Below are 288,358 nucleotides of genomic sequence, written 5' to 3'. Positions count from 1 at the left end.
TTCTGGCATTACAGACTGGGAGTGCCACACCAGACCTTTCCGTTTTCACTGATGATGGCTATCAGCATAGATTGTCTGTTCAGGGGTCATCACATTCCTAAGGAACTCAAAAAACAAAGTTATCATCTTATCGCAGCTGGGAGGTACATGCACAAACAGGGGTCGTAAAATCTACAGAGCAGGTAGATCTCCTGGAGGGTGCATATCCAGCTGAGTTAGTTTGTCAGAGGTCATTCAAAGTTACAATAGAGTTTTTCTTTTCTACAATATGGCTTCCCTTATGTCAACCTTGTCTTGAGCCGGTGTGATCACTTGAACCAGCCCTAGTAGGCCCGTGGTTACAATACTGTTTTGGAACCATTATACAGAATGAAGAACTGCCTGCCTCCCAGCCCCATCAAGCCTCCCTCAGCTTGGTCCTCCTGTCAGGACTCCTTCCCAAAACCTAGGGTCTGTCAGGGATTACCACCTGCTGCCTGTGGAAGGCTGGGGGACTGTGTCACTATAAGGGAGGAAAAATAATTTTCCCTCTACTCTTCTAGGCTCTATAGCTGAAACCCCATGTAATAAAAGACAGATTAACAAAAGAAAAATGAACAGAACCTTGACAACATGTATATGTCATGTATACATGGGAGAGACCCAGGAAAACTGAGTAAAACTCCCCAAAATGGCCCAAGCCACCACCTTAAATACCATCTTCGGCTAAAGAATAAAGAGATGTTGTGGGAGGGAGTCACTTATGGAAAGTGACCGGGAAAAGCACAGTAAACAAGGGTAAGGTTATTCCACAGATTTAGATCTGTGCCTTCCCCATGGATAAAGAGTTTCTGGAGATTTAGAGTCATCCATCTCTTCCTGGAACAGAGAGGGAGACATCCTTATAAGTGGAGATTTCTGTATAAACGTAAATTTCCTTCACAAAAGGGCAAATTCTACTCTGTTTTCAGAGATTCTCCAGTGTCTGCAGTTTCTTAAAAATAATCAGCTCCAGGTAATCCTTATGCCACAGAGGTATATTTTGGGGTGGCATTGCCTGCTCCCCTTCTTTGCTTGCCTGTGACCAGAACCATAGCCCCACACTGATCGCCAGGCCTATTCTGGAGGCTGCTCCAAATTGGTGAGTGTGAGGTGCGTGTAATGTAGAAAGAAAGAGCATGGGATGAGGAGTTGGGGGTCTGACCTTAGTCTTTCTGATCCTCAATTTTCTCCACTACGAAATAGGAATAGGGATTTCCAGTCTTCCTCATGGTTGTGTATGTGAGATCATGTGCCTGCGTGTGTGTCAACTGCAGTGGATCACAAACTGGCTGCACATTGGAATACCTTGAGGAGCTTTGAAAAATACTTGTCCTACCCCAAGAGATTATGAGTTAGTTGGTCTGAGGTGCTGCTAGAGCACTGGGATTTTCCAGAGCCTCAGGCATGATTCCAATGTGCAGCCAGGGCTGAGCATCCCTGCTCCACTGGGTGTGAAAGGCTCTTAGCAGATGTAGTTTTACAACAGTAGTTCTCAAAGTGGGGTCAAGGCTGGAGGCATCAGTGTTACCACACAAAACTGGGGTTCCCTGCCTGATGCACATAAAGAAAAGCCAATTAATTACGACATCAGCCTTTGGGAAAAGAGATCAGCTTTATTCTGCGAGACCGATCTCCAGGGAGAACAGGGAGTATGTGCCCTCAGATTTGGGGCAAAATGCAAGAGGTTAGGGAGAACAGGCTGGCACTTGGAAACACTGATGGAACAGGTTTTGATTGGTGGGCTTCACGCAGTTATGGTAAGGTTTTAAACACTTATGATAGGGTTCTAAACATTTATGATGAAGTTCTAAACTTTTATGATAGGGTTCTAAACATTTTTGACTAGGTGGGGAAGCAATTTTAACACTGTATCTTCCTGAATGAGGGACCTCTCACTTCTGATAAGAGTCAGACTTTCAAGTTCTGGTCACGTCCGGGTCTTTGTGTTCCATAAGGAGGAGAATCTTCGGTTCTGAGGTCATTTCAGATCATGATTTCTTCTTTTGTGCATGCTCTGGTAATGTGACTTTGCAGTTTTTCTGAAAGACAATCCTTAGTCACATTTTGTTTTTGGTAGTTACTTCCTCACTCATTGTTTTTTTGTTTTGTTTTGTTTATTTTTGTTTTTTTGCTGAGGAAGATTGTCGCTGAGCTAACATCTGTGCCAATCTTCCTTTATTTTGTATGTGGATCACTGCCACAGCATGGCTTGATGAGCAGTTGATGGGGTTCAGGGCAGGCTGCCCCAAGATTTGCCACTCTGGTATGCAGATTATTTCAAGCTGAAGACAACAAATGCTCAGAAGACTCAAAAAGAAATTTTGACCTCCCACTAACTGCCTAAAAGAATTTAAGATAGAAGGCCTGTCCCCAGGACAGGCTATCACCATAGACAACTCTGGGTATGGATAGACTGGAAGTGTCCTTGGTAAGCCCATTCTTATCAAAGCTCTGCAAACCAAGTTAAAGTGGAAGTTATCCTTTGTAAAAGACATTTACATCTGTAAGGGAAATCTCCATTTGTAAAGGTATCTCTCTACCAGGAAGAAGGGGGGATGATCTTATCTCTAGAAACTCTTATCAGGGCAGAAGGCAGGGGCTTAAATCTGCATATGAACCTTACTCTTGTTTACTGTGCTTTTCTGGTAATCTCTCATAGCTGACTCCCCCCACCCCAACATCCTCCTTTGTCTTTAGCTGAAGATAATATTTAAGATGAGAACCTCTGCCATTTTGTTGAGTTACCCAGCTTTTCCTGGGTCTCTCCCATGTATACGTTATAAAGCTTCGTTTGATTTTCTCATGTTAATCTGTCTCACGTCAATTTAATTTGTAGCCAAGCCGGAAAGGACCCAGAGTGGGTAGACGATAGTCTTCCTCCCCTACACAGTGTAGGTCCATGCCTGCAATCTGAACCCAGAAACCCGGGCTGCCGATCTTAACCACTATGCCACTGGTCTGGCCCTCTTAATCACTTTGTTGATAAGAGATGGGGTCTGTTTGAACTGGCTCTAAATGGGCCCGTGATTATATCAGTGTCAGCATTCCCTGGGAACTTGTTAGAGATGTGAATTATTGAGCCCCATCCCAGACCTACCGAATTGGAGACCGGAGCAATCAGTCTTTAACATGCCCTCTAGATTATTCTGGGTGCTAAAATGTGAGAACCACTGTTTTAGAACAATGGTTCTCGACACTGCTTGCTCATTAGAACTGGTGGGGGAGACTTCTGTTTGAAAACAATAGTGATGCCTAGACCTCAAAGGGCGATCTGCATTCACTTGCTTGGATTGAGGTTCAGTCATTGGCTGTTTTTTTAAAATTCTCCAAGTGATTTTAATGCACCCAGGTTTGAAAACCATAGTTTTAAAAAGAAAGGTAGCTTTGAGCAGAAGCCTGAAGAAGGAACACACACACACACACACACGTGCGCACATGCACACACACATGCACACGCACACACACATGCACACGCACACACAGCAGAAGCCCAGGCCATCTCTCCAGCTGACTGGGAGGAGTTGTGGAATCACTGATGTTTATAACGTGATTGAACTCCTCTCTTTTGCTAGTGGCCTTTGGTTAGGTTGAATCATTTCCTTTGGAAATACAAGAAAATACCTCCATTGTTTTTGACAAATTCTCTTCATCTTTGAAAATATTTTGCAAAATGACTTTTCTCAAATTTGGAAGCCTCAAACTTCCTCTAGGTTTTGTCTCTACTGACCTAAGCAGACACCACATGATGTTGTTGGGAAAACTCTGGATTCAACAGGGAGATTTTTCACATTGGAGTTGAGGGCTCTCTCAGCTTCACCCACTGCAACCCCCACCTGCTCCACTTGACAGCTGGGAGCTGAGATGCAGAGAGCATCCCAACACTTGGTTGGGTCAGGCAGGACATTAACAACCCAGCTGGGGATGGACCAGCCCTTTCCACCTTCTTTAGCTCTGTTTTTGCCAGATGACATGATGTGGGTGATTAGAACCTTACTGGAACTTTCTCTAGTGTCACCAGATTGTGACAGTAGTGAAGTTCAGGGCCTCTTGGCATCCACGTGCCCAGGGTCAAATCCTGGCTCAACTCTGTCTTAGCCGTGAGAATTTTGACAAGTTACTTAACCACAGTGTGCCTCAGTTTCCTCATCTGTAAAAGGGGGATTCACAGAGTTCTTGTGAGGATTCAACAGGTTAATTCATGTAAGACATGTAGAGCAGAGACTGCACATAGGAAGTGACAGTCATTTTTATGGTCCATGAGGTGCTTTCCCCACTGTTTTTGCACCACACCCAGCCCTTTCATGTCAGGCTTCCATCCCCTCCTGGTGCTCCACTTCCCACACTGTGTCCTGGGAGTCTCTGCACTGTGCCAACAGGGAATGGGCCCTCACACCCAAAGAGTGGGAAATGCTGCCCAGTCTATGGTAAAGTGGGAGGGTGGAAGTTTGGGACCTGGGAACAGAAGGGGAGCTCTCAGATCAGTGATTTCTGAGCACTCTTGTTCAAAGCACAGCCATTCATCCAGCCGTCATCAAAGCTTGCTGATGAGGCCACTTGGGATGATTGCTTTGTTCAAAGAGAATCATTAGCACTTTTGCAGTTATCAAAGAACTGTCGTATCCATCATCAGACACTTGGACTCGAGCGTGGAGACTGTGCTGTAGCCACAGCTTTGTCACTGACATGCCATGTCACTTGGGCTGGACACCTCTCTTCTCTGGCCCAGCCTCCCCTTTGCACAGTGGGCACAAGATGGCTTCACCAGTTGTAAAATGCTGTGACTTTATCTCATTTGATCCTCACAATAACTGGTAGTGAGGGCAGGTGGTGTTACCCTATTTTATGAATGAGAAAACCAACTCTCAGGAAGACTTGCCCAAGACTGTGGGTTAGTTCATGGAAGAGGCCACAGGGACCTTCTCCCTCTGACCACCCTGTTTTCTTACACCTGCCACCATGGTCTGGCTCTCACTACCCTCATCCCTCCCCTCAACCATCCATGTTCAATCACTCTGGGCTTCTGTCCTGAGCCCCTCACTTCCCATAAAAATCTGTCCCTTTTTTGTCCCATCTCCACCAAGGCCTGGTTTAAGGATAGATCTTTAGACATAGTGATCCAGCCTGAGGCAATGATGGCCCATAATGGGTTCACGAGTTACCACTTTCAGGAAACTGAGCTAGTATTTAGCATTACTTTCTCAGATCAAAATGCCACTCCCAAAGGGAATGACTGACTCATGGATGACGGAAATTTCCGGTACCTTGGCAGGCCAGAAGGACAGCTGCTGTTGTTGATGAAACTGGCCTGCAGAGAAGTGGAAGGAACACAGGCCTGAGCAAGCACTGTGACTAACTCACCATGGGTACCTCACTCCCCTTCTGACCTCAGTTCCTCCATCTATACAATGAGAGGTTGAACTCTTGTGTCTGAGGCAACTTCAAACCCTAGTGTTTCCATCCTCTCTAAAGTCCCAACACACACAGCTGTGGGTCTGTGGGTCTTCCTCAGACCTGACTGGTATTTTGCCTTCATCTTTCCCACCTCCCCTGGGAGGACCTCCAAATTACCTAGATAATTTCTCACCTCATCATCTCTCTTTCAATAGCATTTCTGGCCTTTTAAACCTCACCCAGGCTTCCATTTTCCCATTTGCATCTTGTGGACAGAGAAACTAGAAAGGAAATCAAAGTGTTGAATTCCACAAATATTTCTTTAGTGACTGTCAGGCACATGGAGTGAACATGAAGGGGGATGGGCCATGGTTCTCTCCTCAAGGCCCAAAACTACAACCTGGTCAGTGGTGGAGCAGATGAGGGCACAGGAGAGATGAACCAAGAGCCAAGGGTTGGAGGAAGGAGATCTGTGCAGCCTGGAGTCACCCAGTGGGTGCGGAGGGGCAGAACTAACACTGAGCTGCAGGCCCAATAAAGACAGAAAAGTGGGTCAAAGTGGGTGTTGGCCTTTCTTTGCATTTATTACAAAACAAATGAAACAGTAACAATGGAAATCAGGGAAAAAGAAAAAAGTCACCACAGTTTTTCCTCTTAACACTTCAGATGTTTTTATTTTTCCAAGTCCTTTTCCAGGCCCTGGCGACATTTATGCAACAACGTTATGTTGTGGTAAACACAGCATGGGTCCATTCTGAACTCAGCTGTTCCCACTTAGCCTCACATACTGAGCATGTTTCTGTGTTGCTACAAAAATTTCATCAGTTTAATAGCTGCACAATAATTCATTGGGTGCTTTTATCAATGTCACCAATGAAAGATGAGTGTATAGTTTCCTGAAGCCTGCAGGCTGACTGTTGTTATTAATATTATCTGAAATGTTTATTCATTTGTTACACATTGAACCTCACTGTTATATTTGTTACGTTTCCTTGATAACTAGGAAGGTTGAGCATGTATCAATTTTTGTATTTTCCAATTATATTTCCTCTTGTTTGAGTTATCTGTTTGGGTTTTCAGCTTACCTGCACCAGCTGCTGTGTATTAGCTCTTTGTATAGGGCCACCAACCACCCTGGTTGCCCAGGGCTGAGGTAGCTCATGGGATGCAGGCTTTCGGCGCTAACACTAGAGCCAGCTGGTCACCATATCTTTATATCACAGGGTCAGCAATTATACAATTAGTGCTCAATGTGTCCCTTCCCACTCTCCCCAATGAGCCTTCCTTTCTTTTTCTTCCATAATAGTAGTAACAGGGTCATTGTAAGAAGTAAATAAATTAACATAGTTTAAGCACTTAGAACAGTGCCTGCGACAGAGTTAGTGTCAATAAATTTGAAAAAAGGGGGTACAGCATATTGATTAAGATTGTATACATGGATTGCTGGGAAGATGGCAGTGTAGGAGGACTCTGAACTCACCTCCTCCCATGGACACAACAAATTTACAACTACCCTTGGAACAATTACCCCTGAGTGAGAACCAGAAACTGCATAAAATGAACCCCCACGACAAGGGATTGTGCTGACTGAGGTGGAAGAGGCAGAAATTCCTTTCTGGAGAGAAAAAAAGCCACCTTCTAGCCATGGCACTTCACAGCTGGGCGGGAGCAACCTTAAGGTACGAAGCCTCCCCAGGAGGAGTGGGGGAGCTGAGCAGGGGAGTGTTACTACAATAAGTAGCTTTTGGACTCAGCACAACCAAAATGAGTGTCATAATATCTGGTTTTGTAGGCTATTAACTACAAGGGGGAATACCCCCAGAAAAGCTGTCAGATATAAGAGGAAAAAAGCTGGTTCTTAAAGGACTCATGCACAAATTCACTCATTTCGGAAAGCAACCTAAAATCACCAGAAAGATAGATACACAGATCTTTGGTGAAAAGAGACTCACTTGATAGGCTCTGGCTGCTTCTTGGTGAGAGGTGAAACCTCCCCAGGCTGGGACCACTTCCCCAGGGACTGAGACATTGGCAGCAGCCATCAGGTGGCAGCCATTATTGTGACCTAGTACAGGTGTGCTGACACAGATGCTGGCAGACACCATTGGATTTCTTCCCCTGGTCTGTTAGCCCAGGGTCTGCCCCACTCACTAGAGCATGGATTTAATCCAGCTCAGCCAAGGCAGGTGGCCCACCCCAGGGACTGGCCGCACCCAACAGCAAGCCCTCGGGCAACTTGTGGGCCTGCATAGGCAGGGTGTGTGGGGCCTCTGCAGTGGGGTGAGTGGGTGCACTTTAGCAGGGCAGGGCATGTGCATGGGGCAGGACTGTATTGATGGGTGGTGTGGGCCTGCCAGAAGTGGGGCTCATCAGCTGCAGCAGACTTGTGCTTTTCAAGCAGCCACACAGGGGATCTGCCCCAACTTCCAACGCCTGAAACAATAGTGTGCTGCTATGTCTGGGGCCAGCCCCACCCAGTGGCACTCCTGAGAGAGCTGACAACATCCATGCAGGCCAGAGGCCTACAGCAATTGTAAGCCCCTGGGCCTAGCAACCAGCTACACTGGGGGCCTACTCACTTAACAAAAAAAATGCAACAGGAATGTGCTATTAGACATTGCAGCCAGCTGTGCTGGGGCTCCACCAGCCCAACAAAGTGACTAAGGGGACTGTAACAGCCACACACAGCTGAGCATTACAACAAGTCAGTCGTGGGCCAGCCTAGACTACCTGTGTGCCTGCAGCAAGAGCAACCCTGCCACAAGCAAAGGGCACATGTATCCCACAAAGGGGTCACTCCTGGAACATTTGGAACTGGTGAAGAGACAGAAGCATGCTCTTGGGCCTCAGGAGGCCAATTCTCCAAGATTGGGAGATGTAGCTGATCTACCTAATACATAGACAAAAAGGAAAGAGAAAGAGGCAAAATGAGGAGACAAAGATATATGTTCCAAATAAGAGAGCAAGACAAATCCTCAGAAAAAGAACTAAACGAAATGGAGATAAACAATCTACCTGATAAAGCATGTAAACTAATAGTCATAAGGATACTCACTGATCTTGGGATAAGAATGGATGAACACAGTGAGAACTTCAACAAAAAACTGGAAAATATGAAAAAGAACAAATCAAAACTGAAGAATACAATAATGGAAATGAAAATTTCACTAGACAGAATCAATAGCAGAGTAGATGATATAGAAGAACGGATCAGCGAGCTGGAAGAAAGATGAGAGGAAATCACCCAAGCTGAACAGATAAAAGAAAAAAAAGAATTAAAAAGAATGAGGACAGTTAAGGGACCTCTGGGACAAATCAAGCGCACTAACATCTGCAGTCTAGGTGTCCCAGAAGGAGAAGAGAAAGACAAAGGGGCAGTGAATCTATTTGAAGAAATAATAGCTGAAAACTTTCCTAACCTCAGAAAGAAAACAGACATCCAGGTACAGGAAACACAGAGAGCATCAAACAAGATAAACCCAAAGACGCCAACACCAAGACACGTTATAATTAAAATATCCAGAATTAAAGATAAAGAGAGAATCCTAAATGCCACAAGAGAAAGGCAGCAAGTAACACACAAAGGAAACCCCATAAGGCTACCAGCTGACTTCTCAGCAGAAACTTTACAGCCTAGAAGGTAGTGGCATGATATATTTAAAGTGCTGATAGGAAAAAACCTACGGCCAAGAATACTCTACTTAGGGCCGGCCCCGTGGCTTGGTGGTTAAGTGCACGCGCTCCGATGCTGGTGGCCCGGGTTCGGATCCCGGGCGCACACCGAGGCACCACTTCTCCGTCCATCCTGAGGCCGAGTCCCACATACAGCAACTAGAAGGATGTGCAGCTATGACATACAACTATCTACTGGGGCTTTGGGGGGAAAAAATAAATAAATAAAATCTTTAAAAAAAAAAAGAATAGTCTACTTAACAAGGTTAACATTCAGAGCGAAAGGAGAGAGAAAACATTTCCCAGACAAGCAAAAGCTAAAGGAGTTTATCACCACTAAACTGGCCTTACAAGAAACGTTAAAAGGACTTATTTAAGTGGAAAAGCAAAGACCACAAATAGGAATAAGAAAATTATCAAAAAAAAAATCACTGGTAAAGTCAGTGAAAGTAGGAGATCAACCACCTATGAAGCTAATATGAAGGCCAAAAGACAGAACTATTAAATTATCTATTTTCAGGATAAGAGGTTAATGGATACACACACAAAAAAAGGGGGTTAAATATGATATCAAAAGCATAAAATGTGGGGGGAAGGAAGTAAAAGAGTAGGGCTTTTAGCAAGAGGTCAAACTTAAGAGACCATCAACTTAATATAGATGGCTATTTACATAGCTTATTATATATGAACCTCATGGTAATCACAAACCAGAAACCTACAATAAATATACAAAAAATTAACAGAAAGGAACTCAAACATAATACTATGGAAGACCATTAAACCACAAGGGGAGAGTGCAAGAGAAGAAAGGAACAGAGAAGAACTCCCAAAACACCCAGAAAAAAAGTAGAAAAATGGCAGTCAATACATACTTTTCAATAGCTACTTTAAATGTCAATGGACTAAATGCTCCAATCAAAAGACATAGGGTGGCTGATTGGTTAAAAAAAAAACAAGACCCATATATATGCGGCATACAAGAGACACACTTCAGACCTGAAGACACTCACAAACTGAAAGTGAAGGGATGGAAAAAGATACTCCACAAAAAAAAAAAAAAAACGACGATGAAAAGAAAGCTGAGGTAGCAATACTTATATCAGACAAAATAGATTTTAAAACCAAAACTAATAAGAGACAAAGAAGGGCATTACATAATGATAAAGGGAACAACCCAACAAGAGGATATAACACTTGTAAATATCTATGCACCCAACATAGGAGCACCTAAATATATAAAGCAATTATTACCAGACATAAAAGGAGAAACAGACAGTAAAGCAATAGTAGGGGACTTTAACACTCCACTTACACCAATGGATAGATCATCCAAACAGAAGATCAATAAGGAAACATTGGCCTTAAATGACACATTAGACCGGATGGACCTAGTAGATATATACAGAACATTCCATCCAAAGACCGCAGAACACACATTCTTTTCAAATGCACATGGAACATTCTCCAGGAGAGATGACATACTAGGCCAGAAAACAAGTCTCAATAAATTTAAGAAGATTGAAATAAATCCAGGATTCTTTTCTGGCCACTATGGTAGGAAACAAGAAATCAACTACAAGAAGAAAACCAGAAAGCCACACATACGTGGAGATTAAACAAAATGCTACTGAACAACTATTGATTCAATGAAGACGTCAGATGAGAAATCAAAAAATACCTGGAGACAAATGAAAATGAAAATACAACATGCCAAAATTTATGGGATATGACACAAGTGGTATGAAGAGGGAAGTTTATAGCAATACAGGCCTACTTCAACAAACAAGAAAAATCTCAAATAAACAATCTAACAGTGCACCTAAACGACCTGGAAAAAGAAGAACAAAGCCCCATATCAGTAGAAGGAAGGAAATAATAAAAATCAGAGCAGAAATAAATGAAATAAAGACTAAAAAAAATAGAAAAAATCAATGAAACTAAAAGATAAACAAAATTGACAAACCTTTAGCTAGACTCACTAAGAAAAAAAGAGAGGGCCGCCCCCATGGCTTAGCGGTTAAGGGCGTGCGCTCCGCTACTGGCGGCCCGGGTTCGGATCCCGGGCGCGCACCGACGCACCGCTTCTCTGGCCATGCTGAGGCTGCGTCCCACATACAGCAACTAGAAGGATGTGCAACTATGACACACAACTATCTACTGGGGCTTTGGGGAGAAAAAAAAAGGAGGAGGATTGGCAATAGGTGTTAGCTCAGAGCCGGTCTTCCTCAGCAAAAAGAGGAGGATTAGCATGGATCAGCTCAGGGCCGATCGTCCTCACAAAAAAAAGAAAAAAAAAGAAAAAAAAAAAAGAGAGAGAGAAGGCTCCAGCCAGCCCCAGTGGCCTAGTGGTTAAAGTGCAGCACACTCCGCTTCAGCTGCCAGGGTTCAGTTCCCAGGTGCAGAATCACACCACTCGTTTGTTAGTGGCCATGCTGTGCTGGCAGCTCATTCAAAAAAAAAAAAAAGAGGAATATTGGCAACAGATGTCAGCTCAGGGCAAATCTTCCTCAGCCAAAAAAAAAAAAGAGAGACAGCTCAAATAAATAAAATCAGAAACTACAACGGACACTTCAGAAATGCAAAGATTGTAAGAGAATACTAAAAAAAGCTATATACCAATAAATTGGGTAATCTAGAGCAAACAGATAAATTCTTAGAATCATACAACCTTTCAAAACTGAATCAAGAAGAAATAGAGAATCTGAATAGAGCGATTACCAGTAAGGAGATTGAAACAGTAATCAAAAAGCTCCCCCCAAAAAAGAAAATTACAGGCCAATATCACTGATGAGCATCGATGCAAAAATCCTCAACAAAATACTAGCAAATAGAATACAACAACACATTAAAAAGATCATACACCATGATTAAGTGGGACTTATTCCAGGGATGCAGGGATGGCTCAACATCTGCAAATCAATCAACATGATACACCACATTAACAAAATGAAGAATAAAAATCACATGATCATCTCAATAGATGCAGAGAAAGCATTTGACAAGATACAGCATCCACTTATGATAAAAACTCTGAATAAAATGGGTATAGAAGGAAAGTACCTCAATGTAATAAAGGCCATATATGAGAAACCCACAGCTAACATCATCCTCAATGGTGAAAAACTGAAAGCTAACCCTCCAGGAATAGGAACCAGACAAAGATTCTCACTTTCACCACTCCTATTTAACACAATATTGGAAGTCCTAGCCAGAGGAATCAGGCAAGAAAAAGAAATAAAAGGGATCCAAACTGGAAGGGAAGAAGTGAAACTGTCACTATTTGCAGATGACATGATTTATATATAGAAAACCCTAAAGAATCCAACAAAAAACTTTTAGAAATAATAAATGAATATGGTAAAGTTGCAGGATACAAAATCAACATAGAAAAATCAGTTGCGTTTCTATATACTAACAATGATGTAGCAGAAAGAGAAATTAAGAATACAATCCGGGGAGCCCCGTGGCGTAGCGGTTAAGTGCATGCGTTCCACTGCTGGTGGCCCGGGTTCTGATCCCGGGCACGCACCGACGCACCGCCTCTCAGGCCATGCTGTGGCGGCATCCCATATAAAGTGCAGGAAGATAGGCACAGATGTTAGCCCGGGGCCAGTCTTCCTCAGCAAAAAGGAAGATTGGCATGGATGTTAGCTCAGGGCTGATCTTCCTCACACACACACACACAAAAAGAATACAATAGCAACAAAAAAATAAAATACCTAAGAATAAATTTAACCAAAGACGTGAAAGATCTGTTCCCTGAAAACTATAGAACATTGTTGAAAGAAATTAAAGACACAAGGAAATGGAAAGGTATTCTGTGCTCTTGGATTGGAAAAACTAACATAGTTAAAATGTCCATACTTCCTAAAGCAATCTATAGATTCAATGCAATCTCTCTCAAAGTTCCAACAACATTTTTCACAGAAATAGAACAAAGAATCCTGAAATTTATATGGAACAACAAAAGACCCTAAGTAGCCAAAGGAATTCTGAGAAAAAAGAACGAAGCTGGAGGTATCACACTCCTTGATTTCAAAATACACTACAAAGCTGTAGTAACCAAAACAGCATGGTGCTGGCACAAAAACAGACACAAAGATCAATGGAACAGAGTCGAGAGCCCAGAAATAAACCCACAAATCGGGCTGGCCCCGTTGCTTAGTTGTTAAGTGCGAGCACTCCGCTGCTGGCGGCTCAGGTTGGGATCCCGGGCACGCACCAACGCACCACTTCTCCAGCCGTGCTGAGGCCGCATCCCACATACAGCAACTAGAAGGATGTGCAACTATGACATACAACTATCTACTGGGGCTTTGGGGGAAAAATAAACAAATAAATAAAATTATAAAAAAAAAATAATAATAACCCACAAATCTATGGACAGCTAATCTTTGACAAAGGAGCCAATAACATACAATGAAGAAAGGAAAATCTCTTCAAAAAATGGTGTTCGGAAAACTGGACAGCCACATGTGAAAGAATAAAAGTAAACCATTATCTTACACCACACACAAAAATTAACTCAAAATGCATTAAATACTTGTATGTGAGACTTGAAACCATGAAACTTCTAGAAGAAAACATAGGCAATTTGCTCTTTGACATCAGTCTTAGCAGCATATTTTCGAATCCTATGTCTGACCAGGCAAGGGAAACAAAAGAAAAAATAAACAAATGGGATTACATCAAACTAAAAATCTTCTGCACAGCAAAGGAAACCATCAACAAAATGAAAAGACAACCTAACAATTGGGAGAAGATATTTGCAAACCATATACCTGATAAGGGGTTAATCTCCAAAATATATAAAGAACTCATACATCTCAACAACAAATAAAACTAATAACTCAATTAAAAAATGGGCAGAAGACCTGAACAGACTTTTCCCAAAGAAGATATACAAATGGCCAACAGACACATAAAAAGATGTTCAACATCACTAATCATTAGGGAAATTCAAAACTACAACCAGCTATCACCTCATGCTGGTCAGAATGGCTATAATTAACAAGATAAGAAATAACAAGTGTTGAAGAGGATGTGGAGAAAAGGAATTCTCGTACACTACTGTTGGGAATGTAAACTGATGCAGCCACTGTGGAAAACAGTATGGAGATTCCTCAAAAAATTAAGAATAGTACTACCATATGATCCAGCTATTCCACTGCTGGGTATTTATCCAAAGAACACGAAAACATGAATGCATAAAGATACATGCACCCCTGTCTTAACTGCAGCATTATTCACAATAGCCAAGACTTGGAAACAACCTAGGTGCCCATCAGGGGATGAATGGATAAAGAAGATGTGGTATATATACACAATGGAATACTACTCATCTACAAAAAAGATGAAATCTTGCCATTTGCGACAAAATGGATGGACCTTGAGGGTATTACACTAAGCAAAATAAGTAAGATGGAGAAAGTCAAATACTGTATGATCTCACAAATAAGTAGAAGATAGAAACAACAACAAACAAACACATAGGGACAGAGATTGGATTGGTGGTTACCAGAGGGGAAGGGGGGAGGGAGGGTGAAATGGGTGTCTGGGCAAATGTGTGTGGTGATGGAAGATAATTAGTCTTTGCGTGGTGAACATGATGTAGTCTAAACAGAAACCAACATATAACAATGTACACCTGAAATTTATATAATGTTGTAAACCAATGTTACCTCAATAAAAAAATAAATAACAAATAAATAAATTTTAAAAATAAATAAATAGGGGCCGGCCCTGTGGCTTAGCAGTTAAGTGCGTGCACTCCGCTACTGGTGGCCAGGGTTCGGATCCCGGGCGCGCACCGGCTCACTGCTTCTCCGGCCATGCTGAGGCCACGTCCCACATACAGCAACTAGCAGGATGTGCAGCTATGACATACAACTGTCTACTGGGGCTTTGGGGGAAAAATAAATAAATAAATAAAAATGTAAAATAAAAAATAAAAATAAATAAATAAAAAATAATAATAATTATTAAAAAAAAAGATTGTATAGCATGGAATCAGACTGCTGGGGTTCAAATCCTCACTCTTTGGTTTCCTCCTCTGCAAAACTGAGATGACAATTACCTGTCAGAGGCTGTTTTTGAAGATTACATGATCTAATACACGTGGGACAGGGACTGGGAGATAGGAAGTCCCCACGTGCTGGCTACTGTTCATGGCAGCAGAAATAGCAGTAACAGGTACTAATCGCTGCCGTTATTGATCATCTCCTGTATGTCAGGCACTGCTGGGTGACCAGCCGCCCCATTTGCCTGGCTCTGTCCTAGGTTTAGCACTGAAGGTCCCACGTCCCAGGAAGCCCTCAGACTCAGGCAAATCAGTGGCTGGTCACCCAGGTACTGCAAGAACTTTGTTATCTCACTTCATCGTCCCAATACCCGTCTGCTTTACACATAGAGAAACAGGGACTCCGAGTGGCTAAGAAATTTGCCCAGGTGACACAGGTCATGGGGACAGAGGCAGATGGCTGCAGATCTGCAGTCATCTCACTGTAGAACACATCTTCTCTGGGAAGTGGCTGGATGCTGCCTGGAGGCTGATTCACGCTCACCTGAGATCATCTTTTGACAATTTTCAAATTTTCTCATGTGCTGACTCTTTGTACACTCATGCCATCCTCACGAGGTCTATGGCTTCTGTTTGGGGAGGCAGGGTTTTGCCTTTCAGGAGGGCCCTTTGAGTCACCGTCACTCTGATGCATGGGGACATCATCGGCTCATGATCACACAATGGCCAATAACATCGAGTGAGTGGCTATGGACTCATAAACGTCATCTCTCCTCTGTCCTCTTTCTCTTCTAAGTGTATCGACCAAGGTGCTGCAAAGGACGCAGGAAGCTGTGGTCAGGAGTGAAGGGATCAGCAGGTTTTTAGACTGTTTGGAAGAGAGACGAGCCTGCTCTGCATCTGTGTGGATGCTCTTATTCAGGGAGGTGAAGCCTCCTGCCACCTCTGTCCGGGAGCCCTCTAGGGCCTGGCACTGGGCAATCCTCTCATCACACCATGACTAGAGCCAGAATGGAAGCATGCAGTGAGTTTCAGTTCAGACAGAGGATCCTGAGAACACAGCCCATCAGCATCTGCACAGAGGGCTGTTCTGGGGCTGGCTGGCAGCCTCTGCTCCCACCGGGATGCAAGCCCCAAGATGGCGGCACCATTAGTGGGATTTGGCCAGGAGTGAGGGTTATCTCCCTCCCCTGGCTTCCCACCATTCGCCTTTTCTTTGAACTCTCTTCAGACCCTAAGCCCATTGCCTCTGTAGACGGTTAGAGACACTGACCACTGCTGCCCAGTGCCTGACTGAGGAGATGCTGGATAATCTGTACTTCCTCAGACAAGAGCAGATTCCTTGGGGTTTGGTCCTTTGCTATCTGTAGCAAAGGAACAGTTTCCAAGGATGGAGTAAGAGTAAGAAGAAGACTAGTCGTATAGTATATAGCACTTCCGACGTACTAACCCCAGTGCTGAGTGCTCTACGTGTGCCCTTCACGGTGACACTCTGAGTAGGTTAGTGTGGCAGGACAGAGCTGGGTTGTCCTCTTTCTCCTTTGGGTTCTATATTTCTGCTATTGCAGACTAAAACCACATCACCTTTCTTTAGCTGTTGAAAAACTGGAGTGAGTTCAGAGGAGAGTGACAAGGAGGGTGAGAGGCCTGGAAAGAGAGCCAGAGGAAGACTGGGCCGAGCTTACCAGGAGACAGAGGCAGAGATGGGAGAGGCCTCCTGAGCGGCAGTGATGCCCATCCTGCAGGGCTCTGCCAGGAGAACCTGGAACCGCCTGAGGGGCCTGCAGAGGCCAGTGCGGAGTTGCAAGAGGCCCGTATAAAGCAGCAGTAGGCCACTGGCGAGGGCTATGGGGAACGGGGCAGGACTCAAGGTGATTGAATTGGATTAAAAACACATGCTGACAAGTTTGTACTGTCTGGGCAGAGCAGAAGGCGGCTGAGTCGGACCCCTGAGATGCTGTTCTGCTCCGTGATTCTGGGCCTGCATGAGGATATAGTCAAAGGAAGCCCTAACCCAAAGGGAGCTCTAGGATGAGCAAAGACAGAGCAGCTTCCAGAAGAACATCTACTTTGTTTGCTCACAACAGCATAAGCGGAAGGTGCCTGGGATGGTGGCTTTGCCTGGAATAATTTGTAATCAACAGTTTTTATGACCTTCCCTGGGTTTCCCCCGTTTTTCTTTAGCTAACAGAGAAGCGATGAGTAATTTTATCTGACTTCACTATGACATCAACTGGCGCATCTCCTAAAGAAGACTTTGTCTGCTGACTGCCCTTCAGGGGAGTGTGTTTATATTTACGTCTCGTTTATTTTTCTCTTCTGTGGATTGTGGTTTTCTGAGAGAGAAGTAAATTCCGCTCTAGGAGAAAATGGAAAATCCAATTGTTCAAATATATGGTAAATCCCATTTCCTCTCCTTTTTTCAAAAATGAGTTGTTAAATCACATGTTACAGATGATCATTATGCGGGAAATAACGAGGCTTCCAATATTCACATCTTGTCATTTCCGGGGTATCTTTGCCTGTTCTTTTTACCTGTTTTTTTATTTTAATAACATTCATCTTCTCTGCCGTTATATTCACTTCACCAGCGCGTCCGGGAGTGTGTGCTCACTGATCACTCAGATCTTTACAAACAGGCCCCACTTTCCATTTTGTCGTTTTCCACTCACATGCGTTCTTCTTTGGAAATATTGAATTGCTACTCACTCTCCAGGTCTGCGCGCTCCCTCCCACCACCATGCCTTCCCACGTGTCTGGCTTTAAAGAGCGCCTTTCCTTTGGTCATCTGCCTTGATAACCCTATCTGTCCGCTAAGCACAAGATCAGCCCTGCCCCTTTCTCCTGGGAACCTTCACAAGCTCCTCCCTGGGAGGGTTGGTGTCCCTCCTCCAGTTATAGACCTCTCCATCTGCCTCTGTCACATGCTGCTGCGATCCGTGCCTGTTTAGGAACTCCTTGCAGGTGAGGACTCTGGCTTGGCCTCTCAGTCATCACTGTATCCTCAGGGCCTTCATATGGTACAGTTCATGGCACGGAGTAACGGTTCAATAAACACATATTAAATAAAAACAAATATCTAAGGAATCAGTTTTCTATGCCACCTCCTCCATGAAGACTTCTCTGATCCTTCCAACCTGGAAGGCTTTCCCACCTGTGGGCTTCCTTTGCCCTATCTCTGTGCCTCTCTTCACCCCCAATCTCTTTCTCCTTTTCCATTCCACCAGCAAACTGCCTGGCAACTAGGAAGTGGTCTATAAGTGGTCACTGAAGAAAGTTAGTTGAAAGCTGAACTGAATGCATGAAAAGAATAAATTTGGAATATTCCGTGTACCAGGACCATTTTCTTCTTTTGCCTTTATATGGTAAAAATTACATCCCCAAGAGTCCAGGGAAGAGTATTAATTCTGACACTCACTCAGCTGTCTGTGTAATGTCTTCGTCTCACTGGTGTAGAGGTCACAGAATTTGTTGTAGTTATTGTTTTGAGGTCCGTCGAATTTTGGGCCTGGAAAGTGAGAGCTGACATGGACTTGAAAGGTTATCTAGTTCTTTCTAGTCATGTAGTCCCTTGAAAAGTTAGGTAGTCTTTTCAAGTCATCTCATCCTAGGAAACTAAGTTCTAGAAAAACAGAATAATTTATCAAGGCAGATCAATGGCCAAAAAAAGTGGGTCTGACCTATATTTACCTTCTGTATACAGATTTAGTGAGGTCTGACCAAGCTACAATACAGAGCAGTGTTTGATCATTGAGCCTGACATGCAGGGAACAGGTGACTTCATGAGCCTTCATGCCTGAGTGTGGGAGGAAAGCATGGCTCCCGCCTCCACTGTGGAGCTGCAGAGCTCACACCCTTGAGGGGTCTCACCCAGCCCAGGATGCTGGATCAGTGCTCTGCACAGGACAACCAGAAGTCCTGAGATACCACACCCTTCCTCTGATCCTAAAACCCTCCCCCTGTCATGTTCAGGCCTGCCGTGGTGGGAGAATCCTCAAGTGATGACGAAATGGTGAGTATTTAGGAAGGACCACTCAGAAAACATGCACTGAATTCAGCAAGCTTTTATTATTTTCACCAGGTTAGAAGGTCCATGAGAGGAGCAGACTGACTCCATAGTGTCCACAGCACCAATGCCTGGTACCTAATAAATGCCACCCAGTACACGCTGGTTGGGTTGAAATTAAGTCAAGTATGCACACTTCACCAGCTCGTTTGTCAAAACTGGAGTGGTACAGAGAAGACAGCAAGGCCCCATGCTAGCATGGCATGCAAACCCGTAAAGGCGCACAAACATACATAGGAAAACAGTACAAAACCTGAAAAGGAAGAAAACGCGCTGACCTCCCAATAGTGATTGCCACAAGGACTAGGAGACTGTGGTGGGTACAACGGAAACTTGATTTGTGGCAATCATGTTTTATTTCTTAATCAAAAAAAGGAAAATTGAGGAAGAACCAAAGCAAATATGACAAAATGTATTTGTTGATCCTGTGTGATGGGTAACATGGGTGTTTTTATATTAGCCTCTCTAATTTTCTGAAGTTTTGAGGTGTATTTTGTATAATACTGTTACACGGTGTTATGGAAGTAGCTATTTTAGTTTCACATTCAGCCCCAGTGTTGGGAGTTCCCAAGACCACTCTGAGGTTCAGTGATGTGGTAGGACTCACAGAACACAGGACAGAGATAAAAATCAGCAAAGGAAAAAGGTGCATAGGGTGGAGTCTGGGAGAGAACAGGCATCAGCTTCCAATTGTCCTCTCCCAGTGGAGTTGTATAGGCAGCACTTCGTTCTCCCCGAAGCGATGTGTGACAACACACACAAAATATTACCCACTCAGGAAGCTCACCAGAGTACAGGTTTTTTTGAGGGTCAGTCATGTGGGCATGGAGCACCTACATGACTAACCTTAGTTACACAGTCTCCATCCTTTCCAGAAGTCAAAGAGATATAGTGTGGCCCAAGGCCCTCATCATAAATCACATTGTTAACATTAAGCTATCTGGTGTGGTCCAAGGCCCTAGGTATACAAAGACACTCTTATCAAGCAGGGCATTCCAAGGGCTCATGCACTATCAAGTAGGAGCCATTCAAGGACCAGTCCTCTCTTTGGAATGTGCAGGGATTGAATATCCTAAGCCTACTGAGTTAACCCTTTACTGCACAGCCACCAAACAGTCCAAAGCGAGATGTAAGACCTGCATCTGGATTTGCAAAAGGTTTTGTGACCCTTAGCTGACCACCTACCTCCAGCCTACCAAAAGCCTGGAGAGACTGAGGTGGCTGGGGAGCCTACTCCTCACTTCACACCTAGGGAAATGGGCTCCCAAGGGACCATTGGAGATCTAGGCATGTGTTTCCTGAAGTTTCAGAAACCGACAGACTGGTAACTGATTTGCACTTGAGAAATCTAGTGTAGGAAACACTGGCTTGGCTGCTCTGGCAACAGAGTTTTGGATTCTAACTGTACTCAAAGATTATTCCAGGGCAAAAAACGGGTGAATGATTCTGGTGGAGGGAGGGAGGGAGAGCCAGTTCAGGATCTTCTCAGGTCTTTTCCAAGGTGAGTCCAGCAGATGAACCACAGAATTCTCAGGGGCAAAGGGAGGAGCTGTACGCAACCAGCCAGAGGAAAATACATCAATGGGGAGATGGAAAGTGGAGGGGTTTTTGAAGAACTCTTTATGTGTCATGGAAGAGAGTTAACTTCCAACCCTGACAAGCCCAGGGAAAGAATAAGCCAACTCACTATAGTAGTCAACTAAGAAATTTCCTGGGGATGGCCGGTGGCACAAGCAGTTAAGTGCGCATGCTCTGCTGCGGTGGCCCAGGGTTTGCCACTTCAGATCCCGGGTGTGCACCAACACACCATTTGTCAAGCCATGCTGTGGCGGCGTCCCATGTAAAGTGGAGAAAGATGGGCACAGATGTTAGTCCAGGGCCAGTCTTCCTCAGCAAAAAGAGGAGGATTGGCAGGTGTTAGCTCAAGGCCAATCTTCCTCACAAAAAAAAAGAAGAAAGAAAGAAATTTCCTGTCCATTTTCTCCTCTACATCCTACCTTACTCTAACTCTGGAGAGTTGGAAACTGGTTAGCAAGATGTATGAGGAGAGGTGGAAGAACAAGGTGAGGGAAAAAAGAATTCCTTTTGACTACAGCCTATATAGTTCAAAGCTAGAGAAGGAGGAATACCTTCAACCTTGAGTTAAGTATGAAGTTCTAATAGTTAATGACACTGGAAATTTTAATTACTGAACTGGGACTATTTTGGAGACTAGAGTGACAAGAAGAACTTTTCCGCTCCTTTTTCCCCTCTGTGCTTCAGTTCTAGTATTTTCTATTGACTTGTCTTCAAGTACACAAATCCTATTTCCTGCTGTGTCCAGTCTCCCTTAAGCTATTCTTATAAGTTCCTAATTGCAGATATTATGTATCAGATTTCTAGAAAGTCTACTGGGTTCTTTAAAAATATATTTTAGTTCTCTATTGAAATATCCCTTGCTTTCATCCCTTTTTTCTCTCTATTTTCAGAAAAATATTAATCAAAAGAAGTCCTTGTCTGCTAACTCCAATATCAGGGCCATCTCTGAGTCTACTTCTATTGACTGTTTCATTTCTTGATAATTGGTCTCTTTTTTTCTGCCCCTTTGCATATGTAATGATTTTGTTGTATGCCAAATATTGTACATGATACATTGCAGAGGCTCTGGATTATGCCATCTTCCTCTTGAGACTGTTTAGTTTTGTTCTAGCACACAGTTAAATTACCAAAGGATCAGCTCGGTCATGTTGAGACTCGTGTTGAGGATTGGTTTTAGGCGTTGCTCGGGCAGGTCTTTTGTAGTTTTACCCTAGATTTGAGGGTATAATCCTTACTTCTACTATGTGGTCCTTACTCCTAGGATATGGTCTTTCTAAAGTCTCAACTGAAAGCTCAGGTGTTAACCAAGTATATCCTCTCTGGCTGCTCCTGAACTTCAAAATTTCCTCAGCACTGAGGGAGTGGTCTCTGAAAGCTACACCCAACTCTCCAGTCTCCTGGTGACTTGCAGTCTCATCCTACCCATGCACAGTGTAGGATTCAGCCAAAGATATGATGGAAAAAAAATTTTTTTGCAGATTTGTTTCACTTCTTTTCTAAGGCTCTCTTTTTACAGGTACACTGACCTAAACCACAGCAGTCTTGGCAGCCCCAAACTCCAAACTCTGTTTCCTCCACCCAGCAAGATTCCTGGTCTCTGCTTGGGATCTATTTCTCTGCACCATGGTTTAGAAATAATTTTAGAGCTACAGTCCAACCTTCAGATGTTCCCATCTGTCCACCTCCATACAGAGGCCACAGAGTGGAGAGAGAGAGATTGCAAGATGAATTGCATCCTGGGATGTTTAGCTATCCCAGACAGAGAAAGAAGGAGCACCGGGAATTATACACAATGGGAGTGGTTTTCCCGTGCTATGGAATATCAAGATATTGAAAACTTTCGACTTTGACATATAGAACATAACAAGATCAGAAAAGACAAAATAACCTGGAGAAACATTCCAGTTGAATTCCTGCTAGATTTTACATATTAAGCTAGAAATTCTGCATTTAAATGATACTTTCAGCTTTAAATCTGTGGGGGTAAAGTTTCTAGCACACAATACATACAGAGAGCGTATAAGGATTGACCTACCTGCTCCATCCTCTGAAACAGAAGAGGGCAAAGAGTCTGAAAGGAGTTGGAACGCATTTTGGCTTAGCCCAAATTTTGGCAACCAATGCAAGAACACAAGGACCATGTTGACCCAAAAAATGTCATGGGAAAGAGCTAGAAGAGGAGACTGCAGGTGTTTATTAAAAGCATTGTAGTAGGGGCTGGCCCAGTGGCGTAGTGGTTAAGGTTGTACGCTCTGGTGGCCCAGGGTTCGCAGGTTCGAATCCTGGGCACAGACTGATCCAAGCCATGCTGTAGTGGAGTCCCACATGCAAAATGGAGGAAGATGGGCACAGATGTTAGCTCAGGGCCAATCTTCCTCAGCAAAAAGAGGACTGGCAACAGATGTTAGCTCAATGCCAGTCTTCCTCACCTTAAAAAAAAAAAAAAAAGCATTGCAGTAATCTTTGAGTTTGAAGATTATCTAGATGAATTTTGATCTTTCCTAATAGAAATATGGGCAGAAGGAATGAATAAGACATGAAATTTTAAAAAGAAATGCAAATGGCCAAAATCATAAGAAAAAACGTTTAAATAAAGGTAGAATATAACAATTGCTTACTTTTCTTTAAATCCATAGCATAGGGTAGAAACTAAGCATGGAATAGCTTAAATAACCAGCAATTCAAATAATATAAATGCCTCCAAATGGTGGATTACTTAAATAAATTATGATGAATTAAAGAACTGTATGGATATAGTCCTATTTTGGCAGAAATATAACTATTTTTGGATATATATACATATGTAGATACACATGTCTGACTGATATATGTTGATGTATTAGTGGTAGTTGACACCGTAGACCCAGATCATCAGTCCCTTTATGTTCTTTTACTCGTCTGTATTTACATATTATCATGAAATATGTATTGCTTTTGTAATAAGAACTCCTCCCTCACCAACAACACTAAGATCTGGAAGTTTCTATGTGTGGAAAGTTTTTTCTTACTTAAAACAATTCATTTTAAGCCAGGTGTACCTGATTTGCTTATTTGATTGTGTTTCTACTTTGTGCAGAGGGGCAAAGGCACTTCACTGTTTCAAAATCTGTAAAATGGAAATAATACCTACCTCACAGTGTTGCTGCTTTACCTGTATAAACTCTTAATAACTGATAATTTTTTAAATCCACCTCAACTGTTGAATTTACATTGTTACAGCTGATGAGAACTCGGAGGGAGGTCAAGACACCATCTTTGATCCCTGTTGTCCCTTCCAAGCCACTTTTCCTGATTCCTCTCCTCCCTCCCTCAAGAAATCCAGCTCCTGACAGCTCATTCCATCCAGCAATCTGACCTGCCGCCGACCTCACTGCAGCCACCACTGACTGCCCAGTCACTCCTCTTATGCTTGTGAAGGAGTTGGGCTCCTGGCTCTCTGTCTTCCTCTCCATACTCACTCTTGCCTTCATTCTTGGTAACGTCAGTATAGAACTTTCAGTGTGCTGGCCTTTCAATTCCTTAACCTTTTTACCTCCACCCCAGCACAGCAGCCCCCTTCCCATTGTCACACTCCAGATCTAGTACCCCTGGTAAATTTACCTTTTCTGAAATCCACATTTCAAGCATCCTGCTCTCCTTCCAACTTACTTTCTCTAATATCCCACTTCAACACATCTTGACTCAAATCCTTCCATTTCCTTCCTTCTTTTCCCCACTAAAATTTCAATATCCCTTTACCTCCTTTGTGTCTTCATTTGCCATCATTACAGCCAGTTCCTTAAAATACCTCCACTTCCCTTGTTCCTTTCTCCCTCTATCACATTTGGCTGGCAAAACTCCAATGCTGGTTGAACCCACCTTGCAGCTTTCCTGTGCTTGCTCCCAATTTCTTGAATGTCACTGGAGAAGAGTACAGAATCTGGATGGCGGGGTTCATCTCAGAAGCCATAACCACAGATGACACAGGCAACAATCACCACATGGCAAGCCCATTTTTTCCTTTAGTAAATCTGCTTTCTCTTCCCCAAGATGACAATTTTATTATCTTAGGCTACTTCTCCCTCTGTGTCAAACTGACAATAAGATGCCCTCTCCAAAGCTCTGTCCACTGAGGCTATCTACGCCCTGACTGCTGTTTTCCAGACCACCCATGAGTGTCACTGTCGTGACAGCAGTCCATTTTCGGCTTTAACCAACACATTGAGCCGACTGATTCATGATCCAGGCATCGGTTTTTCCTTCCTCCATCAGCTAGTTGGAGAGAACCCTCCCCAGGAGGCCATGGGTGGGAGCCTTTGTCTTGGTGCTACAGAAGTGGGTGACTTGGTAGATGTCCTGTTTGCAGAACTTACTTGTACTCTCCAGAACTGTTCAGGCCTAATGTCAAATACACTATTTCCATTGTGCACAGCTGTTGTGCCCACTCCACCTAATGACTGGGTGGGTTTGCCAGCACCCAGATCCTAATGGCAACTTTGGTCCTGCAGTGACTCACACCAAACACACAGTCTCAACTAGGACCCAGCAGCAAGCCAGGATCTGCTTTTCAAATGGAAAACGGTTCTCTGCTGCAGATGGCATGGCCTTGTTCCAGAAACCTAGGGGGCTGTGCTGGACTCTTCTACCCCACATGGTCTGCTTACCTCCCATGAAATCCTCTGGCACCATGTAATTTTCCAGGTCATGTGGCCCAGGTGGCAGGGCTGCTTGTATCCTATCCTGAACAGAGGGCAGAATTCTCTCTTGCTCTGGGCTCTGGCCAGGAAGTCTGAGCAGTGAGAAGTCAGGCTCTCTTGTAGGACCATGATAAGGCCCAGAAGGCACATGAGCAAGGATCAGTTCCTGATCTCCCTTCGTTTGCCATGTTCCCCTCGAAAATGTGAGCTTGTCCATACAATTTCTGTCTCAGTGCTAATTTATCTCTTTTTTCCTTTGAGGATAGAATTTACCTTTTTCCTTTGAGCTCTACCTCCAAGAATCTAATTTCATATATGCATCACCTTAAAAGTAAATATGCTTCAAGTTACTGACTGGCAGGACATAGAAATAGTTCATTCATTCCAAGATATTCTTTTAAACATTTATTTGCTTTGCAATTAAGAACTTAGAATTCCTATGTTAACATTTAAGAATGTAAAGTTAATTTTTTGTCACCTGCCATTTCTTTTAAATGTCTAGACCAGCACTGTCCAACAGAAATATAATATGGGCCACATATGTAAGTTTAAATTTTCTAGTAGCCACATAAAAAAGAAAAAACAAATGAAATTAATTTTAATAATACATTTTGTTTAATCCAATATATCTAAAATATGTTCAACATGTGGCACTAGCCACATTTCAAGTCCTCAGCAGTCACACGTGGTGAGTGGCTGTCATATTGGAGAGCTCTAATCCAGACCCATTCTCAGTAATTCCTCATATTCATATGAAACTTTGGAGGTTACAGAAATTTCCCCATGCCTTATCTAGTCTGTTCTGAGAGAGTGAAAGAGATCAAATGGGCTTTATCATCTCCATGTTAGAGATGAGAAAACTGAAGTTCAGAGAAATGAACTAATTTGCCCAAGATAACCCAGCCAGCCAGAAAGTAGCAGAGGCAGGACTCAGATCTGGCTATTTTGAATCTAATTCTGTATTGAATACAGCAGTGGTTCCCAAACTCGGCTGCACATTCAAATCACTTGGGGATCTTTGAAAATTTCCAAAGCCCAGGCCATACCCCAGATAAGTTAAGTCGTAATATCTGGGAGTGGGACACAGGCGTCAGCAGTGTTTGAAGCTACCTAGTGGTTTCAATGGGTGCCATGTTTGGGAACCACTGGCATAACTCCTCAATACTCAAAGTGTGGCCCATGGATTAGCAGCATGGGCACCAAAGGTGCATCTTCTCAGACCTTGTCCAGACCTGCTGAAGCAGATCCACCTTTTAACAGGATCCCCCCAGGGCATACTAAAGTTTGAGAAGCAGTTACATAAACATGCCATTCTGCTTTTAGATGAAAGAAAACATAGTCCAGTACATTTTCATTACAGGAGTTTATTGAAAAGGGCGGTAGCTGTGGCTTCAAGTTGGTAGCCGTTATGTTTTCATTAAATTAATATTATGTAATGGTAATACTATTTTCTTGGTTTTATTATGACTGTATTTCTGAGTGATCATTATGAACTCCCTCCTTTGCACAGACTTGACTTAAAAAGACTCTAGAGAAACTGCCTCAAATCTCTTTCCATCCATTTCTCTTAACCTCTAAATTGTTCTGAACCTTTGTTTAACAAAATTAAACTTTTTTTTTTCTCATTCAATCAGCAGACTTACTGAAAACTTATGCTGTGTGTGATGTTGGGGGTTGAGATGGAGAATAAAAAACCACTGACATAGTTCCAGTTTTCAGGAGACTTACAGTTTTAGCGGAAAGCTCATAAAGGCACCCAAATAGCTATAGAACATAAGAGAATGTGAGTCATGAAATGAGGGTGCTTAGATAAAGGGCTCTGTGATCCAGAGATGGGAGAGGTCACTTCCTGCTACTGGGATTAGGAAAGTGGTCATTAAGAAGGTGTTGGAGGATTTGGACATTCAGGGTGGAGGGAAGCTGTGTTTACAGGAGAGAACACACTCCCTGGTGTGGTTTCCACCATTAGGTGAATGCTGATGTGTCTTAGTCAGGACACTTGGTTGTAAGGGACAGAAACTCAACTTAACCTGGTTAAGGCAGGAGGGGAGATTTTTGGCTCATGGAATCTACAGGTTGAACAACCAAACTGTGGAGAGGCCTCTGGAACATCAGCAACCAAAAGCTACCAAGAGTCTTTCTCTCTAATTTTTCTTTATATCCATGTCATCCTCTCTTATGTTGAACTGGCTTCCTCAATATGATAGAAATATGACTGCAAAAAATTCCTGTCTTTTATTTACATCCTACACCTTTCAATACCAGAGAGTGAATTTCCAGATATCTGGCATTTGCTTCAAAATAATATGGGAGGGAAGGAAGTAGAGGGAAGTAGAGTTGAAAGAAGATGGGCCATGAATTGATGATTGTTGAAGCTGGATATGAAATACGTGGGGGTTCGTTATGCTATTCTGTCTGCTTTTATATATGTTGGAAATTTTCTCTAAATTTAAAAACAAAATCCCCAAGGCTGAATTTTGTTAGCCTGTCTTGATCTTACCGCTGGATCGAGCAACAGTGACAGGGGATATGTGATATAAAAACTTGGCAGCTCTAGTGAGAACCTCATGGTTGGGACTACGGGGTAGGAAGGAATGAGCAGTTCCCGGACAAAAGGGGGTTCTATTTCCAGGAAAAAGGAAAGGAGGGATCCTGGGTGGGGAGGCTCCACTCCATGCTGACTCCTGCCTTTTTATTGTCAGGCTCTTTCTCTCTTCTGGGAGCTAGGCCCATATTTCTGAGGATCATCTGACTGTCCCAACTGGACGTCCCATGTGTACCTCTAAGTTGGTTTGTTCAGAATCAAACTCTTGCTCATCTCTCGATCCTGCAATGTATTCCTCCTCCACTCAGTCACTCCAGACTGAAATATCTGAGTCACATTCAACTGATCCTGCTTCCTCACAATCCCCATTTCTCGGTTTTGTCAGTTCTACCTGTGAAATAATTATCTACTCCATCCCATCACCCCTATTCCCAGCTCCACTACCTTGATTCAGAATTCTCCCAGCCTCAATTGCTTCAAAGCCCATACTATGTCAAACGACACTTCACAAGTTTCTACAACACCAATTTAATCGTTTCATTCTGTGCTTCGTTGTCCCATGACAACCATAATGCATTAAGGCCATTCACAAATCGGTCTTTTTTTTTTTTTTTTTAATAAGTTTTTTTTTTTTTTTAAAGATTTTATTTATTTTATTTTTTTCCCCCCAAAGCCCCAGTGGATAGTTGTATGTTGTAGCTGCACATCCTTCTAGTTGCTGTATGCGGGACTCGGCCTCAGGATGAACGGAGAAGTGGTGCCTCGATGCGCACCCAGGATCCGAACCCGGGCCACCAGCATCGCAGCGCGCGCACTTAACCACCAAGCCACAGGGCCGGCCCCCACAAATCGGTCTTAAATTGCTTTTAAAGCTTCTTGCCATTTGTACACGTTGGGCTATATATACCACGTACATTTATTCCTCTGTACTTTTGTACATGCTGCTGCTTCTACATGAGCATGTTAGCCAAATTCTACAAGATTGAGCTTAAAACCCACTTCTTTTATTTAAACTTTCTCTCTCACCTCCAGCAGTGCTCCCTCCTTCTGTGTGCTGCCTTCACACCATTTTAGTACGGTACTTGTAATACCACACAGTGATGATCTTTTCATATGTGTATCCTCCAACCCCCACACAGAACCCCAGTTTGAATTATAATGACTGTATCCCCTGTACATAAAGTAATGAGTAAATGTCTTAATAAATTTGAAAGCTACAACACAGAATAGGCTCTCTTAATTACAAGAGATCCCCACACTCTAATTCAGCTACCTATTGAAGATTAAACTTTGATATAATGAGCCCCAGTGAAAGGGAACTCTCTCCTGAGAGTTCTTCCTTAGACTGACCCTCGAATCCTGCTCTCTGCAGCTCTTGCTGGCTAGGCCAAGTTCTACTCCTTGGAACATCCTGAAGGACAATTAGACTTCTGAAATCAGCTCTCACTTTCTTTAAACTAAATATCAAACATTCTTTCAAGAATTCGTCAGGAGGTAATGTTTGAGCAGCTAAGCCTCTGAGCCTGCTTCAGCCTGTCTTAAACTATCTGGATATATGGTTCCAAAATTGCATGCAATACCCAGGTGTGGTTGGATTGAGAACAGGACATCAACAAGGAATGAGTAAGAAGACTTGTGATTGGTATTGAGGGCACACTTGGTATTGCATATCTTGGCACAGTTTTTCATAGCAATGCTCAGCAGCCCATGACAAAGAATGAGGGAGACAGGTGTTTGTGTTTCCCCAGGGCTGGGGATTGGCAAGGTAAGAGCCATGAAAGATTACAAAGAAGAGAACCTCTCTTGAAATCCATTCCATCCGATTATTCCATCTTCTTCTCATCATCGTCTTAGTCTCCTCGTTCCTTGAAGACTTTGGCATCTATAGTGAATTTGTTCAGATTTTCCTCTTTACAGTCTCAGAATTTATTGATCTATATTTTTTATCTATCCTTCTTCCTTATTTGACACACCAAAGGGCAAGACACTTTTCACATTATATTCCTAATAATATGTTGCTTAAAATTTGATAGATCAGTGATTCCTTTAATAGAGATTACATAAGAAAACAAAATGCATTTTGTCTCATTAGACTTTCAAGAATAAAGTGGACTTTCTAAGTCATCTATGATTAGGGTTCTTCTGTAAACATGTGAGAATCAGGCTCCAAGGCCGGGTACTGTGAAGGAAGGGAACAGGCTTCATGGATCTCTGCTCTTGGCTGGAAGAATGTGGTGTGCTGGTAGGGAATGGGGAGAATGTGTAAACTCTCCTTCCTAGATTGACCATTTCAAGGGGGAAGAATGGCTTCCTAGGTTGACCATTTCAAGGGGGAAGAATGGTTGAAATTAAAGCAGGGGCAATTTGTTACATAGAGAAGAAATTTCTGAGTATCAGAGTCTCTAAATACGTTGCAACAGAACTAAACATCAGTGTTCTTTGAAAGAGGAAACTGACACTTGACTGGGGAAAGAATGCCCCTCAAGAGGGCTGGGATGAACATTCATGTCATGGAGACAGTGGGACCAGATCAGAAGGCCTTTAGATGGAATTTAGAAGAAGAGGGAGACAAATACCTGAAGGAACCTCTGAAACCAGTCACTGTGTAGGACAAGTTTGACGATACAGGAGGAGCCACATGAGAAAGTTGTTTTGAAGTAAATGATACATACAACCTCTGCTGCTTACATAGCAACGCACATTTCACCGGTAATAGCGTGGATTCACGATCGTGACATAATGTAGCAAATACAATCTTATAAGGATAGGGTAACTTGGTGTGATAGGAGCTCAAGATAGGAATATGGGGATCAAAAGAGTATAGATGTTTTTGAAATGACCAGTTAGAAGGGAAACTGGAATAGTGCTACACATCCACGGGGCACGACCACAGATTGAGGCCAGGCACTGCACTGGGCCCTGGGGATGTGATGATAATTAAGACAAGTGTGGTTCCTGCCCTCATGGCACTTACAGTCCAGTGGGGTGGGGGGTAGAGAGTATGGCTTGTTTAAGGAATTGAGAGAGGGTTCTTGTGAGGTAAGGAGTGATTAGAGATGAAGGACTCAGGGGCCACGTGAAGGAGCTTAGACCTTCTCCTAATGTCAGGGGGAATATCGTTAAAGGATTCAAAGCAGGGGCATGACATGACCAAGTTTTAGGGGGAGAAGAATTGAGGCAGAGACCGGGAAGCTAAGACAGCAATCTGGGCAAGAAAGGATCACAGCTTGGGTTAAGGGATGGATTCAAGGACAGTTAGGAATTAAAACTGGTAAGACCCAGGTCATACCCAGGTCAATTGGAAATAAAGGGTGAAAAAGAAGAAAGAATCAAGGATAATACCAAAATTTCTGGCTCTGGCTTCTGGGCAGTGCGGTTCAATGAGTGGGGAACATGGGAGGAGGTTCTGGCTCAGGGGGATGGGGGTTGGGGAAGAACCTGAGCTCAGTTCTGGTCATGCTGAGTAGAGTGACCTGTAGATCATCCAGATGGAGGTGTCTAGGAGGCAAGTGGAACAGCAGTTTGAAGATGTGGGGAAAGAGGTGGGTTGGTGTTCAAGATTTGGGAGTTGAGATTATCCAGAGAGAGGCCCAAAAATGAAATTTTGCATCTGCATGTAAGTCTGTGAACAAGAGCGTGGAAGCAGACTGCAGAGTAGGGACCTATTGTAACACCAATCCCATCTGTACTCACCCAACAACACTTTTTAAATAAATAAATCTACAAGGGTTCAGTGCTCTGGAGGTTTTAGTCTGTCAAATTAAGAACAAAATCATCTTGTTAGGGGACGAGGCAAACGTCAATATCTGGATGGAGAATCGGGATGTCGTTTAGCATCCCAACAAGAAGGAATGTCCTTACTGTAAACCTTGGAATCCCAGCTATTGATCTAGGAATTGTTGAGCTTAAAAGTGTATATCCCTCATGCAATGGAGAAAGGAAAGTCTCTTCAATAAATGGTGTTGGGAAAACTGGACAGCCACATGCAAAAGAATGAAAGTGGACCATGTGCTATCGCCATTCACAAAAATTAACTCAAAATGGATCAAAGACCTGAAGGCGAGACCTGAAACTATAAAACTCATAGAAGAAAATATAGGCAACACACTATTTGACATTGGTTTTAAAGGAATATTTTCGGATGACATGCCTACCCAGACTAGGGAAACTAAAGAAAAAATAAACAAGTGGGACTTTATCAGATTAAAGAGCTTTTATAAGACAAATGAAACCAGAATCAAGATGAACAGACAACCAACCAGCTGGGAGAGAATATTTGCAAAACATACATCTGACAAGGGGTTGATCTCCATAATATATAAAGAACTCACACAATTGAACAACAAAAAAACAAACAACCCGATCAAAAAATGGGCAGAGGAAATGAACAGACACTTCTCCAAGGAAGATATACAGATGGCCAATAGGCACATGAAAAGATGCTCAACATCACTAATCATCAGGGAAATGCAAATCAAAACAACACTAAGATACCACCTCACGCCTGTTAGAATGGCTATAATCACCAAAACAAAAAACAACAAATGTTGGAGAGGATGTGGAGAAACACGAACCCTCATACACAGCTGGTGGGAATGCAAATTGGTGCAGCCTCTATGGAAAACGGTATGGAGATTCCTCAAAGAATTAAAAATAGAGATGCCCTATGATCCAGCCATCCCACTACTGGGAATCTATCCAACGCACCTGAAATCAACAATCCAAAGAGGCTTATGCACCCCTATGTTCATTGCAGCATTATTCACCATAGCCAAGAAGTGGAAGCAACCTGAGTGTCCCTCGACAGATGATTGGATTAAGAAAATGTGGTATATATATACAATGGAATACTACTCAGCCATAAAAAAAGACAAAATCGTCCCATTTGCAACAACATGGATGGGCCTGGAGCGTATTATGTTAAGTGAAATAAGCCAGAAAGAGAAAGACAAACACTGTATGATCTCACTCATATGTGGAATATAAACCAACACATGGACAGAGAAAACTGGACTGTGGTTACCAGGGGCAGTGGGGGTGGGGGGTGGGCACAAGGGGTGAAGGGAGTCATATATATGGTGATGGACAAACAAAAATGTACAACCCCAAATTTCACGATGTTAGAAACCATTAAAACATCAATAAAAAAAAAAAGTGTATATCCCTCATCCCTGATTTTTTATATTTCTTTCTCATCTATTTAGGTTGGGGAAGAACTCCTCCTGGCATTTCACACTCAGACAGATTGCAGAGGGCCTAAGGAACAGAGGATGATGCAGTCTCTCTTAGAACTGCCAACTGGAGATGAGGTCACATGCCACAAAGACAGTCCAGACAGACAAACAGTGCTCGCATCAAGAAATTCTCCTGACTTATCAAAACTCTTAAGCATGCATCTCATCGTCTCCTGGATTTAAGATGTATGGCAGAAATCAGTGGGATGCAAATTATTTGACCTGCCTGTTTGCGTAAGAGGTCCTTGCCACGCTCAGGCATGCCGGACACAAGCATGCAGTAATTACAGGACAGCTCTGGGGACTGGCTTCAATTAACCAAGCTACTTCTCAGTTATCATTATATTATCCATATTTATAGCATTGGACATTTCCACAGTGGTCTTTAATCATATTGTATGTGGGTTGCCTTAATCTAAATTTCTCAACATACTCGGATACTGGCTGTTCCTGTTCTCTGCATCTTCCAGATGGAGAAACATGCCACGTGCTAGTGTCCAGTGACAGCACTTAAGGGTTACAGTCCCAGGTCATTTGGGCAGGTCAGTGGTGGTTAAGCATTTGTACCAAAGAAAGGGCCTGCTGGTTAAGGTTGGGTAGGTCAATGGGATGCTAAGACACTGGACTAAACGCAAAAAGACACTGTGTTTAGTTCATAGATCTGAGGACTGGACTCGCCTAGCCAGAGCAATGGAACCTTCTGGTAACCACCATTCTATCAAGCCAAGCACTGTCACAGGGCTTCTGCTACCTCTTATGCTGAGCTAACTCTGGCTTCCTTGCTCCTTCTCCTCTGGGTCTAAGAGTTCTCTAGTCTCTCTTGGAAGTTCTGCCTCTCTTGGCTGGACAGTGGAGCTTGGGGCAGGGAAGGGAGGTTGTCTGGATCAGAAATACTGAATATAGAACCCCACCATCTTCTCCCTGCTGATTCCCCCCACAGCTTGAGTGTGGACCCTGACTGCAGAGATTCTGACAAAGTTTTGTATCTATTTATAAATGGATAATATTACCATTCTGGTTTGCAGCAGCCCAACCGAAATACTGATGCAAATCACAGCAGAGAGCTCCTTCAGTCACATCTAGTTTGATATGCATAGTTATGTATATAGATACATGATTTTCTTTGCCCAGTCATCCCCCAAATCTATGGCAGAATCCCTATGGAAATGATAGCCTTTTGTCATTCATATCCGATTCACAGAGAACACAACTGCCCCTCCCAACTCTCCAAGATTTCTTTCTTTCATTGTCAATCATAGCTCTCATCCCCAAGTTTGTAGATCTGGAAATTATTTGAATACAGGGCTGGATGTGTTAGAAATATTTTTTACACTGAATATGAAACCAAATGAATGTTAAATTGGGTGGTGGTGTTTTCCTCTTCTGATTTAACAATGAACGTTATGCTTAGGTTTTGCTTTCTTCAATTACATCCGTAATTTTAAAGAAGAATAACCTGTTCTGAGATTCCCTCCTAAAGTTCAGTGTTTGATCAAGCACTGGCAGGCTGGTTTTATAAATGTCATTACTCAGCAAAGTTCTTGAAGCCATTCATTGAAAAATGAATGGCTTTCTGGAACCTCCACCGGGTCCTCCCTGCTGCTCAGCATGTGGTCACACATGGTCATATTCTCCACAGCAATGTTTCAAACCTCATCTTTCCTTGTTAACCCATCCAGTACTTTCACCCTCCACTTATTCTCAGCAGAGAACCACCCATACAATTTCCTGAGGAGTTGAAAAGCTCCTTCATTTCCCTGCTTGTGACCTCATGCCCTCCTTCTTCACCTTTCCTCTCTCGTTTACAAGCTACCCTGCAGGCGAACTCTTAGCGCTGGTCAAGCTGGTGCTCTCTGTGTGCTCTTGATTCTACTGCCCTCCTTCTCTTCGTGCTCCGTTATGCATCTCCTCCTGAATCTTCAATTTCTTATCCCCGTGTCCTTCCCCTGCCTGCAAAAATTCCAAGTCTCCTCTGTCTTATAAAAGAAACACCCTTTCCTAAAAACAAAATATAGTCATATTTCGCTTCTACTCTTCACCAGCAAATTTCTCTAAACCACTTTCTGCACCCAGTGATGTGTTGAATATTGCCCTCCCCAAATTCATGTCCACCCAGAACCTCAGAATGTGACCTGATCTGGATATAAAGTCTTTGAATAATTAATTAGTTAGTTAAGCATCTCTAATAAAATCATCGTGGATTTATGGTGGGCCCTAAATCCAATGACTGGTGTCTTCATAAGAGAAAGGAGGTGGCCAAGGAATGCCTGAGACCACCAGAAGCTGGAAGAGGCAAAGAAAGACACTTCTCTAGATCCTCCTGAGGGAGTGTGGCTCTGACCACACCTCGATTTGAGAGCCTCCAGAACTGTGAGGGAATAAATTTCTGCTGTTTTAAGCCATGCAGTCTGTGGTAATTTGTATGGCAGCTCTAAGAAATTAATGCACCCCATTTCTTCCTCTTCCTCACCAGGTGTTTGATCAAGAATAGTAACTAAAATTTTATTGAGCAACTAACATATTCTAAGTTCTTCATACGTACACCTCATTTGATCTTTTGTCTCTTAGAGGTAGGCTCTATTATTATCCAAAGTTAAATAGATGAAGTGACCGACTTAGAGTCACTTAGTGAAGATCACACAGCTGGTAAGTGGTGGAGTGCGGATCCAGGCTCCATAGTCCTAACTCTCAGTCTCAGGCCAGGTAACAATTGGCCAGTACGTGATCCTTAATTCCTTGCAATTTGGCTTCCCCTCAATTGAATATGTTCTCTTAAAAGATAGCAATGATTTCCTAATAACTAAATCAAATCCCTTTATCTTCCACCCTGTAACTTTGATATGTTGACCTTTTCTCTTTGTAACTCTTCCATTGGCATTGAAAGGTACCAGTTACCTTCTAAACCTAATTCTTCACTGACATCTTTACTGTTCCTCTTATTCCATGATCCCTAAATTTAGGCATTTCCCAGTGGTGTCCGCTTAGCTTTATTCTACCTTTGCACTCTCTTCCCCAGAGAGATCATCCACCTGCACGGCTTCAACCACCACTTCTACTTCAATAACTTCCCAAAATACCAAAAAAATTTGCCCTCTGTTGGGGCTTTCAAACCGGTCTGCCTCTTCTCGAATATGTCCTCCCAGAGGTCCCACAGTTACCTCACATGTGTTATCTCCCTTTCAAACATGCTTCTCTCTCTAGGTTTGCTCTGATTGTGAGACCGTTATCTTCCCAGTAACCAAGGCTCATGGTCACATTTGACTTCCCCACGGAGTTAGTTTATAAATCTTATTGATTTTGCCTTCTTAATCTCTTGCAAAACTGTCCTCTCCTCTCCATCCTGCTATCAACGGTTGGGTCACTCTCTTTACCTCTCACTTTGTTTGTTGCAGTGGCCTCCCAGCTGCTCTGCCTTCGTTGTCTCCATCTCCAATCCATCCTTCACACTACTGCTCTTGGTATATTTCTAAAACGTATGTTACTTCTCTGATTGAAAATCCCCCATGGTTCCCCATTGCCTGGAGGAACAGTTCAAGGTGCTGACCCTGGCATTTTCTAATTCCCCCAAAATTCAGTCCCAATGTGTATAATCTAATTTTATGTTATACCTCTTCACCCCACCTGAGTATTCCTTAGAGCAATATTTCCCAATCTTTTTGTCATCATTGTCTTCCCCTCAGCCGTTTTAGACATTTTTTTCCTAGTCATCCCTCCCCATGACATTTTAATAGCACAGATATAGTATATATTTGTCAAGTCCTGTTGTCTTTTGGAGAGCCGCAAACCATTGTAATATCTAAGATTGTTTTGCCCCCCACGAGAGCCAGCTTTCACATCCTTGGAGGTGATATCACTTCATCTCAAGAATTGAGAATGCATGCTCTACAGTGAATATGAACTTTGGAATCAGAACCAGATTAAAATTTCTTCTTTGAGATGTACAACCTGTATAGCTATGGAGAAGTTGTTCAGCCTCTCTGGTCTTCAGAGTTCCTTGTGCAGGGCGTGAGGACTTCCTTAAGACCACATCACAGACCAACTTCTCCTTCTCTCTAATCCTACTTCCCTTTCACAGGTGTTGATCCCAAGAGCACTCCCTGATAAATTTCCCGCATGCTAATCTCTATCTCAGAGTCTGCTTCCTGGGGAACACAGTCTGTGACAATTCCCTCTTTACTGCCTAGCACAGAGGTAGGGCCCCATAAATGTGAATTCTCTCCCCCCAGATTCTGACCGGCTTCCTGGGTTGCCACTTACACTGCCTGTCCCTACATGTTCCGGATAGTTTCTCTTGCTCAAAATTCGCCTTCTCCTTGAAGCCTTTCCTGACTGCCTCCTTTCCCAGGGGTAGAGTGTAACTGCTTCCTTGATACTCCACTGCATTTTCTCCACGCCTCTGTCAGCACTCACCTCACTACACTGGCACAGAACAGGAATGACATGGTTGCTGAGTGAATCAGCAAGTTCTGCCTGTCTAGCAGGACATTCTCCTATTGTCGGAAGCTGGATCCACCCTCCCTAGTTTCCATCCCAGATCAGAGAATGTGTATCATTTCTAGGTTCCAAGTCCTGCTCCCACTTTGTTTATTATGTCCCACTAAATCCATTTATCTAAGGAGCACAAAATTCCAATTTTGTTAGAGGCCATGCCATCGGAGACTTTGAATGCTAGGGGTTTGTACTTAATTGGTGGTCAACTACTGCAAATGCTTGGGAAAAATTAAGGAGGATAAAGAATAAGAAGGAAGCATTAGACCTAGCTATTAGAGAATAATTTATGACCTTCAAGGAAGCAGCCTGCAAGAGGTTATGGGAGTGACTCTCAAACTGGAACTGGAATTTCCTAGGGAGGTTCAAACACTGGTGCCTGTGTCCTGCCGCCAGAGATCATGCTTTATTGGTCTGGGGTGTGACCTGGGCTTTGGAAGTTTTAGAAGATACTGATTGTTTTAATGGGTAGACAAGTTTGGGAGCCATTGGGTTCTGGGATTATTGGATATTGACAAAGTGGAGGTAGTGTGTATAGAACACCCTTCCCAAAAGCTTGGCAGTGAAGGGACAAGGGTGTGTACAAGTTTGAGTAGATAGGCAGGTGCCAGGAAGGTAAGCGTTGATTGGTTGGTTTAAAAGACGGGGAGACTTGGGAATCCTTGCCAGCTAAAGGGAAGAATCCAGGGAGCAGTACAGATTAACGCTGATAAGACAGAGTGAGAAGTTTCTAGAATAATCCTGGGGGTGATGGGTCAGTGGCACTAGTGGAAGGATTTATCTTCGGAGGAAAAAAAAGATGTTCACTGTTCTATTAGCTTAGAATGGCCTCTTCTTCCTTCAAAGCCCAGCTCTGAATAGGCATCTACCACCAATTCCACAATGGAACAAATTATTCTGTATTCTCAGAGCACTTTTGGTATCTCTCCTATTACTATTATCACAAAAATTACACAATAACCACGAGAGTGATTTTTGTATGTGTCTTTCTCCCTGAAGGCAGGACCAGCCTTATTTAACATTGTGGCCCCTTTGAAAGCCCTGTGCAGTTCCTGGAAAATATTATATTTATTTATATTAATTACACCCTACCTTTTTACAGAAATGGTTTAAGAAAGCTTACAAGGATATCTAAAATGTAAGTTAGCATAAATTATAAATGGAGGTTTTAAAATAAATGGAACAAAAAAACAGAAAGACAAGAAAATAGAATAAAAAGCAACCTATAATTGCAAATGATCACCTACACACCAGCCTCAAGAAGGGTAGCATTGACCTCTGAGCTTTCTGGTAGCCAGAGTGAAAGGGTCAAATCCTGGAATGTGAAATTCACAATGTCCACTGATTGGAGGTTGGTGGATGAGAAGGGGACAATCAATTGCTCAATTCTTCTTGGTATTAAGCTTAAATGGAAACTTCTCCCAACTGGCTCTGATAAAGAGGACTTTATGTACATGATGAAAAACATTCTTGTTCCAGCTATCTATTGCTACATAACAAACTGCCCCAAAACTTGGTGGCCAAGACAGCAATTTATTATGTCTCACGGTTCTATGGGTTGATGGGTTTAGCTGGGGGGTCCTCACTCGGGGTCCTTCATAAGGCTGTGGTCAGCTGGCAGCTGAGGCTGACGTCATCTAAAGGCTTCTTCACTCATGTAACACGTCTGATCCTTGGGCTGGGATGGTCGGAGGGGCTGGAGCTTGGTCAGACATGTCTCTCCACAGACTCTCTATTTGGGTAGCTTGCACTTCCTCATAGTATGGTGGCTGGCTTTCCCCAGAGGAAGCAGACCAAGAGTCAGACGAAAGCTGTGAGTCTTCTTAGGACCTAGCCTTGGAAGTCTCACAGAATCACTTCTCCCAAGTTCTGTTAATCAAGGCAGTCACAGGCAAACCCAAATTCAGAGGGCAGAGAATAGAATGCATCTCTCAATGGGGGAATGGCTCGCACAGGGAGGGAAGCAACAAACTACCACAATCCTAAAAAAACCTTAAAGTACATACAATACTTTATACAATGTTTCTTATACCTTTTTTCAGCATAGTCTGTGACATTTGATTTATTCACGGTGAATTTCATTCACCGAGTATTTGTTGAGTGCTTACAGTGAAAGACAACATCAGTAGTGGTAAGAAAAGGGTGAATCTGGGGCTGGCCCAGTGGTGCAGTGGTTGGGTTTGCACTCTCTGCTTCAGCAGCCCAGGGTTCGCAGGTTTGGATCCTGGGTGCAGACCTACACACTGCTCATCAAGCCATGCTGTGGCAGGTGTCCCACATATAATATAGAGGAAGATGGGCACAGATGTCAGCTCAGGGCCAATCTTCCTCAGCAAAAAGAAGAGGATTGGCAACAGATGTTAGCTCAGGGCTAATCTTCCTCACCATAAAAAAAAAAGAGAGAGAGAAAGAAAAGGGTGAATCTAGGCTTTTCCACTTTAGTGGTGTGAACTTAGAAGTTACTGAACCTCACTGTGCCTCAGTTTCCTCAGCTATAAAGTGGAGGTAATAGTATCTACATCATGAAGATTGTGGGAGTAAACTGAATTAATACATGTAAAGTGCATGTATTAACATGTTACTACTACATGAACACAGTAAGTACTCAATAAGTATTAGCCTCTATAATTACCATCAGCACCACCATCATCATCACGTGCCAAGCACTATGCTTTGCAGAGCACAAAGCACAATGAGTTGAAAGGAATTTTCTGGAAATGGTCAAAATGATGAGGTCTGTTCCTCTCTGCTGCGTATCTTACAACTACCAAGGAGAATAGTGGCTGACACTTAGTGAGCACTTTCTATGTCCAGGAACTGAACACCATGCATGCACTATCTCTTTCAATCTCCACAAAGCCCTTAGAAACCAAGGCACAGACAGGTTAAACTGTGTGCCTCAGTTTACCCAGCTAGTAACTGGCAGGGCTGGGAATTGAACCCAGGTTCTTGGCCACTGCACAGCCTACTGAAAGAGTAAAGAGCTTCTTTACGAAGCTTTAATTAGGGGCTGGAATTTAGTCATGTGCTGCTGAAGTGATTGCATTCATAACCCTTGAGCTCTTCTCAGTTTACAAGGTATTTTCTCCTAAAAGAGGTGCTGTCACCCCCTTTTACAGATGGGGAAACTGGGGTCCAGAGAAATGGTTTGCCCAAGGTGGCAAAACCAGGATTCAAATCCAGATCTATCCGTCTCTAAATCCTGGGCTACTCCACTGAACCAAGCAGCCTCCCATTCTATGAAACTTAATTATAGAAAAGCAGTTTTAATAAATGACAAGATGTAGATATGCCAGCTCTTTACTGATCTGCATGGCACAGAGTAGATGCTCAATAATATTTTGTTAAATATTTGATCTACCCAGGGAAGGGGATTAGCAAAGTGTGCACAGCAGAGGGACAACAAGAATGGGGGGGGGGGTGCATATTAAAGAGCCAATGAGAACATTACTGACATGATTTACTATCCATGAGACCAAAGTCAGGATGAGCATTCTGGGCTGTCTGATCAAGGAAGGAGCGGGTAACAAGAGAATCCAGAAGAGGTTCAATGGGAGGGAAGAAGTGGCGTGGAAGACCCTCCTGGGAATGACACAGTGCTGCATGATAACAAGGTCCAGGGCGTGACAACATTTATGGGTAGTTCAGTGGAGAAGAAGAAACAGGTCAGGAGAGATGAGGCCATAGAGAATTGTGAGGTCAGGGTCTACATCTGGCGTACCACTGCTGTGAGTACCGCCTTCATCCTTAGGGAAGGAAGGCACAGAAGGGAGGAGGGGTAGAGAGTAAGCCCACTGCAAAACCCGCAAGAAACGCACATCGTTGGGCATGGCAGGTATGAACACTGGGAAAGGTCATACAACCAGATCATATGGACTCCAAAAGAGAGAGATGAAGAAGGTCCTTGAGGGTGGGGCAGGAGTTATCTTGTTCATTTTGTATTTCCTGCGGAATCCACCACATTTCTGACAATAGTAGGTCTTGGTAAAACTCCGCTTAACTCAATGGTAATAACATTATGTTGTTCTCATGTGAATGGAAAATTACTTTATCTTTGGAATATTAATTTTTGAAGTATCTTAAAATAGCTAGAAGAACATCTTCATTATTCTAAAGCATTTTCTTTCCTCCTTTTTTTTTCTGTTTGGTTTAAAATGACCTTTATTATTCATTAATTATAAAATAATACATGCCCAGAACTTAAGGAATATACACATACACCAGAAACAAACAACTAACCAAAATAAAATAAAATCCCCATAATCTCATTGGCCAGTGATAGAGTTTTTTTCTGGGCTTAAACTTTTAAAGTATATTTACATATTGTTCCTATTTTGTGTTCTGTTTTCACTCAATGTCTAGCAGATATTTTCCTATGATAACAAACACGGTTCTTTCATTTCCGTTTTAATGGCACATATTAGTCTATTGTCTGAATATACTATCATTTACTTCTTTAGACTTTGATGTTCTCAATTTCTTTTTTTTCTTATTTAAACTATGCTGTCATAAACATCCTAGTATTTAAAAATCTATGTGCAAAATGAATTACTTCCTTAGGCTAAATTCCAACCTGAATTACTTGGTTACAAGTTTGGTATGTTTTTAAGCCTTTTGATACATATTGTCAAGTTTCCTTCCAGAAAGTTATACCAATTAACACTCCTGCCAGAAAGTTGTATATGAGAGTGTTTACTTTTCCACACCTTGTCCAACACAGCACTGGCATTCTTCATTCCTTTTTTTTTTTTTAAATTTGGGTCAATACAAGAAGGTTAAATATACATTTTTAAAATTTAAAACAAATGAGTCTAAACCTTTTTTCATATACTTGTTGGCCATTTGTGCTCCTTTTTATAAAACGCCTGTCCATGTGCCCATTTTCCCCATTGGGGTGTTTTGTCTTTTTTTTTTAATGGATTTATAGCACATATTTTGGCCTAGTTTGTTTTTCAAAATTCTGAAAATTAAAAAATGGAAATTTTTTATTATGGAAAATTTCAAACATATAAAAAGTAGAGAGAATACTATATCAAATTCCCATGTACTCATCAACTCATCATGCAGATTCAACATTATCAACTCATGGCTAATCAATCTTGTCTCATTTTTCTTTTTTGTTGCAGCAAATCCTCAACATCATATCATTTCATCTGTAAATATTTCAGTATACAGAAGACTAAACATTTATGTCATCAAACCATCAACTTTTCCCTTTGTGGTTTCTGCCTTTAGTATTATGCTCAAAATAACATAAATTTTCATCTGTATTTTCCAGTTGTCTTTTGGTTTCATTAAAAAAAAATCTTCGATTTTTTGATCCATCAGAATTGAACTTTATCTCTTTTCAAATATTTAACGAATTATTACAATTAACTTATTATTATAATTAACTGATAATTATCCAATTATAAGTTGATGTATTTCTACTGATGTGAAATATCAACCTTATCATGTGTGACATACACAGCAAGGTCTGTCCCGTCTTATGCTGGTATTACTGTTTTTGGAGTACGTATTTAATATTCTTATTGTAAATTCCCTGGAATAACACTACAGATTCAGCATTCATGTACACTGTTTTAAGGTGCAACCATCCAAAATTCTGACAAAAAAAGTTAAAATTGATGCCCTGATATTGTTCATTATCACCTTAAAATTAGATTTGCAAGCTCAACGTATAAGAAGCTGTTCCTTCCCACTTTCCACTTTAAAAAGTTACTTATTTAACCTAGTCTAACTATTACACCTGTGCACATTTTAAAAAGCTTTTAGAAAACATCAGAAATTGAATTCCAATCAATTGACAAATATGTTTTGAGCTCCTATCATGTGCTAGGACGTAACATTTGGGGCTGTTTATACAGGGCAAAACAAGATGGACAAGGTTCCCATCTTCAAGCAGCTCACCGAGTCCAAATTCTGTGATCAATCTCAGGGACTCTGGGCCTCCTGTTAAGAATTCATGAACAGGTGACAGGAAGAGGCTAGTAAGCAAGGCAGGATTGAGGACATCATCATCCCTGCAATGAATGGAACTGTGAAAACATTTCTGTGGTGGGTGGTGTTTTATTTCTTTCAGTCCTTATCTCCCCAGTGCTTTCTCAGCATTTTGCGGATCTCTGAGCTCTCCCCAGCTCAGCTCCAGTGACTTCATTTACAACACTTTTGATAAGAGCTCTCAGGCTGAAAAAGGTTGGGGGCGGGGGGGGGGGGGGGGAGATATTTTGCCTCCAAAAGCTCTTAGTTGAATGGCAGGCCCCTTACCCTAATTAACACTGGCCAGACCCCCTGGAATATCCCAAAGTGTCATTTATACTATTTTCAAAATTATAAGCTTTTATTTTCTTCACATTTCAGATATGTTTGTGTAATAGATATACCCTCAAAAATCTATCCCATCTTTAGTCATACTTTAGTATTTTTCTTTGGGGGAACAAGCAGGATCTAAGCATAACTGTTCCACTGTTGATCAACAAAATACTCTTTGTCCTAATCGAGAAAGCAGTTAAGAACATCTAAGGTCTTTTGCTTTTGATTCCTGAGTCAGATTCCTAATCACTGCGTTAGGTTACAGGTAACAAAATACTCAACTACGATGACATAAAGTGACTTATTTTTCTCACATAACAAGAAGCCCAGGCAAAGGTAAAGCTGGGCAGCTATTCAACAATGCCAAGCAGGATCCAGACTCCTGTCTTTCTTCTCTACCACCTTCAACTATGGGCTGCTGTAGCTCTAATCATAATGCCTGCAATCCAAGTGAGAACAAAGGGAAAGGGCAAAGAGAAACATTACAGATGAGTCTGGCTCTTAAATTTTTCCAGAAGCTCCCCAAAGTCCTCCACTTAGAGACTACTGGCCAGAACTGTGTCATGTGGCCACCCTCACAGTAGGGGAGGCAAGGTAGATGTGCATCTTAATTGGGAACATTGTCACCCAGAGCTCTGTTAGTAAGAAAGGCGGGGAGAAAGCCACCCCTCCTCAGCCGGAGGACATGTGTAGCACACTCCCACAGTGCCATGCTGGTGTTTGTGAAATGGGCAAACAGTTAGCCATTGATGAATCAGTAGCTAGGAACTAAAGTTTCTTTTTCCTTACTGATTGTAGCTTTTAGTTGCTCCCCCACCCATTGTCAACTGTGCTGTTTAGGCAACATGCTATCTGGCTCCCACTAGGTTCCTATAGATAACAGCTCGTTCAAGCCTGGGTCACCATGGTAATGGGTGTTTGAACTATTTTTCAGGAATTAGAGCCCCTTGTCCACTTCAGGCCAGTTGAGACCAACAACCCATCAACTGGGCCCACGCAGATGTCTGATAAGCCACCTTTTGACGTCAAGTGGCTAAAAACTCCACCCTCAGGTCATGCCAACGCCACCATTTTGTGAACACACGTCCTATGAAGAGGCATAAAGTCTGACTACGCTTGTGCAGATTTTCAGTTACCTCACCTCTCCTCACCTCCAATCATCTATCTCCACATTTCAGATGACCTTGCCCCCTACCCCATAAATATCCCTGAGTCCCTATTTTCAGGGAAGTGGATTTGAGACCTATTCTCTTGTTTCCTCACTTCGCTGCCTTGTGATTACACCCTCTCTCTCTCTGCAATCTTGTCGTCTCGGTGATTGGTTTTCTGGGCGGCAGGCAAAAATGGACCTGGCGCAGTAACATTTGCTTGGCATCTTCCTCAAAGCCCCCACTCCAATGATACCACCCAAACCAGAGGAACAAGCCTGGTCTCTGTATGCACTCACCAAATCACTCATTCATTCTTTAGTTGATCAATTTAATTAACATTTAATTAGTGCCAGGGGCCGGCCCCGTGGCTTAGCGGTTAAGTGCGTGCGCTCCGCTACTGGCAGCCCAGGTTCGGATCCGGGCGCGCACGGATGCACCGCTTCTCCGGCCATGCTGAGGCCGCGTCCCACATACAGCAACTAGAAGGATGTGCAGCTATGACATACAACTATCTACTGGGGCTTTGGGGGGAAAAATTAATTAATTAATTTAAAAAAAAAATTAGTGCCAGGCATGGGAGAAACAGTGGTGACCAAAAGAGACATAACCCTTACCTTCAGAGAGTATCCAGTCCTAAATTCAAAAAAAAAAAAAAAGAAAGAAAAGAAAAAGTAAAACAGGGCAATGTATCTTAGATTTCTTTTACCTTCCATCTAAACAACAGATTCAGTTTTTTTTTTTTTGTGAGAAAGATCAGCCCTGAGCTAACATCCATGCTAATCCTCCTGTTTTTGCTGAGGAAGACCGGCTCTGAGCTAACACCTATTGCCAATCCTCCTTTTTTTTTCCCCCAAAGCCCCAGCAGATAGTTGTATGTCATAGTTGCACATCCTTCTAGTTGCTGTATGTGGGACGTGGCCTCAGCATCTGGAGAAGCGGTGCCAAGGCACACGGACACCTTCGACATGAATCCCTTAGGCCCGGGGAGGCTGGGCCGCTGGGCAACACACTGCCTCTTCTCTGGGAGCCACACAAACTTGACCGGGACTGCCTGTGGCACGAGGTGAGAAAGGTTTGGGAGCTCTGCTCTACGGCACACCACTTTAGAGTCTCAATTTAACATTCCACAAACCTGGACAAATATACCTTCCGGAGGAACAACTGCTCTCTCAGCCCACCTCAGTGTAGCCTTCTAAGAGGATGAAAATAAAAACCAGGCTTTTATTTATTTATTAGTATTATACTGCAAGACACTCCACAAGTTCTTTGTAGAATGAGACGGGGTATAAACAAACAAATATGTGACTTCTAAATTTTCCTAACAATGTTAACACTACTTCCAGGCCATCTGGAACTGACGCCACAACCCCAAGTTCAAGTTCTTCTCAGGACGTCTGTGTGTGAGCTAAAACAGCAGGTCCAGGGCAGTGCTGCTGCCAACTTCAGCATCTCCAGCTGCCCCGCTGGCAGGCCAGGAAGGGTGCCTCCTATCAGTTCCTGAAAGGGAATCCAGCTGCCAAATCAGGAGGGAAAGAGGAAGTAGTACAGAAGGCTCTGTGAAGTTGGCACCAGAGCACTGTTTCAAGGCACTGAGAGTGATATTTGCAAAAAAATTCACTTAAAGGTGAATGCCAAGATTACAGCGGATTTAAAGCATTATAAGAAATCTCTCATGATAAAGACCACTTAAGAAACCTGGACCCAAAACAAGTCTAGAGAAACTAGCACTGTAAAGGTCACCTAATTACTACTAGAAAATCTACTGCACGTGGGACTGGGAACGGCGACCTCATCGTGGTATATACCGCTGAACACAGCGCAGCCGTGTTATAATTTGTACAGATACAGGCATGTACTAAAGGCCCAATCACGCCTCTGAGAAGGTAACGCTGTTGCTACATGTGCAGAAACAGCCTCATGTGACAGGGAAATACAGCGAGGACCGTCTATCCCACACCACCAGTACCCCTCAAGGTACTGAGACTTTAGGAAGGGGCAGTTCAGAAAGCAGCATAGACACCAAGAGACAAATACTAAAAGTTCATTCCAACTCTCTTCGACTCATTAATTTTCTTTTCAGTAGATTCCCAAGAGCCTCCATCCGTGACAAAACTTGGATTTGGGGAAGGGAATTCGAGGGGGAGATGAGCGAGGGAACAGTCTGATCCAGGAAGACACCCGCGCCACCTCCACCGTCCCTCTGGGGATCGGCCCAGCCGCCCCCCTTATAGATCCCTAAGCCTCCAGGCCCCAGGCCAGCCAGAGTCCCTGTCGGTCCCAGGCCGTGCTTCCCAGGCGGGTGAGGGTGCCCGCGCCCCCTCTGGGGATCTGCGCACCTGCCCCCCATGCGGACCCCTAAGCCGGCTCCTCGGGCCCCCGTCCGTCCCGGGAACGAGGATGCGCTTCCAAGGCCAAGGTGCCCGCGTCCCGGCGCGCGGAGTGAAAGGCCGACGCCGGCCCGCGCCGTGTCCGGGCGGGGAGCCCCGCCCCGATGCCGCCCCGCGCCGTGTCCCGGGGCGCCGCGCAGTCGCCCGGAAGTGGCGGCGGGCGTGCGGGTGCGGAGCGGGGGGCGGGCGCTCGAGCGGGGCATGGCCGCCGCCGCCGGCTTTGTGTGCCGTGCGCGGGACCCCCGCGCCTCGCCCGGACGGCGGGGCCGCCGCTGACCCTCCCGGCCCGCAGCGCCGCGCCCGCCGGCCGGCCCCGCCTCCTCCCCCTGCGCCGCCGGGCGGGCGGGCCGCTGCCGGCCTCCGCGGTCCCCGCCCTCCTCGCCGCGCGCCCGCCCGCCGCCCTCGCTCCCAAGCCAGCCAGCCTGCCGGGCCGGCAGGCCGCAGGCCGCCCCGATGCCCGAGCCAGGCCCCAGGATGAACGGCTTCTCGCTGGGCGAGCTGTGCTGGCTCTTCTGCTGCCCGCCGTGCCCGAGCCGCATCGCCGCCAAGCTGGCCTTCCTGCCGCCCGAGCCCACCTACACGGTGCTGGCGCCCGAGCAGCGCGGCCCCGGCGCGCCCATCCCCGCCCCGGCCGCCGCCGCCGCCGCCACCGCCGCGGCCCAGCCGGCGCCGCAGCAGCCCGAGGAGGGCGCGGGCGCGGGGGGCGCGTGCAGCCTGCACCTGAGCGAGCGCGCCGACTGGCAGTACTCGCAGCGCGAGCTGGACGCCGTCGAGGTCTTCTTCTCGCGCACGGCCCGGGACAACCGGCTCGGCTGCATGTTCGTGCGCTGCGCGCCCTCCAGCCGCTACACGCTGCTCTTCTCGCACGGCAACGCCGTGGACCTGGGCCAGATGTGCAGCTTCTACATCGGCCTCGGCTCGCGCATCAACTGCAACATCTTCTCCTACGACTACTCGGGCTACGGCGTCAGCTCGGGCAAGCCCTCCGAGAAGAACCTCTACGCCGACATCGACGCCGCGTGGCAGGCGCTGCGCACCCGGTGAGCCCGGCGGGGTCGCCAGGCCTGGCCTGCAGCTGCGGGGAGGCGGGTGGGGGTCCCCTTGGGGCCTCTGGGGCGGCCTGTGGGGAGAGGGCCGCTCCTCGGGGGCTGTGAGCGAGCAGAGAGCCCCCGGCCGCTATGGACTTGCTTTTCGCTGGCTTTCTCCCACTGCCTCCAAAACCCCCGCCGGCCCTCAGGTTCCTGGAGAGCTCGGACTCGGTGGATTTGCCTGCTTGGGCACGCCTGGGGGCCCCGGTCCACCGGCTGGGTCTTTTGTGGTTCTGGTCACCGCGAGTGGCAGCGTGGGGGTGCTTAAGTACCGGCAGAAACAACTTGGTGCGCGCTGACTTTGTGTGAGCCGGCAACCAGCGAGTGAAGGTCCTCATGCTGAAGTGACCTTGGGGAAGACCCAGGAGTCTCGAGACCTCTGTTTCCTTCCTTGTAAAATCACGGGGCGAGACGGATGACCTCCAGAAGACTTTCCGGTTGTGAAGTGCTCCGCGGGGCAGTGTCTGGGCGGCCGTGGAGGCGGTTGGGGGGTCGGAAGGTGTGAAGTTTGCCTCCTGGTGGGACAGAATAGCTGGGACTGTGTGGGCAGAAGTTAGCTGGTGGCTGTTGGCCTGGCACCTTTCACAGAGCCTCAGTTACAGCCCAGGATGAGTTTGAATCTTATGTTACAGGGTTTGGGGAATCCCTTGACCTTGAATTAGTATTCAAAGAAGGACTGGGAAGTATTTATTGAGGGAGGGACTTTTATGTGCAAGTCACAAATTGGGGGCATGGTTTCCGGGCTAGACCTGGTAAGACAAGCAAACAGGACACTTGAGTTTTATTCTCAACTTAGACAAAAGTCTAGTAAGTGAGCAAGTCACGTCACCTGTTTGTGCTCCAGTTTTGGTATTTATGACCCACCGCATAGCAGTCATGGTGAAAATACCTGAGATCATGTCAGTAATGACATCTGGTTTCTTCAGGTGAAAGAGTCCCAGAATAAGTGTAATTGGCGCTTACATAGTTTTTATCTAAAATGTGTTTGCTCGGCTTATGCAGATTGCTGACATTAATGATTTTGTCTCCTGTTCATACATAGGCTCATAAATTACTCTTTGCCTTTCTGGGAAAATGGGTTGTCCAACAAGGAAGTACTTAGGATTTAATATACGTCGCTTATTCATGTTCTCCTGAACGAGTTCATTTGGATTATAGCTTTTCGAAAGTGGTTTACGCAGATGAGAAGGTATCCTATGCAGATACATGGAGTAAATCCTCTGCCCTGCATGGGCAGGTGTGTCTGTGATACAACATGTGTGAGCGTGGTTATTTCCAGAGACTCTTGTCCTAGTTTAGTTTAATTAAGGTCATTGGTTTGGATAAACGATTCAATTCATTGAATTATCTGGTGGTATATCTAAATTTTGCTCATGATTTAATTTTATGCCAGAACTCATCTAGGTTGGTTTACACTCCTGTAAAATGGGTTAGAATTTAAATGCTAAATGAGACTCTTAGGATTTGAAGACACCTTACAAATCCTCTTGTCTGTGCTTTTCACACTTTTTTGATTGTGACCCCATAGTAAGAAACATTTTATATCTTGATCAAGCATACACATACACATCTATATCTATCTGAAGCAAACATTTCACAAAACAGTATTTTTTCTATGGGCAGTGCACATGGCAGAATATGTTCTATTTCATGTAAAATTAAAAAAGAGAGGAAAAAGAATGCTGGTTGTGAACCATTGAATTTATTTTCCGACTCATTTCTGGACACTGCTCTTGTGCACCCACCTCTCCTGGGAGAGGCCTGGGGAAGATAAGCTCATGGTGAATTAGCGCAGGTCTCTCGGCTGCCAGCTCAGTACTCGTTCCACGGCACCGAGTATTCCTGTTTATCAGATTTCTCAAGAGGTGCATGTATGTGTCTCAGTTGTTCTAATAACACAGGAGGCACCTGATTCTGAAGCTAGTCAGTCCCTTACCCGCCGTCCTGCGGCCTGTCCTCTCTCGCTGTTCTGTGGTTCTTCTGCTCTAACCTTGCCTGGAACATGTCCTGTTCTCTGCCCATTTACAGCCCCGTTCTGGTCATGGCCCCAGCAGCAGTACCTTCCACCCATTCTTCCCTAGTTGGGTACCCCCTCCACCTCCCAGCCCCCGTGTCTTTGGGGATCTTTTTCTTTTCTGACTGCTTAACGGCAGTGCTCAGGACAGTGATTGGAGAGCCTGCCCTGTCCTGAGGCACCTCAGTCTCTGTGCTCAGGTTGCCCCCAGGAGGACTGTAGGGTGTGTCACTACTGTGCACCCCCGCAGTACTTGGCCCAGGACTTGTCCTCCCTCCTGTGCTCACATTTGGCCTTTTGTATAAGCCTTTTTCCTCTGCCAGGAACATGAGATCCTGACTGGATCCTGACTGGAGTCAAAGAGCCTTCGTGTTCCTGTGCACCTGGCACTCAGCCCCTTTACCTGCACTTATCACCCTGTGTTGCTATATCCTGTTATTTAAGTGTATTCCCATTAAATTGAAAGTTCCTTGAGAGCAAGGACTCCACATCTATATTCCCAACAACTGGCAAAGTGCCTTAAAATAATAGGCACTCATTAAATGCTTGTTTAATGGATTGCACATATGGATGCCCCATAAGTAAATGGGGTAAATTCAATTTTTCCTAAGTTGGATTCTTAACAAATGTTGGGTCTTATTTTACCTCCAGACTTTACTATCCATGGGTACAGCCATAGACAAAAAAGGGGTGATGATGTATTGGCTTGAGGTCTGATCCACTTTGTATCTGTTATATGCATGTGTTTGCAGCACCAAAGTGTCTGTATTGAAAAACAGAGTAAGAGTAACCTTTCCTGTGTATTTCTGTTCATTCTTTATCCATTACCTGTCTGTGCCAGCTCCTGTGCATGCTGTGGTGAGCTGCCCAGCCCTTGATGAGGACTTCATAAATACTCCCGAGTATTTGCGTGGGTAAAGGCAGCAAATCTCCTAAATGATGAGTGATAAGGTGGGCAAATCATCCAGAATAACAGTTTCAGGAGGAAGTAAATTTGAAGGCAACAAACGTGGTCATTGCTATTTGGCCAATAAATGACGATTGTTATAGTCTAATTTGAAAAATTACTGAAAAAGGTGTAGAAGAGAGATGGGATTTGAAGGAGCCAGGAAGAGTGTGGACTCATAGAAGTAAGTTGGTGTCTTAGTCCACTGGGGTTGCTGTAATAAAATACCATAGACTAGGTGCCTTATAAACAACAGGAATTATGGCTCATGGTTCTGGAGGCTAGAAGTCTGAGATCAGGGTGCTGGCATGGTCAGGTGTGGGAGAACCCTCTTCCTGATTGTAGACTGTCGACTTCTTGTGTCCTCACGTGGCGGGAGGGGCAAGGGAGCTTTCTTGGGCTACTTTATAAGGGCACTAATCCCATTCATAGGGGCTCCACACTGAAGACCTAATCACTTTACTAATAACATCACCTTGGGGGTTAGGTTTTAGTACATGAATTTGGGAGGGGCCCACAAATATTTAGTCCCCCAGCAGCTGTATGAGAACAGTGAGGAGAGACAACAGAGAACCTAAGTGTGATGGGGAGCTTGAAGGTAGGCCGTGCTTTCCATTTGTGTTACTGACATACTTTGTTAAGTATGTTGTGAATACAAGCAATTGAGGGCATGACTTGGAATCACTTAGAAGTATTTGTGGAAAAGACGCTGAAAATCAGGGTAGCCTTATTGGAGGGTAGTGTTGTAACTTGAGCTGGGGAAGTGGTTAATCTGTGCAGGAAAGGCTGCCTGTTGGCTAAGGTGGGAGTAAGACTCCTCCACACACATCCTTCGGGGGTCCTCTGGACATGAGCTGCAGAAGTGGGGCCTGTGATTCAGGAGGGAGTGAATCAAGCTGATTTGAAAGCATAAACCCAAACAAGCAAATAACCCAGAGAATGAGGTGTAAGATAGGTGGAGAGTATTTTAGCTGAAACATTTTAATATAGAAAAACAGGAGAGTAGGGCATTTGTGATTCACTTTGTTCTTGGTGTTTATCAGTGCCAGCCACAGAAGTTGTCTGATCCTTCTATTTGATGCAAGGACTATGGAGGAGAAAGGCATTTGGTAACAAAGACACAGAAACACTGACCCAGTCAGAGAAGCAAATGCAGAGAGAGGAGGGTAGAGTCTCTCAGTGCCTGGGTGCAAAAGGCAAACTACAAAAGATGATATTTCATTCACTCATTCATTCATTCAACCAACAAACCATTAGCCATTACCACAGTATCCATACTGTACTTGTACCAGACACTACAGTAGGTTCTCCTTGAGTATCGTTAACCTGAAACTGTTTCTTTTTGTTGTGAAAGGATGGAATAGATTTTAGAGCCATTGTGAATATGTAACCATGTGTTGCTGTTTTATAACTTTTGCTCCTGTGAATCAAGGACCCGTAATTGGGAAATCCCTGAGAGGGGAAGGCTGTAGTGGACACCCTCAGGGAGTGAGTCCTTAAAAAGCCCCTTCTGTTGGTTGAAAATGGTGTTTACAGTTATGGGTCACAGGATGAATTTCTCCTGGGAGCAGCAGAACAGTTACCTTCCTGGGCACGTTGAAGTGAATGCCCTGACTTCTTTGTTCTCGGTTTTCTCAGAGGGAATACTATGGTGCCATTAAGAAAGAATGCTCAGGATTTCTACCTGAGTTTGACTGATTAGGGAGGGACAAGAGAAACAGAATGTGTTATGAATAGTGTTTGACATGAGGTGAAAGCATAGTGATATTTCTAGAAAGGAAATAGAATATCAGCTTGCAATTCAAGGCAGCCACTATGAGAATATCCCATTAGGAAGAACGTAACTCTTAAGAACAGACCTGTTGAAACTGCAGCGCGTGGAGTGTGCTTTGGGGGTTCGGTTGGAAGCTCCGGCGTCTCCTCTCCCTTCCTTCAAGTGCTCTTGTGCCGTGTCTGCTTCTTTAGGCTCCCCTCACTGTGCCTCAGCAGGTTTGCTCTCTAGCTGAACCAGATTCTGACCTCTTGCCCCCATCCTACAAGCTAACTTATCCATGGTTCTGTTTTGAGGGGCCTTATTTCCTCTGGTAATCCGGCTGCAGATGATCTGACAAGCTAGTTCATGTTTCTGTGTTACGGGCAGTAACACCTTAATGTGTTTCTCTTCTGAGCATACTTGTTTTTATTTCAGGCAGTCTTGGAGGCTCAGTCTTAAAACTCTACTGTGCAATGGCATGTTGTGGAAGAGGCCTTTTTCTTTGTTTCTGAAGAAGTCACTTAAATTATGCTATCCTGAGGTCACCTAAAGTGAACACCTAAGGTCGCTCCCTACCTTCCACTGCTGCTTTTGCTCCTCACCCTCTGCCCCAATTCAGTCACTTCTCCAATCTATTCAGTGTTGATAATTCACATAAGCCTCAGAATCTGGCTTTAGGAATTTCAGTGTTCATTTTGTAGCAGATTTATCTTTTCTATTGGATTTTGCTTACGCTGGTGTTGAGGCTCTGAATCTGCTCCGCTGTAGGAAGTCTTCTGTCCTGGGATCCAGAATCTCAGTGCAGATACACTTGGGGGTCATTACTTGGATATTTGAATGACTTTTTATTTTCAGGATTGCTTTAAATAGTAGGCTTCCTAATTTGTCTAAAAGATTTAATTCACAAAAGTTAGATAAACACAAAACCTTTTGAACTAGGGAAATAAGTTCTCATTCCAGCGCTTCCTCTAATCCATTATGTCACCTTAAACAAGGCTTCACCTTGAACGTGGGGCTTCACGTTCCATTGTGTTGAAAGCAGGGGACCCAGCAATGTGGCTTCTGAGATGCCTCCCGTGAGGCTCTGTTTTGCGATTTTCAGGGAAGGCAGCTAATGTTTTTGAATGTGCTTTTCTTGGCTACACTGGGGAACTTGGTGGATTCAGTCTCTACAATGGATCTCAGCCCTGGCCGCACTTCAGCATTTCCAGATGGATTTCATAAAAGGGTGTGTGTGTGTGTGTGTGTGTGTGTGTGTGTATCTAGACACACACAGATATGTGCATGTATGTGTGTCTATATGTATATATGTACAAGTGCATGTTTACACATGCAAGTGTGTAGGTATGTATGTGTACACATATTCGTGTATATGTATCTGTATACATATATGTACAAATGTATATATGGGTGTGTGTGTGTGTTTGTGTGTGTGCAGCCAGGGTTGAGATGCACTGGCCTATAAACATCCAGAGGTCAGTGTACAGTTGAGGATTGGCCACAATTTAATTGGTCAACAGGTGAAGAAAAGAGAATGTTAGAGAAGATTTTTTTTATACACTTACGTAGATGCTTTTAGTCACAGATCTTGGTGGCCAGGCACCACTAGAATGGACCAGAGGCAGGGGCATCTGTTCAAAGGACAGCTGCCTTTATACGTGGGAGATTCCCGAGTCCCATGGGAGCTGGAAGTGGGGCCCCGAGAGCATGGAGGCCCTTGGCCCCTGCCCTCCGCCGCCGCTGTCTGGGCTGACCTGCTTTCTGACGTCCCCTTCTCTCTGCATGCCTGTTCCATTGCTCTCTACAACAAACCTCTTCCCTCATTCCTGGTCTTTGCTCCTCAACCCCCAACAAACTCTTGCCCACCCCTGACTCAGCTGCCCAGGAACTGGCCTCCCTTGGGCTCACAGATACCTGGTACGCATTCGTGCTTCACCAGGTTGTACCTGCGTTAGGCTAAACACTGCTGCCTCATTGGGCTGGGTCAGGAGCAGTCCTGAGAAGGGCCATGGCCGGGATGAGCACGCCCTGACGTGTCCACTCTGGGGCACTTCTTGGACTCCTCTTCTAGGTGTAGAGGGATGCATGGAACCATCTGCACTCCACTCAGCCCCTTGGGTGTGACAGAGTTCACTCTGACGAGAGAGCACAGGCTGTGAAGAACAGAACGTGATTAATTCCATAAACCAGGTCAGTAGAGCAGTGATATCGTTACCTTTTTGTGACCAGCGTGTGGGCTCCCGTTGTCAGCCTGGAAATGAGAGGCTGTAGAAAAATAGGTCCCTCCTCCTGTTGCCTCTCCTTTCTTCTGCCCTACAGCAGAGGTGCTTTCCACCCTGGGACAGGGGGGCCACCTGTGGAAAGTGATCTGTGGTGTGGACATTCTTCTGGACAGCCTCTGGGGCAGAGGAGAAAGGGCGAGGCGTTGGGTGAAGAAGGCAGGAGGAACGAGGGCCAAGACTGCAGGGAGCCAGTGGACTTCTGTGTACCTCGAGCCTGAAATGATTTAATGATTGATTTCTTCATTTAGATGATTTACAGCTGTAGCTGATTTCTGGCTCTGCTATCAGAGTAACACAGGCAAGGTCGTCTCAAGGGTAACCTGGGGAGGAATGTTCCTGCAAATCTGAGCGTTCTCTGATGTTCTTTATGGTTAGGGGCAGAAATTCTGGAGTCAAACAGACCAAGGTTGGGTCCTGCCTGTGCCACATATTAACTGCGTGACCTCAGGCAAGTTTATTAACCTTTCTGAACCTCAGTTAAAATCATAATGGTAATGGTAATAATAATGATCATAGCAACCATGTCATGTCAGGGGCTCTGGCACAATGCCTTCCACATAGAAAGAGCACAACAAACGGGGTGTTATTGCTGTTTAGGATTACTAATAAAATATCAGACCTATGTAATAGCCAAATGCTCAGATCGTGCCAAAAACCATAAGCTTAGATCAGAAGGTGCGTTAAAGAAATTGCTTCCTTCCCCACTCTCCATAGTGTAAATAATACCCAGGGAAGCCTAGCTTGGTGGGTGTGGACGGAGGGGAACAGCAAGGATGTTTTAGTTTCATTGCAGCTAAGGGGGGAGAGGCTCTTTGGACTGTGGTTCTCTGGCCTCAAGGGCTCTACTCTCCTGTTTTAGCTTGGGGAGTGGTGTGCTTTAGTGTTGTAAATCGGATAGGGCTTCATCTACCTAGGTGTTTATATCCCCAAAGGAGATCTTAAAAGGAGAGGAAACTTGACCTGTAATCTAATACCTTGCAATTACTTTGCAAACCATTCCTGTTCTGCTCCCTCTACCATGCAGTTTCCAGGCTCAGCTTTCGGGAGCTGGGTGTGTGTTCTGGCAGGAACGAGACTTCTTTGGGTGCAGAGTTGGGGGTGGAGAAGATGAGAAGGCGACCCCGTCTCTTTCCACTGCTCAGGACATTCTGGTTGCTGTTTACTAGTGGACGACCTTCAATAGTTATCCTTCTCTTTTCCTAAAGTTGGCCGGGGACCACTTGCACACTTCTTTTTAAAATATGAATGCTCCCATGATGCCTCAGATTCCTGTTGAGTTTTCAAGGCTCTGCGTAATGGAGCTTGTTGATAACTTCCACATTATTGATTCACTTGAGAGTGTTGAAGGGCGGTGGCACCATGGTGAAACTGGAAACCTCTGTTTCAGGGAAGTCTAGGTCATTCAGATTCACTGCTCAGACTAATAGTTAACTGTTGCATATCAGTTACTGGCTGAATCACTGAGACTAGTCCCACCTCAAGATTACTGGTTAACAGAGCACTGCTTAAATTTGCAAGTGAAAAAGGAGCGCTGAGAACCTCCAGGACTGATTATTAGTTTGTTCCTTCAGTTTACATTTTTAAATGGATCAAAATGAAATCTGGGCAGTTACATTGGGGGAAAATGTAAAGCAAGCCTGTATTCAGAGTATATCCACAGTGAGTTTCCAGGAGTTAATTATCACTCTGCTGGCTAACACCTTTGTTATTGTGGTTGATAATCAAATGAGAATTCCAGCTTATCCAACACTGTCTCTAGTGATTGTCGTGGACAGAACCACGCCATGCGCCCTGATGATCCATTGACTGCAAAGGTCTGTGGAACCAGAACAGGGTTTTTGTATGCTGGTGTAGGGGCGGAAACATTTTTCCTTCTTTCCTTTTAGAGTCGTTGGCTGGTCTAATAATTAAACTGATACATGACAGAATAACAAAAATAAGCAAAAGTTTAATAACATGTATACCTCCTGTATACAGGACAGAGACCTAGGAAAACGGAGGAACTCCCCCAAATGGCTGAAGCCATCGCCTTAAATACCTTCTTCTGCTAAAGACAGAATAAGATGTTGGGGTGGGGAGTAAGTTATGTGAGGTGACCAGGAAAAGCACAGTCAACAAGGGTTGGGCTGTTATGCAGATGTAGTCCTTGCCTTCTCCATTGATAAGAGTTTCTAGAGATTTAGAGTCATCCTTCCCTTCCTGGTACAGAGGGGGAGACACCCTTACAAATGGAGATTTCCTTATAAATGTAAATACTTCTTCCAGAAGGGCAACTTCTATTCAGTTTTCAGAGCTTCTCTTGTGTCTGCTGTTTTTAAAAAAACAACCAGCCGAAAATGACCAATATGCCAGAGGCATATTTTGGGGTGGCAAAATCTGCTCCCCTTATTAGTTTAACTTAAATAATTTGATTTATCCTTATTGTCATAAATAACTCAAGGATGTTTCTGATTCTCTGTGTTTGGTTGCTGTGTTGTTTAACCATCACCATCGTCCTTATAATTTGTAACATTCATACCATTTTAATCTTAATATATATGTTAGGGAAGGACCATTTACATGTTAATCAGTTTTAAACACATTATATGACTAGGCTGGATAAAATAACTTTTTAAGATCAACTTGGAGTCGTATATGTAATTGGGATAAATTAGATTTTCCTACTAAAAACTTAAAGAAAACCTTTGAAAGATGGCTTAAGAGCATATTAAGCTAAAATATAATTAAAAGAGAGGGATTAAGATAGTCTGGGCTGTCATCTAACTGCAGAGGGTGTCCCAGAGTCTGTCTCCTTCCCTGAGGCCCAGTGGGATTTGCAGTCCTGGGGTTCCAGCTGCCTGGGGGCGCACCCACTGGACAGTCCTGCCGCACATCGATTCAGTGGATTGCAGACACGGCTCTTCATCACTCTGACCACACATCACCCTTCGTTTATCCAGGTCCAGGCTGCAAATCCCCTTTGGTGCCTTCCTCTCCACCCGCGCACACATCTGGTCAGCCACAAGTGTCTATTATTTTTCCTTTGAATTTTCCTTGTTCATCTCCTTTCCTTAATCTAGGCCTTTGGTAGTAAGTTGTACCTGCATCACTGCGGCAGCCCCGTCTCCCTGCCTCGCGTTCTCCTCACCATCCATCCAGGACCCAATGCTGGCTTAAGTCTGCGTGGCGGCTTTGTTCACTGCTTCATCTCCAGCACCTGGAACAGTACAGCCTGGCATATGATGAGTGCTCACTGAGTGTGTGTTCAGTAAATAAATGAATGAGATGGTGATGAGAGTTCACGATCTTCAGTATAAGAATTACTGGGGGTGGGGGAGGTGGTGGTGTTAAAACAGATTCTAGACCCCATCCTTAGAGACTCTTCCAGAAGGTCTGGAGCAGACCCAGAGTAAACCATTTAAACCAGCAGGCCTGCTGTGAGGGTGGGACGTCTGTATTTGAGGAGCACTGGGACTGTCAGGTGCCCTGGGGAGGCGGTCGAGGACCCTGCAGTGACTCATGGTGGTGGGATAGTGCCTCCTTCTCAGAACTGGTGGGATTCTTCTTTGCCTGGAGCAGTGATGCTCATTGTGAACTTGTCCTTTTATCCATTTAGATTCTTAGGTTATTATATTATTATACCGGGAGTTTTGGAAGTTTATTTTGAAGTAAATATGAATTTAATTTTATGAATATTTATTGTAAATATAGATATATTATAAATGTTTAGTTTTCTGTACGCTCTTGGTAGCTCTTGGCCTCCAGGATTCAGGCTCATACCCCTCAGCGGTTTGTGCATCTGGGTCACAATATTCTTTACCATCCCACCTTCTGCTGTCATCCCTCGCAGCTTAAATCTTCAAGGATGTTGCCAGCCTGCTCAACAAGCCTGCTTCACAGTTCCCAGACCACTCCTCACCGTGATTCTCCTGCACTCTGCACCACCCCACAGCCTGTATCTGGCCACACCTTGCACCCTGTGATCTGGAATGCTCCAATTCCAGAATTTTGGGTTATGAAATAGCCCTTCTTGCTCAACCTCCTATCCTGTTGGATCTGCTTATTTAACAAATGTATTAAGGGCCTGCTATGGGCCAGGCATTTTTCCAGAACAAAACAAACAAAATCCTTGCTCCTGTGGACCTTGCATTCACAAGTGGGCAGATACCAATGAAAAACAGTAATCCGAATAATTATGTGAACAAGAGTTGATTAGAATATGATAAATGCTATAGAAAAAGGAGAAAAACAGAACAGGGTAAGGTGATGAGTGGACGTGTGGAATCTGCTTCCTCCAGAGAACGACCTCTGTCCCCAGCAGTGAGGGTTGGCTGTGTGGCTGTGTGCCGGAGGGGCCAGTGACAGAGGCCCTAAGATGGAGTGTGCTTGCTGGATTCACAGAACATCAAGGATACCAGAGGGGCTGGAACAGGTGAATGAGGTGCAGAAGAGGGGAGAACAGTAGGAGACAAGGACTGCGAGTACCTGGGGTAGGGAGGCGAGTTCATACAGGGCCTACAGACCGTTGCAGGTGTGGGAGATCAAAATTGGCCACCCTGAAATATATCTTTTTACCTTGATTATTTTCTCTCAAAGAAACTTGAACCTTCCCCCAAACTTAATGCCTGAAAGTGACAGACTGGGAGGATTCTTGCTGAGCCCATTCTTTTCAAAGTTCTGTTTACCAAAACATTTACATTTGTAAAGGTATCTCCCTCCCTGTACTTGGAAGAGGGGGGATGGCCTTATCTCTGGAAGCTCTATCTGTATGGAAGGAAAGGACTTAAACCTGCATACTCTTGATTACTGTGATTCCTGTCTCCCTCCTGTCTCCCTCCCTACCCCCAACATCCTCCTTTGTTTTTATCTAAATCTATTTAATGTGAAAATCGCTGCCATGTGTTGAGAGACTCAGTTTCCCAGGTTTCTCCCATGTATACCTCTTATTAAACTTGGTATTATTTTCTCCTGCTAACTTGTCTTTTAGTTATTTGGCCAGCCATAAGAACCTTAAGGGAAAGGGCGGAGGGGATTCTCCCTCTTCCCCAATACAAGGCTTCTGGCTTTTCTGGCATGAAATGGGAGCCTTCCAAGGGCTTTGGGTACAGAAGTGACGTGATTTGACTTAGGTGTCAAAAGGATCCCCCGGCTATTGTGTCAATCATACCTTGGTGGAGGGGCTCGAGTGCCGGGGGAAGAAGGAAGAAGCCAGTTAGGATCCACATGCGGAATTTTAGGAATCAGATGATGTGGCTTGGACCAGAGAGGTAGCCAGAAGCTCAGATTGATTTTTTTTTTTTTTTAATGAGGAAGACTGGCCCTGAGCTAACATCTCTTACCAATCCTCCTCTTTTTGCTGAGGAAGATTGGCCCTGAGCTAACATCCATGCCCATTTTCCTCCAGTGTGTATGTGGGACGCCACCACTGCATGGCTCAATGAGCGGTGCATGAGTCTGCGCTGGGGATTCGAACCTGCAAACCCTGGGCCGCCAAAGCTGAGCTTGCAGACTTAACCACTACACAACCAGGCCGGCCCTGGAATGTTTTTTAAAGGTAGAAGCAGCAATATTTGCTGATGCTGAGTGGGGACAGGGAATGTCAAGGGTGATTCCACTGGAGCAGCAGGAAACCTAGGGTTGCTGGTCACTGAGACGGGGGAGGGCTGTGGGTGGCTCAGGACTGGGGGAGAGGGGACAGGAGTCTAGCTTGGATTTGGTTGGTGAGTTTGAGATGCCCATCAGACATCTAAGTGGAGATGTCGAGCAAGCAATAGGATATGAGTGGAGTTCAGGAGCGAGATCTGAGCTAGAGATAAATTTGGGAATTGTCCTTTCAAAGAAGGAAAGCAATTAAAGCAAAAACAAACTTGGGAGAATTGGCGTTGGACCTGGGATAACCCTGCCTCTGCCCTCATCCTTGCCAAAGTCTCCCTGTAACAGCTCTGTTCAATCTCTTCATCTGGTTCCTGGACGTCTCTGATCAGCACTTCTACCAGGACTTTGAAAGAACCCAGTATGGGAGGGTCAGATGCTCCTGTGAATGACTGGTCTGTCTCTGGGGGAGCATCCTGGCGTGTCCCGCTTGTTTGGGTCGTGGCTCTTTGGTCACTTGCTGTGCCTGGAGAATGAGCGCTGGTTTTCCCTGAGTTCTCTTTCCAGGCACCCAGGAGAGCAGCACATCACTCCGTGCTGGCTGTAGCCCCCTAGCAGTGGGGTGTGATTCCCTGTAGAAGGCCGTGACTGCAGTTATGCCAGAGGTCCCTCCATTACTCATGCCTCCTGGCTTCCACTGGACTGTTTTCTCAAACCCTGGTGCTGACTCTGTGTGGTCCAGCATTTCTCGATGTGTAAAATGTGGGGGCACCATGATTACTTCTGCAGGATCAAGTATGGTGAAGATTTAAGTTTTAATTTGCCTAACTCCTCCTGCCTCTCTGTTTCCCTGTATTTTCTCTCTGAACTGAAAATGAGACAAGTTTCTTGGGAACTTTTGTAGGCATCTGTAACCTTCTAAAATCCATTCTTTTATGATCTTATCCTTTCATCTTCACTTTTACTAAAGAACTGCAAAGTTGATTAACACCCAAAACAATTGGAATCTAAATCTCTTAGGAGTGTTCTCTTCCATCAGCAACTCTGTGGAAAGTGCTACTTAGAATAAAAGACCACTCTGTATATTTATGAAAGAAAAGAATGCCTTGGCTTTTCTGTGCTCTTTACCTGGAATGCCCTTCTGCAGCTGTCAGTGGCCCTTCAGAACCCCCTGCCCCAGAGCCCATGGACGTGTCTCCCCGCAGAGCCTTGCCAACAGGGCGGCAGTCCCTTCCTCCACTCCCGTAATTGATTATATGTCTCTTCTCACTCTTATCACCTGGTCTTTAGTTAGTTCTGGCTGTATCTGACTCCGCTGCAAGAATGCCATCTGTTTGAAGCATTTTCTGTTTGAGAATCAGAGGCTGGTCTCTGATTCTTCCTGGACTCACCCTCAGCCCAGTACAATACCCCTTGCATAGAAGGCCCTGGAGCATCAGCCGAAGGAATGGGTGGAATCACTGAGAGGTGGTGTTTGTATTGAGGGCTCTTTCTTTTCTTTTCATGTTCAAGACTCGGGGTCTTAATCCCCTCTGATTCTGGGGATGGAGGCCTCAGGTAGCCCTGGCTTCCTGCTGTGGTCTCTCTCCAGGGTTGGGTGTGAATGAGTAAGTCAGCCCAGCAGAGGAGAAGGTGATAAGGACCCAGGAAACTGAGATCTGATCCTCCAAATGCCTGGTTTTCCTTCTGGAAGACAAAGCTGTTTTCTTAAGAGACACCTGACTATATGGCCATTCTAAGAAGGGTCACTTAGAGAAGATGGGGGAACATTTGTCCTTCCTGTTGCTTATGGAGGTGGAGTGTCTACAAGTCTGTCTACTGTCAGTGTAATACCGCAGTCCTCCAGACACGTGTTGATGGCTCATTCCGGTGTTTGTATAAGACTTGCAGAAGGTGGTTGTGGTTATTGTTACTGAGGAATATTCATATACTTCAAGTGTCAGTTGACAATGAAAAGAATGCAGAGTTCAAATAAAATGTTGTATCTGGAATTCCACTGTCTAATTTCCCAACAAGACCTTGCTGTCTGTGTCAACACTGAAGCCTGGTGGTGAGCCAGCTGCAGACCTGAGCTTCCCTTGGTGTGCTGTAGGGTCATACCATTATTGGAGTATGGATTGCAATGAGAATAGATTTAAGGGAGATATTAAATAGATTGAACATCAAATCATTATCAAAGGAAAGGCACTGGAGTCTTGGCTATTTTTTTTTCAACTTCAGTGCTGTAAAGATAAATAAGTTGGGAACTTCAGGGGTGTGTCCCATTTGTCTAGAATTAGTGGGGACAATAAAAAGATCACTGGTTGGGAGCTAGGAGGCACGGCTTCTAGTCAGCCGTCGAGACACAGCTGTGTGGCCTGGGTATCATGTAACTAATGTCTCTGCTTCATTGTCTCCGTTTATAGAAAGGAGGTTTGCATTACATGTCAGCTCTGGTTTAGCCGTCGGTCACTGAACATCTCCTTTGTGCTAAGGACGTTTCAGGCATGACATAATTTTAATCATCACTACATCTGTGAGGCAGGGACTACTGTTATCTCTATTTTAGAGATTTGGAAACTGAGAACTAGGAAAGATGAATGACTTGCCCAGGGTCACAACAGAGCTAAAAGGTGAGCCAGGATTTGGACCCAGGCAGCCTGACCCTGGAGCTCATGTTCTAAAATCAGACAGTGTTTTCTACATTAGTAGTCTCCCAAGGCACTGGGGGTGGAGCATATTGGAAGATGTTCAAGATTGTACACTGGGTTGCAGAAAAAAATACCAGAACTTACACTTCTGCTCATTAGTTATTTTTCAGTGTTTGTTTTTTCTTTTAAATGTCCATAAGATTTTATATAGTGTTTTAAAGCACTAATATATGTAAATCGATATCTTCACACACCTCAGGAGTATATGTTCTCATCATTTTTCTGAAAAAGGACGCAAGCTGAGAAGTTAGACACCAGTGCTCTAGATTAACGTCGTTACTTAATATTTTTTTTCTCAGAATTATAGGATCTGAGCATGATGAGAAATTAAATTTTTAGAAATGTTGATCCTTTAGCAAATCGAGCACGTGATGTATGTTGGGTGCCAGGCTAGATGTTTGGTACTGATGGTGCTCAGGGCAAGCTACCCCAGGAGGCACCACTCTGGTATGCGGATTATTTTGAGCTGAAGACAATAAGGGCTCAGAGAACTCAGGAAGAATATTTGAGTTTCCCCTCCCAAACTGCCTAAAGAATTTAAAACAAAAGATCTGTTTCAGGAAGGAGTTATTATCATGATGGCTGTAAAGATAATGTAGGATAGAGGTTACAATAGGAAAGGCACCAAGCCTCTTTTATCAAAAACTCTATCTCTCCCTGACCACATTACCTATAGATGACCCTGAGAAGAATTGTCCTCCTGCCCTCTGAAGTCCCAGACCACTACCCGCCCCCAACACGTTCCTTGCCTTTAGCTGCAATACTTAAGCAAGCAGCTTAGACAGAGGGACGAGTTGCTCATTTCTGAGCTTCTCCCATGTATACATGTTATTAAACTTGGTATTATTTTCTCCTGCTAACCTGTCTTGTTAATTATTTGGCCAGCCATAAGAACCTTAAGGAAAAGGGCAGAGGGAGATTCTCCCTCTTCCCCCAACAGTACGATCTTTCATTGTTGCCAGATCTTCTACACTACAAAAAAAAATCTTCAATTTGCATTTAAAAGATGGCTTCGAATACCCTTGGAGAGGCTTCCTCCCATGGAGTTCTGTACTTTCATCTAACAGTATTCTGAAGACGAAAAGTGTCTCCTGAACCTTTGGAAATCAATTGAAAGGAGGAAAAGAAATGATTCTTTCCTAGTGAGGTGGCCACTGAGATTCCTTTCCACACTTGGAATGGGTGGTTCTGACTGCTTTGCCTCTTGTATTGTGGATTCTGATAAGACGAAGATGCCTAAGGGCGAGTCAACAGAACCCCTGATGACTTTAGGTGGCTGCACGGTGCAGAGGTGAAGGGCAAGGACAGCACAGCCAGACTGCCCGTGCTGTTTCTCTGTGCCTCAGTTTCTTCTTTTGTAAAGTGGGGAAATGATAGTAGTATATATTGTAGTGTTTGTTATAAATAATGAATGAGACAGTGTTTGCAAAGTGCTTAAATGTTGGTTTGATAAAATGAGTTTTTAAAACACTGAAAAGAAAGGGAGAGAAATGAAAAGGTTTATAGTAGATAGCCTTTAAAGATTTGAAAAACAGCAACCCACTGTATTTCTAAAGGGTTTTGTAATTGCCAGTGCACTTTCAGACGCACTCTCTTTGTTCCCGAGAATAGTTCTGTGAGAAAGGTAAGACAGATAGTGTTAGCCCCACTTGATACATTAATTGAAGGAAGTTTAGGGGAGAGTAAATGATTTACATCAGCCCATGTGGCTGTTAGGCAGTGAGTGCCAGGCTTCAAACGTATTTCTTTTGACTTAGACTTTTCCAGGCTGCCTCTCTTAATTTGTTGCCATTAGTAGTTATTCATAGTTTGCTTTCTAATGATTTTGTCAGTCTGTAAATAAAGCAGTTGTGTACAAATGGTCCAGCAACGTAGTCTTTCTGTATTTGACCTTTTTTAGTGCAATTGAGTTTTATTTTTGATTCCTCTGTTTATTGTCATTTCTGAAATTGGTTTGAAGAGCCACAATAACCTATTTTAAGTAATATGGAACAGTGTTTTATTCCTGAGCATTTAAAGTTGGACCAATTTTCACTGCTGAATTGCTGGAGTTCTCTTTTTAGATAGGGAGTGAAAATCCTTAAAGATCCTTCTGATGTGTTTATGGAGCCTCTGCAATGTGTCTAGCCTTGAGGGATACCTAAAAAAAGGGGTTCTTATCCTCCAGGAGCTTGAATTATCATTGGCTTCTTGGAGTCATGCCCCCTCTGTGAATATAGGATGTTTACATAACCAGCTGCTCAAGAGCCTAGTACTTGGCAGTTCTCAATAAGAGTTCATTGACCTAATCCCAGATTAAGCTCTTGACATGCTTCTCTCTCAAAGACCACGGGACTGCAAGTAAGATAAGTCCTATGACCTTGTTGGAAACCTCTCTGCTTTGTGAGTTCTTACCAGTCTCTAGGTCCCTTACAATTTCTTGGAAGGGAGAGGTCTCTTTAACCCTAAAACGAGAGGGCTCTGGCAGTAGAAGAGTGATGCCCAGAGCGTCTGTGTTTTTGGCAGAATGGATACCTACTGTAAAACAGCATTAGTAAGGAAAATCATCTTAAATCCTTCCCTTCTCCTCCCACCCCACTAAAGTTTAGTCTTCTTGAATTACAGCCAGAGATATTATACGGACGTGGTCATTTCTCTAGTTAACTGTGGTGTGTCCTATAAAGTCCTTTATAATCAATGGATGTTAAGGTTTTAGCCCTTCCGTTGCTAGGGAAACCAAACCGTTAGGGTATCCAGTCGGGTGATCCTCAAGAGGGACATGAGACTTGAGGTAATCCAGTGGATCCCTAATGCCAGTCCACGGTGCTGGAAGACACTTTCACTCATCCACAGCAAAATAAGAAAAATAAACACGGTGGAGGTTTCCTGCAGCCAAATGTTTTCAATAGGTCCAATATTCTGAGATTTTTGCCACTTCTGCTTTTGGTTGTTAAAATCATTTTTAAAAATGTTCTATTTGGCAGCCTAAATGATTTCCCTATTTTATTGGAGGAGAAAAGGAAGGAACAGTTTGGCTAGTGTATGTAATCTAGAAAGTCTAGGATCTACTCCATTAATCTGAGTCATACTTGATTCAAAAATTTCTTTCTTTTTTTTTTTTAAAATGCTAACATCAAGTGCAAACTTTGATCAAAATCCTAGGTTCTTGGTACTCTGTCATGACCCGCTATTAATTAATTAATTTGCTTAGCTTTTGTGTTTATTTTAATAATGTGATAGGCATCCCAAACCTTTACCCTAGGTTACAAACTAGGGAAATGATAATAATTTACCTCTAACCTCCTGGTTCCTGTCTCACTCCCACCCCACCCCTGCCAACTCCCTCCAATCCTGAGGTAGCCAACCACCTGAATCCCCAATTTATCTTTACCAATAATGCCATTATTATTGATAGCCAGTCTCAATAAATGTTGTTTGAATGAATAACTGAATTAATATCTGACTATCAACAGTCATATCCTTCTATGGAGAATAGTTTTTCTTCTGTTAAGCTCAGCTGTCTCTTACTTTTCTCTCCTTGGTCGTAATTCCTGGTTGTCTCTCCACTTAGTATCTGTCAGATATCTGGAAACCACTATCAGGTAAGCTCCACAAGGGCAAAGGTGGCATCTCGTTTATAGCTGAATTCCCTACAGACTCTAACACCAGGCAGAGCCTCAGTAAATGCCCGCGGAATTAAGATAAATTCTCTGACTTAATCTTCTCTTTGCAAGCTAAATATCCCCAGTTATGGTTTGTGTGAGGTGTTTCCGGATCCTTCACCGTTCCGGTCTTCCTCTCTCAGCGCACTCTTGTTTAGCACCATTGCTGAGACAGGCCTGGAGTTAACCACAGCGCTTCAGGTGTGGTTCGACCAGAGGGAAGTGCGATGGAACCGTCCTGTTAATGACTCGCCAGTTAATGTGACCTGACTGTGAACAGGCCGCCTGCTGCTGCCGTCCATGTGCATTTCTGAAGATATTGGATCAAGCAGAATGATGGACTGACATGTGATAAGGAAAATTTCATTCACTGAGAACTAATTTTTAAAAATTTCCCTAACTGTATCTCAATTTTCAGATAGCCTTTAAAATGACATTTACTTCTAGCTTTTCATGTATGTTCTTGAACTGTTCTTTTTTCCCTTTACAATTGAACATACACTCTAGCAGCCAGAGGCCAGGGGACATTTGATGGAGGCAAAAAAATCAGCTCTTTGGTTTATCTAGTACTTTTCATCTTTGTCTCAACCGTATTAACTTTATGAGATTTGTGCTTCTTATTAATTTTAGCACTTTCACATTTTCCATTTTCCACTCATTTGATAAAATGAGAGCAAAACATTTAAACACTGGTTTGAAAAACCTTATTTAGCAGCTGACCCCTTTTCTTCAGAGCAATTATGGTTGAATCCAACCAAGTAGGAGGCCCCACCTTCTCCCCTTGTCTTGGTTCTTAGGAGCTTAAGATGCTCTTGAGCAGAGATCCCAAGTGGGTGCAATGAAATATTCTTTTTTTCCCCCCTAGTACTTCAGTTTTTTTTTTTTTTTTTGTGAGGAAGATTAGCCCTGAGCTAACATCTGATGCCAATCCTCTTTTTGCTGAGGAAGATTGGCCCTGGGCTAACATCCGTGCCCATCTTCCTCCACTTTATATGGGACGCTGCCATAGCATGGCTTGACAAGCTGTGCGTCGGTGCGCGCCCAGGATCTGAACCGTTAAACCCTGGGCTGCAGAAGCAGAGGGCACGCACTTAACCGCTTCGCCACCGGGGCCGGCCCTCAATGAGATATTCAGATGATTTCACAGGAACTGCTGAGTAAGGATGCTGCTGGCCCAACCTGGACGGCTAGCTGGTCACATCGCCATCACATGATGGAAGTCCACATCGCTTGTCAGGAGGCGGCTTAGGTTAGGACAGTAGGCTTCTTCTGGAGCTGAACACTACCTGTGGGAGCCCCACCAGGATTTTGTCTCATTTAAGGCTTTTGATCATTTTTAAGACCCTCCCTATAAGTTTGTTTTTTTAACTATTTATCTGTACTAAATTTCTTCTTGTAATTTTAAGCCCCAGGCTTTGCCCATCAATATCTCCTTGCCACTGACCTTGTTAATATTCAGTCTTAACTTTTAGATCAGATTCTTACATGTAATTACTGCAAATGAGCACGTGGTGACTTGGAGAACTGAGGCATCTTTCCAGGACAGTGGCGTCATTTTGTTCAGCTGGAGACATCATTGTTTGTGAAGGACAGAATGAGGTGGATGCAGGGATAGAGTAACTTTGTGAATCAGTCTGAATAATGCCTGCATTCCATTTCCTTGTACCGGTATGACTGGTGACATATAGGGTAGGAACCACTCCCCTCGTGTTTATAGAGAGCGCCACTGGGGTTCTCGTGGAGAATATGTCTCAATAAAAACAGCAAGGTGTGGGGGCCGGTCCGGTGGCCCAAGCAGTTAAGTGCGCGCGCTCTGTTGCGGCGGCCCGGGGTTCGCCGGTTGGGAACCCCGGGCGCACACAGACACACCGCTTGGCAAGCCATGCTGTGGCGGCGTCCCATATAAAGTGGAGGAAGATGGGCACGGATGTTAGCTCAGGGCCAGTCTTCCTCAGCAAAAAGAGGAGGATTGGCATGGATGTTAGCTCAGGGCTGATCTTCCTCACAAAAAAAAACAAACAAAAAAAAACCAGCAAGGTGTGTCATTCGGCACCAAGGTGTGCCAGCTTGCCCATGACAAAACTCAGTAGCAAAGGACACGAGAGCCAGCCCTGGGGTCTAGTGGTGAAGATCCGGTGCTCTCACCGCTGCAGCCCGGGGTCATTTCCCAGTCAGGGACCACACCGCCCATCTGTGGGTTGTCATACTGTGGACTGCGTGTTCCTGTGATGCTGAAAGCTATGCCACTGGGATTTCAAACACCAGCAGGGTCACCCATGGTGGGCAGGTTTCAGCGGAGCTTCCAGACTAGACGGACTAGGAAGAGGACCTGGTCATCCACTTCTGAAAAAACTGGCCACGAAAACTCTGTGAATGACAGTGGAGCATTGTCTGATATAGCCCTGGAAGGTGAGAGGGTGGTGCACAAAGACCAGGCAGGGTGCCGCTCTGCGGCACACAGCGTCACTAGGAGTCGGAATCCACTCAAGGGCACTAACAACAAAAATGACATGAGAGGCGAATAACATTTTAATTTAATGACAGAATTTAACATTTTTACTCAAATAATATATGCATACAATAATAAATCAAATGGAAGAGATTATGATGAAAAGCAACAGTCCCCCCTCTTCCTCCTTACTCCCAGTACCCAGGAGCAACTTTAGACAGTATTCATTGACTTGTTGCTAAGAAACAGGAGGATTTTTCTTAGTTGTCCAATCCTGCTGACCCCCTTGTGCTATTTTCAGCATTTGATGGTTAGTTTTGGTTCTTCCTTGGCAGTGTTTGTGATGCTCAGTAAAATCCTTGAACGTTATGTCTTCTCCATCCACTTGAGTCAATGTCTGAACTCTACTCTTCCTCCCCCTCAACTCCTGCTTCCTGTCGGCTCGGCTTTCTCACTCCACCGTCGAGGTTGTCCGTTTTCATAGTTGTCTTACTGTGGCTCCTGTCACACCTGCCTCCTGGATTTCCTCTTTGTCTCCAGTAGTCTCTTGTGTCTTTGTCTAATTTGATCTCCTGGCAGGTCCCTTCTATTTTATTTTCTAACCTCTGAGTTAAAATTTCTATTTTAGCCATCGTTTTTCATCTCTGAGTTCATTTTTACCCTTTGATTTCCTTTTTTCATAGCATCCTGTTCTTGTTTTATGGAGGTTTAAAGGCACGGAGGCCGGTAAACATTCACCTCCAACCAGGCCACGTCCCTGAATCAGTTCTTACCCAGGAGTTCCCTCATGGAATTTTCCAAGCCAGATAGACGTTTTGAGTAAGTTTAACTTTTCACTGAGCCAAGTGATACTACTGAAATGGAGTTAAAGTTTGGATTATCTGGGACTCTCAGGGGTCCCACCACTTGGAAGGCATTCGAGGTGCTGTTCAGAGATGGGTGAGACAGGAATCCAGTCTGGTTCCAGACTGCAGAACTTCAAAGGCCTGGGGTGTATTATTTTAAGCACCAAAACTTATAACAATTTGTGATGTAATACTTCTGCACTTCTTTTCCATCCTAAGCAGAAAATACATTAATGACTCAGGGTCATCATTACAGAAATTGGATATTATGCTATGTAGTGATTTTGATTGATTTATATCTTGTCTAGCGTGATGTATAAAATATAAAGAGAGAAAAATGACAATAAGGGAAAAATAAAAACAGGCTGGAAACATGATATGGAGCTAGAAATGAGGTTTACAAATGCACCTCCTGCTTGCTCTGTGCCGTCTGCTGGAGTGTTGCCCCTGGCTCTGTGGTCTGCGGGGGGGAAAGCATGTCCCTACACCCAGCTCTGGAGTGCTTTCTTTGTTCTTTTCATCTTCTTATTTTGAATTTTTTTCTTTTTGTTTTGAGTGAGTTTCAAGGGGAGAATAGAGAAAGATGCCTTTGCTTTGTCAATTTTTATCACAAGTCCCATTACCTTTTCAATCCTGTACTGAGTAGTGTTTCCTGAGTTATTAGTATTAGCTACTGTGGGAGATCAAGATTTGGCCACCCTGAAATATATCTCTTTACCTTGATTGTTTTCTCTGAGGGACCTTTGACCTCCCCCACTACCTGCCTAAAGAATTTGACATAGTAACTCCTTCCTGGAACAGATCTTCTATCTGATTGCTGTAATATAATGTAAAATAGATGTTATAATAGGAAAGGCACCAACAAGCCCATCTTATCAGAAGTTCTGTCTCTCTGGCCACATTCTCTAGATGGCCCTGCGAGGAGTTGCCAGACAAACTTTTACACTTATAGGGGAAATCTCCATTTGTAAAGGTATCTCCCTCTCTGTTTTGGGAAGAGGGGGAATGGCCTCATTGCTAGAGACTTATCAATGTGGAAGGTGAGGCCTTAAATCTGCATAATAACCTTACTCTTGTTTACTGTGCTTTAGTGGTAATCTCCTGTAACTGACTCCCCCCCCATCCTCCTTTGTCGTTGGCTGAACATGGTATTTAAGACGAGAATTTGCTTTCTCCCATGTATACATGTTATTAAACTTGGTATTATTTTCTCCTGCTAACCTGTCTTGTTAATTATTTGGCCAGCCAGAAGAACCTTAAGGAAAAGGGCAGAGGGAGATTCTCCCTCTCCCCCCCACCCCACACTACTTATGTAACCACTGTTATTATGTTGTTTGTGTGTGTGTGTGGAGAAGATTGGCCCTGAGCTAACATCTGTTGCCAATCCTCCTCTTTTTGCTGAGGAAGACTGGCCCTGGGCTAACATCCATGCCCATCTTCCTCTACTTTATAGGGGACGGCCGCCACAGTGTGGCTTGACAAGCGGCGCATCGGTCCGCACCCGGGATCTGAACCTGCGAACCCTGGGCCGCTGAAGTGGAGCACATGAACTTAACCACTATGCCACCAGGCCGGCCCCTGTTATTATGTTTTTATACTCTTGTTTTTGGAGAACAACCAGAGTCGAACAGTCAAAGAATTGCAAGGAAAAGACGCAGAGGCACACAGGGGATGCGCCTCACCAGCCCCGTTTAGTCTGCGGGCGAGTTTCCCTCAGAGGCACAGTGCCTACTGGATATAAGGTTCTAGTGAAGGTGCGGATGCACAAAGGAACAGAGCTAACCAACCACAACTTGCCCCAAACCCTTAACCCATATATGCAGAGCATTTTCTCTGCAGTTTCTAGGAATTAACAGACGCTTAGAATGGAGAATATCTATAGACTTTTCTTCTTCCTTCTGTGGGAACAGTGCACTGTTGCAGACGTGGAAAGGTTGAGGATTCCTGCTCCATGTGTTGGTGAGGGTGGGTATCTACATATTTAAGCTGTGAATTTCATATTCTCGTTTAGCGTTATTATAGATGTGGCTATTTTGATGGTCAAGGTGGTTGATGATTTTATTATTTCGCCTTTCAATACTGGTGCTCTCTTTACTGGATACTTACCCAAGTTCTTTACCCGCCACACAAGAGGGGACAAATAAAACTGGAACCCCAGGCTTATGGTAAGGAAAGAGCTTTTATTTGGGGTGATGTTAGCCGGGAGATGAGAGTGAGCCCTCAAATTTGTCCCCTCTCCCCAAAAGTTGGGAGACAAGGGGTTTTAAAGGTTGCGAGGAATGTTGCTACTTGTAGGGAAGGGGGAGCCTCTGGCCTTGCTGGTCAGCGCTTTCCCACCAGCCTGTGTTTGGCCTTGTGAGGCTGCTGGCAGGGAGGAGGATGGTGAGATAAGGGAATTGCAGGTGGGTGTCCTTCAACTGTCTTCATGGTGGATGGTGGATTCTGGCGCCAGGAAGCCAAGGAGTTGAGGTCTGAGAAGTTTTAGCTTCTTGATATTCTCTGGGTATCAGTTTTCCTGTAACAAACCTCAAGAACTGGTAATTAGCCAAAACTTCAGTGTGAGCCCAGCTTGAGGCCACCTGGACATTTAACGATTTGTAACTTCTATCTGCCTTATGAGGTTCAGGGATACAAAGGTTTAAAAGACTGATTTACATATGAATGTAACTTAGAGAAGCAGGGAAAGGGGATGGGGGCTTTTGGTTTTAACCCGGTATATGCTGGGTTTAATGTAGGGGAACTGAAATCAGGGCTGGCATCAATCTCATTGTTTTTTACCTAGTCTATCATTGTGGTTTTGATTTCTCCTTGATTCAGAAGTTGCACTGAAAAGTTTTTTCTGTGTTTTTAATTTTATGGATTGTCCCTCCTCTCTTGGTTAATGGCTTCTATTTCTCTTGTTATTTGCAGTGTGGTCACAGAATGTGTTAGAGCTTTCATTTACTTTGATTTCTAAGATGGGTCCCTTTTTAGAATTTAGAGAACCTTTGCATGTGTCTGGTGACTTTCCTCTGGTTGACTTATTCCTTCAGTGTGTCCCGTGTTCCTGGCATTAGGAGTTGAAATAAGTTCTGTCAGAGGTCGTATGTGGCCCTGTTCAAATCTTGTGGACCAAGACAGAGAAACAGTTGATTTAAAGTGCAAAATCAGGGGCCGGCCGATGGCACAAGTGATTAAGTGTGCACGCTCTGCTGCCGTGGCCCGGGGTTCACTGGTTCGGATCCCTGGCGCACACCGATGCACCGCTTGCCGAGCCATGCTGTGGCAGCGTCCCATATAAAGTACAGGAAGATGGGCACAGATGTTAGCTCAGGGCCAATCTTCCTCAACAAAAAGAGGAGGATTGGCATCAGATGTTAGCTCAGGGCTGATCTTCCTCACACAAAAAAATAAATAAATAAAGTGCAAAATCAAACTATTACTGACTTGTTTGAAGATGTTCTAGTGGATATGATGAATTCTTAAGAAAACTTGGTCTTGATGTCTTCTCCAAGTCCTCGAACAGCTCAGCTTTAATCCTTTCTCTCCCATGAGGTGAGAAATCTGAGTCGCCCCGTTGGTTTAGCAGTTGAGTGCACTTAAGCAGAGATTTGGGGCACTTAGCCAGCGGAGGGAGTGCTATAGTGTCTGGTTACTTGAGAAACTTGAGCTGAGAAATTCCAAGTATCTGGTTATTTGGCAGGTGGCACCTTGATTGCACCTTTGGTGAAGAACACCCTCTGTGCCTTATCTAACCTTTTCTGTCCTTGAAGAGCTGAATAGTCCAAATTCTTTTGAGCTACTCTCGATCCTTTAACAATCAATGTCCTAACATAGCATTCCTTTTTTTAAAAATAATTTTATTTATTTATTTATTTTCCCCCCAAAGCCCCAGTAGATAGTTGTATGTCATAGCTGCACATCCTTCTAGCTGCTGTATGTGGGACGCGGCCTCATCATGGCTGGAGAAATGGTGCATTGGTGCGCGCCCGGGATCTGAACCCGGGCTGCCAGCAGCGTAGCGCACGCACTTAACCACTAAGCCACGGGGCCGGCCCTAACATAGTGTTCTTTTAAAATTAGAATTTAATCAGTCTCCAAAAATAGAGACGGCTTTCCTAAGACCACTGGGGAAGTGTTGGTTGAGAACAAGGTGGAGGAGACGAAGAGCACCTGTGGGAAGTGTGTCCACAGCGCATCCTTCTTGGTTCTGCACGCAGTGGGTCTGCGTGTTCCCGAGGCCCATGGAACATTGACTGGTCTGGCAACATGTGTGCTGGTTTCTGCTGCACCATGAATTCTGGAGTTTCCCAGTAAGGTTCTGGTGCTCAGTCATTTAAAGACGTTGAGTGTGCACTTAGGGGAAGGGCCTGGTGACTTCCTTTAAGTACCTTGGTGAAGGGGGGGGTCATCACCTTCCTGTATTCCTTTCTTCACCTAGCCACCAGGGAACAGCGTGGCTACCCCACCCTGGCTGTGGGTGGCTCTGTGGAGATGTGGGGCTTTGCTTTGGAGGCAGGCAACTGATGTGAGTTCAGAGCCAGGCTCCACCACCTACCAGCTTCATGGCCCTGGGTAATTCACCTCTCAGCCTGGAACTTTGGTTTAAAGGAACTGATAACAGCACTTTGCAGGTTGTTGTTAGGATTGGAGATGAGGTGTGTAGGGCGTCAGCCACAGTGTGTGCCTTCTAATGATGAACAAGAGCCGACCCCCTGCTATTCCGGAGCTTGGCCAGGAGGACCCCCGAGGGTTCCTGGCTGTTGTTCACAAGTAGATGAGCCCTCAGCCTTCCCTGATCTGGCCTGATCAAGTGTGATTTATGACCTGGTTGGGCTGAGCCTATGGGGGCAAAGGGACAGTGACTAAAGGGGGGGCTGGAGGAGGCAGATACAGTCCTAATCTCCTTGGAAAGTGAGGTCAAGGCTGCTGAGCCCACAAATCACAAATCCTGACTCTAATGTCCCATAGAAATGCCTGGAGGCATTGACATGTGGGGACCTCAGCACTGAGGTGATTTGCCTGTCTTTGAATTTCTCATCTGTCCAGTGAGGGGAATGAATTAGACCTGGATCTGCCCCCTCCAGATCTTTAAAATCAGGCATTCCTATTGTAGAATAAAAATAGCCTACAGATTCAGACTCTGAGCCTCACGAGGGCAAAACTCCAGTCTTCCTTCTTCATTCTTGTGCCCTCCGCTTGTGGCCCCGTGGACACACAGAGGACGCTTGGTAACCGTTGGAGGAATGGGCTCCTCCTTTCTCCATCTCTGGTTCCTGGGAGGCCCACGGAGAACCCAGGCAGAGTGCCTCTACGTAACCAGTGGGGCAAAAAAAGCTTAACTGAGGTATTTTATGTAATACTCGGTTCAGATATTCATTTTATGAAAATGTGTAACCTTGCTCATAAATTTTGCTTTGTGCCAAAGAAGTAGCAAGTTTGAAGTCATGATAAAATCTTAATGTTTTCATAAACATTTTCGCCATGGTGTTTCATGTTTTTCTTAAATCTGAGGAATTCTAATGTGTTGTAGGAGAGGGTGAAAATATGCTCCTTTTTCAAGATAAAAGTGTGTACAAAACAGAGCATTTGTTAGATTTTATATCATTTTGATTTCTTTCAAGTTTTGATTGAAAAAAACAATTCTTGACTAACTTTGAAATTCTGAAGTAAAAACTCTCCTTTTCCAAATTGCCTTGACTTGATGGAAACTCACAAACCATGGTAAATTGCCAATAGGTAGTCAGATGTATTAGAGATAGTAATGTAGGAACATTCCAGGGCTGAGGAAGGGGATTTGAAAGTTTAATGTGTTAAAGTACCCGTTGGCATCTTGGATGGATTTTTGGACAGATTGGGGCTGTTTGAGGTCCTGTGGACTTAGAAAGAGGAGAGAACCCAGCTAGGGAAGCCAATTTGGAATAGAGTGACTGCTGGAAGGGCGATGGAAGCCGGGACAAGAGAGAATTGGGTGAGCGCCTAGGAGCAGACATACAGAGGTTATAGGTAAGCCTTGCTCAGAAGAGTGAACTACATGTCTTATGCTCATAACAAAGGAAAGGATGGTAGAGCCAGCAGCAGGTTCTGGGAGCATTGCCAGAGGCAGGGAACGCCAGCTGTGTCCAGCCCCACCACTCTTCTTTGATCCTCTTCCTGTGTTTTAGCATCTCTTCCCAGCATCTGCCGTGGGTCCTGAAGTCCCCTGTCCCACATAGTACATGGAATCCACTTCTTCTGGTGGCCTGGCCTGCTCTGCCCTCCCTGAATTCCTGCTGGACGGATGGGGAGGGAGATTGCCGCCACCAGGCTCCTTAGCGTGTATTATCATATCAACGTCTAGATGTTGTTGTAGCCTGCGGTTTTTACAACGACAAAAGTTTCCTTTCTGAAGGAAAATCTGGGTCTGCATCTGTCCCTGTTTGAAACATCACTGGCGTGCACCTTGTATGAAGTCCCTCAATTTCTGAAATGATCTAAAATAGAGGAGACACTCAGTATTTCTTTGACAGTATTTTATATCCTGCCAAAGAAAAGCCATGACCACAACAGGAAAAATGTAAGACACAGAGAGGTCAAGAGTGTGGATTGACGCCTGGACTTGGGTAAAAAGCTTGCGAATTTCTTACTTCAGAGCAAATGTGTTGCCTACAAAAGAAACAGAATCTGCTATTTATGTTGCTACATCTCTGGTTATTGCATGAGACTCTAAAGACCGGGTTATAAGGATATGGTAAGAGATGCAATGAAGCATATGGAATGGAATGTAGCTAGCTGCGTACTTTTGAATTATTACAGTCACACTGCATGATATTCTTACTGGCCAAGTAAAGGTTTCCTGTTGACCATAAAGAAGGACACGGCATTTGCTTTATTATTTATATGCAACGTACTATCTTAATTAAAATACAATGTTGAAGTTACCTCAAGGCCTTATTTTAGACTGACTTGAAAAAGGAAATTAAGGCTTCTTGTGGGTGAGACCTCTGAGTCACAGTCGCCATCTGCTATTTGGAGGCCACAGAGGCTGGGTCTGGCACATAGGGTCCCAAATCCCTGTCCGTGACAGACCCAGGGGTGATGCTTTAGAATGCAGCCCATCTCTTTAACGACTGCCCTTGAGTGTTCAAATAGCGAGACACTGAGATTCTGTTATGGTTTTCTTCAAGTCAAAGGTGCTGCTGAAAGGAGCGCGTCTGTCTACAGTTCCACTCACTGCACTCGCTTCCTTGGTGAGGTTCTCAGGGAATCCTTTCATCTCCAGAGAGAAAAAGGACGGCAGGATTGTTGTGCTGTCCTAAGGAGTGATTTTCCTTTTAAAAAAAATCCAGGCAAGGTGGAGCGGTAATGGAAAGGATGATAAGGTCTTTGTGCCAAGGAGGGCAAAATTAAGTTTAAATAAGATGGAGCTGTCACACAGATCCCAGCTTCGTAATCACCACTGACCTTCCCTGAAGCTGACACCTCCCCACAGAGATAGGTCATAAGTAGAATATTCTCTCGGATTTGTGAAGGAACACAGTATTAGCGACATGTGTATCTTCGTAATCTTTTTTCCTTATGTTACTGGTAAATTTTAATGCCTTTAGATTTTAGAGATTTTACAATAAAAACACAAATTTTACTGTTTATCACTGTTCTATTTACTGTGTGTTTACTTTTATTGTAAAATCTCATTTAGAATTCATGAGAGATGGAATTTTTCTTTGTACTCTCTAATAAGGAAACAATTAGTATGTCAGATTTAAGGTGAATGTTCACCTTTTTCTCTTTATTTTGATTATACAAGCCATAAAATTTACCATCCTAACCAATTTTAGGTGTACAGTTCCATGGCATTGAGGACATTCACACTGTTGTGCAACCATCACCATCATCCATCCCCATAACTTTTCATGATCCCAAACAGAAACTCTGTACCCATTAAACAGAACGTTCACTTGTAAATCACCGTTTACACCCGAAATGCTCAGGTTGGTGCTCTGGACGTGCTAATTCCACGTGCTTTACCTTTGAGTTCAGGGGGTGATAACCAGCATTACTGGGCAGCTGCACAGCAGCCGTGTGAGGTGGGAGCCCCATTCACACCTCAGACAAGGAGAGCCCAGAGCAGGGTTGGTGGACATGCCCCAAACTCACAGGACACGGAGGTGGGATTCTGACGGTTCTGCCTGGTTCTGAAGCTGTGCCGCACCACCCCACTACATGACACTTTTGCTGGCTTGGTTATGATCCATAGGATTCACAGTTCTTCCCCCTGTTTAGTCCATATTCTGGAGTTCTTGTCTACTTGTAGCAGCTGTCTTGGTAATCACAGTTCTGAGTTAAGTTAGTAATCTCTCTCAAAGCTTTAGTGTCCTTGTCTGTAAAGTAAAGCGATCCATCTGTATGATCTCCAAGGGCCTTTCCATCCCTGTCCTGTGGTTTGAGATATTTCCATAATTGATGCTGTGAACTTTTTATGCTTTTAAGAAGGATGAAGGGAAAATGGAAGGTTCTGGAAGCAGAATGAAGAGGAGGGAACACAAGGAAAAAGGACACAAGACAAGCACAAAGAGGGGATTAGACCCAAGAGGAAGGACCCGAAGATGCCATCAAGGAGGGGCAGAGGGCTTCTTCCCTGGGTCTACCCAGGAGAGTGTTTATTTCGCAGACTTCCGTTTTGAGTGTACACAAAACACATTTAAGGGAGTGAACAGAGTCGGCGGTGCCAAGCCTACGCTGACGGAGCCAGCCAGCATTCTGGTTTCAGATTAGGTGTTGTCTTCTGTCTAGGGGCCATAGTAAATCCCTACTCGTGCCCTGTCTGGTCTGGAAACAGGAAAGCAACCTAGAAGGGGTGAGAGGAGGGGCTGTCTGTGGGGTTTCACTTATTACCCAGAAGGCAAGACTTACACCTCTTTATGGCCAAGGAAACAGGACTGTGGAGAGGTCAGGTAACTAGTGGAGACAGAGCAGGGACTCCCACCTTGAGTTGTCTGACTTCAAAGCCTGCTCTTCCCACTAAGCTACTCTGCCAATCCCCACCCTCCACCCGGCCCTCAGATCTCACATGGTCATGACCACATACTCTGAGTTGTTCACAAAAGACTAGAGAGAGCCATCTAAGCTCCTCCGGAGTCAAAACTCCAGAGACCCATGACTGGGGGCGGGGCCTCCAACCTTCGCTCCCTGTCTCGGCTTTGCTTTCTCCTCTTTGTAGTAATTCTTAAGGAGGGTCTTTCTGTGTGGTGACACAGGTGACCTCCCCCACGCTCAGCAGAAGAGGGCGCAGACATCCTGGAAGGACTCCGATGGACCAGTCTGGGTTCCGACTGTGCTTATCCCTGAAGCAGGCACGCTTGCCAAGGGATCCAGAACGCTCACTGGCCATACCTGGGCATGTGTTCACACCTACAGCTCCAGGGTGGGGAGATGGAGAGATGCTCTGAAAAGACACAGCAGGTCAAAAATGCTCTCTGTCCCCCATATGTGGGGACATCCAAAAATTTCCTAACGGACATCTCAGCAGTCTTAGTGCAAGAACTAAAGGGATTTGTGGTGTTGCATTCCCTGGTCTACAGTCATTTGCAAGTCAGTGTCAAGCAGGGCAAACTCCGACCATCTAGTGTCTTGTCTACTACACCTGTTGTAAGAACTCACCTTACAATGAGATAAAATAATTAGTAATTGGATTCTTGAGTTTCTAGTTCTAAGAAATAGCTTTTAGCTTTATTAATCAAGTGGATAATTAAATTAGGTTTTTAAAGTTTTTCCCCATCTTAGAACTTTCATGGGATCTGTACTTCTGGCTGTGTTTCTTGGATGTGGAATAGGGGGTTTCTTTAAGGCTTTACTTGGGTCAAGTGTCTCTTGTTATCTGTGTTGGGTGTGGACAGAAGTGACATTTATTAAATGACTTTTCTTGTCAGATGCCTGTGCTAGATGCTTTGCATAAGCCAGCTCATGTAATCCTCTCAAAAACTGTAGGGTAGGTGGTATTCTAACCATTTCACAGGTGCGTGTGCAGCTGAGGGGGGAGGCATTTTCTGACTTCCTATCAACATGTTAGGGAATTACAGAATGTCAGGAGTCTCAATTATCATGAGAACAATTTCATCCACAATTATACTCAAACAAGTTCAAGCAAATTATTCTATTTGAATTGTAACAGATCTAAAGAGTTGATTTTGTATTCTTCAGGACTAACTTTTCCTCTGAAAGATTTTTTAAAAATTAATTTGCCATGCCAGGTCTTGTTTATTTCTGCTCTGAATCAGAGGAATAGTGTTGCAGGAGGAGAGAACAGTCTTGAATGTCATAAAGAATTAAGCTATTTTGAAGGTGGGTTTAGACCTGACATCAATAGCCCTTCCCTGAACCACCCTTTGGAAGGAAATTTCAAACATCTAGGATAGAATGAAACATCACACCCAAGGGTAGATGCTGCTTTGCAAAAATTAGATAATGTGTGTCTTGATGCATTTTGAAATAAATGAGTAAGTTTAGGAAAGGCCACGTTGATTAGCACGCGCCTCGCCATACCGAGCCTCCCTGTCTGGTGTGTTTTCCTTGAATGCCCGTTATTCTGTGCATTACGTCATTGTCATAGTAGTCTGTGTAAGAAAAGGACAATTATCTTTCTGTTTACAGATTTGTTTTGATCTGTCCATCTCCATGAGACCTGGGCCATTTGGTCCCTCCGAGAGCCCCTGCCATTAGCTGTACCATAGCTCCTCACCTGGACAGATGCTTCTGGCCTCATCCTCCAGCTGCCCGTCTTCCTCACACCCTGGCAGGAGGTAGGATGAGGAGCACTCAGGAGCTGGTCTGTCTAGCATAGACATCAGAACAACTTCAGGAGGATTTTTCGTATGATGAACCTGGAGAGTCTGACTTTTATGTGCCTTCCTGGGGTGTCCACAGTTACCTGAGACTCAGTTCTTCCCAAACTGAACTCACTTCCTAACAAAACAAACAAAATTCCAACCCCCCCATTATCTCCTTCCCAACTTCCCTATTTGTCCAGTTTTGTTAGCCCTTAGCTATAGAATTATCTGTGAATCTCGCCCTTCCCCAACACCGCTTGCTACATGTACATCTGATCTGAGCAACTCAAAACACCTCTTATCCAACCATTTTCTTTCTTCCTGTTGCCACAACTTGTGGCTAGCCTCTGTCCACTTGGGATCCTGTGTACATCCCCAGACCCTTCCGTCCTCTGGCTCCACCTTCCTTTGACCTGCTGCTGCTCCCCAAGGTAAACCCCCATCCAGCCAGGCCAGGCTGCAGCCCCTGCGGCTATCTCTGTCTTCTCCTGATGTGTTGACATCTCCACTCCTTTGCAACTGGTTTCAAGCTCTGCTTCTGTGCCCCCTCACCTCCCAGTCCCCATTGTGATCTTTCCCTTTGTTGTACTTTGGTAAGCTTACTGACCATAGTGTTCATTTTGCCTAAACTTATACTTGGTTTTCATGTTATTTCTTGGTTTGAATCTCATTTCCTTCTTTTTTTCCCCAAAGACTCATAACCCAGGTGCATATAGTTAATCCCCGTTATATTCGATGTTGCTACATGTGAACGAAGCTACTTTTCATGTTGCATTTGGCACATTTTATTTTATAACCAGTGTCAAGAGAATACCTTGAACATGCTCAGGTTTTTAAAACTTCTAAAAGTTATTGTTATCTTGTTTTTAAGTGTCCCTTTTGACCAAATTCTCTTGGTCAATAAAAAAAGAAACAAATACACAGCTGACATCACTAACCGTTAAATTTTTTACTTTTCTCACAGTACTAATGTAGCAGATACTTACTTTAAGATGAGTTTCTTTTGCTTTCACTATTGGAATTAACAACCAATAGCAATCTGTGAACCATCAATATAACACTGAAAAAATGTCTAAACCCACAAAGGTGTATTTTTAAAAAAGGAAAAATAAGCACGTTTCAGGCAATTGGTGCCTTTTTATCTTCCTCATAATTAAAATATTAGGCACACATTTGTTAAGCTTTGGCTACAGAAAAGTAAAAGATTGACCATTTAGATGCCTGCAGGCAAAAGTGTTCCACGAGGCCGCTTGTGTTTTTGGCGGTTTGTGTTTACGCACCTGCTTCCCATTCCCAGTCAATCCTTTTACTCTGATGCTTTGCTCTAAAGTTTATTAGGGTTTCTCACTATCCTCAGACCTCATCCTTCAATTAACATTCATGTTACCTTGTGCATTTATCTTTGTCCTATATCTAAAGGTATTTCCACTAGGAATTCTAGTTCTGAAATAATTAAAATATCGACTTCAAAGTCAGTGGAACTGTGCCGAGCATGCTTCTGAAGGTGAATGGAGGTGCTCTTGACACAGGGCAAAGTTTCGGCCCATTAACGTAAACAGGATGGAGTGTGTCTCAGGGAGGCTCAGCTTGTTCATGTTTGTAGACAGAAAAGAAAGCCTTATGTTGAAATGGAAACAGCCAGGTTTGACCTTATCAGTGACATAACCATTCCTGTGGCACGCCGAGCCTCCACCGTGGGCACTCACTTGCGCTGCTGGTGCTGCTGCCACACCGCTGGCTGCAGGGGCTCCTGGGGGCATTCCCTGTGAGCTGAGTGGAACCGACACCTGAACTTGGAGCGGTCGGCCTGAGCCCGGTGTGGCTTGTGGCTGTTGAAGACAGTAGACATTTGAAGAGGTTGAGGTTGTAGGTTTCCAAGGGGTTCCTACACGCATCGCGTGGCCTGTTACAGAGAGTAGTTATTCAGGGCCATGGCTTTCCCCTGGCAAAAATTGGGAGACTTTAATTCCTTGTGTTGTGTTTTAGGTAAATCTTACATAATACCTAAAAAAGATGAACACTTACTACATATTGTCATCCTTGATGGACTGACCCATTTTTGCTAGCTTGCGGACGAGAGATTCTGCTCCTATCCAGATCCCCAGAAAGATGTAAAGTTCAAGTGGATTATATATCCATTGGAATGATAACAATATATGTAATTTAGTTTTAATTTGTTCAAAAACAATGTTTGGCTAGAATCACGTTTCATTCAAAGCAAGACATGCCTCCAGTGTACTGATCCCTGAGTGTGGGTATTGTTAACTTTCCCGGAGGGATATAGTGCAATTTTACCTACTTTTGTGGAGCTGAACATCTCATTGGCAGTGTAGGACAGGCCACAGGATAGTTGATCACATACACCCTCATTGGTAAGCACTCGAGTGAATGGCTCAGGAAAAAAAATACCGCGTGTAGACTGGGGTGGTTGGGAACGTATGTGGAGGAGGACTGGAATGGACCTGAAGGACCCCAGAGTTCTTCTAGGGAGGAGTGAGGACATTCCAGGCCAAGAGTGTTTGAGACAGTGAGTTTCCCTTGGAGAGAAAAGCCTGGATAGTAAGGTGTGGCCAGACTGTGGGGTTAATCTGAGGGCATGGACTTTTATCCCAAGGATAGTGATCTGCTGAAAGGATTGATTAGCAAAGTAATGAGGAGGATCTGAGGGAAGAGTATAGGATGGATTGGAGTGGGGTGGCATGAGTGTGGTAGCTTATATAGATAGAACTGGGGAGAAGGCAGGGCTGGGAGAGAAGAAGAGAGAGAGGTCAGAAGTGGGAATTGATTAGGCAGGGAGATTCTCAGACCCTGCCCTGGGAAGAAGGGAGAAGCCAGGAAGCGTGCAGATAGCATGAGTCAGAGCAAGGCAGTAGGTGGAAACCAAGTGAGTAGTCAGGAACTAGAACACCTGTCGTCGACCACCTCCCCCCCCCACCCCCCAACCATAGAATGACACACAGAAACCAAGAGGAGAGGACAGAACAGGTGGGCAGTTTGAGCAGTCAGGGACCCACTGGAGCAGTGTAAGCATCATGGGGGTGGATGGAGGCTGGGGGTGGATGGAGGCAGCAATGGTGAGGATTCCAGAAAGACCTCTGAATAACAGGCTCTGGGTACCTGTGGTGATGTTCACCGTTGGGCAGACTGCTTGTTTGTATACTGAACTGACAGCAGATCCTGGTCGATTGACCACAAGATGTAACCACAGGGCAACAGAAGTGGTGTCAGAAAAGTGATCGTCTGGGAAACATCTCAGAGATAGAAATGGCAAGACTTGGTGACTAAGTGTGTGTGAGGGGAGAAGAGAGGGAAAAATTCACCCTAATTCTCAAGCCTGTGAGGTAGAGGGTATGGTGATGGGTAGAAATGGAAAGATCTGAGGAGAGAATATGAAGAGTCAAGTTTTAGAAACACATTTTAGAAACCCTAGGCACCCATTTCTTCATTTCATAATGGATAAATATTTATTGCTCAATTACTAGATATCAGACACGGTGCTAGGCTCTGGCACTGGAAGGGTTCTATAAGGAAACAAATATGAAGAGAAAAGATGCCAGAAGGGGGTCAGAATTGAGCTTGGAGGGAGGCCCAGCCAAAGTGTGGGAGAAGAGAGAGGAGAGAGCAGAGGGAGCAGAGGGGGGTGCCTGGCGAGACAAGAGTCCATCTGGCTGTTGTGATACTGGGGAAACCAAGGAGAAGGGCGTTCTGAGAACGACGTGGTAGGGGACTGCAAACGTTTACTCAGTGCTCTTCGCTGATGCAGAGACACTTCTTTCTCCACACCATCCCTTATGGCAGGTGGCAAAGCCTTCCCTGACCGCCAGACCCATGACCTGCCTCCGAGCTCTGTGCTGACCCCCAGTTCCCCACAGCTCACGTAGCATGCCGCAGTGAGTGCTCCACGTTTGAGTTCCCCATTACGTTTTTATCAGAACTTGCCCTGCTTTTTGCCCCTTCCCTCTGCGTCATCCAGGTATTCCTATGAATTGACAGGTGAGGTGCTGCCTGAGTTCTCCCTGACTCAAGGCTTTTCCTTTGTGGACATTTTCTTCTTCCTTTTTAAACTGCGGGTGCCATGTACCTGGTCTGCAGATTCTTGGTGAGTTCTGACCTTTGGGCTGTACTGGCTCCCTGTATCCAGTATCCACCTGACTTCCAGATCCCTGCTGCCCAGTCTACGCCTAGGTTTGTGTTTGTTTATTTTGTTTTCTTGTCCTACCCGTCCCACACACACAGACCTCCTGAGCCCGCTGCCTCACTAACCCCTTCATACTGACAGCTTTCATCTTCCCACCTGCTCGGGCTGTGGCTTATCCTGACCCCATTACTTAGTTTCTGTGACTTCTCCCTGCTGCCTTCCACTTGCAGCACAATACTGCCTGTTGCTGTCATGTTAGTATCTTTTCTCCTAAGCTATATCTTGAGTTCCTTAGAAGAAATGTGTGTACCAAGACTGAATGCGTTCTGAGCCCCTGCTGTAGACTCTGATAAAAAACATCATGGATTCCATTTTCTAGGCTGTACTTGCTGCTCTGGCCACTTGGATGGAGCTGTGGTCTTGGTGGTGGGAGAAGACGACCTCAGCTGTCTGTGGCCTGCCTCCCTGCCTTCTCCTCTGATCATTCCTCTTACCTAAGCCTAGGCCCAGGGCTGGGGATTGGCAAAAGTAGGATGGTCAAGAGGTCAAAGGATTCTGGGGTCATACCAACAAGGGTTGAAGATGATGGACTATGCTTAGGTGTGGAGGCATATGGAATCACACTTCTGGCCTGGGAGAAATTTGAGGGACTAGAGGATATGATCCAGTCAAAAAAGGGTTAGTGGAGGAGTGGGAAAAACAGATTGTGCTCAGGAGGAGATGCTGAGACGTGGAGTTCTTAGTTTTGTGTGATGCTGATGTTTAAGATGCAGTGAAACTGTCACTGACTAGGTGCCCCAAGAAACTGCAGGGTGGGTTTGGAAGCATTTAACTGTTTTTCCAAGTTGTTTTTTTCCTTTTGTATGTTGAGGAGGTGTAACCACCAACCACCCTGAAACTGACCAACCTTCACCACAAGAGCTACGCCCATGACCTTTGCCTTATTGTTAATGCTAAGATCTCTCCAGGAGGAGCTTAGGCCTCCTTACCATAACCTGCCATATACGTGGAAGCATGCTTTCCAACTGAGCCTGTGCAAGCAAATACCCACCTCACCCTTTTGAGTATTCATTCCCCATCCGAAATAAAGGTCCCTGCTTCCCTTTGTTCGGGACGCCATGACTTTGGAAATGATTCCTCCTGGCCTCTCACTTGCTGCAATTACACTTTACTTTGTGAGACAACTTCCACTGGTGTAGAGTCTTATTTAACTCACCAGGAGGCAAGCCCACTTGGTTTGGTAACAAAACTAGGGCCTCTTAATGGTTCTTTGACAGCCCTAGAGTCCTGATTATTAACCTCAGGATGTCCTGGCCCAATTCTAGTCCTTCTGTAAATAGAAGCCTGAGCTGTTCCGTATATGCACATGCTGAGGGTCAGATTTCCGAGTGTCAGCACCTGCCATGGGACCTCAGGGTCAGCTGTGGGGGTCCCAGACTTACCCCAGCAAGAGACGGTGGCTCTCTGACTTGAGGCTCTGCTATAAAATGAATATATTTCATCTCACTGGGTGAGAATGGCTTTTACCTAGAGATCAGTGTGCAGGGTGGTGGGGGGGTGGCGAGGGAGGGGGGCCGTGGAAATAGGCACTTATATAGTTAAGTCAGGACCACAGGTTTCATGAGGAGTCCTGGGAGAGTCTGATAAAAACGTGTCAGTTTGACATGCAAATAGGTGTATAATTGACCAAGAGCAAACGGGACCCTTTGCCCACACAGCTTCCACCTGGCCTGACCTGGGGTCTCTTACTTCCTCTGCTCTGACGTCCTGTGTCCTAATCCCTCCTCCACAGTTAGCCCTTACTGCTGCTTGTCTCTCCGTGTTGTTGGATACATTCCTTGACTCCCCAGCTGGACTAGAAGCTCCTGGAGGCCACCCACCATTTTATATTCGTCTTTCTAGCTCCTAGAGATCCCAAGCCTAGTCCAAAACAGGTGCTCAGCAACTATTTTTCGAATGCGTTAAAAAAAAAGTGACATTTTCCAGGTGTAGAAACTAATCTGCAGTTTACATAATCACCAAGTTGATAGATCACTGCCAAAACAAAGTTAAGATGCTTAGCTATTTGTCATTTAACAATTTGCTACTTTTCATAACTTATTTGTCTTTGTCTTCATCCTGATTTTGGATACTAGATTGGCAGCAAAGGGGAATATGGTTTTTAGAATTCCACCTGATGACCCCGTCATTGAGAAGGATTTGAGGAGAGAAGATAATGAATTTGGTTTCAGACGTGTTGCGTTTGCAATCTATCCCTGTCCAGTAGCCGTATTAGATTCATAGCACCATCACTTACTAGCTGCAGGACCTTGAGCAAGTGACTTAACTTTTACTATCAAGTTCCTCATGTACAAAATGGGGACAAGAGCTCTCACAGGGTCACTTGAAGATTTAACGAGATGTGAGGTCACTGACAGCACTGAGGACGTAGGTGGGCACAAGGGGCATTTCATTCCATCCACCTTCCCTTCCTTCAGGCAGGGGCCAGTCTGCCCTGGCTCTAAGGAGAAAGACCAGGCTGAAAGTAAAAATTTGAGAGTTGCCAGTAGAGTTAATAGTTGAAGTTATGGACATTGTAGGAGCAGAAGGTGGGTTTCAGGGGCCTTAGGGTGGAGGCTGTGGTGGGGACGTAGAGGTAGGAGATGGGTCTGTAGTTTCGAGGATGAAGCAGTGATGAAGACAGTCTCTTAGATTCAGAGACTTGGAGATGTATGTGGCATTGGGAATAAGACTGAAATTCTGTGCTGGGCGGGGGATGAGATTCTCAAAGTCATGGGAGGGTGGAATCTAGCACTCAGTGGAAACTTAGCCATAGTATGGAAAAGCAACACTTCTTCCAAAAATGCCTGGGAGCAAGGTAAGATGGGCAGAGTAAGGGGAGCTGTCAGGCACAGGGCTGTGGAGGAACTGCCTCCAGGGCCTCCTGACTTGAAGTCACCCACACAGTGTCTTGTGTGTTTCTATCTGGGCAACTGGGAAATTTGCTTATAAAAGACTGCCTTAAGGAATGGATACATTGAAGGAAACATTGTTTCTCCGGCATTCATTGCTGCCCCTCCTCCTGTCCCCTGCATCCTGCCCACAAAGGTAGTGCTTGCTAGAAGAAATCACTTTTAATGCTTTGCTGTTGTGATAGCCGAAAATAGCAAATTATAAGTAAAAATGCAAAAAAACCTGCATGAATGCTTCTGTTTCACCTGAGTTGTTTCTGCCTGCTACAAAACTGTCTTATTCCGGCTTGGTAGGGTTTAACTTCTGTTTTATTTTAGAATAAAGGTTTTGGACTTTGGGGTTGTTGTTGTTTTTGAAAAACTACTTTTCACTTGCTCCTGCTATCTTTTTTAAGAAGCTATGATCTTAAAATGCCCTGCATTTCACACAGACTTAGTAAGTAGATTCCATTTGCCATCTCTCTTTTTCCTCTTTTAGTTTAATTTGAGAGCTAAAAGGGCTTTAGGATCTCATTCGACCGTTTTCACTCAGTATCAGTCAACGTTTAGTTTGAGGAATCCACAAACCCATTGGAATTTGTAAGTATGGAAAATTTTTAAGGAAGAGAATTTACATTAAAAAAATTCCCAAGAAATTCAGATCCTTCTCATTTTGGAACCACTGGCATAGAGGTTATCAATCTTGTGCCATTTTTTCCATCACAAACAAAACCCAAAGGTACAGTGAAAAGGATACACCTCAGGGCCAGGCCTGGTGGCACAGCGGTTAAGTGCACGCGCCCTGCTGCAGTGGCCCGGGGTTCGCCGGTTCGTATCCCGGGCACGCACATGCTGTGGCGGCATCCCATATATAAAGTAGAGGAAGATGGGCATGGATGTTAGCCCAGGGCCAATCTTCCTCAGCAAAAAGAGAAGGATTGGCATTGGATGTTAGCTCAGGGCTGATCTTCCTCACAAAAAAAAAAAAAAAGAAAGAAAAGGACACACTTCAGTGCCCCCATCTGCAGAAGGGGCTGCTGGAATAGAGGCCTCTTCGAGTTCTACCAAAAATCTTGGATCTCTTCAAAGAATTACCCGCCTTCCTGCCCTATCCTCACCTTCCCTGCTCCTCATTTGTTGTCAGACAGTATGGTAAAGACAGGAACAGCAGTGGAAAAGTCCTTAACGTAGTAGTACTAACAAATCTGAGCGTTTGACTAGCACTTTACAGTTTCCAAAGCCCTTTCAAAAACGAGAAGACTGGCAGTTAGCAGAATGCTTACTGACTCCATGCGAAAAGGTCTGGCAGTATTGCTTTCTTTCTTTCTTTTTTTTTTTTTTTTTGTGAGAAAGATCAGCCCTGAGCTAACATCCAATGCCAATCCTCCTCTTTTTGCTGAGGAAGATTGGCCCTGGGCTAACATCCGTGCCCATCTTCCTCCACTTTATATGGGATGCCGCCACTGCTTGGCTTGACAAGTGGTACATTGGTCCGCGCCCGGGGTCTGAACCTGTGAACCCCGAGCCGAGCCGTCGAAGCAGAGCACGCACACTTAACTGCTACGCCACCAGGCCGGCTCCCCTTTCTTTATTTTTTTAACAGGTCACTACCTAATAATTAAAGGAAATTAGAAATGAAAATTTGAAAGGAGAAAAATTATCCAGTCTCACCTCCTGGAGATAACCATTTTTATCATTTTAATATATTGCTTTCAAGTCCCTTTTCTATATATAGATTTTGTTTTAAGGAACATAATTGTGCCCTGTTTTTGTAGACTGCTTTTTATTGAACACTTTAATGTGAGTTTTTCCCACATTAACTTTTTAAGAGACGTAATTTTTAATGGCCTCATGTTTCTTTATGAAATTTATTTTTAGCCCAAAATCTACTGAGTTGTAAGAGTTTTTGAGGTCTGTCTCCATATCTGAAATACCTGGTGAACTTTTAAAAAATATTTTTTGTTGTGAAATATAACAGCCAGATAGAAATGTTCATAAAATGTAAATGTTCAGCTTATTTGTGACAAGACGTAGAGTATACTCAGCATTCTGCAGACACCCCAAATGACGCACTGCTTCCTGGCCATAGCTCTCTCCCTTCCCTCATCCTTAACCTCTACCCTGACTCTTAGGGCTTCACTTCCTTGCTTGCTTATAGGTTTACTATCCAATTAAGTATCCACCAACAATAAAGTTTAGTTTGGGTGGGTTTGGATTTTCCGCAAACCGTATTGTATATGATATCTTCTGTTGCGCCTGCCCCTTTTGCTTCATGGCCCACCTTGCAGATTCATCGGCCTGGCGTGGCGTTCTGTGGGATGACTACACCACAGTTTATTTATCCATCCCACTGTTGGTGACCATTAGGGTTTCTCCAGCTATGTAGACACCTACCCGCAAACATCTTGTATATATTTCTTGGTGTGTATAAGCACTCATTTCTGTGGTGAATGTATCTGGGAGTAGCATTTCCAGGTCATTGGGCATGTGTTAATGTATCTTCAGTTTTACTTAATATTGCCAAACTTTTTCCAGAGTGGTTCCACCAACTTGCACCTGCATAGGCAGTGAATAAAAGCCCCTGTTGCTCACATCTTTGCTGATGCTTTGTCAGACTTTCAGTTTTTTGTTAGTCTGGTTAATTGTGATTATGATTTTAAATTGTATTTTCTTTTAGACTAATGAAGATGAGTAACTCTTCCTCCCCTCCTCTCTCTCCCTTCCTGCCATTTAGATTTCTTCTTTTATGAAATGCTTGTTTGCGTAAAATGCCATTTTTTTTGTCTGGTTGTGTGTCTTTTTCTTATTGAGTTGTAGTAGTTCTTTATATGTTCTAGATATGAGCCCCTTGTTGGTTATGTGGTGTGGCGGATATCTTTTCCCACCTGGCAGCTTGCCTTTTCACTTTCTTAATGGTGTCTTCTGATGACCAGAAGTTCTTGATTTTTAATGTAATACAATTTGTTGATTTTTTTCCCTTTATAGCTAGTGTTTTTTTGTGTTTTGCCTGGTGGAGTCTTCCAGTGAAAACTTGGAGTTGCAAAGTGTCGGTTGTCACTAAGAACATGAGTCTGTTATGTCAAAGGTGGAATTTGTCGAGATTGGTACTGAATGTGTCCTGGTGCCTGTGGATGGAGAGCTCGGAGCTGAGAGACCTTCTGTGAAGTAGCTCAGGCTTCTCCATAGGGAGATCACCTCTCTGAGGAAGGACTGGTTCAGGACACTTGAGTAACCATACACCCACCTCTGCCCCACCTGATGGGCTGTGCCCATTTCTCCCTTATTTGTTCAGTGTAGCCCCTGAGGTCCATGGAGTGTCATGTAGAAGACAGTGCCAGGGTCCTGAACAAACAGGTGTGACTGTCATGACAAGAACTGGAATTAACATTTACTTATAACCGCAACAGGTTGTCCTATATAATCCTCACCGTTCTTCAGATTTGATCAAAGAAGGTAAGGGCCATTCTGATGCCAGTTCTATCTGGAAGTCTTTTACTTTATTTTTGATTTTTAGTATTAATCATCTCTTGATCTGCTGTTCTTCATTAACTGCCTTCAGTTTTCCCTTCCTCTTATATTTTTCTTTGACTTGTGTTTTGTTTTTGTTTTTTTTAATAGTTGGTAACAAAATGTACTGACAAATGTGGCTGTGGTGGAAGGAGCCTGCACTCTCTCCAGTGCCTGCTGACCCCCCTCCCCCCATGCAGTAGCCAATGGCTCTTATGCTTTTGGGGGTCATAGACTACCTTGAAAATCTGATGAAAATTGTGGAGGGAGGAGACTCTTAGTCTTATTTCTGTTGCCCCCAAAGATCCCTGAACTCTCCCTTAAAAGCTGCTGAAACAGACCTCCTAGTCCAGTGAAGAAGGAACTCGGGGACAGCTGCAGTGGGGGGAGATCCTGGGATGGCTTTCCTTCAGTGAAGAGCATTCTCCTGTGCGGTGGCCTATTGACATGCTAGAACGGTGTTCCTTTCTGACATCTCTCCCCAGTTAGTGCTCATGAGGGGCTCTGTGTTTTAGAATCAGTGGTCTTGGACACAGGGATTTTGGGCACAGGATGCTCCAGCCGTTAGACCCTTCCTCAGACCTCTGCATCAAAGCTCCTTGTGCCGACTGGTTTTCAATAACCTGTGCTTCCAGCTGAAATGAAGCTCCAGGCAGGAATAGCAGGCAGGACCTGCATCTTGGGATGCTCTTCCCCAGCCACAGGTGTGTTAGATGGTGTCACGTTCCAGGGGCTAGGGCCACACAGGCACTTCACTGTAGAAAGAGAGGGTGGATCCTGGTTCTAAACAAATGCGTTTCTACCTGTGTCTGGGAAGGAGAGAGCATCTCTTTTTTCTGTTTGTTTCTTTGTTTTAATGTATTATACTCTTCTCTTTCCCCTTATTTGTATGATTTCTTAATAGTCCCTTAACTATCTCCCATCCTGCAGGCCACTGAAAAATGAATCTTCTCAAAGCTTAACTTTGTGCCTGTCACCTTGCACTTGGACACTTCCAGTGGCCCCTCATCTTCTCCAGGACAAGCTCTAACCTTTCAGCTCCCCATTCAGGCTCCTCCCAGTCGTGTCCCCCACTGGCCTGCCCCGCTCTGTCTCAGCTCCGCAGCCGCTCTGAGCTGCTCACTGGATGCTACACTAGCCCTGGGCTTCCCCATGTGTTCAGCTCCTGTCTCCCCTCGCAGCACAGGCCCGATGTCGGCTCTTATCAAGCACGTCCCAACGCTTACCAGCCAGAAATAAGCATTGCCTCTGCGAATGCCTTCTTTTATTTATTTACTTATTTTTTGTGAGGAGGATCAGCCCTGAGCTAACATCTGCCAATCCTCCTCTTTGCTGAGGAAGACTGGCCCTGGGCTAACATCCGTGCCCATCTTCCTCCATTTTATATGGGACGCCGCCGCAGCGGAGCGCGCGCACTTAACTGCTTGCGCCACTGGGCCGGCCCCATGAATTCCTTCTTAAGAGCCCCATTTTCCTCTGGAATTTCTGGGAGCTTGAGGGCGAGGAAGCTGAGCTGAAATCCTACCGTCCCCCTCAGCTGTAGATTCACAGTTCTTTTCACTGACTGCTGTTCTCAGAAAACGTGTCATATTGTCCTGTAAGCTACAGTAGGTATTTATATCGGAAAGTGGAATCGTTGGATCATAGGCTTCAACTTTACCAGATAATATCAAGTTATTTTCCCGAGTGCTTATACTGGTTTATCCTCCTACAGCAGTGTAACAGAGTTCCACTTTTCCGTGTCCTTGCTATCCCTTGACATGTCTGACTTTTTAGTTTCTGCCCCTCTTAAAATAATAATTCATGGATTTAATTTGCATGTTCCTGCACTAACGAAGTTGAGCATCACATCTTTTCATGTGTTTATTAGGCATTCACATTTCCTCTCCCATAATCTGTCTTCATTGCTTTTTCATTTCTAGGTACTCTTTATATATTCTGGATATCCTTTGTAGGTTAATAAGTGCCTGTTCTCCTCGGATCCTTCTATCTGTTCCATCACCGCATCTAGGGTGCGGCATTCTTCTTCGTGGGCCTGGTAGCTCACCATGACATCTACTTCCCACCAACAAGGGGTGGGGCGTACTCTTCTCTTTAAAGCTGTGACCTACAGGTTGCACATGTCACTTCTGCTCACATCCCATTGGCCAGAGCTTAGTTCTCTGTCCATGCCAGGGTGCAAAGGAGGCCGAGAAATGTAGCCTGTATTCCACATAGCCATTTACCCAGCTAAAAATTGCAAGAGAACAAACTGGGAGACCATTGATGGCTTGAAAGACTTGGAAGGGTTTAGCCAGAGAAGAGGCCGGAGAAAATATATTTGTCTTCAAATTAATCCTCTCCCAGTACCTTTTTCTGATAAATGTTAATATCTTTCATAATGTATTCAAACCTCACTTGAAGGGTTCTTAATAACAATATTACAATTTGCCAAGCCTGCTTTTGTTTTTATTTCAGAAATATATTTATGCTTATCAAAGAAACTATAAAGAGGGAAAAATAGGAAATGAGATGATGCTATAAATACTGAAATAAAATTTATAATGCATTTATCTAATTTTCCAAAAAAAATGTCATGTTCATTATTTTTGCAAAATGTTGTGGAAGACAGAATCCCAGTCACTTAATACTGAGCGAGGCCCCTAACATTTGTTTTTATGAAGTTCGCATTCATTTTAAGCTCAAGTGTACAAGTTAGATGATGTGATTTTAAACTGATAGATGTGGGAGTTTTGTGAGTCTAAGATATTGTGGTTTCTGTCTCTCTCTTCCATACATTAGCTAATGGCACGCACCCTCTGATTTCTCCAGGTACGGCGTAAGTCCTGAGAACATCATCCTGTACGGTCAGAGCATCGGGACCGTGCCCACAGTCGACCTGGCCTCGCGGTACGAGTGCGCAGCCGTGATCCTCCACTCACCTCTGATGTCTGGTTTGCGCGTGGCTTTTCCCGACACCAGGAAAACCTACTGCTTCGATGCGTTCCCCAGGTAAGCTCACACTCGCACAAGCACCGAAGGTGCAGCGACCCGAGCTCAGGTCTGATGCCACCGTTAACCGGGGGACACTGATCAACATTTACCAAATACAGCCACACGTCAGACCCTGCGCTGGCACCTTTGGGGACGTGGAGGTGAGTATGCCACATACACCAGTGAGAGACTTTGTCCTCTGCGCTGGCTCATCTGTGAAAATCTAGATGAGGTATAAAGACTTTGCTCTACTGATATCCAGGATTAATTGATTCAGCTGTATGTGCGGGATGAAGAGGAAAGTCCCCACATATCCTTAAGGAACCTACAGTTCAGTATTCGTTCATTCATTCAGATGGACGTGTATTGTTGAATCACAAAGAGCTAAATGCAAAATGTGTGATGAGGCAGTTAGCAGTGCTCTGCACACTTGTAAAAACTGCAAGCATCTCCAATGGTGAAATTTCTCTTACTTTTTCAGTCAGACAGTACAGGTAAGGGAAGGGGTGAAGTGAGCTACTTGCAAGCCAATCATGTGCTTTGGTAACTGGCCACAGGGGCAGTGTAAGTGACAGCTCCCTCGCAGTCCCAGACCCTGAGAGCCACTCATTTCATCCTGCCCTTCCACTGCTAGCAGGACCTCCTCCCCTGCAGAGGGGCCTGTGCTCACCACAGGAGGTTTGGGAACCAGAGCCCACGGCTGAGTCCTCTCCTGCCAGCCATCCTAGAGGTGGCAAAGCTACTGCCAACCCCGCCCCTGCTGTTTTCTAGTTCCCACTAATGGAAGGAGGAGAAATGATTCTCTGTGCTATAAATGCAATGCAACAAGCACATTGGGTTCTTGAATACTTCTGTTTGAAAATGTTACTTGTTATTTTTTTAATCTAAGTTGAGGAAAGTATTTTCAATTGAAGCTCTTGGCCCCTAAACTTCCCATAGTATGTTGCTGAAGCGGGCTGAGCTGGTTGCAGCAGGACTGGCTGGCTCATATTGCCATTCTGTAGACAATGCCTCAGCAGAAATAATGTACAGTTTTAGGGTTTGTTTTTTTTTTTTTTAGAGTTTTTCTCTCTTTTATTTTATTTATTTATTTATTCATTTTTATTTATTTATTTTTCCCCCAAAGCGCCAGTAGATAGCTGTATGTCATAGCTGCACATCCCTCTAGTTGCTGTATGTGGGATGCAGCCTCAGCATGGCCGGAGAAGCAGTGCGTCGGTGCGCGCCCGGGATCCGAACCCGGGCCGCCAGCAGTGGAGCGCGCGCACTTAACCGCTAAGCCACGGGGCCGGCCCCAGTTTTAGGGTTTTGATGGACCCATTAATTGCAGTCATTCTGCTATTGCTGGGGCGGGGAAGAACATCATTTGGTTACATAAACATCTGTTCCGCAGACTGTCTCATTTCCCAAGAAGAGACCTTCTGTTAGCAGCCTGGATGGACTTCAGTTCTGTGCGGGCTGCACCAGGGTTCAGGGAAATCCAGCTTCATGGGAAAGTTGAGCAAGCTGTACATTTCTAGTGGTGTGGCTGAGAATGCTAAATAGGGCCGATGTGCACCTCAAACGTGGCCTTATTCGTGCCAAATTGGTAATGAGAGGCCAGGGTGTTGAAAAGGAGAGGTTTAGCATGTTTGTGGGAAGCAATGCGGGGAGTTACCCTGGCAACAGAATGAATAGGTTTCCTGACTCTTAAATTAGCATCACCTTCAAATACAGCCATGACAACAAACTGTAGCTAATTAGTTAATCGTCCACTAGTAGCTGACCTTCACTGGGCTGGTCTGATGCACCAGGCATCGGGCTGAACGTGCTCACTCGTAGTCTCACTCGATCTTCACAGCAGCCTGAAGAAGTGGGTCAAGTTACAGTCCCCATTCCATAGACTAGGAGACAGACCACAGAGAGTAGAGGTGCCTGATTGAGTTGGTGAGTGGAGGCAGCCAAAAAAGCCCGTTCCTCCTATTCAATAGCATAGTGTTCATCTGACAGATTTCTGACCACTGCCCATCACGTGACTCATCAGTAGTTGAATTTGGTAAAGGTTTTCTTACAGGGTCCATGACCACCAAACGGCACGGTTGTCTCTGTGTTCTTCTCTATAAAGGAAGGTATGTCCACCTTTCCTTTTAATATTAAAAAAATTAAGAAAAGGAGTCTTGACTGTTACTTGGTTTGTAGTGTATTTCCTTTCCCTTTCTTCACATTTAGAATCAGACGGTGTTGTTTCACTTCAGGTACACCTTCCGGGGGAGCACAGCCCCAGGCCATTCTGTCAGTGAATATCTTTTTAATTAAATATAATTGCACTCATAGCATTCTTAGAAGAAGAAGTCACTTTTATAGGGGGAAAGTAGGTTTCTAAACAAGATCCCCACTGTGTGATATTGAATGCTGCCCCAGTGGCTCTGATCGTAGCAGATGACATGGCCAAGAGGTTTTGTTGTCTTCCCTGGATACCTGGAAGGGGCTGTTGGTAGGTCTTTGGGATGTGTAACTGGTGTCAGCTCTTTGTTATCGCCTCAACCTCATACCTGTTAATCATCTCTCTGAGCTTCAGTTCCCTCCTTGGTTGAACCGAGATGGTCTTTCCTCTCATTGTGTCTCATTGAAGATTAAAGGAGGTTTTATATGTAAAGTGCAAAGCACCTGGCTGTGGTAAGAGTTTAATAAATATTAGCTATTACTTTTAACAAAAAGATCCCTACAGATAGTAGCAGTTCGTATCCTTTTCTAACTTTGACTAGAATCAGATTCAGAAAGAGAAGTCAGCTGTAGGAGGGATAGACTGGCAGAGACTCACTCTCCTGATTTGTTTGTCGGTTAAATGGTTGTTGCGTCCCTCAGAGAAGGGGCCTGCACAACAGCCTGGCCAGGCTGAAGGCCTTCTGCATTCCTCTTGGGGAAATGCTTTCAGAACCTGCAGCACATTCTTCTGAAGATCCTCAAATAGCCATCCTTCGAGGGTAGATTTGATTTTTGTAAACAGTCAGAAATCATTTGGAATCAAATCTAGATATTACATTAAGTTTTCAAGCTCAGTAATACAGTTTTTATCACAAATGAGGCATTAGCTTTTATGAAGTGAGGTTCATGAGGATCTTGTTGATTGATTCTGAAGCTGGCTCTCAGAGAAGGGTCCTGACACTTGAGAAGCCCTGGAGTGAGTGTCCAGCTTCCAGAGAGACGGTCATTCAGATAGGTTAAGTCCTGTTTGCTTTTTTAAAAATCCCTCTCTCAAAAACATATGTCAGAAATATTGCTGGATTGTTAGTCTGATGCTTTTGAAGAGTTCTGTTTTCAATAAACTACTTTCCAGAGACACAATGGCTAAATGCAATGCAGTATTCTCAGCTAGATCCTGGAACAGAAAAAGGACCTTGGTGGAAAAGCTAATGAAATCTAAATAAAGTCTGGAGTTTAGTTAACCGCAGCGTCCCGATGCTGGTTTCTTGGTTTTGACAAAGGTACAGTGGTGATGTGCATGTTACCCTTATGGGAAATGGATAAGGCATCTATAGGAACTCTGTATTATCTTTGCATCTTTCCTGTAAATCCAAAATTATTCCAAAATGAAAAGTTTATTTTTTAAAAAAAGAATTACTAGAAAAGTGAGAGGAAAAACCCCACAGTTTTACCTCCCTTGCCCGTGGGTGCTGATTCAGTTACATTTAGGGTGATGTATGTTATCTGTGGGCGTAACTGAAGGAGTCCTTTTTCTCCCCCTCCCCCCTGTCTGTTTTGCAGTATTGACAAGATATCTAAAGTCACCTCTCCTGTGCTGGTCATTCATGGGACAGAGGACGAGGTCATCGATTTCTCACATGGCCTGGCGATGTATGAGCGCTGTCCCCGCGCCGTGGAGCCCCTCTGGGTTGAAGGGGCCGGGCATAATGACATAGAGCTTTATGCACAGTACCTAGAAAGACTAAAACAGTTCATATCTCATGAACTTCCTAATTCCTGAAGAAGACAACTTGATCTTATCTCATTTACTGTGAACACAAGAGGCCTCTGTTTTGCACATGCGTTAACTGGATAGCTGTACTGGTGTGATCACCACGAGGAAGTGCCCGGCTTCAGGGTGTTCTAATCAAGAGCTGAGGAAATCTCAGTCTTTCGTATCTAGAGGTCGTTCCACTAACTCACCCGTGTTAAACTGAACAGGCGTCATTTCCAGCTTCCTCTCCTTGCAGGCATGGGGACAAGAGCTGCTTGTGGGACAGTCTCCTCCTGCTATGTAAAGGATGCTCACGTTGGTTTCTCTGTCTTCCGCCTTATCCATGACTCATGTATGCAGGACTGGAGCCTCTCTCTACCAGCGTTCTCAGTATTTGATATGCAGCTCTCTCTCAGCCACTGGATTTATGGGCTCAATCCATTTGTGAAGCTGTGATAGTGTAACTGGAAAACTATTGTGATGAAAATTCTTTTGTTAATTTTCCTTAACATGCCGATCTTTCCCCCAAACAAATCAGTTGAAGGGTAATTTACTAAAACTGTCATGGACAGCCTCATCAGCTGGAACCGTATAAATATAACTGGAGTATTCTTAAACAAAAGGAAACTGGGTTTTTTTTTTTAAGTGTAAATTTATTACTAGTCAACAGAGTTTTAATATTTTGATTGTCTGGTTGATCTAACAAAAAGCCTAGCTGACTTTCTTTCTGTAAAGTCCTCTTGTAGGCTATTTTAAAGTCCTGTACATATTTGCAGTTCCATTGTGCATAGATTCTTAATGGGTAATTTTCTTTGGTCAGGCTACAAGAACAAACTGCGGACTCCTTGTTTGTAATGTAAATGATTGAATACATTTTGTTAATATGTTTTTATTCCTATGTTTTGCTATTAAAAAATTTTATAACATTTCCAAGACAAAAAATTACAAGTTTATGCTTTGAAGAATTTATGTAATTAAAATTTCACTAAACTAATCTTTTTAGTTTAGGAGTTATTTGGGTTTTGACACTGGAGTTGCGCCAAATAAGCATCAGAAATGTGAGATGCTTAAAATTGCTACGCTCGTCATGTTGATTGGGGGTTTGGGCTTGAGGGTTCTTTGGTTATATTTAAAATTTTTTTTTCAAATTTAAAAGCCTTAAATGTACTGTAAGCCTCAGATGGTTGTACAGCTGGACTGCGTTTGACTGTCAGCTTGTGCACTGTTGCCTGGATGCGGCACAGCGCTGGGTCATGGAATAAAGGATGCATGGACCAGAATGTGTGGGCTCGTGCAGTCTTTTCCTCCATCTTTCCATCCGAGAAAATAGCGAATAAGAAAACAATATTTTGTCTTGTTTTAAGAAACCCTTGGAGCTTACAAGCTTCACTGCCTTTCTCAAGGTATGTGCATTTATTTTGTAAGAGACCTTGGATTACTTTCGGAAGAAGCCAAGATCCAAACCATGTAGCAGTAAAGTGCAGATAGAATCCGAGTAGAGTATGCGGTGGATTCTGGCTATGAAACAAGAGAAATGACGGCAATCTCATTGTGACCTTGCTAGGAGGGAGAAGAGTGCCTTTGTCTTTGGAAAACCTGAGTCAGGTGTGTTCCAGAGTCTTTTCAGTCCCTTGACCACTGACCAGAAAAAGAGCAAGAGGAAATGGTAGAGGGGAAGGCATAAGGACAGGGGCGAGCTCACGGAACGTGTGTTCAGCACATTGCAGGCTGCTTCCTGGTCTTGGATCAGTACCCAGAATGAGGGCCCTTGGGAGGGTGGGCCTGGCTCACCTGAGGGGTCATCAGCAAGGCCCCAGAGGGGATACTGTCCCAGAAGTCCAGGACACCTAGAAGGGAAAGAAGGACAACCAACAGCCTGCCTTTGGGTCTTGAGAGCAGCTAACCCGGGTTTACAGAGACCTGATTTCTGACCCGGTTTGTCTGCTGCTTGCATATTCTGTAAGCATTTCCCCGTTTTTTTCCTGCTGAACTTCCTTTTGTCGCCTGGCTTTCAGCAGTGTTAATGGGAAACCATAATAAGATTCACAGTAACAGAAGCTGAGGTGGCAACGCCCTTTCAGTGCACTGTTTTATAACATTTGTGGTTTATATGCATTGGGAGCAGCTCGTGTTTCTGACTCCTTTCCCAAAATCGAGGAGGGGGTTTCATCTACTCTTTGCCAGAGTTTGGCACAGGGACAGGCTTCCCCTGAGGATGATGCGTGTGGTGACAGTGGGAATCCCAAGAGAGACCCCATTCACAACAGTAGCAGATGCAAAACACATTTAGTAATGAACTTAAAAGGTCTGCTCACATCTGTTTTCTGCTCTAAGGTGGACTCAGAATGTGGACCAACTCTCCCAGTGAGAAAAAACTAGCACTACTGAATAAAATGGAGAAGCTTCTTAAACAGATGCATGAACTGGTAAGAAGATAAAGACTGTGCAGTAAATGCCAAGTAAAGATGAGAACCAAGAGGGAAGAGGAGCGCTGAAACCAGTTTTCTCCTGGTGGGAACTTGCTGAGCCAGGTTGACCTGAACATTGGTCTCCAGTCTGGTGGGGCTTGGGGACAGTAAACAACACTTCAAGTGCCCTCCACGGGGAGACTCCTTGGAAACTGCCCTCTTTTGGGCGAAAATCATATGATCATCTCAGTAGACACAGACAAAACGTGATGGAATTCAGTGTCCCACTCATGACTAAAAATGAGACAAAACTCTTGTCAAACTAGGAATAGAGGAAAACACACAGAGAGATTATCTCAAAACAGCCACCAAGAAGCATTATACCGAGTGTGGTAGAACAGTGAAAGCGCCATTCTTCTTTAGATTGGGAGTTAGCCGTAATATCCACTGGCCTCACTTCTCAGAATCCACGAAAGACCCTAGCAAGTGCGGTAGCATCAAAAAACTGGGTAGAAAAAAGTATAAGATGGGGGAAAAAAAGAGAATGAAAATATGTTCTAAAACCAGATTATTGTGGTTGTGCAACTCACTAAACTTACAGAAATCATTCAAATCTACACTTAAAGGGATAGATTTTAGGATATGTACATTATACCTTAATAAAAATTTTTAAAAGAAATGGGAAGTAAATAGAACTATTATTCTCAGATTATGATTGTGTAGAACACCTGAAGATATCTACAAGTTAGTAGATGCAATAAGAAATCTTATTTCTATAAACCAATAAAAATGTTTAAAATTCAACTAAAAAAATATCATTTACAATAGCATTGAAAAATATTAAGTACCAGGAAATAATCCAACACACCATGTACAAGGCACATTCTGGGAGAAAATTATAAAACTTTTTTGAAAGACATTAACGAAGACTTAAATTAATGAGAGTTTATAGGTAAGAAGGCTTATTTTTAATATATCCTTCCAAAATAGACCTATTTTGGAATATTATGGGTTAATATGATTCTAATAAAAATCCCAGCAGTGTTTTTTGTGAAACCTGACAGGGTGATCCTAAAATTCGTATGGGAGAACAAAGGGCCAAGAATAGCCAGGGCACCTGAATGTGGAGAGACATGCTTTACCAGATATGAAGAATTCTAGGTGAGAAGTCTCAAGACTGAAAAGGCTCAGTCCCTCCAGATTCTAGAGTCTAGAAAGCCTTTCTTGACCCTAGACTCTAGGTTAAATGCTCCTCCCAGTGCTGCTTCAGTATTCTCTACTCGCCTGAGCACTGCCATTATCACTACTGCTTGAAACCGTAAAGGAATGAATATACTTCTAGATTTGATGTATTAAAAATATAAAATTTTCATAGTAAAAAAATAGCATAATCTAGTGACAAGCGGTGGAACATTATAAGGCATATGACAGATAATGTACAAATATACTTAGTAATCAAATGATGAGGCACTATCCAGAGCACAAGACATGAAGAAACTACTCGTAAGAGATTATCGTGTGTAATAACTACATGTAGATTCAATCAGATAATTCAATGAATATATCAAATAAATACAGATTTAAATGATAAAATCCCATCATAAATTATGAAGTTGGTATAAAGATTTATTTGAAGAGGTTGTTCAACATTTATTTAAAGTTATTTGAAACATAACTTTACATGAAGAGATTATTGCCCATAATAATCACTTATAGATTTAATCAAATAATGAGTATACCAAATAAATAGATTTAAATAATAAAATGTCATTTTAAATTATAAGTTGGCATAAATATTTAAAGTATAATACCCATTGGTAGTAAAGATGTGGATAAATGGTCACTTTAAAATTGTGCTGCTACTTTTACACACCAAATTGGTTCAAATGTTGTAAAGTATACTTTGAATCAAAAACCTAATTTAGTAATTTGGCTTCTGGGAATTTATTCTTAGGAAATAATGAAGAAAATGAGATGGGCTTATATCACTGTTAGTAAGAGTGAAAACTTGTGAATAAGCTGAGTTTCCAGTAATAGGGATTTAGTCGTTATGATGTCCAGACAATGCGTTACTCTGCAGCCATTGTAAATGATGCTATAGGATAGTATTTAGTGACATGACAAGATGTTTAAGATACATTCTTAGTTGTTCTATGATAAAACTGGTTACTAAATAGCTCCTGTGATATGATTCCCCTCTTCCCCCGTCCCTCCTCACATTCCAACCTAGACGAAGAGCTGAACGTGCACCCAGATGTTAACAGATGTACATCTCTGCTGTTGAGGTTTAATTGTATTGTCAATAAGTCTTTAGGTAGAGGAAAGCCCAAATCCATACTTCAGGATTCACATGAAGTGGGTACGACACGGTATCAGTAAGATCTTTTGTTGCTCTAATTTGTTCTGGAACCCATTGGATGGCACTACTTCACTGCCTATGAGAATGCTGCTTTTACTAGAGAAAACACACGACCCTGGGTGGGTCTCATCTCGTCATGTGTGAGGGTCACTAAGCCGTAGATAAAGTTCATGTAAACATTATTACATCCAATGTTATCCAGCTCTGACGCCACCTCCTCCCTGAGGCCTTTCCCACCAGGATTTCCACAGAGAAGACACAGTCCTTCCTGCGGGAACTTGCCCAGCTGGGCGGGTTCCATGGCAGAGGGCCCAGGACACAGCCCTGGAACAAGGAGGCCTGGCCTAGCCCTGTCCTATTCCTTCCCAGCCAGGGGAAAATATACATAACATAAAATTGACCTTTTTAACCAATTTTAGGTGTACATTTCACCGGAGTTAAGTACATTTACATTATTGTGCAACTCTCACCATCCATCTCCAGAACTTTTTCATCATCCCAAACCGAAACTCTGTACCCATTAAACACTAATTCCTCATTCCCCGTCCCTCAGCCCCTGGCACCCACCGTTCTCCTTTCTGTCCTCTGTGAATTTGAGCACTATGAATATGACCTCATATAAATGAAATCATACAGTATTTGTCCTTTTGTGACTGGCTTATCTCACTTAGCATAATGTCTTCAAGGTTCATCCATGTTGTAACATTTCATTCCCTTTTAAGGCTGAATGATTTTGCATTATATGTATATGTTACATTTTGTTCATCCATTCATCCATTGATGGACGTTTGAGTTGTTTCCACCTTTTGGCTATTGTGAATGATGCTGCTGTGAATATGGGTGTGCAAATACCTGTTGGAGACACTGCTTTCAATTCTTTTGAGTATATACCCAGAAGTGGAATTACTGAGTCATATGGTAATTCTACTTTTAATTTTTGGAAGAAACACCATATTTGATCTGCTGTTCTTAACAGGACTGTTGGGGTCTGTGACCCCTTTGAAATCACATGCCGTGCTTTGGATGTCTGTACCTGTAGGCATTTTTCTAGGGAGGACACAGTTTCAGCAGATTCTCAAAGGTATCAGTGATTCTGAAAGATTAAAATCACTGAACTGAATAGTATCTACGGGTTCCTTTAAAACCAATATTTTTGGATTCTGAGAACTGCGAGTACAGCTTTTGGAGAGGTTAAGGAGCTCAAATTTATCTTGCAGGCAAACCCAGGGAGGGGCATGGGTTTTTCAGAGCTCTCTGCATAAGGAGGGGATTTCTGGACGTGCAGGAGTCCAGTGTAGAAACGTCTGCAGGCCCAGAAGAGGACGAGACAGTGGGAGAATCCTGGGCATGGAGACAACAGGCCTAGAAGTGAGTTTTTGTGCCATGGTAACTGTGTGACCTTGGGCAATTCTCTCAACCGCTCTAAGCCTGTTCCTTGTCTCTAAACTGTTGCTAATAACAACTGCACAGTCGTGGGCGGATCAGATGAAATTCTGTAGATAGAAATGCTTTGCAAGAAGCAATGGAGGCTTGGGACCACTCATGAAATGGATGGCCGAGGTCTGGATTTAGAACAAAACAGAAAACAGTTTGAAAACTCGCGGTTAAGATGGTCTACCTGTTGGTGCCCTTGCTACATTGTTACTTAATCGTTACCCTGCTGCTAAATGATTTACCGTTTGGCTGGTCCCAGCTTGTTCACACTGGCCCTGTCTGGCTCTGTGAGTATGAGTCGAGACAGGCCCAGGGGCCTCCAGACATACACAGATCCTGTCTCTGGTCTGAATTCTCCCCAGATATCCCTTCTCTGGGCTTCTAGGTGCCCTTTAGATGGGCCTGTGAGACACATGTAGCTCCTGAGCCCGTGCAGAACTTTCTCTGGGATAAAAGAGACCCCCATGGGTAGAGAGGTGGGTCCTCACCACCCTGATGTCTCAGCAAGAGGGGAGGGAACCAGCTCAGGAGAGAGCAGCAAAGGATGTCTGGGGAAGGGTAAGGTGCATTTAAGAAGGGGCCTCAGAAGAACATATATGAAAAATGACCTTTTAAAACATCTTTCAAATTTTAAAATGTTATCTAAAACAGTGGATAAAACATTTGTACAGTTTAAGGGGAAAAAACGAACACTCATATTGCCAGTATTAAACCTAAGAAATAGAATATTACCAGGACCTTAGGAACTCGCTTTCACCCCCATTCTTCTCCCATCACAGGCCCTTTCCTCTCCCACCCCGCAGAGTAACCACTGTCCTGAATTTCCTGTTAGTCATTCCCTTGCCTTTCTTTATAGTCAGGAAGATTATGTGTGTGTGCGCGCGCAATCCACTATTGGTAGATGTTTAGGTTGTCTTCCAGATTTTTGCCATTAAAGGTATTTTTGTACTTCTCACTATGTGAGACACTTCTGATTGCTTCTCCTTAACCTTGGTTACATGTTGGAATTACCTGAGAAGCTTTCTAAAATGTTGATGTGTGGGTCCCACCCTCAGAGATTACAATGTAACTGGTCTGGGGTGCAACCTGGGCATCTGGACTTTTTAGATCTCCTCAGGGGTTCCCAATGGGCATCTAAATGCAGATTTTGACTCAGCAGGTCCATGAGGGGGCCCGGATTCTGCATTTCCAGAAGCTCCCAGGCGATGCCCATCCAAGGCCCCATTGTGAATAATGCTGGGTCATAGGGGACCTGTCTGTTCAACTTCTCTAGGTAATGCCAAGTCATTTCCAAAGGAAGAGCATCAGTTTACCCTCCCACCAACACTGGATGGAAGTTCTAGTCTTCCACACTTGCCGCCCTCTGACCTTGCGAACTTTTGCCTCAACAGTGGATGTGAAATGTTATATCCCTCATTACTCATGAGGAAAGCAACTTTTCAAAAACCTATGGGCCATTTGTAAGTTCTCTATTGTAAAATGTTTCTCCACGACTCTTGCCCACTTTTTAGATAGATTTCTATCTTTTTCTTTTCCATGGGATTATTTATATATTCTGGATGCTAATCCTTTATTTCATATGCTGCGAATATACTCTCCCAGTTTGTTGCTTGACTTTTTATTTTCTCCATGACATCGTTTTTTTGTGTGTGTGAGGAAGATTAGCCCTGAGCTAATATCCAATGCCAATCCTCTTCTTTTTGCTGAGGAAGATTGGCCCTGGGCTAACATCCGTGCCCATCTTCCTCTACTTTATATGGGACGCCGCCACAGCATGGCTTTGATAAGCGGTACATGGGTCTGCGCCCGGGATCTGAACCTGTGAACCCCAGGCCTCCGAAGCGGAGCGTGCACACTTAACTGCTGCGCCACCGGGCCGGCCCCATGAAGTCTTTTGAAGAACAGATATTCTCAGTTTTACTCGGGTAAACCTGAGTGGGTTTTTTGCTCTATTACTACTTGAATAAGTAGACTAAAAATATATTAAAATTTGTTTCAAAACCACAAGAAGAAATCGATAAATACATCAATTGCAACAGCACCAAATATCTAGACGGTCTAAGTATCGTGCTCTTTGTACATAAGTCGAGTTTACCTCGTCCCTTATCCAGTGAAGTTACCCTCTAGTGGCGGTGGGACAACAGGCAGTAATCAAGTAAATGCATAATATGCCAAGTGTCAGTGGCTGCAAAGCTGCCCCCGCCCCCACCCTTCTCAGCTCTGTCAGACAGACAGGCAGACATCTGTGTTCCTAGAAATGCGAAGAAAGGCTGTTTTGTTTTTTAGCTGAGCAATTATCTTATATTCTTCGCATATGCACAGAACAAGGCACACCGCTGTTGAATAAATTAACAAGATACAGCCAGTGACTACCTTCCTAGCAGGCAGACAGGGGCCAGTTCTGTTAACCTGTTTCACTGGGCCTTGTTTCTGTGGGGGGTAAAATCCTGTAAGGACTTTATAATAAATGATTTTAGATCAAGGTCAGAAAATGTTTTCTATAAAGGGTCAGTTAGTAAATACCTGTGGTTTTGTAGGCCGTGTGGTCTCCATACTCAGCTCTGCCGTGTCACACTAAAGCAACCGTGGACACTAATGAAGAGCCCTGCTGTGTTCCCAGAAAACCTGACTTACAAAGACAGGCAGTGGGCTAGATGCTGCACACGGGCCACAGTTTGCCAAGCCCTGTCTTACAAATCCTTCTGTTAATATTGTTTTTCGCTTGTGTTTCATTCCAAAAATAACACATGCTCATGGGGGAAAAATTCGAACAATACAGGAGTATGTACAGTACACAGGTGAGAGTCTCTCGCCTCCTCCCTCCCACTTCACTAATCCCTATCCTCAGAGATGACCCACTGGACATGCTGGTCTCTAATTAGGAGGGAACCTTGGGACTCCCACATACAGCCAGGCCAGTGCCTTCAGGTTCTCAGAGTCACCTAAGGAAAGATGTCCATGAAGGGCAGGTTGACATAGCTGGGCAGTGCTTCACCTCTGCACCGCCTCCCGTCACCTTAAAGATGACCTCTGTTCCTGCCAGTGCAAGACACAGGTGGCTGTTCCTTAAAAACAAGACCGTTTGGTGGATAATCAGTGGCCAATAGAAAAAATAAAATATAATAGACATTCTTTTAATCAGATCTCATTTATCAAACTGATATATACAGACTTCCTCCCTCCCTCCCTCCTTCCCTCCCATCCCCAAATGTTTACCACCCCAAACACTCGGTTGGGCTCTGGGGATGCAGCAGAGAACGGACAAAGCCCCTGTCCTCTTGGAGCTTATATTCTAGGAGGGGAAGCAGACGATAAACAGGTGAACAAATAAAAAACTTTAGATCACCATGTGTGTTATAAAGGAAAGAAGAAACACGCTGAGAAAGTGATTAAGGGAATCAGAGCTCAAAGATCTCGACCTTGGAGAGGACTATGGTGCAGAGGTCCAGCATGCGTCAGTGGAGTCCATCTGCCCAAGCTTGAATTTCAGCTCCACTGGCTACTGCCTGTGTGTCACAGGGACACTATTTAACCTCTCTGTGTCTCAGTTTCTTCACCCATAAAAGGAGGATGATTTAGTGCTTACCTCATAATACTAATATGAGGATTATATGAGCCTAGAACCTACCGAGCTCTCAGTAAACACTAGCTGTTATCCTCTGTACAAACAGAACCTTTCACTCTCGATTGAAAGAATTTTCACACTAACACATTAGTAAAAGCCTCTTGGGGATGTACGGGTAAATGGCATCATTCATTCAATATGAATCTTCATTCGTTCTGGGCTTGTATCACACAGAGCAATGGCTTTTGTGTATAATAGTATTCCTTGGATTGTTGTTTCTTTAGCAATAATTTTCTTTGTAAAAATTTTTTTTGTCTTCAGGACACAGAAAGTGTTTTCATTTGTCTCCCACATGTTTACAATGAGAGGCCCCACCCCAGAATATAGCAGTTACAATCTTAGGATGTGTCCTGTCAGCAAATCGGTTCATCTTCACCAAACCAGAAGGCTCTGACGTCACCAGGTGCTTACCCTGACGTAAAAAGGAACAGTTCTCCTTCACCACGTGGAGAATTTCTAGTCAGTCTTTCTCTCACTCTTTCTCCATCACCAATTGTTTTGTAACCTTGCTTCCTGTATTTCCAAGCACATCAGTCTATTGATGTGGCTCTAGAGGCAGTCATGTGTCAAAACGGGATCTGCTGCAAACACAGAGTCGTAAACCTGGGAGACTCCCTGGGAAACATCCAGTTAGGATTCCCCAGTGTGGACAGGCTGCAAATTCTGAGGAGGAAGGTGGGAAATGGGAGAGGAGGGGAGGGGCAGGACAGAATTACTGCTGTATGTCCTGGCGTTCATATTGTCTAACCATGATCGATAGATGGACTAAATTTTATGTTTCACCTATATAGTTACCATTATTTTTCAAACATATATAGAGGTGGCTGTGATTAATAACCATTTTACAAGTTCATTTTCAGAATTGTTAGACTCACTAGTATCTTATTGTGTTCAATATTTTTCTTAACCAGCAAATAATTAAGTGCAAATCCTACAATGCTAAACCAGTAGTTCTCCAAGTGTGGTCCCTGGACCAGCTGCATCAGCATCATCTGGGGACTCAAGAGAAGTGCAGATTCTTGGCACCCATCCCAGACCTACTGAATCAGGAACTGGAGGAGAGGGGCCCAGCAATCTGTTTTAACAAGCCCTCTGGGGGATCTGATTTGATTCATGCTCAAGTTCCAAAATTTCTGGGCTAGATTATTTGACATTTCAATAAAAAAGGGGTCCTACTGAGTGCAGGAAAAGACTTGCTGTTGTTTGGCCTCTGTAACAAATAACCAGGAGAACAGGTTGACAACTTCTTCCGGTCGGTACACACGCTTCTGAAGGTCAGCCAGTCAGCAACAGCCCTGCTCCAGGGAACGAGCTTCCTTTGCTAAAAGGTCACTTACTGCCTAAAAACCACCACTGTGAAGAGTCGGCCAAGCCCTGAGCCCCACACCTCCAAACACTCTGTAGGAGATCAGCAGTGTTTTGTGTTTGTCACACAGCAAGCAATGAACCCCGCTTTTTGCTGCAGATGTAGAGTAGTGGCCTCTTACTTCAACACCCCATGCAAAAAGTTGGATTTGGTGCAGAGGTGACACCCCAACACCTACAGGGGCAGACAGGCATTGTAAATCCACGAGGTGGGCCAGGTGTGGGCGATACTGAGTAGAGTGGAAGTGGTGACACGGAGACGCAGTCATGTTCTGACAAATACACACAACCATGTGGACCAAGGGGTCTACGGGCTGTCAGTCTGCAATATCCGAATTAGTCCTTCCCCTTTGTTTTTATGCAAGAGGCCATCCAGCGATGCAGGGGAAGGGAACTGCCCAGGAACAGAAGTTGATTTTGTGGCAGTTTAAACACAGCCCGTTCCCACACTGGTGTACTTTCTATACTTTTGGAAAGAAGGCAAAGGTTTCACGGCATCATAAAAAATAACAAATGTGCTTATTTTGTTGTTATTGAAACGAGGAGGTTTACATGTTCTAGCGAAGAGTGTTAGCAAAGCTACTGCTTGGTTATCTCGGAATTACAGGGAATATTTAAACAGCATTTTACCTATATTTATTTTTCATGCCGGGAGTTTCTCTTTGGGATTAGCATAAATCTTAGTGGAGAAATGTTATTTATGCATCTACTGAGCATCTACTCAGTCTATCATTGTGCTAATCTGGGATCAGAGAGATGGGTAAGATGCTTGTCTGCCACAAAGCTCACAGCTGGAGGTGGGGAGGTGGAGGACGAGATGACACATGCACACTGCTGTGATTCTACAGCAGAATTCTGTACTAGCTCCCGTGAGAACTCAGGGTGGGGGAGATCAGAAAAGTTATCCCAATGGTGGCAACATTTGGGTTGAGTCTTGAAGGGTAGCTTTGTGTTTGCCATGCAGAAAAGAGATGAGGAGATCTCTTCTGACCAGTGGTCTTACTTTCCTGACATGCAAACCTGGGGCTGCCAACTGAACACACTCCACTCCCAATGGCATTATGGAATTGAAAATGAATTAGTTGATCTTTGGAGAAAGATCCCACTCATCTAAAGATCCAAGACAAATCACGTTTATTTTACTATATCCACCTTCTGTAAATAGGCTATTGTAGAGCTGATGCTGTAGTTAAGTAATCAACATGTATTCAATCAGTCAACGAGTATGGAGTGGCTCCTATTCTACTGAGGCCCTGTTCTAGGCACTGGGAATACAGCAGTTAATAAAACGACTATATTTCTGATCCTTTGGCATTTACACTTTAGTGGTATTGGGACAACAGGCAATGAACAAACCAATAAAAGGAAAAAAGGAAAATAAATCAGGGTAAGTGATGGGGATGGAACATGTACAGCGAGGATGGGAAAGACATTTCTGAGTGTGTGATTCTTGAGCAGAGACCTGAATGAAGTAGGGGACGGGGTCATGCAGATATCTGGAGAGGGGAGGGTGTGGGAAGGGCATTTCCGGCAAAAGGAACAGAAGGCACAGAGGGCCTCAGGCTGGAATGTATCTGATGTGTTATGGAAACATCAAGAAGGTGGGCGCGAAGGGGAGCTAGAATCGAGTGAGCAAGATGACGAGTGACTGTGGTCGGAGTCACAGCAGGTGGCCCCACCACGTCTCAGGATTTTGCTCTGAGTGAGGAGTAAATTGGATGGTTTTGAGTAGAGAAGGATTGTGTTCTGACATCTGTTTTGGAAAGAAAACTCTAGCCATAATTTCTTTATAATGCTTTTTTTTTTCTTTTTCAAATTATGGTAAAATACACATAGCATAAAATTTACCATCCTAACCATTTTAAAGTTACAGTTCAGTAGCATTGAGTATATTCGCATGTCATGCAACCAATCTCTAGAACTTTTTCACTTTGCAAAATGGAAACTCTATATGTATTAAACAACAGCCTCCCATTCCTGTGTCCCCCCAGCCCCTAGCAACCACCATTCTACTTTTTTTTTTTTTGTGAGGAAGATCAGCCCTGAGCTAACATCCATGCCAATTTTCCTCTTTTTTGCTGAGGAAGACTGGCCCTGGGCTAACATCTGTGCCCATCTTCCTCCACTTTATATGGGATGCCACCTTAGCATGGCCTGACAAGCGGTGCGTTGGTGTGCGCCTGGGATCCGAACCTGGGCTGCCAGCAGCGGAGTGCGCGCACTTAACTGCTACACCACGGGGCCGGCCCCCTCTACTTTATTATTATTATTAATTTTTTAAATTTTTTATTTATTTATTTTTTTTCCCCCAAAGCCCTAGTATATAGTTGTATGTCATAGTTGCACAGCCTTCTAGTTGCTGTATGTGGGATGCGGCCTCAGCATGGCCGGAGAAGCGGTGCGTCAGTGCGCGCCCCTGATCCAAACCCAGGCCGCCAGCAGCGGAGCGCCCCTGATCCGAACCCAGGCCGCCAGCAGCAGAGCGCGTGCACTTAACCGCTAAGCCATGGGGCCGGCCCTTTGTTTTTTATTTTTTAATAATTTTTATTTATTTATTTATTTTTCCCCAAAGCCCCAGTAGATAGTTGTATGTCATAGTTGCACAGCCTTCTAGTTGCTGTATGTGGGACACAGCCTCAGCATGGCCGGAGAAGCAGTGCGTCGGTGCGCGCTCGGATCCGAACCCTGGCCGCCAGCAGTGGAGCGCACGCACTTAACCGCTAAGCCACGTGGCCCCCTCTACTTGATATTCTATGAATTTGACTACTGTAGGTACCTCATAAAAAAGGAGGCAAATGATATTTGTTTTTTTGTGACTGGCTTATTTCTCTTAGCATTAACATCTTCAAGTTTCATCCATGTAGTATCATGTGTCAGAATTTCCTTCCTTTTTAAGGCTGAATAATATTCCATTGTACAGATATACCACATTTTGTTTATTCATTCATCAGTTGATGGACACTTGGGTTGCTTCCACCTTTTGGCTATTGTGAATAATGCTGTAACAAACATGAGTGTACAAATATTTCTTCAATCCCCTGCTTTCAGCTCCTTTGGATATGTACCCAGAAGTGGGATTGCTGGACCATATGGTAGTTGTATTTTAAATATTTTGAAGGATGTCATATTATTTTCCATAGTGCTTGCATCATTTTACACTCTCACCAATAGTGTGCAAACTCTCCACATCCTCACCAACACTTATTTTGTTTTTGTTTTTTAAATAGTGGCTATCCTAATGGATATGAAGTGATATCTCATTGTGGTTTTGATTTGCATTTCCCTAATGATTAGTGATGTTGAGCATCTTCTCATGTGCGTGTTGGCCATCTGAGTGTCTTCTTTGGAGAAACGGGCAATGTTTCTTTGACGTCCAGGACACTGTCTAACATCGAGGCAGTTGAGAGCCTTCCCGCAGCATGTCTCTGGGAGCATCCACTAAGCTCACAAATGCTTGGTGTGATCAGCCGGCAACACATCCTCTTCATGAGCAGGCAATTTCCAAAGGAAGAACTACCAAAGTTCACATCAAAGTGTTTAGCTGGGCTGGTAATAGAAGCAATAAAAACTAAAACTAAAATGAAATATAATATTTTTCTACTGAATTGGCAGTGGGTTACAAAAAGAGAATACCAGGTGTTAGAGAAGATTCAGGGAAATAGGCCCTCTCATATGTGGATTGTTGGAGCACAGATTGGTCCAACTTTTCTAGAGAGTAATTTGGCTTTAAGTTCTTGGAAACTTGAATTTATCCCAAAGAAATAAGAGAAGTGCAAATATGTCCAAAATCACAGCCTTATTTAGAATACTGAAACCAGTAATAGGGGATTGATTACATAAATTATGTCCATATTAGGAAATGGTATACCACTTAAAAATAAGACCTTGACTTGGGGAAATGTTTATGGCATATTATTACATGAAAAAAAGGCTTATGATTTTTTTGCCACTTAAAAATCATTCACTTTTTTCTCTAGGTAGTAAATTCACTTGGTTCAAAAATGACAAAGTACAAAAATGTATACAAGGAAAAGTCTATTTCCTATTCCTGTCTTCCATCTTCCTACTTCCCCACCAAAACCATCACCAGCAAAAGAAACCATGTTATTAGTTTCTTGTGTATCATTCTAGGTGATTTCTTATGCATCTATAAGTAAGTGCAAATATGTATCCTTTCCTTTCCACTTTTGGACAAATGGTAGCTTGCTATATATGTTGCTTTACACTTTAATTTTTCACTTTAGTACATAAAATGTATCCTTATTCTTTTTTAAAATAGCTGCATAGTCTCCATTGTATGGATGTAACATAATTTAATTAGCCCTACTACTAGGCATTTAGGCTGTTTCCAATTTTTTTTTTTGGTGAGGAAGAGTGGCTCTGAGCTAACATCTGTTGCCAACCTTCCTCTTTTTGCTGAGGAAGATTGGCCCTGACCTAACACCTGTGCCCATCTTCCTCTATTTTTTGTGTGTGGGACACATGCCACAGCATGGCTTGATAAGTGGTGTGTAGGTCTGCACCCAGGATCCGAACCTGTGAACCCCAGGCCACCAAAGCAGAGCGTGCAAACTTAGTCACTACGCCACCGGACCAGGCCCCTGTTTCCAATTTTTTACGACTACAAATAGGGCTGCAATGTATAACCCTGTACATGTCATTTCACGCACTGTGCAAATATATTTATAGAGTGAATTCCTGGAAGTGGAGTTGCTGAGTCATCTGTTCTGTATATTTCCATAAATCTTGGCAAACTGCCCTCAGATGGTGTACCAATTTAAGCTTTCCTCAGCAATGCATGAGGCAAGCATCAGTTCTGCACCCTCACCCAACAGCCAGCAGGTGCTATTATCCAACTTCTGGATTTTTGCCAATCTGATAGGTATTTCAGTGTAATGTTAATTTGCATTTCTTTGTTTATGTGCAAAGTTGAGCATCTTCAAATGTTTTTGAACCATTTGGGTTTCTTTGTCCATGAACTGCATGTAGAAGTATATTATTTTAATTAAAAATCCTCATCCGTGAATCCATTCATTCATAATGTAAATACCTCCTACATACTGACTCTATTTGGACACTATAGGGGCTACTGCAGGTGAAGGAGGGAATCGAGAGACAGCTCCCGCTCTCCCAAAATGTACAATCCAGTGGACGAGAAGGATTCTGAGCTAAATGTTGAACTCCTCATGGAATACTTACATACATGGACGTATTTGTGCATCTATCTACGTAACTTACACATGGAAAATACCTGGCTATCTACTGTAAGTTAACAGAGATGATCTTTGAGTAGAAGTGATATTTTTTCCCTTGTGATTTTGTATATTTTTCAAGCTTTTTGTAATGTACATACATTATGTTTGCAATTAGGTGACTTTTCCTTTGTTAACTTTCTGAATTTTCAAAGGGTTTTTTTTCAAGGAACACATGATTTTTGCATTTAGGAAAAAGAAATACGTGATATGAAAACAGCATTACACACGCATCAGTTTACATGTATTTTACAGATAAGGAACACAGGAAAGGACGCTCTTTCTCTGTGGTAGGGAAGAGCCTGGAGAGGAAGGTGTGGAAATGCGTTCTCAGAGCTCCTGAGCGGTCGGCCAGTGTTCTAGGACTTCTTGTCCCAATTCCAACGCAGACCTCCACTCACCAGAAAAATTGAGGATTTGTCTCTTCTCGCCAGGGAACCTCATCTGCATCCAGCAAAACAGGAACTGACCAGCTGTTAGTCCTGGAAATCTGGCCCCAGGGCCCAGGGCTGGGATTTCCCCTTTCAGAGGCCTGCTTCAGGCTCGGTGTCCAAGGGCGACCCCTGTTGGTCGAATTTAAATATGCTCATTATTCCTGAGCCTCTTCTCTTAGGATTGGGACGCCAGAGGTGTTAATATCCTGTGGAGTCTGCTGGAAGCCTTGAAGCCAACAGCCCGCTGGCTCCTTATCCCGGCTGCGTCCTGCTTCCCACCTCTCCATGCTCCCTCTCTCCTCAGGCTTGCCTGCTGTTTTTCTGGGAAAAGCAGGTCATCAGGCTTGGAGGATGGAGCCACAGGAGTGGCCAGCCTTTCAAACTTCACACAGGCAGGCTGCTAGGGGGCAGGGTATTGGCTTTGCTGGCCAGCAGGTAGAGTGTGCTGACTCTTGCTCTAAGGGACAGATTGGATCCTGCCAGCTGACTGAAAATGCCAGACGTGGGCAGCTCGTGGAGCAGGGAGCAGGCGGGCCTTCCGCTACACACACATGGTTGAGGTGCTGCATCCCACTCAGGAAGGTGGGCTGGAGGCAAACACACAGCAGGCTTCCTGGGCGGGGGTTCACACCATTTAAGAGCATTTCCTCTGTATCTGGAGACTCTGCTGGGGGATTCTGACAAGAACCAGGAAACCAACACAGCCTTTCCTGACCAGTTCCTGTATCTGCATTCATGGGGCCAAGATCTCGGATTGAGGGAAGTGTGGGAGTAGTTCCACCAGAGCCATGTGCCAGCATTTGACCAAAGAAGAACCACCTGCACACTCCGTCCATCAAGGAGTGCTGCATGGAAGTGCCCAATGGAGCCCCAGATGAAGAACCTGGCTTCAGACACGCGGAGCCTGTCTGCACCTCGTCAGTGCTGCTCTTTCCCCGGGGCACTGGGCTGTGATAAAGAAAGGTGGACACCAGAGGAACATGCTGGGCATTTCTGTGCTTGGAGAAAACATAACTGAGCACTTTTCAGAGCCACCACCAGACGAGGGTCCTCCTTTACTGTTTCATCACTCCGATGCCTGTGGAGGGGGCCTCCCACCAGAGACTGTGCCCCATGGGCCTCAAATCTACTCTCTCCTGACAGCAGAGGGGAAATCTCATGTGTCGTTCTCCTTGCTCCAAGCAAGGCTGATTCAAGACCAACCTTTCTCCATCCGGCCCAGGCACTCACCATCCTCCAAATGGTCCTGGGGTCCAGGGGCTCCAACTTAGGAAAGGAAAGGAGCCAGGAATTACCACTTGAGGAGGGGAGCACTTGGGTGGGTTCCATCTAAATTTGCTGGAGAGGAAAAGCTCAGGAGGGAGGCCTGCCATAGGATCCAGCTGGTTACCTCCCGAGAAGTCAAGGAAGGGCTGAGAATCCTGATAACTGACCCCAGTGAGGGGGAAGACCAGCTTTCTGGGAAAGGCCTGGAGAGGGAATGTGTGGCTTCTCTAGTTTAGCCAGGTAATCAAGGACACAGACACAGCAGCTCCCATCTGACTTTGGCTTGGCCCCAAAGCCCAGACTAGATTCATGGAGCTGGTGTGTGCTGCCTAGAATGCGGATGTTGCCTGCAGAGTTGGTTCTCACAGGGCACTGGCTGGAAGGAAGAACAAACTGTATATTCTAGGAGGACTCTAGTTAACCAGGTGAGGGGGCTGAGTTGTAAGCTCCAAAAAAGTGGAAGGGATGGAGAACTGGTTTCAAACCTTCATTTTACAAACAACAGAGACCCAGAGAGGGGGAGTAGATGGCACTGGGTCACACAGCAAGTTAATGGCAGAGTTCAGAGGCAACTCCAGGTGCCCTTGGGACCTGTCACAGACTCTTTCCCCTAGTTCTGTTTCCGGAGGCAGAGGAATGTCTAGAGCTGTCACATCTTCTTGGTTTGACCCTGGAGGACCTCTCTCTGTCTAAAGAGGAACAGACCCTCCCCCACAGACGGGAAGGATTCCAACCTACCGAGCACCTACTATGGACTAGGCACCCGTACTACTGCGACCTCATGTAAGTCCTCCTACTAGTCCGGTGAGGAGGCATCATAGAACCCGTTTTCCTGATGAGGAAACTGATGCCCAGAGAGGTTCAAATCCTCGTCCGTAATCATATAACTGGTGTGTCTGACTCTGGTTTCAAACGAAGTTCTCTCTGACGGAAAGCCCACGCATTTCCCTCTCTGAGGGCCTGCTAGGTCCCTAGACCAGAATCTCTTTCTAAGGCCACTCTGCTGATAAGTTAAAAAAAGATTGTGAGACTTAACAGCCCTGAACCCCATCTCGCGGCGATTCTGCGGCAGACGCAGGACTTCCTTTCTCCTCGATGGCCTCTCCTCCTCTGGGGAAGCCACCAGGCGCGAGTGGGGTTGTAAGCCCGCGCACGGGCGACCCTAACCTCCCTGCGCCCCGGGAACGTGCTCTCGGCGGCCGCCACGCCGCTCCACGAGTCCTGGGCTCCAGCGCCCTCACCTGGCTGCTGCGGCCCGAACCCCGCGCGCCGGGGCTCCGCGGGCTCGGGTCTGCGTCTCCCAGAGCGGCCGCCAGAGCCCGCCCGGGTCCGGCCGGGGCGAGGGGGGAGCTTCGGCGGGGGGCGGGCCGGTGGCGCGCGGGCGTCAGGGGCCCCGGGGAGGAGCCAGCCGGCGCTGCCTGCTGCGGCCGCAGCTGCTATAAAAGCCGCTGCTCCGGCGGGCCAGGGAGCGCGCGGGCAGAGTGCAGCGCAGGGCAATCGGGCGGAGCGCGGCGAGCGCACGCGGCACGGAGAGTGTCGGCGGCTGGCCAGGATCCGGCGGGCTGAACGCGGCCAGGCTCTGAGTCTCGCTTCCCCAGACGAACTACCCCTCTGCTAGCCCACGTCACAGGAGCTCCGGGGCCCGTCGGTGTACTTGCTCTCAGAACTCCCGGCCGCTGCGCTCCTGGCCCGCGAGGCGTGGCACTGTTTCGGCTACCCACCGGGAGGTAAGAGGGCTGCGCTGACCGTCCAAGCCTTGGAGGGAAGGAAAGAACGGGGGTCTGGGGCCTCCACCCGTCTTAGGGAAAACGTTACCCGTCTTTGGCTTCTGTTTGTCCACTCTGCGCTGTGCAGTCCGTCTGTCTGTCTGTCCACACGTCTGTTGATGGGCACACGCCCCTGTCACTGTCCTCTGAGATTTCTTTGCGATCGTGTGATCCTTGACAAACAGCAGGCGCCGGGGGCGCCGGTGTCCCGGAGCGCATCCAGCGGGGGGCAGATCCTTGCTTTCCGTAGAGTCCTCCCTTCTGAATGGCTCGGGGGTCTTGCGCCCCGGACAGTGTCTCTCCAAGGAGGGACTGCTCCGAGGGTCAGGTCCCAGAGTCCAGCCGACAGGGAGCCGGCTCACTGTGCACTAGTGTGCGTGCGCCTGGCAACAGGTCTGCGCCCTGCTGCTGGTCCTCAGCAAGGTCCTCCTTCTGGTTTCCCTCCGCCTCCCGCTATCACCTCGCTCGCGCACTCCTGGACAGCGCTAGGCACCCAGCGTCGCGCAGGCATCCGCGCGGGACCGGGTGGAGGCAATTGAATGTTAGATGACAGGAGGGCTCCTGCTGATGTTTAGACTGAGATTCCAAACCTGGCATCGCTGGAAGAGGGTTTGATGGTCCCTTGCAAGGGACGTCAGCTCCAAGAAGGGTCAAATTAGGTTGGGAGGAAAGGCGGGGACCTGGCGGAGCACAGGCCAGGGCCGAGGCCAGGTCTCCTGCTCGCCACTCTGGGAACGACGGCCAGAAACATTCTGGAATGGAGCCGGCGGGACGCATATGCTCTTGAGAAAGGAGCTCAGTGCGTCCGAGGTCCTCAGCCGCAGACCCGCTCTCAGCGCTCTCAGCGACCGCCGCAGCTTGGTTCCCGGGGTCGAACACTACGGTCGCCCCAGACGTGCCGCCAGCAGCCGGGGTTGAAGTCCTGAGTCCTGCTCTGTGCAGCCAACGCTGCCCACAGGTGAGAACTCCCTTTTTAAACTAACCTTTTGATGTGTGAGCCAGTGCTTGGCTGCAGCCCCATCCCGGAGACGGTGAGCCTGAGAGCCACTCACTCCATTCCGGCGGTCTGGAAAGTGATCCCGGGCGCGCCCCGGGGCGGGGAGCCGGCGGCTCTGCGTGCCCAGGCGCAGCACCACCATGGACAGCTCCCAGCCGCTGCCTCCACTCCGGGTCTGTGGCCCCGGGTCTCCGGGGAAGTCGCGCGCTCTTCTCCCAGACTCGGGGCATTGGGGCGCAGGGCAGGAGGAGAGAGACGGCTAGAATGCGGGAGCCCTCGGTATCCTGTCCCGAGGCGGCGTGAGCCACTCAGGAGGATAAAGGGAGGCTGCGGTTTGTGGCCGGGTCCTAGATCAGCCTGCTGCTGAGCTCTGGACAGGACCTCTGGTATGGTGTCACAGGGGACTTCTGTGGCTTTTCTGTGGCACCGCGGGGCCCCTCAAAGATGTTATAAATGTGCGACACCTGAGCATCCTACTGAGGCAGTGAGATAATGCCAGACTTAATTAGGCACCCTGCTCAAACTGCTTTCTGTGCACCGCACAAGGTCGTGTTATGTTTTATTATGTTATTTAGTAAATACGATATTGGGAGGATATATTAGTTTCACAGTTACCAGTGACAGAATGGAGAAGAATCAAAGAGAACAAATTTATGGAGAATGTTTGGATGCCTTTGCAAAAGCAAGAATGCTGTTTTCTGATCCTAATCTTTTCCTCCAACGTGCATAACACTCTTAAAGAAGCTTCCAATGGTTCCTCTTTAGCCCAGTAGATGATTTTTCAAGTTGGTTGCTTGGAAACAGGGAGGAGAGAACCTGCAGGGGTTAATCTGTGCAGATTAAACATCTCTCTTCTCTGATAAGAGATGATGTTGGTTGGGGCTCTTCTTTTTGTCATCTCCACATATGCAGAAGTGTGTATATTCCTTCATTTTAAAATTGCAAGGAATTCAGAAGGTCTTTTGTTTGTGACTGATGAAGCTTCATGGAGTGTAAAAACAATTAAGCACCTTTTTTTTTTTTTTGAGACAGGATGTGTGACTTGTAGAAAGTTGCCTGTTTCCTTGTCTGTAAACTGGGGACAGCAAAATCTACCTCGCAGTTCCTAGTGAGAATTAAGTGGCACGATGTAGAGCACTTAGCCCAGAGCTGAGCAGAGAGAAAGCTCTTAAAATGGTAGTGATTACAGGTGTATTTTAAAGACAGTTGTGCATTTCTTTTGAATTATGTTCCCCAGCCCTCTGCTCTCTCTCCTAACCTAGTAATTGTTTGATAGGGACTCCATCTCCACTTTATTTTCATGTTTGAGAACTTGTTGATGGAACTGATGAAAGTGCTGAAGTTCATCACAGTGCCAAAAAAATCTTAGCCAAAGATAAATGGAAGAATTTTTGTGTAAGACAAATCAGTCATCTATTTTTCCCACCTGTACCGCTTGGAGGAAAGATAAAGTAAGTCATTTTCAAAATACTGTCACAGCCCTCTGGTTCAGATGATCAGTTCTTCCTAATCCATCTCTAAAGAGAATGCAGGATTTTAGAAGGGACCTCCTTGTCTTGCTGGGGGTGAAGTTCTCTTGGGTGTTGATGGGGAGTGGCCTCCATGGCCCCATTTCTGGATTACTGCAGGGTGAAGTGAGGGTTGACTGCTCTGAGGCAGCACCATGTCAAGGAACCCCCTGAGTGGTCCTTATCATCTGTCTGAGCCTTGTGTAGCTATGAGATCCTGACCAAGACACTCGCTCTGCCTGGAGCACTGGCCACTTACTTGGTCCCAGCTGGATTTGAAGATTCCCTCCAGCTCTGCCTTCAGGGTTCTGTCTGGTAGAAATCATTAATATGTGACACACCACAGAAGTTTGGATAATGGAGTTATAATGGGCCCAATCTTACAGTTAGATTTTTTTTTTCTAAAAGGTGTGTGTATGTGTGTGTGTTTCTGCCAGTTTCACATTCTGGTGCTCTTAGATTTTCCATCTTTTTTTTTTCCTTAGTAGATCAGAAGTAATCTTAGCTCCCTCCATCTGAAAGGAATGGAGCTAAAGGATGTGGTCCACACGTGCAGGGAGTCTTTCTGTGACTTTCATCGACCCAGTGATGTGGATGGAGCAGGAGGAAGTGGGCCCTGGCAGACCCTGGCATCCTGGCTCTCCTTTCTGGACTCTCATGCAGGCTCCGGTTCCAGCACACACAGCTTTCTGGTAGGGAATCTACTGAACTACAGAACACTCTTGGAGTGCAGGGCAGTGAGGGGAGGAGGGGGCGGGAGAGGTAGAGGGGGTTTCTCCACGGGTCCTGTGGCATTCTATCTGCTGTAGCTGTGTCTGAGTCACTGGGACAGACAGATCAAATGGCAAGTGTGGCATTCAGCAGGGAAGGCCAGCGGGATGAGAGGGGTGACTTCAGTTCCTCTCAGCCTCCTTTGAAACCCACCGCTTAAGTGACCCCCTTGTAGTCCCTCTGTGGTATAGACAGAGCAGCACAATTTGTTAGGATAACTGCCTTTCTCATTTGTAGTTGTAGCTCAAATGAGAAATGCAAGCATGGGGTTTGGGTTCCTACAGGGAACAAAGTTATGATTATGGGTTCCATCCACAGGATCCCATATGCATGAACCATGTATGCTTTCCTCATGATGGCAAATACCCAGATGTTTGATCTCATGAGAGTAATGCATCAGTGTCTCCTTTGGCTTGGTTTTTACCAAAATAAGGATGCAGCTCACTTTCCTTTTAACAGTGAATGGGACAAGATCACATTACTCTCTGGTATCTGGTTAGGTCGGTAGGAGGTTTGGGGTGGTGATGGGAATGGAGGAAGACTTCCTACTGCTGAGATACTTTTGACTGTTTTGCCAGCTGTTCAGTTGGGCCCTGAGCCTCTTTTCTCGAGAACCTGGCACATGGGAACATTGGTAAATTGGGTAGGACTATGGGGGCTATCATGATGACTCTTATGAATATCTACACCTCATTGCCCTAGCCCACTCCCTCCAGGGGCCATCTAGCCTCTCTCGTGGGTTCCCCAATCCTTTCTTTTTCTTCTCTCTGCTCTGGTGCCGGGCTTTGTTTGAACTTGGCTCTTCAGAAGTGAGGCTGCATGCAGAGAAATGTCATCAAATATACATTTGCTTTCTGCTTAGTTCCCTCGGTGCCAGGAAAACACACTTGCCCACCCAGAGGGAGAGGAACTGCCACTCTTCCCTGCCCCTGTTATTTTCCAGGGCCCCTCTCTAGGCTCAGCTTGGCTCCAGGAATGCAAATCCATCCTTCCTTTCCCACTCCTGCAAGTGAGTGAGTCTTGGGGGGGCACAACAGGCCTGCTTTCCTCCCCCTGGTGCTCAGAGCAGGTTTCTCTCTCCAGCTCTAGACAGTCTGGCTCCTTGCATTGGGAAATTGCTGAGGCCTTATCTTTGAATCTTCTGCAAGGGCAGCCACAGGATAGATTTAGATACAGCTTGGGTTTAAAGTGCTCTGACAGACAACTCTTTGGAAAGCCCTGTGGTCTCTTCACATCAGCTGTCCACAGAAGAGCTCAGCCATTCGGCATTTTCTGTTACAGGGACGGCACGGCTAAGAGCTGGGCCCTCTGGCATGTCAAGTATCCACGCCAGATGACTGCCACTCCTGTTTCTAGATGTCACAAGGGGGCAGGAGGGCCTCAGCCTTCCCCAGAGGCTGCTGCACCGTTTGGCCTTCTCTGGGGTCAGGAGTTCATGCTGTTGGCCTGAGTCTTTAGGGCTGTAAGGCAGGGACGCAGCCTGTGGGACTGTGGAGAGTGTAGTGGCCGGTGCCTCTTAGACTTGAATATGCAAACGAATCAGAGGAGAGCTTGTTAAAATGCAAGTTCTGATTGGGCAGATCTGGGGCAGGGCCTGAGCATCTGCATTTCCAACGAGCTCCCAGGTGATGCTGCTGGTCCAAGGAGCTCCCCTTTAGTCTCCGGGACCTACATCATCGCCCACTTTCTGTGATTCTAGCTCAATTCTTTTTAGTGTAAGTTAAGTCAGTTTCTGATGTCCGAGTAGATGGGGCACAGCTGGTCTGCATCCTCCTAATGACCTTATAACGCCCCTCCAAATTCTTGCAGATAATTGTTGTGGCTCCTAAGCTGTCTTATCAGTAGACTAAATATCTTGAACCCCTTTGAGTTTCCCCTTTTTCCTGTCATAATAAATTTTCCAAAGCTCTCTGGACCAAGTTACTTTTAAGTACAAGACCATTGCAGAGGCATTTGAGTGCAATTTCGATGGTATTAAGAGATCACTTGGGGAATTTCATCTCACTCTGGTTGCAGACACTGAGAATGCGTGTTTACATTTAAACAACTTTACTTGGCTCTGAAGATCACAGCCTTTTTTTTTTTGAACCTGAAAATGAAATTTAAAGCTCAGTTATCTTCCTCAGCCCCTTCCTGTGGCATCCTGTGAGGATGAGCTGGTAGTCACAGATGCATTCTGGTCAGCCAAACACGTGTGTCACCCGCCGCCACCTGCGGAAGCAGAGAGGAACTTGAGCACAGGGTTTGGTCGTCTACATCACGGCCTGTGCTGGCCCCAAGGGAGGCCGAGGTGAATCGATGGCCTGCCCTCCAGAGCTAACAGTCCAGTGTGGGCAGCACATGTCTGCGTCAGAAGTTGCCGTGTGGTGTGATGGGGCTGGGACAGAGGGGTCAGGAGGAGTGGCAGGTGGGGGGCCTGCTGGGGGAGGGAAAAGCCAGAGAACATCCCAGGAAGCATCCTGAGAAGGACTTGAAGTCTGGAAGGATTAGCAGGAGTTCACAGGAATTTTCTGGTGGGGCAAAGGTAGGATGTGGGGAATGGAGTTCAGAAGGCATTCCACACAGACAGATGGCCATGGGAAAAGATCCAGAAGCACAGACAGGCCTAAGCTGCTCACCTCCTACATGCTCTCAGCTTCATGAAGCTCCTTACCTGCCTCAGGTGCATAAGCTCCCTTAGCTGCCCAGACCTTTGGCAATACCTGGCAGAAGAGAGAGTCCGTCTGAGCAGCTGTGGGTCTCCGGGGCATTTAGTCTCTTAGCCCAGTGGTTTAAAATTATTTTAACTATAAAATGTTTCGTTTTGTTTTTTTCCAACAAAATCTTACTAAATCCAGTTGATAAACCAGGATACAAAGTGGCTGTGCCTGGGAATAGGGGCTTGGTTTTTGTGTTCAGGCCCCCAAGGGATTCACAGAGCTCTGTGTGTTCCAAGGAGCACAGTTTGAAAACCTCTGTCCTGAATCATTTCATTTTGCTTTTGGCGGTCATATTAATAGTATCTTAGTTTTATTGTGGTTTGTCTTGGTATGTCTTAGTATTCTGGATGTCTTGCTGGTTTTTGTGTCAACAGTTTTCAGTCAAATGAAACCAAAATTATCCTGTGTGTGTCAGTCTAACAAATGTGGGGTACATGGGCCACCAGTAGGAAAGGGTGTGTGACAGGTGCTAAGTCAGGAAAATCAAGCTGTAGCTGACCACCAGAGGAGGCAAATAGAGCTGTGAGCCTCTTGCAAAATGGGATTTTTATTTTCAGCCTTGTCAATCAATCTTGTCTAATCTCACAAGATTTTTCAGATTCCAAAAATTTGGCAAGAAAAAAAAATAGCTTATTTCCAGGGTATAAGACTCGACAAATTCTATCCAGGATCTTACATCCCTTTTCATTGATGTAAAGCAGCCAAATTTGAATGCAGGATGTTTTTGAAAGTGGGATTTGAAAAGGGATTGTAAGCCAGAAGTGTAAGAATGGAAAAGTTCTGCTGGCCCAGGGTGAGGTGGAAGGTTCCTGTTCAAGCTGTGGCTGCTGTGTGCTTCTTACAAAGCTCTTCTTAAGGAGGAAATTGATACTCTGAATGGGACAATACCCGGAGAGCCCCACCCCTCACTGATGGGTGGTCCTAGTCCTTAGAAGGGATCTGAAGAACCCCTCTGGGCATGAAGCCAGCTCTAAAAACATAATCGTGTGACTGATTTAAGGTGACGAAAGTAAGTCATCTTCAGTCTGGAGAATTTAGACAACACTCCACCTCTGGAAGAAGTCCACTGGAATGTGAGGAACCCCAATGGAGGGCAGGGGCAGATGAGGTGTCCCTCTGGGATGGGCATCTGCAGTTGCCTGGGGCTCGTTCTGCCTACCAGACCAACAACCTGTTGAGCTGGGCAGTGTCAGGGAAGACTGGAGTGCTAGTGGGTGATCAGCAGCCTCACTATCTGGGGACATCTGCCCTCGTATCCAGAGGTCTTTGCATCAGCCCTCATCGCCGTGGAAACTGGAACTCCCTGAACTGCAGACTTGACTCCCAAACCACGGGGATTCAGCTTCTGCCTGCTTCCTGCGGCTGGACTTAGGCTGGCTCCTAGGTTGCCCTGAGCAAAGACACTGATTCCCTAGATCCCATGGAACTATCTGGGGGGTGGTCAGTGGCCAGCCCGAGCTGTCCACTTGGATACAGTGGCTGCTGCCCGGCTCTCACCGTGCCATCTGCCTCCATTCCCCTTGGGGCCAGTAGTGTCTGCAGGTGGGCGATGAGGACACGGATGCCTAAAAGTGCAGAACTGGTACAGGATGGCACCTTGGACATCTGTCTAGCTCCTAGTCCAGTGCATCATGTACCTGCCATCTTTCCAGGGCTCTTGTCTGGCTCTTGGCTCTTTGTGTTGGGGACAGTTACTCTCAGCTTTGTCTCCTCAAGCCCCCGTGATTCCCAGGTCTCCAGAGCCTCTCAGGTAACAGTGAGTGTACAGAGCTGTTCTCCTTCCTATAAAGAACAACAGGACTGAACGTCAAGAGGAGTGAGGAGGGGAGCAGATTTGGACAAACCATAGTTTGTCTTTTTAAAACAAACTGGTGGTTTATGACGCCTATTTCAAAGCTGACCGTATTACAGGCACTGAGTAATTCACGCGTATGCTAATTTTCCAAAGGTTTGGGTTCAGGAAAACCTCAAACATCGTGGCTAAGTACTTTTCCTTTCCTTTAAAAATTGTGTTTATTTTCGGAGAAACTTAATCCATATGTTTCAGATCCATTTCCATGTTACTCAGCAAAAGGTTGTTTTTCACCAACATTGCTAAGCCATGAGTGTGCTTCGCTCCTTTCTCCTCCCTCCCGCAGCCATCCCCAGGCTGCACCCAACTGCTCTCACAGCTGAGCCCGGGCCTCGCAAGCGACTCTACAGCCTTTTTTGAGACATGAGTATATGTGTGCACTGGGGGCAAAAGGAAAAACAAGTAATACTGATCCTGTCTTTATTTAAAATTTTGATATTTGGTTCAGTATGGATTTTTTTGAATGAATTTCGATTTTTAAAAGGTTGCATTACATTATTTACGTTGATGGCTGAGTTTTTTTGTTCTCTCTTAAATTCTGCACCTCGCCTCCCCCTCATCCCAACCCTGGTAAACGCCCCCTCCAGGGCTCGTGGTTGGAATGAGCTGGTTACCTTCCTTTTGGCTCCCGTATTTTCCCACGCAGAGATCAGTGCTGGGCACAGGCAACAGGCTTTTGGTGACGCTGAAGGTGCCTCCAGCTCTTTGCCTACCTGTTGGTTTGAATTGGGGTGTCGGACAATTAGGGAAAGTGTGGAAGAGAGGTGCATGAGTCCTCTTCAGACTTCCACATGATCTGAGCCCATCTCTTCCCTTCTCCCTTGCTTACCTGCCTTTTTGGAGAGGAAGGAACTGTGGTGTTCCATGGAAGAATGTTGCAAATTCTGCTGGGCTGATGGTCACTATATCTGTGACTTCTTTTTTTTTAATTGAAGAATAGTTGATACGCGATGTCTGTGACCTCTTCAGAGGGCGCTGAGTTCATCAGATTTCTCAATTCAATTCCTGGTAGTGAAAGAGAAAGCAGTTGTGGAATTTTGGCTTTGGAACTTCCATAAGCAAGGATTTCTTCTCACTTAAATTATTTTGTAAAAATAAAGAGGCACAGTAATCTCGGGGGTGTCTGTTTGGTTTGCAGCTTTGAAGAGGCTCGAAGATCCCTCTGACCACTTAACTGTGGGTTGTGTCTATCCATTAGCTTTCTAGGGGGCTGAGAAGGAGCTTAAATCTGTTTTAAATTTTAAAATCCTTGGGTAATGTTGTTACAAATGGTAACATATAAACATATCCTGCGATTTTCTGAGTGTGACCATGTAGTGAAGTTCATTTTTACTTAAAACATCTCCATGTACAGTTCCTTTAATAAGAAGCTGTTTTAACATACAAAAAAGATGCTTCTATGGAATCTTGCTTAATAAGCATGAACTTGAGCTTCTGTTCTGCTGAGGTTGTTTGAGGACATCAGCTCTCCAAGGTCCGGGGAACAGAGCGAGTATAGTCACACTCTGAATGGTGTGTGCCTGCTTCCCACAGGGCCCTTTGCTGGCCATTCTGGGAAACGTGGGGCGGGAGGCTGGGGTTCCCCTCCGTGTGGAGTGGAGGGTTGGCTTGCATCTCAGGCGCCTCCCGATACAAGACAGTTGTTTCTTCATTTAGAACAGGACACCCCTGGGCTCAGAACTCTTTCATGTTCTCTTTTATTCCCAAGGACTGGCACATAGTAGGTACTCAAATATTTATTAGATATACAAATGCATGAGTCCTGCATCTGAGCGCCAGCCTCTCAGACATATACATTTGTTGGTGGATAAATTGATGCTGACTCTTGTGTATTCTGCTTTGGGAATTAAATGGAATCAGAGCCCACCAGTCACCTCCTCACAGGTCTGTAGTCCAGTGCCCTGTGGTTATTCCCACATTATTATTAATATCCAGTGCTACTGAGCCCTTACTGAGTTCAGGCACCGTGCAAAGAACTTTACATGCATCGCCTCATTTAATCCTCCTGACCACTCTGAGCAAGGCGCCAGATGGAGACACCTGAGCTCACTCGGCTGGAGATGATGGAGCTGGAACAGGACCCAGGTCTGTGTGAGTCCAAAAGCCTGTACTCTGAATAATGACTGATGTTGCTTGATTCTTGACTTCTGAGAAAGCATGTTTATGGGAATACTATAACTTATTATATTACTATGTTATATATTATATTGTTATAATTTATGGGGATATTATAATTCATAGTGAAGCAGTTTGAGAGTAATTGCAACCCAGATGCACTCATTGTTGATTCACTGATTCTTTCTGGCCTCCTGGGATTCCAGAAATGACTCCGTTGCACCTCCCTGCAATGGAGAAGCTCACAGTCCAGTTGAGGAGACAGACAGACCCTCGGCTGCCTCCAGTCTGTGCTGGGAGAAAGGTGTGAGCAATGTGAAAGCACTGCAGATTGACATGTGATCGGGCCTGGAAGGACAGTCCAGTTTGCTGGCAGAACAAGGAGGATTAGGAAGGCAGGAAGAGCCTGAACTAGGTTCAGAGAATCCAGAAGACAGATACCAGGGGAAGGGCTCCAAGTTCCCTGTGGCTGGAAATGAGATCATAAAGGCGGGGGCAGGTGGTGATGGTCCTTAAAAGCTGAGTCAGGGAGTTTGGCTTTTAAATGACGTGACTTTGATGAGGGAGGGGTGTAATCAATAGGTGAACGTTAGGCCATTGTTCCTGGCGGCAGGTGGCTTGGGTTGGGCTGGTGTTCCTCAGTCCTAAGGGTGGTGTTCTTGATGGGAAGTTCATTCCAGAATACCAGTTCTCCCCTGAGAATGTGGCTGCCAGGACCCAGCAAAGGCAATAAGGAAAGTTGCACTGCCCAGGGTGAATTATTGGTGCCAGGGCAACAGGGCATGGAAGGCAGGAGAGGGATGTTAAATTGGAAGTGTTTGGGGACCTTGTGGCCTGAGTCCCTGCCAGCATGAGATCTGGTCCCTCTGCAGGGAAAGCCCCAAGCCTTTGAGGGAAATTTCCCAAGATTCATATTCCTGAACCTTCAGGCTTATCCCTCCAGACTGACCCGTCCCTGTTCTCCCTATCCAGTCGCAGTGTGGGGTCCCGAATGTTCCAGACTTCATCCTGTGGCCTCTGTGCTGATTTCTGTAATCACTTTCATAATTAATTATCAATTCCTGGGAAAATTCCTAACTGCCTTGTTTGACTGACCTGCAGCAGAGACGGTGGAAGGAATGTAGGGTAAAGGGATGAAATTTTCATGTAAAACTCACCCTGGGAAAGAAGGTGGTAGTCACTGTGAAGGTTGCTGGTCCAGCTCAGATGTTGGAAAAGCTTAACTGGATGAAGCAGATGCTCTGAGTGCCGTCTGGTCTGCAGAGGTCCCAGGGTGACCTGCTGCTGTCTTCATCTCTTCTCTGCTCTGTATTCATAATTAGACATTCAGGAAACTTCAGTGGACCAAATCAGTCCTCAGATATTCTCTAGTGCCGCCCCTGGGCCCACAACTGTACTTGCTCCTAAAGCAAATCTAAGAGTGCCCATCAAGCGGCCAGAGGAGAGAGAGTTCACTGAGGCTGGGGCTCTGCCATCAACAGAAACGTCTGAGTTTAGGTTCAGATCACCAATATTTCCAAGATGGTTCTAAGCAGACGAGCAGAGAGAAATGTGAAGGTAGTATTTCAGGAAAGACACCCTTGGATCTCACTGACTGCAAAATAAGCTGTTTTCCATATTCCTTCCTCATCACTTTTTCAGGCTCTTTAGCTTGTATTTTCCTTGGTTTATAGAATAGAAACTGGTGTAATGAACTGGAAAGGGGCATAAGCTTTGGAGCCCCAAAGACCTAGCTGCAAATCTGCCTCTCCCACTGATTTGCTTTGCGACTTTGGACAAGTTACTTCACCCCTCTGTGCCTTAGTTGTTTATCCAGCCTCTAAAATGGGATGACTGTATATTTTTCTGAGACTAACGTATGGCAAATAGTGGAATAATACATGGAAACTTCTTTTTTTTTTTTAAAGATTTATTTATTTATTTTCCCCCCAAAGCCCCAGTAGATAGTTGTATGTCATAGTTGCACAGCCTTCCAGTTGCCGTATGTGGGACACGACCTCAGCATGGCCGGAGAAGCGGTGCGTCAGTGTGCGCCCGGGATCCGAACCCGGGCCGCCAGCATCAGCGAGCACGCACTTAACCACTAAGCCACGGGGCCGGCCCCATTATACATGGAAACTTCTTAGAGTTGTGACCTGGTGCATACTAGGTGTACAGACTGGCACGTCTCTTCTGTTTGTCAACAGACTCGATTGAATTAGCAGACATTTTAAATGTTTAAATGGGGAAGGCAATCCTGTGGCTTCTGGGTGAGTTTTCAAACTTGCAAACTTTGGCAGTGGCCACTCCTGCAGCCACCATCTGAATGGCCAGGCACGTGCTCCAGAGGTCCCTCATAGGGCACAAGTTGTGTGCCCTTGTTGTGGAGTGTGTCAGCCTCAGCGCTCCGTGGGTGCCGGAACTGGGTCCTCCTGGATCAGCTCCCGTTTCCAGAACTGAGTCAATGCTGAGCGCACACAGGTGAATGAACGCCCTTCTGAGAGAAGAGCTGCCCGCTGGCGCTGCCTGCCCCCTAGTGTGAGCCGCGTGTCCACGCGTGTCTCTGTACGTGTCTCACACAGTCTCCACGCGCCCACCCTCACAGAGGCCCACAGGGTGAGTGCTGCTTTTCTGTCGTCTCCCTTTTATTTATTTTATTTATTTTTTTAACTTTATTTATTTATCCCCCCAAAGCCCCAGTAGATAGTTGTATGTCATAGCTGCACATCCTTCCAGTTGCTGTATGTGGGACGCGGCCTCAGCACGGCTGGAGAAGTTGGTGCACGCCCGGGATCCGAACCTGGGCCGCCAGCAGCGGAGGGCGCGCACTTAACCGCTAAGCCACGGGGCCGGCCCTGTTGTCTCCCTTTTATAGATGAGGAAACTGAGGGACTGTGTGACTTGCCGAGATCACACGGCCAGCGAGTGGCATACCTGGGCTTCCAGAACAAGCCATCTCGCTCCAGAACCTTGAACCATAGTGCCCTACCTCAGGGCTGCTGGTAGGAAGTAGAATAGAAGAAGGAATTAGACATTTTTGAATGAAACGCAGTTTGAAAAGTGTAAAAAGCAGATTTCCTAGAATATCGTGCCCTGGCTCAGGGTGTTACGCTGAGAGAGCGAGTGAATGGAGCTATGGTTTTTGAGGGCTGCGTTGGTTGTGACAGGTCAGTGTGACAATGATAATGAAGGGCCAAAGCTTATGGCCCAGCGTGCCGTCTGAGCTGGTGAATCATTCTGCTTTCATGGAGGGCTGCCTTTCCACTGCTGCTCTCCACACTTTGGAGCTAGTGGGAGGCGTATAATTGGTCTGAGTGTGTAAGGCCGACATCCTAAAAGTTCCTTATTTCCTTGTCATCAGGATGGCTGCACCCACTGTCAACAGCCTGTGGGAGGCTTCAGCCATAGGTGTTCGTCTCTTACCCAAGGAAAAGGGCAGCTGAGTGGGTGATGGGTGGAAGTCTGTTTATCACAGCTGGGTCCCCCCAGGCAGGATTATCCACAAGATTAGAACAATTTATTGCTGATTATGGTTTTGAAAACTAAGCTTAGACGAGCATTTCCCAAAATGCATTTCTCAGGAACATCACTTCCTTGGGCAATTAATAGGTATTCTAAGGTCAAATAAGTTGGGGACAAGCTGAGTTAAACAAAGCCGACCAGTTTTCATTCTTGAAGGTCTTCTCAATGCCTTTGTAAACCAGTGTGTGTGATGAATCTCCAGGAGGGGATTTGAACTTCTGAAGCGCACAGAGGACCTGGTGAGACTCATGTGCTGCAGAGCACATGCTGGAAATTCTGGGCTACGTATTGATTAGTGGACTGGAAAGAAAAACAAACACACCTCTGACCCAAATCCTTAATTGGTACTAATTACAATTTTATTAACACTAGTGTTACTTTGAGTTGGAGTAGAATGCTTTTGTCAAGTTATCTTTATTATCTTTATCCTTTTATTCTGGGGCCAAAATGTTGCCAAGTGTGTTCCTGGTTTGGAGGATTTGAACAACAGTATGACCTGGGATCAACGGCCCTTCGGCACTTTCTCTTTGCTTTCCTGTGGTCCATGACCTTCTATGGTTTAACCTCAGATGCCCTGTAAGCCCTGTTTCACTTCTAAGAGAGGGCTGTAGCTTGTTGTTCTAAACAGTATCTGATGAGAAATTTCTCCCCCTTCTGACCTCACACAAAATGAGACTGAATTTATAACTTCTAGTGTCTCCATCCATATGAGTGTCTTTTCAACCACAAGTTTTTTCTTTGTTTACTTGACTCTTTCACTCATTTATTCATTCATTTGGCAACTCACTGAAATCAGTTCATAATATTCCAGAGGCTGTGCTAGGCTCTGGAGGATGCAGCTGTGAACAAAATGGTCCTGCCTTCACGGAGGGTACTGTCTGGAGCAGCGCTGTGCAATAAACACAGAGGCAATGTGAGCCACACGTGGAATTCTAATTTTTCTAGCAGCCCCATTAAGACAAAGTAAAGAGAAACAGGTGTAATTAATTTTAATAGCATACTTTATTTAGCCCAATATTTCCAAAATATTGTCATTTTCAACAGGTAATCAATATAAAAAATGTTGGGCTAGTTTACATTCTTTTTTTCTTACCAAGTCTTTGAAATCAGTGCGTATTGTATACTCACAGCACATTTCAGTTCGGAGGGGCTGTGTTTCGGGTGCTTCATCGCCATCAGGGGCTACTGTGCTGGGCGGTGCAGGATTAGAGAGATGTATAAAGAAACGCACGTGCGTGTGTGGTTGCAGATTGTGGTCAGCGATATGAAGCAAAGAGGTGCCAGGAGAGGAAATAGTCAAGGGATCCGGGGAAGGGGGTGGTGGAGGTGGACACGGAGGGCGTGGGGGCGGTAGCCTCTCAGGGCAAGCGACGATAGGCAGAGCCGAGGAGGTGCTGCTAGGAGTCGGATGGACCAAGAGTAGGGCAGGTGTGTCTCAGGCCGCGGGGATGGGAGAGGCCCTGGGACGGCAGCCGGGAGAAGACCAGTTGGCTGGGTCAGGGAAAGTAAGGAGAGGGGCAAGGCAGGACTGGAGTGGAAGGAAGGGACGAGGGGGGCAGAGTGGAGATGATGCAGCTTCTTTCAAACCATGTTCAAGATCAAACTTCATCCTAAAAGCAGTGGGAGTCATTAAATGGTTTTAAGCAAGGGAGTTATGGTTGTCTGATTTTTGTTTTTAAAAAGGATCCCTCTGGCTGCTTGCAGATGCCTTCGTGTGGGTGGGCGGGTGGGGTGATGGGCAATGGTTGGCCAAAGCAGGAAGAGTGCAGAGGGGGCTCTGGTGCTGGGGTGGGGACATGGTGATGGTGAGTTGGAGCCGTGCCAATGGAGCAGGAGTGGTGTGGATGATCCAACGGGTGTATAGGAGACACAGTGGACAGAACTTGGAGGTGGCTTGACCCTAGAGTTAGGGGGATGGAGGTGTCCAGGGAAACTCCTGGGTTTGGGAGCTGAGGGCCTGGGTGGGTGTTGGGAAGACTGGAGAAGGTTTGGCTGGAGATACACATTCAGGACACTGAGGGGCATGACCAAGCCAGAAACCTTGCATCTTTCAACAGGGGTTATTCATTGCTTTTTAAAAATCAATTACTTTTAAATGCTATGGAGGGTTTAGTGGTTATCTCTAATTGAGGGTAAGGTACAAAATTGCTATTGTTCCATTTTGCAATGTATTATTGCAATTATACACAGTTTATACCAGAAAATACTTCCATAAAGAGAGGCCTTTTTCCACAACATGTTTTAAACAACGTTTAAACAGAACTTAGCAAAGATTTTAAATAGGTACTTGGATTAGCTCCTCTCTGCTGATTACACTCAGAACTGTAAAGTGCTTTGTAAATGGGTGGGACTACACAGAAATTCAGTACCACTGATGTATATCCTTCGTGGCTCCATTTTTCATCCTGGATAGCTCTGATTGAGAACTTGAAACCCAGGATATACTCAAAAGGAGACTGCCAGGAAATGAGTGAGCAGAGTAAAGGTATTCTGGAGGAAATGTTCTTATCACAGGACTTTTGGTGCATGCTCTGTGTCCCACTTATGTGAGTGATAAGCCACCAGTGCATTTATCAGTCTGAACTGTTTCCTGAAAAAGATACAGGGGCTTGAAGCTTTGATTCAGTACCAGGAGAATCAATAAAACCACGAGAGACTGCATTTGCTTAGCCAGTTTATTCAGCAAACACGTATTAATCAACTACTCTACACCAGACATGGAGCATACAAAACCCAGTAATCCATGCTCCTACCTTACAATTCAGGGTGAGGGCCAGTCATGTGAGTAAATGAGAATAATAAGATATTCTGCACCCGTACAAGGCACAGAGTGGGCAGAAAAGTGAGAGAGCTCCATTATTCCTGGGGGAAATCGTGCTTGATTTGAACCTTACGAAGAAAATAAGAATTTGTCTGTTAATCAGAGCAGGGCTCTTTGGTCAAAGGGAGATTACATTAGGTAATTATGTACATTAAATGATCCACCAGCAGCTTGGTGTGGCTAGAGTGTACGGATGGAGAAATGTGGTGAGAGGTGAAGCTTTGGAAGGAGAGATGCCCAGGGAGTCTCATAGGGCAGTTCAGTGCCTCTGAATGGCCCGAACTTGATGAGATTGGCCAGAGCTGCTTGAGGGGACAGTGGGCAGCAACCTGTGGGTGTCAGAATTGAGGAGTAGAGAGAGTTCAGACCCAGATTATTATAAACAGGGCACAATGTCTGTTTGAACATACAGTCGGCCCTCCATATCCGCCGGTTCCGCGTCCGCAGATTCACCCAACCTCGGATCGAAAGGCCCACGGTGGTTGCGTCTGTACTGAACACGTACTTTTTTTTCTTGTCATTATTCCCTAAACAATACAGTATAACAACTATTTGCATTGTGTTAGGTATTATAGGTAATCTAGAGAAGATTTAAAGCACACGGGAGGATGAACATCTGCCTCTTTTGGTACCCGAGGAGTCCTGGAACCAATCTGCACGACTGCAGTCTGAGATCACTGCATTTGGTGTGGTGTAGACACAGCCTCCATCACTATTCTATGTGCCAGGGAGCACCTGCAATGTCCTGGGCACGTTGCCAGGCGTGGCCATTGTGCATGTGCGTTTAGTAGGGAGAGCATGGAGTGAACACAGATGTGCAAGGCGCACTCCGCCCCTCATGGGGGCTCACTGTCTAATTGGATAGAGACACATGTACGGACGAAAAATTAAGTAGACATCACTGCTGTTCACCAACACCCAGGCCTTTTCTTCTGGGCACAGGCGAGGAGTATACTTTCCACCCTTTTGAGGTTAGTTGTGGTCAAATGTCTTGCTCTGTTCAATGAAATATGAACAGCAGTGATGTGTGTCACTTCCCAAAGGAGCATTTAAGAGCCAGGGCCAGATTCTCTATCTTCTTTTCCTCTGCTGTGGCAACTGGCAATAGTCTGGATGGAGGGGTCAGCCGGAGTCCTTGAGTGGAGATGAAGCCCCGAGTCCGCTCCATACCCACGATGGACATGTGGACTGAGCAAGAAAGAACCCTGCAGTTTGGGGGTTGTTTGTTACTGCAGCAGAACATAACTCTACATTACTACTAGTAATGTGGTAACTAGAAAGGAAATGCCCACCTGTTCATTCCTTCCACAGTGTTTGGGGTTGCCCTCTCGGGTCACTACTAACCCAGCCTGGATCTAAGACTTTTAGAGGAAGGGGCAATGACTAGGAGTAGACGTGGTCACGGAGGCATTCTATTACTTCTTAGAACACTCAGGGGCCGGCCCGGTGGCGCAAGTAGTTAAGTGCGCGCACTCCACTGTGGCGGCCTGGGGTTCGCCGGTTCGGATCCTGGGCGCACACCGACGCACTGTTTGTAGAGCCATGCTGTGGTGGTGTCCCATATAAAGTAGAGGAAGATGGGCACGGTTGTTAACTCAGGGCCAATCTTCCTCAGCAAAAAAAAAGAAAAGGATTGGCATCAGATGTTAGCTCAGTGCTGATCTTCCTCACACACAAGAAAAGAATACACATTTGTCTGTATGCATATGATACATACTTCCATTATATAAGTCATGTAACTGTATAAGTATATTCTTTTATCACTTGGAAAGTACAAAAAAGAAAAAAAAATACCATAATTCCACCAGTTAAGACAGAATTTTGGTGAATATTTTTCTAGTTATTTATTTACTTATTACTGTGTGTATTTTTACAGTGTTGATATAATTTTGTCTTACACATAAGCAAGTTAAAAGTTTTTTCCTCAGTTTTCAAAATCATTTTAATTCCTGTAAAAGGACATTAAGTTCATTTCTAAATTTTTACTGTTAAAAAAATTACCACTTTTGTGTATATGTTTTTCCCAATTTTTGAGTGATTTCCACAGGAAAGATTCCTGAAGCTGAAATTAAGTGGGTCGAGGTATGTGGACACTTGTGTGATTCTTTATCCACATAGCCTCTAAAGAGTTCTTCAAATTAACATGACCACAAACTATAACAGCGCTTTCACCAGCATTAGATAACTATTAAAATTTTAAAAATCATTTTAGGGGGCTGGCCAGTGGCGCAAGTGGTTAAGTGTGCGCGCTCCTCTGCGGCGGCCCGGGGTTCGCCAGTTCGCATCCTGGGCATGCACCGACGCACTGCTTGGCAAGCCATGCTGTGGCGGCGTCCCATATAAAGTGGAGGAAGATGGGCATGGATGTTAGCCCAGGGCCAGTCTTCCTCAGCAAAAAGAGGAGGATTGGCAGATGTTAGCTCAGGGCTGATCTCCCCCCCAAAAAAAAAAAAAAAAAATCATTTTAATAGGTGAAAAGTCACATCTGATTATTTAAGTTTGTATTTCTTTGATTACTAGTGAAGTTGAAGGCTATCCCTTATGTTTGTTGACCTGGTTATTTTTTTTCTCTTTTAGGAATTGTGTATTCATGTCATATGCCCATTTTTGGGGTAGTCATATGTTTCTTATCAATATACCTGCTCTCTTTACATAGTTGTACAGTGCACTCTCTCTGTCTTCCTTTTTGGTTATTTCATGAAATATGTGAAATATTTTCGTGTGGTCCAATCTGTTGATTGTTTACTTCTTGATTTCTTCCATCAACATAACAATTCTAGAGTCTTCTGGTGGTACTGAGGATTGATTTTTAAGCTCCTTGACCAGTCTGGAATTTATTTCAGTTCATGGTACAAAGAGAGACCCTAACTCAGTTTTCCCTTCAATTTACTAACCAAGCCCAACTTTAGTGAACAAGCTTTCTTTTATCTGTTGATTGGTGCTGCCAGTAAAAGCTGAGTTGGTCCAGTTACCAGTGTGGAAGATGACAGGAATGCGATAAGGCCAGCACGGCAGGAATTCAGCCAGACACTTGATCTGGGCGGACCATCCGGGCAGACTTCAGGGATTCCATCTCAGGGAACCATGCCTCGCTGTGTGTCCAAGGCTCTGCAGAGACACCGTCAGCTCTGCTGGCCATTCTGCTCTAAGGACTTAGTTAGCCGAATGAGGATCAGTCTGTGGCACACTGGGCCGCTCGCCACCCTGTGAGCTCCAGATCACGGTGGTCCCTGTGCAGCCCTGGATGGGGAAAGAGCTGGAGAGTTCTTCCGGGGGAAGGCAGGGCAGTGGTGTCATCAGCGCGTCTCTTAGTGAGTCACGGCTTGAGAGAGACCACCCACTGGGGCTCCCACAGGTGGCCCAGACTAGGGAAGGCCTGGTCCAGAGGGATGGCACTGTTTTGAGCGTCATGTGCAGTCTCTCCTACGAAATGGAAGTTTATGCAAAGTTTGTTTCACAAATAGCATCAAGAACTTTGTTTATAGTCTATGTTGAAGAGGTGGCTGAGATCACTTTGCCAGCCCTGGGTTCCCAGAGCACCTCAGTTACAGACCGTGTGGGTTGTAGGTGTGGCGTGGTTGCAGGTCCCTCTCTCCCTGTGCCTGGGGCTGTCGAGAGTGTGGGGCTCGTGTCCTATGTATCTGTACTGCGGGGCCTCTTGCAGCCTCTGACAGCCGAAGCCTGCTGCCTTTATGGGACGAGCGGATGAATGAGCAATCAGTGATTGACTGTGGCTGGCTTTTCCGTGTCTCCCCACAGCTAGGATACTCAACGTCAGCTGTGGCATCTCCTTTTAAACTGCTGGTATTTCTCTTTAATAAAATCCTGGGAAAACCTTGACTTTGATATCATCTTATTTTAGGACGTCGTCTTAATTCCAGGCTTTATTTTTCATCAAATACGTGTTATAGTCACACTCTTGAGGAGTCTTTACAAACCATGTTTTCAAAAACCCTACTTTATATCAAAGTTAGAGAAGAAATTCACGTTCTAAAAAGATTTGCAAGGTAATTGACGTTTCCACTGCTTCTGGTCATATCTGAGGTACTTTAGTCCTTCGACTGGGGGCAAAAACATTGCATTTATCTCTTCTTTTAACTTTCCCAAAACCTGTTATGAAGTGAAGCTATTGGCCTAGAGGTTTGGGGGCCAGTGGAGAAGCAGCCTCCCCGGGTGCACAGGGCCGGCGTGGCTGGGCTGCAGCTCCCTCCCCAGCTTCCTGTCCAGCTGCTGCTCCTTTTGACGTTAGACTCTAGCCGCATTCCAGAACTTGTTATGCTCCTGCTGACACAGTGCTGCTTCTCACCATCTTGCTGTTGCAAATGCTGTTTTCTCTGCCTAAATATCCAGCAACTACTGTTCATCCTTCCAGACCTTGCCCAGGCATCCTCTTCTCTGTGAAGAGTTCCCTAATCCTCCTTCCCCAATGTATCAGTAAGCTAGTGCTGTGTAACAAAACACCCTCCAAGCCAGTGGCTTAAGACAATAGCCTTGTATTATTGTTCTGTGAGTCAGCCAGCTGGTTCAGCTGGTCTGGATAGGCTTGGCTGATCTTGGCTCACTCCTGTATCTACATTCAATTGGCAGAACAGATGAAGACTGGTTGGTCTAGGATGTCCTGACCCACATGTTTGGCATTGGTGGGCTTTCTACTGAGGGGATGAGGGTGGCTGGACCATATTCTCATCATCCAGCAGACTAGCCTGGGTGTGTCCCAAGATGACAGATATGGTTCTGTGAGAGGGAGAAAAAGCATGCAGGGATCCCAAAACTCAGTGGCGTGCCATCACTTCTGCTTCATTCTTTTGGCCAAAGCAAGGCTGGTTCATATTCAAGGGGAGGAGATTCCAATTCTACCTTTAAATGGGAGAAGCTGCAAAGCCATATCCCAAAGGACATGGATCTGGGGAGAAGAGAGAAGGGTGGGGGGAGTGGGGCCATATTTGTGATCAGTCCACCACACCCACTTTTGATAGAATTTCTTACTCCATAGTATTATTGCACTTGGATATACTTATATGGTGACACATTGCATTGTTTATTTATCTGAGTCCTAATTCTGCAAACATGTCCTGGTACTTGCATTAATCTCAGCTGGCATCCAAGTCATTAGTTAATGTCCTTGGGATGTGTTGCCCGTCCATCCTTGAGTGCAGTTGCCGGGACAGGCTGGCACCTGAGAGTGGGAGTCCCCAGGAGGCAGGGGACCCTGAGATAGGAAGGAGACATGCTGCACAGAGTCTTGGTTGCATGTCCTGAAGGCTGGCTTAAGCCATCAACTACTGCAGAGCAGGTCCCAGAGCTGGAAGGAAGCCCTGTGGCCCCTTTTACCCTTCCTAATGCCCTTGCCTTCAGCTGGGCGTGGGTGAGCAAGTCCTGCCAGCTGAGGCTCCAGCCCTTACCCACAATGTCAGTAATGCAGCCCCCAGGGGATCTGCTCCAGGCCCTGCCTACTGTCCCGGATGTTGACAGGGGCATGGCTCCAGCGCCAGCTTTAATGGATGGTCTCATCGCTTTTAAAATAATGACTGTGGGGCGTGGGCTGGCGAGAGCAGTGACATCATTTTCCTGCAATTCTGGATCAGTTCCTGCTGCTTTTCCCTGCATCTTTGAACAACTGAAATAAATCTACTGGTTGGGTACATGTCCTGGAAGGTTTCTATCATGTTCACATGCCCATCTTGTGATGTGGTGAGAAGAGCAATGACTTTTTTTTTTTTTTTTAAAGATTTTTATTTTTTATTTATTTTTTCCCTCCAAAGCCCCAGTAGATAGTTGTATGTCATAGCTGCACATCCTTCTAGTTGCTGTATGTGGGACTCGGCCTCAGGATGGACGGAGAAGTGGTGCCTCGGTGCGCGCCCGGGATCCGAACCCGGGCCACTAGCATCGGAGCGCGCGCACTTAACCACCAAGCCACGGGGCCGGCCTAGAAGAGCAATGACTTTGAAGTTAAGGGTCCTGGGTTCAAGATTCTGCCACTGGCTTTCTGTCTGAACTTGGACTACCAGCTGAACTTCTCCAGGCCTGAATTTTCTTATTTGTGCAATGGTGGAACAACCCCTGATTTTGTAAAGGAATGACGAAGATGAACTGGAATCTTCCATCAGAGCTGCTGGAGTTTGTGAACTTCACGAAGGTGCCGGAACAAGGGGAAAATGAGAGCTGAAACTCCCGCCCAACTCTGCTCACCAAGCTGGTTGCCTTGGCTGGGGTCTGTGTCTGCTTCAAGGAAGGGGCACATTTCTCTTGGCACAAAGGCACTACCAGCTTGCTGGGCTGTGTGCTCTTGGGGCTGCATCAGCTGAGGCAGGTGCCTTTTCTAGATACTCATGAAGGTACCTATGAGGCCTCACAGTCCTGCCTCTTTTCCCGCTGAAAGTTTCCTCACGGTGGCCCTGGGCTCTCTGCCATCGGGTAAAGGTTTCTCGCCTTAGAATAACTTTGGCTTTGTCACTGTTTTAACAGACCTTTATATCCTAAATGGTAAGAAAGGGTCGTCCGTGGACCACAAATTAGGATTACAGAGACTTGAATTGACTGTTTCCTTCCCTCCTACCTTGGTTTTACCTTGAAGACTGCCTCGTGGGTAAGGAGTTGTGTCTTCTCAATTTAGAAATTTTGTTGAGTTTCTCCATCCTTGCTCGGAGAGCCAACATTCCAGTCAGCTCTGAGTCCCCCGTGGTCCTGGCAGGAAGGAGAAAACCATGTTGCAATTGCACCTGGTACAGACCTTCTCATGCAGAACGACTTCTAAATGCTGTTGTTCTCCACTGCTGTTTCCCAGAGCCCTGGGTAAGAGGGTGACTCCTGAGCCCAATCACGGATGGCCGCTGCCCTGAGTGCCCGCTCTGTATTTCCTCCCATGAGGAGGCCAGCGGCCACCGCCTCACCTTCCTTTCTCAGTGCAGAGGTGGCTTAGTCGCAAAAGATGGTGGCTGTAAACCAGACTTCACACCTCCATGGGCCACCGCAGCTTGGACAGAACCTCCCGTGGGGCCATGAGGTGGCTGGATTCTGTCCACTCATATACAAGGAGGTCACTGGGCAGCATTCCTCCCTGGAAAGAGTGTGCATTGTTCAGAAGGCCATGGAAGACTTCGCACAGCTGTCGGATGACCAGGCTGGAGCCCATCCTCCTGATGGATGTGTGGAGAGTATTCAGGGCAATTTTAACTCAGATTTTTAGGCATTGGATTAGGAAATGCCAAACCAAGAATGTTTAATTTTAGGATTTATGTTAAAAAAAAAAAGCAAAAACAAAAAGAATCTTACAGGATGCAAAGTATTGTACTGGAAAATTCCCTGGACTAAGAGGCAAGGCGATGAAGGTGATGATGGTGGTTATAGGTTTTGAATACCTCCTATCCTCCAGGCACTGGGATTAATGTTTGCATTCATTATCTCATTTAGCCCTCTCAGCAGCTCTGAGGGGTTGGTTCTATGCTACCCAGATATCTAGAAGAGATAAAAGAGGCCTGGAGAAGTTAAGCAACTGGCCCAGAGACACACAGCTAATCCATGGGGGTGGGGAGGTATCTGTTTGGGCTCAGGTCTCTGCGTTGCCTCTGGCTCATTTTCTGTTGTGGGTAAGTGACTATCTTTGGACCTCCAAGATCCCATCCGGAAAATGAATCAGTTGGACGCTAAGATCTCTTTTTAGCTCTAAAGTACTCTGATCTCTCTGATTTTCATCTTGCTGAAGAAAATGGCGCCTTTTGGGTACCCTATTTGTAAATGATGCTGCTGCACAGCCAGAGAGTGAGACCGTGATGAGAGGTGGAAAACTTTCTTTGAAGACATAATTGTCGTTTGGTGGGAAGAGTTCTGGAGCCAGGGAGAGGAGCCCTACGTTTTATTTTCAGCTTTAACTCCAAGTGGCTGTATGACCTGAGACAGGTTGACTCTTCTGAGCCTCAGTTTCCCCACCTGTGACATGAGAAGGTTGGACTGGATCGTCTCTAGGCTCCTTCCAGCTCTGACACCCAGGTGAGGGTGCCGGCCCGCTTCACCCGCTGCTCCAGACGTCCACAGGCAAACTCTCACGCGGGATTAGACTCGCTTGAATTGTACGTGTCTTTCCTAATGGGTGACTGGGGTTCCTTCACATCAGGTGAACATTTCAAAGTTTCTGGGAAAGACTCTGATGTCAGAGCAAATGTGTCTTCCTTTTGTGGTAAAACCAAACTCTTTCAATAACAACTGAGACAGAGTTCTTATCATAGTACTTAAACCAGATGACGAGCAAAAGGGCCACACAGGAAAGGTTTGTGATGTTGCTTTTGTCGTTTTAGAAAGGTTTAGGTCATCTCTGACCTGGGAGGTAGCCTAGGCCTGAATTCCAGAAGAGCCAATGCCAGCGGCAAGTCATATGGCTGCCCTGGAATTGCACATGTTTCCCTTTATGCATTTAGCTAGCATGAGGACCGCGATGTCTGTGTCAGCACCCATCCTCCCCCTGCTCCCACAGCCACATGAAAGCAGGAGAGGCAGACTACTGCCTAAACAGCCCAAAGAACAAGCTTGTCCACTGACAACATCAGGGCCGGCTCAGAGATCGTATCAACCCTGGAGGAACTGGTCTGCTTCACTACTGACAAGGCTGCTGAGGCTGTTTGCATTCTGTGAGTCAGGCCAGAGCAAAAGGAGTATACAGAAGAAGATGATTGTGGGTGTTTTTAAACCTGCCCCTTCCTGCCCAGCCCAGGACAATATTTACAAAGCAGACATGCAAACAAGCGGACCTTCTCTTCAGGTTTAAATGGCCTCGTGAGCCAGGCTCTCCCCTTGCTGCAGTCCTTGCCCGGCACCAAGGTAGCTGTTTAGAGAGTGCGTCTGCCAGCTGAGCCTGCCTGCCCCGTGGTAGTTATGGTGTGGTTAGGAAGTCCAGAGCAGTGTGCTCTTACTTGCATAAGATACAGACCCCTTGTAAGAGAAAACATTCTCAAGGATGTCCAGTGTTGACTTAAATAACCTTTATTATTATGTTATTTAAATATATACAAACATAAAACCAGGTATAAATTCCTTCAGCTTAGATTCTTATACACTATAAATCTAAAACAAATTTACAAATGATATGCAAACAAAACATGAATGACATTCAAATTGTCAACATTAACTCAATATGCCACATCTAAATCTCTGATGTTGGGCATAATAGGAAAAAGCTTTATCTTCATGTTTCATATTTCACTTGTTAGGGTCTTGATTTATTTGATTTTGTGTATAAAGGACCATTGTTTGAGTTATCATGTATCGTTTTTTCCCACATTTTAACACTGAACTCATTTTGAGCCATGAAGCCATTATTTTATTAAACTAGTTGCTGTAGAAGGAAATTTCTTAACATCTAACACTGGAAAAATTTCGAATGCTGGTTAATAGAATATTCTTTATTATGTATTTGCTCACTGCTAGTGAACAGTTGAGTGTCGCTGTGGGCAAAGATGAGGTTTGTGTAATGCATTCTGCACCCAGAGCGTCCTGCACGACATTTTCTGGGGTGGTTGGCATGCCCGTTCCCACACGTACCGTGTGATGACTTGGTTCTTCTACCACTTACTCTGATTGCTGTGGAAACTTTTTGGAGGGCACCTAGACGTTATTTGACCTTGACTTGGTCCAAAGTATTCACTAAAGTGGATGTGGACACTGAAATTGTGTGCAGCGCTGCGTTATAAGGTGCTCGTCCAGGTGATCCTGAATATGCTGTATTACAGAGCCCCTGAGACTATGTCCATAGGGATCTCTGGACCCCAATTTTGAAAAATATTCTTCTGGAGAGAAGCCCATGGTGGGTGCTCCCAGAGGGGAAAGAGGTCTCTCCGCAATGTGTGATGCTCCAAGAGAACAGTTCTCTTCCAGGAACTAGGAAAGAGCAGAGGGGATGGAATTTATCCATTTGATGACTTATTCACTACATATTTCTGGAATTCTATCTTTTTCCTACACCTAGCATAGAGGATAGGACAAAGGGCGGTGGTGAAATTCAGTGTCACTGCTCCCTTAGACAGAGGCTTGGGGGAGTTTGAAAAGCCCTTTGGAATTGCTTTGTAAACTACATTATGAGCCCCAGAAGAGAATTAATATCTAAGCTTTAGAGTTACAGCACTAATTTTGCACAGTGTTATACTGTTTGATCATCTTTACTTTCCACTTTTCTTTTCAAGTGACCTCTGGCCATTTCCAGGAATCAGATCCCAAGAAGGATAAAAATCTGCCACCTTTAAGAATAGTCTCTAGAATGTGCCACAGGCTTTGAAGGGCACTCCCTCAAGGATGACGTTAGAATAAGTCCCCAGTCCTTTCAGAGGGTATGTGGGATGAGATAATAACCCTCTGGATGTCTAAGTTCTGGTGTGTTTCTTCACAATAGAACAGCCTCATTTTACAGCACAAGGAATAGCACATGGAAGTGAATTGATGATCAAGGCCAAGTGACCATCAGAAACACAAAATACTATGAGTTTTACTGAGAGATTGTGGCTGCACTTGCTCAGGACAGGTTTAAAGAAGAGATAGGGAGGCTGGCCTGGTGGCGCAAGCAGTTAAGTGTGTGCGCTCCGCTGCGGTGGCCTGGGGTTCGCCGGTTCAGATCCCGGGCGCGCACCAACGCACCGCTTGGCAAGCCATGCTGTGGCAGTGTCCCATATAAAGTAGAGGAAGATGGGCACGGATGTTAGCCCAGGGCGTCTTCCTCAGCAAAAAGAGGAGGATTGGCAGATGTTAGCTCAGGGCCAATCTTCCTCACCAAAAAAAAAGAGAAGAGATGGGACTTGATGTGGGATGAGTGGAACATAGATCGCAGGCATCAAGAAGGGGGCATTCAAGGTCAGAGGAAGAGCATGGACAAAAGCATGGAGGGGAGGATGTTTATAAGGAAGGAGGGGGAGTGTATGTCTGGAAAGGTAGATTGGATCCAAATTTTGGGGACCTTGGATGATAGGACAAGAGTGTGCGTTGTATTGTAATCCGTGGGAGCCATTGATCAACTGTGTAGAGACACTAAGACATCTGTGCTGTAGACGCTCGAGAAGCCACTGAGGCTGTCCAGTGGCTATGAAGTTCTTCCCTCTAACATGGTGGCCTTCACTTAGCACGTTCTCTCTCCAACTTTCTGTCAGTGCTTTGCTGTCCATTGACGTTTGTGGAGATCTGTTTGTAGCAGAGATGGCCTCACCTCTGGGATGGTTGACGTGTTGCTGAGATTGTGTCTGTGTGTTGCAGGCAAGTGCACTCTGGAGAGGGCCTGTGTCAGGGCAGTCCCTGGGCAGGGAGCACTTGGCCCTCAGGCATCTGCTGTCATTAGATGGTCAGACAATTGAGGATGAATTGGGGCAGCGTCCACTTGATCTTCCCTCTCTCTTCATGTTTCCTCTCCCTACTCATTGCAGCCCATTGGCAAACTCCATCCTCCTATAATCCTACTATATGATACTTTACACAGGATTTGTGGGCAATTTATACAGCTCTTGAACACCCATCTCATAGCACTCGTTAACACTTTGAAGTCATTAGACCATTAGACCATGAGGACACTAAGACTCAGTGGGGAGATCTAAGTCATCCAAGATCACACTATGGCTGTGCCTCGTGTGGCTTATTAGGGGTAGTAGGTGGTGCTTAGAGGCAGACTGCCCCAGGAGGCAAGCCTGGTGGTGGGGATCCCTAATCCACATCCTTCTGCCACTGAGACCCTAACAGCAAGACTCTTCTCCCTAAGCTCCACATTGGAAAAGATAATCCAGAGGAAGCCTCTAATTCTCCTAATTTTGATCACATGCTCATTCTAGATCAATCACTGTGACCAGAAAAATGGGTATTCTAGCTCTCCATACCTGTGATTCAGTGATCAAAGGCCCCACTAGAATCACTGTTGGGGGCGGGGGGCAGTTCACCAGGCAACAGGCAAAAACGTCAGATGCTTATTGTACCAGGGGAGGTGCCATCCATGTGCCGTAAACGTCAAGACATTTCTACTCAAAATAGTACATGTGGACTCAAATACAAAGGTGTCACCCGAGGACATGATTCATGATTCTCTTTCCTGAGGAAGTGATGTGGGCTTGCAGGAAATCAGTACAGGAGACCCTATCAAAACCCATAAATTCTCCCTAATATTAAAGAGGGAAATGTCTTGAAAAGGTGGACTGGGGGCAAGGTGCATGCAGCTGAAGTCCCCTGATCTCCAAGGAGAAATGGCGTTCAGAAGCATTAACAGTACTTAGGTGGGAAGGTAGCCAGTCACACAGACCCTCTGATCCTGGAGTACAGATGACGCCCACAGAAAACCAGTCTCTAGGTCAGGTATTTCGGTAAACAGAAGATACTAGTCAGGGTCCAGCTGCTTCCCGTTGCCCTCACTTGGGCAGTTGCCTCAGTGAACTGGGAATATCAACCAGCCTCTCTCCCAACTTCAGGTCTGCAGGCAGGATTCTAATAGCACCCATGGAGCCAGTGGTGGCGTTTAGAACATCTACCTATTCCACAGTTGTGAAAATTAACAAACCAGGAGAGAGTGGCATTATCAAAGATGAGTACATTGGAAAAAAAACAAAGCAAAACAAATCAAGGTCCATGAAAATGTTATGCAACAGAAAAGAAGGAAATAGCCGTAGCATTGAAGAGGTAGAGCAAGAACAATAGGAAACATTGCTGCAGGAAGTAGAGTAAATTTTAGGTAGCTTCTGCTTTGAAGTCTCTGCAATAAAAGAAAACTAACTGTATGAAATGAGAGATAAACAGGTTGAAATGAAATAACATATGAGAAAGCTAAAAAATACATGCAAGGAAATCAACAGTGGACTAAGATAATTTAAAGCAGAATTAGAAAAAATTAGAGAGTAGAACTGATTTTGCTGAAAGTTGTTAGCGATTTGATTGATCAACAACATGTGCTGTTGTCCCAAAATGCAGAGAAAAATAAAGAAATGCCAGGGATTTGGGGCCAGATGATAGATATGAATGCCAGAGAATGAAGATGCAAGAGTGAATTATTGATGTCTCCTAAATTACCTGGCCACAGCCGGATGTGGGGATTGGCGCCATCTCATGTAGTGTGGGTGGAAGTGTTAATTGTAGCCAAAGCTTTAAAAATGAGCGCTATATTAAGGCAGCAAGTTCACTTCTGGGACCTTATCTTAAAGAACTTATCAGGGAAGAGTACAAGAATGCATTTACAAGAATTTTTATAACAGTGATATCTACGGTAATGAAAAATTGGAAACCTCCCAAATGCCCAGCAGTAGGGGAGAGGTTAAGTCAATTATTCTGTCTCCATATAATGCAACAGTATGGAGCTATTTAAAATCTCGTAAAAGAATATTTATTTACATGGGAAAATGTTTATATTGTGAAGTCAGCATTTGAACCAATAGGAAAAAGAATGTGGCTGTTAAATATTTCCTCAATCATTAAGAAGATAAATTCAATTTATATCGAGAATAAATTTCCTTTATGGAATTGCTCTGGGGAAAATTGACGTATTAGTTTAATATTACTGCACAACAAATTAACCACAAACTTAGCAGCTTAAAACAACACCCATTTATTTGCTGACAGTTCTGTAGGTCAGAGTCTGACATAGAGTGACTGGGTTCTCTACTGAGGGTCTTGCAAGGCTGAAATCAAGGTGTTGGCCAGGCTGAGTTCTCGTCTGGAGGCTCTGGGGAAAAATCCACTTCTGCTTCTCGTGGTTGGCTGAATTCGCTTCCTTAAGGTTGTAGGACTGAAGTCCCCATTTCCTTGTTCATTGTCAGCTAGGGGCTGCTCCCAGCTCCTAGAGGCCACCCATAGTTCTTGCCATGTGGCCCCCTCCATCTTCAAGCCAACAATGGCACGTCACATCTTGCTCGTGCTTTGACTAATCTCCCTGTCTTAAGGTCAACTAATTTGGGACCTTAATTACATCTGCAAAATCCCGTCATGGCAGCATCTACATTAGTGTTTGATTGAATAGCTGGGAGCAGGTGTGTGTACACCAGGTAGTGGGAATGTTGGTAGGGAAATCCTACCATAATTGATAAATTGATTTTTTTCTTAATAGTAATATGGGTGTACAATAATGTGACATCATCGAGACCAACCTCAATGTCTTATAATGCAAAAGAAGTCTTACAAATATACCTTAAAACTATTTTTCCTCTTTTGATCTGGATAAGATTAGTTTGGGACTTTCCTGAAAAACAGCTTTCCATTTCTTTTTTTTGAATCTTCTGTGCTCTTTGAATTTGTCTTTAAAATGGCTCTGTGACTTGGTTTCTTGAGAACTTGTCTATTCCTTGTCCATCCATCTACCTTCCTTGTCCATTTATCTACCCATCCATTAGTTTCTCCGTCTACCAAATAACCCACCAGTCTGTCCACTTATCCATCCATTCATCCATCCATCCATCCATCCATCCATCCATCCATCCATCCATCCATCCATCCACCTTCACACTTACCCATCCATCTAGCCTTCTATCTGTCTGGCCATCTGTCCAACAATATATTCAATTACATTGCCCCCATTCATCTGCCTCCTCAACCTTCCACCCACTCATTCACCTATCTATCCATCAACCTCCCCATCACCTGAACATCATCTTTTTTACTGATTTAGTAAACCCATTTGAACACTAACTACATGCTAGGCCCTGCAGTGGGCAGCAGGATACAACCTACCAAGATAAAACCTCCCCTAACCTGCTTATACTCTAGTGGGGGAAGGAGACAGAAAAGTAAACAGATAATTATAATTCAACATGAAAAATCCTGTAATAGAAGAATATGTCAGGTGGTTTAGAAGCCCAAAGGAGGTAGGAACTAATCATGTCTGGAGACATCAGGAAAGGAGAAGACATCTGAAGTGGCCCTTTGAGGATGACCCAGCGTCTGACCCTGAGGGAGAGCCTGCTGCGAGCATCCCTGCGTCACGGAGACGGCCAGTGCCCTGGCTCCCTCTGGGTGTGACGTTTGCACAGTGACGGATGTGCTGCAGGAATCCCAGAGCACGGTCCTAGAGGGCGAGATCGACCGCTGGTTGTACTCTCTCCTGGACATGGTCAAGTGTAGTAATGACAGGGAAAATTGAGACGTGCCAGAGGCAACCTTGCCGAATTGACAGTGATGAGTGTCTCATCTTCTATCACACTTTGTGTGACCCTGATTTAAACACTGTCCACAAACATCTTCATGTCTCTGGCATAATCGACCAGCTGCTTTGAGTGCCAGGGAATTGATGTCACGGTGCCTGGGAGCTCACAATCAGCATGCCTTTCGCTCTGATTCCACAGCCTCTGTTTTAACACAGGTTGTTTGTAGCCAACTCTGGCAAACCTGTGTGAGGGTGTTGTTGTTCAGCTGTGTTGTGATTACCTGGGTGGCCAGTATCTGTGGACCACTGGGATGCTTTTCTCTTCATGTCCATCTGAGGCTAATTTCGATTAGAGGCTTCAAGGTCATTTCTGTAGACTCCTCTTACCCTCCTATTAGTATTCCAAGCTGGTACAAAAGAGCATGAATTTTGGAGACAGTTAGAGACTTGGATTCAAATCCTAGCTCTGCCATTAACCAATGGCGTGGCCTTGTGTGAGCACGTCTCCTCCCTGAGCCTCAGTCTTCTTTCCTGTATAAGGGACCTAATAATGCCCGCTGCTGGGCTTGCTGTGAGGATGATTTGGGCTAAGTAATGTGAAACGCAGAGCACAGAGCATAGTAAAACAACCAGAGAATGGAAATTGCTTTTGTCCTCACTCTTTTTTTTTATTATTGATGTTTTAATAGTTTTAACATTGTGAAATTTGGGGTTGTACATTTTGGTTTGTCCATCACCATATATATGTCTCCTTCACCCCTTGTGCCCACCCCCCACCCCCCTTGCCCCTGGTAACCACAATACAGTTTTCTCTGTCCATGTGTTGGTTTATATTCCACATATGAGTGAGATCATACAGTGTTTGTCTTTCTCCTTCTGGCTTACTTCACTTAACATAATACCCCCAAGGCCCATCCATGTTGTTGCAAATGGGACGATTTTGTCTTTTTTTATGGCTGAGTAGTATTCCACTGTATATATATATACCACATTTTCTTGATCTAATCGTCAGTCGAGGGACACTTAGGTTGCTTCCACTTCTTGGCTATAATCACTCTTTTTTTAATAATATATTTTTTAAACCATCGCCATACAAATGTGCCCCTTTACCCCTTTTGCTCTCTCTCCTCACTCTTATTGCAGTTATTTCCAGCGACATTTGATATCTCAGGTTGCATTGGGAGAATTCTCATATTTTCACATGGGCAGACTTGGCTCACTGATCAGACTAACCGGATTTATGGTTAAACATGCTCATAAAAAACATCTAGCCGAGTCTTGTTTAACGCATCAGGATAGCAAATTGCTAGGTCTAATTTATTAGGCTAAGAAAACACTGGAATGAATCGTGCTGTTAACAAACACTTAGCTTAGGCCGGGGAATCATCACTGCACTTTATCTTGAAAGGTTAACATGCCCCGTTGTGGAAAGCGATGGGGCAGATGCCAGTAACCGCTTCATTCAAGATGGATAACCCCACCCTGGGGTCAGGCTGAAGTCGAGGAGGGTGGGCCTCAAAAGAAGCCTGGTGTTTTATATCACCGCCATGTTTTTCCCTTTACAATGCACCATTAATGGTAACTTTACTAATGTGTCTGTCTCTTGGAAATAAATGTAGAATATGAAGAATAAAAGTAAGAGCCAATAACAACTATCCCCACTTGATCTTGAGCAAGTTCCTTAACCCTCTGTGACCAGAAGCGGGTCACTTCTGTGTTGCAGAGAGGTTAAGAAAATGGGAGTAATTTACCTCCTTTAGAAGGGTGTAGTGGGGATTAGACGGGTTGGTGCAGATGCTGTTAGGACAGCGGTCACCACACGGTAAGTAAGGGTTCCATGAGCGTTAGCCGCCATCGTCACCCGTCACCACTGTGTCATCCTTGTGATGGGAGCAGTGGACTGTTTGAAGGGTCAGAACTTGAAGCACCAGAAAGGTGAGGTAACTCGCCCAAGGTCAGACCGCAAGCGGCACTGTCCGCTGTGAACTCAGGCAGGTGATTTCAGGGCCAGCACTCTGAATTACGCTTTTCAGAATAATTTTGATGTTGTACAAGTATGAATTAAGATTTATATCAATTACAAATATCTTTCTGGGAGGCAAATTTGATCATTTTTCTCTCACTTAAAACCCACTAGCCTCTGGGCTTCTCAAGGGTGGGAGGGCGTGTTTCATTTGCTGAGGTGTCTCCAGCACTGGGCTTTATACCTGGTAGCTGCAAAGGTTTATTGATGAACGCTGAGATGCCGCCTCCCATCCAGAGCAGCATCAAGTCCACTCCCTTCAGTGTGGCACTCAGAGCAGCTCATGGCTGGGCCACTGTCTCCAATCCTGCCTGACTCCCCACAGTTATCTCCCTGTGCTTCAGCCAGGGCAGCACACTGGTCCTATACTCCATTCTTCTGCTCATATATTCCTTTGCCTTGAAAAGTCCATATTTCCTGACAAGCTCTGATTTGTCCTTTAAGACCTAGCTCAATGTCACCACCTCCTAGTGTCCTTCTCTGCCTCTTCTCTACTCCCAAACCTCAAGGCAGAGCATGTGGGTGCCTTAGAAGATATCTTCACCCACCGAGGGTGTTCACTTGGACCTCGAAGGATGAGTCGGCTTTGGGCTTGTGAAGATGAGAAGGGTACTGAGCCAGAGGGAACAGCATAGCAGAGGCACAGACCTGGAAGAATGCCTGGTTCTGAGAGAGACACCCAGTACGTCCTCCAAATCATTATTTTCTCCAGTGTTAATTTTATTATTTTCTCCTCCCAATGCAGATTTAAGTTCTGCTGCTGCATTTTTAGTTTTCTGATGACCCTACAGTGTCTTTCTTACCCCTGTTTCTCAGGGGCTGCCTTGTTTTTGCTGTAGCCTTACCGTCTCATCTTTGGTATGTTTGTTTTGTGGAGCCCATGTATTCTTAAAATTTGTTGTGACTGTACATTAGATATTTTGTTGAACTTATTTTTGTTTCTGGCCTCTGGTGGGATACTGATCTTCTTTTATGTTGGCAGAGATTTTTCATAGGCTTTTTCACTCATTTGTAAACAATGGGAGGTTTATCTCGGCCTGCACAAAAGCAGCGAGCTGTGCTCTGCGTAGGCTGTGGGGTGTGTCTGGTGACACAGTGGGCTGCAGGGCGTGGAGCTGCCAGGGCTGTCTCCACCAGGAAACCCGCTCCCGGCATGGCAGACAGACTTCTGGACCCTCCTTAGGAGGTCCCATCTTTGACTGCCATCCCCTTCCTTTTGGGTGGTTATGGCCACGTGTCTGTTTTCCATTTGTTGCATGGTTTCAGCATCTTGGGCCCCTCGGTCCTATGGGTTCTCAGGGGCAAATGGAGTCCGTGGATCTGTCCCTTGGTTGCATCTCAGCCCCTTTTGCCTCCACCTCTTAAAGCACGTTGGCGGAGTTTGCCTGGAATCGCCTCATCTTCCTCCCAGTGATGTACTTTCTCAGGAGGGAGAATTCCTAGTTTCCATGCCATGTCTCCATTTGTTCTGGCCAACTGTACACACTGAGCAGAAGCTCCCCAATATATCCAGCATGCTCCTGGTCTCCTCCCCTCACTGGCAGCCCCCGTGTTCACAGCCAGTGTTCATTTCCATGAGAATCTCATAGGGTAGGTGTTGGGTGGGTGGTGGAGGTCTTTGCTAACAGCACGATCTTGCTCAGACATCATGTTTTTAAGATAAGGACAGAATCAGTTGCACAGGAACAAGAGGCAACCCTGGTGGCAGTTCTGGAATATGGGCGTGGGATAGGCAAAGTCAGTGGCATCAATTTTCTGCTTCCTTCCCCGCACGTGCACACTCATGGGTCTGAACCAAGGGCCGTGGACCCTGCACAGTGGTGAGGTCTGCTACATGTGCCCTTCCTTTGATGGGCGGCAGGTGGTCAGTGCAAGTGGACAGCTCCCCTCCTCCTCTCTCTGAACCCTGAGAAGGTCTTTCCAATGAGATCACAGTAGCAATTCACTTGTTTGGGAAAACTGCCCCCTCTCCTGCCCCACATAAAGGAAAACCCACCATCTATAGCCTATGTGTAGCACAGTCAAAAATACACTGGATGGATGTTGGGACAACTGGGTTCTTACCCAATCTCTACCACTCACTCCCTTTGTGACTGTGGGCAGACCCCTCTGGCTCTCTGCAATTCAGTGTCTTCTGAATTGCGTGTTATGTGGCTGCCTGGCCCAACTCCCAGGGCTGTGGTGAAGACCAGATGGGCTAAGGATGGGACAGAGCTGCTCACTTCACTCTGCTGCAGGCTGTCTGCTCCTGGACTCCTCCTCGGGTTGCTCCACAGCCCGGAGCTGGGGGTGGGTGTAAAGGCAAAATCTTGAAGCCAAGCAAGAATGCTGTTTATTGAGCTGGTCTTACAGGATCATGAATACACCAGACTTGAGCATTTAGACCACATGTCAAGGAGGTTACTGCTAGTTCTTGCTCTGCCCTATCTAGCTGTGTAAGACTGGGAAAGTCACTTAATTACTCTACCTCAAATTTTTTGATCATGAGAATAAGACCATGACTATTAAATGGGATATCATATGCAAAACGCACAGCACAGTGCCTGGAATGGTTGGAGACTCAACGAACCTTCTTTCTCTCCTTCCTCCCTTCCTTCCTTTCTTCCCCTTTGTTTCTTAGTTATAAAAATGAGGAGTTAGGATAGATATCCTCTAATTAAAGAGACTGAGCCTGTGCCTTTAAAAAAAAATAAAAGACCATATTTTATTAGTGGGATATTACTTGGAAACCTCAAGATATACAATTTTTTCCAAGTAGGAGGGAGAAGATCAAGATCTTACCTGCTCTGGGAGTTAAAGGCAAAATGATAAACATGTCAGAATGACTTCTTTATTTCTATTTATAATCTTTGCCATACAGCTCCATGGATGGTGAGGTGCTTTTTCCAGCTTAGAAACTTTCTTTGGCCAAGGAAAGGCAAGAATAAATACTTTTCCTGGGATGAGTCCATTACCAGTGCCCTCTTTCCAGTATTCTTCCAGATTGAAATTTATGCTTAAAAATCCAAGTGAGTTAAGAGAGACTGTGGCTTTCTAAAGCAAATCCTTTGCAATGCTATTTTGCAGTGGAAAGTCTGTGCTATTCTTTTTAAAAAGGTGTGATGGCTGCATGTGGATTTCAGTACAAAGTGTGTATATGGTAATCCTGAAGGACTTATCTGACCTAGATGACACGAGAGAGAGAATAAAAGAATCCTTCCATAGATGCACCCACAGAATGAATTCAACTGAAAAAACACAGCCAAGGGGACAGATCCACTGTCCAAGGGTCGGGACCAGCGGGGTGATGGTCTTGGCCAGCCCACACATGGGACAGTCAGGCAGCACGGAAGAGGATCCTAGCTACAGCGCTGTGGTTCAGACACAGGAGTCTACTCCTTGGGTAAGTTATCAAGACAGTGTCTCTCAGGGGTGGATGTGTTCCTTAACTCGATGGTGGGAATCCTTTCACAATGTATGTGTATATCAAATCACCGTTTGTACACTTTAAATATATTATAATTTTACTTGTCAATTATACCTCAATAAAGCTGAAAAAAAAGGATCTTCCCATACTTTTCCATCTCAGTAGGACCCCTTGACCCTAAATGCTTCCCTTCTCCATATCACCGTTGAAAGGTGGCGAGGCAAGCTACAGCAGACGCCACTGACAGTTCCCCAGGGAGGGGAAGCTCTGCAGCCACAGGAAGGGAGCCTTGAGGGGGCGGGAGAGTTGCTTGGATGTTTCCTCTGACCCCTCTCTGCCCCCTACTCCAGGGCCTCCTACAGGCCGATGTCCATGCCTACCGTTACGGTCTTAGCGCCTCCCTGCTTCTGACTGTGTTTCTGCTTCACCCCGGCCAGCCCTCCCATTGCCCCACAAATAAGCTGTGCTTCCCGGTCCAGTTGAAGCTGCAGCTCCTCTGGGAAGCCTTCCCTGATCACTCCAGATCTCAGCATTTCCTTTCCTGGGTCCTTCAGAGCCTCCACTGAAACCAGCTCTGTACCAGTGTGCAGGACCTGCTCCAGTACTCAGACCTGGCGCCATTGGCTGCACTTAAACTCTTCTCATTTCTGTTTGTGTGAGGAGGGCTGGGGATGGGTATCAGGACAGGGCATTGGAAGGGAAGATGAGGTGAAACTGGGGCAGGGGAATGCCGTGTCCTATATCTGCATAGCCCCAAGCACAGCACTGGACACAGACCTAGCGGTCAACTAACACTTGTGATTCGGAATCTGCTGTGCACTTGAGTCCGGGAGAGGAGCTACAAACAAAGTGGAAGAGATGGCTCCCTCACCCATGGCTTCCCCAGACAGCTATTATTTATATGCGTGAAGAGAGTAAGGGGAAATCTATTATTGCATTTTTATGTTTGTAACATATTCTCTGCCTACTTCCAGAAAAGAATGGGGTTGGCTGACAGTAAAGAGTTTACAATAAGGTTATTTATGTAGAAATATAAATGGAAAGCCATGTAGAAGGAAGAAGGAGCTAAAATTATGATGCATTAGCTAATATAATTATTATGATTACATATATAGCTCAGAACGGGTCATGTGGAAGGCCATGGGGTGGGCTGCCCTAGAATATGAGTATCTGTCATTTGATAGAGAAGGAGTGGAGAGAAAGTGGTTTAAATAATTAGATATTGCTTACAGGAGAATAGGATTTCCATAAATAATGTGTGAACGGAGGCAGAGAGCATTATGGGAACATTCAGGAGTGGGGTGTGGCTGGATATGAGGATTTGGGTAACTTTTACAAAGATGAGCAAGGGCCTGAATTTAGGAGGTTGGGGGGCTAAATTCTGGCTTTATTCTTAAATGGTCGTATTTGGTCATCTTGAAAATAATTTTGGTGTGTGTGGGTCAATTTTCAGATAATATTTAATTTTTCAGTGAGATCTATGACTTGCTTACATGCCCCACCTCTTGTGAAAATGTTCTGATCAGAGCACATAAATTTCAGCAACCCTGGGTCAGAGTTACCCAGGGCCCAGGCTGGTGGGAGCTCCATCTCAGCCAGTGCTTATGTCATCACCAGGTGGAGGTAAGGGACATAGTGAGCCACACACTGGCTCTTAAAACTTCATGTGTGTGACGTACATCACTTCTACTCACCTTTCATTGGCCAAATCAAGTCACAAGTCCATGCCCAGCTTCAAAGGGGGCCGGGAAGTGCAAAGTCACTATGGGTCCAAAGAGGGGCGAGTCAGAGTGTTTGTGGAGGGTTTTAATTTTAGCAAAGAGCTGTGTACTTGAAAGTGCTTATTATTTGCCGCCAAACAAATGTGAATGTTTCTACTCTTCAACCAACTGTGTTTGTATCACAACAGAAGCTCTGAACTCTAAGCTGTGGGAGCAGCTCCCCGATCCTTGTTTCAGCAAGTCTGCCCCAGGATATAGGGGGATCCAAACTGAGGCCAGTGTGCTGCTCACTAGCTACTGCAGGGAGAGTGAAGAAGTGTCACCTCAGGCCAATTCCTCGTAATTGGTGGCTTCTGGAAGAGTTGTGCAAAAGGATTGGGTCTGGGACCCATTGAGAAGAAGAGCTGTGATTGATTAGTAATGTCTAACCTGGGAACAGGAGGTGGGAGTGGAAGCAGTTGCCAGGCCTTTGTCATCCTCTATCAGTTGTGTCCCTTAGAGGGCTTCATGGTAGCTGATGAAAGGATTTGCCTGCAGAGATCCACTTGAAGATGGCTTCCAAACTCCTCTCCTCCCAGGGTGCATTCCTGAGTCATTCCATAGCCTACAAAGGGTCATTCTGTGTCTGCTTAGTCCCAATGTGAGCTGCTTTGTCTGGTGGCTCAGCCCAGCCTGGGCATCTTCATTCCTCTTTGGCTATACCAGGTAACACATCTTTCTAGAGACTCAGAGAGAAAGCCATTTTCTGAGCTTTTACAGCCTATCCAGAAAGACTATTAAACAACTCACCCAGCCAGTTCTTTCCAAAAATACCCACTCCTATTTTTACAAATGGAGGATTATATAATTCTCAAACTGGCCTCACCCATTTCCCTTCTTGCAGAGATGCCATGGCTGTCACTGTGTGGTTAGGATCTCAGGAAGCCATGGAGAAGCACAGGATTTGAAATCTGCAGCCTCATAAGCCAGGAAGTTGATTCCACTCATGGCAGGGTTGGGTCCCGTTGAGAGTGATGGTCGCTTTTAGGATGGTCCCAGATGTCTTGCTGGGCTCAGCTCGCTTATGTTTGCTTTATTCAGGAGGCCAGTGGCTGCGGTTCAGAAATTGCTTTTCGCCTGAGATCTTTGCCGTACCCATTTATGTCTTGATCATGACAGGCTGTGACCTGGAGTGGGAGCACTGGTGTAGCTCCTCAAATTTATAGTCACTAAAGCCATTGAAAACACGTCCCGTACATTCCGTCCTTACTCTCTCTGGCACTCATGACAAGATATTGGGGGTGTTCATCATTTAGAATGATGGGCTAGATGTTTTCAGCCTATTTTATTATTTTAAGGGGAGAGAAAAGGACCTTCTCTTCCACAGAGGGAGGGAAGGGAATGGAGGACCATTTGTTGAGTGCTTACTATGCGTAAGCCTCGTGCAAGGCACTTCTCGTACGTCGTTTCGTCCATCCTCACGACACTCCTTGAGACACGGGTCTCAATAACCCTATTTTGTCAGTAAGGAAACTGAGGCTCAGTCAAGGTGAATGACTTGGGCGCTGGGCCACATTAAGGCAGGGTCAGGATTCAAAGGCAAGTCTGAACACCCCCCGGCCTTCTGCAGGCTGCCTGAGAATTGAGTAGAAGGCATCTCAAACTGCCCAGCACAGTGAGCGTGGGAGCATGAAGGTTAATCAAGCCTTTCTCGTGCTCAGTGTTAATCCTTCAATCTCATCTCAAGTCGCAGCTCCTGCTCTGGACCTTTCCAGAATTCTGTGGAGCTGTGCAAAAGCATGCTGCCTTTTTTCTGTGTGTGTGTGTTTCTTTTCCCTGGTTGCTTTTCCTTTATTTAATCTGGAATTCTCTCAGGCAGTGGTATTCCATGGTAGTGCGGCTACCCGGGCTGGTCGGAGGAAAGTGGGCAGCCTGCTCCTTATAAATACCATGAGTCACATGTCTTCCTAGCTGCCAAGAACATTTCTGCAGAACCCAAGTCCTTCTTCCTTCGGCCTGCATAAATTTCCGAGGACTGCTGGAACAGTGCATCCTTTGTGTTCATAGATTCTCATGCTCTCCTGGGGTCTTTTTATCTTAGGAACCTGGTTTTTGACAGGTCAGTGTTCTTTCCCTAGGCTACTTGAACCACAGGTCTAATCACCAGATCCGGGGGCTGGTAGTGGATCTCAGTGAGGGACGTGGAGTCAAGAGGGCTGGCGAGGCCACTCACTAGCTGTGTGACTCTGAACAGCTCCCTAAACTTTCTGAGCCTCAGTTTCCTCACCTGTAAAATGGAGTGATCACAATTGCTAAAGGCATAGGCTGTAGAAGCTGATGGGCCTGGATTTGAGGGCCTGGGACTTAAAAACTAGGTAACTTTGGGCAAGTCCCTCACCCTTTTACAAACTCAGTTTTCTCATCTCTAGAATGGAGATTACAGTAGCACTTAACCCACTGGGTTGTTGTGCACAGAAAATGAATTAAAACATGGGAATACTTAGGACAATTTTTGGCATATGATAAATGCTCAATAAATATCAGATGTTACTATATTACTGTTATTATCTAGCTTACAAAGTTGCAGTGAGATTCAAATAAACTAATGATGTGAAAGTGTCTGATGTGGAGTTTAGAATATAATAGGTGCTTCAGAATAGTTAAATTTGGTCTTTAACACAAGGACGTAAAAATTTGAGAAGGCAACAGTTAGAAAGGAACTGTTCAATTACCAGAGATCCGTTCAGCCAACATTTACCGACCGCCTACTGCGCCCCAGGATCCATGCTCGTTGCTCAGAGTTTAGGGATGAACTTCAGCCATCCCCTGGCCCCTTGGAGCACATCATCTCACAGGGAGACAGCCACTGACTGTACAGTGTGAGGATGGAGATGGCTTAGAGTAATGAGAGAGCACGGAGCATAGAAGACCACATTCTGCCCTTGCTTACCGTACTGCGAAAGTTTGATTTCCATTTTATTCCCAGTGGTTTCATCTCCTAGTGCTGTGAGTGACCAGAAAGATGAGCAGAGGCCAGGTTATAAAGGGTCATGCTAAGAAGTTACAATCCACAAGCAACTGAGAGCCATGGAAAGAGTGTGAGTAGGAGAAAGGCATGAGCACCTTTGCATTTTAGAAAGATGACTCTGGCAGCCATAGGGGTTGGGTGGAAGAAGGTAGACAAAGGCAGGGAGACCAGCTTGGAGAATTTTTCCATCAACCAGGTGAAAATGACGGGGACCCAAAACAGGGGGACAGATTCAAGAGGTCTAGAAGAGATAAAGTCGACAGGTTTTATCCAAGAGAACAGGCTGACAGGGCTGCTATTCATCAAGATGTGAGATGGGGACACGTGAGGGAGGGAGGATGAGGTCTGTTGGGGGAGGAGAGAGGTACTGACATCCTTTGGGTCTCCTTCCTTTCTGTGGAATTTCCTCTCATGGCTACCTTTGACATGCCCATGGCTCATGGAACAGAGTTGGGCTGAGAGGAGATGGAGAACTAACTCAAGGTCCAGCTCTGGGTGGCAAATTCCTGAAGGAGACTCTGAGGGAGGTGCCCAGGTGGCCTTTCTGCCTCACCTTGGGACTATAGTGGATGCAAGTCAGGAGCTCTTGAGAGCTCTCCAACTTTCTAGAGACCACCATGTTGGAAGACTACCATTTGCCATTGGGCACAAGAAGAATGACACAGCCAGTTTCCTTTTCCTCCTGGTTGTTGCAGCTTGACACTCTGGTCCAATGATTGGATTGTGTTTCATCCTCAAGCTGAGAATAAATGAAAGTGTGCCAACTTGTCCAAACCTCACCTGTCTCTGATATTTGGTGGATCTGATAGTCTCTGAGGAAGTAACCCATGCTCCTAGACAGGGCTGAAACCTTGATGCCCCTTGTACACAGCCACCTAGCTCCAAGGAGGCCCTCCATATATGTGTTTTCCATAACTCCCAAGGCTGGGCCCAGGGCTGGCTCCCTGCAGGCCCTCAAAGCATGGTTACTGGCTGCATGAATGCACCTCCCTGCTGCCTGCCTCTTGGGGCCAGCACCTCCGAGAACTTGCAGGAAGTGAGGGTGATTGATGTTTGTAATGACCTCACGGTGTTTTGACGGTCTTCTCATGTGTGCAGTCACAGCTCTGTCCCTTTCCAAGCTAAACCCAGCCTGTGCCAGGCATCAGGTCTCTGAAACGGGGGCCAAATTCCCCTTGGCGTGGGTATCATGAGCTTCCCTTTAAGCTCCCACCAACTGGCTCTGGCAGGAACTCTGTTTGCACAAGCCACTGTCTCCCTCCTTGATTTTCCACAGGAAGGACAGAAGAGATTGTGGACAAGCCCAGAGCAGAAAGCTCTGGTCTGACATTAGCAGAGTCAACACCACATTTAAACCGTCATTTGCCCAGTGGTGATTGACATTGTAAGGGGCTCCGTTTTTGTAGAAGCAAGCACAGCTGCTTGGCTAACGGTCTGGTTTTATTTCCTCTTCTCTTGTTGCTTGTGGCATAAAATGAAGACATTGCCAGTTTGAGAGTCTCACTACCCCCAATGTGGTGCCATTTGGTTTCTACGCCTTGATTGACTTCCATCTGCTACCACACAGCGCACCTCACTCTTCATCTTTTCAAGCAGATGGTCAGGAACGAGAGCCAAGTTTGGGAAATCATCAAACCCAGGGAGAACATGGCGTTGGGAGTCAGGGGCCAGAATCCAGTCTTGGCTGAGCTACCGACTGTGTGATCCTGAGAAAATTGCTGCCCCTCTCCCGGCCTCAGCTGTCTTGCACATTAAAACAACAACCCCAGCAACAACAACAAACCATGAGCCTCTCTTGCATCAATTTGAATGAGAGAGAACAGGATTCTGGGAAGTGAACTGGGAAAGCAGTTGGTTTGAGTTCCTTGTTGTTATGTACGCCTGTGTTTACTCCCCTGGGGAGCGTCAGCCTGTGTGGTTTTCCAGACGTTTGTACGTGTTAATTCCCATTGAGTTAAGTACAAGTCATGCCACTGATGGAAGCCAGCTTCAGACACACTTGGGCTCTCCAGAGGGTTGGCCAGTAGCAAAGCATCTACCTGTGTGAGGGCCTTTGGAGATGAGACCATCAGCCAGGGGAGTCCAAGCTGGCGTTCCAGGGCCAGAATTACTCAGGAGAGGGAAGGGCACTCAGGATCCTGCTGGCAAACCACAGAGGCCTCCTGATGTGGCCCCTGTGGGCCTTCTCACTCCCAGGCTAACTCTCCAAGAGGGTCCTTCCTCCCATGGGCCCTGGAGATTCAGTGCACTCTCCTCCTGTATGGTCCTCACATCCCGCACCACCACCTAGGGTCTCCTGTTCTGAGACTAGACGTGGGGAGGCGCTATTTTCCCATCTCAGCTCTTATGACGTGCCCCTGCCAAGCCCGCCTGAGTACATCTTAGCAGGTTTAATCATTTTTGAGAGAGAAAGGGAGATAGTAAGAATGTTCAGTGAGCTGTGTATTTGGACTGAGGTCAGGACAAGGGAGCCTCCAGAGGGTGAAATGATGGATCAAAGAAACAAGACAACTGACCTTTCTCGGACGTCGACTGCGTGCACAGTAGCAGGCCAGGCCAGGGCAGGAATGCTCATCTCCACCCCGAGGCACCCCGGTCTCACAGATGGGGAACTGCACGGCTGAGTGGCAGAGTTGAAAATTAACCCTGATGTGCAGACCCCAAGACTCCAGTGTAGCACAACACAAACGAGGGGCTGGCTGATGGCACCGTGGACTCGGCAGGTCCAACACTCCCTCCTGTTGGTCTTTCCTCTAGAACTGGGATGGCAATTAGGTTTCATCTTGCTTAGCAACTCAAGGGAGAGGGACTGTGAAGGCACATTTAGGCCCCTGGGAAAGGGTGTTGTCTGATTAGCGGTATCTGCTGGGCGCTAGAGAGGGGAAGGGAGGGATGTTTGCTTTACCTTTGGCTGACTCTGCCCCAGGGTCCCGGCAGCCCTGTTCACAGCTCTGGCTCACCCGCCTTCCCCCGCTGGTGCTTTCTTCGTCTGCTCCCGTCCTCTTCTTTTGGCCTCTGGAGACACACGGTCTCTTCTTGTTTGGGCCTCAGACTCTCGTCTTTTAGGCTTCTGGCCGAAACTGCCACCAGGCAAGTTAGCTCTGTCAGAGTCTCAGCTGGCATCCCGCAGTCTGCCCTCAAGAATTCTGCATGGCACTCCTGTCCTCTCCTCCTAGTACCAGCATCCTCTGCTCCAGACCAGCAGCCTCCCTCCCTGTGGGCGCTGGGAACTGCCTGTGTCCCCGGCTACTGCACCGTGACCCGGCACATCTGGAATTTCTGGCTTCTGTTTTTGTTGGGGGCGGGAGAGGTGTCTGCACCAGCCTCCCCCTCCACCCTACTCTGACATCAGCAGCCTGGCCCAGTGTTCCTCAACTGGGCAGCAGGTCCTCTTCTCCGGTCTCGTTTCACTGCTTTATACTTCATTAAGAATTTGAAAGATCATTACTGTGTAGGAAGGACTCACTGTCTTTCATCTTAGATTCTTCCAACCTCTTTGAGCTCGGAGGGGGTGGGTGCTTACGTTTTCAGTTCCTGTGTAGTAAGGAGACCATTTGGGGTAGATTCAATTGGCCCAGCTCAAAAAGTGACCTGCCTGGACCTGTGGAAGAAGCAGATTGGTCCTACCTGTAGGCCCAGCTTTCATCAGTTTGGGTTGGGACAAATGATGTTCTGTAACATTCTCCAACTAGCTGCTACCAGAGAGCCTGAGTAAAGTGGATACTTTGATTTCCATTGGGGTTTGTGTGTATTCTCCATCAGCAGAGAAGAAGGAAAGAGTATTCAGTACCCCAAGCTACTCACATGGTTATCTCATGGGCTGTCATAACGAACATGTGAAACATATTTGAGAGGTCTTGGTATGCCCGTTTATAGATGGAGACAGTTGTTGAGTGTCTACTGTGTACCAGGCAGGCGCTGTATCACTGCTGTGTATGTATGTGTGTGTGTAATCTCATCTGATTTTGGTCACGACAAACCTACCATGGCCTTCCCTTCAATTCACAAATGAGCAAGCTGAGGCTGGGGGATGTTAAACGATGTGTCTAAGGACACACTCGGGGAAAGACCTGAACCAGGATTACAATGTGAAATTCCTAACTCCAAGGCTCAAGCCCTTTCCCCCACCCTCAGTGAGGCGGGCATTATTTTCTCCTCTTATTCTTGGAAATATTAATAAGAATTTCCAGGACAGGGCTGGGCTGGGAAGGCCTCTGTCTGACCTGCTATTTAAACCACTCCACATGCTGGGAGTCAGCCAAACCACAGTACAAATGGCCAAGGTTCAAACAAGTAAGAAAGGCCATCACGCCTTCTTATTAGCATCTAGGAAGAGAACAAAAGTCAGAGAACCCAGTCTCCATCAGCTGTATCACAGTGGAGCCCAGCCATGGGCTTCACGGCTGCCAGACATCTCAGGTGTCGCTCAGGTCAGAGGTCAGAGGTGGAGCAGCAGGATGTATGTGTGACCCCTTAGGCTTTGAGAATGCTGCCCTTTCCCCCCAGTTCAGAGCCTGCAGGCAGTTGTCCTGTGAAGCTGGGCCACTGCTCCCACCATCCCGACCATCGCAGGCTGCCTGCGGGGACATTTGTGTCTGTTATTGTCCAGGCAGCTGAAACATCTATGACACAAGAAAAGACCACTGCATCCCGGTCCTCCTCCCCACTCGTGTGACACGCACAGACTCATCTTTTAGACTCTCCTGCCCACAGCTGCAAAGTCATTACTAGGGAACTTCACTGTCTGCACATCTTTCCAATCACTTTCATTCATCTGCAGTTAACCAAGCACCTTCCGAGGGCTCAGGCTCCTTCTGCATGGTAGGGGACTTAAAAAAATATATGATCCTGCCTTCAAAGATCTTATATTATACATAATAGCACACTTTCTCCAGATGCCACAAATTGTGCATTTGCTGTCAGGGTGCCAGCTGTGCATGCTGCTTGTCTCCTTGGGGCTATCTGAGCGTTGCTCTTTGCTCCCGGTCCCCTTCCGCAGCCTTCCCATGCATAGTCATCGTTGGTGGCCCTGGATTCTGTGGTGCTTCCAGGCCTTGCCTGAGGATGAACAGGGGGCTACTTTAATGGCCCACTGAGCACCGTGAATGTCACTTACCACTTTACGGTGACAGTGAGGGTGGTCCCAGGTTATCAGTGTGCACACTCAGTTGTTACTTTATGTCACAAATCATTACATGCTCAGGGTGAGACTGGCAGAGAACTAAGGCCTCACCGTGGGCTGTGGTCTCTTGGCTTCTACATCAAGCCAGCCTCAAATCATGAGGCATCTACCTTTAACTAATATTACTGAAGGCATACTACGTGCCAGCCTGGGAGGCAGGGGTCACAGTCACAGGCAAAATTAGGCCAGAAGAAGTAATGCATTTGGCCTTTGTTATTATAATCTGAATGTCTTTAAGTATGGCATTCGGTCTCCAGGGTGCTCTCCAGTTTGCCACAGTCTCTACCACTCCTTATTGTCTCTCACCCAGTTTATCTTCTCGTTTCTTACCTGCCTGTTCCTGGACAGATTTGAGTTTCCATCTCCTGCTTAACATAACATTCTCATTTAATCTTTTTAATAACTTGATGGGGCTGGCCCCGTGGCTTAGCGGTTAAGTGCGTGTGCTCCACTACTGGCGGCCTGGGTTCGGATCCCGGGCGCGCACCGACGCACCGCATCTCCAGCCATGCTGAGGCCGCGTCCCACATACAGCAACTAGAAGGATGTGCAACTATGACATACAACTATCTACTGGGGCTTTGGGGGGAAAAAAAAGGAGAAGGATTGGCGATAGATGTTAGCTCAGAGCTGGTCTTCCTCACAAAAAAAAATAAAATAAAATAACTTGATGAAGAACATTTTGTAAATGAGGAAACTGAGGCTCACCTGGAGGTTATGTAACTTGTCCAAAATCCCACAGTAAGAAGCAGGACTGACGGTGGGCTTAATCTGTCTGATGTTACAGTCCCTGCACTTCCACTTCACTGTGCTGCTTCCAGTCTATCCATTCATCCATGAGAACAATTGTTACTATGCACTGTGGTAGGCCAGGTCTGACCTTGAGACGGGGGGTGGAAAGACCTGGCCCCAGTGGTGAATTTGTTCCATGACCCAAAGCATATGATCAACTCAATCCTCTGTAGCCGAAATGAGAGAGAGAGAAAAAAAAGAGAGAGACAGAGACGGAGAGAGAGAACACGGCACTCCCCCTGAGGCCATCGCCGTGGGAGTGGAGAGTGGGGAAGGGAAACTGGCCTGTAAACAGAGACTACAGTGTAGCCTGACAGTTTTCAGCCCAGTGATCTGACACAGTGATCTGAGAAGAACTTTAAAAAACTCTCCCCAGAAAAATCCCGCTGAAACAGCCAAACAAATTGTAACAGGAAATGTTACTTTGCCACTGAGACTCGGAGAGATTTTGGCAAGTATGGTGAGCGGGAGACTAGAGCGACATCTCCTTCCATCCCCTCGAATCTACTGAGTCTCTAAGCCGGCAGAATTAATTTACTGTCGGGTTACCGTTTGGCATTTCTACAGTAAATCCAAATTGTCCTCGTCTCTTCTTCCCTGTCTAAAAGGTTTGAACAGAGGTCTACACCATCTCTGTCAGGATCCTAAGTAGACAGGTCCAGTTGAGATGTTTGAATGTGAAGCATAAAGGAAAAAGACATTATCAAAGTTTTTTTTTTAAGGAAACGATTTTGAACAAAGAAAAGCATGTTGGTCTGCCCCAAGATTTCTTCAGGACACTGAGTCCTAGAATCTGGAAGTAAAAGGTCTGGTCCAAATACCAATTGTCCGAAATAAACAGGACTGTAAACAATTTGAATAGTTTGATCGCTGAGCTTGATGTGCAGGACATATCGAACCCTGGACCTGACTCTCTCAAGCAACCCTATGGCTCCTCATTGCAGCATAACTTTCCTTCTTGCATGGGCAGCCATTTTTCTGGAAATGTGAACATATTCTCCCGAGCCTACTTGTGAGTTTCACACATGGGTCTTCTAAGAACAGGGCGTGGCAGAGTCGGATCTGCTGAGGAACATACCAGTAGCTTTGAGATGACGGGGGACTTTCTTCCTCTCACTTCACCCGGGCTGTGTTGCAGGGTCTGTAATTACGAATAAGTTCTTGGAGAAGGTCATACCAACGAGCAAGCCTCCATTGGAGTGGTCTTTCGTAGACTCAGAAATGGCTCCATGTTTCAGTGCTGGTCGAATCTGTGTGAACCAGGAATTGGGTAGAAATCTGGAGACTGGAATTTTAGTCTGGTTCCGGATTGTGCATTTTACCTGGGGGTGATGACACCTGCCCCTTCTCCCTCCACAGAAAGTGGATTATGCAATTAAAGTGGACCACAGCCCCCAGGAGTCCATGCCGGGGTCCCACAGTGGCCCACCTTTTGTAATTGCAGAGGGTCTCTCAAGCACATCCCACAGCGGCTCCTGGTCTTTGCTCTTGGAATGCCCGGCCCTGCTGGACCCCTGAGCCAGCTGCCTGAGTGCCCTCCACTCCCCACCTTGAAATACCTGTCATTGCCCATATGCTTGTCCTGGGCTCAGAGGTCGAGGGGCTTGTCCTTCCCACCTGGGCCCTTCCCTCCACCTCCTCTTATCGCCTGGGTTCCTGGCATCTGAACATCCTCATGTGATTCCTGAACCTTCTCTGGCTGCTGCTGTTTCTCTGCTGATGCACGTGGGAATGAGAGGCTTGCATCTGCCGCCCTCAATTCCCCATCACCCAGTCCCTCATTAGCTCCTGCTGTCCAACTTCTACGATCACTGCCCCACTGAGGCTCTTCTTTCAAAAGTCACCAAAGTTTTCATCCTTTTGGATCACTCTGCACACTTTAGACCAGTTGTTCTCAAACTGTGCTCCATGGAACCCTAGGAGTTACACAGGTTTCTCAGGTGTTTTGAAGGGAGGAGGTAGCAAGATGGCCCTCACCCCACTTCCACCAGAGCGTCTTACCTATAAGTACGGGAACTTTGTATGGAGATTATTAGAGAAGACCTTGCTGCTCATGCTCACAGATGCAATCTGAGACCCTGGTGTCCACATGGAGCACTCCTCTCTCTCATCCCCAGGTGGACGCACCCGCTCTGGGATAATGCACAGCAGAGGCAGGGGTTTCCACAGATCGGCCAAACTCCTCCAAAGAGTCCTGGGTTTTCGTGGGGATGGGAAGGCTGGCAGACCAGCACTTCTTTGTGGAATTTCCCCAAATCCTATTGTGCATGAATCCCCTCGTGCAAATCTGCAGGCCGTTCTCTCTCATTAAGAGCCTCTCGTGAATTGAGGCATCCTGACCCAGCACAGCCGAAGGGGTGTGTGTGTGTGTGTGTGTGTGTGTGTGTGTGTGTCTGTGTGCGCATCCTGCCAATGGGTCACCAGGCTCCAGAGGTTCTGGCCACTTCCGACCTGGTTTTAGTGTCTGAGGGGGTCTGGGGCTCTCTGTACAGAAGCCTCTTTGTATTAAATCCCACACAGTCTGGTTTCCTGCTTGGGCTGATGGCTGGTCACTTTTACATCTGCCTATGAACTTTCTTTGTTCAACATTCCCATTTGTCGTTTGCTCAACATTTTGTAATTTAGTTTCTTTCATATTCATCTATTGCCAGCAAATCACAATTCAACTTTCCGCAGTAATTACTGTAATCAGCGTCAAGTGCCAGCCCGTAACCACGATCACGACTCCCGTAATAGACTGGACTCACAATTTTTGTGTCTCGTAGGGTGGGACTGATCCCAGGAGGGAGTAAGAGCCAGGACTGGCGTGTCCCTGAGGGGTCCTTCTGGTTCTGGAACTGTGACTTCTCTGACCTCTGTGCTCTAACCGTGGCTAAGGCTCGTCTTAGGGGCCCTGGAACCTACTAAAACCAACCACTGTCCCCTTTCTCCTGCCTAACGGGCAGTGTGTGCAGGGAAGGGGCCCCGTGGAGTTGCCTCATGGACGGATGTCTGTAGTTTCTTTCAAGAGATTCCCTACCCCTCATTGTTTCCATCTTGTGAGCTCTTTGGAAGTCTGTATAAATTGGAAACAAAATCATTTCTATGTTTTAGCTTCGTTATCTAATCAGGACCTTATGGGCTGAGTAATGTTACTTGATAGCGAGATGTGGTGGATCCGGGTGACTGGTTCAAGCTGTGCTTCTGCTGCCTGCTAGCTGTGTGATGGGCGTGTCCGTCATCTTCTCTGAGCCCCAGTTTTCTCTTTTGTAGAATGGGGGCAATAACATCTGCCTTAGATTTATTAAGTCCTTCAACAATTGTGAATGTTTTATGCACTTTTTGTGTGTACTAACCACGTGCTAGGCCCAGACACAGGCTCTCGTGGAGTTCGTGTCTAGGGGGAAGTAAATCTAGAAGCTGTTACGATACAGGGAGATTAGGTACTGTCAAGTTTGGGAATCGCTGGTCTAGAGGACAATGACCCCACCTTCCAACTCAGAGAAATGGGAGGTATGGGAACTGGGTGGCCTCAGGAGGCCGATGGGGACTCTATGCGCTTGGGAAAGAACTCTATAGGCCTGCTCTAGGTAGGAGGGGGAAGGAACCTTCTGTGAAGGTGTTGAGGTTTAGGTAAGGTTGTGAATTACAAAATGGAGCTCCAGAAGGCATCATAGGGAGAGGCTCAGAAAAAGCATGGGGCAGCTAGGGTGAAGGGAGAGGACAGAAAGCCTGCGAGGATGCCTTTCTGGGAATGTCCAAGGTTGCCAGCAAATGAAGCACGGTAGGTTCACCAAGCCACAGCATTTCCAAGACGATTGATCCCACTAGTCTCCTGGGGGGCACAGGGGTGTGGGTTAGGGCTAAGTTGGGGACAGGATGTATGGGGGTGTTGACTCAGGGTTAAGAGGAGGCAGCTGTGGCCTGGGCTAGTCATGCCACTTCCAGACTCAAGGAGCAGGCAGTGGGGAGGGAAAGACTGACCTGTCTGAACTGAGGTCCCATGGGGAGATAATGCCTGGAGGGCACCTGTGGGCGCTCCATACCTTGGCAATTCCAGAGCCCACACAGAAGCATCTGGGCTCCCTGAGCTCCTGGTCATCGATCTCTTTACAGAGACAGCAGTTCTGGACCTCAAGAGAGTTTCATGCTGGGAAAGCACGGTGGTGAGGGTCAGGTGTCTCCAGGCTGACCACAAGTCATGGCTTGTTGTCCCTCCTCTCAGAGAGCCTCCAGGGGCAGCTGCTGGACACAGGACTACAGTGCCAATCCTTCTCTGGCCCTCTCCACACCGCTCTGTATACAGATGGAGCTCCAGGGGAAAGGTGGATTTAGAAACGGAGTGACAGTGAGGACGAGACAGAGAGAGAAAGAACCTGTGGTAAACGTGTCCATGTATTGTCATTCAATGGCTCTTGTTTTAAGCATCACCTGCTCTGGCCGCAAGGGACAAGAATATGTTTGCAGAAGGCTCTACACGCCTGGCATGCACCACGCAGGAAGCTCTTTTCCAAGTCGGCCTGCTTTTTTTTTTTCGCGAAATCAGGTTAAAAAATGTTGCCGTTTCCTCATTTACCAACATTTCCATGGGTATGAGCTTATTTTCTTCCAGGCACAGTCATGAGCAGTTCACTCGTTGATCTGTGTTGCCTGTGACTTGCCATGTCAGACACCACTTCAGCTTTTTAGGTTTAAAATAAACCTTGTGTGTGTGTGTGGCTTCTAGTAATGAAGTGTTGTTATTTTTCAAAATAGGGATCTACTTGCATTTAAAAAGATTATATTTCCGGCTGGCCTCGTGGCTTAGCAGTTAAGTGCACGTGCTCCACTACTGGCGGCCCGGGTTCGGATCCTGGGCGTGCACCGACGCACCACTTCTCTGGCCGTGCTGAGGCCGCGTCCCACATACAGCAACTAGAAGGATGTGCAGCTATGACATATAACTATCTACTGGGGCTTTGGGGGTAAAAAAAAAAAAAATGGAGGAGGATTGGCAATAGATGTTAGCTCAGAGCCGGTCTTCCTCAGCAAAAAGAGGAGGATTAGCATGGATGTTAGCTCAGGGCTGATCTTCCTCACACACACACAAAAAAAGATTATATCTCTTGGACAAAAAAATATTATGAATCCTCTCTGTGGAAAGAGAGAGAGAGCAAGCGCACATGCAATGGACTCAGCAACCCAGCCACGCTCTCCTCCCGCCCTCCCTCGTCCCGTCGATGGTCTTTCCCTTTGGTCATATGAAGCTATTCTAAGTTCCCCCAGTTCACCATGCCTTTGTTCCTACTGTTCCCTCTGCCTGGACTGTCCCTGTCACAGGTGACTCCCAGGTAAAATCCTTCTTGTATTTCAAGGCCCAGATCCAGTGCTCCTTGAGCATCCCCAGCCCCAAGCAGAATGAATTACTTCATCCTCTGTGTCCCCTAGCCTTCTTGTCACACCGTGCATTCTTGTATTTGTCACTCTGTGTAGGGGTTGGTTACGTTCTAGTCTGCCTCCTGCAGTGGAGTGTGGAACGGGACCATGTTGACGAACATCCACTCATTCGTTTATCCATTCGCCAATCATGGCCTGAGGTCCTTCTGGATGCCAGTCCCTGTGCTGGGCTCCTGGGTGACACAGAAGACTAAACCACACACCCTGCCCTCAAAAAGTTCACAAATACACAGAGACAACTCTAGTACAGTGGGACACCTGCTGATCCAGGCAGGCACAGAAGAGGGGCCTTGAGCACTGCACCTGGAGTTAGCACTGGGGTGGGCCGTGTCAGGGCAGGTTTCATGGAGAGCGTGGCACCAGTGCAGAGTCTTGAAGAAGTAGGGATTTCTAGGCAGGGAAGGGGGAGTACCTGCCTTCCACCAATGAGTAGTCCACACACAGCAGGGTAGAGCTCCGTCAGTATTTGCTCAACTGTGACATTCGTAATGTCCTGGGCCTGGGTGATAGACCAGGTCCCGGCATGGCCACCCTCACCCTCCAGGGGCAGCCTGGTGGGTGGGTTTTCTGGCCCATAGAAGGGTCCATTCTGTCTCGAGCATGTGGAATCTACCACCTGTCTTTGGGTGGTCTAAATCTATAGGGTGTCCACAGTCTGGAAACAGATAAATTATCTTATTCTTTATAGATTGGAGATGTCCATGGAGAGATTGTGCAGGTTCCCCTGTGTTCCCAGGACTCTTCTTCTTCCTCCTTCCTTAGGGACCTTGGGGCGTAGTGCTGTGCCCATCATAGTCTCCCTTCTCCCACCTCCCTCCTCTCTGCTTCACCATTGGCCACAGCTGGTTTAGATAGAGCAGAGCCTTGCTCCACCTGGAACCATGGAATTTTTTCAAAAAAACATAATAAAATCTAGGTGAAAATGGAAATATCTACATGTTTACTTTTAAGTGTCCTTTTATTTTATTTTTTTATTTTTATTTTTTGTGAGGAAGATCGGCCCTGAGCTAACATCTGCCAATCCTCCTCTTTTTGCTGAGGAAGACTGGCCCTGGGCTAACATCCGTGCCCATCTTCCTCCACTTTATAGGGGACGCCGCCACAGCATGGCTTAACAAGCAGGGCGTTGGTGTGCGCCCAGGATCTGAACTGGAGAACCCTGGGCCACCGCAGCGGAGCGCACGCACTTAACTGCTTGCGCCACCGGGCCGGCCCCTTGAGTGTCCTTTTAAAATGTTAAGTCCCTTTGTTGGTTGGGAAACATCAAAATAGGCCATGGGTAACTTGGTCTGCTCATAAAAAGAGGCTTATACTTGATATATTTAGAGAGGAGAGACAAGTGATTTTTCGTATGAAGCTTTTCTCTAGTTTTCTTTCAAACCAAAAAGAGCTTGGAAAATGACTCCACCCTCTCCACTGCTGGTGTGTTTTCCTGGCCTCACAATGCTGGTCCAGCCTTCCGTTTCCCAAACCGAAGAGTTGAATACACTGAGCTTTGTCCGACCTTGAGTTCTGCTTCTCTCTTTAAGAGAGAAAAGCATCATTTCAGGGCTGGTGTTAGTAATGTTCTGAAGAGCAGAAGCAGGCCTTTCTCTGGGAAATTAAGGAAATGTTGAAAACAATAGTTTTTGCTGGCATCTAGCTGTCCCTGCTGTTGTCTGTTTGCACCAAAAGTGTTAGTGAGCATGACAGAGATTTTACAGGAGTTTTCCCGGGGAAGGAGGGTTTGACGACGCCCGCCTCACACAAAACAGCTGGAGAAGGGCTCTCAGGTGCTCTGTGCCCCTGAGATGCCCCTCCTCAGCTCCGCCTGCAAGCTCTTGCTCTTTTCTTTCCTCCTGGATGTTCTGCCAGACACCCCTCCCAACCTCCCCCATCGAATCCAAAGGCCCTCCTCCTACACTATGCACAGAAATTTTGTCTGGTGTCAGCTTCCATGCCAGATTTTATTTTCCAGCCAACAGGGTTGTCAGCAAAGGGCTGTTACCAGGACATAGGAAGTTCTAGTAATATTTTTATAACAAGACAGAATAACAGAATAGTATTGTAAGAACTAAGCAGAGAAGTCCGGGAAGAATTTCTGAGCCCCTGGCTGCATTGAGCCCAATTATAGAAAGGTTATTTCCAATTTCTCTCAGCCCCCAGCTCCCACCCTCCAGAGCTGGCCCAGGAATCACCCTTCTCTTGGGGACACACCCAGCAGTCCCTTTCTGTCTGCAGCCCTCAGCTGACTGTGGTCTAAGGGATGTGTCTGGCCCTAGCCGGGTCCCAGAACCCAAGGAGTGGTTGTGAAACCTCCTACTGGAGCCGGGCCCTCCTGACAGCCCGGACCCTCAGGGAAACCGTGGCCACCTGGCAGGGTTTGCTTCATAGAAATAACAGGACTTGAACCAGGCACTGCGAAATGCTGCAGGTTGTGGAAGAGTGCTGCTATACTAGATTCCATGCTTGACAGACCGACAGACGGATGTGCAAGTGCAATAGACTGAGCGAGATGGGAGGGGTAGAGATAATGAGTGGTGTAGTCTAGAATCAGGTGGGTAGAGGGTTTCCCAGGCTCCTCGGGAAGAGGCGTTCAAAATGGCAAGACCTAAAAGAATACCAGCATTTCTCTATGCCAGCCTGGTATAGGCACCATCTTGTGTCAGGCCACACAACACCCCTGAGAGGTTGCTGAAGCTGAGGAAACTAGAGGCTGCCCGAGGTCACACAGCCAGAACTCAGATGGAATGCCAGGGCTCACAGCTGTAGCCCCTGTGCCATGTTGCCTCCAACGCGTTGCTGCTGGCTTGCTGGAGCTCTTGTGCCAAACACTATCTGACAATGCTTTCCGTCTTCCCCATCTGCCTTCCATCAGGAGGAAGTGCCTAGATATTGCAGAGCATCTAAACCAAGCATTCTTGCATTTATTTTGGGACATTATTAGTGCTCATTTCATTCAAGATGCCAGCTGGTGGGAGCAGAGTTGCCCTAGCTAAGCTCATGGTGTAGACACAGAGTTGCTAATGTAACCCCACCAGCTAGAGGTATTCCCTTGCACCCGGGAAACTGCCCCCATGCAGACTGTGGTCTCTCATGGCCCTTCTCTATACTCTCCATCCGGGCATGCCGATTTCTCTCTTCACCGATCTTAGATGAGAAAACTCTTTCTCCCACTGAACTCAACAGGAGTGTTTTCCATCCTGCCCCCTCTCACTGGTCCCTGCGTGTGCTCTGTGCTATGGCACCCCCAGGTTTCTACTCTGCTCTTCGCTGCCTCAGACTCTTTGCTTGTCCAAACCCTGCTCTCGGTTCAAGGCCAGGAGCAATGCCACCTCCCTCGTGCCCAGATGTGTTCAGTTGGATTGAACTCCCTGGGCATGTCATCTGGACACGCTAAGAAGCCCTCTTTCCTCTATATTTCTCTATGGTTCTCACCCACCTCACTGGTTGGGAGGTCCTTTAGGGCAGAATCCCTGTATGACCTATCCTTGTATTACTAGGAGGGATACCAAAGCCCTCTATTCAATGGGAACCAATATGCATACAGATCTTTCAAGTTCAGAGTGCTTCTGCGTCATCTCTTTGGATGTGAGGAGGAATCCCCACTTGACAGAGGAATACACTGAGGTTCACAGAGGTTTGGCAACTTGCTTCAAATGACTCAGCTAGGAAGGGGCGTAGTGGATGTTTGACATGGGGCCTACCTGGCTCCAAACACATGCTCCTCGCCACCACCCTGTTCTCCCTGGGCATCTGAAGTGTTCTGGGTGTGTTTGGTGCCCAAGGCAGTGGGCAATCCAGTCAAGGGGTCCGGCACTTGGGAGCCGAGGCCACCCTGAGGTGTCTTGGTTTGTAGCTGATGCCACTGAGGTGGAGAAATGGAGGTGAGGCTGAGGCTTGGGGCAGGGGGGTCGTAAGAGAGGAGGAGAAGCAGCTACTGGGCACTGGGGGAGCAGGGGGCAGCCACACTCACTGCCTAGAGGCCCGAATGCGATTTCTCCTCAGTCAGCAGGAAGAACGTTCCACAGCACAGGAAGCCTCTGTTCAAAGGAAGCCCAGTCAGGAGCCCAGGCCGCGTGCGTGCGTGCGTGCGTGCGTGCGCGCACGTGTGTGGGGCTTCACTGGAGACCAGACTTAAGAATGAATTAGGAAGACAAACAAGGGAAGCTTGTCCTAAGTAGAGGCGGGTTGGTGTGGAGCGGGGCGGGGGGGCACACGAGCGTCTAAGGAAGTCAAGTGCAGATCCGCTGCTGGGCTCCCTGCTTCGTTTTGCGTCCCTGCCCCAAGCTGGGCCTGCGGGAGGACAGTACCCTCTGCGGCCGCAGAGCCAGCCAGCCCTCCCGGCCTCCCGAGGCAGCAGAAGGGCGGCGTTCAGCAGAGTGGGCACAGGCTGCCGGGGCCCGTGCCTCGGGGGAGGTGGCCGGGGAGGAACGCTGCGCTTGTCTTCGTGACTCCTGCAGCGTCTACGTGGGCCCGAGAGAGCAGGGCTGGCTCCCCGCGTGCTCGAGGCCGCTCCAGCCGGACAACCTGATGCTGACTGAAAGGGATGGAGGATGAGAGGCTCTCACGGGGCTGTGCTGGAAACTCGTCAAGAGGGCCCCTTGCAGGCAGGGAGGGCACATGAGAAAAATCCAATCCTTTCATCTCCCTGCCTGCCTGTGCACTGTGTGTCGCAGAGCTGTGTGTGTAGCAGAGCTGTGTGTGTGTGTCGCAGAGCTGTGTGTGTGTAGCAGAGCTGTGTGTCAGAGCTGTGTTTGTGTGGCACAGAGCTGTGTGTGTGTCGCAGAGCTGTGTGTGTGTCGCAGAGCTGTCTATGTGTAGCAGAGCTGTGTGTGTGTGGCGCAGAGCTGTGTGTGTGTGGCGCAGAGCTGTGTGTGTGTGGCGCAGAGCTATGTGTGTGTGGCACAGAGCTGTGTGTGTGTCGCAGAGCTCTGTGTGTATGGCACAGAGCTGTGTGTGTGTGTAGCAGAGCTGTGTGTGTGTGTGGCAACTCACTCACTGGGCGGTTGTCCATTCAGGGCTTTTATTTGTCCAACATTCGTGCAGCCCCAATTATGTCCCAGGCATGGTGCTAGACATATCACATGCATTCTCCTCCTTAATCCTCACAACAGCCCTGCCAGGGAGGTACTGTTAACCCCATTTACAGCCGAGGAAACAGAACTGGAAGCAGGGAAGTGACAGGTCCGAGGTCACACAGCTGGTAAGGGTGGGGTTGGGACTTGAAGCTGAGTCTTTTTGAATTTCCTCCTCTCAAGGGTCCCCCAGGCCAGCAGGAGAGAGGAATCATAGACAGTCAATTCTGGGAGAAGGTGGAAAGTGGAAAGAGAGATTCAGAGTCCAGAGGGGCTGCAGAGGTGGTCAGAGCTCGCCCTGAGCCGTCAGAGGAGGCTAGCGTTCCTGAGGGGCCTGGAAGGGTGTGTGTGGTTTGGACTCGTGCTGGCGGGGAGGGAATGCCTGGCAGAGTAGGAGTAGATGACCCGTCCACTCAGTTCCACTCGGTGAGCGGGGTCGGGAAGCTGATTCAATGAGGGGCTCAGAGCCAGTCAGCTGGAAACAAGTGGAGTCTCCCAGGCCAGCCAGGCCTGTCCCGACCCTCCCCAGACCAGACCCCCTGGGCCTGTTGTCCGTGCTCTGCTCCTTGGTGCTGCTCTAGGACTGGGCAAGGTGGTCATTGTCAAATATTTGTTTGGGTTTTCTGGAAGCTCTTGGAGTTGGAATGAAGCATCTGCCGGGTTGTTCTGAAATGGCTCCCCCACGAGCCAGCCTGGATCCCGCAGTGCTCCCTCAGGAAACAACAGGCCAGAGCACCAGGAACAGTGTTGGGGGTGCCAGCCTGAGGCAGGGGAGGCAGCCCTGGGCCTGCAGTGCCCCAGTGTTTATGCAGGTGCCCTAGATAGACGGGCCCAGGGTGTGGGGCCGTGGCTGCTGAGAGGGGCTCTAGGGGCCCCAGGCCAGGAAGCCGGAGGTGTTTTATGTTACATTAGAGATAGCCGCAGGCTTCCTGGAGTGGATCGAGTCCAGCGGTCAAGAAAGAGGCAGGCTTGGCGGCCCTCTGGCTCCCCATCTTGCGGCCACTGTGCTCCATCTGCATTAGTTGACAAAGCCGTTCTCTGTCCTCACCAGCCACAAGTGCAGAGAGACACAGCTTTTGGAGACATTCAAGCTGCTATCCCAGAGTGTGGGGTCAGGGCCAGGGGTGCCTTATGAGCCCCTCCCTCCTCCTCTTCTCCTCTGAGCGGGGAGACTGTGCCCAACGTGAAGGGGGCAGCTGCACTCAGCTCCAGCCGATTGTTGCCATGTAGGAATTGGGACCTGTGCTGCCAGATCTTCAGATTTTCCAGCAAACCTGGAAATCCAGGTATTTATGTGAAATTTCTCAATTTTTCAAATTCTTAAAAATGCTGTGCAGGCTGAATTATACGTCTGCAGGCCAGACTCAGTCCCTAGGCTGCCAATTAGTGACCTCTGCTCTTGGCCTTCAAATCCAAGGGCCACCTAAGCAAAGGGTCCCCATGCCAGAGATGGGATGGAAGTGGGGGTGGAGAGAAGGTGTGAGGAGGGCCCCAAAGTCCACAGGCAAGAAGAACACAATCCTTCTCCCACTCCCTAGAATGGGCAGGAACTGCTCCAATTCTTCTTGCTTCTCGTTCACTACCTTGGCACAGATACAGGGGCAGGAGGAGAGGGGTATGGTTTCCAGAACCTGGACCTTGTTTCTCTCTCAGGCACTGCCAGGTGCACTTGGCCTGACGGCATTCTGTTGGTTTAGCTGGAGGTATGCCCACAAGGAGGCTGTTTCTCCCTCCCTCCTTCCCTTCTCTGTCCACAGCTTCCTCCCTGCTAGGTCCTTGTGGCCACTAGAGCCCTCCCCCCAGGAGGTTTTGGCCAATGACAAGGCTGGGAGGCTGGTGGCTGACCAATCAGCAGTTGGCTGTATTGGTGTTAATTAATGACAATAGAGCACAGAGGGAGAAAGCACAAGTTTTAGGATCAGGCAGACCTGGATTTGACTCACAACTCTTTCCCTAACTAGTTATACAACTTTGAGACAGTTATCCAATTTTCCTACAACTCTCTTCCTTCATCTGTAAAACTGGGATAGTGTTTCCTTGCTGGAGGGGAATAACTATGAAGATATGTGGAAAGTGCCTAGCACAGTCCCTGGCATAGATGAAGAGCTAATCAATAGTTGTAATTGATCTCCAACTCCTCTTGATGTGAATTTCTAACAGAAGATGCAATGCCAGGTTCTAAACAACCAACTTATAAACACACTCTCGGAACAGAAACCAGTTGGATGCCATCCGTAAGTGTTTATTGATGTATTTCCATTTCATCATTTACCTTAGTCTCTTTTAAACAAAACCATGGTAGATTAACAGGTAATAAATTATGCACAAAGTGGGCTTTCAGTCTTCTCCTCCTACTTGGCCGCCCTTCACCCACCAGGACCTTTACTCTGGTCTCCTGTGTTTGCTGATTCGTCAGTCCACAAATATTTATTGAACACCAAGAGCTGCTCCTCACTCTCGAGGGGCTGATAGCCAGTGGGGGCGGCAGATAGGCAGACAGATGATTGCAGCAGGGTGGGATAGAGGGAAGCCCATGGTGCTGGAGGGGCCTGGGGCAGGGCGGACGTCCAATGATACCTGGAGTGAGGCTTGAGAGAGGACAAGGGTCGTGGAGGCAGGACGGGAGAAGAAGTGGAGCCATGAGACCTGTAGAGGGAAGGTGGTGTGAAGCAGTGGGAAGAGCTAGGAGGAAGCCCCAGCTTCTGTTTAGGCGATGGGGTGGATGCCCCCAATAAGAGTGAGAGAGGCAGAGAAAGTTGTGCTAGTGAGAGGAGTCAAGTTAGACTGTGCAAGATGACCTTTGAGATGTTGGTGGGACAGGTGGCACTACCCTGTGAGTATATAGTGGACCTGCTGTGTGCCAGACACATATGAATGTCTGCAGTGTGGTATCTGATTGAATATTCACAACAGCCCTGTGAGAGTAGGCACATAACTATCCCCATTTGCAGGTGAATGCATCGAGGGTCGGAAATGTTGGGTAACTAACTGGTCTAAGGCCACACAGCTAGCAAGCGGAGCTGGTCTGACTTGAGAGCCCATCTTCCCACCCATTCGTTCATGTGTTCCTTCACCACGGTTCACCGAGCACCTCCTGGGAGGCTGGCGCTGTGCAGGTGGATTTATCAGTCGAGAATCCCTGCCACATGCAGATCCTGTTCCACTGCATGGACCGCCTCTGCTGGGAGGTGCTGAGTGTGCAGGCACCGGTTTTGGGCAGGAGGGGCCGGCGACGCTGCCCGCACACAGGTGGGGAAGGCAAGGCCGTGCGGGAGCTCTTCTCCTGGGTGCTCCCGCTCAGCTCCTAGCAGCCCAGCCTGGGGTCAGGAGAGAGGCCGGCCCCTCACTAAGGAGACGAGCCGGGATCGCAGTGGTGTGGCACCTTATTTTACAGATGGGGAAACTAAGGCAGGAGGAACCAGATATTGCCCAAGGCCTCCGGTGCATTAGTGACAGAGCCCAGTGGGAATGCAGCCAGTGTTTGTTGAGCTGCCCCAGGCCCAAATGGTTGACTCTCAGTGTGGCCTGCCTGCGGGGGGCCCACACACTCACCTCCCAGGAGGGCGGGGCACCATAGCTTCTACCAGCAGCCGCTCGGGCAGGTCCACACAGCCTCCCTGGCACCACACCCACACCCGGCCTCAGGAGCAGCTGGTCAGTGGGCGTGAGCTTCCTGCTCGTGTGACCCCCACCCCTATCCAGCCCCGCTTCCTGGGGATGAGCTGCAGCTGCCTGAGCCCCCCCACCAGCCCATGCCCCTTCCCTAATGCCTCAGTGTGTCCCAGAGAAAGAGCTGGCAAAGCTCCGGCCGGGAGCAGAGGCCATTAAATAAGCCAGATGCCAGGATGGAGGGGCAGGACGGGGGTGGAGACAGCTGCAGGCCCCTCTTCCAGATTTAGCCAGGTGACCCCTTTGCCCTACTCCTTCCTCCCCACACTTTTGGGTGGCTGTTGCCCCCATGGTGTGAGCGTGGTCCTGAAAACCGCCCTCAGGATGACTCAGGGGCTGTGGCAGCCTGGAGAGGACTCTCTTCTCATTTCAGTTAAAGCTCTTTAAGCCACTTGGACCTGACCAGCTGCTTCACAGGGGGCTGGAGCCTGGGCCAAATGGGCCTGCCCCACTTCCTGTGTCCCACCTCCCCTCAGGGCCTCCCATCCCCAGAGATGTACCTGTGGACAGACAGCAGCATGGCAAGACTGAGACTGGTCTAGACGGGCAATGAGGCTGGACAAGGATGGGAGTAAAGTAGGGCTGGGCTGGCCTTGGGTGAGAGAGAAGGGGACAGTCAGTCCTGACCTGGCTACTCCAGTGGACAGGGCCCAGAGGCCCAGAGCCCAGGACACACCACACCCAATTCTTGTTTATCCTCCAAATCAGCTAGTCCAGAGTGTCCCTAAATATAATGATTTATGAAATGATTTTAAACTAATATATGGATAAACTTAAAAAAATTTGTAGTAATCAGTGATTTGACAAGTATTTATTGGAAGATGAAGCTAATATTTGAAGAGGAGTACATTTAAGAAATGTATTAGTGAAATATTGTGCTACAGCTGGTATATAATCACAGCATTTAAAAAAAAAACCTATCGGTGATATATAAATGAGTAAACACGGGAGAGGCTAGTCCTCACCGCCCTTTTCACTCTGGTCTTCCGGTCTCCTTCTGTCCCACGTGTCCCTGGTCTACGTCCAGGGAAGACGGTGTTGGAGTGTGACGTTTCCATGAACTGACTTCGGTTTAGTGGGTCTAGCAGAGCACTCAGTCCAGCCTTTAACAGTTCCATGGTGACTTTGGCGGTGGCCTGGGATGGGGTGGGCAGGCCATAACAAGATAGAAAGTCCTGCTGGTGAGCTAGATCTAGTGACCTGGCGGGGCTGGATTAGGCAGAGTGGGAAAGTTGGAGAAGGCTGAGATCCCGGACGACTGGGGAGCCCAGTAGGCATTCCAGGCCCTCGCCTCCTGCCTCCACAATCCAGATCTGGGGGAGCCCTCCCAACACACCCTGTCTCTCTCACCCCGGCTACACCTCGTTCTGAGCCTGTCCTCTGCAGGCTTGCCTTCTGCTACACCCACCCCACCCCGAAACCACTCCTGCAGTAAGAGGGCCAGGTGCTGCCTGTCCCCACCCACAGTCCGTCTAAATCCCCACATAGACCACGTGCTTTGCGCCAGACCAGGTGGAAGAGGGATGGACAGACCCTCAGAAAGGACAGTCATGAACAGGTCTGCCTAATCCTTCTGCAGTATTGGTCCCAGAGAGTTCTGGTGTGGTGCTGGACGCCTCCCTCCACCCCCGTATACTCACATACGCAGGTCAGTGGGGACCTGCGCTCATGTGCTCACTTAGTCCCTCAACCAGCCAGGAGCCTTCTTGCCCTTCTCCCCCTGGGTGGGTCACACCCAGAGCTCTGAATACCCTGAGGCCTTCCCTGCCCACCTTCTTCCCAGCCTACACTTAGTCTCCTGTTACACCCTCTCACAATATCCCCTCTTCTCACTTCACATAACTTATTATAGCGTTTGTAATCATGCATTTGGTTTTGTGACTATTTGATAAATGTTGGCCACCACAGTGGATTGTAAACCTCAAGAAGAGGGGAATAGGGCTGTTGAACATCGATTCCCCAGGACCTGGCTCAGTGCTGGACTGTTGAATGAAAGAATGAATGAATGAATGATAGACTTTGGAGTGAGACAAATCAAGATTTGCATCTTGATTCGGCTACCTCCTGGGTGTGGGACCATGAGTGTCTTTCTGAGCATTGCCTCCCTCCACACCTGTAAACAGAAGCAGGATTATTCATGAGCTGTGCTGTTGAGAGAAGTGTGTAAACCAGTGTAAACAGAGCCTGGCTGAGTATTATTATTCTTGTGATAATAATAACAATGATGGTCACTAGTGTTTATTGAGCGCTCATATGTGTCACATGATTTACAAGCACCCTCTAATTTAGGGCATTCTCATCCCCATGCTACAGATGAGAATATTGAGGCTCAGAGGGACTAAGTGACTTGTCCAAAGGCAGATGGGATCAAGTGACAGTGCCTAGGATATTTTGTAACAGCTTTATTGAGATGTAATTTACATGTCCTAAAATTCATTCTTTTAAAATGTACCGTTCAGTTGTTTTTAATATATTGACAGAGTTGTGCTGCCGTCACTACCACTATCTATTTTTAGAGCATTTCAATTAGCAGATACCCTACCCATGAGCGCTCACTCTCCGTTCTCCCTCCCCCAGCCCCTGACAACCATGAATCTACTTTCTGTTTCTATGGACTTGGCTATTCTGGACATTTCGTTATGTTCACATATTTCACATGTTGTATGACATCATATAATAAGTGGCCTTTTGTGTCTGGCTCTTTCACTGAGCATGTTTTCAAGGTTCATCTGTGTTGTAGCATGTATCAGTACTCCATTCTTTTCTATGGCTGAATAATATTCCATTGTATGGATAGACCGCATTTTGTTTATCCATTCATTAGTTGATGGACATTTGGATTGTTTCCATTTTTGGCTGTTATGAATAATGTTGCTATGAACATTCGTGGGTAAGTTTTTGTATGGACACATGTTTTCATTTCCCTTGGGTATATACCTAGGAGTGGAATTGCTGAATCATATGGGAACTCTAAGATTAACCATTAGAGGAACCACCAGACTGTTTATCAAAGCTGCCTCACCCTTTTACATTCCCACCATCTATGACTGAGGGAGCGCCCGGACTGAAGCACAGCCTGAGCTTGACTGCCGGGTGGCTGACTCGGTGTAGTGCCTTACCTGCCTGCACTAATCATGGTTGTCAGTCAGAGGCCTCTGGAGCAGCTATTCACGTGCTTGGCTGACTGGGCCAACAGAACCGATGTTCAAACAGGATGTGCCCAAACTCGTCTTCTCCTTGGAGTGGTGGTGTTCGTGGATCCTGATACAGCAGATTTGGCAAATGCATAATGGCAACAACCAACACACAAGTTCAACGTTTAATGAGAAGGCATATGCTCCAGGCAGTGAGCTGAGTCCTGTGTGCTGCTGCCCCGGCTTGACGCCTGCAGGCCACTGGCCAAGGACGCTGCTTGGTGACAAGCGGCAACTTGGAGACCAGCTCATCTCTTTTTTCAGAGACGCGGATGGAAGTGAAAAAGGCTTGCCTGCTGGAGGTTCTGATGCCACTGGCTGGGGCAGGATTCGGGTGGGAAGCTTAGAATCTGAACATTCACGGGAAGCTGAAATGAAAAGGAAACTGCCTAAGCATTAGTGTGAACCTGAACCTGTTTCTTGGTTCAGCAACTCAGCCACAAATATTAAAGTCTAAAGATCACTCTTGTTCTGGTGAAAAGACTTGGGGGCTGCAGGTAGTTTCCATCTGCTGGCTGTGAATCAGAAGCCCTAAGAGTATTTTAAAAAAGATCGCTTCCTGGGCCCCATCCCAGACATACAGAATCAAGATCTCCAGGAAAGGGCTCAAAAATTTGTATATTTTAAAAATGCCCTGGGTGGTTCTTAGGTAGCTTTTGGAAACTAGTGACTAGTAATCTTCAGGCTCCATGGGAATAAAAGTACTTCAATCAGGCAAATATGAGCCAACCGCAGGCTCCCAGGAGTGGGGTGGAGCCTCCATCAGCGACTCAGAACCACTGTGTGAGGAGAGAGAGCTGAGGAGCCACTGTGGGGTGGCGACCAGTGCCACTCAGGAACAGGACCCTCAGCATCAGATATTTCCTCCCCCTCTTTCCAGCAAGATTCCTTTGATCGTCAGCTGCAATTTGTGGCTGTGTGATGATCCTGGTCACCAAAGGCAGTGGCCAGCAATGCTGCCAAGAAGACAGGTTCTCACTCTGTGTGCTCAGAAGACTCGTTCTGAAGCCGTCTTCTCCCAGCATGGCAGAACTGTGGGCTTGTTCAGAATGTTACAGAGAGACAGGATGCTGAGGCAGGGTGGTCGCCAGCCAGGTAATCAGCCTACCTGCCCAGCCAAGAGGGACCAGGAGCAGCAGGTGTGAACGGTGAGCTGCGGGGACACACGGCTCATCCTGGGACTCCCTCCATGATTTTCAATGAGATGGTGATGTCGCGATGCACAGCTATCCAGCCTGTGTGCTCCCTCCTCCAACACTCCTGCAGGGACAAAGGGGGCTTTATCCCCAAGAGGGGGCCACAGGGCTCTGCACTTAAATGTGGCAGGTTGAACAGGGATGATCTTCAGACCTTTAAGAAGGAGAAGACCCAGATAAAACAGAAAGTGCGTTATTCACTGGAAACTTTGGAAAAAAACCGAGAGGGAGCCCTGCAGGATACTGCATGGTCTGGGAGGGCCAAGGTGGAGATCTTTTATTCTGGCCTCCACAAGCCATGTGAATTCCTCTTATTCTGGCCTCATCACGTGGCCTCTGCCAGCCTTTACCTATAGAGAAGCCTCTCACGCTCCGTGGTTCTGGGAAAGGGGCCAGCGAGAGATTTTGCTCCTGGACAGCTGCCCTCAGCTGTTCCTACCGCGGGCTCGGACACCTTGGGTTGGCCTCACACAACCACTCAACACCTTGTAACACGTTTACAGGCCTGTTGGCCCAGGGACAGGTGGTGGGGAGGCAGAGCTCAGCATGCCAAGACCTAAGCCTGTGGGGCCTTTTCTCCTCGGCCCAGACTCACGCAGCTGGCATTTCTAGGGAGAGAGATGAAGTTCGGTTCATATCACCCTACCTGTGGAGAGCATCTCTTGGGGTTATTCTTCCAACAGGCATCAGCAGGAAAGGAAGGAAACCACCTCTTGATGTTCCTAGGGAGGAAGAATCCTCTGAGAGTCCGAACAGCCTGTGGGGCAGAGGCCGTGTCGGCAGCTGCTGGTGGCAGGGAAATGTGGGGCACCTGGCAGAGCAGGTGGTGGGCCTGGGTGGCAGCCAGGAGCTGGCGGCAGGACTGCTGTCCCCACACGCACCAGGCAGGGACTTCAGATGCTCTGACAGCTTTGCTGGCCCAAAGGTTGCAGCCTGCCCGCCGATGGGCAGGAAGGGGTGCCTGGGTGAGGAAAGGGTGCAGGAAGCTGTTCCCCAGAAGCAGGTTTCCCCAGCCTCTGAGAGCAGGACTGCAACCCCCTAAAAGGGTCCAGTGGACTTTGAAGTTCGCCCCAGCTGAATCTGTTCTGTGCACCCAGGGCTCCGGCTTCAACCTCTCCTCTCACAGTTGGTGTGTCCCCTGATGAGTTCACCCCCTCCCCCATGGCTTTAAACTGCATTTGTAGCCCACACCTCTCTCCTGATCTCCGGACCTACCCACACAACTGCCTACTGCACATCGACACTTGGCTCCCACAGCATCTCAAATTCAGCAGGCACTTCCAGCCGGCTCGGAGATCTGTCTTGGCCAGGGGCCCACCCTCCACCCCAGCCTCAAACCCCTGAGTCATCTTGGTCTCCTCCCTCTTGCTCACCCGCTTCGCACAGCAGGAGGGCTTACTGGCTCCGCCAGTGACCTAAGAGACTGGGCCAGTCCTGGTTTCGTTGTAGGCACATGCTAGATGAATATGGTGGAGGAACACGAAGGACATGGGGGGTTTCTCTTAATTTGAAAGGCATGTTTGGTTAAGTGGAGTGAGCAACAGAGAGAGAGAGAAGCAAGAAAGTTTATCAGGAAGCAAGGTGTCAGGGTTATCAGGGAAGTTCTCAAAAGTGAGGTAGAATGGAAATATGTGGAAGTAAGCAAAATATATGAATAGTTGGTAAGGGCTTCCAGGCAGGGGAGCTGAACAAGCAAAGACACAGAGGCAGAAACGGTCAAGGATTACAGGGGAGGCAGTGTGCGGCCCACAATGCTGCACATTAATTGGCACAAAGTGCAATGAGTTAGATAAGGGCCACACTCTGCTGAGCCATCAGAAGTTTGCAGGCCATGGTGGTGGGGAAGGGACAGCACCGAAGGCTTTTGAGCAGGACCAGAACATAATGAATATGTGTTTGGGGAAGATTCCATTGGCAAGATGGGCTGGAGAGAGAGGGGGCTGTTGTGGTTGTCCAGGAGAGGGGTGGGCGGTACAGGGAGAGCTTGGGTGGGAGTTGGCTGTGGCAGTGATTCGAGGAGACAGTAGCTGGCAGCTTCTTTCTCATGTTTCCTTTTCACTCCTCCAAGGAGACAGGTCCTGAACGGTGGGGTGAGGAGGAGCCATGTTGTAAGGGACTTTGCTGACCACTGAAGGGGAGGGGGGAGCCTCTTGCCACAGCAGCTGGCCCGCAGTAGTTGAGCTGGAACACAGCGGGGTGCCGCAGCCAGGGTCAGGCCCGATTTTCTTCCAGGTCTCCCGCTCACCTCCTTACTCATCCTGCCCGGGGTTGTCAGTGACAGAGACACAACGCAAAGTAACTTAAGCCAAAGGGAGAAGGTGAGGGCTTGAAGAATCCTAGGTAGGACTGAAAGGCCAAATTGTAGACGGGGCAGTAGGGGAGTCAGACCTCAGGGACAGCTGAGGGCAGGGCACAGATGCTCTCGAGACTTTCTCTCCTTGACCTGCGTCCCTTGTCTCCTCTCTCCTCACTGCCTTTTAGGTCCTTTAGGGTAGACTGATAGGGAACAGGGGAGCTGAGGGGCTGCTGCCTTGTATGGAACAGCTTCTACCATAGCAACAAGATTGTTCTCAGACTCACTCTCTGCCCCAAGTCCACAATCCCAGGGAAGTGACTCACCGGTCTGGCTTGAGTCAGATGCTCACCTGTGGACCAGTCAGCGGGGGCCAGCACCAGGGTGGTGCTGACTCACGTGGGAGTCCCTGCAGAGACTATGGAGAGGGAGGTCCAGGTCCTAGAAGAGAGGAAGTGGGCAGACCATTGTGGGGTCCACCATTCCTCCACAGCAGGACCAAGGAGAAACATGGAGGATAAAGGAGACAATGAGATGGGTCAGTGATCGGCTGACTGATTAAATCCCTCTCTGGTTGAGGTTCTTTTTAGAGTTAAGACAAGTCATTTGTTCATTGACCTGTTGTGCATAGATTCTGTTATTCATCCAACAAGCATTTACAGAATCCCTGTTCTGTGCTAGACCCTGGACCAGGGCTGTAGAGGTGAAAAAAGTAAGGTTCCTCCAGTAGCTTACCTTCTAGCATGGGAGATACATGTAATCAAATTCTACAATAGTAATAATAGTAGTGAACAATGACAAGTGCTCAGTGGAGATGGAAATAAGGAAGAAAGCAGTGATCAGTTCCTCTTTGAAATCCAATAAAGGCTCCAGGAAGAGGTGACTTTTAATTCTCCCTTGACGGGTGGTAGGGTTTCTCCAGGCAGTGGTGCTGGAGGCTGCCTTGTAGGCAGAGAGAGCAATGTGAGGAACACACAGTCATAGGGTGCTGGGGGAGGGGTCTTCTGGTGGTCTAGGGTGGCCAGAGTGGAGGTGAGAAGGTGGGGTAGGGGATGGAGAGTGGCAAGAGGTGAGGTTGGATGGGCAGCTAGGGGCCACTTCATGAGGGGCCTCCTACGGCATCAAGGGGTTTAGAAGGGTGCAAAGTACAAGATCTTTCCTAGAGAAAGACTATTCTGGTGGCAGTGCAGGAGATGGATCAGAAGGAGGAAAAGAGTGGAGATGGCAGACCAGTCAGGAGGCCACTGTGAATGTCGGGGAAGGCAATACAGAGGTCCTGGACTAGCGCCCATGACTGGAGAGATGATAAGGAGGGAGGAGGTCACTGTGAACTTCAAAGTGGGTGGATGAGCCCATGAGCAAGAGAGGAGGAGGCAGAGTTTGCTCGGGAGGAAGGGGCGCTTGTCTGAGTACACTGCTGTTCTTCAAAAGAAGGGTTAGTTTCTTAGAAAAGCAGAGCAGCCAGAGCAAATGCAGTGGCTTGACGGTCTGACCATTTGGACCCTAGAGGAGACATGTCACTTATTGATTATGTGAATTTGGACAAATAACTTGACCTCTGGGATATGGCGAGGGGTAAACCAGATAGTACGTAGCCCAATGCCTGGCACGTAGGAGACACACAACATGTGTATTTGAATCAGAATCTGAACCTTTTGGGAATCAATGGCTACTTTCACTGCTTTTTTTTTGGAAATTGGAGAGATATGAATAATAACTAATAGGAGCAATGGAGCTGGTTTAGTGTTGAGGACAGCACTTTGCTCTCATGGCCTGAGAAGCATTCTGCCCCAGCTTGCAGGCATTTCCTCTGGCATCGTCTTCCTTTATACTGAAGCATGTTTTTAGAAAATCTTTTGTCTCCATTCAAAGAAGGGTTTTACTCCTCTGCTTTCATGTCCCAACATGCTCTGAGGGATGTTCTCAGCTCCTCCCTTTACTCTTTTATGCCAGGGCCCTGGAGAACAGCCAAACAAAGTGGTGCTTCTCTTGTTCCAATCCTAAGGGAGGAGGAAGACAAAGTGCCTGCAGTGCTGGTGTCTGGAAGCTGTTTATTTGATTTTTGGTTTGTCTTTGTTCCAACATGAATTGAATTGTAAGCACACAAGAGCAGATCCTACTATGTGCCCAAATAGCTGGGTGGCAAAATGCCCCCTATGGCCCACGGTCACATATGCCATCTTCATGCATCCTCCATGAGTCCTGCTCAGCTCGCTCCTGTCCAGCCCTGGGAGACACAGTGAGTCCCAGGCATCATATCCTTTGTCCTTACAAAGTTCTGGCCACACAGAGACGGGGTTATAGCCACACAGGAGAGCCAAGGAGAATAGGGTAGAAATCCACGCAGAAAAATATGTCATGTCTAAAAGTTCCAGTGACCATTTAAGACCTGGAGAGAGAAAGGCCGATCACTCCTTTATGGGGATGAAACACTAAGACTCTTTTGGTTGCAAGTAATAGAAACCAAGTTGAGCTAAATTTAACAAAATGCAAAAAAAAGCATGGAGGTTGGATTTATTGTGAAGACACAGAAGGTGTCTCCTAGAATCAAAGGCAGGTATAGAGGCAAGTCACAAGAAGGGACTGGACCAGGAGAAAAAGCATCAGCCTGGCTTTGGTCAGTTGTGTCCCTGGTTCAGTCAGTTTGGCCTGGGAGCCAGGAGTCCCGTTGTACAAGCATGGCTCCAGGAGCCCACTCTATGAACGGGCAGAGCACAGTGGGTCTGGAGCACAGGGTTGAGACCTCGGCTCAAGGTAGGATTTGGGAAGCCTCAGAATATGAGGGTCTTTGAAGCCCTGAGAAGGTGTGGATCTCATTGTAGGAGGTAGGACTTCTTAGGAAAGAGATCGCAACAGAGAGTAGATTATAGACACCACGTAACCTCTGAGGGCAAGCATCGTTTTCTCATCTCTGGCCCCCCACTCCCACCTCCCAGCCTCAAAGACAGTGGTATATGCATAACGGGGGCTAGATAAATGTATAGGGTGAATCATACGAAACTATCATTTTTGTAGATCAAACGGTTGAACATCAACAATTTCATATTGTTCATATGATACACCTACGTTGAACTGAGTTGGGACCTGGCTTTGAATCTTCACTATGAGACCTTGGAAAAGTCATGGGCTCAATGGTTTTGAAGGTTCCTGCTTGCTGCAAGGCGCTGGAGATACAACTTCCGGATTTAATCCTAGGAGCAAACTGACAGTCAGAGGCAGGAAACAGCTGCAGTCAGATAGCTCTGGGTTCAGATCCCACCCAGGCACTGACCCCAGCCTCTGCAGGCCCTCGGTGAGCCAGCCAGTCCTGCCCCGAGCAGACAGTGCCACCGCCTCTCTTAGCCAGCTCTCTTCCATTTTACGCTGAAAAGCAAGGAATAACTTATTCCAGCTGTAGCCTCTAGAAGATATTAGGCAGCACAGCCAACTTGGGCTGAACCCGGGCCAGGGCCCCAGGCCAAAGCTCAGCTCAGCAAAGGAAGCCAGAGCCTGAAGCAGGGGCTCTGTGCGCTGCCTGGTGGCTCCTCCTGGCTGGGAACCGAGCGTGGGCTGCAGCTCCTGGGAGATCGGGCTGAGGGTCCCAGGGGATGCTTTAGGCATTGCTGTCGCTCCCTTTGAATTCCATTTCCAATAAGCATCTGTTGGGAGGAAGCCCGAGGCTGACCTGCATGGCTGGTGTCCTGACTTCTCAGGGTGAGACTCTCTCAAAAGCATTCCTTGAGCATCCACTATTTTCAGCAAATATGAATCAGTTGCTGCTCTGCCCTTTTGGAGAGCACAGCTGTAATGGAAGGTAGCTTTTATAGAGCACTTACTGCATACCGAGGGCTTTCCTAAGCACTTTGTATATATTCTCACAAAATCTTCATTAGGTAGAAGATACTAACAGCTTTATGTGTGGGAGAGGAATCTTAGCCTACAATGTTGAAGGGAGGTGGTTTAAAAACTTGAATGGAAAGGGGAAAAACAGGAAGAATAAATCCACAAGGTAATATCATAAAATATTATGAAGCCACTTCTATTTTAAACAGAACCTACAGAAATTTCCCAGAATTGCAAAGCCACTTAGTGGCACATGTGGAGTTCAAACACATCTTTTAAAATCAAAGCTCCTTCCCACCAACATATAGTGACATTTAGAACACTTACTGTTTGTGCCAGGTACCCTGCCAGTCACTTTGCGTGCCTCACCTCATTATTCCTCACAACAGCCGCTTGAGGAGGATTCCATTACCACAAGCATCTTACAGATGAGGAAGCTAGAGAGCAGAGAGCTCCCAGGACTTGCCCACTTTCATAGCTGCTAAGTGGCAGAGCTGGGATTTGACCCAAGGGCACCTCCCTCCAGTGCATCTTGTTGGGTTTGAGGACAGCGGCAAACATGGCTTTGTCCGGCTGTTATGGTAGCAAAGTTGTCCCTCCTTTTTTTCCCCCCAAACCCTATTTCACTTGCGGTTCCCTAGAGCAGGAACATAAAGCAACTATGTGGTATGGGTAGTGTATTCATGCAGTTGGATACCGCCCGGCAGTTATAAGAAATGAACTACCGATACATGCACCAACACGAGTGAATCTCAAAAACATGCTGAAGGAAAGGAGCTTCACACAGAAGCTTCCATCATGCTGGATAATTCCATTTATATGAAGTTCTAGAACAGGCAAAATGAATCTATAGGATGCTTCTGATATTTTTCAGCTAGAACAGTGGTTGCTTCTTGAAGAGGGAATTGACTGGGAAGGGGCATGAGGGAACTTTCCAGGGTGATGATAGCATTCTGTACCGTGATAAGGGCTTGAGTTACACAGGTGTATGCGTTTGTCAAAACTCAGAAAATGTACACTGAAAGTTTGTGTGTTTCATTACATATTAATTTTACCTCAAAAGATTAAAAAAATATTGAACTCTAGTTAATAAGAGGCATGCTGAAGTATTTAGGGGGAAGTGCTTGAAATTTACCCTGAAATGCATCCTAAAAAAGCGGATTTCTGGATGGAGACAGGAATGGATGAATGGATCGTTAGGAGATAAAGCAAACGTAGCAAAATGATACTGGTGGCATCTGGGTGTGGGCATGTTGGTGTGCACATACTTGGCTGTATGTGTGAAAATCTTCACAGTGAAGTGTTGAGGGGAAGCAATTATGTGGAGCCCAGGGGTCCCCTAGTGGTCAAGCAGGGGTCCCCAGAGCTCAGGGCTGGTAGGGGAGCTTCTCCAAGTGGGCACCTTCACCCTTACTCCTCTCTGTCACAGCCCTTGTTGGGGACACAGCTCTGAGGACGCGCTAAATAGCCGGTTCCCTGGGTCTCCCTTTACAGAGAGAAAACAGAGGCTCAGAGGGGCCTTCCCAAGGTCTCCCACCAGAACCCAGGGCTCCTGATTTGCAGTCACTCCTCCTCGTTAGGTTCATCAGGACACATTTTCCCCCTAAGATCGCGGGCTTTTTTTCTGTCACCCAGGGCTGTGAATCACACCTGCATGCAGGAGTACAGATGACCCATCCCGGGCACAGCATGCCAGTGGCACACAGGGCAGTAAAACTACCCTGGGCTGGGACCCACCTGGTGTCACTTCCTGTAGGTGTATTTGAAGTAGTAGGAAACCAGAGTGGTTTCTACAAATAAATAACCCAGCAGAAGACAAGCCCCTCAGATCAAAGGAGGGGCTCTGGCCCAAATCAAGCGTGCTCTCTCCCGACTCCAATCTGGCCCGGCAGACGGAGGAGTGGAGAGAGTCTATCTGCTGTGCAAACATCCCCTGTCTCTGCCCTTCCTGGGTTTGTGTGAGCCTGAGAACGAGAGCAGGAGGAAGGCTACACTCTCTGAACTGCTGCCAGGCCCAGCCTCATGACGTTCCAGCCCCACTTCCAGACGCAGCAGGTGCCAGCAAATTGGCTTCTTGTTGTGTCCAATCCCGGGCTCCCTCCCTTGTGGGCCGCACAACTGTCTCAGGGCTCTCACATAAGCCCTCCGGGGCCCCCAGCTCTTTGCGGGACTTTTCATGGCCTACCTCCTTTGTCCTAAGTTTGGTGGCCCTACTGGATAATATCAATGATGCTAGTAGAAGAGGGAGATGGAAGGAGATGCACAGAAACCAGCAGGTCTGACTCCTCTAGCAGTCGGGGAAAGATTAGGCCAGAAGGGGTCTTAGAGCAGAGGAAGGTCCCTCAGGAGGGAAGTTCTCAAATTTCAATGTGCACGTGAATCACTGAGGATTGCCAGTCAGAGGCCTCGGCCAAGACCTCTCATTCTGACAAGCCCTCAGGTGATGCTGCTGGTCCCTGGACCACACTCTACCAATGGCCACAATCCCTCCCCTCATGAAGCTTATGGACAATAAGCAAACTCACAAGCAAATATATGATTATAAACTGTGGCAAGTGAAGAAACCAACCAGGACACTATGAAACGTGTTTACAGGGAGGACCTTCTCTTTCAGATGGGAAGGGGGTATCAGGAAAAGCTTCTCTAAGAACAGGTCTTTAAACTGAGACCTGAGGATGGGTGGAGTAGGGGGAAGCATTCCAGGCAGTAAGGATAGCGTGTGAAAAGGCCCTAGGGCAGAAATGAGCTTGGCATCCTCAAAGGAAATGACGAAGAGGCTAAGGTGGCAGGAGCGGAGACGGTGTGAGGTGACACTGGAGAGGAGGCCAGGCCATGCAGGGCTGGGTGAGGAGGCCTGGCTTCATTCTAGGTGCAGTGGGAGCCACTGGAGGGTGTTAAACAAAAATGTGCCATGATCCACGCTGGGTGGTCTGTGGAAGATGGACTGGGGTAGGGATGGAGAGTAGGCCGTCAGATGGCTCTTACAGGAGCCTACAAGAACAAGTCTTGTACTTGTGATGGCAATAACTTTCATTCTTTCTAATGTGGGTCACTTTCCTAGGGACGTGCATGTTTTGGGGACATGCTACAATTGGAGAAAGGAAGTCTCTTTTCCCAATAAAGTAATATGAGGCCTCATTGATTAAAATGGACATTTTATGAGAGGAAAAAGACTTGTAAGGAACTAACCTTCATCTTGCCTTCCCCTTTTGGCTCATTAGTCAGGATTGTTTCCACAGTAAATGTCAAAATACAACTCAAATTGGCTTCAACACAAAAGGAACTTTATTGGCTCAAGTAATTGAAAAGTCCAGGGATAGTACTAGCTTCAGGCAGAGTTGGATCTGGGTGCTCAGGTATTATCTCCCTCCATCTCTGAGCTCTGCATGCCTCTCTGCAAGCCTTGTTCTCAGGTAGGCTGTCTCAGTACAGAGGCGAAGAAGGCCCCAGCAACTCCAGGCTTGCCGACCACGGTGGGATGAGAACCAGCTTTCCCAATAGTTCCACGTCCCCTTTCTTTGTGTTGGGTCATGGGACCATCCCTGGACCAATCACAGCAGCCAGGGAATGGAAGAAACTCATTGGCCAGGCCGGGCCGCATGTCTACCTGGGGAGCCAAGGTGGGTGGGTCAGCCCCACTTGAACCACACAGACTGAGAGTGAGGGAGAGACAGTTGCCAAAGGAAGAGGGAGGTGCCGAAGGCTGGAGAAGGGAAGCGGGCCAGGAAAACCCACAGATGCCCACTGTGGGCTCCGGAGGCCCATGGCCCGGTTTTTCCCTTTCTGGAGTTCTCCTTGTGCTGCCCCTGCCCAGTTCTCCCTCTGTCTCATTCCGTTTGACTATAGCACATTCTCCCACCAGTCTTTAAGATTGATTCTCCCTTTAGGGAAAACTCAAATTCATCACCTTTTGTGTTAAATTTATTTCTGGACCTGTCCTCTCCTGAGGACACCTGGCCCTGGGAGAGGAGTGTTCTGCCCGGGTCAGAAGGCCTTTGCCCCCAGAGGTGCCTGTTTGCAGTCTGAAGGATGCCTTTAGTTCACAATCCATGGGCCAGAGTGCAGTGGGGGTCTGTCCTGAGTCTAAACACAGGTCTCCGCCTGTGCCTCTGAGAGGGCACTGCCTGCGTCGGAATCATCCGGGGGTCAGGGTGTGTGCAAACTCAAGGATCACTGGGTCCTGCCCAGGCCCGGGGCGTCGGAGCCCTTGGGGCAGGGGTGTGATCTGTGTGCTTATCAGGCTCCGCAGAGCAATATCTCTCTCTGCCACACACACACACAAACACACACACACATACACACACACACACACACACACAGCTGCAGCCCTTCCCACTCAGGCTGTCAGACAGCTCCAGCTGCCGGCAGGGCCCCTGCGATGAGTCTCCCTGGTGCGCCATCCCCCTTCCCTTCCCTTACATCTGAGAATGGGTGCTTCAGAACTGCAGCTCTGTGACAGACACAGTCTAAGCACACAGAACAGAACCACACTCAGAACCATTCTAATAAGTTAACGTTTTCCAGGGCCTTACGGTTTTGAGAACATCCTTCCTTTCCAGGCGTGTTCCGTGTGGCCCACTCAGCCAGAAGTCAGCCTTTTAGACCCTGTCCCATGCCCTGTCTTCCTTCTGGGCCCTAGAATCTTGAGAACAGTTGTAAGTTGGGCCCACGCAGTGCACAGTGATCTACAGACAAGGCCTGGAGGCATCCCTCGAGAAGGGTTAGCGATCAGTGTTGAAGCCATTGATGGAGTAGGAATGACGCAGGCGTGCTGTGCAGTTCTCTTAAACTGGTGCACACCACCGCAAATACACCACCACCGGTGGGGGTGTGTTATTTTTTGTGAGGGAGATTAGCCCTGTTTCCAATCCTCCCCATTTTGCTGAGGAAGATTGGCTCTGAGCTGACATCGGTGCCCATCTCCCTCTACTTTGTATGTGGGACGCCTGCCCAGCATGGCTTGATAAGCGGTGCAGGTGTCCGCTGGGATGCGAACCCATGAGCCCCGGGCCGCCAGAGCGGGGTGCGAGAACTTAACCACTCCACCACCAGGCCAGCCCGAGTCGGGGGTGTTTTTAAGCCAACCCCACCTGACTAGATAATTGATGGAGCACCGAGCCAAGGAGGCCTCAGCTGAGAGGAAAGACGTCGTGTCCGTCGTATGCCAGGCCTCAAACAGCAGCACACGGCCCTCCCTTCCCACCCCAACCCTGCCCTTACAGGCCCCCCACCCCCCACAACCGCCGTTCCCTGCCGCACGTCCGCTCCCCCCGCCGGGCTCCCCGACCCTGGCTGAGCCAGCCCCCTCCGTCCTCTGCCCTTCGCACGGCTCCTGTCGGCCTCCTTCCGCTCCCTGGACATGCCAACCCGCTGCCACCCGGCACCCTCCACTTGCTGCGTTCCGTCTGCCTGGATATCCCGTGGCACCACCGCCCTGTCCTTGCTTCAGGTCTCTGCTCAGGTGTCACCTTCTCTGTGAGAACTTCCCTGCCCCCCTTATCTGCTCGATTTTTCTCCATAGTTCTTAACACTGTCAGACGCACACAGATGCATTTACTTTTCTTTATCCCCCGCCCCCCACTGGAATGCACGCTCTAACCTACCCCAGGGCAGGGTCTTTTCCTGAGTTGTTTCCTGCTGTGGCCCAGGGCCTAGAACCATCATGCAGTGGGCACTTAATGAGTATGTGTTGAATTAATTCAATGCAGGCAGAGTCCTCTGGGCTGCACTCTGGTTCCCCGCCCATCCCTCCCCCTGTCCCCACCAGCAGCCCCCCAAGCTTTCAGGATAAAGTCCAGACTCCTTAACTTTGCACCAAAGGAACTTCAGGCCCTGGGCCCCATGCTCTGCTCATCTCTGCTGTTCCTCGGCACCCCTGCAGCCTCACTCTTATTTAGCACTGGCTTGATGCTCTTGGAAGTAAAGCTATTAGTGGGAATGACCTCCCTCCCCCATCAGGCAGGAACCTCTCAGGGTGAAGGATTACGTAGTGGAGGGGCCGTCAAATATCCCAGGAGCAGCAGAGCAGGTCCTACACTGGAAGGAGGTGGGGAGGAGAGGGCAGGGGTCATTTTTCAGAAATCTTTCTGGAGCCTCAGAAACAAGTGGGCACACATGGGGCAACTTCAGGCCAGGAGAAATGCCAAGCCAACTGCTGATGCTGGTATTTTCAGTTAAACACACAACAGATGAAGTGTTGATTGCCACAATCACTTACCCAGCCAGTAGAGTGTACACAACCCGTGGGGAAGGTATGTGGGGGCTGGTGGTTTGACTTGGGCAGCCCCAAAGTTCTGACCCAGAGTCCTAGGAGAGGCTTCCTTCTGAGGTCACTGAACTCTGTGATCAGGCTGCTCTGGGCATCCTCTGACCTTTCAGCTGCCGGCCCTGGGGGCACAGGACTCTGAGGCCAGGCCTCACTGCATTTGCCCAGGGCAAGGCACTAAGATAAAAGCCCCACCGCCAGGCAGCCTCCTCAGCTCCCCCCACCCAGGCTTTCTTTGCCCCGAGGAGGGGAGAGCCAGCTCACATTGCTGCTGGGCCTTCTGCAGACGATCCCACAAAGCCAGGGCTGGGACCCAGGCCAACTTGTCCTTGAATTCAGGTGGCAGCTCCCGTCCCCAGTACCTCCTTACATCCATGACGGAGAAGGAGAAGAAGGAGAAGAATGCACACGCTCTTTCCAGATGAGACCTGCTTGTTTATAGACCCATCTGAGGGATTGGGGAGGCCAGACAGAGGCCCAAATGCAGGAAAGGGCAGTGAGGCTTCTGGAAAGGAATCCTGTAATGGAAGAAGCCATCGTGTGCCCTGCGGATTCCATGTCGGGTCCGGAGGGACCAGATAGAGGGGGACCCAGCTACTCTAGCAGGGTGCGTCGCCTGGACCTGTGTGCACTGAAAGAGCCTGTTTGTTAACCTGACACCTTAGGAGCCAAGTCAGCTGGCTATGGGATGTGTGATGGGGCACGGGCTCTACCCCTCCATGCAGATGAGACAGGCAGCTTCCACAAGGAGGCAGGCAGCAGCTCCGGTGGTGAGGAGTCTCCCAGGAGCCATGCACCAAGCTGGCAGCAGCTGGCTCTCCTCCTGGAGGATGGGAGGCTGAGCTCAGCCGCAGGGGCGGAGCCAGAGCCCTGCTGAGCCCCGAGCAGCAGACTGGGGACCGTTAGGGGCTGTGGCTGTGGCATCCCTGGACGTTGGCAGAATGAGCGGTGACAGGGCTGACTCGTGGGTTTGTGTAGGCACCGTGAGGGGTCTTGGATACACCTGGAGGGAAAAAGGAACCGTGCAAGGGGCCAGACTTCCCGTGTGACTAAGTGAGCTCGGAGATGTCAAGGATCTAATGCCTGGGGACCAAGATTAGGGGACCCTGGGACATTTGGGTTACCTTTTAGAGTTTGCAGTGCCCTCTCCAGAGAGTGCTGGGGTTGGCAGGAGAGGCCAGGACCATTCCTCGCTGCAGCCTCCAGTCCGCTCAGACTGCAGCAGAGGCCCCGGACTTGGTGAGTCTGGGGAGAAGGCACCCATATCAGTAATATGACTTCCCCTCCTCCTTCACGATCCTGGGGGAGAAAACCAAGCGTCATAGGGAAGATACCCTTTTTTCCTCAACTGAGGATAAGGCTTAAAAGAAGTTTTTTAAAAAAGAGTTATAATTTAAAAAATGATCAGCTTGTTTAACTGTCTCCAATTTCTGCTTCAACACTCCCACCTGTTTTTTTTGGAGCGCACTGGACCAAGAGCCCAACGTCGCAGAGCGGGCAGGTAGCCAGGTCCTTTGTTCATTCAGCAGTCGCTTGGCAAACACACTCACTCACTGTCCAGTGTGGACTGGGCAGCCACTGTGCGCCAAGATGTTGGGCTAAGGTCTGTGGGAAAAGAAAAATGGGTTTATGGAGGCCCTGCCCTCAGGGAACCTGCAGCCCAGGTTTCCAATGGAAATCATCCAGTAAATTCCAGAGACAGAATGAGATACCTTAAAGAAAGGTTTGATCAGTAGGCTGTGGATGCAGAGGAAGAAGCAGTTAATGCAGACTCTAGGGCCGGGAGAACGCCTCCGGGGAGGGAGAAATGGAATCTCAGGACACGCTGCAGATTTGCAAGGGGGCGCAGCGCTGCTGGGAGGACGGCGGTGGGGAAACAACAGGAGGGCAAGGGAGCAGCGTAAGCAAGCGCAGCGGGCCGGGGGAGTCAGAACCCTCCGCTCCCGGGCGCGGTTCTCCCTCCCACCCCCCACCCAATGGCCCCCTCGCCAGCAGGTGTCTTGTCTTCCTCCACGGAATGTCCGGAAGAGTGGGAGGTGTAAATAAGTCGTCTTTTATCTTTTGTTTCCCTCCTCTCCTCTTTTGGGGGCTCTGTTGTGCTCGAATGTGAGAGACAAGCAAAGCACTCCTGGAATAAAACACTGAACAAGCTGCGGAACAGGAAGGGCTTCCTCCCGCCGCCCCTGAACCCCTGAGGTCACGGGGACCTCCCCACCCATTTGTGTCCCATTTCCAAGAACAGGGCTTCCGACTTTGGGGCCCAGGGCTGTGGCCTGCTGCCGTGGGCACAATTCCCGTTGTCCAGGCGGGGCATGTGCCCGGAGCCCAGCGTGGGGCCCCCGTGAGGTCGCATTTGTGTTGTGTCCCCACTCCAGTGTTTCCTCTGTCAAGTCCTCTATGTCAAGCTTTTGAGAAAGCATCTCGTTTAGAGGTACCTCTTTACTGATGACAGAGTATTACCAACTTATCCGTGCAGGAAGCAGCCTAAAAATCCCATTCAGTAAGTCACGCTGACAGTCAGCCACATCAGGCAGTGAGCAGGAGCCAGACATGGATGATGGTGATAAACCAACATTGATGGAGCATTACCCTGGGCCACCCGCCCTGCCACACACATCGCATGCATCATTTCATCCTTCTGGTAGCCCTGTAAGGCGGCTACAATTATTCCCCCATTTCACAGCTGAGGAAACTGAGGCTTAGATTGTTAAATGAATGACCAAGTTCACACACAATTCTTAAGGGCAGATCTGAGACTTAAATTTGTATCTATCTTGTGAAACAGCCTGAATGCTCAGTGCTTAGCCAATGCTCTGTCAAATATTCATGAGGCTGACACATAGATGATTGACAAGAATCTCTCTTGAGCTGAGTTAGCACTCTGAACTAGTGGTTGGCAAACTTGGGCACACACGCGAGTCGTGTTGAAACACAGACTCCGCATTCTGTGAGCCTGACACTCAATGGCCGGTCACTTCGTCTTTAGGAATTAGAAGCACAGTTTCTGCAGAGGAGACCAGGCTTTGGAATGTCCCTGGTCTTTTCTGGAGTGTTTTTGGTCTTGGTGGCTATGAGAGAGGTATGGGCAGGCGTGTTCTCAAGAGGAAGGGGCAGCTGGAGCCAGAGCAGCACGTTTCGTGGAGCACCCTGGGAGATGCTCTGATTTGCAGGAGCAAAGGGTCTTCTAAGCATTTTTCTCTGAGGAGGGCGGGTCCCCCTGCCCCTGGGGTCCCTAACATGGCAGCCCCACATATCCCATCCAAGGAGACGGTGCTGATGGCAGCTCCTCTGAGAAAGGGCTCAGGACTGCTGGAGAATCCCCAGAGGTGGGACACTTCCAGTGTTTACCCGTGATCCAGAGGGTGCGTGGCTGCTCTGCCTCCCACCTCCTCTTTCTCCCTGGGGATGCTGAGTCAGGACCAGTGACCAGAGAGGTGCATTCCTCTGCCTGTGAGAGCTGGGCCTGGGCTGGGACGAGCGGCAGACCAGGGAGCCAGCTGCCCATTGCCTGATTCGGGAGAGGGAATGTTACAGAAGGGTTTCTGAACCACCATTTGTCAGAGGAGCTTTCTGTCCCGAGGGAAGCAGATCTCTGGCCTCTGCCTTCCAATTTCCACAGTTTCTCGTGGCCCCTGGGATAGACTTGTGGGTTCTTATCCAGAAAAGGATCTAAGTTGAGTCTGTGCAGGGGATCCAGCCTGCACCAGCCCCATTGGGCCCTCCAGGAATAATGGCATGGATTTTAAGGCCCATGGACAAGAAACCTAGGTTGTAATGACAGGGGGCCACCAAGGCTTTCCCAACGCAAGAAAGCTGAGGGAGATTCTTGCCCACCTCCCCCCTTCCCCTCAGCTTGATTTCAGGGTCATTAATCTGCTGACGAGGGGCAGAGAAAGATCACCTGTCAAACGTCTCCTCCCTCAGTGAGCCTGGCCGAGAGATGGCGGGGTGGGGGAGTTATTGTTCCTGTTTCACAGAGCACGGCGTCCAGAGCCAGACTCCTGGGCTCAATCCTGACTGTGCACCTGCTGGCTCTGTGACCCTCGGCAGAGTCCCAGGCCCCGCCCCACAACCGCTGAATCAGAATCTGTACTTTACCAAGCCCTCTGGGAGATTTACGTGCACAGTATAGTTTGAGAAGTGCTGGCTGTGTTATCTCTCATTTTTCTACCTGCATTCCAATAGCTTGAGATTATATTGCAAATAATTTTATCTTTAGGAATTAGAAGCACAGTTCCTGGAGAAGAAAGCAGGCTTTGAATTTTGTCACCCACTAGCTGTGTACCTCAGTCAAGTTAGACTCCTTGTGCCTGAGTCCCCCCATCCACAAACTGGGAGTAATAATGATCCCTAACTCAGAGGGTTGCTATGAAAAAGTAAATTAGTCAACATATGAAAAGCAAAGGCTGGGTTGGTGTTTGCTTCTATTGTTATTACTGTTACTGCAGATGAGAGACCTATGAGCTTCAGAAAGATGAACTAATTGACTCAAGGCCGCTGCAGTAGAGTGCTGGGGCTGCCATAACAAAGTACCACAGACTGGATGGCTTAAACAGCAGAAATTCATTTTCTCACAGTTCTGGGGGCTGGAAGTCCAAGATCAAGGAGTTGGCAGGGTTGATTTCTTCTGAGGCCTCTCTCCTTGGCTTGCAGACGGCCGCCTTCCTGCTGTGTCCTCACATGGTCGTCCCTCTGTGTGTGTCTGTGTCCTAATTTCCTCTTTTTATAAGGACACCCATCCTATTGGATTAGGGCCCACCCATATGACCTCATTTTACTTTAATTACCTCTGTAAAGGCCCTACCTCCAAATAGTCACATTCTGAGGTAGGTGCTAAGAGTGAAGACTTCAAGATACGAATCTTGAGGGAATACAATTCAGCACATAACAGACTCATAACCATTAAGTGGCATAACAGAGTAAATCACACTGTTTCCAAGAGAATTTGTGAGGGTGTTGTTGGTTCCCAGTCTCCCACATCTCAGCAGGAGAGAGAGTGGTCTTCATACAGATTGTCGTGTCTGGACAGTGGTACCATCTCTCTTTCTACCTTTGTCCAGGAGGACAACAGCTCGTCACTCGGGGGCATAGTTCCTCCTTCCTTCCCTCTCTCTTCTTGCCATAAGATACTCCAGGCATGGGGTGGGGGGCAAGATTCACATCTGGTTCCTCTGTACCTCCCACAGGACCTAATCTGGAGACCAGCGATAGATGACTAACATCTTTAGAGCCAGCCTATCTCCACTGAGCCTCACAACAGTAACTCCTGGTTATGGGTAGTATTAATGTTCCCATTTTAAAAATGAGAAGGCTAAGCCACAGAGAGGTTGAATGACCTGTGTAAGATCACACAGCTGGTGAGAGCCAGAGTTGCAACTCAAACCCAGGTCCTCAGATTCCATCTCCCAGGCTCCTTCATGTGTGCTACCACGTGTCCTTGACACCAGTAGTTCCCGTGACTCGGCACTGACCACGGGTCCGGCACAGAGCTGGATGCTCTTCATGTGGAGCATCTCATTTGGTCCTTACAACGGCCTTGGACTTTAGGATGCCTTATTCCAGGTTTACAGAAAAAAAAGTGAGGCCCAGGTGGTCAGATGGTTTTCCCAGTGTAAGCTGCCTGGCTAGGATGGAAGATTCTGGAGCCCAGGCTCTTGGTCACCACACTGTGCTGCTAGTCGCTGAGCTGGGCCTCATCTCGGTTTCCGTGAAACAAGAATTCTCTTAGTGCACATTTGCCAGGGAGTGTGACAGTTGTCCTGTGCTTTCTCCTTCTCCAAAACGAGCTTCCGGATCACCCCGCAGATCTCCGCTTGCCCCTGCTCCGAGCTTAAACTGACCCTCTCCCCACCTGCATCTCCCTCCGCTCGCCGTGGTCCCTGAAGAGGGTCCGGGCTCCGCGGCTCTGCAGGCAGTGTGAACTCTCATCCTGGGCCCAGGACGCCGTGGGTGTGCTCTTGCTGGTGCGGCTGCTCTGGGAGGTCTGGCCAGGATTCAGGGGCGTCTCTGGAGGCTTGAATAACACTGCTCCTCTTGCTCGGCAGGTGACAAGCTCTGGGCCCCAGGGCAGCTGTGGCCGGGCTGCCCGGAGGAAGAGCACAGACCAGGCGCCTGCTGTGTGAGCGCGGGCAGCGTCTCTTGCTCCTGCTTCTGCTCCTCATCCCTGGGAGGCCTGACAAATACAAGGACGAGCAGCAGCTGGACTAGGGAATGCTGAGCTTCTGGAAAACTTTAGCTTGTTATTGTGAAGACTTAAGGAATATCCCGAAGTGCCAGCCTTCCAAAAAGCGCGGCCACCTTCTTCCTCCACACAGGCTCTGCTGAAGAGGTCTGCTGCACCTTTAAGGAAAAGGCCAGCTCAGGGCCATCAGGACCCAGCAAGGGCAGCAGTCAGCCAGCCTCCTGCCAATAGCTTCCTGCGGAAACTTCTAGAACTGTTAGCCACCATGCACTCTTCTCAGGCCTTCAATAGCTGGGACCCGTTTCAAGACAGTGTCTCGTCAGCCCGGGAAGCCGGATCGCATCTCCTGTTGCCAGAAGGCTTTCTGTGGCCAACGGAGAAAGCCATCCTCCCTGGGTGAAGAATTCCCAAGTGAAATTTGAGAATCTTTGGGGATTCACCTCAACAGAAAGTTTCTCAGGGTTTCTGTACTTAGGCGCTGGAAGGGCGAGAGGGCATGGAGGACCGGCCCCCGGCAATGTGGGGCTCACCCCTGTGGACAGAGGGGTCTCTTTGATCTGATGGCTCAGACATGGCTGGCTCTGAGACAGCAGACTCTGGTCTCTTTAATGTTAGGAACAAGAGCATTTGAGCATCATCCCTCCAAGTGGAATTGTTTTTACGTCTGTCCAGAAAGTGATTTTTTCTGTCTTTGAAATGACCTATGATATAATTGGAAGATGTCAGAGCTCTAAAGTCCCTGTGTGCCAACTCCCACTCTGCACCTGGGGAGTCCCAGGCCACAGAAGGAGGTGCCGTGACAAGGGTCACCCGACAGTGAGGGCAGGAGAGCTGCCTGCAGCCAGACTGCCTCCCATGCCCTGTCACCTCCAACCTTGGTGCTTGTCACATTCCTTTACCACGCAAAGGTGCCAGCTCATGGCCTAAACATCCAGGTTCCCTTAAGAGGAGCCCCGTGACAATTCGGGGCTTCTCGGCAGCAGACAGAAAACTGCCTTTGGTTTTTAGACTTGAGAGCAGGGCCCTGGCTTCCCCTGAGAACCACGAGACAGTCCTGTCCCCACTCTCCCCTCCTTTCTACTGCAAAGGGCACAAAGCAGACACTCCTCTCCTGGGGGCCATGGGAAAGGCGCCATTCCCAGATGCTGCGATGGGTGACTCCAGCGATCGACTGAAGAGGCTAGAATGGGCCCCATTGTTCTCTGCAGATCAGACCTGGGCCAGGCAGGGCGCCTGTTAAGGGGACACCGCGGGCATTGATTCTGAGTATCATTTCCTCGCTCTCCTTCCTCCCCAGCACGCCTGTGTGCTCCATGTGAGACCCTTTCGCCTGCCCCGACTCATCCCTTTCGCCTGCCCCGACTCACGGAGTGCACACAAAGGGCTTCACCTGGAGCTGAAAGGTCAGGGATGGTCAGCTTTGTTCCTCAGCTAGTTCAGAGGGAGGAGCCTGTGTCGTGAGACAGATTCAGGCCCTTTTCTCAGTGTGGGAGAATGTCTGTTTGTTTCTGGGAATGACGGCATGGAAGCCAGATCTGGCCATTCCCCAAGCCCAGTCTGAGCAATCTGTGTGTGCCACATAGGACTTGAGGACAAAAATGTTTCCCCAAGTGGCCCTATATTCTGAAAGGGGAATCTGGCATCTTCTTTTCAAAGTTCCTTTCTTGAAGTTTATCTAGGCAGATTCCCATATTCACCTTCTGTATGAGTAAAAGAAAAAAAAATAAGTGGGTTTAATAAAATAGAAGTTGAATTCTCTCTCACATAAAAGTATATCCATAGTCAGGCCATTTCAGCTCTCTGCAGAGCAGGAACCTCAGTTCTTTCTCTCTGCTTGCTGTGCCGTCCTCAGTGCCTGGCCCCCACTATGTGGCCAAAGACAGCTGCTGAAGATCCGGCCGTGAGGTCCACTTCTAGCCAGCAGGAAGGAGGAGGAGGGGAGAAAGTCTTCCTGCCTGCCCTTAGGGACATTTCCTGGGATTCACACACTGTACTTCTGCTATATTGGCTAGAACTTAATTCCAAGGCCACAACTAATGCAAGAGAGACTGGAGAAGGTAGCCTTTATTCTAGATGGCCACGTGCCCAGATAAAAATCAGGGGTTCTGTTACTGAGTAAGGAGAGAAAATTTGATATTGGGGGGGCAATCAGCTATCTCCGCCCCACTTTCCTCTTGGATAGGTGGTATGAAGAGGGTTTGTAATACACAGGCATCCATATTTAGGATTTCAATATTATTATCAAGACTTGTTTTAGAAACTACACTGCTAAAGGTGGAGTAAAGTTTAGAAATCAGCCTGTCCACATTCTCATTTTTCATATTAGGAAACTGAGGCCCGAGGCAGTTAATCATATCAGCTGAGCTCACACAGCAAGTTGGTGGCCTCTAATTTCCAGCTCACGTTCAGTAGAAGTATGTTTTGTTTTTTCTGTTTCTTAAGAAAAAGCTTCATTCTGGAGGGGAGGGAACGTGAGCGCCAAGGATGAAATTCCATCCCTCACTGGGGTTCTGAGCTGCAGGCCACGGGTGGGGTGATGACGGGGTTTACATGCCCCAATCTGCCCAGCCCTGAGTCATGGTGGCCGAGGACTCTGTGCTGGCCGGCGGGAGTGTGCCCACGCCGGCACTGCCTCTGTGTGTGCATGTGGCCCTGTCTGTGTCTGCGTCTGCCCCACACGCTGGCTCCAGCCCGCGGAGGCTGCAGGTCTGACTCGGCGTGCTTCCATTGCAGGACACACTCTGCCAGGATGGGAGCTGCTGGTGGGCAGGACTTCTCCTTCGGGGTGATGCTGATGATCAGTGGGCTCATCCTGGCCCACGTTCCTGGGGCCACATCCACAGGTGAGCCACCGCAAACCAGTTGGACTTTCGCATCTCAGCGAGGAAGGCACAGCCCCTTGTTGAAGCAAGGCTGCTGGGAGGCCAGGAGAAGGAGCCACGGGGGCGGGCTCAGGGTGGCTGGGCTCTGACCTGTCCCTGCTAATTCCTTAATCCTGGGCACGTCTCATCCTGAGCTTCAGTTTTGTCATCCACAAAGTGAAGGGGTTGGACCAGACTGAGGGGTTACAAACTCAGTGTCTACAGGAGGCAGGCAAGTGGCATGACCGGTGGAGCTGGCCAGGTAAGGGTGGTCCCCTGAGGAGTTCAGACCCCTCTAAAGGGAACCCACTTTGCGGTTCTGGCCAATTGCTGCTGCGTGTGAAGGTGGGGTCCCTGTGGCAGGATCTCGTGAGTTTAAGAGAAGGCAGAAATCTAGATTTTCACGTAAAAGCTCCCTACCTGTTAAGTGTTGGTAACCAATCCAAATTTTCCAAACCACTTTGGGGGGCCAGAAAAAAACACACAACTGCGAGCCAGCTTGCCACCTCTGGGCCACCTGATCTCAATGTTCCGTTCCTGCTTTGCCATCCTAAGATCTGGCTACATTAGAGCACCTTGTCAGCTGTGATGTTCTGGACGGGATTTAGATCTATTTTTCTCAATATCGTCTGCTTTTTCTTTGAGTGATTTTGAATTGACATCCAGAAGCATGAGGATTGTTTGCACGGGCTGCAGAAAACAACAATCGAATAACCCAAACTAGAGGTAGAAGAAGGTGAGAGATGGCGGACAGTTTTTTAATTTTTACTAGAAGTTTAGTAATGTTACCATCACCATTGATTGCTCTTTTTTCAATGCTACTATTATTAATTGAGCTGGATACTTTTCTACAATAAGAATAAAGGACCTTCCATTGTATTATATTCTATTTTTTTCAACCCACTGATGGAAGGAAGTAATCTCTAATCATAACTAATGAAATTCCTTCAAAGTCATTCCTTGTAGAATCTTTCCTATCCTGAAGAGACGTAGCAAGAAACCAGTATTTTTGGGGCCGGCCCTGTGGCGTAGTGGTTAAGTGCGTGCGCTCCGCTGCTGGAGGCCCAGGTTCGGATCCCGGGTGCCCACCGACGCACCGCTTGTCAGGCCATGCTGTGGTGGTGTCCCATATTAAAGTGGAGGAAGATGGGCATGGATGTTAGCCCAGGGCCAGTCTTCCTCAGCAAAAAGAGGATTGGCATGGATGTTAGCTCAGGGCTAATCTTTCTTAAAAAAAAAAAAAAAAGGAAATCCGTATTTTAACTTTCAATGCAACAATTGACGATGTTCCCTGAATTCGTTCATTTATCCTTCCACTATTTATTCAATTAAAAGACACCAAGAGGTCATGGACTCTGTGCCAGGAACTGGGTTTGGATTTCCCTTTAGTGTGATCCACCTCAGGGCCTTGGGAAGGTCTAATCAGGGACTTCCCTGGATATTTCCTCCCACTTCCTGGATATCTCTCTTCTGTTTGGGTGTAAACCATTTGGAAAAGAGGCTGTGCCTCTGGTCCCCTCTGGGCTGTGCTTTCCTCTGATGTCAGAGAGTTGCAGGCACCAGCCCCTGCCATTCATGCTCCGAGTAGGTGGGGCTTGTGTTCATCCGCAATGTTGCTTCCTGTGGCCCCTCCCAGGAAGGGTGGTTGCCGTGGTGATATTTCAGCAGAGACATTGACTGTTTCCAGCCACTAGCTGGTTCATACAAATAAAAACCCACTGAAACTGACCTTTACCAAGAGCAAAACATCCAGCCCCAACAAAGGAACCAATCTTGTAACTGCTGTTCTTTTGCTGGGGGAGTCGGAGCTGCTGGAGCTCGGGGCATTGTGCTCCTGATGACAGGAGAGGCTCAAGATCAGGCTGACCACCTCCAAATGCAGATGCAGAGACTAACGCAAGCGCGTGCACTTGGAGAGGAAAGGGACAGTCAGGATTGTCCTGGGAGATGTGGGCAGTGACACTCTAAGGCTTTGTCCTGGGGAGTTGGAATGATTCCTTCTCAGAATGCTCACGGCTCCGTGCCTGGACCACTGGGCTTGCCAGTTGGCCACGTGCATTCCCCACACGGCTGGGGAGTCACCTCCTGGAAAACGGAGGCTCCAGGTCCAGGACTAGGTGGAGGGCAGCCCAGGGCTCCTGATTGGCCTCTGCTAGAAGCCAACCAAGCACTTGACCCATCTGAAGACAAACCCAGGGTGGGACCTTGGCCCTCAGAAGCCGCTCAGAGGGTCGGAGGCTCCAGAGCCCTCATGACCATCATTGGCTGCTGACTGCCGAAGCAGAGAGCCCACCCCCCAGCCCAGCCTGGCACCTCGCTGGCAACCCTGCTCTCTTATGTGAAAATGGAAAGTCCTCTGATGAGCAAGCCCCACTTTTTTTCATTGCTTTGCCACTACTTGAGTCCCTCAGGGTTTATGACAGCTGGAAGAGCTGCTTCAGTAAAAGTCCAAAAAATGTGAAATTCTCTTCTTAATGAAAGAGATCCAGAGCCTGAATTAGGACTCATAGTGGGGCAAATGAGCATAAAGGACAGGTGTTGTGGGGCTGTGGGGTGGTGGAGGATGGGGAACAGGACTCAGCAAACTGCGCCGAATGCCTGCACTGTGCTCTGCAGAGAAGAGGAGGGCTGGGCACTGCTCTCAGATGGGCACAGATGCTGCTGTCGGGGGAAGAGAGAAAATCTCCCTCTGCCCTTTCCCTTAAGGTTCTTCTGGCTGGCCAAATAATCAACAAGACAGGTTAGCAGGAGAAAATAATACCAAGTTTAATAACATGTATACATGGGAGAAAGCAGGGACACTGCGTTTCTCAACACAATAGCAGAAATTCTCATCTTAAATATCATTTTCAGCCAATGACAAAGGAGGATTTTGGGGGTGGGGGGAGTCAGTTACAGGAGATTACCACTAAAGCACAGTAAACAAGAGTAAGGTTTATTATGTAGCTCAAGGCCTCACCTTCCACATTGATAAGTCACTAGAGATGAGCTCATCCCCCTCTCTTCTCCAAACAGAGAGGGAGATACCTTTACAAATGGAGATTTCCCTTATAAATGTAAATGATTGTCTGGCAACTCTTCGCAGGGTCATCCAGAGAATGTGGCCAGAGAGACAGAACTTCTGATAAGAGGGGCTTGTTGGTGCCTTTCCTATTGTAACATTTACCCTACGTTATCTTTACAGCCATCATGATAGATCTGTTCCAGGAAGGAGCCACCATGTCAAATTCTTTAGGCAGTTAGTGGGGGAGGTCAAATGTCCCTAGAGAAAACAACCACGGTAAAGAGATAGATTTCAGGGTGGCCAAATCTTGATCTCCCACACTGCAATACGGCCTCCGGGGCTGATACCTGGTGCTGAGTATAGATAAAGGAGCAGCTCCCTTCCAGTTCTCTTGAGATACATAAATATGGGACAGACACTCTGCCCCAGAGAGAGCCGAATAAAAATCAAGTAACATTTACAACTGACATGCTAGCCATTGTACTGAAGCCAGAATCCCTTCTGGGGTCCCCATTCCTGTTGTGGATGTTGTTCACGGCACCCACTCTGCTCAGGAGACATGACCTCCCTTAGGCACCCTCCCTGAGGGCCTGAGCTGGGGCGCTTGCATCCATTCCTTCCAGCAGCTCCCCAGGGTCCTCACTCCCCGAAACCTTGTCCCTGCCGTGAGTTCACTGCGAGCACCTTCCCACCTCTCCGTCCTCACCCCAGGGTACTTTAACATCTTCTGTTTCATACTTCACGACTTTCTAGGGGTGGAAAAAAGGAAGGCATTGGGGCTTGTTCTTTGAGGCAAGTCATCCTCGTTTTGTTTTGCCCATTGCCTTGTCCCACCTCTTTCCCTCTGGATTTTTCCTTGCTATGCAGGGAAATCCTTCCAGTTTCTGACAGCCCTCCACCCTCCTCCATCCGTGGTGCACTGCTGGATTGGAGCCCGTGAGCCAGAGGAGGAGGAGGCGGCTCCTCCTGGTGCTTCCCCTGGGGCTGGGAGAAGAGCCTCTGCAGCACCCAGCACAGGGCTTTCAGTTCAACTAGCCGTTCAGACTCATGCGGCTGCCAGGGGCCGCACTTGGCGCCAGACTCACTCTGGAGGATCTAGGACAGAAACACAGCCAGCCCTCAGAGTGGCATCAGCTTTCTCTTCCACAGGAGTAGTCCTGGCAGCATTCCGCACAGCCTTCCAGAGCTGTCCTCTTTGGTTCCCCAGGTGACAGCTCCTCAGGTGAGAGGAGACAGCATTGTCGCTGGACAGGTGTGGGAACCACCTTGGCCTAGAAGCCTCACGCCCTACCAGAACCAGTGCTTCTTATAGCAACTCCACAGATGTAGCTTTCAGAGTTCCTGACTGGGACGTGCCCAGTTACGAGCACCCTCAGGGAACCCTCAGCGAGACAGCCCCACCAGGGATAGATATAAATTAGGTGTAGTTCCTCCCAGTTTAGATGCCATTTACTAATTGGGGGTCACTTTTGAAAATATAAGCAATGTTGCTTGGTAACATAGTTTATATAATACTATCTTTCTCAGGTTTCCCGGGGAACAGAGCTAGAAAATTAACTAAAAGTCAAATTCTCATGCAGAGGGGGAATGGGCTTTGTTAACTCTTCAAATAACTGCTTCCCAAAGGAAAGAATGTCTTGGGATACAAGCCATCTAGGTATACCATGGCCTGACTTTAGGTCTTGGAATGTCTTGAGGAGCCATCTGGTCTACCCTTCATTTTATAAAGGGAAAAACCGAGCCCAGAAGAGGGAAGTGACTTGTTCACAGATACATGATGAATTAATGAAAGACAAGGACTGGACCCCGGGCTCCTGGCTTCTGTATTCCGGGGGTCCACTTGCTTTCTAAGGCCTTGCTTTTAGTTCTAGTAGAGAGGAGGCAGGAGCCATGAAGATGCATGAGAGCCCCTCTTGTGGTCTGTGGCAATCCTTGCTTGGTGAGGTTGGTCGATAGGAGTGGTGACATCTCTCTGTCCTTGGCAGTGGCAACCGAGTGTCCTGACCAGAGCCCTGAGCTGCAGCCCTGGAACCCTGGCCATGACAAGGACCACTATGTGTACATCGGCCAGAGCAGAACACTGCTGCTCACCTCTTCCGCCACGGTCCACTCCATCCACATCTCAGAGGGAGGTAAGCCAGTTTCTCCCCCTGGTCTCTCCCCACTGCATGGCCTCAGATCCTAGAAGATGAGATGCAGGTTGCCATAACTTCAGAGGGACAGAACAAATGTCACACACTTTGGGTTCGTGTCAGAGCATCTGGTTGTTTGAGAAACCGTCAGCTCTGAGCGCTTAGGAATGGCTTGTCAGAGGTCCGATCTTAGTGAAAGAAGCATTTATAGAGGAAAATCCTATTGGTGCTCTGAGCAGTCCTGTTATCTTACCTTCAAATGCTTGCTCATTGAATGCGTTGCATGCACTGATGGCAGTAAGTAAACCAGGCAGGCATTATTTAAGCATTGCAAGGCAGAGAGAAGAGAAAAGTAACCACTTGTAAACACAGCAAGCATAGAAATGTTTGAAAGATGTGCCTCCTTGCCGGCCTGCCTGAGATGGAGGCTCAGGAGGTCAGCCCTTGGCTTTGCTAAAACCTCACCACTAACACTCGTGTTCTGAAACCTCACCCCATCCCTACCTCTTCAGGAAAGCTAGTCATTAAAGATCATGATGAGACAATCGTTTTGCGCACCCGGCACATCTTGATTGACAACGGAGGAGAGCTGCATGCTGGGAGTGCCCTCTGCCCTTTCCAGGGCAATTTCAGCATCGTTTTGTACGGAAGGTGGGTAGACAGCTTCCATGGGTCAAATGTTACTCTTGGATCTGACAGGAAGGAGGCTTTCCAAAGGAGAGAGGGAGGCAAGATGGCGAGGTTTTAGTGCAATACAGGAATTATTATTATGTACTGCCAGATCGTAATCATGAACAAGACAGACATTGGTGATTTGAGTGAGCTAGAGAAGTACACGAGGCATTTTTATCCTGACCTGGGTCTGTACTTAAGTTACAGAAGTCCCTGCCAAGCTTTCAGCCACCTTCCAATCATGTCATGGCTCAGGGAATCTCTGCAAGTGTGTACTTAACGTTACGATGGACAAGATAAAGAAATATTCCATGCAGTATTTGCCTCTGGCTCTGCTCCCTCTTCAAGTAATTGAGAGTTCTAAGAAGTGGTCGCCAAGGGTACGCAAGGGTATGCAGCACGTGTTCAGGTGATTCCACATCTGATATGGACCAAAATACAGAGCAGTTAGAACCGAAAAGAAGTGCCAATATGTAAACTATGATCAATATTTCCGTGTGGCCTTTGGATTCGTTTCGTGTGGCTTAGGAAGACCTGGGCGCTAATGCTGTTTCTCCAGGCCTTGTGCGATCACCGAGGTGACTGGCTCTATGCCAGCCACAGTGGGAGTCAGGAGTAGTGCAGGCCCCTCTGGGCTCAGCGTCCAGCAAAGAGAAGTGTCGGCCGACTTTGGGGAGCTGTTTTCTCTCGTAGGGCTGATGAAGGTGTTCAGCCGGACCCTTACTATGGCCTGAAGTACATTGGAGTCGGCAAAGGAGGCACCCTTGAGCTGCATGGACGGAAAAAGCTCTCCTGGACGTTTCTGAACAAGACTCTTCACCCAGGTGGCATGGAGGAGGGAGGCTATTTTTTTGAAAGGAGCTGGGGTCACCGTGGAGTCATTGTTCATGTCATCGACCCCAAATCAGGGACAGTCATCCATTCTGACCGGTAAGGTTTGCCTTCGCATAAACACATACTCATTCATTCATTCAGCATACACTTCCTGAGCCTGGGCCCTAGCCACACGCAGCTCTAGGTGCTGGGAGGGCAGCAGTGAAAGACCCAGACAGGAGTCCCTGACCTCAGGGGTTCCATGCCTCCTTCCTGAGGCATCTGCCGTGTGAAGCTGATTCAACAGAAACAAGCATGTACACACAACAGAGTTTCAGACTGTGATAATTGGTTATTAGGGGAAAAAAGACCTAGTGACATGGTAGAGAGTAACTAGGAAGATCGTTTTGCTTCAAGTGGTCAGGGGAGGGCAAGGAAGCCACGCCTAAACTGAGAGTTCTAAGCTGCAGGGTGAGGATGGGTCAGGGGAAGAGTGTTCAGGACAGAGAGCAGCAGGTGCAAAGGGCCAGGGGTGAGAAAGAGCGTGATGTCCTCCAAGCACAGGAGGGCCAGCAGAGAGATTGAGCACGGAGAGCAATGGGAACATGCACGATCGTGTTGGAGTTTTAGGCAGGGGCAGGGGCAGGACCTTGAAGGCCACGGGAAGGAGGTGGGTTTTGTTCTAAGTGGGATGGGAAGCCACTGAAGGTCTTTAGGAAGGGTGTGATCTGATTTAAAAGAACATTCTGGCTGCTGTGTAGAGAACGAATTGATTGTGGAGGCCAAAATAGAGATGGCGAAGGTGGTGAGGAGGCCTCTGTGGTGGTCTAGGCCAGAGGTGTTGCTGGCGAGGACTCAAGTAGAAGCCGTGGCAATAGAAGTGGGTGAACTTGAGAGCTTTTTAGGTGGCAGAGAACGCAGGTGTCCTGCTCGCTCCTCTCTACCGCCTTCCCTGGCTCTGATGTAAGCTGGCAGATTCTGCAGAGGCAGGACCTGCCCTGCAAGCTCCCGGGGGCTCTTGTCCTGGCCCTACAGAGGCTTTCCCAAGCCACTTGGAGGGAAAGATCCACCAGAAAGGACGCAGTGGGGGTAGACAAGCGGAGAGAGCTATCCTGGTGCTGCGGGAGGAGGGAGACGCGGAACTCTCGAGAACAGGGTGTGAGCTGTTGTGTCCACAGGAAGTATAGCGGGGAACCGGCTGCCCCAACAGGGGCAGGTTGGGCAGGAGCAGGCTGGATAGCCAACCTTGCCCTCTGGTGAATATTAGTAACAATAACACAATCACTGGACTTTGTGCAGCACGCTGTGTTACCCGCTTTATTTGCCATAAGTAACTGAATCTTCATAAACCCCCTGAGAGGTGGGTTCTGTTATTATCCACATTATACAAATGAAAACACTGAGGTTCAGCAGGGCTAAATTTGCTCAGAATCACATGGCTGGTAACTGTTGGAGCTGGGATTCAAATCCAGATCTGCCCAGACCCTTGACCGCTCTCTGCCTCCACAGTGCCCTGGTGGCAGTCCTCACCCCACAGGTGACAGATGAGGCCAGGGTGAGCATGGCTGACACAAAGTATGTCAGAGAGCCCCCACCTTCTCACGGGAGAGAACAGTCTCCTCAGTCATGTGCTGCTTCTTAAATCAGTGCAGTATGGTTATTGCAGCAAGCCAACCTTGAGTTGAATTCATTCTTGAACTGGATAATGAGAAGTTATCCTTACAGCTGATGTGGAGGTTCCAGAGACAGAATGCCTGCTCCTTCCAAGTCTCCTTTGCTCAAAATGTGTGTCAGTGGCCTCAAGAATCTGATAGCTAAATGTGCATGAGTAAAGATATTAATAAACACTAAACATACACACACACGTAAATGCAGGCTATGTCACCTGGGAAGGTTTCCTAGAGGAGTAAGAACTCAGGTCAGCTCTTGGAAGGTAGCAGGCACCTGATTAGGTGGAGAAAACGTGGAGTTGCATCAGTGAAGACAGGAGTGGGCGTGTGGTGTGGTCACAGGGCCCTGGACGTGCTCGGCTTGCCGCAGGTGATTCCTGGGGAGGGGCGGGGAGAGCAAGGGGCTTGGGCGGGTGGGACCAGGTTATGCCAACAGTTGAAAACAGGTTTGAGGACTCAGGAGCACCTGTCCAGTGACCACCGTGCCTCCAGTGTTTTCCTTTTCCCAAATCTTGGCTATTCATGCTGGTTTATTTTTTTAGATTTGTTTTAGAACTATTTTGCTTGTTAAGTCCCAAGGCAAATTCTTTTGGAATTTCCATTGTAATTGCACAAAATCTTTATACTTAACATGGGGCAGAGTTGGGATCATTACAAAATTGTGTCTTTCCTTTGTAAATTCTTGTCACCAGTGGTATAGATTTTTTGAGATCTGTATTTCATGGATGTTTTATGTGTATGAGGATCTGTGTCAAGTTTGAGATGACCGATTTTTGCTGTAATAAAAGCGTCTTTCTTTAAAAATCACAGCCCTTGGGATCTTTGGATGACATGGCAATATAGACATGTGCTTAGATCTCTCTTTTTTGGCTGCTTCTAGGACTATTAAAGTCCCCTCTCTCGGCCCTTGTTAGGTTTGACACCTATAGATCCAAGAAGGAGAGTGAACGTCTGGTCCAGTATTTGAATGCAGTACCCGACGGCAGGATCCTTTCTGTTGCGGTGAATGATGAAGGATCTCGAAACTTGGATGACGTGGCCAGGAAGGCGATGACCAGACTGGGCAGCAAGCACTTCTTACACCTTGGATTCAGGTATTGCCCATCACTTCCACCTCCCAAGGCTCCAGAACACTGGAGCAACATCCCAGGCAGAGTTGACCTTTGCCTCCTCCTTTCCCCGTGGCCACTCTACCCTCGGTGGTGACTTAGGGAGATGCAGGCACATTATGCATCTGCATCGGACATATTGGGGCTTGTTCTCAAAGGGAGTCTGGTTTTTTTTACAAGCATATTCCACTCTTAAAACACAAAAAGTCTCATTAATATGAACTCATTCAGGCAATCACCTAGAAAATATTCGTTGAGCACCTGCTGTGTGTAAGGCCACACCTCAGATGTACAGCAGATGCTCATGGCAAAGGGGCTGTGTTGTGCCTCAGGGATAGGCAGACATTTGTTTAGAGATCATGCAAAGTGTCTCTGCCCAGCCAAGCACCCGGGGAGAAGGACCTTTGACGTGCTCCAGCGTGTGTTTTCCTTGCCTCAGATTACAACGTCACGCCTGACTTTGGTGTGCACACACATTGGCATGAAGAGAAAACCGGTTACCCCGTTTACCCCAAAGTAACCACACCTTTTTATCATGTTGAATCAGATCTCACCTCAGTGGAAAGTTGAGGTTGTCTGTCCCGTGGCTGTTGGGAGATAATGGTGCCCCTCCCTTCAGCTCCACAGATCGTGGGCAAGATCATGGGCAGGATCGTGGGCAGGGCAGAGGCTTTTCTGGGCTGCAAGCAAAGCGATTTTATTGGCTGGGCAGAGATCCCCTGGGCACGGAGTGGCGCTCCAGGTTGCATTCTCCAACAGCCCCGGGGCTGCTCCTTCTGGAAGGGTCTGGGCAGGAAACTCAAGCAGCCAAAGATGACAACCACACCTTGGTGTCGCAAAGCTCCTTTGTTAGCAAAAACGGACAGCACTTCCATTTCATTGTTTTGTAAGCCAAAAGGCCAGTTAATTTTTTTTTTAAAGATTTTATTTGTTTATTTTTTCCCCTCAACGCCCCAGTAGATAGTTGTATGTCATAGCTGCACATCCTTCTAGTTGCTGTATGCGGGACGCGGCCTCAGCATGGCCGGAGAAACGGTGCATCGATGCGCGCCCGGGATCCGAACCCGGGCCACCAGCAGCGCAGCACGCACACTTAACCGCTGAGCCATGGGGCCGGCCCAAAAAAGGCCAGTTTATTAATTTACAATGAGAGACAGAACCACAAAGGGACTGGCTACTTAGGGCCTCAGCAGAAGAAGGTCTAAGATGTGGCACCTGATTTAGCCTGAATTTGAGTCTGGGCTGCACCTCCTGTTAGGTGTGACCGCAGGCGAGTGACTCATCCTCTCTCTGTGTCGTTCCTGTATCTGTAACATGGGAATCTGTCAGGAGCCATCTCAAAGGGCTTTTGGGAAGGTAAATGTGATAATGTGAGCAAAATATTTGCCGTTGGGTCTGGCACAGAATAAGGACCCAGTAAATGTTAGCAGTTTTTCACTTCTCATAAACAAGAGCCATGGGAAGGATGCGTACAGTGTTTTGTCTTGGCCATTCCCATGGGTAAAGGAAATAGGTAGGCAGGAATTACATTTTTACCCCTCATTTGTATAGACACACTTTGAATGATAAACTCAAAGCATCTAAAATCAGTAGAAGAACTGAGACTTGAACCCATCGTTTGTTCATTCATAGAAGAGGTGGTTGTTGAGCAGATACTGGCGTAAGTCGTAGGCTAGACTAGATGTACAGAGCTCTCAAGGGAGAGCAGACATTGAATGAGAATGATGATGGGACGTGAGAGAGCAAGAGAGTGGGCAAAAGGCAGAAGGGGGGCTTTCGTGCAGACCTGCAGTGAAGATGAGGGCAAGGAGATTCTCCACAAGAGACTAGCATGTGCAGAGGCCCAGGGGTGAATGTGTGGCTCTCCTGAAGACATGGGGGAAGTACAGGTAGCAGGAGGGCTTGCAAGAGTGGGAGGGGAGAAGGATAAGGCTGAGGAGGCGGGCACAGGAGGGCCTTTTGCTTTGTGCCAAGAAGCTTGGTTTATCCAAAGGGAAATGGGGGACCATTGAAGGACTTGACACAAGAGTGACACAGTCAAATCTCCAACCTCAATAAAGACTTATTTTCCAAGATAAGAGATTAAAACAAAAATAATAAAAGCTATTGAGGACCAAAATCTATTGATATCTCATAGTAAGAGAGAGGCTATATTAGGCATTAGGGGGAAGACAAAAATGGGTGAGAAAATCTCCCTGCCATATAGCAGTGCACGCTTCAGTAGAGGAAAGATGGATACACAACTTTTCAAACTGTTCCCCTTTGTTTTTCTCCTTCACTTCAATGAAGAAGTGGTGTCTCTCTCCATCCCAAGACCCAGTGCAGATCGCTGGGTAATCAGTCACATCAGCCATTGATATCTTCCTCCAGCTTTACTCTGGGGAGCTGGGCTTGAGGGAAACAACCTTTCTCTCTTGGACCCTGTTCCTTGTTTTCCTAAAGGAATGAGAGCACTTGCTTCAGGACCTAATTGAGCCTGGCTTGTGGTACGAAGGTCTGTGGGCTTGTTTGTTAATTTGTGATTCGTACCCCGTCTCCTGCCAGAATGGAGCTGAAGAAGCTCACAATCCACAAACATCCGGCGGCCAGGTGGTTTGAAGGCCAGGGCTGCAAAGAAAGGCCGTGCAGAAGGGGAGCCCAGCCCGTGAACAGCCAGGAGGGCCGCTCATCCTCGGGACGCCGTTTCAGCTCTGCCTCCAGAACAAGCTCAAGCGTGTGAAGAACTTCACTTTCTGTTGTTGTTTTTTTCAGACACCCTTGGAGTTTTGTAACCGTGAAAGGAAATCCCTCGTCTTCCGTTGAAGACCATATTGAATATCACGGTAATAAAGAGCTGGCGAGAGGCCTATTTCCCTCAGTGTCTCTCTGAGCAAGAGGCTCAGGGTCTTTCCAAACCACCCACTTCCCTCAGGACTTGGTGGTCATCTCCCCACACCCAGTTGAGTGACCAGCCGCTTAATTGGCCATGTCACGTGAAAGTGCCAAAAGTCAACACTGATTTAAAGTCAATCAGTAAGGTGATATTTACATTTTCAAAGAAATTGGCATTGACAATCCAAAACACGTGACACAGGAAAGGTGAGAACTGGGACAGAGCCAGCAGGGGTGATATTTGAGCTAAAAAGACACCTTGGATGGTCTTTACCACATAGTGGCGGCTTCCTCTGCCCAGAGAAGGTTGAGGAAGGCACTGCCCGTTCAAATCCAGTCTCATCTCATCCAAGAAGGGACAATAATCTGCTTCCCAAATGGAAAGATTGACCTGAAACTTTTTTTTTAATAAATGGCTCAAGATGAGTCTGTGTAGAGGGCTTTCTCTGCCTTAGAGAAAGGCAGAGATCCTTTCTCTAAGATCACATCCTTCTGGATGTGGGAGTCTGTCATGTTGGTAATGCGTCTGGTCTCTCCTATAGGACACCGCGGCTCTGCAGCTGCCCGCGTATTCAAACTGTTCCGGTCAGAGCATGGCGAGCTTTTCAATGTTTCTTCATCTAGCGAGTGGGTTCAAGGTGAGGAACTTGGGACAACCTGGTAAAACCTACCTACCAGTGAGATAAAAAGGCCAGGACTTACTATCTTTGTAGAACAAGGATTTTTCTTTTGTGCCAATAAGACCACTTAACTGTTGCAGAGTCAGCTGAATTTGCAACTGGAAGCTGCCTTGAATTCATCAAGCCACAGTGGGCAATAGTCCGGAGGGATGTTTTCCCCCACAGAATACCTTTCTGTGCCAGGCAAAGGCCCTGAATGGGAAATGCAGACAGGAACAGGACCCCACCTTCAAGTAGCCCCAACGTGGGGACTGGGGTGCACAAGGCAGCCGTCCTTGGATAAGGGGTTTGTGGATGGATTTCATCTCTCTTCTTTTTGCAATAATGAAGAGTATCTATTGCTTTTATAAAATTAAGAGTCAATACGAGGAGTTTTGAATTAAAAGGTGGGAGAGTTGGCCGATTATTTACGAGCCTCCGGTGCCCCAGGCCGGTGCAGCTTGGACAGATGGTGTTCAAGTCCTGCTGTGCCGAGGGTGCTTGGGACTACACTGAGCATGGCTGGCCCTCCCGGGCCTTTCCTGTCTGACCCTGCTCTTTGCTCTCTGCCTAGACGTGGAGTGGACAGAGTGGTTCAAACATGATAAAGTGCCGCAGACTAAAGGTGGGGAGAAAATTTCAGACGTCCGGGCTGCTCACCCAGGAAAAATCTGCAACCGCCCCATTGATATACAGGTACCGAACTCAAAACAATCAGTGGTTATAAAGGCTTTATTTTGAAGAAGACTCTGCACATCACAAACTTGCTGGCCAGTTGAGTGGTGTGATTCTCATGGCCCTCCTGTGACACGGGTAAGCCAGAGAATAACATTCCCATTTTAGAGACGGAAATGCAAGCTTGTTATCAGTTCCAGGCCTCCCGGTTAGTGAGTTCCAGAGTGAGGACTCAAATTCTTTCCTGGACCCACCTTCCAAGTTCCCTGCCTTCTCTTTAACCTGCTCCTGCAGCCATGGCTGAGAGTGCCCAGCGCAGGGATGGGTCGGCCTCATCCCACTTCTCAGTTGATTTCCTTTGGGACCCTAAGTACACAGGATCCAGCTGGGATTTGGGGTGCAGGCTGAGCCCAGCCCAGGTGGAGAACACACCCTACAGCCTTGTTCTCTGCAGAGCTAAGTGAAAGCCAATATTCATAGAATAACAGTGTTTGCTCAGGATCTGCACTTGGAGTTACCCTATCCAGAGGGGACCTCAGACTTCTCATCATGGAAGTATTGAGTACATACACCGCCCTCATAATTCAACAGCTCAGCTGGTGAGCTACTGGGCACAATGGATGACAGGTAAGGCATAGGCAAAGAAAATGGAGTTTATTTCCTTATGCCCGGTCTTGTTCCAAAACGAGAGTTGAGGCCACCTAAATGCTTGATGTAGAATTAGAAATCATTTTTGAAAGCCCATCCTTGCTCATTTTATCCTCTTTCAGCCAATAAAAGTGGTGATCAGCATCTGTGCCACCCCGTCTCTCAGATTCTCCACCCACAGGCCGCAGGTCACCTGACTGTGCTCACACCCCACTGCACCATGCTGGGCAGTTTCTGCCCTCTGCCTGGCATTGTACAGGGACCAGGGGGCAAGTGGCCACTTTTCCAAGGGAGGACGCTCTGTTCTGCAGTTAGCAAAGGCCAAGGAAACCTTTCTCGTTACTTGGCTAGGGCTCTCCCTTCACGCGGCTCCAATGTTAATTGAAAAGAATTTACCCAGATTAAGTTGCAAGTTGTAGGCTCTTCTTGGGTCTGACAGAACAAAAAACACTGACTCGCGCAAAGCACATAGGTCCTGGATTTAATTTTAATTTTCTCTGCAACCTGAACATTCCAGCTTTAATTCTGAAATAGCCATAATCTTATTCCTCCAGTTTCCTTGGCTAGAGGAAGCCCCGTCCTTTACAGTCCTCTCTTCCCAAGTACTCTTGGGAATCCTCACAGAGTGCTGACACAGTCTACAGATCCCTCGTGTTTGCCCTGCCAGCCGTCTGGCTCCAGACCACTGCTATTTGGAAGACCACTTCTCCACGCCAAGGAAACAGCCTTCCTGAGGCATTCCCCTCATCCAGTGACTTTGCTCCCAGCACAGACACAGGCTCTTCCCTGAGTATGTCGAAGCATGGCTAATCCCAGGCTAAAACATTAAATAACACGTTACCGAAGGCTCGAAGATAGCAGAGGAGACTGGTTTATGTATGTTTGCCCCCACCCCATACTCTCTAACCACCAGTCTGCTGCCATAGTGCAGGGTCCAGTTTCCTTCCAACAAAAGGAGGATCCTTGACAGTGAATTCCCTGAGTTTAAGTTATTTGAGGTCTGGAGAAGAATAAAAGACCCGACAACAGTTTTCCCCGCTTACCCTGAGGCTTGGAACAGCCTTCCTACAAAATCGCATTCTTTGACAATATTTTGCTGAGCATTGTAGCCCCTTATTAGTTCAAAACTCTCAATTCCAGAATAGGATCTTGGCTTTTTCTTGGCAAAACGAAGGCCCGTTGAAGCAGTCATTTAAAAATATGCCATGTGCCTCCAAAAGTGAATTCAGACCTCTGTCTCTAGAGACCAGGAGAAAGTGCTGCTGTCCTAGAGATGTGAAGTTTGCCCGTGCTTCTCACCATCAACCTTCAGTCAGTCATGGTGCCCAGAGTGAGCTAGAGCATCGCTTTGAACTCATAAAAGACAACAGTGGGGGTGCATAATATACTCCTGCTTTTTCCAAAGTTAGGGAAGCGGAGCCAGCCTGGTTCTATGTCTGCAACAGATGAGAGAAGCAGAATTTCATCCTTGTTATGAGTGTCAGACACATCAGCCAGGAGCTAAATGCCCTAGTTAATTAACCCACAGGAGAGACTGAAACAGAATTGAACTTCCCACATGTCCATTTTTGGCACTATTGGAAATCACAGATTACTGTGGTCACTTGGCGTGTCTGACCACTGCATGGGCCGAATGCTCCTCTTCAGGGCTGTGGCTGCCCCCCGAGCCTGTGTCTTACACATAGAGGGCCCCAGACGCCTGCTCTGCCTAGACATAGTCAGATCCTCCGGAGGGGAAGGTGTGTCAAGGACATCTGTGACCTAGGCAGGATTGGAGGAGGAGGGCTGGAAAGAAAGAGGAAGGAGCAAGACTGGCATAGCCGACCTCAACTCAAGGAAACCTCTTTCAAGATCTGATATTTTGTGATTCTGCAAAATCAAAACCCAACCCCCACCCCCACCCCGCCCAGTTTCCATGTCTTTGTCCTCCTTGCAATTCTCCTTGGCTGAAATCCCCTTTCCTCCCAGCTTCTCACTTAAAACCCACCCACCTTTTGAGGCCAGTGGGACCTCCTGGACTCATATCTCCTTGGGGATGATACCACATTGGGCAGTCTGTACATCCCCCACAGCTCTTGCATGGTGGTTGGTGGTTAGCCTGGTGGTTAGGAAAATGTATTTTGACACCGGGGAAATCTGAGTTTGCCTCGAAGCTCTGCCACTGTGAGCTGAGGTGCATCAGCAGTGCCAGGACCGGGCCAGGCGAGTGAGGAGCCCAGGGCAGGCACACCGTCTGAGGTGGCCCTCCCTCTCAGGGGTCGACTCTGCCCTCTTGCGACCCTGACGGGGAGCACCGCCCCAAATGTCGCACCCGGGATGCCTCATTCACAGTCCTGGCCACAGATTCCAGTCAGGTCACTTAACTTCTGTCTCAATTTCCTCATAGGCAAAAATGGGGATAGTATTGTTCCCTCAGAGGATTATTTTGTGATTTTAACGCAACAATATATGAAGTGCCTGACCTATAGTGAATGCTCATAAATTTTTTATTATTTTAAAATTGTTTTATTTTATTATTATAATAATATTGTTAATTATTTTATGATTATTAGTTATTATCATGAACAACAATAAAATTGTGCCTAAAGTGAAGATGAGTTTCAATAAACAGTGATGGAGCCCTTTTTACTCTTCTTATCCAAAACTGAGGTCATTCTTCAGGTTAGAAAAGGGAAGAAGAGACAAGCAGCAGAAATGAGGAGATTCCTTGGAATTGTTGTTGGACGTTGTGCCTTGGAAACTGTCCCACTCCGTTCGGTGGTGTTTTCAGGCTCGGTTCTCAATATTTTGGGGTCTACGAAGAACATACTGGCCTCATCGGAGAACGTCAGGGGTCGGGGAGCTGGGCTTGCCAGTCAGCCAGCTGAGCTGGCTTCTAACCCCTCCCAGGCTTGGTGTTGTCCTCCAATGGCTGCCGGCCTCAATGCCCGCCTCTGCTGCAGCGAGACCACCCGAGACCACTGCTGTGCTGTGCGGCCTGTGGGGAGGGTGGAGCTCACATCCCAGAGCTCTCCTTCCCAGCCAAAGACAACTGTATCTGCTGGGTTCAAAACAATGTTTCCTAAAAAGTCCTCCCCTTTTCTGGGTTGACTATACTTTGCCTGCCTGTGTGCCCAGCCCTGCTCGCTTTGGTCTCCGTGCCAAAGAGGACAACAGCTGCAGCCCTGGCTCTAAATCGCATGTCTCTGATGACAGCCACAGTCTCGATGAGACACACCCAGCCTGGGATGAGCCCCAGCTGGCAGGCATCACACTCTCCTCTGAGCTGCTCTCTAAATTCTCTACCTGGCCCTGAAGCTGCTCGCCCTCCCGTCTGCCCCCATTGGCTGAGACCCCACTCTGTGCCAGCCCTAGGCTGGATGTTGGGACCTGGGAGACAGGCAAAAACCTGGTCCTCGCCCTCCCCAGAGCCCACAGTCCAGTGAGAGGAGGCCAACATTGAACAAAAGACATTAGGCAGTGGGTGCTGGAGGGCAGCAGTGGGAGGGGCCGAGAAGCACAAGCCCAGTGGTTGGATGAGTCTGGATTCAAATTTTGGCTTTGCCACTTACTAGCTTTGTGACTCTGGGCAAGTTACTCAACCTCTCTGCATATCAGTTTCCTTATTGTAAAACTAGTAACAACCTCGTAGCTCTGAAGATGGAATGAGATAATATATGTAAACACTTAGCTCGGAACTACAGAAGGGTTCTCAAACTTTACTGCCCATTAGAATCACCTGGGCAGCTTTTGTTTATTTGTTTTATTATTTTTTTAGATGAATTCAAGTAATATATGTTTTTAACTCAATATATTTAAAATATATTGGAATTATGGAATCATAATTGGCATTATGGAATCATAATTCCAATATATGGAATTAATAGAATGGAAGCATGGAATCAATAGAATAAATTATTAATGAGATATTTTACAATTTTGTTTGGTACTAAGCCTTTGAAATTGGTATATGTTTTATACTTACAGTACATCTCAATTTGTACCAGCTATATTTCAAGAGTTCGTTAGCCACGTATGGCTAGTGGCTACCATATTGGCCAGCACAGTTTAAAAGTCCTGATGCCCAGGGAGCTGGCCCGGTGGTGTAGTGGTTAGGTTTGCGTGCTCTGCTTTGGCAGCCTGGGGTTCGCGGGTTCGGATCCCAGGCACAGACAGAGGCAGCGCTTATCAAGCCATGCTGTGGTGGGGTCCCATATAAAGTAGAGGAGGATGGGCACGGATGTTAGCCCAGGGCCAATCTCAGCAAAAAGAGGAGGATTGGCATCAGATGTTAACTCAGGGCTAATCTTCCTCACACACACACAAAAAAAGTCCTGATGCCCAGGCTGCACCCCAGACATGATCAATTCTGAGATTCCGAGGATGGGGCCTGGGCATGAGTCATTTTAAAGGCTCCCCGTGTGATGTGGAATCACATTTGGGTACCAGTGGGTTGAACACAGTGAGTCCTCGGTAAATGTCAGCCACTGTTCGTGGTGCTGGTGGTGGTGGGACGAGTTGTGAGAAGCCAGCCCAGCTCCTCACAGAGCGCCTGATTACTGTGGATGCCCCATAAGTTGTCCCCCCGGGAATGAGCAGTAAATCATGGGTGTGGATTTTGAGTACCGGAGGACCCCAGGCAAGGCGTTTATCAGTCCTGCGACTGCATGCTGTTTTTCTTACAACAAAACTGATGGGGGCTTTCATTGGAATAATAATCCTGGACCATTGCAAATAGTTTTTGCAGCAGGGACAATTTTAGACTTATGAGTATATGTTTATAACATTAATCATCACCTTCCTTCTTTACAAAAAGCAATGACTTTGCTCTATAATTTCTGTGCCATTTCCAGGCCATGACAGTGGATGGAGTTAACCTCACCACCGAGGTTGTCTACAAAAGAGGCCAGGATTATAGGTTTGTGTGCTACGACCGGGGCCGAGCCTGCCGGGGCTACCGTGTGCGGTTCCTTTGTGGGAAGCCTGGTAAGCAGCTCTCATTTCTTTTGCAGACAGAAATGAAACCGTGGCTCTGCTCCTTGAGCTGGCAGCTACACATCGTGAGCTTGGCTGGCTGGGTCAGCCGCCTCCGAGCATCACAGTGACACACTGCTCCTGCTGAGCTCGCAGTGGAGAGCTCTTCTGTGACACAGGAGCAGTGGGAGGGTCCTTGGAGTTGGCAGGAGCCAGCAGAGCCCCACCCTGCCCATATGCCTTTCAGGAAGGGGAAGGGCCTGGTCCAAGAAACCCAGGGGCCAGTGGACAGAGCTGACCTCCCTGCAGCCCTCCCTGCAGAGACACGCAGCTGGTTGCCTCTTTGGATGCTGTTATTTTAAACTCAGCTCCCGACGTGCTCTTTAGAAGGGATTGGAAATGGTGGGTTCATTCGAGGAGGCACTTGGCCACCTCCAGAAGGCAGTCATTAGGGATGGGAGTTCTTTGGGGGAAAGGCTCCCGGCTACTGTAAATAATGGTTGAGAGGAACTATATTTGTTTTACATCTTGAGCAAAGTGGGTGTGGTGAGGCAGCCACATTTAACTCCAGCTAAGGAGGTAGTGGAAAATTCCCCTGCCCAGACCTAATGAATGGCTCTTTTCTGGTAGGGTTTTTGTTGACTTCAAAAACCTGCACCAAGACCGGGATGGGTGAGCCTGGTGATTTGGGTTTTGGATAGGCAAACCCGGCATTTGCTTATTTAGGGAGGGGCAGGGAGGAGGTGGGCAGTTGGAAGTTTGCTGAGAGCAAAGGGCTGTATCTCAGTCTCTGCTGTTCTGGGTTCCAGTGAGGCCCAGACTCACTGTCACCATCGACACCAACGTGAACAGCACCATCCTGAATCTGGAAGACAACGTACAGTCATGGAAGCCTGGGGACACCTTGGTGGTCGCCAGTACTGATTACTCCATGTACCAGGCGGAAGAGTTCCAGGTGCTTCCCTGCAAAGCCTGTGCCTCCAACCAGGTCAGAGTAGCAGGTAAGATGTTCACTAACTCCTCCCTGGGCTAGATGACTCTGAAAATGGTTAGGCTTAAAGTTGCCTGAAATCACAGCAAATCCGTATTAGTTAGCTATTGCCGTAATAATGCTGCATAACAAAAAAACCTTAAAATCTCAAGGCAAGCATTTATTTCTTACTTATGCCTTGCAGGTTGTCTAGAGCTCAACTTCTCCAGACTGAGCTTGGCTCCAGACTGGGAGTTGGGTTTAGATCAGCTCCATGTGACTCTCATTCTTTCCAAGACATTTTCTTCTCATGGAGGAGGTTGAAAGTTCCTAGAGAAAGAGATGGACACACAAGAGGACTCTCAGGCCTGGGCTGAGAATAACACACTCTCAAACCCACATTCCATTGGCCAAAGCAGATCGCATGGTCAGGCTCAACGTGGGGGGCGCCTGTGTCTCCCATCCTGACTCGGGGGGGAGTGAATGTTTTTTAGGCAATAATGTAATCTACCACAAAACTTTACATCTCCTTTTTTTATAGTTTTTGGGTTTTCCTTTCTCTTCTCCTAAATCTTGACCTAGGTGCCCTGTCATTTATGTTGTGTGAGGTTACTGGAATTACAGATTGTTAGAGGTACAAGGAGACCTCAGGTATAGTCCAGGTCAGTTATTTTTGGTGGAGAGAGTTGTGGATCAGTTCTTTGGGTTGTAAGCAACAGAATCCAACTTGACTGTCTTCAGTGAAAAAGGAATTCATTGGGAGGCTATTAAACTTAGAGAACTAAAGTCAAAGCTGAACAGCCAGGCTGCAAAAGGACAAGGAACAGGGCAGCTTCAGGGATCTGGGTAGCAGGAGCGAATGGGCAGCATCCTCAGGGCATCACTGTCTGCAGGAACCATGCTTAGTCACTGGACATAGCGCCCAAAGGTCACCTTCCAGGGAGAGAGCCCTAATTGGGCTGGTGGCTAGGAGGAGGCAGCGCATCTTCGTTGACAGTCCCTCTAAGACTGTGTCGAATGGAGAAAGGGTCATTCCCAAAAGGAAAGTTGGGATGTATTACCAGAAGAAAGGAGAATCAATACTGGGCATTAAAAATACCAGCTGCTACAGGACATTGCACCTGGAGAAGTAGTAGAATTTGGGGTAGGAGGAAGACTGTGGGGTGGAAAACCATCTTCAATGTATTCCAGATACCTATTATTTTGGAAATAAAACAACAGAAAATAAAATTCAACACAATCTTTTTGGCTGGTGGGGTTGCGCTTGAGAAAGAATTTGGGGGAGCAAAGGTTAAAAAAGATGAGAAACAGTGATGGAGTCCAAAGCCCTTATTTTACTCATGGGGGAAGGGGACCCTGGAGGTCACATGGCTGAGATGGCCCACACACACCGCAGCTATGGTCCCAGGGCACTGACCCTGCAGGACTCAGAACCTGCAAAAGGAAGGCTGGTGATGTTTCTAGGAGATGGTGATTTGGGGGTTGTGGCTAGAGAGGGGAAGGAGGCAGCAGCTCATGGGTAGCAGCTGAGGTGACCAAACGTTCATTCCCCGACAAGGTGGCAGAGTCTGCCTTTTTAAAGGGTGATTTGTTGGAATCCTTACCTTCTTCGAAAAAGGTTTGAGGGTATCTTACAATAAACTCAAACCCAAGTAAATCTTCATACAGGAAAAAAAAAACAGATTGAAAGATGTGTGTCTCAGTAATAAAAGACTGATGGAAGGAGAATCAATTCAGCAAAAAGCAGGGAAACGGAAGTTAGCAGAAGCTGCTGAAATAGACCAAGAAATGTATTTCTGAGCTTCCTGGCAGCCAGAACAGAAAAGAAACTTCACAAATTATTTAACTATTATTGTCCAAAAAAAGGGAGGAGACAGAGGCCAAGAGGGGCGGCTCTCCCTTAGCTCTGAGCTGCTGAGGAATGCGTCATGGGAGTTTCCGAGTGAAGGATGCTGCACAGCAGTGAGAACAGCGACTCTGGACGCGTGTGATGCAAAGATGCTCCACGTGTGGCTGTCTGCGGTTTGACTGGTGGTATCAGGTGAGGGGACATGCTGTTGGTCACCTTCTCTGAAGACATTTTGAGAAAGGCTTTTCTATTTTTTTTGGTAGAGGTAGAATCGCTTAAAGAGCATAGGATTTGAATTCCAGGGACACCAGTTCTTGGCTGTGTGACCTTAAACAAGGACTTAACTTCCCTTTGCCTCGGTTCCCGTGTCTGTCCAGTGGAGACGATGGTCATCAGTACTTCACGGGGAGCTCGTATGGGTGAGGTACTTACAACAGTGCTGTCACACAGTAAGTGCTCAGTCGATGTCAGCTGCTATTATTAGTTGTATTAGGTGCAATAATTGAGAACCTAAGCTTAAAGATGGAAAGGAAGGAAGGGGCGCAGCCCACAGGCCAGTGGTTGAAACTTGTATATTTTGTAGCTTATCAGTTCTGTCCTCTGGGACGTGCAGGTGAAGGGAGTTGCAGCGAGAAAGCAGCACACCGCATCTGTCTTGATGAGTAAGTGGCGCGTGAGGTCTCTCGGAGGCCTGCAGGGGGCCTCAAGGTGTGGAGGCCATGTCTGTGAGTGCACATGCCCCACCCTTCTCCCACCCTTGGGCTGGCCAGGCATCATCACTCCTCCTTCCCAAGAACACGCGTGGGGAGACAGGAAGGAGCGTTTCATCATTTATGCAGCCAACAGTTAGAGAGCACGTATGTGCCGGGCAGTGTGCCAGGCTCTGGGGTGCCATGGTGAGCCAGATACACACATTCTCTGCCCTCAGGGAGCCTGCAGTCCTGCAGTGGGAAGAGACATCCAGCAAAGAATCATCCTAGTGAAAAGAAATCCCAAATGGGAGAACTGCTCTGGAGGAAGAACATAGGGGCGGTGATAGGAGCATAGAAAAGGGGGATTTGTCAAAGTCAGAACAGGGGTGGGAGCCTTCTGAGAGGAATTAGTGATAGAGCGGAGGGCTGGAGCGAGAGGAGAAGCTGACGAGGGGCAAAGAGCACAGTCAAAGAGGGACAGCCAAATGCGAAGACCCTGTGCTGGGAGGAGCATGTGGTGCTCCAGCCGCGGAAGAGGAGCAGAGTAGCCACAGTGGAGAACGCCAGAGCTGCGTGGGGCTGGAGAGAGCAGGAGACACCACGGTGGCAACTTGGGGCTCTGAGTGCAGTGGCCCACTGGGTTTCCCCTGGTGAGGAAAGACTCCCTATATCCCCATTTATAGGAGAGCACCAAGAGAAGCAGGTTCCTAATGACGGGTGACCCTTAGGTCTCCACTGGATGACTCCTGTGTCCTCCAGGGACAATCCTTGTGGACAGTCCTTCTGGGATGTCGTTCTCCTGGACTCTTGGCAGGAGTGGCATTCAGACCGTTTGAGCTGATGTCAGTCTTCATTGTAAGGTGCCATTTGTGCTCCTAAGAGGGGGAAAAGCCTGCCTTGGAGTCCTGCACAGAGGCGGAAGGAGGTGCTCCCCTGGGAGAGACCCTCGGAGCCTGTTCAGACCAGCCCTCACCTGCACCCAGCGTTGGGCGCCCCGAGGACTGGAGGGACTTCACTTTGAGCGGGTCCCGAAGGGGCAGCTCTGGGTGCCAAGGGTGGCCTGAGCACGAGGGACCCCTGTGATGTCAGGGCATGCCTGCCTCACCCAGCACTGTGGTCTGTGTGTGAGGCTGGAGAGCTGCTCCTGCCAACAGTGTTTGGCCAACAGGTCCAGCTGCCTCTTGAGGCCTCTTAGGCAGGATGTGGAGTGAGGTGGCTGCTCTGGGCCCTGAGTACCAGGGGGGCGATGGACAAGTGGAGGAGAGGCTGGAGCCTCCTCAGGGCCCTCCCCACTGCCTTGGTCAAGCTCTGCCTGTGTCTGTATCTCCACCAGCCCCACAGCCCAGCCTACCACCTCCCTCCCTTCAAGTTGTTAGGCTCAGAGTGGACCATCCACATTACTCTGCTTAGCTGCTTTGCGGCTTACGTGAAAACAGCGCCTCCTGGTGGACAGCATCAGAAAAGCCCTAGGTAGGGGGGTTGTGTGTGTGTGTGTCCTGGGGAGGCTCGCGTTTCTCCTATTCGGCCCCAAGCCCATGCTTTGCCTCTCCATCCCCCGCTGACTTGGAGTGAGGATGGTGCCTGCTTCATTCTTGTCCACTCATAGCTGTGCCCCCGGCCCCCACCCCACCTATCACTTAGGGCCCCCTCCCCAGGCTGCCTGTAGACAGGGACACAGCCTTCCTAGATCTTCCTTTCTCAATGCCCCATTCCAGTAAATAGGCCTTTTTACATTTTAAGGGTTTTCTGATGGGAAACAGATGGGGGTTACAAAGTAATGAAAATGTGTGAATCATCTAAAAAAATATTTCAAAGTTTTGCCAACCACAGTGTGATTCCTAACACCTCCTGACATGGCAATGGGAAACCTCCATTTTCTGCCCCATTTTCTTTCTCACCTTCCCACTTGCTTATAACCACCCCCAGCACAGAAACACTTTTAAATATTACTACTATTAATTAGTATTAACATTTTTTGAGTTTCCTATGATATGCCAACTTTACATAAACCAACTTGTTCACCCTTCATGATAACCTAATGAGGTGGGGGCTACCGTTTTCTCCATGTCACAGATGAGGAAACCAAGCGTCCTGGAAATTAAATGTCTAGACTTGTGCTTTCCAATATGGTAGCTACCAGTCATGTGGGGCTATTTAAATTTAATTACAATTAAATAAAATTTAAAATTCCATTCCTCAGTCACAGTAGCCAGATTTCAAGTGTTCAGTGGCCGCATGTGGCTAGTGGCTAGCATATTGGACAGCGCAGAACAGAGCATTTCCATCAGCTCGGAAAGTTCTAGTGGGTGGTGCTGGTGTAGACCAAGCAAGTCTACTTGGTCTGTCTGAGCCAGGATTCAAACTCGGGGCTCTGGCTCCAAGGCTACTGTTCTACTTCATCCTTCCGCCACGAAGGACCCTGTTCCCAGCACCTCCACTTGGAGTTGACTGGACTGTAGGAGGAACCTGGGGAGCTCTGTGGTTTAAATTTGTTTCTCTGGGACGTTCCAGCCAGACTCCCTCTGGGCTTGTCCTTGAAGGTCTGAGAAGGGCAGGTCCCATCGCCCCTTCCCTCAGACTCACGGGGTCCTGCCAGGTCTGAACTACAAGTACTCGTGTCTGTTTCCCCCACTGGAAGGTCCTTGATGTATATTCTTCTCTTGACCCCAAAGTGCCTAGGACCGTGCCTACCCGTAGAGGGGACCAGGGCGGCCGCCAGGTGGGCGCCAGGAAGGAAGGTCAGGGTTTGAAGCCCTGTGTGGGGCGACCATGCAGAGCCCCTCTGCTCCCAGGCCTCCTCCCTGCCTTTGTCATGCTCATAGCCCCTCTGGATCATTCAGGACAAATGTGGCGTGGCCACATCTGCTTCCCCTGGCTGTCCTCCATGTATCAGTGCTGCGAGAAGGCAGGGAGGGTGGAGCTGGGACGGAGAATTCTGCAGGCCAGATGGGGTGCCGGGAAATTGGGGCATGCAGCTCCCCTGGGATAGCAGCCTGGGAGAGGCCTGTGAAGGCAGCAGCAGGACAGATAAAATGGCCGCCACCGTGGACAGCAGTAGTGCGGTTTTGTCAGGTCCTGATGAGGGATCCAGGGGGAGGAAGCGGTATGACTGGATACTCCTCCAGCTCTCGGTCTGTCTTCCATCCCCACTCACAGGAGTCTGATCAACACAGCCCCTCCTCACCTGGAAGTCACTCCTACGCCGAGGCTGTTTCCCCAGAGCACAAAGAAAGCCGCCAGACCTGTTTTCTACCAAGTCCCCATCATTATAGGCATGAAGCTAGTAGTGGGAGCTCTGGATTCCAGACTCCACTTGGGGACAATGCTGGTGACAGCCGCATGTGTCCCTTCTGTTACACTAGCCTCCACCATGTCCCACGAGCTTCCTAAGCACATTCCATGGATTAACTCATTAACAGTCATGGCTACCATCTGAGATATGTGCTATTATTATCTCCATTTTATAGATGAAGAGCCTGAGGTTCAGGGAGCTTAAATAACGTGTTCAGGGACTCACAGCTGCATCTGAGTCCAGATCCAATCTGGGTAGCCTGGCTCCAGAGCCACAGTCTTCCCCATCCACTCTCCTGCCTCTCCAGCTGTGTTTGAGACTGGATCCCTGAGGAACAGAAGCCACTTGTCAGTGTCCTGCCTGGACACCATCTTTAAGGGAGGTGCCGACAAACTGAGAGATGCCCCCTGAGCCCTGAAATGCATGCGCTCTGAGGGCTGGTTGGAAGTCTGGGGATGTGTATCCTGGAGATGGGGAGGCTTGGCCTGGTTTCCTGGCTCTGCCGAGTGCTGTGGCCACACTGAGATGCAAAGGCAGCGTGGAGGATGGTTGGGCAGACTTCACCGAGAAGGAGCCATGGGAGCTGGACCTGGAAGGACAAAGCCATTTGCTTCATGGGCAAGTTGGGGAAGGCTGTCCCAGCTGGAGGGAGCAGCTTAGATAAAAGCTCTGAGGTGTAAAACAGCAAAGCCTTGTTCAGGGAAGGGTGGGTGGTATGGTCTGGCTGGAGCAGGAGGGGTTGTATGGGAGTGATGGCAGATAAGCCCACACAGAGTCTGGGGTTTTCTCTGTGCATCCTGCGGGTTGGTAGGCGGGGATCTAAGCTCCTTGGAGCTGCAGAGGAAGCTCTTTTCCCATGCTGCTGGCTGGCAGGACCATGCCTGCTGCTCCCTGTGCAGCCACTTCCCTAATGTGCTCAGCCTTGGGGGGGCATCCCCTTGGGAAGCATACTCTGTGCTGTGCCTCTCGGGACAGCCCCTAGGGCTCCTCCGCACTTGCTTTGGCCAGCTCGTGGACATCTGAGCTGCCTCTGGGGTGCTGGCAGGAGTTCTTCCTTCTGTACCCCAAGACCAATCCGAGGACTTGCTGGTTGAGGAAGCCTTTGGAAGCTTTTCTGGGTGTTGCCAGTAAAGCTGTCCATGGGGGTGTCCAGCAGTGGAGAAAGAAGGTCTGGATCTAGTGTGTCCGGAGGCATGAGGCAGACCAGAAGAAGGGCCCATTTTTACTTACCTGTTTATCCACAGGGAGTGTTTTGAACTGGGATGGTTTGGGAGACTAGGGAAGGCAGGGAGGCAGAAAGTGCTGAAAATTCTTTGGTCTCCATATTGATCCCCAAGATCTTCCACTGGCAAGGGAAAAATAAAGCAGGAAGGTGTGTCCAGACAGAGTTAGATGTGCAAGACATTTACTGGGGGGAGGAGAGAGGGAGTAGAGGAGCCAGGAGAGTCTTCAGACTGAGATGCAGGTCTGATGCCTGTAAAGGGAGGGAGGAAAGGAAGGATGATTAGGTCGGAGGAGCTCAGACTACAGTGCAGCTCTGAGAAAGTCTCAGGCAGGCCGACCGGGGGCTCCAGAGTCAAGGCTGCCTGTTGGGGAGTCCTGCGTGGGGCGGGAATGGCCCGGCTCCAGCACCTCTGCTGTGCGCCAACACTGGGAGGAGCCCGAGAACAGCACAGGCTTGGAGCGAACACAGCTGGCTCCTGAAGCTGTGGCCGCTGGAGGCCATCTGCCACCTGCACTCCTTGCAGCAGGCTCTCCTGAAGAGAGGCAGGAGGCAGCACACTCCCGGGGCTGTGGAGAGAACCTCTATTTGGAGATAAGGTGACAGGCTCAGCCCTCAAAGTCAGAGTCGAGGATTTACGAGGTAAAAGGTTCTGGAAAGACAACCCTCACGTTTTCGTGTGGCACAGTCGTCAAGTCACAGAATGGAAGCATCATGTGAAAGGTGCTCCTGGCGAAGGCCCAGGCTCATGGCACTCGCTCGGTCCCAGAGCCAGAACCTGATGGAGAAGAGAGACAGCCCCCAGCACCAGTCATAGGTGCCAAGGGGGCGTGTTTTCCTGGGAGTCGTGCACCCCACATTCTCGTCCTGACCCTCTATCAGGTCACTGGGCAAGCCCTTGGCATTGTCCAACCTTCCGTTTCCCTAAATGTGAAGTGAGGGAGCTGGCCGAAGCGACTGCAGAAAGCCCTCTGGACCAGATTCTCAGTCAGGATTACAGTCCATCCTCAGTGTATCAGCTGCTGGACGTGGGGTGTTTAAAGCGGCCTGTGTGCGAGCCTCCTTCCTTACCAGCAGTTGGACGCTGCTCCAGGTGCAGCCTTCTGTCTGGCTGCCTCAGCTGGGGCCTCTCAGAACCTAGTGCAATTTTTTTGCAAAAGACTCTAGCCCCGGACCCCCCTATAAGGCCCCGTGACTGGTGTGCCTGTGAAGGCCCCAGAGCCAATGGGCAGGAGAGCAGCCAGGGATGGAAGAAGAGGCTTCCATACAGGTGGCCAGAGGGGACCCTGCTCCTGGACCTTAAAACTGTAAAACTGCCACGTGGCCCTGTGACCCAAACCAGAGGCCACAGTGGGATGCGCTGGAGGAATAGGCCCCCGCATTTTGCAAAGCTACCTTGTTTCAAACTCTCTCCTCTGGTTGATGTCAGAACCCTGGATGCAACCAAACTCCTGAGAGCCCCCACCCATGGCATCCACTCCTGACCCTTTGGCAGGAGGCACAGGCCTTTGGCGTCAGATTTCTCAGGGGATGAGTGCATTATAATAAACAGACTTTGTAAAGTTATTTTTTTTAATACTTGAGACTTTTTTTAGGAAGGACTCTATGGTAGGCTGAATAATGGCCCCCAAAGATGTCCACATGCTAATTTTCAGGACCTGACCTGTGAATGTTACCTTACTTGGCAAAAAGGACTTTGCAGCTGTGATTAAGTTAAGGCTTGTGAGAGGGGAGATTGTCCTGGATTATGTGGGTGGGCCCAGTGGAATCACGAGGGTCCTTATAAGAGGGACACAGGAGGGTCAGAGACAGAGAAGAAAGTGATGTGATGACAGAAGCAGAGGGTGGAGTGATCCCCACTGAAGAAGGAGGAAGGGCCCACCAGCCGAGGAATGTAGGCGGCCACTGGAATCTGCAAAAGGCCGGGAAGAGAGTCTCCCCTGGAGCCTTGCAAGGCCCCAGCCCTGCCAACACCCTAACTGCTGACCAAGTGAGATTGGTTTTGGACTTCTGACCTCCAAGACTAAGAAAATGAATTTCTGTTGTTTTAGGCCACTACGTTTGTGGTAATTCGTTATAGTAGCCACAGAAAGCTAATGCCAATTCCAAAAGGGATGTTTTCTCAGCTTTGCCACCTACCAGTTTCACATCTTGAACTAAGATGCTTCAAAGAAACTGCCATCTCCCTGAGTCTGCAGAATTCCAAAACAATAGACATCCTTAGAAATACTGCAGACCCACCCACAGGATGTGTGCCGGGTGAAGGGGTGGGCAGGGGAGCTGGCTCTTCCTGTGGACGAGACAGCAGAGCGAGGTCACTGTTGGTGGCTGCTGCTTAGGGCTTAATATACCACGGCCTTTGCATGTGGGCACTAGCCGTGTCTTGGGGCTGACGTGTGTGCTCTGTTGCTCAAGTCAAGGTCACAGTGAAAGCTATGTGGTGTATGTGGTGTGGGTCAGGCTGCAAATCCACATGAGAGATTGCTGCTTTTTGTAATTGCATCCTCGAATGGAAGAGACGGTGCCTACAAGCCAGGTCAGCAGTCTTAGCGACAAGCCAAATTTAGAGGCAGGCTAAGATGTCTTTATTCCAGAAAAGAATTTGAGATTGTGTGGAGGCAAAATTGGGGCTGTAAATCAAAGACAATTCCAAATTTCCAAGCTTTTGTCACCCTGCACCTTTCTTAAGGTGCATTTGCTGCACAGATGGAGGAGGAGACTGGAAGGGAGAAGTCAAGTGGATCTGATGAGACTGAGTGGAGTGGTGGGAGGGAGATAGTAGAGGGAAAACTGAGGGGGTGGGTACAGACCACAAGTTCAGGGACTCTGGCCATGGTGGGAAGGAGACTGACAGTAGCTAGAAGGGGTAGTGCAGTCGGGTACAAAGATCTTTTGTTTGTTAGTTTTTTAAGGATTGGAAGGCCTAGATGAGTTTGAAAACAGAATGTAAGTAACTTAAATGAGGGAAGAAATGAAACTACTGGAAAGGGCTGGCTATTGGAGTTAAGGACTTTGAGACTATGGGAAGGTGTGGAGCTGAGGGTCAGTGGTACAAGAGAGAGAGCATCCTCTCCTCCAAGGCCGGGGGAGGGAGGGAGGTCAAAATGAGGTCAATATAGAGTGGGATGCAAGCTCTTTTCCACTGTTCTGAGTGGTACCACAGAGGCACCCCAAACCTGGCCACAGTGCTGGACACAGAAGCTCCCATCTGGCTTTCTAGAAAATCCAGTGTAGATGCACACTGTACATGAGGTTGAGGAAAGTAGAACACTGATTTGCCTACCCAACAGAATACAGATTTGCACTGCTTTATAGCAGTGGCTTTAAAGAGAGATGGGGTTTGTGTTGTGCCCATAAGAATCCCAGCTGTTGGGCAGTCAAGGACATCAGCTCTGTGGGTTCATCCAGAGCCAGGTTTCCTCTCTCTCATTGCTCCACCATCTCTAGGGCATGGTTCTCACCTGCTGGGCGAGGCTGACCCATCGGTACATGTCGACATTCCAGCCCCCAGGGAAAGAGCAAGAGCAGGTCCACCCGAAGGTTACACGTATCACTTCTGTTCATCTTATGACCACACCGGACTGCAAGGAGGCTGGGGAATGTGGTTGTTCTGGGGAGCCATGTGCCAAGCTAAAATGCAGGAGATTCTAGTGCCAAAAGCGGAAGAAGGAACAGATATTGGGGGACAAATAGCCATTTCTGCTATTTGTCAGAAGCTGTGTGGGCTTCTGACCTAAGCATGCATGGGTGTGAATCCTGGCTCTGCAAGTAACTTCACCTCCCTGAGCTTCATTCTTCTATAAAATGGGACCAGGGACCATGGGGACCACCGTGCACACAGGTCATGTTGATACATAAGCAGCTGGTGGAAGCACCTGCCAGGGGCCTGGAACACAGTGGCACACGCAGTACCTCTGACTTCCCACTTTTCCCCCTCTCTGCCCTAGGGAAACCAGTGTACCTGCACATCGGGGAGGAGATAGATGGCGTGGACATGCGAGCCGAGGTCGGGCTCCTGAGCCGGAACATTGTGGTGATGGGGGAGACGGAGGATGAATGCTACCCTTACAGCAAGCACATCTGCAACTTCTTTGACTTTGATACCTTTGGAGGCCACATCAAGGTATGAGTCTGCCTGGCTGCGGCTACAACCCAGCCAGGAGAATTCCCACAATGCCAGCCTGTGGGCGGGAGCTCTTGGTAGGGAAGAGGATGGAGGAGTGGGAGGTAGGACCAAGAGAAGAATACCTTCTGGAAGTTGGAGGAGTCTTATGTATTATCCATTGGCATGTTGTTCTGCCTGTCAATACTTGGCAACGAGAGAGGTGATGGAGCCAACCTGGGAACGTCTCTTGACTCCCCAGGCATGTGGCACCTGTCACACTGTGCTCCCTGCCTTCATGATTTTCAACCCCAATCATTGCTTTCATTCCCTTTCTTCATTATTTAACCCTGATCACTTTCTAAAAGAACTGGCATTTAACTCACAGAAAGTCACGTTTACAATAGAGCCATTAAAATACAGATAAATGATTAGCAGGCAAGAGGAACTAGAAGTTCGAGCATTAAATTTACCTGTGAGTCTCCTGGTGGAGAATCAAGGCGGTGATGGGGACAATGAACTGCAGAGCTCTCACTGCGCAATAAAGGAAAATGATATTAGTTCACTGGAGCTCACATTTCCTGGTATTAAGCTCAAAGAAGAATTTGTTTTGCATCTGCATATAAAGTGGCTTTATCTGGCATATTGAATAGCATAAGACACCCAAAAGTTCTTCACGTGGCCATTGCTTTCAGTGAATCAGGATTAAGCTGATAGATTAATAGTATCTTAGAGTTTTGTGAAGACAATTCTCTTAAGCTAAAATCATAGGCTTTAAGGATACGACTTTCTGGTAATCTAACTGAAAAGAACAGTGAAGTGAAACTTACAGAGTTCATAATGGGTGCCCTACTGGTATTTTAGGTAAGCCAATTTTTTGTCTTGCTGGCCTATATTACAGGATTTCTAGCATCCCTGGTCCCTGCTCATTAAGTGCTAGTAGTGCTCCCTAGTCATTGCAACCACCAAAAACACTTACACGTATTTCCAGTCAGTTTATGAGGATGGGCTGGGGGCTGGAGTGGCGGTACTGTCCACGGTTGAGAAACTTGTTAGAGAGACTAGAGCAGAAATAGCAGATTTGTGTCACACAAGCTGCTGCAACCCCATTTCCAGTTCTGAGAGTAATCCCTTAGTGCTCAGAGCATTCCTCCCCACTTTTCCCAAACTAGGCCTCAGAATCATTCTCAACACAGCTCTTCAGGGCACCACTACTGGAGTTGGCATTCCAGTTGACACATATTTTTGGAAGGAATGGTTAACATGTCCTTAAGATCATCCTTCTCTAGTAGAAGTTGGCTGAGCCCAACATTTGACAAGAGTCATTTCAGACTGTGCTTTTACATTGAGCTCCTGAAGTGCAGACACTCAGTGTGGTCAGGTGGTTCCCTTGAGCAAGCTGGGAATGGCTCCAGGTGTACTATAAAGTGAGCATGTAGAGTACCCCACAACTCACACACAGGCTACCAGAGTCATGGGCTCATGAAAACTCCCAGCTCAGTATCCCCTCACTCCCCCAGGAGAGGTGCTCAGATGGGGGACCATGGCACAGGCTCTTTCTGCCCCATGGTCCACCCTGTCCTGGATTCCCCAACCCTCCTAGGGCATGCTTTTAGTGAGCCTCCCTCCAGAGGTATGCCTTCATCATAACACTCACTGGCTTAGGAGGCAGGAAAAGAGGGTTGAAGTAAGCCCCAACTATTGCTTGGTCCCTCTGCACTTCTTGATTCCAAGCAGTTCATTGCTGTGCAACATCCCTATGTTATTAGCAGTGCCTTTCCTTCCTTGGGGTAAGAAGGGCTAGGCATCTTAACTCGTTTGCAGAGAATAACTTTGATTTACTGAGTATCCAAGGTGGGGATTAATGAAGCACTTTGAGGACAACATGTGTGCATTTTTGGAGTGTGGGCACCAGTGTTGGGGGTCAGGGAGCACCTCATGAACTCCTTCTGACCCTCAGCTCTCCTCTCCCAGTTTGCACTGGGGTTTAAGGCAGCACACCTGGAGGGCGTCGAGCTGAAGCATATGGGGCAGCAGCTGTTGGGTCAGTACCCAATTCACTTCCACCTGGTTGGTGATGTGGATGAAAAGGGAGGCTACGACCCACCCACGTACGTCAGGGACCTCTCCATCCACCACACATTCTCTCGCTGCGTCACCGTCCACGGCTCCAATGGCTTGTTGGTAAGCGCCTGGTTCCTGGGGAAGCAAAGGATCTAGAGCTCCCTCATCCCTTCCCCTCCTCCCCCATCCCCGTCAACTCACTGCTGGGCCCAGGGACCGTGAGCACTGGAAGGATGTTTGGATCTGGTCACTTAGTCCGGGGCCATTGGGGGTTGAACCACCCTTAGCTCAGATTTTAGAACGATATCAATTGAGAGCAGGTTACCAACAAAAGAAGAAGGAGAAAATAAGGCTGTATCCTTGCCAAAGGGCACCAAGCTACAGAGATGGGTGAGTAATTAGTTTGCAGTGGTCACTGGAGTCTGGTCCCTGCTGCGCCTCACCAGAATGATGGGAAATCTGAGGAGCATTCTGTGACTGCGTGGCATGACAGATCTGCTAACTGCAGACAAGGGGGATTGTGCCAAGACTCTGTGCTGTGGCCTTTTCCCAACAGACTTGAGGCAGTGTTAGCAAGCAGTGGGCTCTTTTCTTCTGTTGAACCAAGTGTCCTTCAGAGCAAGTGCTGCTGGGAGAAAAGCCTTCATTAGCAAATCAGTGTATGTGTCAGAGGCTTGTCTTGATTTGAACAGATAATTTTTACACTAAATTGATCCTTTTTTAAATGAACTAAACTTGTATCCTCTATAAACTTTTAAAACTGGACAGTACAAAATGGCAGTCTGCCAGCTGAATCCAGCTTGTGTTTTGTTTGGCTAATGCAGTGTTTGGAGAAACATTTGATAATTTTTTACACTAGACTGATAATTTTACACTAAACTGAACTTTCTTTAAATGGACTAAACTTATATCCTCTATGAACTTTAAAACCAGATCTCACGAAGCAATACCCTGTGAGCTGAACCCTGTGAACAGATGTGTTTTGTTTGGCTTAAACAGCGTTTAAAGAAACATTTGAATGAGTTTCCATAATTTAAAAATTGAGATTTCGCATAAAAATTTGGATTCCTGGCTTCTCTTGAGTTGGTGGCACTAGACCCACATTCCTGCAAGGCAGCAGTGGACTGGGGCGGAGTTGCGGCCGCCCTGCAAAGCCAGGCCGGGGCCACCCATCTCATTGCCTGTTGGCCCCCATGGGTGTTTAGTTTGTGACCCCTGCTTTAAACACACACAGTGAACCTCCCCACCAGGCGTGTGGTAGTGGGAAGACGAGGGGGCCTTGTCAGCATGTTGTTGGTGAAGCCACTTTCCGTTCTGTTCAGTGTACTCTCATATTATGAAAGACTGCCTGCTGTCTCTGTGTTTTAAATGCTCGATTTAAAATCCCACTGAGAATAGGAGAGAGAGCATGGGCTTCGAGGCCCCGTCTAGAAGGGCCTGGTTCAAGGGCTTGGTCCACAGGTTATGAGCTGTGGGACCTCGGGCAAGTTGCTTAACCTTCTAAACCTCGGTTCCCTCCTCAGTCAAGTGGGGAAATCACAGCAAACACACAGGGCCATGAGGTGACTAGACAGTGCCACTGGGGAGACTAGACAGTGCCCTGCCCGCAGCTCGCAGGGAGGTCTTGCCCAGGAACCGGGGCGAGTCTCCCCAGCAAGTGGTCCGAGGGCTGAGGCTAGAGCAGTTGCTGGAAGACATGGGATGTTTTTACAGTTCAAGGAAGAAGCAAAGGAGAATGTTTTCTGTCTGAAGCAGAAAGACAGCAGGATATACAATCAATTCAGAATTTCAGGGATGCAGAGGAGGACGAGGACGAGCTTGGGCTCTGGCCCATCCGGCTTCTGCCACTTAGCAGCTGTGGGACCTGGGGCCGGACGTTTTCCCTCTGCATGCCTCTGTTTCCTCCTCTGTGAAATGGGGAGGACAGTGCTGCCTATCCTATGTGGTTGATGCAAGGAGTGAGTGAAGGACGTGGGGACTGCTAAGCTCAGGCCAGTACGCTTGGCCCTGGGCAGGCTTCTGGTCTGTCCCGTTCGTGCAGTTTGCTGAGTGAATGCATGAAGGGAATCGTAGACGTTCTCCCTCAGGTTGGTGATTAAGCCCAGAATACGTGGTGAAAGGAACAAGAATTGGTGAAGAACGATAACAGGCCTGAGTCTGAGGAGCTTTACTTGCCTTAAGCGTTTGTTCTAAAGTTGTGTCCTTAAATTTAGCTTAAATTCACCTACGTTTAACATTAGTCAAGAGAAAGAGATTAAGATTACTAGAAGCCTGTAATTACAGACCGTTTTGAGTGGAATCTGTTCTAAATCTCAAGGCAATCACACACACACACACACACACACACACACACACACACACACAGTGTGGCTGTGCTTGCCCACCCACTTGCCGTGTGACCTTGGGGCAGCTACTTAATCACCTGGCTCTTCAGTTTCCTCGTGTGTGCTGTGGAGAGCGTGGTGATTACCTCTCTGGGTTGTTCGGTTAGAAAACACGTTTGAAATGCTTTTGGCCAACTTCATAATCACAGAGCTGCCTCAGAGCCACGAGCCCAGGTCTCAGCCGCAGGAACGGGCGCGTATGGGGGAAGCAGGGCAGGAGCACCGAGGGTGGGCCAGGGTCATCCAGTCTCGGGGCACTCATCGGGGCATCTCAGTGGGGATGCAGGCTGGGGAGAGGCTGGGAGAATTAGCACGAGGCCGGAGTCCCAGTTAACGCAGATGGGCAGAGCAGGGAGAGATGTGTGGAGCAGGAGGGAAGGCAGCAGGTGAGGAACGGTGCACGGAACTGGCTCATCTGGAGCAGCCGGATGGTCAGCTGCACCCACGGTAGAGTCAGATTTTTAGAGCTACAGCCTTGGACAACTTCTTGGAACCCGAAGACCCTTGCTGTCCTGCAGACCAAAGTCTTCCTCCTTTCTGGACCCAAGGATGCCAACCACCAGACTGGGAGGGAACATCGTCAGCTCCCTGGGTGTCTTCTAGACACCAGGCCGCCCAGGTGCCCTGCACAGGCCTGGTCGGGGAGCCAGCTGCAGCCTTCTCCTGCTGGCCACATGGGGCTCCAACCACGCTCAGCTCAGGGCCGTGCTTGATGGCCAAGCTGGTGGGTTAGGTTTGGAGCCTGCCGGCCCGTGTAGCCTTCCCAAGGTGAAACAAAATTGCTGTGGCTTAGAATCTAGATGAAGTGCAGGCCTCTAACTCTCTGAGCCAAAGAGGCAGCGCCACAAAGGAGTGCATTCCTTACCCTTCCCTAAGAGCTACATCTCTGGACAGGAGCTGGGGTTTATGGATTGGCACCTTACCCTATAAATGCCCCACCACTGGGGCAGAGAGGGCCACATTCAGAAATGCTGCCTCGGGAGCTGGACTCGCTCCATCAGTATTTTACGTTAGCTCCCTTCATTTTGGCTTGAAGGATTTACCAATGGCTGACTATGTTTAGAAATATGTTTTTAGCTGAGGGGATGAAAGGAGGCCAAATACAAAGACTTGATTCTAATTTAGAATGTAGAGGCCACTCAGTAGCATCGTGGGTACCTTTTCCCTAATGCCATCTCCCATCTGGAGATGCCTTAAACTCCAGACGGGCAGTCACTGGTTCATTGGAAAGAGAGGTTCCTAGTTGTGCAGACCTGAGAGGTGCCTTAAAGCTGATCCCAGTGTCCTGGGCAGCCCCTCCCCATGGGCTCCTCCCTGCCTGCCACCTGTAGACACATTCTGGTACCCTCCATCCTCAGCGAACATCTGCACCGCCCCCCGCCAACCCGGGGCAGCTGCCTTTGCTTCTTCTCTTTCTTCAACACCAACTTTTGGAATGAGTGGTCTCAACTTGACATTTCCACCAACACCCACTTCTCACTCCTCTCATAACTCACAAAAATGTGGGCTTCTCAGCTTTTGCCCCCCTGGGCCTTCGTGATGGCTCTCAGTGATGTCATTCCACACGTCACCACCAAGCTCCTCCTCAGCAAACCCACCTCCCCCTTCTCCCTCCTCATCCGACTCCTTACTCTCTCTCATCGAGGCTGTTATTGCAGGCTCAGTAGAACAGTGAGGTTAAAGAGGATAGAGTCACAGTGACCTGCATTCTCATCCTGCCGGTGTGAACTTGGGGGGCTGATTGACACTTCCTGAGCCTCAGTTTCCTCCTGTGTAAAGTGAGGATGATGATAGAACCCATCTCAAAGGCTTTTTGGGAAGATTAAGCCAGAAAATGTATGTGATATCTTAGCAATGATATTAAGTAGTCTTATCACTATGCCTCTCTGATTGTGATCTGTGTAAACCTCACTGGTCCCATGAGACCTAGTAGGTCTCCCCTTGCTAGCACAGTCAAGGCTTGCAGTGAAAACACATTTAATGTTGATTATCCTAGTGATGCCAAAACTCATTTAAACACAAAGCCCTTTTTTTCAGACAACTTTTGCATCTTACGGAGTTAGTGTTCTACGGAAAAGAGTTTGGGAAATGCCTCTCATAATATTGACACCATCCATGGTGTTCTACCTGAAACTGGGTGGTTCACACCAAAGCTCCAGGATGCTGGCCGATGTAGGGTGAAGCCTGCCTTCAGAGGAAGGCTTCACCGCACATTCTCTGCAGGCTAGAGACCTGGGCGTGTAAGATGGGCTCACACTTAGTGTGTGTTTCTGAGCTCTAAGGCAGGACACAGGCGGCATCACCTTCCTGTTCCCTCCTGGAACACAATGAATCCATTCTAGTACTTTTGAGGAAGGTAGAAAAGACTCCAATATGGATTCTCCAATTTTGTTGTCTCCTCCTTTCCTTTTTTTGGGCAGAGTGTGGGTGGGAGAAGAAAATGTGTCCTTTCCTTCATTCCCACCTCTTGCACTGCTCAAAATGTGTTATCTTTGATATAAATGCCTCCAAGAGCAACCAAATGCTTGAAACCAGGATGTCCCCAACAGGCTGCCACATGTGGCTATGCAGGTTTGCCCTGCGCACCTCCAGGGAGCACCATGTGTGGACTGCATTAAGTCTCCAAGCCCTCAGCCCTAGGGAGACAGCCTTCCTGTGACATTCTACTACAGATGGCTGGAGCCCCATACATAGATGGGTAGATGGCAGGAAACCCACTGCCCTCTCTCCCAGCCTCGAAGCTCTGGGAAACGTGGGAAAGGCTTCTGTTTTTCCCTTTTTCCACTTTCTTGAATTCGCAGTCTCACCCACTTCTTGATCCATGTAGCTTCTCTCATCTCTCCTTCCCACATGAGCCCAAGTGAGGAACCCAGACTCTTGTCCTTGATTTCCCCAAAAGTGTCACTGGCTAGTGCCTCTACTGGCAGACTAGGGTAAGAGATGGGGACGGGGCAAGAGTCCATTACAGATCAGCACAGAAATCAATGGCAAATGGGTAACAGGTCCCTCTTTTCTTACTGGTCCCTCAGCCCTCCCCTCCCTCAACCTGGTGGTGGAATTCTCACCTCCTTCTCTCGCTGCCTCTCTGCCTCTTCCAGGGCTGCCTTAGAAACTTATTCTTTTCCTTATTAGGCAGAGTGATTTGGTTCTGTTTCCTTTCCCCAGCTTCTATTTGCATATTCAAATACTCCTTAACACACTCTGCAAAACAAATTACCTCCTACTCCAAGGCTCTTTTCTTTAGCAGCTCAAAAAAATAAAAAATAAATGGCGGAAGCTTGGAAATTACAGTCTTCCTTTTAATATGATCGTATTTGTTGATAAGTCTCTCGCTAATATGAATTATATCGCACCCACCCGAGAAGGCAGAAACAGGTATAGTTCATTTCTGTTTGTATTTGTTTGTTTTAAACAGCAATTTCTTTTTCTTGCCGTGTACAGGTTGATGGTGGACATCATTACCATTGGGGTGACTTTGTATCCCCATTTGCACAGGACAGTTCCATTTTATACCTGTTGTCCCAGCTTAATCACTAATAGCACCCCTTTCACTCCCAAAAATGTCTTGATTCTGATGATGAACTAAATGGTCACCTTCACGGAAGCAGTCCCTGAGGGCTGAGAACTTTTCTCCTCCACAGTCTCATGTGTAGACACCACCTAACAACAGTTGAAGACTTAAAACAGCTCTCAGGAGTCAATTTCATGACTGTCAACCATCAACAGGGAAGAAGATGTCCAGAAGAGGAAAGGGAAAAATACAATTTGTGTAAGAGAAAGGCAGGGAGCTTACACGTTACTTTTGGTTAGCATCCATAGGTACATGGTGGCCACCTATAAATCTGTATGTATGTGTCTGTTTATCTGGCTACAACCTACCAATCTATCTAGCTATCTATCTATCTCAAGCGATGTCACAGTTTAGATATCTAATTCTGGGAAGTGTTCTAAGGAAGAACAATTGTAAAATAGAGCTGAAAAGGACTTTAGAAGTCACCCTGTCACACAGGGACACTCAGGCAAGTCACACAGCAAGTTTGTGGCTGAGCCAAGACTTGAACTTGTGTCTTCTACTCCCAACCCAGGGCTTTCTTCTCTCTTATTTATCATGCTTCTCTCTTGACTCTATATGCCATCCTCACCCCACTCCTAATGAGAAGAATGAACCACAGCCCAAGATGAGAGGGTTTTGTTTCTTTCTGTTGCTTTTGAGAATCGATGAGGACACAAGTTATGGAATCAGACGGACAGAGAATCAAGTCTCAATTCTGTCCTTGCAAGGGAAGTGACTTTGGGCAACAGTGTCATCTGTAGAAAGGTAATAGTAGTTGTGATGAGGATTAAATGAGATAATGTGTGTAAAACATTTGACACCCAGTAAACAGTCTTATTTTTCTTCCTTTTCTCTCCACAGTACACTTTAAGAGTCTGGAGGGAATTTCTTCCTCAGGCATTTGTTAGAATAAAAGTGTACCTAATTCATTACTCACTCGCATTCAGGGAAGGGCTACCCAAAGTGTGATCCAGACAGTGGGCAAGTGGGTGCGTAGGATTTTAAAGGAGCCACAAGGAGGAGGCAGGAGGCCTGGGTCTGAACATGGCTCCACCATGAAGTTGATGGGCATTCCTTCTCTGAGCGTCTGTGTCCTCCTCGGTAAAGTGAAGGCCTTGAACTTGCTCTCAGATGTCCCTGCCAGCTTGGGCCTTGTCCTCCCATGCTCGTCTTTCTAGGCTACTTATAACAGACTATCATGGGAGAAAAGGGAGCAGGCCCATTGGATGGCCATGGTATTGACTGAAATGCTGACTGAGGGACTGAACAGGATTAAGATCACGCCCTTGCCTCTCACCAAAGGTTCAGGGAGAGCTGCTTGTCTGAGAGAATAGAGAGCCTGTCTGGAGCAGGGAAGCTTGTATGTTTGGATCCTCCCTTACGAGGTGAATGGACCCAACTAGAAAACTGAGGTTCTGGCCCTGGCTTTGCACACATGGGTCGTGTGACCTTGGGCAAATCACTTAACTTATCTGAGTCTCATTTTCCTCATCTCTAAAAAAAATTTACTATAGGTTTGTGTAAGACTTAAGCAAGATTAAAAGGTGTAAGAGCCCAGCCCGAGGCTGGGACATGAAGGGTCCAGATTCTGGATGCTTCCAGAGCATGGCTGCCCAGGAGTTGGCGAGTAGGCAAACTTTGTCATATAAAGACTCTGGAGGGAACTGGTGTGTTTACCCTAGATTAGTGCTTCTCAGTCGGGGCTGTTTTGTCACTCACCTCCCCAGTGGAATATTTGGCAATGAATATCTGAAGACATTTTTGGTTGTCACAACTGAGGAGGGAGGCATCTGGTGGGTAGAGTCCAAGGATGCTACTCAACATCTCCCAGGGCCCAGGACAGCCCCTTGAAATGCTAACAGTGCTGAGGATGGCATTGTTTTTGGGTGGTATACAGACTTTCCAGGGCCTGGCACCATGGGAGGTACTTACTAGGTGTGGGTTGAATTGATGTCCTGGCAGCAGGAGCTTCCCTTGTTGGGTGACATCACTGGGCAGTCAGAACCCAGGCCTGAGGACGTGGATGGAAGATCTCAGTCAAGATAAATGAGGTGTTTCTGCCATCCTCAGTGTCCTGCTATGGACAGGCCACCTTGTGAGGTAGTGAGTGTCTTGTTTCTGGGGTGTTCAAGATGGAGCAGGATGCCCGTTTGTCAGGGATGCTTGCGAACCGAGTCTGGCGTTGGAGAAGAGGTAAGGCTCAGGCTAGAGGCCCTCTGAGGCCTTTTAGTTCTGAGATTGATGAGTTCATAGGATTCAGACCCAAAAGGGGCCTCAGAGATCATGGAGTTGGAGTCCTTCATTTGTGGCAGGGAAAGTGAGTTGAGATGTTGGGGGACTTGTCTAAGGTCCCCATGCTGGTTGCATGCATGGCTAAGACTGTACCCCAGGTCTCTCAATGTCTTTAATGGTCTTTCTGCTTCCCCCACTGACTCTGTGATTCCAAGAAGGATATTGAAGAGCTGGAGTTTACAACCTCTTCTGGTTCTCAGCCCAGGGGTCACAAATGTGGCTTGATGTGCATGATGGGCTACAAAGCTGGCTTGGATTCATAAGTGAGGGCACAGTGAGGAACATCAACACCAGTATTCTTAGAAAGCCCGCCTGGCCCAGCTCAGATGCTGCCTCCCAGGTGAAGCTCTCTCCATCACCTTCCTAGGGGAATCCCATCTGTGCCACTCCTTCACGTTAAGTCCTTGTCAGCTGTGTGCTTGCTGTGTCCTCACCAGAGTAGGCTCACATGAAGTAGTCTATGGTCTCCTCTGGGACCCATATCTAACATTTTGTCCCCTTTCTCACCCCACAGAGCCTCGGCCCCAACACCTCCAGCTGGAAGGGACTTTAAAGTCACTGCTCCATCCCTCTGCCCCACCCTCCCCAGGCCCAACACCTGTGTCAGGTCCAACTCCAACCCCCCAGTACTCCTCCTGGGTCTGGTGTACGGCTGATGCTGTTTAATGTTTGTCAAATGAATGAGCTTGTGAATAATTGGATGCTGGAATTGGAAATGTCCCCTGTCTTGACCCCTGCAGGTCAAGGACGTTGTGGGATATAACTCTTTGGGCCACTGCTTCTTCACGGAAGATGGGCCAGAGGAACGCAACACCTTTGACCACTGTCTTGGCCTCCTTGTCAAGTCTGGAACCCTCCTCCCCTCTGACCGTGACAGCAAGATGTGCAAGATGATCACAGAAGACTCCTATCCGGGGTACATCCCCAAGCCCAGGCAGGACTGCAAGTAAGCACCTCCCTCTCTGTGCCCACATGCCGCTGCAGGCCCATGCCCAGGGAGGGCTCTATGAGCACATAGAGCATCTGACTGCTGCACTCCTGGGCTTCTGAGCAGCTCGGACCTCACAGCCTCAACCCGTACTGCTCTCAGCGTCTTGGAGAAAGGGCAAGAACATGTTCTCTATTTCTCCCTGCTCAGTGTGCCTCGTGTGCATGGTTCTTGTCCAAAGGAAAGCACTGTTCTCATCCTCGGGCTCTTCCTGAGGCCACACACGGTGCTCCTTCGAGGAGAGGGAGCGGCTGCCCCCTTGGCTCCTACAGTGTGTACATGTAGGCACCAGCCGCACTGATCCATTTCTAGACACGAGAGACAGAGACAGAGACAGAGACAGAGAGAGCTTCCTATGCGGTCACCCTTCTGAGTCCAGGGCCTCTCCCTTAGAAATGGCCACTTTCCTGGTGCTTCTGACTTACATTTATTTTAGAGCCAATCTTAGACTTTGCCCACAAACGCTTCTACCTTAAAGAGCCATGCCCTTTTCAAGTTCTGAAAATTTTAAGTGCTTAAGTGCACCACACTTTAACAAGAAAACTGGGTTCAGATCAACAAATCAAGGATTTCTCAAGTCACTGATAAGAGGCTCTTCAAACCGATATTAGCTTGCCTGACATGGGCCTGTCCATGCAGCAGAGTGGGAGCTGATAGACTTTTGTATGACACTATTCCATCTCTTCCCCTCCCCGCAGCGCTGTGTCCACCTTCTGGATAGCCAATCCCAACAACAACCTCATAAACTGCGCTGCTGCAGGATCCGAGGTGAGCAGAAACATCACTTCTTTGGCAGAAAGTAGGGGTGGGGGTTGGGAGAGAGGAGAGGGCCGGGGCTAGCCTGGAAATATGTGTGCCTGAGCCCCGAGTCTAGCTATCCATGCAGTCAGGCTGGGAGTGAAGAGGCAAAAAGCCAGACTGGGAGTCAGATGTATGGATTTTAAGTGATGGCTCTGTCACTTCATCACACTGGTGGTCATAGCTAATGAGTACTAAGCACTAAGTACTAAGTACGTGTAATAACTCATTATTAGATTGAAATTATTGTAGCCTAGAACAGTGCCTGGCACATCAGTGTTCTAAGCTAAAATAATTTAATTCCTATATCCACCCTATGAGGTGTAGGTATCATTACCTACCGCCTGATGAGTGAGGACGGGAAGGCAGGGAGAGCTAACGTGCCCTGGGGCATGCACGGGTTACAGACATGGCATTCTGTCTACACAGCCCTGCTCTTAGCCACCCCTTCCTGCTGCTTACCCCCATGGGACCCTAGCAAGTCAGGTGCTGTCTCAGGGCCTCAGCTCCCATATCTGTGGAATGAAAGGGAAAATCCTCCCCTTATGTCAGGAGGAGGTGGTGAACCCAGCAGCAACTCTGAAGCAGATAGAGGAGGACCCTATGAAGGGTTCTAACAGTCAGGGTGGACCCCACAAAATACATTTGCCTCAAACTTCTTGCTGTTTTCCTTCAAGAACTGGGCCACAGGGAGTTGTGTTTGTGGATGGGTGGTGATGGTACTAGACCCACCTCACCTAATCACCCCGACAAGGGGCTTGCTGGTGCTGATTCTGTGGCTTTCCCTTTGTGCCTTCCCCTAACAGGAAACTGGATTTTGGTTCATTTTTCACCACGTCCCAACGGGCCCCTCAGTGGGAATGTACTCCCCAGGTTACTCGGAGCACATCCCACTGGGAAAATTCCATAACAACCGGGCACATTCCAACTACCGGGTAAGTCTTTCCAGACTGCGCCTCCCCGGCCGGCCAATCAGTCCGCCTTCCCAGGCCTGCAAATGATTAGAGCCAGGATGGCCACTTGGCTACGACGGGGACAACTGCGTTCCCAGCGCTGGTCTTGAAGAAAAGGAAGCGGCCTTCCAAGGCCTCCCAGGCCACTGGCCACTCTTAGCAAGAATCTCCTGTGGCTCCTCCTGCCTTGGCCTTGACTTAGCATCCGGCTAGAACCAAAAGATGAGCAAGATGCCCCTTCACTCCAGCCGACGGGAGGAGGGCTTCTCCTTCTCCTCCTGAGCTGGATGCCTGAATTTGATTTTGTAGTTCACTCGGTGGGATGGTGCAGTGTGGACTGTGAAAAGTGAGGCCTGACCCATAAGCTAGAGAGAATCAGGACATGGTTCTGAAGGAGGGTGGAGGCAGCCTTAGCATCTTCTCCTCTGTTCCCTTGTGTTTTGTTCCTGGGAAATGGGTTGCTCCGTCCGTGCAGAGTTGAGGAGGCAGGTGGAAAACAGAAATCCCTTAGTCACTTATCAATAGTTCTGTGGTCCAGAACCAAGCTAGGTGCTAGGGGAAGAGACTGAGATCTCGAGTGTGTCAAGGACCCCCAGTTGGGACAGCATCAAGACCACGGGACGCGGGAATGGAGCTTGGGAGCGAGGCTGAGACCAGAGATGCTGCTCTTGGGGACCCTAGGGCACTGCATAGATGGACGCCCGAATGTCAAGGCTGGTCTTCTGGTCCAATCCCTAAGGATACGGATGAAGAAACTGAGGCCCACTAGAGGGCAACAGACACATTCAGGGTCAAAAAAAAAAAAAAGGCTTAACCAGGGAGAAGACGGTTAAGAAGAGAAATCATCTCAGGATAGACCTGCACTTGCACCTAGGAGGGGGAGGGAAAGGGCCTGTGGGAGTACTGGGCAGCCTGGGCAGAGGGGGAGACCCCGTCTCCCAGAAGCTAAGACAGGATAGTGTCACAGAGAGAGGACAGAGGCGAGGAGGGCAACAGCCTCACCCTGACAGAGGAGGGAGTTAGTGCAGGCCTCAGAATGGGCATTTCCGAGGGCCATGGCCTGGGAGAGCCGTCGCCATGTGGAACAGGCACAGGGGCCATCCGCTGTGGGGGCAGCGAGAGCCGTGGAGAGAATGTTGGCTGCTTGTTGAGACCTCGTCCTTGAGAAGCCTTCCCCTGAGCAGGGGTGGCCACGTAGTACATGGCTGTTTGGAGAGGTTGGAAGGGGAGGAATATGTGAGGGAGGATAGTTTCCAACAAAGAAGTAGGCAAGGACTCATGGGCACAGGGGGACGGGCAGCCTGGAGGAAGGTGGCAGGGCGGGAAAGGAGCAAGAGGAAGCCCCAGCTGATTGATTCATTGTCTGAGTGGAGGAGGAAGCCCCCGCTGATGTCCACGCCCAGTGAGCCTGAGTCCACATCCACTGTGTGAGCGTCCTGTCCCGGGACTCTGCCCCTGGGCTAGCTTACGTAGTCCTCCCAGCCCTCCTGGGAAATCAGTGTTATCAGCCCATCTTACAGAGGCTGTGACTGAGGCTCCAGAGCTATGACTTACCCAAAGTCATAGCTCATCAGAGAAGAGCTGGGAGTCTAGCTCCGCATCTCCTGACTCGCATCACTATTGCTTAACTCTAAGTCAGCTGAAGAATACAACAGTCAGAGTGTCCTCGGACTGTCTAAAGAAGCGAAACCCGAGTTGGAGCCTTCCTAAGAGGCCACGGGAGTCCAGGAATGAAGGAAGGCTGAACGTGCCCCCTGGGCAGCATCCTCCAGCTGCCTCAATGCCCACTTACCCTTGGCTGACAAAGTGCCACCTTTGGAGCCAAATAAGAAAGTGAGGTTCTGTCCTCGAGTCAGGCAGGAACCAAGACAAGACCGTGGGAGGATCACAGACCCCTGGCCCAAGGCCAAGACAAGACTTAAGTTTAGCATTTTATTAAATCTCTGCAGACACGTTTCCCAAGAATGCATACCTGTCATCCTTGATTTGGGGCCTGGGCTCATAACTGCCCAAAGCAGTGTGAGTTCTGGGCATGGACTTAGCTGTGTGGCCTTAGACAAGATCCTTAACCCCTCTAGACCTCAGTTTCCTCATCTGCACCTCAAAGAGGACACATTCCAGATTTGAGCTGAGCAATGCATAACAATGCAGGCTCTTCACCTCCCTCGCTGCAGACCCCCTGCTTCCATTAATGCATCCTGAGAGCAAAGCTGGTTTAACGGAACACTCAAGAATGTGCAGTGAGGCTGGGTGAGAAGATGCCTGGGTCTGCAGTAGAAGCTAATGTGTCCCTGAATGTCTCCTCTCCCCAGGCTGGCATGATCATAGACAATGGAGTCAAAACTACAGAGGCCTCTGCCAAGGACAAACGGCCCTTCCTCTCCATCATCTCTGCCAGGTAATCAACCCTCAGGAACACATACACTCCATGTGACCACTCAACTCAGCCCCATTCCCTTTGTTCATTCATTCATTCATTCATTCATTAGGTATCTGTTGAGCCCTTTCTATGTCCTGCACATTGAACTAATTGCTGGGGATAATGAGAGGGGTAAAATCAGAATTAGAGTTTAGGCTCCAGCACCCGAAGGGAAGTAGAAATTCCTAGAGGTTTCTGGATCCCTCAGCAAAAGCCAATACCTGGTTAGTCAACAGGCGTGGCTGGGGCCACCGTGGGTTGGGCTGGGAGCAAAAGGTGAAGAGAAAAGAAGGGAAGAATTTCACCATCAATTTAACGGAAAAGAACACGCAGGTGGTACCTACAAATAAATCTGGAGCTCAGCTGAAGGCCAGGGGCCACTTTTTAAAAGGTGCTGTCAAAACCTCAAGGCAATTAGGAAAACCAGTACCCTTTAAAGAGACCAAGTTGCTTGGTCTCCGTCACAAGTGGGTGACACTAGTGACATGATAATGTCCCCGGAAAATTTTTGCTGGACTGGACATCAGTGAGCATCCACGCTCAGCACTCCATTTTTCAGCTGAGAGACAGAAGCCCAGAAAAGGCCCTCGGTCAAGGGTCCCCCGGTTAGTGGGGCAGTATCGCAGGCTGGGTTTGGGATTGGCTGTCTGAACTTTCCTCTGGGCTCTGCTGCTGCCTGGGGGCGCTCCTCAGTGGTGCGGATGAACAAGAGAAGTGAAGTGTCTGTAGCCTGCATGAGGCTGGACCTTAGAGAAAAGATCTTTTGCTTCTGGGCTGAGCTGAGAAAGCTCATTCCAGAGCCCAGGGGATGTGAGTCGGCTGCTGTTTAGTCAGTGTCTTCCAGGGCACTGTGAGCAGAGAGAAGCTCACAGCCCAGCAGGGAGTCTGTTCAGGAGCCCCCCCAACACCCCACCTGTGTGTGTTCTAGATACAGCCCTCACCAGGATGCTGACCCACTGAAGCCTCGGGAGCCGGCCATCATCAAGCATTTCACCGCCTACAAGAACCAGGACCACGGGGCCTGGCTGCGCGGTGGGGATGTGTGGCTGGACAGCTGCCGGTGAGTCCTCCGGGCAGGGGAGAGAGGAGAGCAAGGCAGAGAGAGGAAACAAGACACACCAACCTTTGGTTTCTGGTCCCCCAACCAGGCAGGGGCATAGAATGGCAGCAGGCAGGAACCCCCCAAAAAACCCTAACAACAGCATATGGCTTCAGCCCACAAGGCCAGGTGCTATGGGTCATGATTTGCCCCCAAATAGTCACTGAGCTTGGCTCTCTCAGGCCACACAGCCAGTCAGTGACAGGAAGGAAGAAGAAGAAAAACTAGCCTGTTCTAGGCACCTACTATGTGCTGAATCCCTGGTTGCGTTTCTTACCATGTTTCTCAAAGATATAAATTATCATCTCCGTTTTAGAGATGACAAACTGAGGCTCAGTTCAGTGAATTTCCAAAAGGTAAGTGGTTGAGCTGAGACTTGAAATTTTAGCTCATTGGACTCCGAGGCCCAAACACAGAAGACAAGGAACCCTGAGTTCTGATATAAGGCCCCCTGGGGAGCCACTAGCCCATGCTGGACAAGGGTCGGAAGGGACAGGCAGCTGAGTTGGGATTTGTTTTAAAGGAGTATCATGAAATGTTCTCCTTGTCTGCCTTTTGTGTTAAAAGTCGGAGATCAGAAACTCTACATAGGAAGTAAATGTATTTCTCCATTTTATTGTGACCAATTAAAGGAGCAATAAAGGTGAAAGGGAGGAAGAGGAAGTGAAAGAGTGTGAGGAGGGACATGGAGACACAGAGTTCACATACATACACGGAGAGAGAAAGACAGGGAGAGAGAGAGAGAAAGCCTGCTCAGAAAAGCAGAGGCCAGGGAGAGACAGACACTGATGGAGCCCCAGGCAGCCCCAGAGAGAGCCGAACGTGGCTGGGAGAGGCAAAGGAAATGTCACTGGCAGAGAAACGGGTGGGCATTCTTCTTTCATGGGGTCAGAGAGGTCATGGGTTTTGAGAAGAGGGGAAAGGGAAGAAGAGAGCCACTTCGGGGTTTCTGAAGGCATTTAGGGGATGAGGAGGCAGGCTTGTTCTGATTGGCTCTGGAGGGCAGAAGTTATAGGCACAGGGCAAATTCCAGCTCAACCGAAGGAGGAGCTTTCCCACAAGACAAGGTGTTAGTCAATGAGGTGAGCTGTTCATCCCCAGAGCAGAGGCCCGATGGCGCCAGGAGAGAGGTTTTGCAGGAGGTGAGGAGGGGAGAAGACAGACGGCACCTGCGCCAAGCCTCTGCGGCGCTCCAAGGCCAGGGAACATCTTGGTTCCCAAGAGGTCAAGTACCCACAGAGACAGTGGATGCCAGACTTGGGGCAGCAAGACAAGCTGTGAAGCCCTTGCCAATGGGGTTGGATCTTCCAGCCCTCTGCCAGACTCCCTTCGAGATAGCCCAGAATCTGGCTGGCACCGAGGGGGCAGGCCCCCAAGGGGTAGGGTTGGCACAGTCAGGGGCTGACAGAAGATGGGGATCCCTTCAAGGACTTTGAACATTTGGCCATTGTGTCCATTCCAGAAAGATCACTCTAGCAACCATGAGATGCAGGCGGGGGTGGGAGGGGGCTCTCCTGGAGGTGGGAAAGACAACTAAGATACTACTGCCACAGTCTGGCGAGAGCTTAGCTGAAACCGAGCTTTCGGGACCCTGAACAGGCTTAGAAGGAAGATAATTGTATTATTTTAGACATGCTGACCTTGAGATGCTTTTGAGATATTCAGTGGAAATACCCCAAACTTTGGAAGAGCAGACGAGAAGGGCAGGTGATTTGAGAGTGAGCAGCAGACCAGCAGGGATGGAAGCTGTGAGTCTCTGTGAGGTCCCCAGGGACATGGTGGAGCATGAGAGGACCTTGGGCAGAGCACTGGGGGACAGCAACGGTGAGGAGGAGCCATGAAGGGACTGGGAGACAAGACCCAGGAAGTTTGGGGAAAGAACTGGAGAGCACAAGGCCCTGGAAGATGGCCATGAATGATTGATCTGAACTGGATGGGCTTCAGAGAGAGAGAGAAGTGCAAGTGTCCCAGAGGAGAGGGAGCAGGGCAAGCAGGAGCAAACCAGGAACCAGAGACCACTGGGGCAACCGGGACCAGCCTGGCGTGGCTGAAGCAGTGGGAAAGTGGACTCCCCATGGCCTTGAGCACAAGCGCAAGGATTTGGGCTTAGGTTTATGGACGATTTGAAGCCACTGGAGTTTAGGAAGCAGAGAGTGTCGGGGAGAATGGCACTTCGAGGAGAGGAGCCTGGCGGGCGTACAGAACAGGCGGAAGGAGACCAGGTACATCTGCCCCAGGGACAAGGGAACGAAGGCAGCTACGTCTTTGGCCCTAGGGTCTGGGGCAGGGCAGCCCCAAGGCTCAGCTCAGATTCTGTGCCATTCCTTGTCACTCACAACCAGACTCCTTCCAGAAGTGTGCTCCTCCTGACCCTCAAAGGAGACAGAGGCAAAAGGGAGCTGATGAGATGGCCACAGTGTAATTGTCCTTCTCAGGGCCAGCGTCTGCTTGACTTCTGGGAAACTTGGACCTCAGTGCTATTTGTCCTGCTTGCTACAGCTGACATAGCAGGGAGGATGGCTAAGGGGAAATGGAACTGCACCCACATAGCCCGCCTTTACCCAGTGCTGGCCCTGGGAGTGGCAAGGCCCTCCACGTGCCCCTGGCCCCACCTCCCAGAAGCCCTGGAATCACAGATGAGCATGGACTGGAGAGGGAAGCTCATGGAGCCCAGGCTGCATGCTGCAAATGCAAGGTGGCATCAGACGCTGAGTGGGAGGGGGCCTAGAATGTCCCCTTATTATACAGAATGGGAGAGGCCACAGCTCCCTCAGGAAACCCTCTACACTCATGGAAAGACTCCTTCCCCACACAGTACCCACAGTATGACTCCAGGCAGGGAAGGGTCCTTCCTGCCATGACTTCGCTGAATGTGGAGCGAGAGCATGCTCTGACTGTCTGCTCTTGTCCCAGGTTTGCTGACAATGGCATCGGCCTGACCCTGGCCAGGTAAGAGCAGCTGTTCTTGTGCTTAGCCCTCTGTGGGAGGCTGTCTCTGGACATCTCTTCTCAGAGATCTTCTCTCTACAGTGGTGGAACCTTCCCGTATGATGATGGCTCCAAGCAGGAGATAAAGAACAGCCTGTTTGTTGGTGAGAGTGGCAACGTGGGGACAGAGATGATGGACAACAGGATCTGGGGCCCAGGCGGCTTGGACCACAGTGGAAGGACCCTTCCTATAGGCCAGTAGGTTTGCAACCATGGCAGCTTCCTTGTTCTGCATGGCTTAGCCTAAGTGGCAGCAATGGAAGGAAAGATGCTAGGATGTGATTTCTACCCATTGACTATGAATTCCTCTGTCCTCTACTAGTCAGAGCAATCACTGAAACAACGGAGATTAACCAGCAGTGGGGTGAAATCGAGCAGGAGAAGTCAAAATACTGTGTTAAATATAACTCAGGGGACATAGCTACCAAAATGCACAGTGTGGTTCTGGGCCACGTTGGTGGGAATTCGGTGTCCAGGATCAGTGACCACGGGTTCCTTTCTCCTCTGACGACACACCCACTTGGAGCATTTTATCCACTTCTGAGGACGGTTGAGTGACAGACTCAGGCCAAAGCACACTCACAGGAGAATAACCAGGAGGGGGACAAAACCCAAAGCCATGCTACATGCAGGTTGGGATCTTCAACCAGAAGATGGGATCGTCCTTGGGGGACAGCATGAGAGATGTCGTCATACATTCTCGGGGCTGCCTCGTGCATATAAGATGAAACTCATTCTACATGGACCCTGAGGGTTAAAATTGGTTTGGTGCAGGGAAGAATTTTCTAGCCATCAGATTTGTTCAACAACAGAAGAGTGGAGCTGTCCTGAGGAGTTGGGGGCTTGCTCTGACGACTGGGTGATTGGAGAGGGAGGGGTGACTTGGAGAATTAACAGAGCAAATGGACTTGGTCCATTCCTCAGCCACAGCCTGGGTCAGTCTCTCCTCCTTCTGATGGTGTTTCTGTTCAGATATGAATTCAAGCTGGAGAGCAAGGCTCTGAGCAGCATGGGGGTCCCTGTTCTCCGAGTGCTGAGATCAGCCCTTCCTGCCCCCCTGAGCTTTCTTCTCTTTCTCTAGGAAAATATAATGCCTACCTTTATAGGCAAGACACAGCCTAAACTCCCAACCTGAGGGCATGTGTATCTTTGAAAAGGTTTTGCAGATGGAACCATGGCGTCCTTTGGCATACGCTGTAGAGAATCCCTTGTTTCTGTCTAACCTAAGTGATGTAGCGGTCCCTTCAGATCATTTTTATGAGCAACTCTGGGTCTGCACATTTGGGGTTGCTTTGCTGAAGGTTATCAGCCTCCCAGGGCCGGAGTGTTCTGATGACTTCCAGAGGTGACTTTGTTTATGGAGGCCTGACAGCTCTGTCAGACTCAGGCAGGTTCCTCAAACTACGTCTGTGAGCAGGAACCTGGGACCGTGCCGTCCTAATCGTGGGTAATTCATCCCGTATGGGCCTGGGTTGGAGTCTGAAGGAAAAGTAAGCCACAGTTTAAATATAGAGCTAGTAAGAACGGGCTGTCTCTGAAATACCTTAAATGGAAAAATGTACAGAGCTACCCCATGAGAATCAAGAAGGGATCAAGGTGAGGATGTTAACCAATTACAAATATGAAAATACAGAAATGCAAGAAGTCCTTGGTGTCCACTGAAGGCACATTGCCAAGACTGGTGTGAGTAGGGTCTTCCTCAGGGATCTGTATCTGAATGGAGGGGACCCCAGTGTTGAAGACGGGATGGCTAGAGTGTGGGCTCTCCCCATGGACAGATCCCTTTTCTGCTTTCTTTTCCCTCTTTCTACCCTTTCTTCTTTATGTTTGCTGTGGAAGGAGAGGGCCTTGGCTCAGAGGTAGAGATACTAGTAAAAGCATAAATATTGGGCTTGAAGAATGAGCAAGCTGAGATTCAGGGCCAGGCCCAAGAAGGTCCACCAGGAAACCCAGCCAGCCCCTCCAAGGCCCCTGCTTCCCACGCCCTGCTCAGGAGTCTGAGGCAGATGAGGGAGGCGTCTCCGAGCACCCAGCCCCTGCTGGGCCCAAGGAAGAGTTTCAAGTCACCCGTTAGCCTTAGTCCCTCCTACCTCCATCTCCATCTGCTGCCTCTTCCCGCATCCTGTCCCTGCCTCCTGGGTATCAGGGCCTTCTTGGGGGCCTGCCCTCTTTTCTAGGGATGCTTGACAAGTTACATCGAGGTTATTTTACCACATGGTTATCACCTTCCATTCTGTCTTTCCTCTGCCCTCTGTTTCCCAAACCCAGCATCCTCCCAATCGAAAGGCTTACTCACAGAGAGGAAACTCATCTGGGTCTTCATCTGATTAAACTGTTATAGCAACTAAGACTAGGCGATAATGACTAATGGCTCTACTCTCCCAAGGGACATAGCGTTGGCCCTCTCCAGCAGTATTGACGGTATTTACCCAGTGACTCTTCATAGGATGGAAAAATTGTGGAAAATGCTTGAATATCCTGTAAACCCCAAGCCAGCAACTAGACAGATACTCATTTATTCATCCATCTAGCCATCCAATAATTCATCCAGCAATCATTTATTGTCATCGACTGTGTCCATCAATGCTTTCTCAGTGAATTAATTAATGAATCAATAATGTTCTGCAGTGGGGGAGTTGTTTGGGGTGGGAATCAGCAATGGCTTAACCAGGAAGTCTCTGTCACCATCCACCTCAGAGGGTACAAACAACATGGTGGCACGACGTGGCGGTTGGCCTGACATCTGACTTCCTTAACTTCACAGGAATTTTCCAATCCGAGGAATTCAGTTCTACGATGGCCCCATCAACATCCAGAACTGCACTTTCCGCAAGTTTGCAGCCCTGGAGGGCCGGCACACCAGCGCCCTGGCCTTCCGCCTGAACAATGCCTGGCAGAGCTGCCCCCACAACAATGTGACCAGTGTCGCCTTTGAGGACGTCCCGGTGAGTGAGGCGGCGGGGCAGGCTCCTGGCAGACCAGACGTGGGGCAGCGACTCACAAGTCCCCGGGGCTGGAGTGTGAGCTGCTGCCTCCACCGCAGGGGTTGAACAGCCTCCTCCAAGCAGCTTGGCCCACATCCCAGTTCTGTCTGCATCCAAACTGGAAAAGTACAAGCCTAGGTTGCCCCACAGGTCAAGTCTGGGTAAATGCCCGCTTGCCCTCACCCTGCCCAAAACCCGCCCAAGCCTCAGCAGGAAACTTACGCTGGACTCAAGGTTCGAGGCTGTTCCTCCTAGGGTCTTGGTTTTGACCTGGTGAGTCCTGTGACCGGGCCACTTGAATTGGCACAATTAATCCAAAAAGCCAACAGTGTCCAAAGGAATCTTTGCTGAAGATGCTCTGTTTAATCTCCCCCTGCGCATGGGACATAATAAACAGGGGCCTCCTCCCCAAGACAGCTGACAGATCAAGATCTGGGAGTGAGGAGATCAGGACAGAGGGCGCCCTTGGAGACTGGGCTGCCCAGACCTCCTGGTGCGTTTTCTTCAGGTTACGCAGTTCCCAGACCTCTCCTCCTCCTCGTCCCTCTGCTCCTGCCCTTTGCCTGTCTGCCCAGTTACTGGCAGGCTGAGGGAAAAGATGTGAAACTTAAGTTACTTAATTTCTTTACTCAGGCCACTGAAGGCCTGAAAGTGGTCAGTCATGGAAATCTCCAAGGGCTCATGTTGAAAGACTGTCTTCCTGAAACACACCACACACTCACACACACGTTCTCTCTCACACACATGCCCCCCACATGTGTGTGTGTGTACTTTCTCATACAAACATTCCTCACCACCTCAGTCTCACTCTCCCTCCCTCTCTCTCACCCACACACACTCCCACGTCCCCCTCCCATCTCTGCAGTGTTCTGGCCGTGTGTCAGAGCACCCTCCAGGGTCACCACAGCAGCCAACCTTCCCGTGAGCAGACGTCTGAGTGAACGTTTGGCTGTTTTTCCAGCTCCATCTGTGACGTCAGCCATGCGTTTCCCAAGTGCCTGAGAGCATCTTTGGTTTGGCTGGTCTGTAATGGCAGCGGAAACCGGAAACTTCCCCTTGGCCTGATGACGGCTGCAGTTTCCCTGCACCTTCTGGCCCAGCCTAACTTTCCCGGGATCTGTTTAGATTACTTCCAGAGTGTTCTTCGGAGAGCCTGGGCCCTGGTTCAATCAGCTGGACATGGATGGGGATAAGACGTCGGTGTTCCACGACGTTGATGGCTCCGTGTCCGAGTACCCGGGGTCCTACCTCACCAAGGATGACAACTGGCTGGTCCGGCACCCAGACTGCATCAACGTCCCGGACTGGAGAGGGGCCATCTGCAGCGGGCGCTATGCACAGGTGCAGACGCAAGGGCGCACCTCCCTGGGTGTCACTGGTCACTCACTCCCGCGACAAGCCCATGCTTCTTTTTCCTTCTTTTTTTCCTTCTTTTTATTTTTCCTCCTCACCCAATAGAGTTTTCAAATAGTCAAAGTGAAAACACTTTGTAAGCATTCTGCTTACAAAAAGAGCACTCTGAAGTCAAGTGCCCGGATTCCAGTCAGGCTCCAGCACTTACTCACTATGTGACCCTGGACAAGTGAACCTCCTGGTGCCTCAGTGTCCTCATCTGTAAAATCGGAATTGGGGGTGGCTTCATATAGTGCGTGTAAAGTGCTTCACCAGCTGTGTCCTCCAGAAGTGTAATGCAAGCCACACGTGATCTTAAATTTTCTAGTACCCATGTTAAAAAGGAAAAAGAAACAGGTGAAATTAATTTTAACAATACATTTTATTTAACTCAGTAGACTCAAAATAGTCATCTCAACATGTAATCAATATAAAAGATCATTAATGAGACACTTTATATTTTTTCTTGTTCTAAGTCTTCAAAATCCACTGTATATTTTATACTTAGAGCTCCCTCAATTTGGATGCAACTTATCAACAAAGTGACAGCTAGTCCTACCAAAACAGATAAGTTGGGTTTAACGGAAAATATTTTGCACTGCTTTTTGGTTTGAAATTTAAATTAATTAGAATAAAATTTAAAATTTATGTCCTCAGCCACACTGGCCACGTTTCCAGTGGTCAGTGGCCACACGTGGCCGATGGCTATTGCTTGGAACAGCGCTGGCTTACAGTGCCTGCAATGTGGCAGAACTGAGAGTATTAGTTAGCTATTATTATGTTATGGTTATTGTTATTGTTATGAGTTGGACGAATGGCTGATGAATAAACGCGTAAGAGGAGAGAGGCCCAAGGGGTCAGGAAACGTGTGTGAGTGAAGAGGTTGTCCTCACAGCTATCCTACAAGGCAGATAACACACTGTTATCACCACTGTGGCTGTCCGTGGGTAGAAAAGAGCTAAAAAGTAGTTTGAGGTTTGGAGAGGGATGGGAGAGGAGCTAGTGTGAGGCTGAGGGAAAGGGCCAGTGGGCAAGGTGGGCGCGTGGGGGCAGGGGGCATGCTGGGGGCGCAGGCACAGCGGAGGTGGGAGGAGCCGGCGTTTAGCAGGAGGAAGGCCCAGAGGAAGACAGGGCAGGGGTCAGGGGCAGGAAGTCGAGGGCTTTTCTTTCTACAGTAGGAGGTGAGGTCATGCGCTGAGGAGGCAGAGAGTGGGCCTGAGGAGGTGGCCCGCAGACAGCCATGAGGTTCAGACGAGCTGCTGTAGAGTGGAAAATGCTGACAAGAGGCGTGGGGAGGAGCGCGGGCCATGGTGAAAACCAGTGCAGATGGAAGATGGTGCACTGGAAGGGGCACCTCACTCCCAGGCTTTGGGGTTTTCTCATCCCACTCGAGAGCCCTGGTGGAGGAGGTGGACCTGTGGAACGATCCAGGGCAACATTTCTGTGGCATCTGTAGACAAGGCAAGGGATTTGATGCTGTGGGAGCAAGCAGTTGACGTGATGGTCTAAGGAAGACAAGAAGGGAAGTTGAGTCAGAAGGGAGTCGATAATGGGAGCCATGCCCTGAATAATTGAGGGTGACCAAGCCCCCAAGCCTTGCATCCATACTTTGGGCATTACATGGCATCTCTGATTCAAAGACGAGATAGCCCATGTGGAACCTTGATCTCCATCTTCCCTCCCACCCTTTCTTCCTGATACATTGCTTGCCTTCTATTAGAACTTGCCAGGTTATCATAACTGGCTACTGGTTAATAATTATTAATAACCTCCTTCCTTCACTTTACAGCTTACAAAATGCTTTAATGTACCTTTAAATTTTTATACTTATGACTACTCCATATAATGGGCAGGGTTAAAGTTTCTTTTTCCATATTACATGCAATAGAACTGGAGGGGAAGATAACCCCTTCCTTCCAAAGGCACAGCGTTATTACACATTGATGTGATGATGGTCTCTCTTGGCCACAGCTACAGGGATGTCACCTTATGAATATGGGACATGTCATTAAACCGGACACAGTCTTTTATACTGAGGCTGGCCCAAAGCATTGGGCTCATTGGTCCCTGGGACTCAGGGGCTGACAGTCTTGCTTTCACTTTTTCCTCTGAGATGAGATGCCATTCATTCATCTGTCGTGTACTGACACCCACATAGACTGGCCACATGGGCCAGACACTGGGAATCAGAGGGAGAGGCAGGGCAGCACACCCAGGCTCTCTCTCAAATGCAGGCAGGACAACAGCCCATGAAGGGGGAGCTGCATTTGCAGCAGATTGCAAAAACTCTCTCTCCCTCTCTCTCCCTTCCTCCTTCTTGCAGATCCTCCACCTTTTCCCAGAATTTGCCATCTGACCATTAAGCAGACTCCTCCCAAGTTTCCACTGGTATCTCCTCAATAGAGCACTTTTTTGAAGATGCACAGAAAGCATTAGGTAGATTGCACAGTACAGGTTGGGCTGCCTCCACCAGCAGAAAGAGATGCCTCCTTATTTGGCCTTTCTTTCCTTCAAGCCTTCTAAAAAGGGCTCTGTTAAGAGAGAGTGCCTTTGAAAGTGCAGTCTGTAGTCAGATGTTAACCAGACGCTCTTGGAAGAATCCCTTGTAATTGCCTGGTTGTGTGTTTCCTTTTTGGGTTTTAAAAGATGTACATTCAGGCCTACAAGACCAGTAACCTGCGAATGAAGATCATCAAGAATGACTTCCCCAGCCACCCTCTCTACCTGGAGGGGGCTCTGACCAGGAGTACCCACTACCAGCAGTACCAGCCAGTCATCACTCTGCAGAAGGGCTATACCATCCACTGGGACCAGACGGCCCCCACTGAGCTCACCATCTGGCTCATCAACTTCAACAAGTGAGTGGATGCCCACCCAGGAGCAGTGTGACCCAGGGACAGCTGCTCTGATGGAGCTCAAGGCAGTGGGGGTAACAATGCCTCATTGCAAAGTCCCGGGCTTGCCGCACACAGACCCTCAGGCTAGCCCACGTCATCCCTGTAGAAGGATGTGTCTAGAAGGGTTGACTTCACCCAGAGGTTAAGAATCAGAAGACGTGAGTGGAGCCCCCATTCTGGGCAGGGGTGACCTCAGGGAGGGCATCTAACCCCTGGAGCCTCAGTCCCTCCACCTAGGAGATGGGGTGGTATCACCTTGCGGGAACACAACCGGGATTAGTGAGATAACGTACGACAGGCATTTCACCCAGGACCTGCTTGACCAAGTGTTCAATAGACGGCAAAAAACGCCTGGCAGCTCTGTGCCCACTTTACAGAGACAGAAACGAGGCTCTGTGAGGTAAAGAGACGGAGCTGAGGGCATCCCGATAAGGCTGCATATATTTATGGTCACGTATTTTCTGTCCACGTTATTTGCCCATCACAGCATTTCTGTGCAACAGACATTTATCAGATGTGGAAAATGAGACCCAGAGAGATGAAATGGGCCCCACGATCAGGCTGGACCAGCAGAGGCTGAACGCAGGTCCTATAGGTCCTGCAGGTCCCGGGCTCTTTCACCACTGCCCTGTGGAAAGGACGTCTTTCCCAACCAAAGTCCCATCTGGAGCACCCCGGTGTAGGCCCTGGGGATGCCCACCTGACCCGTTCCAATGATCCCCCTTGGTCACCGTCTCCCCCTCTCCTGGAACATTTTGTGGTTCAGTCATTACCAACAGCAAGTGTTCTTTCAGAATTCCCATGACAGAGTGGAGGTGCCATGTGGTGGAGAAGTCTCTTGGTCTCTCTCTGAGGCACGCCCAGGAGGCTCTGTGGCCTGGCCTCCTTGCTTGTAAACTGACTCTGCTTCCCGTCCTAGGGGCGACTGGATCCGCGTGGGGCTCTGCTACCCGAGAGGCACCAGCTTTTCCATCCTCTCAGATGTTCACAATCGCCTGCTGAAGCAAACGTCGAAGACAGGCACGTTCGTGAGGACCTTACAAATGGACAAAGTGGAGCAGAGCCCTCCCGGCAGGAGCCACTACTATTGGGATGAGGACTCAGGGTGAGGAGTGCCCACGTGGCTGCAGGACAGCAGCTCAGCCTCTTGTGTCCCCCTGGCCCTTCCAGGAAGCCTAAGAACCACCAGCGCAGGGAGTGTGGGGAGAGCAGGGTACCCTACTAGGGGCTTCTGTTCTAAGGCTGACTGTACCGTCCACCAGTGACATTTTTAAAGCCGTTAAGCTTTGGGAGTAAAACAAACAAATAAACACGTGGATTGCAGGGAATATGCCTAATTCAGAGAAGTGAAATCAGTGAATCTCAGAATCAAGGAAACATGGTACATAACCTCAATCCTCAGGACAACCCAACTGGAGCTGATGAAACATCTCTGACTTAGAGATGGGTGAAGAAGGCACGGGGAAAACAGCAGTGACCTGCCCAGAGGCCACAGCACAGACTTCACACAGCTGGTTCTGAACCCTGAGTCTCTCTGGACCCAGAGCCCTCACCCTTTGCTAAACTGCACTGGGTTCCATTCAACAGAGATATAGTGGAGGTAGCACCTGTTTGTGGAGATAAGGGAGCTACTTGGTCCTCTCCCCCAAAAAGAGAGTTAGTCCAATCCCGTAAGAAGGCCAGCACATGTCCATAGCAATGAGGCTGTAGAAAGCAGCCCTCTGGGGAGTCAGGGTGAAGGATCACTTCACAGCCATTTTTCCATCCTTGTATTGACATCAAGGATAAGGAAATAGATAACAAGTGCTCTCTTTTCTTTTTTTTTTTGTTATGAGAGATACGGCTCTATCAATTTGATTAAAAGAAAATTGTAATTTGACAATCAGAAGCATAAGTAAAATGTTGGGATTGGAGGGCAGTAAATAGCACCCCTGCCCCACACATGGGACAGACAAGACAGCAGGTAAAGAGGGAACTGTCAGTCTTATTGATGCTGGAGCTGTTGGAGAACAGAGTTCCCCAATACTGTCCCCAGTTATACCTACCCAGCCCCAGGCAGTGCTGAGCAGTCTTGGATTCCCCACATAGAGCCCAACCCCCAACACTGAGGTATGGAGGGGTGGACCAGAGTGCCCGCACTCCACAGGCTGACCTACATACCTACACCCACCAGTCAGATGAGTCACTCCACCTCCTCCGGGAAGAAGTGAGTGAGGGATGGGCCTGGGTCCAGGGGGGTTTAGAAAAATCCTTCCATATGAAGACTAGAGGAGGAATTACATATCCCTCATACACCAGTAGAAAGTATTATGATTAAAAAACCAGATCCTTATGGTACCATCTGTGCATATTCCCTTCTTTTGGGATCTTGGGAAACGGGATGTTCCAAAGATGTGAATTTTTCAAATGGAAACTGCCACTAAATAAGTTGAACCTTTTTGATCAAAACATTTAAAAATCTATGGTTTTCCCCCTTGTTACCTTTAAGCAGTTTTTGCTGCATAATTCAACCTTTTTGTTGGTAGCTTTAGTTTCTCATTCTGCTTGTTGATTACTAGGCTGTGCTTTAATTCAGTGATGTCCTCAGGGACTTGAGCTGGGTTATAAGATGTTTGTTTCCTATGCAGAAGCCCAAACTCTTGGGCTTTTTGAATTTTACAGCCGTTTTTAATGATCTTTCTGCCTTATAAATTTGTTGTTGTTTCTTGCTCAGACTCAGAGCACCTGTCTTCGGTGGCTACCTTCTGTTCTGCTGTGGGCTAGGCTGCTTGACAACCAGCTTGCTATAATTGGGGGTAGAATACAAATAAGCAGGTTAAAAGTGAGGGGTTTCTGCAGTGTGAAATATATGAGCTCTGAATCACCTCTCATAATTTTCCAAGGTTAACAAAAATCACTCGCGTGATTTTAGCTGTGTTCTGGATAGCTGAGTTTGCCAGATGCCACCTGAGTGAGGTGTTGCTAAATTAAAGATAAGTGTAGCATTTAGGTGCACAGCCATTGGTAGCGTTGCTCAGAAACCTTACAAATCCTGGTCACAGCCAGGATTTGGGCCCTGGGCCTTACTGATGCCAGGGCCCGTATTCATTCCTACCTGCTAGGGCCTCCCAGTGCAGGTGACTTGGCCACATCCATAGCAGGTGAGGATTAGGGAAGGCAGCTGCTACCTGTAAGATAAGGGGCCTGGGCTAGATGGCCTTTCAGGCCTCTCCAGTCCAGATAATCTGATACATCGTGACAGCAAGGAGGACTGAATACTGTGCAGAAGCCCTAGGACCAGTCCCACTCTGCACCTAGGTCTCCTTGCAGGACCTTGCCATTGGAACTGGTCTCCTGGACTGCTTTCTGACCACGTGTGGAAGCCTGCATTGGAGATGTGACCGCGGGCAGCACTGAATCCCCTTTCTCCTAAGCTGCTCAAAGGGGGCGCCCATCCTGCCTCCCCAGCTCCCCAGTGCAGAGCACGGACGGAGACGGGGCAGCTCTGCTCTTGGCCGTGAGCATGAGCCTCTGCAGCCATCCTGCCTATTTTATGCAGGAATCACTGGATAAAGCCACTCAAGTGAGCTCAAATAAAGTGGAGGTGTTCGTGAGAGGAACCCAAGGCATATCCAGGAAATAAGCCCAGCCCTGGCCCCGTGGGCTCTGGTGCTGAAAACTACAAAGCCCTCAGGACGAGGTGGCCTGCCCAGCTCCCGCCTCCCTCTTTCTCCTCACATTCACACATGTTCCCTTGCTTGCTTGGCCTCCTGTATTGGCTTCCTGCTGCAAACTGCCTTCCTCTCCAGTTCCTCAGCAGCACACGGCATGAAACAGTTGCTCCAGCCCCAGCTCCGTGTCCTTTTAGTTCAAGTACCAACCAGTAGTTGACAAGAGCCACTGGCTCTCTTAATTCAAATTCACGAAAGGGAGAATCTTTTTGGTCCTTGGGTAGCCACTAGTGGCCCCTCTGTAGGTCTGGTGTGTGCATGCCCCTGGTCTAGTCAGCTGTGCGGTGGGGGGAGGAGTCATGGCGTCATGGTGCAAACCCAGCTCACTGGGCAGACTGGGCTCAGCGGAGGGTCTGCTCCCAGACAGGAGTCTTTAATACAGAGAGCCTGTATTACACTTCTGCTCTTTCAGATGTGGGAACCAGCCTGAAAGCATGTTTCAGAGGTAAAAGAACAATGATCATGAAACCCAAGTTAATTCCTTGTTTCCTCATCTCTGCCTCCCTGTACCCCTGGCTCAGCTTCAGTCCTTCACAACAAGTGGGAACAAAGTGTGGTTTGGAGCAAAGTTGAGTTAGGAAACCTAATGGTGTTTTCCTTACCAGGCACCGTGATAGGATGGAAAATCCCAGCTCTGTCCTTTCCTGGCTGTGTGGTCCTGGGCAAGTCACTTTACTTCTCTGAGCCATGGTTTCCCCATCTGAGAAATCAGGATGATAACAGTACCTATTGGACAGGATTGTTGGAAGATTAAATGAGATCACATGTCAGTTTATGGTATATGCCTAGCATAGCATATTAGTACGTGCTCAGAAAATGACCACTGTCAGTACTATTAGCTTTTTCTTCAATGCATTTGTTTTTTTATTTCTCCAACCACATATAATCCTCTGGGGAGACACAGCTCCATTTTGTAAGGCCTACCGGCTCTAACCACAGCGGCCAGCACACAGTGCTTGGTAGATATCTCTGTGGGAGGAGGAGGGAGAGGAGGAGGAAGACGGGGAGGAGGAGCTTCTGAATGCCAAAGCAAACCATCCAGCTGTGCCCCCATGTGCAGGCTGCTGTTCCTGAAGCTGAAGGCTCAGAACGCGAGAGAGAAGTTTGCCTTCTGCTCTGTGAAAGGCTGTGAGAGAATAAAGATAAAAGCTGTGATCCCGAAGAACGCAGGCGTCAGCGACTGCACGGCCACAGCCTACCCCAGGTTCGCCGAGAGGGCCGTGGTGGACGTGCCGATGCCCAAGAAGCTCTTCGGGTCTCAGCTGGTGAGTGGCTGACAGTGACCTGGGCCCCCTTTGCCTTCTGTCAGACCCAGACCCAGTTAGGATCCTCCCGGATGTCTGCTCAGCTGCACAACCGTTTCCTGTGCCTGGTGGCTCATGGGAGATGACCACCCATCGGGTTGTATACTGGACTCCTCAAACCTAACAACCACACGGGGTTTTATGTGTTTTCCAGAAGACGAAGGACCACTTCTTGGAGGTGAAGATGGAGAGTTCCAAACAGCGCTTCTTCCACCTGCTGAATGACTGTGCCTACATTGAAGTAAGCTCCTCCGACCCCTGCCGGGCCCTGGTCTGCTCACTGAGAGGTGGTGTTAGTTTCGTAAGGCTCTTGTCACAAACGACCACAAACCAGGTGGCTTAACACAACAGAAATTTATTCTCTTGCACTTCTAGAAACAGAAGTCCAAAATCAAGGTGTCGGCAGGGTTGGCTCCTTCGGGACGCTCTGAGGGAGAGTCTGTTCCAGGCCTCTTCTGACTTCTGGTGGCTGCTGGCAATCCTTGATGGTCCTTGGCTTGTAGATGCATCCCTCCAATCTCTGCCTCCATCTTGGCATGGTCTCTCCCATCTGTGTCTGAGTCTTGCATCTCCTTCTGCCTTCTCTTTTAGGGCACCTATCATTGGATTTAGGGCCCATCCTTGATCCAGGATGATCTCCTCTTGAGATCCTCAACTTAATTACATCTGCAAAGGCCCTTCCAAATAAGGTCACTTTCACAGGTTCCAGGTAGACATATCTTTTGGGGGGCGCCATCATTCAACCCACTACAGAGGGCTACAAGGAACTGATTTAAGTGGGTTTTATGCTTTGAACAGCTGCATAGGCAACCTCTATCTTTAGAGTCTGTATGGGAACCCCCGGCAGGCCATCCTCGGGGCTTTCAGGACCTCACCTCACACTTCGCGTTCCTTGTCATCTGCAGGTGGATGGGAAGAAGTACTCAGGCTCAGAAGACGGCATCCAGGTGATAGTGATTGACGGGAGCCAAGGGCATGTGGTGAGCCACGCGAGCTTCAGGAACGCCATTCTGCAGGGCATACCGTGGCAGGTCTTCAATTACCTGGCAGCCATCCCCGACAAGTGAGTCGGTGCCTCTGCTTCTGTAACTGGCCAATGGCACAACAGACCCCTGATCGAGGCCCCCTCCCTGTCCCTGGGACCTTTGTCACAGTGCAGTCTGGGAAAGCTTAGGGAGTCTCTACAGTCTGTGCACAAGTACTGGGTGCTGGGTTGGGAAACTTCTCCACCTGGTGGCCCTCACATTGGAGCCAGGGCCGCTGTGAATGTAGATCAGGCTGAGGCAGACCGTCCACCCAGTTACAAATGGGAAGCCTGCCCTGGCCCTCTTCCCCAGTCATGACACACTCTCCAGCATGCTGTCATCCCCTCCCACACCTTCAATACGATCCAAATGCTGGTGGCTTTTGAGTATCTCTAGCCCCAATCTCTCCTAAACTTCGGACATTCCTGTCCAACTGCTATTTGGACAGTGCCACCTGGATGTCTCCTATGGAACTGAATTCTCGTTGTTTTTGTTTAACCCCCCAGGCCAGCCACTCCTCTTGTTTTCCCTGTTTTGATTAAATGGTCATCCTCTAGCCAGATAGTTAGACCAGAGTCTAGGCATCGTGCTTGGCTCTTCTCTCTCTTTCATTTGGCCATGCTCTATAACCAGATCCCATCAACTCTTTATGCACTGTTGCTCTCCCACCAGTCCCCTCCACTGTGTCCTCTCCATCACGGCTCTGCCCGGGCCCTTCCTGTCTGGTGCCAATAGTGTTGGCACAGTCTCCTAATAGGCCTTCCTCCTCCAGTCTCCCCCACTCAAATCCATCTACCATACTGGCCGCGGGTTTGAACTTCTTACATGTAGTTATCTGCTGAGCCCTTTCCTAGAAATCTTTGGTAATTCCCCACCGCCTTCCAAACCTAACATGCAGATCACCTCTTTGGTGAGGTCTCTTCCAATCCAAACAAACGTCCTACCTCTATTAAAGCACTGCTCCCTGGGACCGGTGGACACATCCACTCCCCCATCTAGAGCATGGACTTCTTGATGTTGGGACCATGTCTAACTCATACTTGCATCTCTAGTTAAACGGGTGAGAATTCACTCAAGAGCCACCACCTGGCACAGCAGAAAGTCTAAGGAAAGTGCTTAAGGTGGTGTCTGCCACTTAGTAGGTGCTGGGCAAATACTTATTGATGAAATAGATGGACTTCCCAGATGCTAACTGTGTGATGGGCATGACCTGAACTGGACACTGTGTAAGATTCTGGAGAACGGGGTTTTTCTTAGCCACTTAGTCTCCGCTCCATTCCCCCAGCACAAGCTTCTTCAGCATTACATTTTCCACATGCAGACTCATACAGAAAGATCAGACTTACCAATTTGGGGGAAATACATTATCGTCTAGAGATCAGTCGTTTTCATGCCTTTTTTAGCCAGAGAACTTTTTCTTGAAATGCAGCAGGCTGCGAAAGCCTAGAATCAAGAAACTGAAATGCAGAGCTACTCTGTTTAGAACAGGGGCGAGCGGCGTGGGCCCACCCGGCCCGGGGCTCCTCTCAGCCGGGCAGCAGCCCCAAGGCACCTCGCTGGGGGAAGCCCTCACAGAGCACCTGGTGGGAGCCAGGCCCTGCTTGGCGCTGGGTACCCAGGCAGGAATTGGGTACCACCAGACCCCCTCTGACCTCTTGGAAAGGAGCAGGGAATGAGGCAAGGCAGGTTCTGCCCACTGTCGGTACAGGCCCAACCCAGGCCTGCCCACCCTTCCTACCCCATCCATAGGACTGCCACTGGCCCCAGCATCCCAGGAAAGAAGGAGGCAGCTGCTCACACCAAAAACATCAAGGGTGGCTTCTAGGAACTGCCTCTGCCCTGCCATCCCGTGGGAAATTCCATGCTGACAGGTGCAGGGGCTTGGAGGCCGTGAGAACCTCCCACCAGGCAGAGGAACACCCAGAGCGGGCAGGCAGGCTCCTGGGTGCCGAGAAGCCCTGTCTCTGTGTCCCTATCCTGTGAGCTGACCCAGAGCCCCATGTGGAGGGCATGACCTTTATTTAATTCCACCCCAGCAGGAAGGCTCAGCTGAGCCAAAGGGCCTTTAGCTTTTCTTCTGAATTGGAACAGTAGGGAAACAGCCTCCTGGGGACAGAGCCCAAATCCAAAGTTGAGGATGTGTTTGTGATGCTCCCACTCCTTAACAGCCACACACTCCTCGGGCTTTCCTCCCCAGTTTCCTGAGAGCCAAATGCAGCCCCCAGCTCCTTTCCCATCTGTTCTGACTGCACACGAGCCCTTTGCATTTTAAGAGCCTTACTTCTGCTCCCAATGGGACACGAGTGGGGGTAACAACAAGTTCCAGAATCCTGTACAGTTTTTCCATGTCTGGACTGTGGTCTGTGGTTATGAGATTCCTTTGAGATGCGAACTAGAAGCCCCACTGGGCCTCTGCCCTGTTTCTGTTCCTAGGGAGGTGTTCACTTCCTCCTGTCTGGCCTGGCATGCTGAGTCTGCCACCACGAAGGCTGCTGTCCCAGCGCTTTGGCCCGAACACAACCAGGGCAGGGGGTAGAGACTCCTTGCTCCCAAGTTGGGCTTTTGTAAGTTGGGACCTTCAGGCTGGGCACACCCATTGCTCTAGGCTCTGCCTGGACCCAAGCATGGCTCTCCTTCAGCAGGTCCTCTCAGATACTTAGTAACTATTTGCCTCCATCTCCCCATTTGCAAAATAGAGCAGTAACCCTGTTTCGCCTGACCAGAGGAGATGGTGACATGAACATGAGAGATTAACCCTCCCCTGACCACATGGTAACTCTGTTCTGACTTTCTCCATCACTGTGTTTCCATCCAAACAGGGTTGAGAACATTCAAATTAAGAAATGCATATTGAAGTCCTCCTGTGTCCCCTGCCCTGGCATAGATGCTGCCCCCACACCCCAGATTGTGTGCCCTGCCTACCTACTGTGTCCTCTTTGGGGACAGACATGTAAAGGCAGCGAGCTGAGTGCAGGCTTGGAGAAGGCCCTGGGCGCCAACTGCGGCCAGATGTGTGGGAGGGGTGTTGAGGATGTCGGTCACCACATGGAAAGAGCCGGTCAACTCACAACTCAGGAGAGGCTGCCCTTTGCCAAGTCCCTGGCCGGGCCTCTGGGACTGCTAAGTCAAGTCCCTGCACACACAATCCAACAGCCCTCCCAGTGAACTCACTCTAATTCGCCCTGTCCTTCTAGTCCTCTAATGGGTCCCTTCTTGCTCAGTTCCATAGTTCTCATGGCATCAAAGGGAAGATACATCTCCAGAGGCCCGTGGACCAGAGTGCTGGAGAAGCTCGGGGCAGACAAGGGTCTCAAGCTGAAAGGTAATGGGGTGGCACTGGGATTTACACTGACCCTGGGTCCAGCTGCGGGGTGTGGGCTGCTGCTACCCCTTGCTGAGACCAGAACCTGGGTACGGCCTCAGAATCCTCAATACAACTAGAGGTCTGTTGGGTTACATGGGCAAGATGCCACCTATTCACCATCCCTGCACAACAGCAGCTTCACTTTAACTTGCGACCAGACACTGGAAGGAAATTGCTAGAGTTGTTCACCCATCTACTCAGCAAGTGGCCCTTTTGTCAATAAAAGTATAGGCAGAAAAGTGGCTTGGTCTGACCCTCTGACCCCAGTTCCTGCTGCTCAGACCGGCCAGAGGTCCTACCTCTTCCTCAACATGCCAGCCAGTGTCCAACATTTGTACAGCCCTTGACAGCTTTCAGAGCTCTTACTTGTTCCTCAGAGGTGGGGAGGGAGGGAGAAAATGGAAGCCCAGAGAATCTATGTGGCTTGTCCAAGGTCACGCAGCTCTTTGGTGCGTGAAGCCAAGCACAGACCCCACAGGGAAGAAGCCAGCCAGGACAGAAATGTCAGCATGACACTCATTACCATTATCACAGACTGCAGAGAGGGTCCTGGGGAGGTTATGGGGGGAGGCGGAACAGCTCTACAGGTGATAATGAGCGTGCCCATTGTAGTTACCATGTAATGTTCAGCCCTGCACCTTGCTGAACATTTTATAATTATGTCACTTGTTCATTAATAACCTGTGCAACAGGTACTACTATTTCCATTTATGATGAGGAAACTGAGAATTAGACTGTTGAGTAACTTGCTTAAGATGAGAATTTGGGTCCTAATTTTTCTAATCCAATGCCAGGCTTCTTCGCTGCCATGCTATCCTGACTGCAAAAACCATCAAAACCAGCAGACCGTCATATGGGACATTTATCCCAGAGTAAAATAGGGAGCAACGAAAACCCTTTGAAAGAGCCGAAAGAGAAGCATCTTCTCCAGCCCCATCTTGAAATCATTTTGGAGCCTCTGTCTTTTAAATTAAGACCTCATTGCCAAAAGCTGATGTACATAGGGTGACCTAAGTTGAATGGTACTTTCCCAGTGGTGATAAATGTGTCCTGCTTGCCAGCTGGGCTGTTCCAGAGTGTAGACTTAGATCCCCACACTCCTCCGATGGTCAAACTCTGAATGCCAGCCAGGGAGTGCCGCGTGGGCTCAGGGTCTGGAGTTCTGGTCTGGGCTGCACTATTTAGTCTGCCTTGGACGATTCCTTCTAAAGCCACGGAACATGAAAGTGGGAGAAGAAATCTTGTAGATAAATGTTTGACAGATGGGGACACTGGGCTTAAGAGACGGGCATGGACTCACCGGTGATCATAGGGTCAGCTCAAAGGTGGCTGGGGCTCCTGGGAGGTCTGCTGTGGAAAGCAGAGCCACCGTCCTGCACAGGTGGCTGTGAGGCTCAGTGAGACCCTGAGTGCCCCGTACAAACAAACGTCAGATGCCATCAGTAGGTGGGCACAGAGCTCTTTGCAGGGGGACACAGTCTAGTGTGGCTAGGCCATGTGGTACCTGGTAGGGGCAGCAGAATGACAATGGGGAGCCTTGGAAGGTGGTGGGGTATAGATCTCCTCTCTTGGGGTTTCTGCTCATGTGACTCATCACTGCTTTTCAGAGAAAATGGCATTCATTGGGTTCAAAGGCAGCTTCCGGCCCACCTGGGTGACTCTGGACACTGATGACCACAAGGCCAAAATCTTCCAAGTTGTGCCCATCCCTGTGGTGAAGAAGAAGAAGTTGTAAGGATGGCTGCCTCCTCGGTGCTGCCCCATGGTGGACTATGATGTGGACTCTTGGCAGCAGACTAGGGCAGGATGGCTGGTTCCCCTGGCCCCTGTCTAGCAGCTGCTGGAAGGGCCATGTGTCAGTCCTGATGGGCCAAGGGAAGGCTATCAGAGACCCCTAGTGCTGCCAGCTGCCCCTACTCAAGTGTCTACCTGCAGCCCCAGGGGCGGTGTTGGCCGATGCTGGAAACTTCTTTCCTGCAGCCTCTTGGGTGCTTCTCTCCTATCCGTGCCTCTTCAGTGGGGGGTGTGGGGACCATACGAGGAGACCCAGGCTGTGCTGGCACCAAGGTCCCCTTTGGCAGGAGTCCTGCTCCAGCTGAGAGGCAGCCTGGGGGGCTGGGTCATTCACAGATCCCCATGCTCTCCAACACGTACATTAGGGTGCTAGATGTGGGAAAAAGAGCCCTGGTCTTAAGGAATCTTTATTCTTGTAAGCAAGAACCAACTTGCTAACTACTAATCCCTGGGATTAGGAGCTGCTGTATAGGCAGAGCTCGCCAAGGTGGAACCATCTACCCTTGGGAAGGGTGAGGCCTGCCTCTGGAGGGGTTCAACCGCTCAGGAGACTTCAGGTCCCAGTTTGGGAGTTGGACTAGGTGACTTTTAAAGGCCCTTTCACTTCTGAGATTCCTGAAGACTGTCGCTTTTCACATTGTACCTGGAACCCAGCAGTGGATAAGAACATTCTTTTCAGCCAACATCCATAATGCTGGTTGCCCCAGCGGGGCATACAGGATGGAGGGGTGAGGAGTAATGCCTGGAGCAAGGGGCTTGCCGTCTGGTATGATGGCAGTCAGGTGTTTGTGCCCTCTGATGCCAGGCAGAGAGAGTGAAGAGAGGTCAAATGGAGACCAATGACAGTTCAGAGGAGGGAAAGGTTTTATATGCTTGGGTGGGTCAGGAGGGCTTCCTACAGGAGGAGGCAATGGGCTTGCAGGAATAGTGGGCAGAGATGACGCAGCCTCTGGAGTGGTTCAGAGGCCGAGCCCTTCCTGCCCCCATCTGCCAAAGCTGAGTGACTGCAAGGTCACCCTTTGCCCTTGACTTGTTGGCTCACTCAGAAAGGAGAAGCAGAGAAGCGTGCATAGAGGGAGGAATGGGCTGGGCTTGCTATGCCCAGATCCCAGAGGAATTTGGTCCCCAGCCAGCCCCATCTCTGACTTCAGGAGAGGGTGGAGCCAAGTCGAGGGAAGCGAGCTCCTACTTTGAGGCCTCATTTGCTCTTTACTCGGGGACCTGAGAGCACTCCAGAGGCCCCGAGAACATGCTCACACTTCAGTGAGCCTGGGATTTCAGAGCTGGAAAGGACCTTAGGAAATATCTAGTCCAAAGCCTTCTTTTACAGATGGGGCACATGAGACCCTGAGATGGGAAAGAACCACAGGGCAAAGGCCAGGCCAGGCCGGAAGCCCACCGCCAGCACTTGATACCACACCACACTGCCTCACCCGCCGGCCTGGAGCATCTGGGCGCTCCTGCAGGAGCTTCCTGAAATGGGAGCAAGCCTCCTCAGAGGGAGAAAATGACCAGAATAGAAAGAGAATTGGCCAATGACTATTTCCCTCCCGGCCCTCTGCGCACACATGGCCGCCCTCCTCTGGCTGTGGCGGCCCCGCAGCCTCCACTCTGTTCAGACCACCTGCCATCCCCACGGGGCACAGGGCGGCTGCGGTGACCCACTGTGCTACCTGTCTCTGCAGGTCCACAGGTGCACCCAGCAGACAGCGCCGGCTCGCCAAAGTGCTTGTGGTGAGCCAACCAGGCTGCTCTCGGTCCACCCCAGGCCCTCGCAGTTACTGCTTCCTGCCCTGCTCTCTCCCTTGCCCAACCTGGAGGGAGCTAAGAGAGCTCCCAGAAGGAGGAAAACTCCACCTGTGGTTTATACTCTCTGGTGAGGTGCCAGGGTTCCTGGGTCCCATGAGGAGCTGCATTTGTCCCCTTTCCTGCCCCACCCACAAACTCTTCCCTTCTAGGAGGGCTTTCTTGGCTCCCTCTGTCCAGCTGCACCATGAGACTCAGCCAGCGAGTCCACACCCCAGGTTGAACCCACTGCAGAGAGGTATTTCCAACCAAACAGTTCTTTCAGCTGCTAGGAGGTGGTGATGGGACTCCGCCTCTTAAAACATGGCTGCTTCAAAGGCCCTAATCCCAGGAAGGACTCTTCCAGGCAGATTAGTGGCGACAGGGAGGAGTTACATGACCTCATGTTCTTGTCTAAGTTCTGTTGAGTTTTCCAAACTCCTTAATGCAAGGGTCTCACACTGTGAACCACTTAGGATGTGATCACTTCAAGTGGCCAGGAACTTTGACTGTCTGGTTCATTCATTTCAAACAATATCTATTTGAAAATCCTCAGAGTTGTACATATGTCTGACAGTGCAGGATTTGCACATAAAACCTTCTTTTCTAAACCATTCACCAAGAGCCAGGGTCCAGGTGTGTTCTTGGGAGCTCAAATTTTTTGTTGCTTACAGAATTGTTCTTGTCATCCTGTTTGTAAGCACGAAAACAAGTTAGGCCTGCAAGGAAAACAACCTCCTCTGAAATGCTTGTCTTTTTCCTGTTGCCGAAATAGCTGGTCCTTTTTCGGGAATTAGATATATAGTCTGTTTTGTTTGTGAACATTTCTTGTAGGCATCACCATCAACAAAGATATATTTTCTATTTATTTATTATATATGCACTTCGAGAAGTCATTGTCAGAGAAATGAAGAATTGTCTTAAATGTCACGTTTGGGGATGTCCTTTGGACTACTTGAAGGAGTGTACCCAGAGCCTTCTGCTAGCAGCAGAGGACACGAGCTCTGGTTTGGAAAATCTTGCTATATCATAGTAAACATACAAAGAATGCCATCATCCTGTCTGCTTGTTTTGTTTTCCATTAATGTGGGCCTCATTTTAGGCCAGATATCTAAGGAAAATAAGATTGATGAAATTACCTGATGGATCTGCCTCTCTCACTTCCATAGCCTTGTTCCCAAGAATTATTCATATATCAAAGTTCGACCTCACCCTGCCCCAAAGGGGCGCCCATAAGAGCTAGTGGAAATGGTCCTATGAGAAAGAAGATGTCATTCACGTGACTGGCCATGCCCGGGGACATGCTGTGTCTGCTATGCTCCTAAACCATCAGTAAGTTGTCAGGGCGGCACCCTCCCCCGAGGGAAGCCAGGAGGGGCCAACAGGGTCTGGATTAGAAGCAGATATAAAACATTCTCAGCCTCACAGAAAGCTCTCTTGATTTCCGGAGAGCTGTTGGGGCTCATACATTGGACTTTTAACATCCGTGCCCCTAGGGGGTGTGTATGTTTATTTAGTCCACTTAAAGGGACTGGCATCAGATTGGTGGGTATCAAGTTGTGAATCAACAAACACACCTGGCAGACCAGCTTAGGCATCCATGTCAGCATGCGGTGGAGAATACAAGACCCCTGCCCTCAAGAAACTTCACTTGGAGGAAGAGATCACATTTGCACACTCATTTGACAAATATTTTTGAGACCTGCTCTGTGCCAGGCACTGCCAAAAGAAGAACATAAAAGACCCCATGGAGAACACGTAGCTCCACGTCCCGTGAGTGGGGGGGGTAGAGTCCTGCAGGCAGGGAGGAATTATCTCCTTGAGTTGTCAGGGGCCACTGAGTGGAGGCGGGACTGGCAGTCAGGGACAGATGAGGGATGGGGTCTTTTCATGAGGCACAGCCTGGGCAAAAGGAAAGTGCCAGAGCTGTGGCCTTGAGGATGGCTGGGCCTAAATTGGGAGCAGGGGGGAGAAGGGAGGTGGGAAGGTGGGTCAGCCAGTCACTGGACAGGTTTCAGGGACCACTGGATCTGATGGGGGTCCCTAGTGACTTCTCAGCAGCTTCACTGGTGGGAGGAGGGCACAGCCCACTGGCTGATTCAGTTGGTGACGTGGAAAAGGCATCTGGGGAGGCTAGGGAACAGGTTCAAATGAAGAGTCAACTGGGCAACGGGAGATGCCCCCAGCTAGACACAGAGCGAGAGGAGCCGTAGATAAACCAGAGTGGAGAGAGAGGTAGGACTGGGTACCCATCAACATTTGTCCCGTCGAGTCCCCAGAGGTCCACAGGACATCACCGCACAGGACATTAGTGACAAGGGGAGCACACTAGCCCCTGTTGCACGGAGACAGACTAGGAAGACACTCCACCTGACCATCTGGGAGGGGACGCAGGTCAGAGAAGAGGCAGAGGGGGTTTTGCAGAGCGAGTAGGAATTGAGGAAGTGAAGAAGGGCAGGAAGAACATTCCTGATGAGAATAGGGCTTACAAAGCCCAGAGGCAAAGGCAGGAGGAGAGGCTGCAGGGAAGGGGGTGGGGCTCTTCCCCACAGAGGGGAGGGAGGAGACAGATGTCCACTCAGAGATAACTTGGGATGGCCTTGAGAGGTCAGTAAAGTCAGAGTGAAGACCATCTGCTTAAATGCAGTAGTATGAAGTCAGAAGCAGGAGTTTGGGAATTCTGTGCCCAGATCCACAGGACAACCCAAGCTGGACACACAGGCAGTCCCTGACCTGGCATCTGCCTGCATCTCCGGCCTCATCACCCGCCACTGCCTCTCCATCTCCCGCTGGGCCCCAGACACATAGAAATCTCATCACTTCTCTCCACCCAAGGGGCTTAGTGTCCCCACAGCATCGCCTGTGACCTGTCCCCTCCACCTGGCACACTTTCCCTCTGTCTTCTCCACTTGGCTTATGCCTACTCACTCTCTAAGCCTTTGTTCCACAAAAAGCCTTCTCTGACCCACTCTGGCCCCATGGCACCCTCCTCCAGGACGGCAGGCTGTCACTCACCCCTTCCACCCAGAGGCTTCCGTGGGGCAGAGCCCTGCTCTATGGATGGACATCGTGTGCTGAATGAAGGCATAGCTGACCCAGTCTCCTCTTTCTGTCACTGAAGTCAGGACTCAGCTCCTCTCCTCTCCTCCCTGAGCTCCCGTACCCCAGGGTCTGGGGAAGGGGGAAGTCTTCTCCTCAGGGCAGGGAAAGGAGTAGGAAGTGGAGGGGAGAAGCACTGCTCCCATCGGGGAGAAGCAGGTCCGCAGGCACCTGGCAGGGCCCTCACTCCTCGGGGCTGAGCTGGGGGTGGGCAGGGGAGCGGGTGGGGATGGGAGGAGGGAGAGGAACTCACTGTTCCAGGCCAGGGGCCCCCTTCTCCCCCACTATTCTCCCTGGCCTCCCTCGGAGAAAACAGTCACAAGAATCAAAGGCGGTATGCAATATTCACGAAAGTGCTTTGCCAGCTCTGAAGGCTGCTACTCTGTGCGGTCTGTGGACCAGCAGCAACAGCACCATCACCCAGGAACCTGCTGGAAATGCAGCCTCGCGGGCCTTCCCAGATCTGCTGACTCAGACTCTGCATCTTAATAAGAGACCCGGGGCACTTGTTGGCAAGATAACGTTTAAGAAGCGTGGGCTTGAGGGTCCAGTAAGAGCCTAGTAAACAAACTCAGAATGAACTTTGTAAAAGAGGTGCCCAGCCACGAGGAGGTGGGGTGTGGTGGACAGAGGGCTCGGGGTTAAGAATCAGAAGACGTCGAAATGTTCCCTCTACTGCAGGGGATTCCTCCTGTCCTCCGCTGGTCCCCACTCCCTGGACTCCAGGCGACAAGGGCTGTGCCTACAGAAAAGCTGGAGCTTTGGGCATTTTTCAGGGTGAGAGCAAATGAAAATCATTCTCTGATATGTGTGTCTAAAAAGAGTGTCACCTGAGTGCCCTTCCTGAAAAAATTCCTCCAGAGTATCCTCCAAATCAGACAGAAGAAACAAAATTAAGAATTCAAGAATAAGGAAGAGGTGACAGAAAACCTCAAAATCAGTTAAACACACAAAAATATGGAAATGAGTTATATAAATATAAACTCTGATTGGGGTGCAAAGCCAAAAGCCATTTTGAGACAGCTGAATGGTGTTATTCACAAATGGAAATTGGGTTTCATAAACCCAGACTGGTACTGAACCCAAGGAGGAGGAGCGAGTGAGCGGGGGGGGGGGGGGGGGTGGCGTTGAATTCCCGTCTTCTGTTGCGGAAGGAAAATATCTTACTTGTCTTGGACATTGAGAGTTTTGCAACTGTAGGTTTCAGAATGAAAACAAAAGCTAGCGACGGTGATTAATAGCATTTAAAACGACTTCTCCTTTCCAGACCACTACAGGAGATGGAAGCAAATGACATCCAGTCTGCTTAAGGTGAGACTAGAAAGATTACGATGGGAACACATAAAAACGACCACACAGCGTGGGGGTTGTCAGCTGTCAGAGCTGCTGACAGCCATTCCAGCGATAATAGGACACAAACAACCTCAGTTTCCTGGCTAGAAATCAAAGACCCTCAGATCCCGTTAAGAACACAAAATTAACAATTTGCTGACTGTAGGCTTATCACAATAAACACTGGCTGATCTGGTGTCTTCAGCATTTGGGGACCACCTCTTCTCTTAATGGTTCAATGAACCTGCTTAAGCTCCTGTGATTGGAAAAAACTCAGTAACTCCACCCACTGCCCAAACACTCACACACACACACACACACTCACACACACACACACACACACAGGATGATGAGTCCATGAGCCTATATTCTCTCACGTCCTGCTAGCTTCCACTTCTTGACCTCCTTCGTCTCACCTGATGGAGTTGTTCTCTTTCTCCACCCCACAATGACCTCCATGTGAAACTCGCCTCCTTCCTTCTTGATTTCTCCAAATTACACGAACACAAGGAAGTTACTTGTCACAGAATTTTGCGGAAGGTTTGGGAATATGGCACAGCAACAAGTTAAAATAGAATATTAGTCATCATTGCCCGAAAGTTCCTCCGCATCCCCTCCTGCGACACACATACCTTAAGTAGTTTCCCGAGTCAGGCCATTTCTGGAACATCAGAATTCTCCCCACCTTATGGCACATAGCATTGTTGCTCTCCCCTCACCAATAAAAAAATTTGTCCCAGGCATCGTCCAGGTGTTCTACTAAACAAAGAACTATTTCCTCTGGGTCCCCACCCTTTAGCAGTACAAAGAATCTGCAGAGCCCTTGCAATTATAGCCTCTTTAAAATGATCAAGTTGTAAGTAATGTTGTCTTTTCCAAAGACCTCCATGGGTGAGTACATGGAATGGGACTCGTTGAGGACAACAGGTGACAATTACCCCCACATTCCAAGGAAGAGCTGCTAGACTCATCTCTGAAGGCCTTGGAAAGAGATGGCTGCACTGGGCTCCACTGCCCACCTCTAGGCGTGGGAAGAGAAGGCTAGAGATCCATGGAAGGGGAAATTCTGTGAAGGGAATTCAGGAGGGTAGACTGTGCTCTGGGGTTTCCCCTCTCTCGGGGTGCACCCCCTACACCAAGTGGGAGGCACCAAGAGAGCCCCTCTTGGGGAGACTGGGAGTATTTGCAGGAAGAGGAGACTGACATTTCACTTCTCAGCTAGACACTTGCTGAGCCCCAAAACTCACAGGCCACCCAGCTGCGGCCAGAGCTGGGGATGAGAGTTCTCTGGAGAGCCTGTCATAAGTCCCTACCGTTTAGGAGAGCAGAGGCTGAGGGTGCCTCTCCTCTCGTCTGGGGGTAACTGAAAGTGGACGCAGGCTAGAGCTGCCTGCAGTTCCCGGGAAAACAGACGACAGCCTCTAGGTAAATGCACTGTCTCTTTTTGGCTGAGCAAGGATGCAGGAGGTTCCCCACGAGCCCAGCACACAACATGGAGCTTAGCCCAAGGAATTAGCCACGGGGTGAGCTGGCTTGAAGGGATCTGGCCCCAAATGGCTGCCTGCTCAGGTGAGCGGATTCCTGACAGAAAGAGGCTATGGGATACCACCAAAGGCAGGAGCTGGAGGAGGGAGGAGCTTCACCAGTCTAGAACTGGTGATCAAAGTGGGCAAGGAGTATCTTGGAGTAATCCAGAACACATCCCATATCCAAGAGCCGTAACACCTGCCATAACAGAGAGCACTCAAGGACAGTCTACGAGCACATAAACTATTGCAGACTTTCTACTCCCTCTAACCCCGCTCTGTGCCCCAAGCCTGTAGGAGCCGGTGGGCATGGGGACGGAAGGGGGAAATGGAGAAGGAAAGCAAGGCAGAAGAAGAGAAAAGAACAGCCCACGCCCCTGTCCTCCCCACAGGGCCTCAAAGAGAAGGCCTGCGGTGGGAGAGCAGGGGTGTGTGGTAAATGGGCTCTGGGGGCAGCGGGGAGAGCCCTGATCTGTAGCATCTGCCGATGCCTGTGGTGTAAACAGTCCCACCAAGGCCAGCTTCAGGCTCCAGTGGTTTAATGGCAGATCCCAAGATTCCTGTCTGTGTAACCATTGGTTTTGCAGCTGGGCCTAGTCGACTCCAGCTCATCGCTGCTGGAGGCTGAGTCAACAGAGGGGTCTGAAGCAGCACTGATTAAACATACAACCCTCTGCCAGTTTGTGCCCTATGAGATCAGTTCCTTCAACAAGCCAATCACACAGAGTGCAAGGGAGGAGCGTAAGGATTACACACCGCTGAAAGGTAATAGGTAGTCTCTGCTAGAAGAAGCTGCTAAAATGGAGTTTTGCTTTGTTCTGTCTTTTAAGCCAATTTTTTTTTCTTCCTGCTCTCTAGAGAAAACACTGTATCTGGTTGAACAATGACACAATGCTGGGGATGGGGCATGCTCTCCTCAGCAAACTCCACAGGTGAAACCATCACAGTTGGTTGATATGACAACGTGAAATTATTAAAATTTAAAATCCTAAAAAATACTGAAGACAGACTGAGGAAATGAGCTTAAAATATATATCCAAGATAAGAAAATTAATATTTTTGGATACGTGCTTGGCATCTTCTGTTTGCTCCCAGATCTCTACACCTTCCACACCCTGCTTTGGGCTGACAGGAGCCATTAGAAGGTCTTTGGTCATTTGCTTCCTGTTGGTTTGGCCAATTGGAGGCACCTGCAGGAGACGGAAGGGAGGGAGGAAAGTGCTGGGTCAGGGAATTTATGTCTCCACTCCCCTCATTGCCGGGTCTCTGTGGGTTGCTGTCTCCCTCTGAGGAAGACAGGGTTTCGGTCAAGGGGTCTCTCTACACCACCATCCACCTGGGGCCCAGGAAGTGCCCTGGCTCCTGGTGTCTCTGGGCCAAGGGGTGGTAAGTGCTCCCCACTGTTGCAAGCCCAGGGTTACTGCACTGCTCCTTGTTGGGGTCCCTAAACTTTATTCACATAATTTGCAAATGGCCCCTTCGTCAAAGGATCCTTACTATGCCATCTGCTTCCTGCTGGGATTCTACTGACACTTTATATATGAGAAGCTCTGACAAAGCAGTAATGGTATGAAAAAAAGGAAAACACCAAAAGAAAGACAAGGAGGGGCCAATTCACATAAGAAAAAACAGAAATGGGAAATAAATACATCTAAAAATTCAACCTCATTGGTAATTATGAGATGCAAACTGACACAACAGTGAGATCTATTAATAACCCATTGAACTGAAAATATTAAAAAGAACCCTAAAAGACAAGAGGAACTGGACACTCTTAGACAATGATAGAAGAATAACTTGGTACAACTTTTCTACAAAACAATTACGTAAAAGTGATTTGAAAATGTGTGCAAACTTTGGCTCCAAAATTCTGCCCAAGAATTTATCCTACAGGAAGAGCTCCAGGGGTGCCCAGGGATTTGCGACGAGGATAGTCACTGCAGCATTCTATACGATAATGAAAACTCTGAAACAACCTAGAAAGTCAACAATCAGAGATCGGTTAAATTGAGATATACTCCTTTTCCCAAAATAAAGCTTAAAAATGATTGTTGAAATGCTGATAATTATTAAAGCTGGATGTTAAGGAATGGGGATTCATTATACCATTCACTCTATTTTTTGCGTGTGTACATTTAAAAAATTTCCATGGTAAAAAGTTTTTGAAAATTTGAAATAACTGCTTTAGAAAGTATTTAGCATTACGAATCAAGAGCCTGAAAAATAGTCATTTTTTTTGACCTACTAATTACTCTTCTGGGAATTTAGCCTAAGGAAACACAGCTTAGATATCGAGATGTTCATTATGGCATTATTTATAATCATTTGACAGGTTCAAGGAAACTAAATGTTCCACTACACAGGAATGACTAAATAGATCATGGTTTCATTTCATGAACTATTAGACCTCGTTGAAATATTTACAAAGAGTTTGTAATAACAAACTCTCATTTTCAGAGTCAGTTGCAGAATCCCCGTGGGTTTTGGAGGCCACAGAGTATTACAGGCTAAAAGACCTTAGAGCTCAGCTGGCTGGGCATTTCCCACATTAGAGATGTTTTCTCTCTCTCTCTCACACACACACACACACACACACACACACACACACACCCCTCCAGCTCTGCCACCGCCCCTTGAGGCCGTGAGGCCACCCTCCCTCCTATCCCTTCTCAAGGTGCCTCCCTCTGCGTCCACTCTCCCCCCACCAAGGCCTTTGCATCTCTTCCTCCGGAACCTCTTCCCCCACTCCTGGTTCTGCATCTGGAGAGCTCCTGGTTGAATTCCTTGGCGAGTGCTGGTCCGATCCAGCTGAGGTCCAGAGAGGTGAGACATTCTGACCTGGGCCACACATTGATTTAAGCTTAGATGGAGCCCAGAGGCAGGAAGCGCCATCCTTACCCTCTAGGGTTCTCAAGGAGGAGCAAAGATCTCGGGGAATTGGTAAGGAAGGTTCTATCCTAGGGGTTCGGAGACCTCCTTTGCATTGGAATGAGTCCCTTTTGTCCTGTTTCTTCCAGACCCTGGTATGTAAATTTCAGGCTGGCAGAACTTGTCACCCTTCTATAGAAGAGTGAGGCCCAGGGACATCAAATATTGCACTCAAGGTCATCCCACTCAGGGCTGAGGCGGGAGGCCAGGATCAAAGAGGCCGCAGTGTGTCCAGGCCGCTCCCGGCAAGGAAGAATGCCGGTGCTGGCGGAAAGAGCAGATGCAGAGCAGACCAGAGGTGCCTGGGAATTCCCGACATTCCAGGACAGCAGTCCTCCTTGCCCGGGGTGCTGCCTAACTCTGGATTCATGGGCTTGGAAACCTCACCTTAGAAACTTTGGCAGACTTCTCTGGAGAAAAAAACATTGTTCTGGGCTGGCCAGGGTGCTGTGCTCTAGAATATATAAATCCTGTGGGCAGGGCTGCTCAGATCCAGGGTGCTAGAACTTGAATGACAGGCTCACCGTGGGCATGAGTCAACTCCACAAGATCTATGAAGAGTTCACCATGCACCCGGCCTCAGGCTCAGGTGTCCCCAGATGCTGGACCAAACGCACAGGGCCCCCCAGTTTCTGGCTTGTGACACTTGAGTGGGACCTCCTGAAATGTGCCCACCGTAAATGCCCCTGTCCTGGCAAACAGCGCAGTCAGCCTGCTGTCTCCTGCGGCCCCTCGTGGCCCCGGGCAGCTCTACCCTGGTCTTCCCCCTCTCAAGGCCAAGCCACCTTTCCTAAGAGGGAAGGCCTCGACCAGGCGAGCGCCTGAGAGGACGGCTCCAAGGAGCGGGCCCGCAGACGCTCCTGCATGAAGGGAAGCAGACCCTCCCGGCTCCTGCCCACAGGGCACCGCGCAGACGGCCGTTATCCTTCTGGAACGGTCTCTGCGGCCGTCCAGACTTCCGTCCCGGCCCTCCCGTAGGGTGCTGTGCCGCAGTGGATGGAGTGCCGCCTCGGAGGAGAACCCCGCGTCCAGGCGCCATCCTGCCTGCTCCTAGCAGTGACAAGGGGCAAGGGGCTAGCCCTCACGAGCCTTTCTCTGTGGGCAGGCGGGTTACCGCGGGCCGGTGCCGTGTGGTGCGCTTCCGGGGGTCCGCCCGTTGACCCCTCACTGCACCTGCACGAGGAGGGGCTCCCCGTCGTCCCCAGGGCTCCGGGGAGCGCTTCCAGCACGCCGAGACCCCCGGCTCCCCGCACAGGGCCGCCGGCCGAGCTGTGCTCTCCGGGCCTCCGGTCCAACGCGCTCGACCGCGCGGGGGCCCGGAGAGGAGGGAGTCAGGTGTGAGAACCTGTGACAGCGGCGCTCCGGGGACGCCAGACAGGGCGCTGCTGTTAACAGTCTGCAAACACCGTCACCGCCTGCGCCCGCACGGCTCCAGGAACTGGCTGGGGCTCAGCGTACTTGGCGAGCGTGTGCACCAACGGCACGTGGGTGTGTGACGAGGTCCGGAGCACAGGAGCAGCCCTTTTCCCGGGCAGAACCCTACCGCCTGAGTTCAAATCCTGGCTTTGTCACTTCCTAACTGTGTGACCCTCGGAAAAATACCTAACTTCTCTGTGCCCCAGTTTTCTTGTGTCGAACGGGGATGGTATATCATATCTCCCCCACGGAATTGCTATGAGGTAAATCAATATATCTAGAACGGTGCACGCGGATCAGATCATCCCTGAAATTCAGGTTTCAAAGAGAAATTCAGAGAGAGAGGTGTATGCAGACTTGCACAGATACTTGGCAAGCACAGATTGAGTGGTCTTTTAATTAAAACCACAGCTGGAGCATTCTCACCGAAGGCTGGGCGCAGGCCCAGCAGCGTCAGGCGCGGAGGCCCAGGGCCCGGCCGGCCTCTGCTGCCGCCTAGTGGGCATA

The 288,358-nt window shown here is 47.8% G+C and overlaps 2 protein-coding genes across 10 annotated transcripts; both read left to right on the top strand.

The window, feature by feature from the left end:
* The first annotated feature begins 47,816 nt into the window (after window positions 1–47,816).
* On the top strand, window positions 47,817–103,117 carry ABHD17C (abhydrolase domain containing 17C, depalmitoylase). Of its 2 annotated transcripts, none has more exons than XM_087429055.1 (3): window positions 47,817–48,580; window positions 94,990–95,169; window positions 101,423–103,117. In XM_087429055.1, exons 1-3 carry the CDS (start codon window positions 47,994–47,996, stop codon window positions 101,454–101,456), a joined length of 801 nt encoding a protein of 266 aa, XP_087285181.1. In that variant the 5' UTR covers window positions 47,817–47,993; the 3' UTR covers window positions 101,457–103,117. The 2 variants fall into 2 exon arrangements, with proteins under 2 accessions (XP_087285181.1, XP_004432063.2); XM_004432006.2 differs by lacking the exon at window positions 101,423–103,117 and adding an exon at window positions 98,896–100,368 and having other exon boundaries at window positions 47,838–48,580.
* Window positions 103,118–118,726: 15,609 nt separating this feature from the next.
* On the top strand, window positions 118,727–278,603 carry CEMIP (cell migration inducing hyaluronidase 1). 8 transcript variants are annotated; one of them, XM_087429049.1, is made up of 30 exons: window positions 118,728–119,955; window positions 121,271–122,194; window positions 206,297–206,406; window positions 211,414–211,560; window positions 212,073–212,211; window positions 212,926–213,162; window positions 215,630–215,809; window positions 218,576–218,646; window positions 219,238–219,333; window positions 219,929–220,050; window positions 225,510–225,642; window positions 226,440–226,631; window positions 237,603–237,778; window positions 239,732–239,941; window positions 248,791–248,996; window positions 249,737–249,806; window positions 250,643–250,771; window positions 253,102–253,187; window positions 254,137–254,268; window positions 257,221–257,256; window positions 257,338–257,493; window positions 260,060–260,240; window positions 261,405–261,620; window positions 264,318–264,529; window positions 265,488–265,673; window positions 269,339–269,543; window positions 269,737–269,823; window positions 270,488–270,645; window positions 273,829–273,929; window positions 275,579–278,603. In XM_087429049.1, exons 2-30 carry the CDS (start codon window positions 122,040–122,042, stop codon window positions 275,704–275,706), a joined length of 4,257 nt encoding a protein of 1,418 aa, XP_087285175.1. In that variant the 5' UTR covers window positions 118,728–119,955; window positions 121,271–122,039; the 3' UTR covers window positions 275,707–278,603. The 8 variants fall into 8 exon arrangements, with proteins under 8 accessions (XP_087285179.1, XP_087285175.1, XP_087285174.1 ...); XM_087429048.1 differs by having other exon boundaries at window positions 118,728–121,445; window positions 121,988–122,194; XM_087429054.1 differs by lacking the exon at window positions 121,271–122,194 and adding an exon at window positions 204,861–204,966 and having other exon boundaries at window positions 118,857–118,958.
* Window positions 278,604–288,358: the final 9,755 nt, after the last annotated feature.

Source organism: Ceratotherium simum, chromosome 3 (assembly GCF_057802395.1).
Source record: "Ceratotherium simum simum isolate JZ-2026a chromosome 3, ASM5780239v1, whole genome shotgun sequence".
Classification (NCBI taxonomy): domain Eukaryota; kingdom Metazoa; phylum Chordata; class Mammalia; order Perissodactyla; family Rhinocerotidae; genus Ceratotherium; species Ceratotherium simum.
This window is presented reverse-complemented; position numbering and strand designations above follow the sequence as displayed.

Coding starts and splice junctions, on each gene's coding strand:
- ABHD17C (XM_004432006.2), top strand. CDS start 47,994: ATGCCCGAGCCAGGCCCCAGGATGAACGGCTTCTCGCTGGGCGAGCTG. Junction 48,581..94,989: donor TGGCAGGCGCTGCGCACCCG/GTGAGCCCGGCG, acceptor TGATTTCTCCAG/GTACGGCGTAAGTCCTGAGA. Junction 95,170..98,895: donor TGCTTCGATGCGTTCCCCAG/GTAAGCTCACAC, acceptor TCTGTTTTGCAG/TATTGACAAGATATCTAAAG.
- CEMIP (XM_087429049.1), top strand. CDS start 122,040: ATGTGGTCCACACGTGCAGGGAGTCTTTCTGTGACTTTCATCGACCCA. Junction 213,163..215,629: donor ACAGTCATCCATTCTGACCG/GTAAGGTTTGCC, acceptor GGCCCTTGTTAG/GTTTGACACCTATAGATCCA. Junction 270,646..273,828: donor CTGGCAGCCATCCCCGACAA/GTGAGTCGGTGC, acceptor CTTCTTGCTCAG/TTCCATAGTTCTCATGGCAT.